The sequence below is a fragment of the Panthera leo genome, chromosome B2 (genome assembly GCF_018350215.1).
Source record: "Panthera leo isolate Ple1 chromosome B2, P.leo_Ple1_pat1.1, whole genome shotgun sequence".
Taxonomy (NCBI): Eukaryota; Metazoa; Chordata; class Mammalia; order Carnivora; family Felidae; genus Panthera; species Panthera leo.
The window spans coordinates 111,938,289-112,226,646 of NC_056683.1; the positions used below are offsets into that span (position 1 = coordinate 111,938,289).

At 38.0% G+C, this 288,358-nt stretch overlaps 2 protein-coding genes and 1 pseudogene across 4 annotated transcripts in view; all 3 read left to right on the plus strand.

The window, feature by feature from the left end:
- The first annotated feature begins 14,137 nt into the window (after nt 1–14,137).
- LOC122220896 lies at nt 14,138–14,296 on the plus strand (annotated as a pseudogene).
- Nucleotides 14,297–63,109: 48,813 nt separating this feature from the next.
- RNF217 (ring finger protein 217) lies at nt 63,110–184,902 on the plus strand. The gene is made up of 6 exons (XM_042939748.1): nt 63,110–63,979; nt 140,628–140,861; nt 154,194–154,358; nt 176,331–176,532; nt 181,596–181,667; nt 183,515–184,902. Exons 1-6 carry the CDS (start codon nt 63,110–63,112, stop codon nt 183,586–183,588), a joined length of 1,617 nt encoding a protein of 538 aa, XP_042795682.1. The 3' UTR covers nt 183,589–184,902.
- A 37,797-nt stretch (nt 184,903–222,699) lies between these two features.
- Nucleotides 222,700–288,358, plus strand: part of TPD52L1 (TPD52 like 1) — a 99,618-nt gene continuing 33,959 nt past the window's right edge. Inside the window, exons 1-2 of one of the 3 annotated variants that reach the window (XM_042937401.1) lie at nt 222,700–222,878; nt 286,258–286,373. In XM_042937401.1, the coding sequence (XP_042793335.1) occupies nt 222,860–222,878; nt 286,258–286,373 (135 nt within the window). In that variant the 5' untranslated portion in view covers nt 222,700–222,859. Of the gene's footprint in view, nt 222,879–281,799; nt 281,902–286,257; nt 286,374–288,358 lie in introns of those variants that run through there. The other 2 variants (XM_042937400.1, XM_042937402.1) reach the window with 2 other exon arrangements.

Genomic DNA, 288,358 nt, shown 5'->3' on the forward strand with positions numbered 1-288,358 from the left:
TCCTTGCTGTCATCCTTTTCCCTAAAAAGGCACAGAAGAGGCTATTTAGTTGACTCAAAACTGCACAACTAAGGATCAACAGAGCAGATGCGTTTATTTGACCACAAAAGCCAGAATTCTTAATCATTGTCCTTTACTGCTCAAGAATATTCAAAACAGAAAGTTTGCTTAAAAGTTATTTGCAGTAGAGTTCAACTCAGTATATTTTAACAAATTGGTAAACAAATTAATTGTGCGTGTGTGCACATGCCAATTCTGCTAATTTGGATGGGTTGTACTAGTTTGAGTTTTCCAAAGAATCAGTCAATATTTTTCGAAACTGTTGAGTTTGTGAGGATATTATTTGTGATATTCTCTTATTATCCTTTTAATGGCTTTAGTTAGGACTGATGTCACCTATTTCATCCTTGATATTGCTAATTTCTGTTTTTTACTTTTTATTTTAATCTTTCTTGCTCGGGGGTCTATCAATTTAATTGTTTCTGTTTTGAAAACATAGACTTTTGTTTCACTAATTTTCTCTACTGTTTTCCTATTTTCAATTTTATTGATTTCTGCTCTTTATTATTTTCTTTCCTCTGATGCTTTAGATTTATTTTGCTCTTCCTTTTCTAGTATCTTGAGATAGAAACATAAATTACTGATTTGAAAACTGTCCTCATTTCTTATGTAAGCATTTAATGCTATGCATCCTTTTCTCTCATAACTGTTTTAACTACATCCCACGTATTTTGATATGCTGTATTTTCATTTCCATTCTGTTCTTTTTGGCTTTTGTTTCCCTTTAGATTTGCTTTTTGGCCCGGCCCATGGATTTTTTAGCGTGTGTTTTTTAATTTACATGTGTTTGAAGATATCCCTATTTTCTTTGTTATTGGTTTCTAGTATGATTTCATTATGGTCAGAGAATATACTCTATATGATTTCAATTCTTTCTGGGAGGGCTCAGGATATCTTGGTTACTCTTCTATGGAGACCTAGAAACATGTGTGTTCTGCTGCTGTTGGGTGAAGTGCTCTGTCTCTGCCAAGTAGACCTGTTGGTTGATTGTATTGTTCAGATCTTCTACATCCTAAGTAACTATAACTTTTGATGTGTATACTTACCTTTTCAGCTGTATCAGTTTTTTCTTCAGTTTTTTTTTTCCTTCCTTCACATATGTTTGGTGTGTATACCATTAGGTCTGTTATGTTCTCCTGGTAGATTAGTCTGAAATTTACCATTATGGTGCCACCTGGTTGACTCAGTCAATGAAGCATGTGACTCTTGATCTTGGGGTCATGAGTTTGGGTGTAGAGCTTACTTTAAAAATAAATAAATATATTCTTAAAAATATTTATCATTATGTATTGTCCCTCCTTTTCTCTAGCAATTTTCAATCCTCTGAAGTCTAACTACTTCATTAGGTATTAATAGAACTACCCCTTCTTTTTAAATTAAAATTGGCATGATATATCCTTTCCCACCTTTTTACTTTCAACCCACCCATGCCATTGAATCTGAAGTGTGTTTTTTATATAGCACATAGTTGGGTTGTTCAGGAGCAGTTTTTATGTTCATTTCATTGGCTTAAAATCTCCATACATTGTAATATTCATTAGAACCCCAGAGCTGCTTTACCTATATTTTTGAAGGTGACACTTTTTTATTTATGGAACTATATGGAAAAAAATGCTCCTGTCACATGCCTCAGGCCAATAGATAAAAGATTTTCTGGCCCCAATTTCATAGCTTGTGAAGCGCTTCGATGCTTCTAGCTTTACACAGATAATTTCAGGTCTCCATATGCACACGTCTTTTCTTTCTTAAGTAAGCTCTATGCCCAACGTGGAGATTGAACTCATGACCCTGAGATCAAGAGTCACATACTCTACCAATTGAGCCAGCCAGTTACCCCAAGATGCACATGTCTCAAAGCCTGGCTTCTCCAAGTCTTGCTGGTCCCAGTCCCCAACAACAGGACCTGGGTCTGGTTTGAGTATTACTATGTGTTTTTTTGTACTTGCTCCTACTCATTGATGATTTCAAGATCACCTGTGTTTTAAGAAACACTGTTGTTTTATTCAGATTCCTCTATGTTTTGGACCAGAAAATTTTCCCACAATATTATTGTAGTCCACTAAAATGACTATAAGGCTGAGCCTTGCCACTCATCTGATCCATGAGAAAACCTCCCACCTTGTCTTTGCCTCCATGTTATCCTCATTCTACTCTATATTATCATTTAAACTAACTTATTTTTTATTATTATTAATTTACTGTTATTATCTAACCAACACTTACTTATAACACTAATTATGCACCCCATACTATTCTAACTATAGGTTAACTCCTTTAAGCCTCCCAATAACTTTAGGAGGCATGTGTTTTTATTCTCCCATTTTACAGCTGAGAAAACCAAGAGGGCGCAGGAAGTTGCAGTAAATTACCCTAAAGTCATAAACTAGTAAATAGCACAGGCAAGATTTTAATCCAAGCAGTTCTAGCTCCAGACTCTATACTTTTAACCACTATGCTATCATTCATACTTATCCCCCAAGTAATTTCCTAAAACACAGATTAAATTATGGAAAATTAAATTGAATCCCCTGGCTGACCATACAAGTTCCTCACAATCTGTCTCCAGCAGAGACCATTGCTTTGACTGCTGTGTTTCCCCACCTCCATTTTGTCTGAACCCTCATCAAAGGTTCTGGTCATTCTAGACTTCTATTTCATGAATATCCCATGTATCAAGTCTTTGCAAATCTATTTCTGCCACCTACAATAACCCTTTTTTATTTTCTTTGCCTGGAACACTTCTACTCATTCTTCTGGTCTCCAGTCCAAGTTCCCATTTCCCAGAAGTTTTCCTGGAATACTCTGGATAAAGTTAATCACTATGTTCCTCATCACTTTATTCACTTATTATTATTGCACATTTGCATTACCATCCATTTATGCAAGTGCTGAGACTCTTGGTGCTTGAGAGGAAACCAATGTGATTTTCATTTTCGTGTCTTCATCCCCCATCCCTCATATTGATCCCAGGCAATACTAATAATTGGCAGCTGTGAGCAGAGTACTTACAATGTGCAGGAAGTTCAGTTTTTATACAGGCTTTCTTGAGTACAACTAAACCTTCAAAAGGTAAATGTATTCCCATTTTGTACATGAGAAAACTGAGGATCAGAAAAAGACACATGACACAAGCTGGAGAGACAAATGTCCACGTAAAAGAAGTTCAGTCATAAGGAACTTTTGCAATGCTCTAAGTATCCCTATTAGCAGAAAGTAATTGAAGAACCATTTAGACTAAATGAGAATATTATTATAACTATATTTGAAAATATGCTTTTGAAATTTAAAAATTCACTTCAACAATAATGCTAACAGAGCGCCCAGTGCGTGTAGGGAATTAGAGATGGGAAACAATGATGCAAACCACAAAGTTCACGCCCTCTGAGTCTTAGGAACAATACAAGAGAGCACTTTCCAGGGAATCGGTGGAATGGCTCTGATACTAGAGGGCTTGAGGACCTGAAGCCAGACATCACAATAAGTAGCTGTTATGGAAAAGGCTGGAAGGCAGACACCTTACCTTCACCCCTCTAATGCATACAACATACATTTATGTTATTAAAGGTGAGGAAGAAGGAAATGGCTGAGAGAGGTGAAGCCAGTCTTCCTCTTCCTTTTTCTTCCCAGAATAACACTGAAAGCTCCTCTGAAAGTCTGCCATTTATTAATTTGCTTATTCACTCATTCCTACTTTCCTTCAATAAATATTCTGTAGTCCCTACTTCATGCCAGGCACTGTTCTATGTGCCTGAGACACCGGGAGAATGAGTCAAACAGCATCCTGCTTATGCAACATGCTCGCGTCCTCTTCACCTAATGTAAAATCTCCAGTGGTGAAAGTTCATCACATTATGACTTTTGTTTCTCCTGCTTTTGCTTTGGATTAATGAAAATCCTTATTAGCTGATCAAAGAATTCAACTGAGCTTCAAAAGTATCAAATGCCACTTAGGTTGAGGGCCAAGATACTCTGTCAATATAGAACAAGGAAGTATGGCCTTTAAAACCTTGAACTTTGTGATATAATCTTAAGTCGTCGTGCTTACACTTTCTAAAGTGACAAAAACAGCCAACTTGGGGAAACAGCTATCGAAAGAGAATCTGATCAGGGGAATGCAAAGACTGCCTTATTTACAAAGAAAAGGAATATGAGAGTGAGTCCCATTTGAATACCCACTAGCCGACATAGACAAATATAGATAATATAAAAGGCATGATTTTGTGTCTGAATTACAGTAACAGTGCTTCCTTCCATATAAAATTAACTTTCTCCAGGGCAGTTCATTTAACTTGCTAATTCTTCATTCCCAGGTGGTAAAGAATGGCCCCATCCACCACAAAGATAGAATATATTACAGGTAGAACACAACTGGCTCAGAGTTGTTGGAGAACAGATGTGCTGCCAGATTACCATTTATAGAACTGACTCACCATGTATTCTTAGACATTCTGGGTAGTTTCTTTTTTTAAAACATGGGGTCCGTAAAACTTGTCAGTAAGAACGTGTGAACCCTCACGTAAAATTTAGTACATGGCACCTAGTGCTCGGAGTTCTATTATTCCCCCAGTTGGAACTGGTTGTGTGACAGATTTCAAACACCAGAATTCTGCAAAGCAACTGCAACAAGTCTATACATTCCTAGCAAACCTGAAAGCACATTCAGAATATTGGTGCATCTGGTTTTCCCTAAGGCAGCTGTTGCTGCTCAACTTGCTGTGGGATCTGAAGTGACAGCCCCCTCCTGGCTGCCAGCATCACTGTCATTCAGGAGAGAGATCACAGAGCCCATATCCTTTCTGCTTTGGACACACAGCTCACAGACGTCAGCGGGAGATCTGATGGCATGTCAGGCAAGTGATTAGAAGCCTCCCAAGCAGGAATGTCTTCTGCACATGGAGATCCAACCATCCCTATTGGGACTGGACAGATGCAGACAAATACATCTGAATCTCCACCTCCTTAGGTTTTCAACAGCAAAGATAAGCAAACCCTGAAATATGAGCCTCCGTGCTGACATCCATGGTTTAAAAAAAAAAAAAAAAGTGAGACCTTATTTTAATTGGCTCTCAGGGTGGATCAGGGGAAGTTTAAGAAAACATAAGCAGGCGACATGTTTTCCCTCCTTTTTCTGCAGCTTTTTTTCCACACAGGATTTCCTGGTCACATCATGAGGAACTATGTAAATATTCCCCCTTTGACTTAGTGGCAAAAATCATTTCCTCTCATATTCTTTCAAGGGAGGGGATAAAGGACCCCCCCAAACAGTCAAAACCAAAAAGATATGAATTGTCATAAAATTTGATCAGAAAAAAAATTTAAAGCTAGACAAACATGATTCTGTAATTCATTCTTGGTTGCCTTTGTTTTATTGTGTACTGTATTGTCCTTTTGGTCAAACACACCATTCACATTGTGACATAAACTGGTATTGTTTCTTGCAATCACTGTCCAAAACATATTTTACTTCTTGAAAGGTTTAAGTCTTATATCAAACCCAGGGTGATTTACTAGTAAGAACACTTCCTCTTTCCATTCTCATCCGCACCTCGTTTTATTTATTGTCAAAGTAGAAAATCTTCTGCTGACACAGATGTGAGTGTTGAATGTAAGAAAGGAAAGCATTCTGAGATGTTTTTCCACACTCAAGTAGAAAAAAAATAAATTCATGGAACTAAATGGATCATTTGCCTTCTTATCTAGATGATTCTTTCTGACTCTGTCTCTCTCTAACTTATAGCATTTAATACTTCCACATCAGTACAATTCAAATCCTTTGAGCAGTAGCCTGAATGTCTCAGCTATTTCTGCCTACTTGAAGTGACCTTGGCATTTCCCTAGCTCAAAATTTCTTTACAATTATTCGTTGTTCACTGCTTTAGGCAAATGCACTCTCTCAGTCTCTCTCTCTCTCTCTCTCTCTCTCTCTCATAATATGTCTAGGAGGTACTACTGTTTAATGAAACATTCTTTGGGGAATGATGCTATAAATTAAGAGCTTTATAAAAATTTAGTTCCCTTTACCACATATTACACTATTTGTAACATTTTGTGTTGAGCAAACATGTGAATAAACACTAAATATCCAGTCTCTTAGCTTCTCACTTTTGCTAGCCAGGCCAAGACTGATCACAGTTCAGAGGATGTGTCTTGAAAATCTCACAGCATCACCTTGCTTACATCTTTTTTTTTTTTTTTCTTTTAAATCAGGAGAAGACAGAAGAGTAAAGGCCTCTACCATTTATATCCAGATGAATGCTAGGAGACAGCTTTCTGGGATGTTCAAGAGCCATGGTCTTAATGTTTGCATTCCCCCAGAGTTTACATGTTGAAATCCTAATTCTCAAAGATGACAGTATTAGAAGGTGGGGACTTAGTAGGTACGTAATTCATGACAGCGGAACCCTCATGAATAGGATTAGTGCCCTTATAAAAGAGGCTTCAGAGAGATCACCTAACCCCTTCTGCCATATGAGGACAAGCCATGAACAAGAAGGTGCCGGCTGTGAACCAAGAATAGAATCTTCCCCTGAACATAACTATGTTGGCACCTAGATCTTAGACTTCTTAGCCTCCTAAATTGTGAGAAATAAATTTCTGCTGTTTATAAACCGCCCAGTCTGTGGCATTTTTTTATAGCAGCCAAACATACTAGGACAGCAAGTCAAAGACAGCAAGAGAGAGAAGAAGGAACAAATAGACAGAGATAGTGATCTGTCGTGAAGAAAATTTAAAACTACTTTATACCACCTACATCACTTGGAGATGTATAATTCATCATCAATTATTAAAAACAATAGTAAAGAACCCACCCTCATCCTTTTTAACCTGTTTCCCAATGTTCATAGTGAAACTTTAAAAGACAATATAATATTTATTAAGACTCTACAGAGCCTGTATTCTTTAAAATGCCCTTTAGAAATCACAGATTTAGAACTTACCTGAAATACACTAAAACAAAAATTCTTATCAGGTTAAAAACATTTGACATTAATTTTCAGGATCAAAACTTATGTGGATTTTCCTTAATTAGCCCACTGCGTTGGGCTGCTATGCTACTGTTGCTATGGCATTTGCCACCACTTTAAGCTATATTTTCAAGTTCAACCCAAGAGACATTATTGTCCTTCTGTACATGTTCTTCCACCCAAATGACTGAATGATGCCACCACCACAAGTGGATCCTTCAAGTCTTCCAAAACACAAGGTGCTTTTTCAACTTCTCAGAGAATGAGACACCAGTTAATATCCCACTCAAATTCAACTATGTATTAAACCAACTATACATTTAAACATGGAAATATTAGAGCCAATTTTTCCAAGATCTCAACACTGCTAGCGCACTTACTATTCCTTAACCTAATATCCTCCCACCTCAGCCCCTTCCTATCCACGCAGCTCTTACAGTGGTATCTCCCATTGGTGCACACCTGCTTTATAAAATAAATGATGCTTGGTATTGAAGTATTTGGGGGCTGTCACTTAACCACAAATAGTATTTTATGAAGGATCCTTTGCCTCAGTGAGCCAAAACCTAGAGATGGAGAAAAGGCAGGAACAAATAATGACTGAACAGAGTACTTGACATTGTAGTAGTGTCTACAGGAAGCTTTGCTGAGCACAGGGGAGAGTGACTCAGTCTCAGGGAGTTCTGGAACAGGGGATGGAGGGCGAGGTGGATCTTGAAGACACGTATGAAACATGATTGTGTATTTAGGGTTTTCTGTGTGGTTGAGATGGAGAATATAGGTTAAGGTTGACAGGAGATGAACCTGGAAGTAGATGAGTAGGTCAAGGATAAAAGATGAGAATATCTTTCCACCTCAGTGAGAGATCCAGATTCTTCCCTGAAGAAGATAAGAGCCTCAGGAAAGTTTTAACCAGAGAAGTGACATGATGAGGTGCTGTCCATCTTCTTTAAACTGTTTGCTAGAGATAATTAAAAGTTTTCCCATAGTCTTTTAAAAAGCTTAAATCAGGCTTACTGCCTCTCACTCTCTTTTACATTATTTTACATGCATAGCAGAAATAGAAATAAAAAGAGCAAGTCTCTACTCCTGTCTCCAATGGGAGTGAACTGCTTATAATTAAAGCTTTCAAATAAAAATCCCTGCCCTATTTTGTTCTTAAAGAGATATACTTTTTTCCAAAGTTTTTGGTTGAAAATACCAGTAAGGTATAGCTTCATCTACATGTAACCTTCCTTTATTATTCCAGAGTCTGTTCCTAGCAATAGGAGCTCAAACTCTGTATCTCCTCCCATGATAAAATGGCCTCATTAAGATCGGAAAGACATAGGGTGCCTGGCTGGCTCAGTTGGTAGAACATATGACTCTTGATCTTGGGGTTGTGAGTTCAAGCCCCATGTTGGTTGTGGACATTATTTAAAAATAAAAAAGATTTTTCAAAGAAAAAAGAAAAACAAAATCTGCACTAAGCATATGGCATTTCCAACAGGTTTGAGCCAAAATATAAGCCAATTTTGGACACTGGAACATAGTCATGAAAACACCTTTGAAAACCCTTTTATTTCTATTCTTCCCTGGTCAAGGGTGAACTTTTAAAGCATTACAGGATCCTAGAGCAATTAGAGTCCATTCAGCAAAATTTGATAGCCAGTTAAAAAAAAAAAAAAACAAAACCAAAAACAGAAAGGTGGAACCTGGTTATTATTGCAAGTTACAAACCCTTACAGAATGTGGAAAGAAAAACGAAAATGGCCACACAAGATGAAACTGATAGTCCCAGACAAATAATCATCTTCTTGTCTCAGTTACTTCATTATCCATGCGTGAAATGAGAGTAAGAGTAGTGCCTTCTCTACAGGATGCATGTTGGTACTTAAATGTGATGCTATGCTCAAGAAAAGCACTCTGGTGGGGCGCCTGGGTGGCTCAGTCAGTTAAGCATCTGACTTTGGCTCAGGTCATGATATTGTGGTTTGTGAGTTCAAGCCCTGCGTTGGGCTCTGTGCTGACAGCTCAGAGCCTAGACACTGTTTCAGATTCTGTGTCTCCCTCTCTCTCTGCCCCTCCCCTGCTTGTGCTTTGTCTATCTCTCAAAAAAATAAACATTAAAAAAAAAAAAAAGAAGAAGAAAGAAGAGCCTTCTGGAAACAATACAGTATTTTACAAGTTTTAGTTTTTCCTCCTGAATAATTGTACACCTATGACTCAGCTCTTTGAAACCCTGGTCTATAGAACCACCTCCCCTCCACTGTCACCCCATGAATCAGTGTGCATGCCCTCCTTGCAATAAAAAGTCCTGATTCCAGAATTTTCTATGTGGTCCACCATGCCCTAGTATCAAGGCATTGTCTTGCCCTCTTATATTCAAATAATATGAGAAATTTTTGTTTTTAGTGATGTAATAATAGGCATAGGCCTATTCATTTTTCTAATCTCAAAGTTTTTTCTACCTGTGGTTCTCTGTCATTTCCCCCCCTACGATCTCCCTATTGGCTTTTAGAATTGTTCCTTTTTCTGCACTCTTCACCCTTACTGACCCTTTTGTATGCATTCCTTTTTGGCGTTGTGTTTCCTTCCTCTCAATGAGCAAAGTGCCCTCCAAACCAGGAATGCTGGATATTTTCTTTCTTCCTTGAGAAAGCCCATCTGTTTCAGGACTGAGCCAGTCTTTTTCTTTTTTCTTTTTCTTTTTTTTTTTTCCTTTTTTGGTGTGTGTGTGAATAATTTGCCCACTGACCTCGACCCCATCGAGTTCCACATCTCTTCCTGTTTTCTGATGGCGACACCCTCTGACCACACTCTCAATGGAAGTCTCCATTTCCTCCCAGAGTTTGTCCAGTCTCACAAACAGGACACTTCCCAGTTGCCCTGACTCCAAAGAACCATCTCTCCATGTTCTTCTGTCGCCTGGCAGCTTTTGTTTCCCCTACCACACTTAATCAGTCGCCAGATTCTGCTGCTATTTCCTCTGTATTATCTCAGAGATCGGCTTCTTCCTCTCCGTGGAGCAGGCAGATACCTGAATTATCTTCTTGTCTTTGACTAAATTCGTGCTCGTTTTCTTCACATGCCACAAGTTCTCATTTTCAAAGTCTTGAATTTATCGTTATCAGTTAGTATCGCCATTTCCATCCACTTACTTGTTCACACTTTCTGCCAGCTTCTTTTACACTCCGTACTCCATTCTACATCATTTCTGCTTGCTTTAGAAACCTTACTCCAAAGCATTCTGTGAACATGGTCTGTCTTCTTCATAATCCTTTCACTGACATTCCAGTCGGGAGAAATGCCTCCCAAAACTTCATAACTGACTTGATTTGTAGTCTGAAGGTAGCATCAATGACTATTGGCATAGATCAGCTCTGTCCAATAAAACGTTCTATGATGATAGAAGTATTCGATACCTGCATTCTTATATATGGTAGTCACCTGTGACTATTAAATACGTGTGGCTATTGGACACGTGAGATGTGGCTACTGCATGTGAGGAGCTGAATTTTTAAATTTTACTTAATTTTAACTTAAATAGCCACATGTAGCTAGTGGATATTGTATTAGACAACACAGACTAAATCTAGACCCTATGCTATCAAATGATACTGAAATTTCAACCCATTAAACATAATGAGCTTTGTAAGGACATAAGGAAATATATGAAAACTGAAAAATATTATGACAAAATAAAAACAAATTTCAAAATCAAACCTAATAAATGATTATGAATTTAAGAAGTTGACATTGTTTCCAAATAATTTGTATTTTTTTCCTCTTTGTAATGAGAATTCCAAGTATACTAATTGCCAAGGAATCAAATCATAGCCAATTATAAATGAAATGAGATTCTCATGGCCAAATTCTACCAAAAACAACACTAGAAAACCTCTTAAAATTTTACAGCAAAAATTAATATTCAATATGTACATTTTTCATGTGTGTGATAGGTACAGTGTAGAAACTCTGCAAGGGTATCTTGTCTATTCAGGTATAACCTCCCAATCTATCTAACTAAAAGTTACATTTAAAAGTCACATTTAACGTTTAACATGTAAATGGGGCCTCTTGCCCCATGCTCACTTTTCTTCCCATTCCACTTTATTCTGTACCAAAAAAAAAACAAAACACATTTCTTTCATGTTCTTACTTATGGACGGCTCAGTCCAGCCTCCTTGCTTTCAGAAGTTATCCTAGGAATCCACACTTGTGGCTCATTCTTCCCTTTAGAATACAAAAACCATTAGGAGGACCTGGAAGGAGGGAATTCTGGGATTGCTAATTTGAGGTGACCATGACTCTTGACCCCACGGATTCCTCACTTTGCGAGTAGAGGTAAAACTGGAGGGCCATAGTGGAGTCTTTTAAAGTATAGGGCCCGGGTAGTACTGCTTTTACCTTTCTATATGCCCATCATAAACTGTAATACTACGCAGAATATTATTTTGTTTGTTTTTTTATCTACTTTTTAAGGAAATATTGCTACCACTGGACTAATAGCAGACTCTGCCTGTTATGACACCTAGAAATAATAGGAATCCCGATGATAGAAAAACATCTGGCCTATAGCAGATCCTAAGTAAATATTTGTTCAAACACAAGTGATGATTTTTCACAGCATTTCCTTACAGAAGGATGGCATTTATATTGGCAAGAATATGGTTTTTGAAATTGGATAAACTTAAATTGAATTATCTCTCATCCAGTTATTAGCCACGACCTTAGTTGCTAAGGATAAAACTAAAATCCATATATTTTTTTCATTTCCTTCACATTAATTTCTTTTTTTGTTTTCCTGCTTTAATGCGTTCTCTACGTCAAACTGAGGTTGGCTATCTGCCCAGTCCAGTTTAGCCTCATAGTTCCCAAAGTGTGGTCTATGGAAACTAGAAGGGAGATGGGGGCGGTCTCAAGATATTTTCAGGGGGGTCCATTAGGTCAAAACTATTTTCATAATAATAATAAGATGTTATTTGCCGTTCCCACTGTGTTGACATTTGCGACTTAATATTATATGGTATTCCACAATCATGGTGCAAAAGGAATAGTGGGTAAAACTGTGTGCCTTTAGCAAAAATCAAAGCAGTAGCACCAAACTGTACTAGTAGACACTTTATTCTTCATTGCAATGCATCCACAGTTTTAAAAAAAAAAAGTGCTAATTAGGGCACCTGGGTGGCTCAGTCGGTTAAGCATCTGACTTCCGCTTAGGTCATGATCACACTGTTCGTGAGTTCAAGCCCTGCATTGGGTCCTTTGTTGTCAGCAAGAACCCGCTTCGTATCCTCTGTCCCCCTGCTCCCTGCCCCTCCTCTGCTTGTGCGCATGCACACACGTGCTCTTTCTGTCTCAAAAATAAAAACATTTTTAAAAAATTAAACTTAAAAAAATTCCAATTTCACTTAAGAATGTCCTTGGTGAAAGAAACAGTGAAACTATTACTTTTGTTAAATCTGAAGTATATATCTTTTCAATACTCTGTGACACAATATGGAAATTGTGAAGTAAAATTTGTCTCAAGGAAAGTTCTTTTTTCTTTAAGATTTTATTTTATTTTTTAAGTAATCTCTACACCCAACGTGGGACTTGAACCCACAACCCCATAATCAAGAGTCTCATGCTCCACCAACTGAGCCAGTCAGGTGTCCCTCAAGGAAAATTCTTGTGCAATTGAACTACCAGAGGAACTACATACTTTTTAAATGACATACAATTTTAATTTAAAAGGAAAACTGAGAAACCATTGTTATTAAATCTAGGGTATGTGGCCACCACTTACTTGGATATGAACAGAAAGAGTGTGTATCATTGTTGCCATTATAAAATTCAAAGTCTCCAGCAAAAATTGGAAGTTTTGAAAATTTATATCCACGACGATGAACTTGACACTTCCTGATATTTAATGACTTTTCTGATGAGATGAATGGTAATATTAACAAATGCAATTTTTGATACTATATAATGCAGTTTATAAACATTTAGAAAATCTTCATAATTCAGTGAACCAGTATTTTCCAAGTGACCAGTGTATGATATGCCAAAGTCATGAATGGGTAAAAGATCCATTCAAAGTGCAAGACAGGCCAATGGATTTTAATAAAAATGCATAAAAGTTCATTGACACAGTTTCAGATTTCATGATGCAAGTAACCTTTAAGAAACTACATTCATTGAACTTGGTGTAGTAACAAAGAGAATCCACCATTACCTTCAAAAGGCTGTTAAAATGCTATTCCCTTTTCTAACAATGTATCTGTGTAAAGCCAGACTTTCTTCATCTACTTGAGTTTAAATAGTGTATCTCAACCAAGTAAATACAGAAAAGATACAAGAATCTAGTTGTCTTATACATTAAAGGGATCTGCAAAAATGTAAAACAATGTTCTTTTTCACTAATTTTTGAGTGGGCTATCTTAAGAATATGTTTCATTAAAATTAAGTTACATTAACATATAATAGGCTTATTATTGTCATTTTAAAATAAATATATTTTTAGTTATCCATTTTAACTTACAATATGGTAAACATCAATTTGTATAAACCAGACAAATAAAAGCTTTTTTAGGGTACTTAATAATTATTAAGAGTATAAAGAGCTCCGGAGACCAAAATGTTTGAGAACCATTGATTTAGTGGATTTTGACCAGCATTTTTTTTTTTTTAATTTTTTTTTTCACATTTATTTACTTTTGAGACAGAGAGAGACAGAGCATGAACGGGGGAGGGTCAGAGAGAGGGAGACACAGAATCCGAAGTAGGCTCCAGGCTCTGAGCTGTCAGCACAGAGCCCGACGCGGGGCTCGAACTCACGGACCGCGAGATCGTGACCTGAGCGAAGTCGGCCGCTTAACCGACTGAGCCACCCAGGCGCCTCGACCAGCATTTTTAAAATAAAATAAAATATAAAATAACATTGTCTTCTTCTACTACTAAAATAAAATTTCACATCGATTTTTTATGTCTTACCTTTTATGGGTAAATATAGTTTATTGAAACTTTTGTTATAGTTGCAGATACTATATGTGCAAAACTAGATGAAATTTTTTTTTTACCATGCAGTCGAAAAGTCTGGAAAAAACAACAAAACATACTAGGCCATCCGCTCCTTAAAAGCAGGGACTAGCTTTGCGCAGTGGCAGTATCGTAGCCAATGAGGTTTATCCGAGGCGCGATTATTGCTAATTGAAAAGCAGGGACTGTGTTTTTTTACCTTTCTAGGCCAAGATACTCAGCACAATGTCTGACACATATATTGAGTCAATAAATATAGAATGAATCCTCTCTTTCTGTCAATTTCCACATCTTCTGTATCAGCAAATCTCATTGGTTCTGTCTTCAAAACCTATCCATTATCTGATCACTTACCACTTAATCCATGCCACTCTCGTTTTTACTTTGAGGTATTATAATGTTTGTACTGTAATATTCATCCTTGATTCAACATTTTTGCCTATAGTCCTTTTTTTTTAATGTTTATTTATTTTTGAGAGAGAGAGAGAAAAAGAGAGTGTAAGTGGGGGAAAGGCAGAGAGAGAGGGAGACAGAATCTGAAGCAGGCTCCAGGCTCTGAGCTGTCAGCCCAGAGGCGGATGCAGGGCTTGAACACACAGACCGGGAGATCATGACCTGAGCCGAGGTCGGACACGAGCCACCCAGGCACCCCAACCTGTAGTCCATTCTTAACACAGATGCTAAAATGATACTGTTACCTACCTCTGATGTCAACTCCTGTTATTCTCCCCCTTGCTTGTTCCCTTTAGCTACCTTATTCTCTTCCTTGTTCCCTGAACATGCAGGGCTATCACTAGAACTCAGACCTCAGTGTCATAAATTCACCATTTGTACTAAGGACAATGAATTAACACCTTCTTCCATTGTTGCCTTTTGCCACTTTCTTTCCTACAAAACATTTTCCATATCCTGGGATGAGTTCTTCCACTATTTGGTGAATTGCCAATTGCACTCATCTTTTTAGTACTGAGTAAATGGTAATGTCCATTTGTCACTGAATCACCTTAACCAAATGCTAATGAAAGCTTGGCAGAAAGCACTTGAGAAACGAGCAGCCCTTGCATCTGCATATTGCCTGTAAATCAGAGGTCAACATACACTAAAAGGGAAGCTTAACTGAGGTAATGTAAAATTTAACAATAACTCAAGTAACAATATCTGGAATAAAAATTAAAATTCTTCACATGGACCAGCTCTAGACTAGTCAACAGGAAAGCTGGAAAACAGAAATGTGAACCGATATTATAAGGAAATAATTTCAGTAAATTGATCAATGTCTGAATTAAGAGAGGACTATGAGCTTATTGATAAAGTGATCCTGGAGAAGGACATGTGACTAGGGTCACAGAAATGCTGCCTCTCTACCCTTTCCTTCACATGAACAGAATTCTTAAACTTCCTCTTATTTTCAAAGGAACTTAGAATTTACAGGGCACCTGGATGGCTATGTCGGTTAAGTATCTGACTCTTGATTTCAGCTCAGGTCATGATCTCACCATTTGTGGAGTTGGTGGGGTTTGTGGGTTCGAACCCTGCATCAGGCTCTATGCTGACTGCAGAGTCTGCTTAGGATTCTTTCTCTCTGCCCTTCCCCTGCTCTCTCACTCTTGCTCAAAATAAATAAACCTTAAAAAAGATTTAAAAAAAATAAAAGGAACTTAGAATTTAGATGTTAAATTGACCAGCTAGGTTTTAGAAGTTTTTTTTTTTTAATTTAATCATGCTTCTATATTTTCTGAACTTTTATACATAATTCTGTTAAATGGAGATGGTATTATTATTCCTAGAAGTGATGTATGACCATAGATTTAATTTCTGTGGTAATTGTAATTCCTTTCTTGGAAAAGGAGCAAGAGAATCGTAGGCCACATTAGACTTAGCAGTTATGTCCCAGACAGCAGCAAACAAAAAAAAAATTTTTTTTCTGTACATGACAAACTACTGGTCCTGCTCCAGCAACAAAATGATTACAAATCATGTCAGATTTCTGCAATATTTCTTTCACAAAGTAATTGTACTTTGTGAATATTCTCATAGGCTTTGAGTGACAGAAAATAATGTTAAAAGAAACTTTAATTTATGATAAAGGAAATGACCAAAAACAAAATGAGGTAAAAAAGAAAAAAAATTGACAATCGAACAATTATAAATTAATGTAAAAAAAAAAAAAAGATGGCTAAAGATAAAAAGAAAGCAAGTTGATAATAGAAAGAAAACCTTTGGGCATCTCTGTCAGATCAGTCCCCATGGGAGTCTGATGCTCACTGATGTCACCTTAAGCCTGGGACCTAGTCCTGCATACTTAGTAAATTCATTGTTTCAACTCACTCTGGGATGGCACCAGGCTGCTCCTTTCCCAGCTTCAATCCCTGACGTGACCCAGAATGTTCTTAATCAATGATACATGATTGTGGCTAAAATTAATCTGTTCCCATAGAACAGAGATAATGAGCCTGGGGTTAAAGAATGCCAGGCATTGTGGCATTATTGCCTTAACTAATTTTTTTTTTAATAAAAGAACTCAATCAAAATGTTGTAACATTAAAAAATGCATAAAAGATGAATGAGAAATATATAATGAAATATATAATGAAAATATATAATGAAAAAATAATCAAGGCTATAGTAATATTAATGAGTAAGGCAGTTCATTACTGTTCTATTCATTCGTTTACTTATTAGACCCTTCAACAATCATCTGTTGTGTGTCTACAACTTCTATTAGAGAAGCATGGAGGAGACAATGTTGTTTTCCTTAAAGATCCTACAGTCTGGTTGGACCCACAAACCTCAAGTTATTATAGCTAATAAGTTTTTAGTATGCATAAATAATTATGAATAAGTTTACTATTTAATACTTTTCAACTCTTCCAAATTCCATAAAGAATATCTAAGAATAATATCTCTTAGCACAGTTTCCTAGGCGTTTAAGGCAGCAATTTGGTCAACAAAATCCATAAATACAAAAGACAAAAAAAACAAAGATTATAGCACAACAATTTTACAATTCTGGAGTTGTGATAACATAGCTGTTCTATGAATTTGGGTTGCTCCATTTTTAGAATAAAAGAATCAGAAATAACAATAATAGATCATTCTAGAGGGTCATCTAAAAGTAGAAACTGACTCTGAAGAAGGCAAATTTAATTCCATTTGTAAAACATTTAGCATAACCAAGGATGTGAGCACAATGAGAGCCTTTTGACATTTCTTTTACTCCTCTTCAACATTTTATTTTGTTTTTCTGTAGTGAATACAATAAAACCCTAAAAATGAAAAGCCCCTGTCCGCTTGTTTAGTGACCGCCAAAACAGGCAGATCTGAGAGATGATGTCTTCTTTCCTGGCTGGCTCAAGGGAGAAAGGAGCCACAGGACAGTTAAGACTGACCAGCTGACCTGACCATGATGAAGGAAGGAAGCCGCAATGCCCTGAGGTCAGCCAGAGGAAAAGAAAGGTATGGAGTCAGTTTAGAGGAGGCCCAGAGACCTTTACTCAACCTGCGAGTTCCCATGTTCCTGCTTACTTCCCTTTAAATGCATCTCTGCCTGGTTTCTCAGGGGAAATGATTTTTCCTCTTCAAGAACATGTTTCCATTAACTACTTCCCTTATGTTCTGATAAATTTATGAAAAGCCAGCAAACAAGCAAACCAACAAACCCAGCCCATTCTTTCCTTATGGAACAGATAACTTCAGATTATATACAGCAAAGATTAACATTGATAAGAGTGTGTGTTCCACGCCAGACACAGTACATGTACTATCTCATTTAATTTCATAGGAGGTCTAGATTGGGTGCCCTGCAATTAAATCCAATTTGCATCAGAGAGAAGTGAGCGGTCGAGTGCCCTTGGTCATGCAACTACTGAGTGCTGTAAGCAGGGATCAAAAGCTCCAAATCTTCAAAGCCTCGAGGCTTCTTTGAGCCCCTTCCTAATCCTGTTTTCGTAATGCCTGTTTTGTTTACTGAATTTATCAGAACTTTGTTTTCCTAGCTAATATGATTTGCACCACAAGAAGTACACAGTCTGTAAACCTGGCTTCTGTTAAAGCAGTAATGCCAGTGGACCCACAGCATCAGAGAGCAGCTGCGTTATCTCCTCAAGTCACGAAATCCCCCTGGGGCTCAGCATCTTTGTCTGTAAAACTGGGGAGTTAGATTTGATTATCTTTGCGCTCAAGGATTCTGTTGTTGATTTTCCATTCTGGAAAAAATTATAGATGGCACAGATGCTTCCAGAGTATAATTGATTAAATCTCACTAGATCATTTTTGTCTACGAACAAGGTCCAGAAGGATGCCAGTAAACATGGAAATGAGGAGGAAAAAAAAAAGTCTCATTATTTCTCATCAGACCTACTTTTAGACATCTAGGAAAATAAAGAAAATAAGACTGAAGAGCAAAAATCAAATTTTTGTGCCAAAATAAATATAACAAAATTTGCATTTTGACCACTGTTAAGTGCACAGTTCTGTGGCATTAAGTACATTCACACAGTTGTGCAGCCATCACCGCCATGTTCCATCTTCCTTTCCACCTGCTGTTCTTTATCATTAAACATGAACTCCTCATCCCTCCATCCCCCAGCCCCTGGCAACCATCATTCTTTCTGCCTCTATGAATCTGGCTATTTTAGGAACCTCATATAAGTGTTAGTCTTTTTGTGATGGACTTTATTGTTTATAATGTTTTCAAGGTTCATCCATATCATAAGTGTCACAATTTCTTTCCACGTGAAGACTGAATAATATCCCATTAATAATATCCCACTGTATGTATATACCCCATTTTATCTTCATCCCTCCATCTGTATATGAACACTTGCATTGCTTCCACATTTTGGCTACTGCGAGTAATGCTGCTATGAATATGAGTGTAAAGTAATAATCTGAGTTCCTGCTTTGACATTTTGAAGGTGTATAACCAGAAGTGGAAATGCCTGGATCATATCTAATTTTGTTTAATTTGTTGAGGAATTACCATACCGTTTTCCATAGCAGCTGCACCATTTCATATTCCCACCAACAATGCACGAGGGTTCTAATTTCTCCACATCCTCCCCAACACTTGTTATTTTCTGTTATTTTCATGATAGCTATCGTTATGGCAATGAAGTGGTACCCCACTGTGGTTGAGATTTGCATATTCCTAATGATTAGTGATGTTGAGCATCTTTTTACGGGCTTGCTGGCTCTTTGCATATCTTCTTTGGAGAAAAACCTACTCAAGACCTTTGTGATTGTTTCGGGTTTTTTGTTTTTTTTTTTTTTATTATCGAGTTGTAGGAGTTCTTTATATATTCTGATATCGATCCCTTATCAATTGTAGGATTTGCAATTTTTCTACTGTTCTGAAGGGTTGTTTTCATTCTGTTCTTAGTGTTCTTTGAAAATTAAAAAGTTTTTAATTTTGATGAGGTCCAATACTATTTTTTTTGCATCTATAAATGCAGTTTTCCTCACATCATTTGTTAAAAAGACTGTCTTTTTCTCATTGAGTCATCTTGGCACCCCTTGTCTAAAATCTTTGACCACGTACATGAGGGTTTATTTCTGGGCTTTCCACTCTATTCCATTGGTCTATATGTCTGTCTTTATGCCAGTCCCACACTGCTTTGATTACTATTGCTTTATAGAATTAATTTTGAAATCAGGGATCTGAGACTTCTAACTTTGTTCTTCTTTTTAAAAATTATTTTGGTGGTTCAGGAAAAACTAACTTTTAATACAGAAGTAAATGGACTTCAAAGTGAGATTAAGATAAGCATTATATCGGGGTGCTGGGTGGCTCAATCCAGTTAGCATCTGACTCTCAATTCCGCCTCAGGTCATTATCTCACAGTTCATGAGATTCTTTCTGCCTCTATGAATCTGGCTACTTTAGGAACCTCATATAAGTGTTAGTCTTTTTGTGATGGACTTTATTATTTATAAGGTTTTCACAATTTCTTGTGTCAGACCCCGTGCTGCCAGTGTGGAGCCTGTTTGGGATTCTCTCTCTCCCTATCTGTCTGTACCTCCTGTGCTCATGCTCTCTCTCTCTCAAAATAAATAAATACACTTTAAAAAAAGATCAACATTTTATCATAGACATACAATAAAATATCCCATTCATGAATGAATAGGAGCTTGTTCTCCAGGAACCAGTTCTCTGGGAGAGGAGATATGTTCTAAATGAGACACAAAGTAAAAGCACAGTGGAGGAAACTAAAAGCTAAGCATATTTCAGGAAAAAGAGAGACTATTTCTGATGAAGGTTAACAAGGAAGATTTCCTTGAGGAAATACAATTTGAACTAGGATGAAAAAATAGGACAACAAGATGTGGAAGGTATATTTATTGACTAATTTGTCCTTCTGCCTTCTATTCCTACCTTGGTTCTACATGCATTCACTGTAGGATACTTGCGTCCTACTTTTACATTATTTTAAAAGCTGTGGCTAAAAAGGAAAACTTAAATAACCGTTTAGATGACATTCTATACTTTGTCTCATTACGTACTTTCCCAACTTTGAGGAAAACTGCATAAATTTTTCAACATGATTTCTGAGTTAATAACTTTTTAAAAATTCTTACAAAGAAAGTCTGTTTTAACCTTTCATCAAGGAAGGCATAGGGAGAGCAAATAAGCACATGAAAAGGGGCTACACATTGCATGTCATCAGGTAAATGCAAATTTAAACACTGAGATATTACGACATACCTATTAGAATGGCCACAATCCCCAACACTGATAGCAGCAAATGAAGTCTCCTTCATTTCCAAAAGGAATGTAAAATAGTACTGCTACTTTGGAAGATAGTGTGGCAGTTTGTTACAAAACTAAACATACTTTCACCATAGGATTCCACAACCCTCTCCTTGGTATTTACCCAAAGAAGCTGAAAACTTATGTCCACACAAATACCTGCACATGCAGATTTATAGACTATTTATTTATTTATTTATTTATTTTTAAGTAAGCTTTGTGCCCAACATGACGCTTGAACTCATGACCCCGTGCTCTACCAAGTCAGCCAGCCATCCCTAGAAACTTTATTAACAATTAGTAAAGTGAGTGGCGCCTGGGTGGCTCACTTGGTTAAGTATTCAACTTCAGCTCAGGCCATGACCTCACAGATCATGAGTTCGAGCCCCTCATCGGGTGAGCTTGAGCCCTGCTTTGAGTGAGCTCTAGCCCCACTCTGGGCTCTGTACTCTCTTTCCCTCTCTCTTTCCCTCTTTCTCTGCACCCCATGGGATTCTTTTTCTCTCCCTCTCTGACCCTCGCTCACTTGTGCTCTCTCTCTCAAAAAAAAAAAAAGAAAATTAAAAAAAAAATAGTTACCAAAGTGAGCATACTGGAAGCCATCAAGATGTCCTTCAGTAGGTGAATGGATAAATAAACTATGGGTACATGGAGACAATGGAGTATAATTCAGCATGAAAAAGAAATAAACTTTCAAGCCATGGAAAGACATGGAAAAAACTTAAATGCATATTAATGCATTAATAATAATGCAATAATTAAATGAAGCCAATCTGAAAAAAACTACATACTGTATAATTCCAATCTATATGACACTCTGGAAAAGGCAATATGGAGATCGTGAAAAGTTCACTGGTTTCCAGGGGGTGCGGTGGAAGAGGAATGAAGAGGCAGAGAACACAGGATTTTTAGGGCAGTGAAGATACTCCGCATAGTACCACAATGAGGGATACATGTCATCTATACTTTTTTTTAAAAAAAAAACAAGCTCTGCACCAAGTATGAGGCTTGAACTCATGACCTGAAGATCAGAAATCACATGTTTTACTGACTGAGCCAGTCAGGCACCCCCATGTAGTTTATACTTCTGTCCCAATCCACAGAATGTAGGACACCAAGAATGAAACCTAATGTAAACTCTGGACTCTGGGTGATAATGATGCATTGATGTAGGTTCATCAATAGTAACAAATGTACCACCCTGGTGGGAGATGCTGGTAATGAGGGAGATTTATGCATACGGCAGGGGTGGGTGAGATAGGCATGTGGGAAATCTCTGTACTATCCACTCAATTTTTCTGTGAACCTAAAACTGCTTTAAAAAATAAAGTCTGTTTTGGGGTACCTGGGTGGCTTAATTGGTTGAGAGTCCAGCTCTTGATTTGGGCTCAGGTCATGATCCCAGGTTCATGGGATTGAGCCCTGAGTCAGGCTCTGTGCTGAGAATGGAGCCTACTTAAGATTCTCTCTCTCTCTCTCTCTCTCTCTCTCTCTCTCTCTCTCTCTTCCTTCTCTGCCCCTCTCCCCTGCTTGCGTGCTCTCTCTCTAAAATAAAATAATAAAAAAAGGAGAAAAAAATATAAAGACTTTTTTTTTTTAAAAAAAGGTCCTTTTTGAGTTTCTCCTATGGTGAAAAAGTTCTGGAAATAGGTGGTGGTGACAGTTACATGACATTATGAATGTTACTTAATGCCACTGAACTGTACACTTAAAAATGGTTAAAATGTTAAAATTTATGTTTTATATATTTTGCTACTATTTTTAAAAAGTCTGTTTATTATTTGGCATAATAATATTTTGCTAAGTAGGAACTTCTACAGATGTACAGAAATTTAAAAATTACATGTAATTGAGGGCTTGTGAGAAATATGGAGGCCGTGATAGGGCATGCTCCAGGGTAGATAAACTAATGATGTGGCACTATGAAGAAATAACAGAGCTTCCAGAAAATTCTGGAAGGTCAACCAGAAGATTTTACTTTAAATGATATGTTTAAAAGCAATTAAAGAGGGAGATGATTTTCTAATTCCTCAGGATAAGGCTTTCATTAAGTCATCAAATCCTCTTCAAATTCCTTTGAAGTAAGAATTAACAGCCCATTTTAAAGTCGAGAACACCACTCACCCACATAATTACATAATTTTCAGTAGAAGTATTTCTGTTAGATAAGTGAAATCCCTTTTTTGTTGTTGTTTTTAATAAAAAATAGCATCCACATGATAGAAAAAGCATATGTATAGAAAAAGTTCGCTTTGGGGGCACCTGGGTGGCTCAGACGGTTGAGTGTCCAACTTTGGCTCAGGTCACGATCTCACAGCTCGTGAGTTCGAGCCCTGCATTGGGCTCTCTGTGTCTCCCTCTCTCTCTGCCCCTAACCTACTCACATTCTGTTCTGTCTCTCTCAAAAATAAATAAACATTAAAAAAATTTTTTAATGAAAAAAAGAAAAAGGTCCCTTTGGGCTTGTTGTAAACATGGTTTCCTCCGAGAAGTAAGAGTGAAAGAGAAAAAAGAAATCATTTTTTTTTCTGTATTTGTTAGATATGGTTTGAATGTTTTTATTACAATTGGCTTATATTGTTTTGTAGCAACATTGTTTTTGCTTAAAAAAAAAAAAGGAGTTCTCTAAGGTCACACAGCAAGACTAATTCAAACCCTGAGTTCTCTTACTACAAATGTGATACCCTTAGGCATCATACCATATTGTATCCCAACTCCAGTATAAAATATGTAGAAGAGAAGACTGTACCCTTCTACCCCCTTTGACTACTTCATCAGAAAAAGTTCGTGAGTCCTGTTTGACCATAACGAAAGAAAAGTGAAATGTCCCTGCTATATTAAAATATGTTCAAATTCTCCCAGTGAGCCCTTTGAGTCTGGTGCTAGCTGTCCCTCGAAGCCCTGAGCTTCATGGGAAGATCTTGCCTCATGACAGTGCAGTAATTATGCTCTGTGGGCGCCTGGGTGGCTCAGTGGTTTAAACATCCGACTTCAGTTCAGGTCATCAAGGTTTGTGGGTTGGAGCCCCTCATTGGGCTCTGTGCTGACAGCTCAGAACCTGGAGCCTGCTTCGAATTCTGTGTTTCCCTCTCTCACGCGGCTCCTCCCCCTCTCATGCTCTGTCTCTGTCTCTCAAAAATAAATAAATGTTAAACAATTTTTTTTAACCTTAAAAAAAAAAGAAATTGTGTTCTGAGAGTGCACAGGCAGAAGGCCTGCATAATTCTTTTCTTGTTTTTTGGCTTTGTTTTTTATTATCTTGACAGTGGAAGCAATTCATCTATATAATTCTCTGGGAATCATTTATTACCTCTTCAGTAATAAAAGAGGCCTACAAATGAAAAAAGCAAATATGGCAAGTCTTTATATTTGCAGAACTATTTTCTCTGTACAGAAACAGAAGGTTACTTCTTTCGTTTCCTCCATCTCGGCTGGGTTTGAGTTACCTTCCTTTGTAAATCGAGATACTGGAAAAAAAAATAAATGACTGGCATACAATTGAAGAGAAAGATAAATATGTGAATATTAAATTGGGGAAGCCCATTCACTGGTCCCAACCATAAAGCCATTCTTTTTCTCTATTTTATTATCAGAAGAGGGATTTTCATTGGACACACACATGAAAAAAGGATTTTTAACAGGAAAAAAAAAACCAAAAAACTATAGCTTTCAGAAAATTGGGATGTGACCCCCAAATAGCAGTAATAATAGCTCTTATAATGGTAAACTTTTTAGTTAATTAATAAGCTTAGAATTAGAATATTGTAGTCTCACTTCCCTTGAATGTCCTTGCTCTGCTTAAGTAAAAGCCAGCATCATCAGATCAATTTACCTTTTCCCGTGAGCTTGCCTTTTCTAATTAAGAGAGATAGTAATGGCACTTAGATTTCATCTAATCTGGCTTTAGGTAATTATGGTTCATTGTAGCAATTACAAGTTACATTTATAATGAACAATAAAGGGAAAAACCTTTCAAATTCAGTTTATTAAGCTTTGAAAACCTGCTACAAAATGAACAGTCAAGATGTATTTACTGGGCGATCAAATACTTTTGTGAGAATGTCAAAGTCTAAGAAATTCATGCCAGAGGTTCACTTTCCCCTGTAATTCTGAACCCATTTCTTCCACAATCCTCCCCTAATTTACCCCCAAATAGCACTGCCATTCTAATGCTTCCTTAGTTTTGTACAGAGATAGTCCACGGTATTTGCATTGCCCATAAAATATGATCCTAAAAAATATTTACTGGGATTTTTTTCTGTGTATATAGTCCTTCATTTATAAGGAAGTTCTATAAAGGCCAAAACTACCACCTCTATTTCTTTTATTTCTTTTTGCAACTCCTATCCACAGGTCTCTCTTAAATTCCTTCACTAGGAGCGTCCCTCAATTATCTTGAAATCCAACTGGAACCTTCATTTCTTTCAAAAGTTCTTCTGACTACTCTAAGACTAGATCCTTCCCTTTACCAATCTCCTATAATACTTCCCTAACATATTTGGTCCGACTAGTATATTGTCTCATATTATTAAGTATTGTTAGTTCCTTAAAAAAATTGGACTATCTTCCTGTCATGTATTATTAAATCTTGCCCATGCATTTAGAGTATTTATTTTGCTTTAAAAAAAATCACACAACAACTATTATAACTGTATTTGTCTAAACATTGCCAGTTTTTAGACAATTACTTTATGTACTTTCTCAAATTTTCTATCTATACATGAAAGATTGATTGCATATGAGTGATTTTTTACTAAGTTACCTCTAAGTCCTGATACTTCAACTAAATTTTTGAGTCATGATTATAAACTCTAAGTGAAACACACATTAATAGAAATTCATTTGAATGTTTCTCCTATTATTTTTCAGATGTGCCTTAAAATTGATATGGTAAACTTTTAAATTTCTTCTACTAAATTTATCCTCAATATGTATTTTTAATTAATTTATTTATTTTGAGAGAGAGACAGAGACAGAGACAGAGACAGAGCACAAGCAGGAGAGGGGCAGAGAGAGAAGGAGAGAGAGAATCCCAAGCAGGTCCCTCACTGTCAGCACAGAGCCTGATGCAGGGCTCAAACTCAGGAACTGTGAGATCATGACCCAAGCCAAAACCAAGAGTTGGATGCTTAAAAGACTGAGCCACCCAGGTACCCCTATTCTTCAATATACTTAAGTCATCATGCTATCATGACAAGTACAATTTAGTAAATTCTGCCACTGCTATACATTCTCTTGCCAACATATTCTGTTTTTCTGTTTTTAATATTATGTACCTCTTAAGAAACAATGTATTAGCTCCCATCTGTTTAGGAAAGAAATATCTGACTATGATCTTAGAATTTGAAAATAAGATAATGATCATCCTTTTATATTCTTATATGCCAAGAAATTACCAAAATATTCTCTTGGTATTAAGGTTCTCACCACTTTTCAAAAACATTACATTAATACTGCAAATGTAGTCTTATTATGGCAGCTGGTTTTAGAACTGAATTGTACATTCCCAAATAATAAAACAAAACAGTTTACTGCTAATCATGCTGCTTTTTACATCCTTGCAATGTGTCTCTTTTCTGGGAGAAATCACTTAAAAACAAAATTAATCTCTTTGATACACATACATATGTTCTTGGATAACACCCAATATTAATCAGAGTGAGGCCAAAGTCTATTCTGTAGGAGGTAGTGTAATGATGAGGTCCTAATGTCTCTTTCAGAAATATCATGCTGAATTCAGGGAGGTCTTCCTGTTGGTCATACACATGGCCCTGCTAAGAGAATCTGCCTGGCTAGCAGCCCCCACTATAAAGCAGCCTAAGGGCAGCCATGTTCTTGTTAAGTTTGGCCACACGCCAGGTACAACTCCAAATGTACTCATCCTCATATATTCATTTATATGTTTAGGATCCTCTAGACACAATTCCAGAGATTTAACAAATCTTCATATATTTAATCTTCAAGTCATCTGGGTTCTAAAGCAAGTTAATGGTATGAAGGATTTTACAAATGGATTAGGGAGAACAGTTTTCTTACTAGGTCTAGGTAAAGTCTCCCACTCTCTGTCTGAGAGGAAAAATTTGTGGCAATAAACAGTAGCAAAAGCCAATGATAACTTCTTCTTTTTACTTAGTTCTTCTTCACTTTATGAAATCAGTGCTTCAAACACCAAGTATTTGGGCTTAAAAATAGCTTTATGGTTCTGGTTCAAGATGGCGACATAGGAAGATCCTGAACTCACCTCCCCCATGGACACACTGAATCTACAGGTATATACAGAAGAATTTCCACTGAAGACAAACCCTAAAAACTGGCAAAGAGACCCTTTCGCATTGAGCAGGTGAGAGAGAAACCACATCAAAGCAGTTGTTGCCACAGGACACCTCTACTTTGCCTGGCTCTGATGGGCCAGCAGGGCTCATGTTCATAGGTCCCACATAACTATAACCAACAGAGAGAGAATATTCTTAAACGGCTGCCACTCCCAGGGCACAGAAAGAAGCAACAGACCCAGAAGCTCAGACTTTCTGTGACAAAGGCCTATTTGTATATCATAGCTGCAAGCTGAGGGCCATACTGTAAACCTTTCCAGAGACCTGAGAGTGGGGGCAGTATCTTGGTGCTCTCCCTCTGCCATACTCTAGAGAATAAGAGGGGCATACTCTAGAGCATCTCTCAGAGGGGAACTCTCATGCATGTCTGGTGCTCCAGTTTTTACCTCTGGTACCCGGTGTTTGTAGCTGCCACCTTGATCACCTGGCTCTGGTGGGTCCCATTGCACTATAACAATTGGAGAGACAGTCCTTGGCAGATTACTGCCCCCTAGGGCACTGCACAGGTAGCAAACTGAAACACACCCCAACCTTTCTGTGAAAGGGGTTCACTTACTTGTCCTGGAGCTTTAGCCTTAGAGGCAGGCTTCAGGTCTGGCATTCATCTAAAGGCTACTGAGCTGCTCTCAGGGAACATAGGTCCCTAATAGGGATAGCATAGGCATGTTGTCTTTGTGTTTTCCTTCTTAGCATCTTCCAGAAGGGAACTTATACACTCATTTGGAGTCCTGATTTTTGTGGCTGACATTTAAGGGGCACCTCCAAATTGCCTGGCTCTGGTGGCCAGCAGGGTTTATGTTTGTGGTCCCACAGGAGTGTATATATTTGGATTCTTTAAAAGCTTCTGCCTAAGGGTCTGGCTTCCCATCAGTCTGAAGCAAAGTGATGACTGTGATCCTTCCCTTTGAGACACTGACTAGTCTTGGCACATCCTCGATAGCTGGGAGATAGTAAAAATAAAATAGGCTGCTTGGATAATCATAAAAGTTTGAAAGACAATGAAGAGCTAGGGCAGAGGTGGACAATAAGATTTATTCCCTACACAAGGCCCACCTTTTACTACTAGGAGAGGTGGCTGTTTTATCTAATGCAGAGAAACCAACACAGAGAATAAAGCAATATATAACCACAGAGGAATATGTTCCAAATGAAAGAGTAAGATAAAAAATCTTCAGGAAATGGAGATAAGTAATTTACCTGATAAAGAGTTCAAAGTAATGGTCATAAAGATGCTCACTGACCTTGGGAGAAGAATGGATGAACACAGTTAGAATTTCAACAAAGAGACAGGAAATATAAGAAAGTTCCAAGCAGAAATCACAGAGCTAAAAAATATAATAACTGAACTGGAGAATACAATAGAAGGGTTCAATAGCAGACTACATGGAGCAGAAGAGAGGATCAATGAATTTGAAGACAGGCTACAGGAACTCACCCAATCAGAGCAGCAAAAAGAGAAGAGAAGGAAAAAAGGTAAAGATAACTTAAGGGACTTATGGAACGACATCAAACAGACCAATACTAACATTATAGGGATTCTAGGAGGAGAGAGAGAGAAAAGGCCGAAAACTTATTTGAAGAAATAATCACTGATAACTTTCCTAACCTTGGGAAGGAAATAGACATACCGATCCAGAAAGCCCAGAAAGTTCCAAATAAAATAAACTCAAAGAAATCCACACCAAGATACATTACAATTAAAATGTCAAAAGTTAAGGAGGAAGAGAAAATCTTCAAATCAGCAAGAGAAAAATACCTAATTACATACAAGGGAACCTCCATAAGATGATAAGCAGGTTTTACAATCAAAACATGGTAGGCCAAGGTGCCTGGGTGGCTTGGTCGGGTAAGCATCTGACTTTGGCTCATGTCATGACCTCACAGTTAGTGAGTTCGAGCCTTACATCAGGCTCTCTGCTATCAGCACAGAGCCTGCTTCAGATTCTCTGTCTCCCTCTCTCTCTCTGCCCCTCCCCGCCTCAAAAATAAATATTAAAAAAAAATACATTGCAGGCCCAAAAGGAGTGGCACAATATATTCAAAGTTCTGAAAGAAAAGAACTTCCTACCAAGAATACCTTACCCTGTAAAGTTGTCATTCAGAATTGAAACAGAAATAAGTTTTGCAGACAAACCAAAGCTAAAGGAGTTCATCACCACCAAACCAGACTTACAAGAAATGTAAAAGGGACTTTTTCTTTAAACTGAAGAAAGAGCACTGATGAGTAATAAGAGAACATATAAAAGCCTAAATCTCATTAATAAAGGTAAATATATTGTAAAGGCATTGGATTAATCACTTACAAAGCTAGTATGAAGGTTAAAAGACAAAAGTAAAAATAAGTAACTACAATAATTAGCTAAGGGATATACAAAATAAAAAGATGTGAAATGTGATATCAAAAACATAAAATGGGAGGAGGTTAAAAATGTAGAGCTTTAGAGTGTGTTCAAACAAGTTGTTACCAACTTAAAATAGACTTACAAACAGAAGTTGTTATGTGTAAGCTCATAGTAACCACAAAACAAAAACCTATAGTAGATACACAAAAGATATCGAGAAAGGAATCTAAGCATAACACTAAATAGTCATCAAACCACAAAGGAAGAGAGAAAAGAAAAAAGGAACAGAGCAACTACAAAACAGCCAGAAAACAATTAACAAAATTACAATAAGCACATGCCTATCAATAATTACTTGAAATGTAAATGGACTAAATTATCCAAACAAAAGACTAGAGTGGATGAATGGATAAAAAACAAGACCCATCTATATGCTGCACACAAGAGATTCACTTCATATGTAAGGACACATACAGGCTAAAAGCAAAGGGATGGAAAATGATAATCCATGCAAATGGAAATGAAAACAAAGGTGTGATAGCAATACTTACAAAATAGGCTACAAAATAGGCTTTAAAATAAAGACTGTAATACGAAACAAAAAAGGGTATCACATAATTATAAAGGGGTCAATCTAACAAGAAGTTTATATATTTTTATGTACCCGATATAGGATCATCTGAATATATAAAGCAAATATTAACAGATCTAAAGAAAGAAATACACAACAACACAATAACTGTAGGGGACTTTAATACCTCACTTGCATCAGTGGAAGATCATCCAGACAGAAAATCTCTAGCAAAACATCAGCCTTAAACATGTTAGATCAGATGAAAAATAGCTTAACTTGTAAAATTAAAGGGGTGGAAACAAAATTAAATGTGAAAGGATTACTTAACACAGAACTTCTGAAGATCACCATGAACATGTCTTATCCCCATTAAACTCCAGCAATGCAGTCATTGTGGTAATGGTTTGAAACTACAGTTGTGATAGGACTCTAAGAGGACTCACCTGATAAGCAAATTACATTAAAGGACATAAATAAGTGACTTTAACAAATGGTGCATTCCTTAAACCTTTTAACTGTAAAATTTAAGTCTTGAAGTAATACAATTATAACCAAAAATACATGGCAATTTTACTCACCCTTCTGCCTTCAAAGAAATAAAACAGTTGGATCATACTTACCTCGCACAACACTGGCTTCTGCTTATCATCTTTCGACCTAAAATCCTTCAGCTTTAGGATTACAAGCAATTGCTTCAAAAGAACTGAAGATATTTTCCATTCACCATCATTTTACATATAACAGAGATAGTAGTGTTGACAATCATCTCCTACAGGTCTGACTGTTCCTAAGTGGAGGGTCAGTAAATTGAAGAGTGTGGCTCAATCTTGTCATCCCCATTGCTCCCTATGAATTAGGGTCCCCAAGGTAGACATCCATCATCCTATCTTCTCACTTGCACCTTTCTGGACATCGGCACACACTCCACGCTGGAAGATACTCCAGTTTCTGTGAAATCCCATCTCATCTAACTTAGGACACATCCATGTAATACACTTACATAGGCACTTAAATCCATTGGCTTTTTAATTCCATTTAAAAGCAACACGATTGAGACCCCTGAACAAAGTGTGCCTGAAGTAAGTACTGTAGAAGTACAATAAATGGGTTGCACGCTTAATTGCCTGCATTCTACAATGTAGAACAGTGGAAGAGAGCATTCCTGGCAGTGCTGAGGTATAGCAAAGCTCACAATAGGGTTTCTTTTGAAAATGTGTGGGTTGCTTTTTGCTCTGCGCTCTGAGTACCCTGCAGAAGGTCAGGATTTAATTTGCCAGCCTTCCATTTCAGGGTAATTTGAAGCATGCTTCTTATAGTTCACCCCTCCCCCAATGTGATGAAATTTAGCCCATAGAGCATATTTCCATGAGAAAGAGACATCTGTAGTTCAGCCATTACACAGGCGTCACCTCAGCATTCCTTTCTACCTACCAAAAACGTTTTGAAAAAGAGATTCATTTAATCTCCTTTTTAATGTGACCCAATATGTTTTCACAAATGGGAGATTTTTCTCAAACGTGGCATTCATAACAGTCTGCGTGGGTTTATGTGGCATGAGTAAATCAAACAGGGAACCTCACCATTTTGACAGTCTGATTTAACTGGACCATTTTAAAGCACTATAAGCGGCAAGAGCAAATACAGACAAGCCAACCAAGGAATTTTTAAGCCAGTCCAATTGAACCACATGTTTATTCACACAGACAACCTCAATCACCTGAAAAACTCTGAATTTAATTATATTCCATGTTTTCAGGGATTTCACTAGAGATTTTAAAGACAGGAATTATCCTGTGCCCTACAAAAAGAAATATTTGTGGTTAGTAGAGATGTGCCTGCGTGGTCTAGCTCCACTGCTCCCACTCTTAATCATTACATCATCTATTCAAAAATCCCTGAAAGCATGTTTGGACCAGTAGTAAATATAATTGTTTGGTTAATTCCATAGGAAGGCTGCTCCACTGATGTTAATTTGAGCCAGTCTACACTATTGGTTTTCTATTTAGGCATCAAAAGGCAAATGAGCTAGCTGTGTTTCATGTAGAATAATTAGTTTATAATCTGTGCATTTAAACAGGAGGCTGAATTGGAGGGACTAGTTTTAACCGGACTTATTCAACCAAAACCTATTCAACTTTATGTTCCAGTTCTATAATTTGGTGACTTTGGTAGTTGATACTACAATTTTTGTGTTTTCAGAGCTTAGTCTTGTGAAGAGGATGTACTCCAGGATACTTGAGGACCCCAAAGGAATAACCATGAACACATGCTCACTCCAGAAAACAGCAATTTCCCAGCTGCTTCGGAGATAAGAGAAATTCTCTCACATCTTGCATCCAGCTCTTAAGCTCCATGGTTCAGGTAAAGGGAGAAATTGGTTACTGAGCAATCAAAGGGCATCTTCACCATCAGTAGAACTGGACAGACATTCTACTGGATAAGGGGAATCTATAACCAAGACGAGTTCTGATGATGAAACACAGATCTATTGTTCTCCCAACTCCACAAAAACACTCACTAAAAGAAAGAAACTTTGTTCAGAAAAATTAAGTATGGGTTAAAAGAGGAAAGAATTTATTTGATTAAAAAGAGCAAAAGAAAAATCTACTCCAGGAATATTTATATATGACAAGGGTCTCTCTCTGATCTTTTAGGTATTAGCTTCAATGAGGGAGAAAGCTAGGATAGGAGATCTTAAAACATTGTCCACTTCAAAGTATCCATAATTCTATATTCAAATATGATGGTAAAATTGACTTGATAATAGCATCAATATTTTTTTTTTGCTTTAAGCAAGCATTTTTTAAGCACCTACTATGTGTTTAGCTCTGTTTATCTTAGATAATGTAATATATAAATTTTTAGTGGTCTGTGTAAAAATTCTCTTTGTGATTATATTCTCTGAGAATCACTTTGTATATATAAGAATGATAATGTCACTTACTTCCCCTGAGATTCCATTTCTCTTACAGTTTTCAGCTCAGTCCAAAGCCAAAGAGGTCTAAATTGGATCCTGTCCCAAAGTTAATCCCTGTGTAACTCGAGGCAAAAATTTTAATCTCTACAAAGTTCAGTTTCACCACCTGAAAATGATGATGATAATAGTATTTTTGTAGCAAGATTGTTATGAAAACAAAATGTGAAAATGAGTGTAGAGCACTTATAATGCAGGGATTATGGTAAATGCAAAAGAAATCTTACTATTCTTATAAAAACAAAAGCATGAATATTCTCATAAAAGATTCATTTCTCCCCTTATGGAGGTTATAATCTCATGGGAGAAATAGGCAATAGTTGTATGGGAAGGATGTTCTACATAGGGAAGTCCACTCTGCCAGGGACCTACCTTTGAGAGATCTAACTGAAGGGCAGGAGTCAGCCGTACTGATATCTGGGGGCAAAGCATGAAAGACAGCCCAGAAGTGTATGGGCCCTAAAGAGGAAATACCTTTGGGGAAAAAGAGTCAAGGTGTCCACAGCAGAGTAGGAGGAGAGAAGGGTCATCTTAGAGAAGGTCAGCTGGCATTATAGCCATGGAAAGGACTCTTTGTTTCACTTAGCTTTGAAAAACCAATGAACAACTTTGAGCAAAAACAAGACTTGATTTGATTTGTTTTTAAAAATCACTCCAGTGACCTCCTTCCTACTCAATTATAAAGATAGCTGTATGTTTGTTGTTTTCTTTCTTTCTTTCCTGTGCCTTTACCCAAGCACCTATTTTCTTTCCAGAAACCCTCCTGTTTCTGTCTCAAAACACTTTTGACACAAAATAAATTTGTATTTTTGGCAGGGAAATAGTCTTGTCTTCTGTATGTCTTGGAGTGAAATGGCAGTTTTTGCTATTGAATGTGCTAATTAACTTTTTTTAAATGAAACTGATCATTTTAGTTATGGCAACAAAGTTTTTTTTGTGTTTTCTTCATATTATTATCAATACTTATAAGTTCCCTCAAGTACTCATATGAATGTATAGGTTAAGAGGTTATCAGAAGCTAATTACTTAACAATCATATATGTAAAAAATATGTTCTCTAATCAGAATGCTGCAAACTTATAACTCTTTTCAATATCATTGGTTAAAATGGTTTAATATATAATTTTGTATTATTTGGTCTTCTTATCAGTAGATCAGGAGCCAAGAAGTCAGTTCAACCATGCCAGCTGTATGACAACAACTGAATCTCTTACCCTGGGTAAGAGATTTACAACCTGGGTTTCCTTACTTACAATATGAGGATACTGGATACAAAATGAAAAAAAATTTTTTTTTGGGGGGGGGGCGGTTTCTAGAATTGTTTTTAATGGTACATCTTTAGTTGTCTTTCCAATTGACAATTTTTTTCTATTAATATTATATCTAGATAAATTGTTTTCATAGCATATCACTTAGTTTTTTCATTTAGACTTTCCAATGTGTCCGTCAGTTAACTTACTGTTTTTTAAACTTTGTATATAGGGTATTCTTTCATAGGTAACACCTGACTAGCTCCATGTAGAGTGCAAATAAATTTTTAAAATTAATATTATTTGTTTATTAATCTTTATTACATTCCACTACAATTAACTTTTCTTGGTTTTCTACATGACAGTATATTGGTTTTAAATTCTCAATGGAAAATTACTTCTTGAACAAGTCCCTGGGAAATGATGTAATGGTATTATATCATCATTGAATAAACAAATTTTGCCTGAACTTAAAAATTTCTTTATAGGCTGTATTATACACCCCAACCAAAGTGTTTCTTATTTCAAACTCCAAAAGGGGTTGTATTTTTTAAAGGTAAGACTTATTTTTACTCATCATACTATACACACATATTGAACATCTAAATAATGTGTCTTGCAAACTTGTGCCTGGAAAATTCTTACTGCCGAATTGCTTCTCCTGGAAATCTGGCCTTAATTTGCATTGAATTTCAATGACTTCCTTAAGCAAACACCTGGAGTTCCTCCAGTCTAATGGAAATGAGGGTCCATAGACACAATTGTGCAAAAACAGTGAGTTCTTTGGCAGTTTTAGAAAGGTTGAATGTTGGCCATCATCCAGACCACAAGCTGTTCACACTGTTATTTCCAGACAGGCAATGCAAGCAAAGTACAATATTACCCTTGCTTGAGCAAAAGGATTAGAGCCCAGATACAGCTGCAAACTGGTATTGGTACAGTGAAGCAGTTTCATTGTCATGATGAGTCATGCTCATGACTGGGGAGGCTTCTAAATAACTGGTTTTGGACCTCCACCAAGTCTCCCAGCCCCAAAATGGCACTCCCTCCAGAATCACTTGGATGGTCTAGATTTTAGACTATGTCAAGAATGGTAGAGAAGAGCATATCCCAAATACTGCTGTTTCTCTGTCGTGACTCCAGGAGCCTAGATCCAAGGATTTCTTAATTTCCCTTCTACCTCTATTATAAACCAGCTACAAAAGTTGGAGATAGTCCAAAGAAAAGTTGTCAGTGGTAGTGGGTTTAGGAAAAGGAGAATTAAAAAGGCCTACTGCTCAATAGCAACAAAAAAGAGGAAATGAAGCAAAGTTCACTACATGTCTGGAAAATATTAAATGATGCAGAAGAATAGGAAATTTAGATAGAGTATAAAAGCATACATCAGAAGAAAAGGAAATGGACATATAAGCAGACTAGATTCTAGAACAGCACTTGTCAGCCATACATGGTGTGTTCCACAGTGTTATTGGAAACTTCAGTGTTTTGTATAGTGCTGTGAAATTTTTTATAGTGTGGAAAAATAATTTCTGTCAGAAATGAAGCTACGCAATATTACAGTATAAACAGTTAGATGACTAGGTTGACAAAATGATATAGAGCTGGCACTAAGGAGAAGAGTCATATTATAGCATCCAACATGCATTAAAAGAAAAATCATGAGTTAAGATACAACATCAAGTGGTCTGGCTGTCAAGGAAATTTCCCCACTCCAACCATGAGGTTGTTTAAATGCTTCTGAAATATGGGTACCCAGTGGTGGACCAAGTTGTGGAGCCTCCTGGATAAGTTACCTTACTCACATGACATCTGAAGTTTGGCTAAGAAGGGAGCATTTAAATTTCATGTAATTCCCCTAAGTCTGTTCAATCAGCTTCTAATGTTGAGTCTTGAACTAATCTTGCCAACAAAGGGTAAAATTTTCAGACATTTACAGTTTAGGCATTCAAAATATGTAAGTGCTGAGCCCTCTGTGAAATGAATTAAATAAACATAGGCTCACTGCCCTGGAGTCTAGTCTTATACAGAATACACAATCATCACTAGAAAAAAAAAAAAAAAAAAAAAGATGCAGGTACCAGTGGAAAAATAGGCAAAGGATATAGACAGGTAATTCACAATAAAAGGATAATTGGTCATAAAACAAAAAAAGAAAAATCCTGTATTTACAAGGACAACCATGAATTTTGCTTTGTGAGTATATGTCAGAGCTTAGAGCAGTAGCAAATTTTTCTCAAAGGCATATTTCCAAAAGCCGTCAAATAAATAGTGTGGTTTCCATAGATGCTTTTCTAAACTCCGTGTGATCTTGTTATATGCAGAACGTTTCTATTGTAAATTTGGTAATTTGTTTTGAGTCTTTTAATTGTTCCAAATTTCCAACATTTTTGTATTCAAAAGGGTGTCTCAAATACAAAAAGTTTGTGAAGCAATGACTTACAAGAGTGATTTTAATTTGGGGTGGGAGAATTACCCCAGTACCAGTTTCTGATATGTCCCCCAGTGGACCAGGCCACCAAGACCTTCCCCGGAATTGTTTGCATGTGCTAAAGAAAAAAAAAAAAAAGAGAAAAATTTAATCTAAAAGTTACTTCTAATATTGTGATTAATCTGAAAGTCATTATGTGCCCACAAAATAAACCTTTTTAAGACATCATTGAATTATTTTAAATGAAATGTAAAGGATATAGACTATATATCCTGGGGATTAAGCCATTCATAAGAAATAGGAGTGAGCTTATAAAGTACAATTTTTTCCTTATTATTCAATGATAATTTAACTTTTGGATTTATATCACATGAAGAACTAACTTTTGAAATTTCATTGCTAATCCATTATTTGAAGATTCATACTCTAATTAACGGAGAAGCTTTGCTCAATAAGGTGAATTTCTTTAGGAAACAAATCTATTACATGAAGTCAGGTGAGGAAAGAATTTTTTTCTGCCTATTTATATAAAGTTATTTATTTATTTCTAAGTTTTTATTTATTTTGAGAGAGAGAGAGAGAGAGAGCGCACATACAAGAGCACCTGTCAGTGAGGGAGGGGCACTGAGGGAAGGAGAGAGAGAGAATCCCAAGCAGGCTCCCCACTGTCAGTGCAGTGAGCGCAGATCTCACAAACTGTGATATCATGACCTGAGCTAAAACTGAGCCAGACACTTAGCCAACTAAGCCACCCAGACACCCCAAGAAGTTTTTCTTTTTTTTTTTCTTTTAATATTTACTTATATTTGTGAGAGTGTGAGTGGAGGAGGGACAGAGAGAGAAGGAGACACAGAATCTGAAGCAGGCTCCAGGCTCTGACTTGTCAGCCATCACAGAGCCCGACGTGGGGCTCTAACTCATGAATCATGAGATTATGACCTAAGCCAAAGTCAGACACTCAACTGACTAAGCCACCCAGCTGCCCCCAGGTAAGGTTTTTTTTTTTTTAATCTAATTCTTAAAACTTTGCCTGAAGGAGAAGAAAAGTGTAATTAAATGACAAATTTGACCCATTCCATGTATCAATACCCATTGGTCACATTTAATTGCTTAATTTGATCATCTTCTAGAATATTTTAAAATTATTAATAATGTAAAACTTGTATCCTGAATGATTCAATGGGATTTTGTCATATTTCTTCTCTAAATGAATTTTTTATAAATGCTTGGTGCTTAATAAGGCTTCAAGTAAGGAAAAAAAGAAATAAAAGAGAAATGATAACCCTTTTTGTTGAGAATTATATATGATCTAATTTCGATAACACAGCAACTTAGTCTTAATTTATTTCAACATTCACTTGTACTTTAGAATAAACAGCTGGTTAATTTAATAATTTGTTGGAATTCATGTGTTTCTTGGGTATAGCTTCAGTCTGCCTATTATTTGTTATGTTATACTATGGAAATATTAAGTTGTTAATTTCAACATAGCATAAAAATTATTGCCCAGTGTTTTTTTCTTTATGAAACAAAAAACAATTCGCAGTATGAGGTTTCTTCTACTGTAAATTGGGTTCTCAGTAGCTCTCAGAAAATTAGGTTATCATTTCATATTTCTCTAAAAGCTTTCGCAAAGAACATAAAATTGGGCAAAGTCTATTCATTTCGATTCTACAATTCTGGTTCTAAAACTACACTTTCATTTTATTGGATGCTATTTTAGTGGTGATATAAAGTCAAGATAACCCATCTATAATAGTCTCTTCCATTTCTTTGCCCTCAGTGCCAACAACCGTTCCGCTATATCCTTTACTTTTTTCATGTCCCTGCTGAAATTCTGGCAAAATCCTTCTAAATTCTTGAAAGATAAAGTCCTGCATGCTGGAAAGCATTCACAGAGTAAGTATAACACATCAAACATGATTATTTGGGAAAGGGTCATGGGGTACACAGAAGCAGTAGAGGCCAGCCTAACTGGATTTGTGATGGAAGCACTATGCTAGAATCCTGCAGAGTAAGTTAGTAATGGGAGACCCTGAAAACTATATAGCTTGTTAGAAAGTGCATGTGAGTCACGTAGAGACATATCCTATGACTCCTGATCTATAGGCTGACATCTGATTTCTTTCACCAGTAAAATCACAAGTGCCTATAAGAAATCATGTGGGCGCTTGACTGGCTCAGTGCATAGAAGCGTGCAACTCTTGACCTCGGGATCGGAGTTCAAGCCCCACCCTGGGCATAGACCTACTTAAACACGCACACACACATGTGCACATAATTCAAATAAAATGTGTTGGGCTATCATTGTTAAGCTACAAAGCAAATTCATGTATCTATCATATACAACAGGATAATAACTTTAATATACATAAATCAATAAATAGAAAACTGGCCAAAACCATGATAAAAGAACTGCAAATAGTGAATAAAGATATGCTAAAAATGGTCAAAATTACTAGTAATCAAGGAACTACCAGCTATTTGGGAAAGGGAAGAGGGGGCTTAGTGAATTGAAAAGGCAGGTCATTCTCATGGTTTGTAGGCCTACACAGAAAGAATACATGTCTGTCTATACTATGTCATATCATTCATGAAAAGCCTTTTTTCCTTGTATCCTTACAAGAACAAAAATTATTGCCCCAACTCTCACTTTTGTTTTGACCCTGTAGTTTTGTTCTTTAACAACAAATATAACAGGAATAAACTGATTGGAAACATTTGGTCTGGCATTTATCTTCTTCTTTTTGTTTTTGAGGATTTTTCTTAGTGTATTATATGTTTTATTTATCTGGAAGTAAAGAGAAGAAATATGTAATTTCTAGGTGAAAATAACTGAGAAATTAAGAAATGATTAAGGTGCCAAGAAATGTGGAAACTTTAAAAAAAAAAAAAAGATCGGTGGATTTTGTATCTACATGCAAAAGCTAACAGGTTGATTTTTCCATTTATTTATTTTATTACTTATTCTGTCATATTCACACTTTCTTCTCAGGAATCACAGAATGTTAGATCTCACTGAGACGGCAGAGGTTACCATGTCCAACCCGTCTTCACTCAACATGGGAAGAGAAGACATGATAGCTAAATGCCTTGTCTAAATCACATAACCAATACATGCCAGATTTGGCACTAGAACACCATGGTCTTTCCACAACACTTGGTCTTTCCCAACTTGATTGGATTGACGAATTAATTGCTTTGAAAAGAGGTGCCATTCCAGGTGTTTTTTCACATTCACTTCAAGGATCTGGTGTTCCTGGAAAATGTTGCCCTCCTCCCACTCACTTTCCCAAGGGCAGCTCACAGACACATTCGGTAGCTCTTCAGCAGACACCTTCTTCTCAAGGTAAGAGTGGAGCTATGTTATCTACTGCATCTCATCTCCTTTTCAATGGTTATTAAGTGTCGGTGCCATCCATTCTGTATCTCAGGGAACCATCAAACCTACTGGCCATTTTAAAATTACTTCAGAATAGTGTAGAATCAGGACTATAACAAAAGGAAAGACTTAAAAAGTATGAAGTTATCAAGAACGGAAATGAATAGATTGCAGATTAATGGAGAACATCCAGATATAATTACATTTGAAACCAGTAAATTTAAAGCAATACAAATACATTTGTGTGGATGTTCCTCCTGGAAAATCGGGTCAGACAACTCAGTCCATTTAATCACAATAATTTATTCATTATTCTGTTTGCTAAAGAAGTAAAGAAGGATTTTTTGATGCTAAATAATATGGCTAAATACCTTCTTCCAGAACACTCTGTAATCATGTTTTGATCCCACAGCTTTAGTAACACTATTTCTTCTAGCCAAATCCACTCTTTAAAATGCTATTTTCAATTATATCCTACTTTCCCACTGCCACCCTCTCTGCTCCTACCAAGTGGTTATGCTTTTATTTTTCTTCTTACCTCTTCTACTTTACATTCACTGAGTTCCTGGCTAGGACTCTCTGCTTTTTTTTTTCCTCTAAACTTAACTATCCATGAGAATTTTGCCCCATTGCTCCATCCCTTTGTTGAAAATTCCAAGCTGAATGCCTTGTTTCTTATTGCAGTGTAGTGCCATATTTCCAGCTCTCTAGAGGGTTCCCCCCTTGCATGGACCACCATCAAACAATCAACACACATTCACTACTGAGAAGACAAAAGTGTAGAGTTACAAAGAAGAATAAGAAAAGAACCCTAGCCTCAAAGTCTTCACAATTACCAAGAGATCGCAAAGAATGGACTACCAGAGGGGCTAAGAATTCATTGAAGAGATTAGTGGGTGTTCAAACTTGAAAGGTAAGGAGGTTACGGGCTGCCAGTGCTCCTAGGACTCCAAAAATCAGTCTAAATATCAACTAGTGATGGGAGGAAGCAGATTTTTATCTTTAGTCATTCTTTAAATACACTTTTTTTGTGGTCTACTATGTGCCAGGTATTCTTCGCAGCACCGGAACTGGTTTTATAGCATTGAAAAAATACACAAAGCCCTAATTCTTATGAAGATTGTATTCAGTTGGAAAAGACAATGAATAAATGAGTAAAATAAATGAAAAGATAAATTCTCTGGCAGTAAGTGTTATTAAGAAAATGACTCTGGATGATGTGATAGAAAATGACTGAAGAGATTACATGTGGGCTGACATTTGAATGGGGAGGAGACAGGCATGCATAGATGGGGTAACGGAGATTATAATCCAAGCAGAGGAACAGCAAGTGCAAAAGCCCTGAGATAGGAATAAGCTTGGCATATTTACTGGGACAATAGAAGGCTTATGGGTGTGGAGTATAGTGTGGGAAGGAGAGAACATTATGAAATGAAGTTGAGAAAGTGGACAAGAGCCAGACATGTAGGTCTTAGTCTGTCAAAACAAGAGATACATAACAAACACATTTACTGAACATGCCATTAGAAATTGAATAACTAGCAAAAGCACAATATCTATCAATATTTAATCCATATTATTTAAGACTCGGGGACAATGAATCTAGGGAACATGACTATAGCCACTAAAGAAACATGTTCTTAAATCAGGAGACTATAGATGCTGGAGAGGATGTGGAGAAATGGGACCCCTCTTGCACTGTTGGTGGGAATGCAAATTGGTGTAGCCACTCTGGAAAACAGTGTGGAGGTTCTTCAGAAAATTAAAAATAGACCTACCCTATGACCCAGCAATAGCACTGCTAGGAATTTACCCAAGGGATACAGGAGTACTGATGCACAGGGGCACTTGTACCCCAATGTTTATAGCAGCACTCTCAACAATAGCCAAATTATGGAAAGAGCCTAAATGTCCATCAACTGATGAATGGATAAAAAAAATTGTGGTTTATATACACAATGGAGTACTACGTGGCAATGAGAAAGAATGAAATATGGCCCTTTGTAGCAACATGGATGGAACTGGAGAGTGTGATGCTAAGTGAAATAAGCCATACAGAGAAAGACAGATACCATATGGTTTCACTCTTATGTGGATCCTGAGAAACTTAACAGAAACCCATGGGGGAGGGGAAGGAAAAAAAAAGAGGTTAGAGTAGAAGAGAACCAAAGCATAAGAGACTCTTAAAAACTGAGAACAAACTGAGGGTTGATGGGGGGTGGGAGGGAGGGGAGGGCGGGTGATGGGTATTGAGGAGGGCACCTGTTGGGATGAGCACTGGGGGTTGTATGGAAACCAATTTGACAATAAACTTCATATATTGAAAAAAAAAAAAAAGAAACGTGTTCTTTGCAAACTAAGCATGTTTTCACAAAGGCTAGGTTAAATATCTGTTGATTGAAGCTTCAGCTTTCCAGGTACCTTGATACAAGGAAGGAAGATGCCCTAGTGAGGGACCTTAGCAAAGTGGTACATCAGACAGAGAGAGACTCCTGGAATCTGGTCTTTGGAACAAATCATAAATTAATATTTGTTCCTTTTTTTGGTGAACTCTACTCTGAATTTTCTTAGCTTTATTTCATCATGTAAGAGGCTATTACATCTATGTGAATTAACAAACTGTATTCATTTATTCATCAACAAACATTTATTGAGTTTCTTGCTCTTCAGTTGATCCTATGCTGTGAACTGGGGATATAAAATGTGTACGTGAAGTCCCCACCTTCAAGGAGTTTATGGTACGATGGGGAAGAGAGGTGAACAAACAAAAAATTACAAGACAGTGAAATAACTGCTGTGTTAGATGTAAGCAATGGCCAGTGAATGTGAATATCTATACAACCCAAGAATATTTTCAAATCAAACCAGAGAGAACAGGAAAAATAAGGGGACTCTTGCTTAGTTAAAGACCCAATTATCCCAGCGTACTAAACTTTTCTTTCCCTGAAACTAAGAATACAGAGATATTGATAAATAATAAAATATAGCACAAATACAATTAAAATTTTTGTTAAGAAATACATATTTGGAGGAAACAATGTATCTAAAAACAATAGCATCATAGTGAATATTAGTGTTACTTAAAATATTTCACTGGAAATGCTCTGTGAGAAAGGCTATATTACATCCTGTGAGTGCTCAGGTTCAGGAATCATCTATTTAGTAATTTACTCATTGTCTTCAAAACTAACTGCGAGATAGTTGAGCAATAGCTAAAAAAATTCCATTCCCAACTGGTAAAAAGAGCCACACAGATGCAATTATTACAACATTTGTATTTTTAAAAACAGAATATATTCTATGCTTTCATGTCTAAATTCCTGAAGACAATCAGATGGCGCAAGAAGACATTTACTACTGGACAAGCCTTTCAGGGACCCTGAGCTTTCACTTCATTCAAGTATCTGCTGGTCACATTTCTCCCAGAGACCATCTTCTCAAGTCTCCACTCTGGATTAACTCTGAACTTCTATATAAAGCTATTAGGCCTAGTGTCTTAGTCCATTCAAGCTGCCATAACAGAATACCATAAACTGAGTGGTTTATAAACAACAGAAACTTATTTCTCCCATTTCTGGAGGCTGAGAAGTCTAAGATCCAGACACCAGCAGATTCTGTGTCTGGTGAGAGCCTGCTTCCTGGTTCATAGACGGCTGCCTTCTCACCATAACCTCACATGGCAGAAGAAGCAGGGCAGTTCTCTGGGGTTTCTTTTGTAAGAGTAACTTATCCCATTCATGAGTGCTCCCAAAGCCTCGACTTCAAATACCATCACATCAGAGGAATAGATTTCAACATATGAATTTTGAACAGACGCAGATATTCAATCCACAGCACCTTGTTTGAGCTTTCCTCTCCATTTAATAAAGACTTTATTTTGTTTTACCTTTAAATTATTAAGGGGTTGTTGATAATGTTAGAATAATATGACTACAATTAACTTTAAGACTTCATAGATTAACATGGAATTGAATTTTCCCCCAAATGCTTATGTAGATGCATGGGGTATAAAGAGACTTTCCAAAATGCCTTTAAGTACCAGCGCCACTGGTGTAGGGGTATCATGCAAGATTCCCAAAGTGCCTTTAAGTAAACTCAACAAGACTTTTAAATAGGATGAACTTTTGGTCCTTCCCACAATATAATTCCTGGTTTCAATTTTTTTCTAATATTTTATTATAAAAATTTTCTGGCATACAGAAAATTTATAATATTATGGTGAATACCCATGTACCCAGCACCTCGATTCTATAATTACCATTGGACAATGCTTGTTTTATCACATATCTATTTATCTCCCCACTTTGCCATTCCATCCACCCATTACTGACATCTGTACATTACTCTCAACTATTTGAGCTTTCATATCTAAATATCTGCTCACATTTTCATTTAATTTCTGAAGTTTGACAAATGTGTATATTGATGTAATCTAAACTTTTACCAAGACATTACCACCCCCTTCGAAAATTTCCTCATGCTCCTTTTCAAGCAATTCCTACTTCCATTCTCAAAGACAAATATTATTCTGTTTTTTTTCCTACTATGATTAGATCTGTTTTAGAACCTCATAAATGAAATAATATAGCAGGTATGCTAAGGTGTCCCTTGCTTAGCATATCTTAAAAATTGGTAATGTGTGTATCAATAGATCATGCTTCTTATTTTTTTATTATTCATATTACATAAATATACCACACATTAAATACATGCATTTAAATAAATTCCCTTTGCTTCCAGCTTTGGCTATTATAAATAAAACTCTTATGATTACTCTTCTTTTTTGTAGACACATTGTTTTTCTTTTGGATAAATACTTAGGATTGGAATTACTGTGTCATCAGATAGGTATATGTTTAATTTTATATTAAGTTGTTATAACTTTTTATAAAGTTGTTATACCCTTTACGTTACCAACAAGTATGTGTGAGAATTTTACTTGCTCAACTTCCTTATCAACATAGTTCTAGTCATTTTGATGGCTGTGTAGAGATAGCCCTTTAAGGTTTTCACCAAATTAATTAATTAATTATTTTCCCTGACAACTAATGATATACACACTCTTTCTTGTACTTACTGGTAATTCATATATGTTCTTTTGTGAAATTTTCTCTTCAGATTCTTTGCTCATTTTTAATAGAATTGTTTGACTTTTTTATTATCAAGTCACAAGTTCTTCATACAAGCTGGACTCCAGCCCTTTATTATCACATACGTTTTTAAAATATTTTCTCCCAGACTTCAGTTTGGTACTGTCTTTGATGAGCAGATTTTAAATTTGATAAATTGAAACTTTACTATTTTTTATAGTTATTATTCTCCATAATCTAAGAAATCTTTGCCTATGGTCCAGTCACAAAAATATTCTCCTATGATTTCCTGAAAAGCCCAATGATTAAGGCTTTTACAGTTAGGCTTGAGAGCAATCTCCATTCAATTATTATGTATGGTATGAGAGTAGGAGTCAATGCTTATTTTTTTCCAAATGAATATTATAGTTATTCCAGCACCTTTTATTGAAAATACTTTTTTTTCTTTGTGATATTGCTTTGGGACTTTTATATAAAAAATCAAATGACTCAGGGCACTGGGTGTCTCAGTTGGTTAGGCATCCAGACTCTTGATCTTGCCTTGGGTCATGATCTCACAGTTGGTGAGATCAAGCCCTGCCTCAAGCTTTACATTGATGGCATGGAGACTGCTTGGGATTCCTTCTCTTTCTCCATTAACTCTGCCTCTCTCTCTCTCAAAATAAATAAATAAAACATTGAAAAAACAAAATAAAATAAAAAACCAAATGACTATAAATCATGGGTTTACTTCTGAGGTATTCATTCTGTTCCATTACTCTATTGGCTGATTCTTATGAGAATACCAGACAGTCTTGATTTATTAAGAGTCATGAAGTTATGCGAGTCATGAATTCAGGTAGTATGTGTGCTTCAGCTTTGGTTTTCTTTTCCAAGATTGCTTTGGATATTCAGGTCCTTTGCATGTCCATATAAATTTTTTAATCGATTTGTTAATTTTTACCAAAAAACAAAAAAGCCATTGGGTTATGATTGAAATTATATTAAATTTATAGATCTGTTCAGGAGAATTAACTTCTCAATAATGCAGTCTTCTAATCCATGAATATGGTATATCTCTCCATTTACTCAGCTTTTCTTTAATTTGCCTCAGCAGTATTTTGTAATTTCCAATGTAGAGTTCTTTGACATCTTTTATTAAATTTACTGCCAAGTAGTTTATGTTTTTGACACTATTCAAAATGATTTTTAAATTTCATTTTTAATGAAATTTAATGAAATTTAAATGTTAATATATAAAAACACAACGGATTTTTACATGGTAATTTTGTGTACTACGATATTCCTATATAAGCTCATTACTTCTAAAAGCTTCTTTGTAGATTTTGTGGGATTTTTTTTTTTTAATGTCTATTTTTGAGAGAGGGGAGGGGCAGAGAGAGAGGGGGACAGAGGAACCCAAGTGGCCTCTGCACTGACAACAGAAAGCTTGATGTAGGGCTCAAACTCACAAACCACAAGATCATGACCTTGAGCCAAACTTGGAGGCTTAATGAACTGAGCCACCCACGTACCCCTGTAGGATTTTCTTTGTAAACTATTGTGTTATTTGTGAATAAAGACAGACTAGCTTCTTCTTTTCTCCTAATATTCCTTCCTTTCCTTATTGACCTAGCTAAGACTTCCTATAACAATGAATAGAAATTGTGAAGGTGGACAGTCTTGCTTTAAAGAATAGAAAACTTTGGGGCGCCTGGGTGGCTCAGTCGGTTAAGCGTCCGACTTCGGCTCAGGTCACGATCTCGCAGTCCGTGAGTTCGAGCCCCGCATCAGGCTCTGGGCAGATGGCTCAGAGCCTGGAGCCTGTTTCCGATTCTGTGTCCCCCTCTCTCTCTGCCCCTCCCCCGTTCATGCTCTGTCTCTCTCTGTCTCAAAAATAAATAAACGTTAAAAAAAAAATTAAAAAAAAAAAATAGAAAACTTTAAAACTAAAAATGAAAAAGAGAATAAATTCAGAATAAAAGACATTTCCAGAAAGGAATATTATAATTTTTGCTGTAAACACTCATATGAATTTAAAGAAATTAAAAAGAAAAAAATACTTCATACATTTTTTAAGGATTTTATTTTTAATTTTTTAAGTTTATTTATTTATTTTGTGAGGGGGTGAGAGGCAAGAGAGAGGGATGGAGAGAGAATCCTAAGCAGACTCTGTGCTGTCAGTGCAGAGCCCAACTGATGGCTCCAACTTACAAACCGTGAGATCATGACATGAACTGAAATCAAGAGTTGAACATTTAACTGACTGAGCCACCCAGCCACCCGAAGATATTATTTTTAAGTAATCTCCACACCCAACGTGGAGGCTCGAATTCACAATTCCGAGATCAAGAGGTGCATGCTCTACTGACTGAGGCAGCCAGGCTCCCCCCAAAATATTTTATACTTAAATGATACAATACATTTCTGAAGCTCTTAATGTCTTCATTAGTACAGGGATTGGTTTCTAGTATCATTTCTCTTCAGCCTGAAGAACTTCTTTATGACTGCTTATAGTATAGTAGGTTTTCTGGTAGTGATTTCTCTTTTTTCTTTTATCTGAAATGTTCTTATTTAACCTTTATTCTTGAAGGATATTTTCACTGGCTAAACAATTCTGGATTGGTAGTTTTGTGTTGTTGTTTTAACACTTTAAAGATGTTGTTCCAATATCTTTGGCCTCCACAATTTCAGATAAGTCAGTGATCATTTGAAACAGTGTTCCCCTGTGTGTAACATGTCATTTTTCTCTGACTGCTTTAAAATTTTCTCTTGAGGCACCTGGGTGGCTCAGACGGTTGAGCGTTGGACTTTAGCTCAGGTCATGATCTCACAGTTTGTGGGTTAAAGCCCCGCATTGGGCTTTGTGCTAGCAGCTCAGCCTGGAGCCTTCTTCGGATTCTGTGTCTCCCTCTCTCTCTGCCCCTCCCCTGCTTGGGCTTTGTCTCTCTCTCTCTCTTTCAAAAATAAATAAACATTAAAAAAAAATTTTTAAATAAATAAATAAATAAATAAATAAAATTTTCTCTTATATTTGGTGTTCAGCAATTTTACTCAGATGAGCATAGTTTCTTATTTATCTTGCTGAAGGTTTGCTGAAATATTTAATTACTAAATTGGGAGAATTTTTGAACATTATTTCCTTAAATATTTTTGATCTCCAAAACTCTCTCCTCTTCTTCTGAGACTTCAGTTACTTGCAAATCAGGTATTTTGCTATTGTCCCCAAAGTACCCAGGCCCTTGCTATTCAAACTTTTCCCTCTCTTTTACAGATTAAATAACTTTTATTTATCTATCTTCAAGTTTCAATGACCTTTCTTCCTGTCATCTCCATTCTGTTGTTACGTTAATACAGTGAATTTTAAAAACTTCAGATATTGTATTTTTTCAGCTAGGATTTAATTTCGTTCTATTTTGTAGTTTCTGTACTCTTACTTAGTTTTCTAAATTCATTACGAGAAGATTTTCCTTTATCTCATTGAGCATAAATATAGTAATATCTATTTGATAGTCTTTGTCTACTAATTCTAACATCTGGGTTTATCTTGTGTTTTGTCTCTGTTGATTGTTTCATTTTCTGAAAATGGGTCATATTTTCCTTGTTGTTCATGTCGAGTAATTTTGTACTGCATCCTGAATATTGGGAATGATGTAGAAATTCTCAATTCTTAATATTTCTCCAAATTGTTTATATTTAGAGATATTTGGATTTGGATATTTATTAATTGCTTGTTAATTGTGTAATTAACTTGATTGGATTCAAACTATAAATGCAGCCCTTTGTAGTGGCTTCCATCTCAGTTTAATTATTTTCTCCTTAGATAGGGTTGCTTAGTGTCTGCCCCATGCATCTGTGTTTCAGGGTCATCCAGAGATTTTGGCAGAATGAATACATAGAATTTGTGACTTACTCTTCTTGCTCTCTGTTTATGGGATTTCCCCTTCGCTTTCTGGCAGCTGATGTTGCACTAAATAGTCCTCTGGTTATTCAAACCTCTGAGTGTTCTAACAGGTTTTCTGCCACCTTGCACAGCATAGACAATGATCTGTCCTCAGGTTTAAGGTATAGAAACAGGAGCTTCATCATGAGTCAGTTTGTTCTTTCAATGTCAACACTCTCCCAGAATATGCCTGCTTTAGCACATGGTCCAGAGATTTCACTTAGTTTTCTTTCTCTCTCTTTCTCTTTCTCTCATTCTCTCTCTTTTGTCTTTTTGTTGTTTGTTTTGTTTTTGCTTTTGATTTAGATTTTATAGTTTGTTATTTAAGAGAGGATCAGTCCACTAGGAACTTACATGGCTATAGAAGCAAACCTTGGTTGTAAGTTTTTGAAATTTTAAAGACACATAGAACTCTTAAGTCTCTAAGAGAAAAAGTTCAATTACAGTGTCTACTATGTCAAGGAAAGTAGATAAGTATTTCAAACCATTGTATTTTCTATTGAACATAATCCCAGTTTACTTTCATTGCCTTCACGAGAGTCAACATCCCAATACAACCCCCTTGCAACATTTTGTTGCGTTAACATTTTGGTATGTTTTGGGCCTGGAAAGATGTTATCTCCAGTAGATCCAGTGGCAGTATTTCAAACTTCTAGCCCTCAGAGATGGAGTAAATTCAAGTGATCCAGGTAAACCCTCTAATTATACAAATGAGAAATTAAAGACCAAGTAACTATGTGATTTAAACATTAGCACAGTTGGGAATTAGACAAAGTTTCCTGATGTTGCATGTCCTATAAGAGCTATTTGGACCATATCCTAGGTAGGGATTTTACTTCTGTAGAGTATCATTACATATTACTAACTCTATCTACTCTTTCTGTTGGATATCTCTAGGACCACATTATTCCATGAGCTGTTAAGAATTACAGAGGGTTCCTGAGTATTTGATATGCATAGGACAAGACTGGTATAAACTGAAAATTAAGTGAGATGGTATTTATAAAAGTACATCCTAGAGTTCTTGGTACAAAGTAAGTGTCCAATAAATGCTCATTCTTCATCTTCTTCCTACTTGTCATCTTTCTTATTAGTAAGTATGCATACTTTCAGATAGATTTGAATTCAGGGAAAGCAAAGGGAAGTATCCTATTCTTTTTTGGAAACTTTGATTTCCAAAATTAAAACAAGTCTTCCAGAGTCCCCTCCTTTCTTCTCCCCCTTTTTTATCTACTATTTCACTGCCTTCTCATTACTACAGGTTCAAAGAAACAGATAAGTAAGCAGGGTGAGGTCAGCAGAATCTCAGGCTATGATTAGTGAGAAGCAAGTAACTGTTCTCACTCCTTTCTAAGCAAAAGAAATTAAGAGACACAGAGAGAGAGAGGGAGAAAGAGAGAGGGTGAACGAGCAAGTGCATTAGTTAAAGATATATTTAAAGTCAAAGGGCTTCTAGCTCTTTACCTGTATATAGCTTTGCCTATGTTTAATCATCTTTTAATAAAGATTATAATACTAATCTAGGGATAGGAAAACTTTATAAAGTGGCAGATAGTAAACATTTTAGATTTTGTGGTCTGCATTTTGTTTCATATTTTTCCCTTGTTAAAAAATAGCATCTTAAAAATGTAAAAATTAGGGGTGCCTGGGTGGCTCAGTCATTTAAGCGTCTGATTAAAAAAATTTTAATGTTTATTTACATTTGAGAGAGAGACAGACAGACAGAGTGTGAGTGGGGGAGGGGCAGAGAGATAGGGAGGCACAAAATACGAAGCAGGCTCTAGGTTCTGAGCTGTCAGCACAGATCCCGATGCGGGGCTCGAACTCATGAGCTGTGAGATCATGACCTGAGCTGAGGTTGGACACTCGACTGACTGAGCCACCAAGACACTCCTGAGTGTCTGAATTTTGGTTTCTGCTCGGGTCATGACCTCACAGCTCCTGAGATGGAGCCCCTGTGTCGAGGCTCTGTGCTACCAGTGCACAGCCTGCTTGAGATTCTCTCTCTTCCTCTCTCTGCATCTCTCACTCATGCTTTCTCTCTGACTTCTGTGTATTACATTCTATCAGTTAATTTCAAAGAATCAGATGACATAATACCCATGAAAACACACTGTAATTCACATTATAGACATATGTGGTATTATTATTAATGACATTAATTGTCCCTTGTCATTTGGAGGCAGCACAAAAGCCTGAGGGAATTAGACATAGGTAAAGTAAGATTTTTTTCTCTTAAATTTTAGAAAGAGAGAGAGTGCGAGTGGGGTACAGGGGCTGAGGGAGAGAGAGAAACTCTTAAGCAGGTTCCAGGCTCAGTGGAAAGCCTGATGTAGGGCTTGATCCCATGACTCTGGGATCACGACCTGAGTCAAAATCAACAGTCGGAAGCTCCACCAACTGAGCTCCCCAGGTGCCCCAAGGGAAGCTTTGATAGAGGGAATAATGGAGACAAATTCTGAAGATTAATATATGGATGACACTATTTTCCAAGTACCAGCGTAAGATCCCAGCAATGATACCATGAGCAAGGGAAGACAGAGGAAACACCAACACGCACGTTGTTTGCTTCACAATATTTTTCCAAAGCTAACCTTAGCAAAACTAATCTGGCTGCCTTGGAATTAGAGGAAAACGGCATAAAACCAAGAGCCATAATCCTCCCTAGCAAGGAACATGCTAGGAACATGCTGGGAACATTTGACTTTTTTTATAATTTATATTTAAATTATATTTATAATTTAATTTTAACATAATTTTTAAATAAACAATTGAATTTCTAAGTTCCCATTTTTAAGGTTTATTTTATAGTCTTTCAGGTGAGTATTATAAATAAAACTAACGAATTGTCATACACTCTGAACCTTCACTGCTGCATTTCAATGAGCATAAATGGTAAGAATTATATCTAGACTTTAAATACTTTACTGATCATAATATTTCCTGAGGAAAACAAAAAAGGTAGTTTTCCCAAGAGTCAAGTCTTGTTTGATTCAAGTTCATTGACAGTTACTTATCACTGGTAACATTAAAACATTACCCTAATTTTATTACTTCATTTTCCCTATGAATTTAAAAGAATTATTCTATTCTTAAAATAATAACATAAATCCTCTCAAGCATAGGGTCTGAGAGGTTTTGTAAATCCATGATTCACTCTGACAACTAGATGTCAGCAGATTATGTCCCCTTATGCCTGCAGAATTTCTTCCAGATGTCATTTTGAGAAGAGCTGGCACTAAGCTAGACGGTTTCTTAGGCATTGGAAAGCCCGTGCCATCGACCATTGTTGAGTTATAATTTCACATTATTTCTTAGTCATGTCTAAAATTGGAAACAAATAATTAAATAACAAATATCATGCATCACAGAACAAGCTGGATAATCATATTAAACACATTGACTAATTCTCTAACTTAAGTATTAGATGTTAAAAAGGAAGCACTGAGTCAACTGATGAGGCACAGGCATCATAAGGTACATGAAGTTAAAGAAAAGTGGGGAAAAAGTGCTAGAATTCCCAGCCACAACCACAGACAGAATAATATCAATAGAATCTGTTGCTAGACTAACAGAATACAAGTCAGAAGCACAATCTTAAAAAACATATGAGTCACAACCTATTCACATTTCTCATAGGACTTACTGATTATTATTTTTTAAATGTATATTTATTTTGAGAGAGAGAGTGAGTGGGGGCTGGGCAGAGAGAGAGAGGGTGAGAGAATCCCAAGCAGGCTCCTTGCTGTCAGAGCAGAGTCTGATGTGGGGCTCAGTCTCACAACCGTGAGATCATGATTTGAGCTGAAATCAAGAGTGGGACACTTAACCAACTGGCTGGGAGCCACCCAGGCACCCCAGGAAGTATTGGTTTCTATGACTAACACTTGGACTTTTTTTTTTTTAATTTTTTAACATTTATTTATTTTTGAGACAGAGAGAGACAGAGCATGAACGGGGGAGGGTCAGAGAGAGGGAGACACAGAATATGAAACAGGCTCCAGGCTCTGAGCTGTCAGCACAGAGCCCGACGCGGGGCTCGAACTCACGGACCACGAGAACGTGACCTGAGCCAAAGTCGGACGCTCAACCGACTGAGCCACCCAGGCGCCCCAACACTTGGACTTTTACATGACATTGAAAATGAAAGATTAACCTTTTCTTTGAAGTGTAAAATACAAAGATAACTAAATTAGGCTGGCAAATCTTCCTGTTGTAGAAAGGCATACCTGTATGAAATCACGAACAACAACCCAAAAAAACCAAACACCTCCTGGAGCCATATTTCATTCCTTTTGCCCCTTTCACCACATTACATCTATTACCATATTCCACAGATTCTATCTCTAATGGTGACTACCATTTCATACATGTTGAGCACCTACTATGTGCCAGGCACTGGGGACGGAATGGCAAACAGGAAAAAAAAAAAACCTCTGTTCTCATGGTGCTTAAAATATAAGACAGGGGGAGACAATTAAGAAATAAAGAAATATATAGTCCTCACATGATGAGGACTATAGAGGAAAACAAAATTAAAGAGCTACAAACGACTGGGGATGAAGTGCATGAGGATGGTGATATTTTTTTAAGGTTGGTTAAGGAAGCCCTCAGTAACAGAGGAACATGCTGAGCAGAGACCAGAAGACAGTTAGAAGGGCCCAAGCATATGACAAGGAGCAAGAACATCCCCAGCCATGGGGTAGAGTATGAGTGGGACATTTGAAGAAGAGCAAAGAGCTAGTGAGAGTCTGGAGTCTGGGTAGTGAGTGAGGGAGAGGTGGAGGGCAGAGATAGTATGGGAAAAGGGGGAGCCATAGGAATGGCTGTAAGGAAGACTTTGCATTTTGCTCTAGGATACAGGAGGCCATTGGTGTTGCTTCCCACTTTAGACCTCGTCATGTTGCAACAAGACAATGCAATAGTAGGGTTCTACTTCGTGTCTTGCCTCCTGTCTCTCTTTCCTCTAATGTGTATTTTACTTTGCTACATTATTTTTCCTAAACCCAGAACTGAGCATTCCTCTCCTATTAAATATATCCCACTGTCTAAAACAAAACACAACACCTAATCAAATCATTGTCAAGACAATCTAATCTACATAATCAGAATCTCTCAACAAAACAGATGGCACAGACTGGGTAACAGGATGAGGCCTTAGTAATGGAGCCAGTGGCAAAGGTGTGGACATGGTTTAGAACTTGCATAAGATAGAACAGTACCCTGGGATTAGCAACTGTGGAGAGCCTTACATCTCAGTATTAGTTGAATTGTGTTCCCCAAAGGGAAATGTGAAGCCTCAGTCCTCAGGACTTCAGAATGTTCTCCTGTTTGGAAATAAGATCATTGCAGATGTAATCAGTTAATATAAGGTCACAGTGGAGGGGGGTGGGCCCATAATCTACTATGATTAATGTCCCTAAAGGAAGAAGAGAAGAGACATAAAGAGCGACACACAGGGAAAAGATGGCCATGTGATGACAAGGATTGAAGTGATGCTTCCACAAGCCAAGGAATGTCAATGATTGCTAGCAAATACACAAAGCTAGAAGAGGCAAGGAAGGATTCTCCCCTACAGATTTTAGAGGGTGCATGGTTCTGTAGACACCTTGATTTCAGACTTCTAGCCTCCAGAACTATGAGACAGTAAAGTTTTTGTTGTTTTAAGCCATCCAGTTTGCAGTATTTTCTTACAGCAGACCAATGAAACTAATACACCTCCCTTTGGCCTGAAGGGAGAAACTCCCAGAGGCCAGTGATAATACCTATGGCCTTCCACAGAGGGGTATAGATAGCCTACAAGGACCTGGCTGATTGAGAGCCAGAATAAACACTCCAGTCCTCTGATCACCTGCTAGTGCCTTCCCTTGGTTGAACTTGATTGGAAGGCAGAGGGCAATTGATATGTGTCCCTGTGTGTCAGCCTCCAGGAGCAGAGAATAGACAAAAGCAGAAGGGTATTTAAAAGGACAAATAGAACTATCCAGCAAAATCGCTAAACAATTTTGTGACAGTTTATCTTCCCTGCCTCATCTCCTGTCCTTTTTCTACATGCCACATAGGATTAGACACTAGGACCACTAGCTGCCACTCAAGGCACCATCATGTGTTTGCTCATACAGTTCCTTATACCGAAATATTTACTATCCTTACCACCTTCTCCATCTGGAAAAATAGAATTCATCTTCCAGGCCCTCCACGAAACATTCTGTGATCTACCAAGGCAGAAACTCCCCTGTACTGCAACTCCAATACTCCTGAATTTATGGTTCTACAATCACACACCCACCAAAATTTAACTGATATTATAGTTAGACATCTGTCTTCTCTCTTTAACTGAGAGATTCCTCAGGGCATGGATTGAGTTCTAGTCATCATTTGTAACTCTTCACCCATACGTTTCACAATAATGTGCACAAAGTATGGATTAATATCTAGTGGTTAAACTGAAAATGCTAATTTTAGTATTGAAATGAAATTTAAAGTCATCCAGTTCAATCTGCCCATTTCACAGAAGTTAACACACAGGCCTAGAAATAGACAATTAACGTCAAAATAGGAATCGGATACAAATAATAAATATGCCCAGTCTAGAGCTTTCTCCAGTATATAATTAAGGAATAAAACCATCATTCCCATAAAACTCATAATAACAGCTCCAAAGTCCTATGAAGATAAGAAAAAATAAAATGTAAATGAGTTAGCAATATGTGAATAAAAAGCTTTTTAAGATCCTTGCATGTTGAGAAATTTTTTTTAAGTATTTTAGAAAATATTTTGAGCTTTATTGATTCCACAATGTTTGAGAAACAGCTTGTGGTATTTAACAGTCCCCAAAGGCAGCTGGGTTCTCCCATTCCAACCTGGTAGCAAGTGTGTTAAGAAATAAATAGATAAAATTATTTTCCATATTTTAAAAATAAATATAACTGGATGGCTTAAGCTGTCAGCTTAAAAAGTTTCAGAATCATGTAATCCTTTGCTAGATTTTGCAAAAGCAAAATGTCAAAACCAATTTCAAGCAGCCACAAATCAAAAGAGCCCATTGCTTATCTATGTTATCTGAGGAAATCAACTTTCTTGTGTGACAAGAACAAGGTGATACATTTCTCTTTTTTAATATTAAAATTGTCTTATTCTTGCACTAACTGATACAATACCTTCTACAATGACTTCTCTCTGCTTGGAAAAACAAGGAAAATGAAAACCGATAAAAGTCAACGAACTTCCATTTTTGTAGTGGTGCAGTTCATGAAGTTTCCTAGGCCACCTACAGTTTCACTGATTCTTCAGAAGGACTTTCAGAGCTCAACAAACATGTCTACTCAACAGTAATGGTTTATTACAGTGAAAGGACACAGATTACAATCAGCAACAGGCAAACCTATACAAGGCAGGGCTCAGGAGAGACCATGCATGAAGCTACCAGCTGCCCTTTCCTAGGGGAATTCCGTGAATGGGGCTTATTTCTCTCAGCAACGATGTGTGACATTATAAATGGAATACTGTCAACCACGAAATCTCACCAAGCCTTGGTGTCCACGGGTTTTATTGGAAGTCAGTGATGTACACATGGCTAACCACCCAAGTGGTTAATCTTAGTTCCCAGTCCTTCCAGAAGCCAGATTGATACCACATGACCCAAGACCTTCACCATAAATAACATTGTTAGCATAGACTACGTTGCATGGCCTAAGGACTCCGGGCAAACAGAGACTCATTTCCTGCAGGCAAGGCCTAGAGTTTACTCCTAGGAACTGGGGTTGAGGACCAAACCTTTCTTTAGGCAAGGTTAATCCTTTACTATAGGAGTGTATCTTGTCAGTTTAAAGTATAAATTTCTAAGAGTTTACGGTGTTTATCCTGTTGTTTCTGCCCTGTGTCTCAGGTTTTCAATCTAAGGTTCCAGACTTCCTCAGTTTATGGCACCCATGTGCCTCAGTTATTTTTCATGGTGCTCTTTAGGCAAAAAGAAATCCCTAAGAGTAATTAGGTCCAGACAACTTAATAATCATAGTTTGCATGGTGTCTGACAGCCATGCCGTGATTCCCAAAGAATTTTATTTTATTTTTTAAAATTTCAAAAAGTAATCCTCTACCTGCAACGTGGGGCTCAAACTCATGATCCTGAGATCAAGAGTCACATGCTCCACTGACTGAGCCAGCCAGGCGCCCCAAGAATTTTAAATATCTCACGGTACCCCTGGCAGTTTGCTGCTGTGCCTCAGGGCAACTTGGCACATAATTTGAGAACCATAGTTCTATATAATGCTTACATAACTATAGATGACCATTCTATCATTGTTTTTGTCCTTTAAAAATGTTTTATTGAGGACTAAATATGTGTCAAATACTAGGAACTGGGGTTCTATATACAGGCAAGATATGCTCTGGACAGTTTAAAATGTTTCATAGATGCTTTAAAGTTCATAATAAAGGAAAATTTGGGAAAAGTTATTTTCTCCATTGAACAAATAAGTAAACTGAATTTTCCAGAGCTTGACATAGGATCTAATAGACATTCAGGAAATGTTTCTTAAACTGAATTGTAACACAAATAAGAAAACTTGCTTACGTTAACTATCACAAGTGTACATGCAAATACCCTTTATTTTATTTATTTGTTTTTAAAAATTTTTTTAACGTTTATTTATTTTTGAGACAGAGAGAGACAGAGCATGAGTGGGGGAGGGACAGAGAGAGAGAGGAAGACACAGAATCTGAAGCAGGCTCCAGGCTCTGAGCTGTCAGCACAGAGCCCGACGTGGGGCTCGAACTCACAGACTGTGAGATCATGACCTGAGCCGAAGTCGGATGCTTAACCGACAAAGCCACCCAGGCGCCCTGCAAATACCCTTTATTGACACCAAGCCCATTCCTCTGTTCATTAGGATGAAACTGTTTCCCTCTTTTAAAAAAATCTTTTTCCCTTTTGTCCAATATAAAAGCAACATAATATTTTAGAAATCTTAGGAAGAAGACACTTATAACAACATCATCCTTATACAATAACTGCTATTTTTTTGGTCTTTATAATACACATGCCTACAGAGTTGTAGTCATATCACACATTACATTTTTCTTGCCCTTTTTCACTTAGCATAATTTTGTAAGCACTTCCCATTGTTCTAAATAAATCTCTGAATTACCTTTTACCTCTTTCCTAATTTGGAAGAGATTTCCTCTTGCTAAGAAAATCTTTGCTCTTCAGAGCTAAAAGTGTTGTTTTGTACAAGTGCATCTTTGGCTCTGTTACTTGGATGCTTGATTATCTTTTAGTTTGAACAAAATTATTTCCTTCCCTGTGAATTACCTAGCAACGATGATCCTGGGGGCTGTACAAAAAGAGATTTATCTTGCTCTTGCTTACTAAACCAATGAACCATTCCAGTCTCGGGGCCAGGGAGGAGCCAGGCTGTAAATTTCTCTGACTTCTGCTATAAACAAAGCCTGTCAGGGGAAGGCTGTGACTTGACACCCTTTTTAGAAAGAGAAGCTGAGGAACAGAGAGAACATGCCTCTCTATTCATGTCACTATGTGCTTGGGAAGAGGAGATTAGGGATTTCTAAATGCAGAGCCAGGGCTGACATCTTTCTGGGAAACCAAAGCCACAGTAGTGGAAAGTTTGTGTTGCCCTTAAAAACGCAAGCTCTTGGTGACTCCTTCAGTGATCAGGGAACTGGTTTTCTGTTCAGGAAGGGTCAATTTTACATCGTCAGTGGATCTTTTTTTTGTCTTAAAGAGCTTCCACAGTGTGGGTTGAGATACAGGATTTCCCTGGTAAAATACTCATTTGGGAATGAGTTTGTGCACTCAAATAAATAAATCTGTATTTTGGAAATGAGGGATTGGTATTATGGATTTAGAAGTATTAATTATGACTGAGTTTATCTCTGCACATTTTTAGACCACTATTGTCACTGGAAGACTAAAGAGGAAATTCAAAAATAAGATGAGGAAAGGAAGCTGTCAGACCATAATTTCAGGAATAGGGAATCATAACAATGTACATATCCAAAGGAGACTGTAAATATCCAAAGGAGATTTGATCTTGCCCTTTTTTATTTAAAAGAATACACACATTAAAACACAAGATGCTATTTACAGCATTTGAATTTTTAAAAGTCTTAGAATGATTAGGAGAGTAGACTCATAGTCTCATTATTGATGGGACTATAAATTGGTGTTAAGTTTCTGGGATAATATGTGCCAAAAGCTACATTTACCCTTTTCTGAAGCAATTTAATTTTAGGACTTATACTATGGTATATTAGGAATGTAACAAAGGTTATAGCAGAAATATTAACACACATTAAGTGTTATATATCTTGAGATCATAAATAATCTAATTTAAAAAATAAAATAGAATTCATTAAATAAATTGTGATGCATGTACATAGTAAAATTCTATATGGTCACGAATCATAATGATGTACACATGTTTTAATTATATGGAAACGAATCAGGATATATTATTAAGTTTAAAAAAAAGCAGAAAAAAGGCAGGAAAAGAGAGTATACTGTCTAATATATTTTTATACACACAGATGCAAACACTAGAATGAAATATCTCAATATGTTAAAGTAGTTATTTGGGGTAGTGAGTATTGGCTGAAGTTCTTCGTCTCATTTCTTCCTTCCCTCCTTCCTTCCTTCCTTCATACTTTCCTCCTTTTCTTCCTTTTCCCACCCCACCTTGTCCTCCTTTTTCTTCTTGGTTTCCTCTATATTCCAAACATTTAGACTTTTATTTTATAAGTGGAAGGAATGTACTGTTTTGTTTTATTTTTAACTTCATCTTACAAAAGCCTACTATTTGGATTTAGGGACTTTAGGGTGGCAAAAGAAAGGGAAACAATTGTGTCCCATTCTTTTCTTCTTGATGCCCTTTTCCTTAATGTATCCAGGTTCTCTTCCTCCACGGGTGAAGAGGACAGAACAGGAAAGTGAGGACCAACATTCAACTGTGTCTTTCAGAAGCAGACCTAGTAGACCATTCCATCCTGTTTATTCCTCTTCAGGAAATGAATTTGTTTGAAAAATTTTGTTTGGATAGTTGAAAGACAGGAGGAAAAACAAGTCAGGTATTCCCTGGATAATTATCTTACGGTATTTAAATGTTACGCATTTCTTTTCCACAACAGGCAAGAAGAAATGATGTTTTACCCTCAATATGTAAACTTAAAATGATGCACAGCTCTTCTGCCATCTCACAACATCTTTCTAATAAGTTAATAAATCTAAGCTTTTTTATGTTCGAATTAATATCTGAATAAAAATTTTCAAGTCACGTTGAAAGGCCAGGATAATAAAAGTAGGTAATAAAAAAAAATAATGTTTAATAACGACCTAAAGCAGCTGACTGTGTCAGTTCTCACACTTGACATCGTCTTCTAATGCTAGTCTTGGTTTTAGGGAAGGTGCACAGCTCATTGCAGATTAGAAAGTATTGAGAGAGAAAAGTGGTAGTGGCCGTGCTTATGTTGTACTAACATCTGTACACAGCCTGATGCGGGGCAGATGGCCTGAGTTACAAGAATATTAAGCTTGTGGTAGATGAGTGAAATTTATGTTATGGTGACTGTTTTCAACCAATCCTTTTAAAAAAGTGAATCCTGTCAGCACAATCATTATAGGTGCTTCATGCATTTCATTTCAGGGGAAATTGATGGTCTGACCGGAATTTTAACTTTGCATTTTAACTCATTTCCATGCTGCCAGTGTCCCAGATTGAACACCAGGGAGGCTGAGCCCAGGATTCAGGCAAGTCTGAGTCTGTCTGGAGGGAGGAGGTATGACATGCCATGGATCTATTTTATTTTCACAAAGATGGATGAATCCCATAGAAATGAAGTCATGGCCAAGAAGGGCTGCGTGTTTGGGGAAGCCTTCAGGATTTCCAGCAGTGATTTCTAGTTGGTTCAGTGGCAAGGAGAGCCATCTCCAGTGAACTAAAGCCTAAGGGATAAGGAACAAGGTGGTGGGGACTGCAAGAACTAGTTCTTGGAACTCCCATGGCAAATATGTATGGGGGAAGGCGTCCCAAAACTATGGGAAGACCTTAAGGTGTTTGATTCCTATAGACACTCTGGAGTTACACTTTTTGTATTCATTATTGTTACTCTGGTCTTACGTTTAGCCTGCTGTCACCTGGATAATACAGATTACTTTTGTATCTCTTTTGAAAGAATAGAGCAGTAGTTATCAGATGGCATACACAAAAGGCACACACATGTAGCTTCTTATCCCAGCCCTTAGAACATCAAACACGAGAGGTATCATTTGGAGGAGACAGTAGTTAACAGGAAACTATCCAAAATTGAAGGAAAAAAAAATTATTGAATAGCATTTATTCTTCCAAGTAAGAATTCTTCGTTCTTGGGTCAGACTGATAAATGAGGTGGCATTTCAACTGATTGATTGGGTTCATCCCGCTAGGGTGCAACTGAGCATCAGACACAAAGGATAGGAATGTGCTTTGGTGTTGCACTGTTTTCTTGGTATTGCATGATCAGTAGCCTTTCTCGCATTTGTAACTGGTTTGGGAAATATTTCAGAACAAACCAATAACAACTTCAAGACAAATGCTACACACTTCACAACTCTTTCCTATTACATAGATGTGTAAACTGAATTCCCTTTCAAGACGAAAAAACAGGGCTGGCTTCCCCAAAATGTTTTCATTGGCTTTAGGGAACTAAAACACACCAGCCTGGGTGACTAATACTTCCTGTAAAATATAGATCAACACATAATTAAGTACTGGCTCAAATGTAATTGTTGTCTTTGAAACCCTTTTGGAGATAAATACGGTTATGCTAATGTAACGAACTCCTCCCGATTCCCATCAATGAGCCAGTTTATTAATTAGGCCAGGCCATTTTACTACCTTGTGCTACCTAGTCTGGAATATTTAAAGGGTTAAGAAAAAGTTCGTAAGAGAACACTGAAGAGGAGGAAAGAGGGATAATGCTTAAATCAGTTATTTGTCAGCTCTCATAAGGATTCCAGTTGGAGGAGTAGGTTAAAAGCACTTTTGGCTTCCTTGTGGGTTTCAAAGATCTTTCCGACCTCCACAGACAGAAAGCAGAGTTAGTGCATGCAGCATTTTGAACGAATAATCCCTAGCGTTATTTCTCTGAACTCCCTCTTTGGAGGATTTCGAATTGGACGGGCCCAAGAGAAACCAAAACCCTAAGTAGCCAGTGTTCTCTGGTTTCTGCTCTGAGTATATGGTGATTCCGTAGGAAGTTCTATCTCCTGCGTAGCCCGAAGGGCAGCCTGCCTGCTTGTTGAGGCCGAGTGTGAACTCTGGCCGCGAGAGAGCATCTCGGCGCTTAGATCACACCCACTCGGGGTGTGCGTGTGAGTGAGCGCGCGGGTGCCTGCGCGTGTGTGTACGTGTGGGGAGGTGTGCGCCAGAAGGGTGGGGTGCGGGGCAGCGAGGAGGGCTCTAGGTGAAGCCGGAGCAGAGGGAGGTCGCCCGCGCTGGCCTCTCCCCCAGGGGCCGCGGCGGCTCGCTCGCGCTCCCGCTGCACCTCCCGGGGCGCGCCGCGGCGGCGCCACAGGCCCCTGGACGCTCCGACCACCGCCCTCCCGCCGCCCGTCCCGCGCGGCCCGGAGCGGGGACCCGCGATGGCGCGGCACTGACGGCCGCCTCCCCCCCACCCCCACCCCCACCCCCGGACCCTCTGCCCCGCCCGGGGGCTCGCGGGGGCCCCGGGGCACCGCCCCGACCTGCATGAGGGGCGGGCGCGCCCGCGCCCGGAGCGAGCGGCCCTCAGCGCCCCCGAGGCGGTCCCCGGCCGCGCAGGAGGACGAGGAGGAGGAGCGGCGGAGCGGGCCGGGCTCCCTGCCTGCCGCGGCCCGGGAGCACGGGCTCCCCGGAGGGAGCTCGGGGCGTCCCAGCCCCGGAGGAGGGACCCGGAAGCAGAAGCGGAGCCGCGAGTCGAGCCGAGCCGCTGCCCCCGCTGCCCGCCGGCGCCGGGTGGGGGTCCCGGCGGCTGGATGGGCAGCGGCGGCGCGGGCCGCGGGCGGCGATGGGCGAGGAGCAGAGCACGGTGAGCGGCGGCGGGCCGCAGGAGGCGCGGGCCCCCGCCGGCGGCGCCACGGGCCACCCCGAGCCCCCGAGGCCGCGGGGGGACAGCGCCGGGGCGCCGGGGCCGCGCGCCGCCTCCGCCGAGCCGAGCGGCGGTGGCTGCGGAAGCGACTCGGGCTGCGTGGACACCAGCGCCCCGGAGCCCGCGGGGAGCCGGGGGGGCCCGGACGGGAGGAAGAGCCGAGCGCCGGGGCAGCCCGCGGGACTGGCACTTACCGGGCCCCTCAACCCCCAGACTTTGCAGCAGCAGCTGGAAGAGGAGGAGGAAGCAGGGGGCCGAGACGAGGGAGGGCATGAACAGCAGGACGTGCCCCTGGGCGAAGAGCCGGAGCCCAGGACCCGCGTCGGGGCGGCGGACGAACTGGTCTTGGACGTGCTGGGTCAGCGGCGCCCAATCCCCGCCAAGAGACAAGTCTTCTGCTCCGTGTTCTGCGTGGAGAACGACCTGCCCGAGGCCCCCACCGCGGAGCAGCCCTCGCCACCCGCATCTTCACCTCGGGCTCCGCCGGTGACGAACGTTCCCAGCACCCCCACCTCCTTCCCCAGCCCCCGGCTGTCCCTCCCGACGGACCCCTTGTCCCCCGACGGCGGCAGCATCGAGCTGGAGTTCTACCTGGCGCCCGAGCCATTCTCCGTGCCCAGCCTGTTGGGAGCTCCACCCTACTCTGACCTGGGTGGGGTAGGGGATCCCTATGTGCCCCTCATGGTGCTGATGTGCCGGGTGTGCCTGGAAGACAAGCCCATCAAGCCCTTGCCCTGCTGCAAGAAGGCCGTGTGCGAGGAGTGCCTCAAAGTCTACCTGAGCTCCCAGGTAACTCTACCCCCACTCTGTCCCCTCTTGTGTTCAGGCCCCTGGCGACGCGGTCCTCCACCAGCTCGCCAACTCCGGGTTCACAGGAAGAGGTGATGAGACAATTCTACCAACGACCTCTGTCAGTTTCTCACATCTCAGTTGTTGTCGGTGTAATTATTATTTAAGTGTGTTTGACCTCACGGCTAACTTGACTGGAATTTAACTCTGCAGGAGCTTCAGGCTTTAAGTTGGCAACCGTGGAGGGAACAGGCTACAGTGAATTGTCCTCTGCTTATTTCTTTTACTAAATTGCAAGCCAGAGCTCGCTCAAAAAGGAGGACAATGAAAGTGCCTCATAGGCCTAGTATCCCCGAAACGAACAAATAGTGGGCACAAAACACTGTAAGTATGTATTAAGTTGGTGAAGAGAAGGGTTGGAATTGTTGGAATTAGTATTTCAGGTCCATGATGCCTGAATTTTAAATTGTGCTCCATTTATGTATTCCAGAAAAGTTTTATTTATTTTTTCATTCATTTGTTCATTCATTCATTCATTTATTCATTCCTTGGCCCATGCCTACTTAGCATTTTTCTTATTCCACAGTAAAGTTGAAGTACTTTTCCTCACTGAAGTTTTATGCCAGCACAGTACTTTATTTCTTTAAGAGGGAACAAAACAGACCAAAACAAAGGAAAGCGAGGCTAAGAGGCTTAACAAAACAAGCAGTGGTGAAACTTTCTTCCTCGGCTCCTTATTTGAAAGCTTGTTTTTTTTCTTGGAAAGCTTAAGCGTGCAATAGACCAGCTTCCCTTCACTGATGGTGAATGAGTTCTTCAGTAGTTTTCAAGCTGTTATGTTTCTGCCAGTGTTTTGCACAATCTGGAATGCCCTTTGATCCCATGTCTGATTGTCCTAGGCCTATTCATCTTTCAAAACCCTTGGCTGTTCAGGTGCCAACTCTTTTTGGGAAGCCTTTCCTCACCTTCCGGGCCGCTGCTTATATACTTTCAAAATACTTCTGTGTGCCTTGCAGGCACTGAAGTTCCTTATGTGTCTGTTTGTTTTGCCAGACTGTATGGGCAATGTCTTGTAGTCCTTGTGTTTGATAGTTTTATGCTGAGTCCCTTTCCAGTAATAGTGTTTAATAACATTGGCTGAAGTGAACTGAACAGGATTCCACACAGTGTGGTTCCTGTGTGTTTTGTGGCTAATCCATGCTGGTGTCTAGACTGAAAGTGTGTACTGTGCCCAACCGAAAAATGCAAAGGGAAACTTAAACAGAATGGAATGTTACACAAACAGTAAGTTAGCCAAGATGGTTGAGATTATCCAAACGCCTGCAAGAGACTGATGTCTCTTTTATGCTGTATCCACAAACAGATACTTAAAACAGGAGGAATGTCTGCTCTCATGTGGTAGTTTCTATGACATCATCGGCAAACAGATATTGGTGCCATCCATGTGAGATCCCTGTGGTGGGATTCAGACATTCCCCAAATATGGGCCCTGCTCCAAGGGAGTCACTGTGAGAGCAGATGTGTATGCAAGAGCAATACACGGTAGCATATAATGAGATGTAAACAGAGTAACAATACCAGGTATACTTAAAGGCTGGATACAGATGCTGTGGGTTTAGAAGTTCAAGGAGGGTAGCTGGTGTGGGTTGAGGTATTCTGCATTAGTTTGATTTTCTTAAGGTGGGCCCTTTTCCCAAAGCATGCATATATATATATATATATATATATACACACACACACACACACACACACACACACACACACATATAAATCTCCATAAGTTTGTTGTGGGCAGTCAATATTTTGATCTGTAATGGAGAAGAGAAGGAATGGGGAGTGGAAGGGTGGCAGGGTGAGTGCAGTGTCATTATAATACACAAACACTAGAAACTTCTCTCAAGTGACATAGTATCTGAAACTTGTTTGCAGTAATTATGGGTGTTATGTATGTCCCTGATTTTCTTCCAAAGCATTGGACAGACCTTTCAGTAAAGAAAGCCTACTTTATTAAAATATTAAACAGGAAAAATGAGTCCCGCAGGCCAGGCAAGCTTCTACCCCAGGGCTTTTGCATTTGTTGTTCCTTTTGCCTGGAATAGCCCCCTAGATACCATTCCCTTTGCTTGCCTACTCCTCTCACTCCTCTCTTTCAGATCTGTATGCAAATGCCATCCAAATGGCCTTCACTGACCACTCTTTTTCAAGTTTAGCCTCACCCCACTCTCTTATACTTATGTAATTTGTTTCCACGAAGACAGGAATTGTGACATGATGTGTTCACTGCTGTGTCTTTAGCACCTAGAATGCTGTTGGACATATGGTAGAGGCTCAGCTAATAGTTACCAAATTTTTGAAGAGCTGAGTGACCAAGAGAGGATGAGATTACCCCCAGCAACCATTGCCAGAAAGTGGTATTCTACTTGCGTGCTAAATTCTACTGTGAGCTTCAAGTTAAAGGCAAAAGATAAAGTCTTAAAGCAGACAAAAATAACAGGTTTACTAAGTTTGCTATGAAAGTTAGAATTAAAGATTTTTTAGATGAACTTTTAGCTTCTATGAAAATGGAATTTTTTCCCAATTGGATAAAAATACATACAGGCTTGTGGTTGTAATATTTCTGGTCTGTGTTAATTCTAAGGTCACTTCTATTCAAAGGGTCTATGTTTCCATGTCACTTAACCTCTCTATGCCTTAATTTCCTCATCAATGAAATAGAATTGCAGACCGTGACCTGTAATGACATGCCAGTTCTGAAGCAAAACCAAATCAAACTGCAGAGTTATTTTGTTGCCTTACTGAGCTAGATCAAAAGGGCACACTGAGTGCTTTCTTTCTCATTTTATAAGCTTTCATGGGTTTGACAGACTAAAATCGGTTAAACCGAATTTGCAGGGCTCTTAAGACCTTTTAAAATAAAATGATGCATTTGAAATAAAAAGTTATTAGTGATATTTTTCACTTGTTTTTGAGTTTGTGTCAAATAGTGCATTATTTGACATCACTTAAGAAAATAAAGGTGATTTTCTATTAAGCATTTTATACACACATTAAAAATACATACTAAATGTGAGTTGGAATATTGCCTGGTTAAATTAATGTTCTTCTAAAAAGGGAGGCTGAGTTCTTTGAAAGAAGGTATGAACTTGGAAGGTGGGAACAAGGATTTTTAGATGGTAAGTCTTATTTCCATTAATGCCCTGGACTGCATGTGTAATGAAGGCGGATGAGTAGTTGTGGTCATTATTTCAGTACAGAGAAAGCAGATTGGGCCATGACTTAAATACCTGCATACTGTGCTTTCTAAATAATAGTTTTATTTCTTGAAACATAATATTCTTCTCCAGTCATCACCATGACTGGGGCTGCGGGGAGCCCCTCTTAGTGGAATGACTTTACAGTTCAGTGTGTACCACCCAATTTTCAATTGCCATGGTGAAGGGTTGAACTGATAAATTATAATCTTTGCCACTGCATAGGTGTTGGCTTAAGGGCTGTAGAACACATGACAGATACAGTGGAAGTTACACTAGTGTATGTTGCCTGGGTCCGTAAGTCGTTGATACATACATTTTAGAAGCATTTCCCAGTGACCTATGTATGCATGTCTGACCATGGCTAAAGCACACAGTCCGGGGATGTCTGCAGGTCACTGAGCCATTGTAAATGTTAACCTCCTCAGCTGGTTTGGCCTCTACCACATCTTCCTAGGAGGCAAGATTGTTGCCTTCTTTTGTTTCAGAGAACGATATTGCACTTATTTCAGAAATCCTCCGTTGATATCTTTCCTTCATGGTTTTGGTTTCAGACAGTAAAATTTATTATAATATGAATTGTTACTATTTAGCTCTTTAGATAAAGAGAACATTGGGTATGCTAAGGACTGTCTAAAGGTAACAGCTGTTGTGGCTTTCATCACTCTGCTTCAAAGAGCTCCCAACTGGCAGGTGCATGTGAGTTGGAATGTACACACCTGTCAGATGAGTATTAATAGAGACAAGCAACATATTTCTTCTACAGATTGTGAACAAAGCAGCTGTTAGATGGTGATGTCTTAAAATGACAGTCTACTATAGTCACCCTAGAATTGGTGACCTAAGGGTGACATCTTATGTATCCTATTATTAAACTCTGAGTCACGCAGACTTGTATGGGTACAAGTGTAACCTACTTTTTTCCCTTTAAATCTTAAACCAACCTGTGTATTTTTAGAAGCTAATGTGTTCAATGTGGAGTTTGAACACAGCCATCTTCGCACAGGTGAATTTTTGGATCCTGTCATGCCAGGTGTGATTTTGATAGTCCTGAAAATGTGAAGAATAATGAGACTGGGATACATTTCATTTCTCTGCAGGTTTGAAAAGTGAGAGTGAAGGAATATGTAAACTTATTATTTTGTGCCCAGAATTTGCATGTGTGCGCTCACACGTGTATTTGAAGGGTGCGATAACATTTGCTTTCACACCTTACTGACTCATGCCCTTATTTCTCTCTTCTGCCTCTTTAATAATATGTCTCTAATAATTTCTTCATATCTCCTTCATAATCTCTTTTTTCTTTTACCTTTCAAAATCTGATTTTAACGGACATTTGATTTCTGTGGACGAAATACCCTGTTGAGGGCTGAGGTCTGAACCAGCAGAACCTTGTCCGTGTGTTGCCTGGGTGTTTCCCTTCCGTCTCTTCCAGCTGTCTAGAGATGAGGCTACGAAGAAAAACCCGGCATTGTGCTCCACTGCCTAAGAGATCTCAAATAACATGACAAGTAGTACTATTTATCCAAGGCGTCAATTGTAACCTTTAGAGTGGTGATTTTCTTTCCTTCTAGAGCAGAGCTCAGCTTTTATACTGGAAGGCTCTTCCTTACTCCCCTTTTTTTTTAATGTTTATTTATTCTTGAGGGAGAGAGAGAGAGAGAGAGTGCAAGCAGGGGAGGGCAGAGAGAGGGGGGAGCCACAGAAACCAAAGCAGGCTCCAGGCTCTGAGCTATCAGCACAGACCCCAATGTGGGACTTGAACCCTGAGATCATGACCTGAGCCGAAGTCGGATGCTTAACTGACTGAGCCACCCAGACGCCCCTGGCTCTTCCTTATTCCTGATGTGAGAGAGAGAGAAAGAAGAGCCTTAGAACTTAAACTCCCAGCCTTTTGTTAAGAGATTGTAATGGGCACTGTAGACAGACACCTGAGTGGTAGTTTCTTATAATTAATGTATTCATTTATTACTGAATCATTTACGCATTTAACAAACATCTATTTGGGTACCTGTAGGCCAAGTACCATGAGATACTCTATAAATGTATTAAATTCCCTCAAGGAGCCATCTCAGAGCCTTGTGTGCAGTATTTTTTCTCAGCTTTATCTGGGGATATAAATAAGCTTTTAAGTTGCCAGTCAACTGTGGATCTCTTTCTCTTCTTACTTTTTGGGAGGATTTTGTTTTATTTTCATTTTTATTTTATCTTATTATTATTTTTATTTTAGAGAGAGAGCATGAGTGGGGGTGGGGGCAAAGGGAGAGAGGGAGAATCCCAAGCAGGCTCCATGCTCAGCACAGAGCCTGACACAGGGCTTGATCCCACAGCCCTGCAATCATGACCTGAGCTGAAGTCGAGTCCATACTCCACTGACTGAGCCATCCGGGTGCCCTTGGAAGGATTTTATTAAACCACTTCTGGAGCACCAGCTTACCATTTAGTAAACACGTTACAATTCCACCTGTCGTGTTTAATCCAGAGTAGTAAATCCATCCATTATGTATTTCTTAACACACATATTTCTCAGAGCTCTAATTATTGGAAATAGAATATTATTAAATATCTTACTCCTTTCAAAATATTTATTACCTTTACTTAAAAGAAAACATGCTTTTGCTAAGTTTGTTTTGGATTATTCTTTACGATATGGCAAATATTTAAAGTTATAAAATTTCAAAAATTTGTTTATTTTGTTCATATTCACTTTGTCAGAAGAGTTTCATATGATCAACTAAATGAACCTTCCCAAATCAAATTGTGTCTTAAAATAAGAAATTCAGTGCCTATAGAAAAATAATTTCTGAAGTACGCCATGCTCTTTCAACTTTCTCAGTATTATTTGTCCCATCAATTTTGGGGTAATTACACTTGTATGGTTAAGTTTCCACAAATAATAAGAGCAACCATTTATTGAACATCTATATTTTAAGCACTTCTTACATATTTTATTATTGAATTTTAATTCATTTATATATTAAATACCTATTACATGCCAGTCACTATTGTAGGTGTTGGGGATTCAGAGAACTAAAGTAGATAAAATCCCTCCTTCATGGAGTTTATATCCTAAGCCAGAGGGGATAGACTATAAGATAAATAATTAGTATCATTTAGTATATTAGGGGATAATAAAGGCTATGAAGAAAGAGACAAGAGAAGGGTGATAATAGTGAGGAAGAGGTCGTTCGTATATTTACAATCGAGGGGGGTAGTTGTCAGGGAGGGTTTTTCAAGGTGATCATTGAGTAGAGATCTTCACGACAGCAATAAGGGAATAAACCATGAGGATATTTAAGGAAATAATAAGTATAAAGTTCCAGAGACCAGTACTTGCTTGGGGTGTTCCAGGACGGTGAAGGGATCCATGTGGCTGAAGCATAAGGAGTGAGATGGGGAGCGATAAGAAGAAAACAGCGGGAATGAGAAAGCTGGTCGGAGAGGGCTTTAGGACCATAGAGAATTTGCATTTCCTCTGAGTGAGATAGGAGGCTGTAAGAAGATTTTGAGATAACCAGATATAACTTAACTTTAAAAGAGATTTACTGTGGCTCTTTGTGGAGAATGTTATACTATAGGAATCAAGAATGCAAATTAAAAGATCAGAAGACTATGGCAGTAGTCCAGAGGAGAGATGGTGTAGTGCAGACTAGGGTCGTAAAGGTGAATGTGAGTTGAGCTGGTTGAATTTTGAATATATCGTGAAAATGGAGCTGACAGAATTTGCTGATGATGGGGTGTGGGATGAGAGAAAAAGAACCAAAGATGACATAGGTTTTGAGCCCAAGCAATGAGAAGAATGGGGTTGCCATTTAATAAGATGAGGAATAGTGCAAGAGGACTAGGTGTAGGGAGAATCAGGAGTTCGTGCTAAGTTTGAAAAGCTGTTTAGACATTCATGAAAGGGTGTTGAGTAGGCAGCTGGTGTCTGGCATTCAGAAAAGAGATATGAACAAAAGATGTACATTTGAACATTCTGGACATGTAGATGGTATTTAAAGCCATGAGACTAGATGGGGCCATCTGGGGAGTGATAGTAGATAGAGAAGGACAGTGTCTAGGTACACCAAAGTTTACTAATATGGGACCTGGGACATGTGAAGGAACCAGGAAGGATCTAAAATGGTGTGGGCCAGTTACGCAAGAAGAAAACCAAGGTGGAATGGTTACCCAGAAGCAAACCAAGATGGTATTTTATTTTATTTTATTTTTTAATGTTTATTTATTTTTGAGAGAGAGAGAGAGAGAGAGACAGAGCGTGATGGGGAGGAGCAGAGAGAGGGAGACACAGAATCCGAAGCAGGCTCCAGGCTCTGAGCTGTCAGCACAGAGCCCCACTCGGGGCTTGAATTCATGAACTGTGAGGTCGTGACCTGAGCTGAAGTCAGACGCTTAACCGACTGAGCCACCCAGGCGCCTAGTGTTTTAAAAAGGAAGGAATAATCATCTTTGTCTAATGCTTCTGATAGTTTCAGCAGGATGAGGGTTGAAATTGACCATCAATTTCCTAACAAGGAGGTCTTTTGCAACCATGAATAGTACTGTTTTCATTGGCACTGGTGAGATTGGCTCTCTGATCAGAGTGGGTTTGAGAAAATAGGAACAGCTCCATTTCTGTGCTTCAGGTAGCAGAATGTTGTATGATGAAACTGAAGGTTAGAGAGATAAAATAACTCACTTTAAATCGCATAGCTGAGAAATGGCACAAGTGGGATTTAAATTCATGTCCATTTGGCTCTAAAATCCATAGCCTTTTTACATTGTTTACATTTATTATTTTATTTGTAAACTAAATATATTTGTTTTATTTTTCCTTTAAATTTATATCTGGATTATACAAAATCACAAGCCTTCTAGTTCAAGAAGAAGGAACTCAATTTCATGTTCTGAGGAAGTGGAGGACACTTGCCCAGGTGCAGAGATAGTTTCCTGCCAAACCTAGGCTCATCTCCACGTAAGAAAATCAAGAGAAATTGAGTTCAGAAAAGCTATAATTCAAGTTGCTATCCAGTTTTAATGGCAACATACTTGCCTTTTTCCTTCCTAACTCTCTGGCCATTCATTTTGTTCACCATTTGTGCTTTCTCTTGTGTTACCATCTCTTAATGTTGGTGTCTGCCTGATCCATATCTAACCCCTCTGTTCTCACTGTATGGTATTAGTATTATGTATTAATGGGACCAGCTCATCTACTCCTATGGTTTCAAGTAACACCGATGTGCTCTGGAACTTCCAAATCTCTTTCTCTAGCCGGGATCACTCTTCTCACTTTCAGTACCATATAGCCATCTTTTTCCTGTACCTTTCCACTTGTATGTCCCACCCACCCACAGCCACTTTAAACTTCTCACAACTAAATCTCCCTTTCCTCATCATCCTTTCCACACTGCTGAAGTCTTGCTCCTTCTTTGGGGTTCCCCATTTCCATTAGTTGTACCCAGGTCAGAAACTAGGGAGTCATCATTGAGTGCTTGCTCTCCCTCACCTCTCTCACCTAATTAATCACCAAGTCCTGTCAATTCTACCTCCTAAATATATTGTTATCCTTTTCCCTACTGTTCTCTATTTCTCCTGACATTTCTCTGCTGACGGCTCTACTTTCTGTCCTGGATTCTAACAACAGCTTCCTACTTGGTCCCAGTGCTCCAATCTTGACTGTTTCCAATCTGTTCTCCACACTATAGCCAGAGGGTTTTTTATAAGATGCTCAACTGGCCTTGGTACTCCCCTTCTTAGCCTTTCAGTGTCTGCCTCTTGCTTTTAGAATAGAATCTAAACAAAGTTTACATGGGATCTAACTCCTATTAACCCCTCCCCCTTAAGCCTACACCCATATTAAGCTTCTTTTTGTTCCTTGAACACTCTGTGACTCTCAGTTATGAGCCTTTACTTTTAGTAACCTGAGGTTCTGTCTTAGGGGGATCCACTTTTTTCCTTATTCCCCCAATTCTGTTGGCCTTTCACACTTATTCTTCTAGTCTCAACTTAGACATGTCTTCCATTGGGAATTTTTCTGGGCTCTCTATACCTGGATTACTTACGGTAAGATTGTTACTTCATGGTATTTAAATTGCCCATTTCCTGGGGCACCTGGGTAGTTCAGTCAGTTAAGCGTTCAACTCTTGACTTTGGCTCAGGTCATGATCTCATGGTGAGTTTAAGCCCAGCATTGGGCTCTATGCTAACAGAGCCTGCTTGCGATTCTCCCTCCCTCCCTGTCTCTCTTTTTGTCCCTCTCTCTCTTTTTGTCTCTCTCTCTCTCTCTCTCTCTCTCTCTCAAAATAAATAAATAAACTTAAAGAAAAACTAGTCCTCATCTTTAGATGGATTTAAAATTTAAAAACCTTTAAAAAATTGCTCATTTCCTGCTCTTTGCTTCCTTGAGACTGTAAAGCTTGATGCATGTAGAGACCATCTTTTTTTGCTGATTAATTTCTTAGCTCTTGGCATGTGGGAAGCATGAAATGAATATTTGTGGAGTGGACTTATTTATTTACTCCATAAATAATACGCTAGAGGCTGGTGTTGTCAATACATGAAGTATTGCAGTAGATAGCAAAAATGATATTTTAAAATGAAAATCTCAACATTTCATTATCTTGCTTAAAAACCTTTAAGACCTTCCCATTACTCTCCATAAAGATCCCAGTTCGTGACACCTCTGCTAAGGCTCTGTTCTGCTCATCAGTGCCTTCTCCCTTCCAGCTCTCCTCTCTCCTTCCCTTGTGAATGAATTTCTCCTCATCCTCAGAGCTTAGCCTTCATCAAGTCTCCAGACTGAATCAGTGCTTTTCGAGTCCTTTTCCCTCTGCCACCATTCTGTTTTTATCCCCCTTTGGAATTATATGTGGAAGCGATGATGTGAAGTTTGATTAATTTACTGCCCCCACTATTCTTTAAGCTGCTTTTACAACTAGCACTTAGCACGGAGCCCAGAATAGAGTAGGTGCTCAATAAATATTTGTTAAAAGTTTGAGTGAGTGGTTGAAAGTAACTTATAATACGTTTAGGTTGGCAGAAAAATAAGGTAAATATTTGAACCTGAATTTTTGATATCTTATTCCATGGTATATTTAAATTTTGAGTGCAGTGGAATGCTGTGGCCTGACTCTTTATCCTGACATCCCATCTATCACAAAGGTCCTTCTTTAATTATAAAAACCTATTCCGGTTACTATGTCTCCTGCTTAACAAATTCCTCCTGAACCTAGGGGCTTCAGACAACAGTTTTGTTTTATGACATATGGGTCAGAAATTTGGGAAGGGCTCAGCTGGTCAGTTCACATTTGGGGTTTCTCATGTGGTTCACATGAGTTGTACTTTCAGTTCACTCATGTGGCTAGCAGCTGACCCTGGCCATTGTCAGGGAGCCCAGCCGGGACTGGATGCCAGGAGTGCCTCCACGTGGCTTTGTCAGCCTGGTAGTCTCAGGGCGGCAGGCTTCTCACGTGGAGCCTGGCATCCCCTGAAGCCAGCCTCAAGTGAGCCAGGTGGAGGCTACGTGATCTTTTCTGCACTAACTCTGTAAGTCACTCCGTGTCACTTGGCAAGGCAGTCACAAGCCTGCCCAGCTTCAAGAGGAAAGGACATAGACCCCCCATTTTTCTTGTGCAAGTGTCAAAGAATTTGGGGCCACGTTTGTGAACCACCACACTGCTTCAGACCAAAATAAAAGATGTTGTTAATTTAGGTAGTAAATCTTTTAAACCTGAATTTTAATATTTTTAACTTCATGTCTTATCAATTGTTTCATTAAATATTTCCAACCCCTATCATTATACTGATTAATACATTTTGGTATTGTGTTTTCATGTTTTATTCTGTTTTATTCTTGACTAATTTAATAATAAAGCTTTACTTAGTTTTAAGCAAAACTTACATAGAAGCCATTCTCTTTTAAAATTAAAGATTTTAGATAATCCCATTGTAATGGAAATATCTTAGTATCAGGATCAGCTTATAGTTATTCTGATTATTAACCCCAGTTAAAATTATTCTATATAATGTAATTTCCTTTCCATTATAAAAATTTTAGCTTCAGTAATGGTTAAATTATTATTTAAAAAGTTAAGTATCTTTATGTGTAAAAATAGTTAATATAACATTTTTTATAGATCAGTCATGTCCTATACAGAAATAATATTATTTCTAATAATACTTTAGGATTATTAAATCTAGTTAATCTTTGCTAAATTGGCCCACCGTTGGATATTTATTGTTTATGGTATTCTAGTTTGGGTGATTTTATTATTTGATTAATGTCGTCTAAATTTCCAGTAACATATATATTTTTCTCAGAAACCTCTTCCAGATTAAGGATCTGTGTACCCTGAAACAGAAGGGGCCTTATAGTTTTTATGATGTGCTTTTTTTTTTTTTTTTTTTCCCCTCTCCTCCCTCTGGCTCAGGTAACTAAATTCTGGGCTTATTCATTCATGTGAATGACTAATCCCTTTTTAAATCTTCCTAAGCTATTTTCCTCAGTCATATTCTCTACTGTAAGATTCAGAGGCTAATTATAGGCTACCTAGCAAATTACTTCCCTTTTTGTGGTGTTGATTCTTGCCTTATTTCCTCACATGATTATTGGCCATGCTCAGTGCTCCTGAAGCTCATTAGCTCTGAGTTGTATATGGCAAGTTAAATCACCACAGCCCCTTCCTCTGGTTACCCAACAATTTAAAACAGCAGGTAAAATAAAACAATTGCTCATAATATTTCACCAGCATTTTTTTTCCCTTTGACAATACCATTTTTTTCTGATGTTCCAAGTTTGGTTCATTAGTTTATGTCTTAAGTAGAGCTTTAGGATCAAATCAGAAGTGATTTCGATAAAGCCTGCTCTTGGTGCACTCCTTTTTTGTAAACATCTTGCCTTAGTGATGAAAGTGAATTTCTTCACATAGTTCTGTAGACAGTAGGTTTTGTTTTGTTTTGTTTTTAATTCTCTTGCCAAAGATGCCCATGGTGGGAAATGACAGGTGAAATCCCAAGAGTTCTCATTTAATCCTACTTTTAACTTCAGTGTTTTCTTTTCTTATGTTATCATTTTTCCTCCTCATGGTTGTGAAAATGCACTTTGAAAAGAATAGGCTTCTAAAAATAAAAAAAAAAAAATTCTGTGTCAAATATGTTAGTGCCTTATGTTAAAACTGCACATGCACGTGTGTGTGTGTGTGTGTGTGTGAGTGTGAAGGTCTCAAGATTGTTTATTGATGCATCATAAAAGGATTGTTTACTGATTTTGATTTGCAAAAATCTAAGTATAGTCATTGACAAGTAAATTAATGTATTTCAAGTGTAGTTTGAATCAACCAAAATAGATATCCCTTGGGTTTACCTTTTTTGTTGTTAATTTTTAATGTCATTTTGTGAGTCATTGAGGCTTCATTCTTAAGATGAAGGGAGAGCTTAGAAGGAATGTTTGGGAAAAAACACTTGAAAAAATAGTAATTTTTCCCAATATATATTTTTTAAGATTTCAGGATTTTTGAAAAATACTGTTCTGGTATGTTTTTTTCTTTGTATCTTTTTTTTTTAATTTTTAAAAATGTTTTTATTTATTTGAGAGAGAGACAGAGACAGAGAGACAGCATGAGTGGGGGAAGGGCAGAGAGAGAGAGAGAGAGAGAGAGAGAGAGAGAGAGAGAGGGAGAGACAGAGTCTGAAGCAGGCTCCAGGCTCTGAAAGGTCAGCACAGAGCCTGAAGCCAGGCTCAAACCAGTGAGCTGTGAACCGTGAGATCATAACCTGAGCTGAAGTCTGATGCTTAACCTACTGAGCCACCCAGGTGCCCCACTCCGGTATGTTTTTCCTTTGAACAGTATAGCTACAAACTTTAAAAACTTGGAAAAAGGGGTGCCTCGGTGGCTCAGTCGGTTGAGCATTGGACTTTGGCTCAGGTCATGATCTCATGGTTCATGGGTTCGATCCCTACCTCGGACTTTGCGATGAGAGCAGGGAGCCTTCTTGAGATTCTCTGTCTCCCTGCCTCTCTCTCTGCCCCTGCACCCGCTCCCAAAAATGAATAAACATTAAAATTTTTTTAAAATAAGTAATAAAAACTTGGAAACAGTTTTGCTTTTCCATTTTGCTTAAAAATCAGCCAAATGAATTTTTAAGAGTTTTTAACCCATTTGTTAAAAAATTTATCATTTTCTGATTAGTTGCAGGAATAGTTAATTGCCATTAGGGATGATGGAAATCTATTAGGTGAATTTCAGCACCATCCTTTGTATAATTGGTAGATGAGATTCAAAAATAAGTATAATGATTTAGTTAAGTACATGCAACTATGCACTTTTTTCCTCTCTGTGTCTATGTGAGGTGCTTTTTCATTTATGATACTCATTAAAACAATGTATCAGAATAAATTGAACATAGGCCTTAGAACACCACCAGTATTACCAAATGCTGAATGAAGATCTTTGAAAATAAGGAACAGTTCTAACATATTGCTTTCGTGATTATTAATATTTTTATTAGTTATAAGAGATGTTTTGTATCATTTAATAAAATAAAATTAAGATGCTAAAAAACTCATTAGAACTTTCAGATTATTTTGTTTAAATATCCTTTTGGCTTGTTATAATCTAGATGAATTGGATAGCACCCTGTTGGTTTGCTGAGGGTGCTAATGAGGCCGAAACCAAGCAGTCAGAACCCTCACAGGCTGGTTAATGACATGCTGATCTGCCATAAACCACCTTTAACTCTGCACAGTCATGTCACAAAGTGTCTGCTTCTGAACATAAGACTGTAGCTGAGACAAGACGGAAGAATTACTGTTAATCTCATCACCACTTCTGGAAAAATAATTGAATCACATGTTCCAATAGATAATCAGTGAGTTACAGAGATGTTTCCATAGAGAAGTCTTTTCCACTGGTCAAGAGTGTATTTCACTGCAGTCGGGCTATAAAGATCTGTTCTCTAGCATTCAGTGGGTTTAAAAGAATCAAAGGGGAGTGGAGCTAGAGTACTTTTACTCTATTAAAAATATTTACAGAGCACGGAATTATTTGCTTAGCACTATGCTAATCACTATGAGAAGTAACAATGTATCACCGTAGAGTAGTCTGTGATCTATCCTTGTGTCAAGTTTAGAAATTCAGTAGGTGAAAAATAAGCTCTCAGGAAAAGATTAGGGAATGTTTGTGATTAAATTATGTGATGCTGATTGTTGACTTCAGTGGTTCTATGAAGAGAAGCTGTGTTTATGGGAATAGAAAAAGTTTAAACTTGGCTATTGTTTAAAGAATAGTTTTTGATGGGTGCATTGGGAGAGGAGAAGGAGGGTAGAGGTAGAGCATCTCTCCAAGTAAGGTGGAGTCAGCAAGCACACATATACACTCAGAAACACACTTGTAGAAATAGGGTGTGCAGGCTGTCATGACTAGACAGAGAAGCTCAGATGGATTGTATAGCAAATAAGGTGGAGAGGTGAGATCTGAGTCATGAGAATAAAGACCTCAGCACAGACTTGAGCACCGTAGGCAGAGTCCTGGTGTCCTTATGCTAAGGCATACTGTGTTTCAAGAATAGGGAGCCAAGAGAAGCCAGGTTGGAGGTGGCTCACAGAGCAGGCTAGATCATGTAGCTTTGTGTTGCCTTGCTTTGGAATTGATATATCATTCCAACTGTGATGGGAACTCATTGGACCATTTGGTAGAACTGTGGAGTGACAATTAATGCTTTAAAAACATTCTGGCTTCTATGTGGAGAATGAATTGTGTTTGAAGGTGTGGGATGGCCAAGAAGAGCAGTGGGAGGTGGATTGGGAGGCAGTTGCAATAGTGCAGAGCAAAGACACCAGTGGTTTGGACAAATGTGCAAACACTGGAGATGGTTGTCTCCTGTCCTATCACTTTTCGGAGTTTGCCTTTACAGGGTTTGAGAATGCATTGCTTTGGCACAAGATGTCATGCCAGTCCTTGTAGCCTTTCTGTTCAGAAGCCCTGAGTTGTACAACTCCATGCAGCAGCTACAGTCTTCATCTTTCAAGCAGTATAGGATTAACCTCTGTTCAACTTGATTCCTTCTCCAATTTACCTGTCTGGGGTGCATTTTTTTCATTTAGTTGGTTGCTTTTAATTGTTTGTTCCAAAGACACCATGTAAACAGTCACTGATCAAAAAATACAAAAGTGGAGTGCATGGGTGGCTCAGTCAGTTAAGTGTCCAACTCTTGATCTCAGCTCAGGTCTTGATCTCATGAGTTCAGGCTTCATGTTGGGCTCCACAAGGGGTGTGGATATATGTATCTTTTTAATAGGTGTCCAAAGTTGTTATTTTACTGAATGTTAGAATCAACTTATCAAGGAAATTGATTTATCCCCTGCTGATTTTTTGCACTGTTGTTAATCTTTCATTAGTTTATGCTCAACAGTTTGTTTTCATCATTATTGAAGACAATTAGGAACTCATACCCCACCTTCCCACAGATTACAGAGGTCTTACTGGTCAACCTTCAGTGGTAAGAGGAAGTTAAGAGAATTCTTCCATAATTCCACTTCGTTCTTGTCTGTACTTTTCAAAATTGTTTTGAGTGACTGTCATGTGCTTCTTCAGTCAATTCCCATCTTATTACGCATCCTCATTTCTTCTAATTCTTGTTTTTGTAACAGTGTTCTCTTTTGGTGTCAGTTGCACTTCCTCTACCTTTAATGGGAAAGGCCCTGGGGTCAGGGCTTAACCATGCAGTGGTGGTTTTATTTTGATTGTGGCTGTCCTTTCCTTTGTGTTTAGCAAGAGTACACTGAGAAAGCAACTACTTAAACAAAGATTTGCTCTGTTGATTTTATGCTGAGTAACTGACTTTCCCCTCTGGCTCATACTTTTCATTTGTTTATTTCAGAGCATCCTGAAGTGTTTCCTCTAATGACACTCTATTATTGATCATAAAACCAGGAGTATTTCAGTTGAAGTAATAAAATGTCGATATGATTTTATTTTAAAATCTATGAGAAAACCTCAAGTATTTATCTTTAAAAAAGATTTGATTTGTTTCATATACAGGTTGCCTAAGGTAGTTTAGAAGACTATAAACTCTATACATTTTTTTAAAAAAGAGCAGATGAGTTAGAAGTTGTTTCTTCTTCTTTTCTCCTTTTCCTTATCCTTTTTTTAATGAGAGAAAGAGAAAGTGTAAGCCAGGAGAGGGGCAGAGGGATAGAGAGAAGAGACAGAGAGGGAGAATCTTAAACAGGTTCCATGCTCAGCACAGAGCCCAAGGCACCAACTGAGCCTCCCAAGAGCCCCTAAACGCTATACATTTGTATCATGATGAGTTTGTCAGTTGTTTTTCTGTATAACTCTTACCACTAGAAAAAGTAATTTACGAAACAGTAGTCTTTACTAAATTTAAAATATTTTCAAATTAGGGTGAATAGTCATACTGAGTGGTGTCTAGGAGTGCTTTAATGTTTATAAAACAATTTGAGAAAAAGTAATTTAAAAACTGGACTTTATATTTCATGTTTAGAATATTCAGTAAGTTTATAATGCCTTATTTCAATTCTTTACAAAGAATTTAACTATTCCCTCCACCCTGTATTAATCTGCCTTTCAAGAGTCCACTCATTTCAAACTAAATAGTGTTTTTCTTCTGTAAGTATGAATGAGATTTAATTTTTGGATTTCAACACTAACTTTTTTCTCAGAAGTACTTATTTTATTGAAGGATAGAAGCTAGTTCATAAGGTAATACACATTTTTTCAATGTTTACTCTATACATACTTTAATATTTTCTGTAGCAAAAATGTGGTTGATACCTATTTTATGGAAAAATCCCATAGTCTAAATTCCACCCTCAATCACCCCAAAAAAGTACTCCTGCATTGTATTTTGTATAAATAATGCATTTATGTAATAGTTTATAGCCATTGCCAGGGCACCTGGCTGGCTCAGTTAGAGGAGTGTGTGACTCTTGATCTTGGGCTTGTGAGTCTGAGCCCCATGTTGTGCGCAGAGATCACTTAAAAAAAAATCTTTAATAAAAATAATTTATAACCATTGTCATCTTGTAGACAGTTTACCATTAATAATATATTTACGTATGATGCTATAGTAGATCCTGAAAACAAACAATTGTTTTACTTATGTTACCTACACCCAAAAGCCTTATAAATATTTCCATATGATATGCAAACGCTTGTTTCCCAAGTTACCTTGACTACATCAGTAATCTATTTATACAGAAAAAAATGTCATGAATTGATGACATTATGGTATGTGGAAGTAATTTACTCAGATTCTAATGAGAAGAATGGAAATGGGTTTGTATTACTCAGATGTTATTTTTGAATAAGACTGAAGAACTGTGAAGGGAAGCCATTCATCTTTCCTTGGCTAGCAGGTGCTGTCAGTGAGAACAGGGAAGAAATGATGGAACTATTTAGTGGAAGTTCCACTTTTTAGCGTACTTCGTTTTCAAGGGGAAAAAATGCTTTCAATATATTTCCTGTTCACCACTTCCTCGATCCTCCCACATAGGAGTTCTTTACTTGGTAGTCTTACCAGTTCATAGATTGTCTTCAGAATGGATGTAAATGCCCTAAAATCTTATGCAAAATCCTTTCTCTTGCGAGGAGCTTCGTAACATTTATTGAGTTTTCATTCCACTGCCCAAAAAAGGTTAAGAGCCAGTAACTTTGGAAAGTTTTTATGTCTTGGGAGCTAGAAACAGGCCAGTTCTGGTGATTATTTGCTTTTCATGATAAACAAGGTATTGGGCTAGAGCTCTGAATAGTTTATTTAGTATAGAGAAAAAGGCACAAAACTTAGAAGATTGAGGTAGCAGATGAAATATGGCCAGTATGAATGTAAATCTGGAGCCTGAATAGTGGTTTAGTGGACTTACATCCTACCTTCTCAGTGCTGGAAAGGACCTTGGATATCATCAAATTCAAGACAGACATCAGTGTATCAAATGTGATTCTTTCCAATCACATGTTTATGTGAACAGAGATGACTGGTAAAAAATAGCAATACTGGTCATTCTAGTCCGTTGTTCATGATCACCCTCAATTTGTAAGGGGGGAGGTGCATAATAGTGATCTTCCATCCCTAGTAAAATTAATTAATTAATTTCCTACAGTGCTTTGTGGACCTGTTTCAAATGTAGTGCTTACTTATTGGACCAGTAGAAAGAGTCTTGGAGTTATAAGATTTGAGTTTCAGTTTTTGTCATGTAATAACCATATAACCTTTGGAAAAGACATTTAATGGGTTGGTGTATATGAACCCTTGTACACTGCACAATGTGTTAATATTATGAAGCTAGTGTGAGTTTCATAAAGACAGACTTGCAGACTACAAAGCAAGAGAAAGAATATTGTAGTTCCATTTTTCTCATTCATACTAGTTTTTAAATCCTAAAAAAAAAAATGTTAAATAAAATTTGCCAAATGCATTTTTAGAAGCCACTTTCTGGGGCACCTGGGTGGCTCAGTCAGTTAAACCTCCGACTTCAGATCAGGTCATGATCTTGCGGTTCGTGAGTTCGAGCCCTGTGTCAGGCTCTGTGCTGACAGCTCAGAGCAGGCTCCAGGCTCTGTATCAGATTCTGTATCTCCCTCTCTCTCTGCCCTTCTCCTGCTTGCACTCTGTTTCTCTCTCTCTCTCAAAAATAAATAAACATTTAAAACAATTTTTAAAAGCCACTCTTACATCACAATCAAGGAGAATTTATCTTAGGAATGCTGACATGCTTTATTTAATGTCAACAAATCTATTTCATATTATTTATCATATTAATAGATTGAAGGAGAGAAACCATACAATGATTTTAATAGGTGAAGAAATAGCATTCATTCAAATAAAAAAATAACATGTTTCTTACGCTTTTAAGGGTATATCAAAAACTTATACTAAATATCAAACTCAGTGGTGAAACCTTAGAAGCATTTCCACTAAATTAGAAAAAGGCAATGATTCTCACTACCACTGTTACTGTTTAGCTTTATTGTGGTTACCCTAGCCAATGCAATATGAGAAAGATAGACGTACAGTTTGGAAAAAAAGAGAATAAATAGTTTTTATTTTAGAGGTAAGATTACCTAAGTAGAATATTCAAGAGAATCCAGAGATAAACTATTAGAACCAGAAAGAGAATTTTATAGATTCACTAGCTATAGGAACAGCTCACAGAAATCTTGGTATACTATTCATCAGCCAGAACCAATGAGAAACAGAATTACATTCATACAGATTCCTAGAAGTAAATCTAAAGACATACATGATCTTTCCACAGAAAATATTAATCATTGAAGGAAATAAAAGAAGATCTAAATTAATGGAGAGATTATGTCCCATTGAGTGGGAAGATGAAATGTCATGAAGATGTCAATTTTCCTGATTAACCTACACATTTAATGTATATCAACAGATTTCTGTGTTGAAAATAAAGGTCTGGGATTAGCAAAGAGATTTTGAATAAGTAGGAAGGGAAAATTTGTCCTCTTGAATAATTAAGACATTTTAAAAATAATTGATACTGTAGTATTTTTATAGATATACACAAAAAAATCAGTGGAATAGAAAAAAGACCTAAGAATGAGACCCAGTTGTTAATGGGGACTTGGGACATAATAGAGATTGCCACATAAATCAATGAGGATAGAGTGGACATTTCAGTAAGTGTGCAAGGATGATTGGCTTTCCATGTAAAAATTAAATAAGATTATTTCAATATAGGGAGAAATGAAGCCCAGATATATTAAAGGACTCTGTATAAATCAAAATTTAAATCTATTAGTAGGATAGATTTTCAGATGTCTTTGTAACCTTGGTGTATAAGATTTCTTAGGCAGCACCAAGAAATACAACTCGAAAGGAAAATGGCAGATTTCGTCTTGGTGAAAAATCTCTGAAGGGAGAAAATAATACTTTCAAATAAGGTATAGGACAATTCATATCTTTGGAAAATAGTTTTAGAATATATATGTTATAAAGGATTATTATCCCTCACATATAAAAATTTCTTCAAATCAATGAGGAAAAGATAAACCATTCAATGGAAAAATGGAAAGTTTAATAAATGGCCAATAGCATATACAAAAAAGTTCATACTCATTATTAGGACATATTATGATTCATGCAAGTGAGGGAAACACGAGTTAACAACAAAATGAAATAATATTTCACACTTAAGAGTGGCAAGATTAAAAAGTCTGATGTGGGGCACATCTGGGTGGCTCAGTTGGTTAAGCTTACCACTTTCAGTTTCGGCTCGGGTCATGACCTCACGGTTCATGAGTTCAGGCCCTGCATCAAGCTCTGTGTGCACAGTGTCTAGCTTGCTTGGGATTCTCTCTCTCTCAGTCTCTCTCTCTCTCACTTTCTCTCTTCTCTCTCTCTCTTTCTCTCTCTCTCTGTGCCTCCTCTGTTGCTCTCTGTCTCTTTCAAAATAAATAAATAAACTTAAATTTTTTTTTTAAAACGTCTGATGCAAACCAAGTACTGTTTAGAATATGGAGAAAAGGGGATGTTTTTTCCTTTTCTAGGAACCAGCAGTGCCTGCTGGTTCCTAGAAAAATTTCTGCACATGTGTGAGAGAGATGTAGAAGGCTATGTACTGCAACATTATATGTAATAGGGAAAATTGGAAATGAATTTCCATCATTAGGAAAATGGATGAGTGAACCTTGATATATTTGTAAAGTAAAAGATTCAACTGGACTTCAAATTAATTAACTAAATCTATCTATATCTATATCTGTATATAAACAGAAGTGTGTATATATTATACATACATACATATTTATACATATATATACATATACATATATGTAATTATATACATATATACACGTACACGTGTATATATATGTATATATGTGTGTGTGTGTGTGTGTATATATGTATATATATATATATATATATAGAAAGTATACTGTTAAGTAAAAAATAGCTTTCAGAATTTAAACAGTTTCAAGGCAGTGCAATTTTAAAACATACAGTTTTCAAAGATATGTTGTTAGCATAGCATAAGAAATAAAAGCATAAACCAGATTTATAACAGTGTCTAAGTCTAGGGAAGAAGAGAGAGACAATAAGGAATTATATTTTTATCTGTAATGTTTTTTATATGAAAAATAGGAAGCTGAATGATAAAATGTTAACATTTGCTAATCATGAGTGTTGTGAGCATGTATATGTTACATTAATCTAACTTTTTAGTATGTATTTGATTTTTAGAAAATATTTTTATTTTTTTAACTTCATTTTAAACACACTTATAGTGCCCTTATGGGGCCCACTTACGGTGCCCTTATAGAATCGGGGATAATGAAGGCTACATTCTTCACATCCGTTGTGACAGATAATCTAGATTTATTTTGTAAGTAAACTAGCATTTTTTTTTACTAGATATCACACTTCTACAAAGAGCAGTGTAGCATACTACAATAGAGATGGTTGGCTTAAATTCACCCTCTTAGATCTGTGGCCCTACCACAGTAAACCTCTGTATTAGCCAAAGCTCTAGGGATCTCTCTGGTGGAAGGTATGGATGATAGACCATAATTATTAATCATGTTTTGTTTTTGAGAGAGAGAGACTGCATGCAAGTGAGCTGGGGGAAGAGCAGAGGAGAGGGGAGAGAGAATCCTAAGCTGGCTCTGCATTGATGCAGGGCTTGATTCGATGAACTGATGATCAAGACCTGAGATCCCAAGATCCCAAGATCCCAAGAACTGAGATCATGACTTGAGCTGAAATCAAGAGCCAGACGCTTAACTGACTGAGCCACCCAGGTGCCTCCATCATGTTCTTAATGAAGGCCGTATCTATAGCTCTTCTCTGCCTTTCTTTCATTTTCTTGAAAAATAAACTCTAGATGGGTTACTAAGTTAGAAATGATCATCTCTACTAAAGGAGAAAGTTCAAACTGTATCTTTCGATGTCCCATCCAGGTGCAACTATACCAAGTTGGTATTCTTGACCTTTATTTCTATTTACAAAACCAAAGATCAGTATTTCTATAAATGTTTTCCCTTCTTCTGTGACCTTGTTTTTGATTATTGCCATGTTGGCATTTTTTTTTCACATTGATAAAGATGCCATTTTGTGGTCAGAGGAAGAGGAGGACAACCATCAGGCAAAGCTTCCTTTGATGTTATTTTCAAAAACGGATCTCAAGTATCTTCTGGATTTTTACAAAGATATTATATGCATGGCTTCCGTCATTGATGCCTCTCCCCCTGTTGTCCTCAGCCTTTACTTTAATGTATTTTGGTTATTGCATATCTTTGTCATAATTGGGCCTAATCATTTCATTTAGATTTTTTTTTAAATCTGAATTAAACCGATTTCTCCATTTGTGAAAGAGTTTCTTTGTCTTGCTTACTGAAAACAATTTTCCAACATCAGTTCCTTTTGTCTTCTATATGATGGGTTGGCAAACATTTTTAGTAAAGGGCCAAATAGTAAATATTTTAGGTTTTGCAGGCCAAGAAGCAAAATAAAGCAAATTATGTAAGAACTTAGAAAAAAATAAAAAGCAAATTTGCACATATTTTTATTGAATAAAATGAAACTATAATAATAGATTTTTTTATATTTGCATTATAGATCTATGAAGAATAATAAAATTCTTTTGGGATAAGATTTTGTTTAATTGGGGTTCATAATATTTCCTGTCATCAATATTAATTGCAAATATTCATCTGTTATAGCTGATCTGTATTGAGATTTTACATATTTCGTCTTTAAAATGTCTTTTCACATGGATAAGTATTGCCAAACACTGATATCATCCCTCTAGCATGTATGCATATTCATGATTTGGAAGTCCCTTATAGGATTCTATTAGATTTTTCTCTTGATATTTGTCTTTTAGAATGTCATATTACAAATTAATTACTTCCAGCTTAAGGGTAAGGGGAAGCTCTTCATTTGCATAGTTCCATGCATTTTTAAAAACATCCTCATTGAAATGTATGTCATATGTCATGCAGCACACCTACTTAATGTGTATAATTAAATGCTATTTAGTATCAGGGTTGTGAGACCATTACCACTATCTAATCTTAGGGTATTTTAGTTCTTTCTTAGAAACCCCATACTCATTAGCAGTCACTCTCTGCCCCCTCCTCTCCATGCCCCCTGTCCTAAGAAACTACTAATCTACGTCCTATTTGTATAGAATGCTTATTTACTATAAATAGAATCATACAATATGTGGTCTTTTGTGATTGACTTAAGTGGATTTTGAAATATGGAAATTCCATTGCACTGCATCAAGGTGCAAAAATGGTGTTGGAGTTGTAGTTTGGGTTCAGAAAATATATTTGCCGTAAATTTGTGTGGGAACGGATATCTTCTTGTTTTAATTTTCCACAGTATGAGAAGTTTATAAAGCCATTTGACATTTCTTGTGACTCAAATGTCTGTTGTCAAAATGATTTTGTTGCAGTATAACTTCGGCATATAAGTGCTGTAGTTCCTGTGATTTTAGGTTGAATTTATTAATAAATATAATGTTTTCAGCAAAAGCTAATTTCTAAAGATTGTTAAAGATGTTTCTTTTCATTCAGAAAAATTTCAACCTGACCATGAGCTTGAAAAATTGCAGTTAAAACCTTACCATTAGTAACCCATCAAACTTCTTCTGTGTAGTAAGGCAAGTCAGTATATTCAGCTTCCATTACTGACAGTCACAGAGCCAATCATGATTAAGTCCAAGAAAGTGGATGAATTTCACAGGTGACACAACTGGTTCAATAACATGGTGGATTTGAATATTCTGCTGATAAATAATACAGTGAGTAATCACACCCTTTAAACATTTTAAATCTTCACTAACTTTGTAAGTCTGTCAAACTAATAAGCCTTTTTGTATTCTACACTTACTTTATCACCATCCATTTTAACACATCTTAGCATATCCCACTTCAGGTTGTACTGACTTTGTGTTTCCTGAACATTAAAAAAAAAAAAAAAATCCTTGCCTGTAGTTAAATCATGCAGACTATTCATAAAATCTAATTTTCCTATCACTTCAAACTCAGCATTGAGTCTTCAAGTGACAACAATTAAGCAGTGTAGGTACATCTTTGGACACATAAAAAAACAAAGAAAATGACTTGAAATCATTTGCTTAGGTTTTAAATTGACTACTGATTTTGCTTCTGATTTCTTCAACCTTTGTGAGCAGTGTTCTCACCAAAAGGCTAATGGTCCTAAACAAGGTGGTTTTCTCTAGAAACATAACTTTGGCAGCTGCAATATAACATAATTTAATTAATTGGTAACCAGCTTTCTTTGCTTGTCTAACAAATATGCCATTTGAAAACTTAACTTTGGCTACAGCCATTTTAGTTTTTACATTTTGTGAAGAAATTCTGCTGTGATGGGGCAATTCTGTTTTACATTTTCTAAATTTTCGAATCATCGTTTTCCTCCAAGTTGGGAATATTTTTATGAGTGCTTAGGCTGGTGATGTTGCCATATATATCATATTCTTTTAGAATAGCTGTGGTGTTAGTGCATAACAAAGTGCTTTGTCACCTAATTCAGTAACAAAGTAATCCACACTCATTGTGCTTTCTAAGTATGACATTTGAAGTCCGTTTTATCTTCCTTTGACATACATTGGTAATAAAAAATAAAATGTCACATTACAGCAAATACCTGTGGCACTTAAAATGCTGTCAAGTGATAACTCTGCCACTGTGATTCATAGTGCACTGAGCAGCAGTTGGAATCAATTAAAACGTTACATATGATCTCTTGTCACAACTCAATTCTGCCATGTCAAGCAAAGGCAGCCATAGACAATAAATAAATGATGAGTATGGCTGTGTTCCAATAAATCTTTATTTGTGGACATGGAAATTTGAATTTGATATAAATTTTCCTGTGTTGTGTTATATTATTCTTCTTTTGATACTTTTGATATTCTTTTGATACTTTTTCAATCATTTAGAAATGTAGAAATCACTCTTAGCTCATGAGCTGTATAAAACAGTTACCAGCCCAGATTTGGGGTCAAATAGTTTGCTGAACTCTGTCTTATGTCATTGATTTTTCCCTTTATTGGAACTTTCTAATCAGCCTACAAACTAGCTGTTATTGCTGTTTTCTTTTTATTTATTTATTATTTTCTTAAGGATTTTATTTTTAAGTAATCTCTACACACATTATGGAGCGGGGACTTGCAACCCCAAGATCAAGAGTCGCATGCTCTACCAGCTGAGCCAGCCAGGAGCCCCGTTGCTGTTTTCTTTTTTTAAAAAGGAGGGCAACAAAATAAAGACAAATGAAAACCCTCGTGTGGCCCCATTTTCCCTTGCAGCTAGCATTCTTTTTCTCTTCTCTCAAGTTACAGTCCAATTCTTTGCAAAAGCTTACAATCCTATCCCTTATTTCCCTTCTTTCCATTGTCTCTTGGACACACTCTAATCAAGCTTTCCTTCTACCCCTCCCCTGTAATTGTCTTGTAAAGGTCACCATTGACGTTTTATTGTTTAATCTAATGGTTATTTTATTTGCTCTTACATTACCTGCTCGATTTCTCAACGTATTTGACACAGTCGATCACTCCTTCTCTTTGAAACACTTTCTTCACTTTGCTCCAAGGACACCATAGTCTCATTTGCTTCTGTGACCCTCTGATCCCTTTTGACCTCTCAGACTCTCCCATTACTCCTGCCATGGCTCACTCAAGGTCCAGCTTCCCAGGACTCTTTGCTGTTCCTCATTCACATCAACCTCTTGCTCACATAAGGACTTGGCAGTAGCTGTTTACTCTCGGTAGGTGCATTCTTCCCCTGACACTTACAAGGCTAATTCCTATCTGCTTCCTGTCCTTGCTCAGATGTCAGCTTCTCCTGATGGTCTCCTCTCAGTTCCCCATGTATAAATGCTCACACTCATTCTCGCTCGAGCATTCAAAATTCTTTCTTAATCTGCTCTATTTTTCCATAGCCTTATTATTTCCTAATAATGTACGTTTTACTTACTTATTGTATTTATTTTATTGTCTTTCTTCCCTTGCAAGATTGTAAGCCATGAGGATAAGGATTTTTTTTCGTTCATTTTCTTTGATGAGGCTTGAGTACTTGACACATAGTAGGTACTCAACAGATGTTTGCTTTGCATATAGTCCTGAATAGGATTTTGTAATTTATGTTTCTGGCTCTAGAATTATAAGATTTTAGAAGGGATTGTAAGCTGGAAGGGATTTTATTTATCAGTAGTCTCTCTGATAACGACATGGTGCTACTTAACTATAAATTTAAATTAATTAAACCTAAATTAAAGATTCGATTCCTCCTGTCTCCATAGCAACATTTCAAGTACTCATGTGCCCAGTGGCTACTATGTTTGGCAGTACAGGTATGGAACTTTTCCATTATCACAAAAAGTTATATTGGACAGTGTTGCTCTGGGAGTTTGGAGCCAGGTGGATTCCTCAAGGTCATAGAGGTCATTAGTCAAGAATTGGGCCTGAATCCAGGGGACCCAAATGATTTATGAAGATTACAACATTGCAGATTCTGTTAACATTGCAGATTCTAATTCAGTAGTTCTAGGATGGGGCCCAAGTTCCGCATGCCTTCTAAAATCCAAGGTGATGCCAATACTGCTTATCTAGGACATCATACTTGGAGTAGTAAGGCTGGAGAGCATGCTGCAAATGTTAAGAAATATTTTTTATATTATTTATTTGGACATTTATTCATTTTTATCACAAAGATATACTTTTGTAATTAGGATGATGTTTCCTAAATAAAACTAGCTGGTATCTTTAATACTGGTCTCAGACACAGTGACATATAGTAAAACATGTTCCCTGTTCTCAGATGAAAGCTTCATAAATAATACATAGTCAAGCAAGAGAAAGCAAGAAACTGAGACGCTGTAGAACATTCATTTTAAGAATGTACCTGACGTACGATGCCTTGTGATGCTTTCTATTTCCAATGGTGTGTAGATGTAATGTTATGTAATGACTACACTGCTGATTCCTAGAGCAAAATAATGGATTATGTTAGTTCATTTGGCTTTATATAATGAAAGTTTAGAATAACGTTGGTGGTGGGGAAGGCTTTTCTGGTTGAAACTGGGTTTTTGTTGTGTTGTTCAGAATTTGGATTTGGTTTTGGAAAGTATGAAAATAACTTTTTTCTTAAGTTTATTTACTTATTTTGGGAGGAAGCAAGATAGGGCAAAAGAGGGGCAAAGGAAAGAGAATCCCACATAAGCTTCACACTGTCAGCACAGAGGCCTACAGGGGGCTTAAACTCATGAATTGTGAGATGATAAGCCAAAACCAAGAGCCAGAGACTTAACCAACTGAACCACCCAGGTGCCCCTAAAATTAACTTTTGAATGGTAAAATTACATTGAGGATTTCTTTTTTTTTTTATTTTTTACATGTTTGTTTACTTGAGAGAGAGAGAGAGCGCAAATGAGGGAGGGGCAGAGAGAGAGGGAGACCCAGAATCCAAAGCAGGCCCCAGGCTCTGAACTGACAACACAGAGCCTGATGCAGGGCTCGAACTCTAGTCATGAGATCATGACCTGAGCCAAAGTTGGACCACCCAGGTGCCCCTACATTGGGAATTTCTATTCCAGATATTTGTAAAAAAATAATTGTTCAGCAAGATATTATGTTTCGTTGTAATATAATTTGTGATCAAATTCTGACTTTAAAGTACTTGGAAGTTTAACAAATTTACCCTTACTTGCTAATAAAGCTGACCAGGTTCTTTGACCTAAAACAATTTATTTCTTTGACGATGTAATGGTTAGATATCAATAAAAGACATTGTTGTGAAGCCTTCTAAATTCTCCAATTTAACAGAATATTTGTGCATTTTATAAATTGAGGAACCAATATCATTGGCCCTGCCCTACATTATAGTTATTTGCAAATTTATAGAACACCATAGAATAATAAATATGATGTAACAATGAAATTCAAAATGAAAAAGGTACATGAAATTATATGAACTTTGTTTCATTCTGTACTGCTAGGCATTATTCCTAAAGCTGACTTAGCATAAGAAATGTGTGAGGCACCTATTAAAAATAGATTCCTGGGCCCTGCCTCAAGAAATTCTGATTTAGTAACTCAGGGATGGGGTCAGGAATCTGTTCTGTTTTGTTTTTGTTTTTGTTTTCGGAATCTGTCTTGGGTTTTCTGGTTGAATGAATTAATACAGAGTGCTTTGAATGGTTATCTCATTAAGCACTAATAAACATTAGCTCTTTTTCTCTACTTTCTCTACTTCGTACTATTATTAGTAGGAGTAGTATTAAAATTATTACTAGCCCATCTGTTGACCAGCATGTGTTTAGTTCTTGTTTGTTTAATAAAAAGGCTAAGGAAATATGAGAGAATAGATTTCTCTAATTATACAAACATTCACTGAGTGCTTTCTAGATGTTCCATGTACTATTCCAGGTCTTAGAGATGCAAAGGCAAACATGCCATGCTTTTAAGTCAAGGAATTACAAGCTACACAGGTGGACATACAAGTAAAAACATATGTTGTGCTACATTAGGGGTGGGATGGCACACTGGATGGATAGATAGGTGTTTGACACCTGCCTGGACTTTGGGGAGGTCAGCAGGTTTCAGACACAAAGAGCCCTGTAATTTAGGGCAAGGAATTTGGGCCATTTTCCTTCAGGCAGTGAGGAGGCATTGAAAGTCACTGGAACAACAATGCAAAACACAACAATGCAAAGTGTTTTGCATTTTAGAAAACAAATCATTGTCCCTGGACTGTGGAGAAGGGATTGGAGAAAGGGAGGAGGTCATGATGGGAAGAGGAGGAAAAAGCAAGGTAACTGTAAAATGGTAGCATAGAGAAAAAACATAAAGGGATGTGTGTCTGTGTGTGTGTGCACGTGTGTGTTATGAATGAGTCTATGCATCTTTATTATGGAAGATTTCAAACATACAGAAAAAATGGACAGATTAGTATAATTCCCATGTGCCTATCACTCAACTACAATAGTTAGTTACTCAGGACCAATTTTGTTCCATCTCTATTCCCACTCACTTCCTCTCCCTTTATTATTTTGAAGCAAATTCTGACACAATTTCATACAAATATTTCAGTATGTACCTCTATAAAGTAAAAACTCTTTCTCTTTAATATAATCAAAATATATTATTACATTTAACAATTCACAATAGTTTTTTTAATATCATATATCTGGTCAGTGTTCCAATTTCCAATTGCCTCATTAATGCCACACATAGACATGTAGGTGAAATAACCAAGATTTCCCAAATTTCTGACTCCAAATCTATAAGTCTTCTCTCTCACTCAGGTGCATTTGTTCCTCCCATTTTGAAGAAAAAAGTTAGTTATGCATGACTTAGGTAAGAAACAAAAGTTTCTACAACCTGCTTTGATTTTTTAATTTATTTTTTAATTTTTTTAATGTTTATTTATTTTTGAGAGAGAGAGGGAGAGAGAGAGAGATCATGAGAGAGAGAGAGAGATCATGAGCAGGGGAGGGGCAGAGAGACGGAGACAAAGAATCTGAAACAGGCTCCAGGCTCCACAATGTCTGTGCAGAGCCTGATGCGGTCTCAGACTCACGGACCGTGAGATCATGACCTGAGCTGAAGTCAGACGCTCAACCAACTGAGCCACCCAGGTGCCCTCCAACCTACTTTTTTTTTTTTTTTAATTTTTTTAATGTTTATTTATTTTTAAGACAGAGAGACAGAGCATGAACGGGGGAGGGTCAGAGAGAGAGGGAGACACAGAATCTGAAGCAGGCTCCAGGCTCTGAGCTGTCAGTGCAGAGCACGACGCGGGGCTTGAACTCATGGACCACGAGATCATGACCTGAGCCGAAGTCGGACGCTTAACCGACTGAGCCACCCAGGCGCCCCCAACCTACTTTTAAATGTATTCTGAAATGAATGCATCCTGATCTTTCAACTGTTTCCCTTCAATGCTGGTAATACTACAATTGGCACTTGTATGGCATTATATTTCCAATTATGCTTTCACCTTGTAAGGACTAAGAATTACACTTGAAAAACTGTACACCTGTTACTTGAAATTTATAGCTCTGAATTTTATAGGTCTGTGGCTGACTGTTGGCAGCTTCAGGGATTTGAAGCTCTTTATCTGAAAGAGATAGTATTGAGACAGTCAAGGATATAATGCACAAATTTTTGATGAGCCAGGAATATATAATATCATTCATAAATCTAGGCTGCTAGTATTATGCAATAAAGGGGATGTTAAGTATTCAAATATTACTTAAGTAAAACATAAATTTCCATTAAGAAAAAATCGAAACAAGATTATCGCTATTTCTTGATTGTCTTTGTAATCCCCAGTGGGGAGATGTTTGTGGCTTGTTAACTGTAGTGTTACTTCTTGAGTCACAATTTTTTAAAAGGTAGTACACTTTTATTGCCTTTATCTAATCTCTTAAAATGTTGTAAAGTGTCTTATATATAATGAAGTATATGTAACACATGGTCAGAGTTCAATTAACAATATTAGAATGAATGTTTATATACTCACCACTCTCCCTAAGAAATGGAATAACAACAATACCTCTGTCCTGTTCAGTTCACCGTGGCACCCATAGGGAACACGTTCTTCACTCTTTGCTTCAGAGGTCATCAATGTCCTGGATTATAGTGAATCATTTATTAATACAGTCTCATCACAAATGTATGCATCCCTAAACAATATTGCTTATTTTCACCTAATTTCATCTTAATATAAATGAAAACATGTATTGTATATTCTTTAATGATATGCATTTTTAATTCAAAGTTACATTTCTTTTTTTTTTAAGTTAATTTTTATTTATTTTGAGCGAGGGATAGAGAGCAAGCAGGAGAGGGGAAGATTAAGAAGAGAGAGAATCCCATCAGGTTCCCCCCTGTCAGTGCAGAGCCTGATGCGGGGCTCAAGCTCATGAACTGTGAGATTCTGATCTGAGCTGAAATCAAGAGTCAGACACTCAATCGATTGAGCCACCCCGGCACCCCCAAAGTTAAATTTCTGAGATTCATTCACACAGAAGTGTATGACACAGCTTGATAATTCTCATTGCTATTTTGTAGTTCATTGTAGGGATATGCCCCAAGTCACTTAGACACTATACTATCGATACACCTCTGAATTATTTCTATTGTTGTTTGCTATTTCTATTACAGACAATGCATGTGTACGGGAATTTCTCCAGGGTTTTTATCTGGGAAAGATATTGGTACTTCACAAGCATTTGCATCTTCAGCATGGCGTGGTACTGCCAACTTGTTTTTCAAAGTGGTTGTGCCAGTTTATACTTGCTGTCACAGCTGATGCAAGTTCCTGTTGCTCCATAAACTCAACAGTACTTTGTAGTATCATGCTTTACGTATTTTGCAAATCTGGTGGGTCTGAAAAAAAATTTATGGTTTAATGTGTGCATTTCACTAATTTACAATTGAGCATATTTTTTTGATGATTCTGGTTCATTCATGTTTTCTTTTTCATGGCGTTAGCACATTTTTCTGTGAGTCCCTTGGGTTATTTGCCTATCCCTTATTGCTTTATAAGAGTTCTATTTTTATACTCAGAATACTAATCCTTTGTTAGTGTTGTGCATTGCAAATATCTTCTCCCAGCTTGTTTTTTTTTATACTTTTTATGATGTATGTTTTACGAAGAGTTTTAATGTCCTTTGATCAATTGCAATCTCCATTTTGCCCCCCAACTTTCTACTGATACTGCTTTCTTGAAGGTAAGATCTGTAATCAGAGGTAGACCTAGGTTTTGCAGAATCCAAAACTTATACAATGTGAGTGTACTCTTTTAAACAAAGAATACTGAATTGTGAATATAAAATTAGATGAAATAGAAAATGACTTGAATGAAAAATCAAATTACAATTAAAATTGACAGATACTACAAAGTTACATAATTTTAAAATGTATTATTCATATTAACTGCCTCAGACATCTTCATATGGCTTTCTCTTTTTTACTGCATACATTTTGATTACCTTTTTATGACAAAAATTTGTAATATACTTTTGGAAGACAGAATATAAAGATGATCAGTATTTTTCTCAAGTAGCTGATTATAGTATGTTTTTAGTATTGATAGCTGAGATGCATGAAACATGTACCTCCTCCTACAAACCTATTGTCTGTAGTGCTATAAATTTGTGTCCTGCAAACACAGACATGCTGATAAATTCTGTTTCACGTCATTTCTACCATAAAGAGGAACAAGTTGGGTGTGTTTCTAATTGTTAAACCGATTGAAGTTCTGTTGTGACCTAGATGAATAGAGAAAAAAAATCTGTTTGCAATGTTTTGTGTCTGATGATTAGATGGAGTTTTGTACAGATAAACTTATGGCTTTATATTTCAAACTTTTTGTTTCTCCTCCACTATAGAGGTATTGTATTTCCCACCCTGTAGGGACATGATCCATGTTGTGATTCAGTCCTTGTACCTTAATGTCATGACTTCAGGTGAGTCAGTCCAGAAGGAAGTGAGATATTCCTGGAAGTCATTTCTACCCCATGGCCCTACCAATTAGTGAGTTATATTCAGAAGTAATCACAGACATCTCGTAGACATATCCTCAAAACTCAGACTTATTATATTCCCAACCCAAGTTCTCCTTAGGCAAACCTGAAAAATGCTCACTTGTAGCTGCAAAAATGACAGCAGACACAGTGATGGAGGGAGAGTCAAAGTGGAAAGTGACAGTGCTCTTAACTAGTTGCAGTTAAAATATCTTCTTTCTGGGGCACCTGGGTGGCACACTGGTTGAGCATCCAATTCCCAGGGTTGTGGAATCCAGCCCCGCATCGGGATCTGTGCTGAGCGTGGAGACTGCTCAATATTCTTTCTCTCCTTCTGTCCCTCCTCTGCTTGTACACTCTCTCTCTCACTTTTTCTCTCTCAAATAAAAAAAAATCTTACTTCTGAAAAAGCAAATATGACCATATGAATACACTCCTAGGACCTTGAAGGGGGCCTGGCCTGGGGCCCTTGACGTTAGTATCTGGGTAATGCCTGGTCCTCCATCTGCTCACCATCTCTACACTCTGAACACTCCTGTCCTGGCTCTTTAGTTCTGTTAACCTTTAGCCTTGTTACTTTCTTGTGCTGATGGCTTCTCCTGGCCACATCTTCTCAAATAATGTAGTTCTCCATGAATGCTTTCAAACTTTTATTTTTTCATGCTGTAAGTATTCCTGTGACCTCACTGATCCCATCCCTTCAGCTGCCCTTCTGCAGGGATGACTACAGAATTTCTGTGTTTGGCCCTGCTCTGTGTTGCAGGCTCCAGAGTCCCTTTTCTAATTGTGAGCTGAGCACATCTCCTAAGAGACATTCCTCCTCATATACCTTAAATGAAATATGTCTAGAAGGAAAGTTCCTGTATTTTTTCCAGAATATTCACCACTTCATCCTCCTGTGTTCCTTCCTGTCATCTCCATCCTTCTAGCTGCTTCACTTCAAATCTGGGTCATCTCTGACTATGACCTCATTTTTCCACACGTCACTCCCCAACCCCTGCCTTTTACCCTCCATCATTATCACATCATATGAATGACTCCCAATGTGTCATTCACATCTGCCTTTTTTTCCTTAGCTCCTTTGTCCTGTTTCAGACTCTGTAACATGTACAAACTGATGTAGGGTAAGGACAAGGGGGAATGAAGACTAATTTGACTGAAGTTTTTTTAAATGCTAATGTAAACTCATAAGCTTTCTTTGTCCAACATCCTCAAATTCAGGATTCTCTATATACCGTTTCCCATACACATTATTTTTATATTAATCACAGCCTTTATGAAATTTACAGTAATTATTTTTTAACGTAAGATTATAAGTGCCTATAAGAGTATAAACTTGTAGTTGGCAAGGAATCCATATTCTCATTTTGGTCAAGAGCGTTGCCTTACATGTGATAGACACTGAATAAATACATGTTGAACGGAGTCCTTCAAAAATGCTTTTTGCTGCCACTTTGTGTTTCCAAGTATAAATATATCTGTTTATACCTTTCCATATAGTCTAGAACTAGTAGTTCATTTGTAGCAATATTTGACATCAAACACAACTTCATGACTCAAGGTGACTTAAATCGTCTCGTGAATGTGCAAGGAAAAACACTACGTATTATGGTGGGAACAAACGGGGCCCGTTGGTTCGTGTTAGCTATGGTTCTACATCTCCTAGTCTAGTCCTCAAACTGGTAGGTCTGGGATATTTCATTTCAAATTTCCTCTTGTAGGAATGCCATTCCATTTTTAGCCCACTCACGACCTCAGTGGCTAACCACAGGTGCATGGGGAAGTTAGCACTGGCGCTGACTGGGATTCCTCGCTTCCTCAGTGGACGTGCCCAGCAGATCTCTCCCCCAGCCCACTGGATGCCTTCTGTCTTGTGAATGCCTATAAGGTCACTCTTCTCTCATCTGTCCCTCTTCTTTTAGAAATATAGCGAATACGAATGGTCTTTCTTTTCTTTTTTTCCAGCTAAAGTTTAAAATTGCAGGCCACACTCACTGATATGTTTAGTGTGGTGTTATAGAAAAGGCACTGTCCTTTGCTAGAGCCTTAAATATAACTACAGGCAGGGCACATAACCTAACTGTGCCACATTTTCCTAATCTTGAAAATGGAGGTGAGTCCTGTAGGGCTGTTCTGAGTATCTGATAAAGTAATAAGGACTGCTTTGGAAAGTATGGAATAGTATTCCTTAAAACTAAGCAATATTCAGACCTCCTTTCAGGGAAAAAAATTTGTCATGGACTCCGTGCTGTGGACTTTACACTATACTACACGCAAACACCCGGTTATACTTTTCCCATCTTTTGTACTCACGCTTCTCACACTGCTCTACAGCTATAAAACTGGGAAATTATAACATAGAACCCAACATAGTTACACAACGAATAACTTGACTACGCACAAATTAGCAAGACCAGTTTAGTGTAATTAACATTTTTCTTTTTTCCTGAGTCTCAGTCAGTGCAGATGAATTGGTTTTGCGAGGGCTCAGTTCTCTCAAGCCTTTCTCCATTTGGACCGCTGTCAAACCCCGGCTTAAATAAGGAGACCTCATCATATACTATTTACTTTCTGTATTTCCGTCGCTGTTCCTTTCCCTTTAGCTCTTGGCAATAAATAGTACAAACCCTGTTATGTTGTGTCATTATTTTGGTCTTAAATCAGTGTTTTAATGTATTTAATAATCTAGAAGCTAAAGACATTTTATTTAAATGGTGAAAGACATGAATAATTGCTTGGAAAGGAGTTCTGTCTTTAAAACTGGTTTTTAGGGGCGCCTGGGTGGCTCAGTTGGTTGGGCGTTTGATTTTGGCTCAGGTCATGATATCACTCTTCGTGAGTTCAAGCCCCACATCAGGCTCTGTACTGACAGCTCAGAGCCTGGAGCCTGCTTCAGATTCTGTGTCTCCCTCTCTCTGCCCCTTCCCCACTCACACTGTCTCTCTCTGTCTCAAAAATAAATAAACGTTAAAAAAATTTAAAAAAAAACCTGGTGTTTAAAAAAACTGAGTACAGTGGTGGTCACTGTATATTTGATTCCAATTTGAGACATAATGTGTTAAAATATGATGTGTTATGTATGACACATAATGTATAAATGGTGGGTAATTAAAGATGTCAGACCATGGTTATAATCTGTTCACTGTCATTTTTATATGAATATAAATGCTGTAAAAAGAACTTTTTATCACCTTTTGAAAAATACAACTATTGATTCTTCTTTTTTTTTTAATGTTTATTTATTTTTGAGAGACAGAGACAGAGCACAAGCAGGGGAAGGGCAGAGAGAGAGGGAGACACAGAATCTGAAGCAGGCTCAAGGCGCGAGTTGTCAGCACAGAGCCCGATGTGGGGCTCGAATCCATGAACCATTCAGTCATGACCCAAGCCAAAGTCGGATGCTTAACTGACTGAGCTACGCAGGCACCCGATTCTTTCAGTTTAAAATATAATTCTTTCCTGATTTCCTGAGGAAATTTTTATCTTTACGTTAATCAAGTCTTCAAGGAAAACATGGTACATTTTTTATTTGTATGCATATTAGAGAAATAGATACTCCAGAATATATTTTATCCAAATATATTAACTGAAATACAGGAGTACTTGCATGTTTTAAAGGGAATGGAAATAATTTTGTGACCCAGTGCATTTTGAGGAAGCTATCCATATTCCTATTTGATCCATGCTGTATAGTCCAAGGGCATGCTTCATTAATGGGAAGAGATAATCCTGATATAATAAGATTTTTATAAAATAGAGTAAGCTTAAATTTTAGGTTTGGAGAGTAACATACTTATTTCAAGCATTTTTATGTCCTCCCTCTTATTTTTTTTTTTTAACGTTTATTTATTTTTGAGACAGAGAGAGACAGAGCATGAACGGGGGAGGGTCAGAGAGAGGGAGACACAGAATCTGAAACAGGCTCCAGGCTCTGAGCTGTCAGCACAGAGCCCGACACGGGGCTCGAACTCACGGACCGCGAGATCGTGACCTGAGCCGAAGTCGGACGCTCAACCGACTGAGCACCCAGGCGCCCCTCCTCCCTCTTATTTTTAATGCTATAAGGTACTTCTAAAATATAGAGGTATAATGGGTTTTTCAATTAGCACATAATTAAAAGTCCCAAATGGCCTTGGAATATAGAGTTTCAGAATTTCAACCATCGACTCGAAGATTACCTTTTATTGATTTGGCATTTTGCAGAATATTAGTTTTTAAATTGTCCTTTGGTTTCCCTATTAATTTTCACCTACTCCTGTTTTGTGAGAGTTTTCTCGTGAGGGGCATTCAAGAAAGAGAAAATATTCTGAAGATTAGAGTTCTGTTAGGGAATGCTGAATTCATTATTTGTGTGAAGTTTTTAATAAATTTTCCTGTGTTCTTAATGTTTTTTTTTTTTCTTGCTGTCAGTCTTTCTGTGTGTTTATTCTCCCCTGTGCTCCACACTTGCCACTATTTATTTTGAGAGGCTATGCCTTTGGGGTCAGTGATAAGTGGAGTTGTGCCTTTAGGTCCATTGGACTTAATTTGAGGACTAGAGAATGAAGCACCTAGGGAGGGCCGAGGCACAGAGAATCCCGTATTACGTCACCACCCATTGTACGTTACGCTGTGATAAAGATGTCATAATACGTCTTGTTAACTACCAATTTTTCAGATGGCAATGGAAACAAATTGAAAGAAGTTAGTTTTTTTCCCAATCATAAATACTCTCTTTTAGTGTTAAAATATGAAGTTAAAATTTTAATCACAATCGTTAAAATCAGAAGTTATTGCTTCCTAGTCCAGAATTCACACACTCGCCTCGGTTTTCTTCTTTAATTTTACAGTTTTGAACGAAGTATAGGATTTCTTCCCTGGTGTGACAGGAAGACGTTGTAATGGAATCCTCTACGCACCCCTGCGTGGATTTTGTATGTTTGTGCTGAGAGAGGGAAACACAATGGTTATCTGTTAATGCTGAGTGGTGTGATTCAGAGCAATGATAAGTGGAAAACGCACAGCAGCTGAAGAACAAATGTTACTCCCGTCAGTTATCCCTGACAGATGGGGGAGTTGACTGAGGCAGGCCTCTAGAATGACTGTGTTTCCATCTAGGCTGGGCGTTCTAAAATAATTTTTGCAGGCATATTTTAAGTGTGTTTGTATGCTGAACGTGAATTAAGATTTTTTTTTAAATTTTTTTTTAATGTTTATTTATTTCTGAGACAAAGAGAGACAGAGCATGAGTGGGGGAGGGGCAGAGAGAGAGGGAGACACAGAATCGGAAGCAGGCTCCAGGCTCTGAGCTATCAGCACAACAGAGCCCGACGCGGGGCTCGAACTCACGGACTGTGAGATCATGACCTGAGCCGAAGTCGGACGCTTAACCGACTGAGCCACGCAGGCGCCCCTAAATCTTTATTAATTACAGAAATGCTCACAAACCCCAAACTCCTAACAAATGCATACATTGAATGCTTTTGGTATCGTTAGACAGTAAAGTGCTGGAAAGAATAATAATCCCCAAAGTGGCCTACTTCGGTTACCCAGATCTGGATATCTTTGTCTAGTTGCTGGCTTCTAAATGAAGCATCTTTCTGTCTGGTCTGTTGCTATTGAGGGTGAGGAAGCTTGTTTGGCTGCTGAGGAATTTAGCTGCTACTTTCCAGGCACTGGAACAATGTGCTCATTTGTGGATTAAGTAAACCCTGACCTCAAGTCTTCTAATCCTCCTCACCACAAGCTTCAGGGTCTCTAACTGGCCCAGGGTGCTTTGAATGACTGTCCCACTTTGGCTTCCCTCTCAATACCTGAATGCTCTCTTGGCCACACCTCATCTCCCCTTGGGACTTAGAAGAATTGCTTGCTTCTCTGTGCTTTGTTTTGGTTTCACTTCCTCATTTACTTCCAGTCTGGATGCCCTCCCTGACATTCATCCCAAAAGTTATTATTTCTTTTGACTCTATTATTTACTTCTCCCACTGCCACCCCATTTTGCTCTGTTGTTTTATTGTTAGCTCAGCACTGGCCCTGGGCTTTCCTGTGGGAAGCCTTTCTGCCCCCCTCCCTCCCTCTGCTCTACTTTCTGCCAGTGTCCACATGACTTTTGTGCTGGCTTATGAAACTTTATAGCCCTAGTCAGAGTGGAATCTTCCCTATTGTGTTATTTTTGTAACGATGTACTTATCGTATATTGTGGAATCTATTTGGTTCTATTACATACAGATGAAGAGAGAAACTTTTCAACTTTCTTAATCAGGAGACAACTTGTTATATTACACTGGTTCTGGATCCACAGTGTAAGGGAGAAATAGCAGATAAATAAGACCAAACAGCATGCCATTGAGTCTGGAAACCTTCTTGTAGGATAAGGACAAAATGAAAGAGTTAGTTGTATATTGGAAAGGTTGATTTAGTAATAGTGGCAGCCAAAGATTGAGTGGCCTAACTTGGTAAGTAGTGAGCTTCCTGTCCTCACTGTCTTTGTCTCTCTCTCTCCATATATATTTACACACACACACACACACACACACACACATACATATACACACTCATACTTAGACATGCAAAGGTAGCTAAAAATCAGATCATGTGGGTATAGTGGATGAGGTTACATGTAATGAGTCTTGACATTCAGTGCTGAAATCATATTATTTAATGATTAGCATTGGTCTGGAATGCCTTGATTAGAATGAAACAGAATTCGCATTTTTCATCTTTTCCTCTCACTTGGATTTACATTTTTTAAATCATACTAAAATACATTGTTACATATGATAGGTTTATTCCAATTAAGGGTGGTAAGAAGCAGAATGGAGAGGCTATGTGTTTCCATAATAAATGATAAGAGAAGGGGTTGGCCTATCATAGTGGAAAACAGCACTGGGCCTGGAATCAAACAGGCATGGATTAAACTCCCAACACTGCTGCTTGTTGGCTTGTGACCTGGGAAAAGTATTTCACTTCCCCAAACCCCAGAGTCCTCATGTTTTCATGGAGATACAGTAACTAGTACATAATAAGCATTCGATAATTGATAGACAGCCATGTTATCATCACTATCATCATCATCATCATCATCAAGGGGTTATTGTAGCAAAGGAAAAGCCAAATATTTATTGAGTGTCTCTAAGTAGTTGGGGTCAGATCTCATACTGTGTTATTTCATTTATGCTGTGCCTAAGTCCTCAAAATCTCCTTGGGAAATTGCTTTTGGAGAAGAAATTGAGGTTCAGAAAAGTTAAGGAAGGCCTGTGATAGGAAATCAAAACTAATCAATCCCAACATCTGTGTTTACTCTCATTATTTAGCAGCCAACTAATGTCAAGTTCTGCAAAACTCTGCTGGAAATGCATGTTTTTAAATTAGATTTTTGCTTCTGATCTTCTTTCTTAAAGTGATGAGTTAAAGGGTTTTTTTTTCTTTTAAATTCAACAAAACTACCTTTCTCAGAGATAGTTTTGGAAAAAATTAAGTAGGAAAGCCTTAGATATATGTATAAATAATACATCCAAAACCAATTATTAAAAGAAACAAGGCATTTCAATGATGATCTTTCCCTTTTGACTCAGGGCCCACATCCAATAATAACCCTGTTACTGAGGCACAGTCCAGGTGTGGATCTAAGAGAATGGCTACCGTCACACTGAGGTTCCAGCCTCCTGCATTGTAGCTTTCCAGCTCTGGTTAAGTGCCTTTCCTCTGCCCTCACCCTCCAAACACACCCACCAGCCTCCAGCCAGGAGAGTTTTCCTGTGGCTGATGAATCATATGGTAAGAGGTATGGGGGTGGAAGTTAAGGGGAGATAAGCTGAGTAGAGAAGGTCCTACCCCTAGGGAGAATAAATGTCTGGCGCATTCAAGATAATGAGAATGATTTTCTTGCCTGACCAGGAAATTGTCCCCAAAGGCAGGTACAGAAATGTTCTGAATCCCGATAGCGTCATTGGAAGAACAAGAATCTCCAGTGAGGTTCTTTGAGGTTCTGAATCATTGTATTTATTTATTTTAAATGTTTATTTATTTCTTTTGTGAGAGAAACAGAGAGAGCATGAGTGGGGGAGGGGCAGAGAGAGAGGATCCCAAGCAGGCCCCGCACTCAGCAGGGAGCTCAATCTAACGACCAAGAGTTGGGTGCTCAACTGACTAAGCCACCCAGACTTCCCCTGAATCTTTTTAAATGATCATCTGTTGTGTTCATTCAAGTTTTGTGGAAAGAGAGAGGCAAAAATATAAATGCTTAGATACGTATACAGAGGACAAGGGCCACAAGTCCTGTAGAGACTTTGGATTTGTTTCTTAGAAACCTAGTCTCATGACTTTATAGTTACACAGATATTCAGGTTATTTTCAGTAGTTGACAAAAGGGGAAACCAAAGAGTGTACTCTAAAAGCCTGTGTCTAGTATTTACAGCTGCAATGGAAAGGACTGATTTTGTAAACTCAGCCTCTAACTTGGTGCCTCAGGTCATTCAGGGAAGTGTCTGAAACTTCTTGACATTGAAACATCAGCATATTGAGACATCAAAAGGATAAAAAGTTCATGCAAAAATGTTGACTCTGCAATTTAAAGACAGATATATCTTGCAGAACATAAGGGTACAAGGTGAAACTCCCTAATGATGATGAGAAAGCAGAAAGACTTTTTTTTTGTAGGCAACAGAATGAGAAACTCGATCTCTGCAGGATAATCTTTCATGACAAAACCAGATATCTGAATTGGGTTTTCAGTTGTCAGGTGGTCATTACCTAAGCTTCCTATAACAGACCTTCAAAGCTTCCTTTAAAAATATTCTCAAATATTTTTTTTTCTTAAATCCAAATCTTTGAAATCGTGAAGAAACACTTGGGCTTTAAGAATATTTAAGGTGTAACATGCTAAAAATTCATATACCATGTTACATTCTAAAATTTTCTTTTAATGTTTTTATTTTTGAGACAGAGAGAGACAGAGCATGAGCAGGGAGGGGCAGAGAGAGAGGGAGACACAGAATCCGAAGCAGGCTCCAGGCTCTGAGCTGTCAGCACAGAGCCCGACGTGGGGCTTGAACCTACAAACTGTGAGATCATGACCTGAGCCGAAGCTGGATGCTTAACCAACTAAGCCACCCAGGTGCCCCTCTTTTTCTCTTTTTTCATGAAGCAGCTTTATTCTTTCCTAGTAGTTTCTGTTCTTCCCTTTGTCAGTTTGAACATTTTAAATGTACTTATTTTAAAGTCCTTTTTCATCTGTTCAGCTTTCTCCAGTGCTTGGGGTACAGAAGTCTCTTGTTTGTGGTGACTAATGCTTCTTGCATGTGTGTTTCCTTGCTCTTAACCTTACACTTTCTTGTGATTATAGGCATCTTTACTGGGATTGTTTGCCACAGACATCCCTTGTGCTCCAGGTTAGAGAACCATACTTACAGAGAAGTTAAGCATTAGTCAGTTTTGGACCAGTCATCATATTCAGTTTCTGCTTGGGGTCCACGAATCAATATGAGTCTGGACATTCCAGCCCTGAGCACAGTCTAGGCCTTGGTTTCCAGTTTCTTGCAATGACTCTTGACCCTCAGTGAAGGCTGATGGCACATTTCTTGCCTTTGGTCAGGTATTGGTGGCTCTGTGGCTCTGTGCACTTAGCTTTGTTCAGGATCTTGCGACTGCATCCTTTCCCTTCCTTTGATTGCCCTCAGCTATAGGCTGTATCTAGGCCCGACCTTGGAGGTCCTTTGTCTTCTGCATCCTGGATTTCCCTTTCTTGGTTTCAACCGTACTTAGGTAGCAAAAATATTTTATTTTATTTTTCATTGTTTTTATGTGTTTGTGTCTGAGATTTTTGTGTAGAGATTTTTCATTCAGTCCGGTTCATCATATTGAATTAAAGTCTCCAAATTACTTTACAGGAAAGGGTTATAATGTACTATGTCACTAACAATATGTGAGAGTATGGTTGACCCTAAACAATAAGGATTTGCACTGCATAGGTCCACCTACATGCAGGGTTTTGTTTTTTTTTTTTTTTGGATCAATACAGTACAGTACTGTAAATGTATTTTCTCTTCTTTATGATTTTCCTGATAATATTTTCTTTTCTTTACCTTACTTCACTGTAAGGCTGTAGCATATAATACATATATAACATACAAAATATGTGTTAGTAGACTATGTTATCATTAAGGCTTCTGGTCACCAGTAGGCTAGTAGTAATTACATTTGAGAGGTGTCAAAATTTATATGAAGATTTTCGACTGCTCAAGGGGTCGATACACCAACTCCCACATCGCTCAAGGGTCAGCTGTTGTAGTTTCTTCATGCTGACATTAGCATTCAGTGTTATCATTTAAAATGCTTTTTTTTCTGATTTAATGGTTGAAAATAATACTTTATTACACGCATTTTTATTCCACATTGCATGCAATTTCATATAACTAGTTCACAAAGAATAAGGAGGTAAGTAGAGTGTGCTTCCCTGAACAGAGGCATCAGAAATGTATTTGTTCTTTGACCTTGCACCATTTTTTCTCTACTCATATTTATGGCTCTGTTGCTGGAACTTGGGGAAAGGCATAGGAAAGGAAAATCAAAGCTGTTGTAAAACTAGTTTTCTTCTCTTTTCATCCACACTCATGAGCTACTTCCAGAAAGAGATGAAGGTAGGTTATGTAGATAAAGAGACTACATTTGTTTGTGCTGCAGGAGTCCTCGTAATTTCTTCAAAACACTTCTGTCAAGTCCTCTCACTGATGTGATTCCTGGACAGGACATTTTTCTCACTTTCTTAGAAGCAGAAGTGAATCTCTTTCAGATGATATCATCTCTTTCTAGGAAGAATAAGGAGACGAGAGAGAGAGAGAGAGAGAGAGAGAAAAGGAAGGAAGAAGAAGGAAGGAAAGGATGGAAGGAAGGAAAGTAGGAAGGAAGGAATGAAGGGAGGAAGGAAGGAAGGAGAGGAGGGAGGGAGGTAAGGAGGGGGACAGGGAAGGAGGGAGAGGGGGAATGTATGTGGAGAGCTATATCTATGTGTAATCATGCATCATGATGCCACAGGACTTTAGTTTATGACAGCTGACTATTCTGCTGGCTTTATAATTAGACTTTCTTTTATTTCTTCTTTGTTTTTCCTTCTTCCTTTTCTTTTTTCCTTCCTTCCTTCTTTCCTTCCCTCACCCCTCCTTCCCTTTCTATCACTTCTTTTATGTTATTCCTCTGAAAGACATAGACAAATATCAAAGCCTTTGCTCTTCTGACTGGTATCACAGAGAGATTGCTGAGAAAGGGCATTCTCTCCATGCACATTCTTTGGGAGAAATTTCTATAATAACTGTTTATAGCCTTGCAATTTTATTTCCAGTTGCTCTTACCCATGTTATATCATAGAATCTTTTAAAATATTCAGATTCCCAGATTGCTTCAGTTAATTTAGGCTGGTTTCAGTAAATGGTGTTTTTGATTCATGCCTGTCTGCCTCCACCTTCTTTTGCTGATGCAGAGACAACTCAGCATTCTTTTTAACAAAATCAAAGGGTCAGTCAGGTTTCCAGACAGACAGGTTTGGCTTTCACAGAGAAGAAGAAAAGGTAGCAGTTGGCTGGACACTGTCTTCTCTGCATTTCACCCGTTTCACATAATTGAAATGAACGATGTTTTCGTAAATGATTCTCTGAGTATTATTAAGTAGCAGATACAAAGCTGCTAGTGTGACTAGAAATTACTTCCGCTTGAGATGGGAATTTCCAGAACATAATGGTTTATCATGCTTTTGGTTTATTCTTGGTTTATTAGTGATCAAATATGTTCAACTTTAGTTTCAATTAGCTTTCTTGTTATAATGTGTTAATTAAGTATAATATGTGAACTGACTTGATGGAGAAAGTTATAATACAGCATTAAATATCTGCATTACTCTAATTATCTTTTTTAAAGTTAATTTTATTTATTTTTGAGAGAGAGAGGGAGAGCGTGCGCACATGTATGTGAGGGGAAGGGGGAGTAGGGACAGAGAGAGAATCCCAAGCAGGCTCTGCAGAGCCCTATATGGAGCTCGATCCCACAAACCAAACCTTGAGATGCCCCCAGCTGAAATCAAGAGTTTGACACTTAACCCACCGAACCACCCAGGTGCCCCCCACTCTAATTGTCTTTCAAATAAGCAGTTCATGAAGTAGCTCAAGGAAGCATTGCATTTTGCAGATTTGAATGCCTATACCAATTTCAGTTTTTTGATGAAAACTGTTCCATATTGAATCTCTAGGAAGTTTTTTTCAAAATGCTTCATTTGGGGGTTTTTGATTTAGTAAAAATAGTTTTTTGTGTAAATAGTTTGTTGGTCCTTTTAGACTTCAAGGAAAAAAAGCAATTACTTTTGTTTAAATATATTTTTACTTTTAAAATACTACTTAATGCCTTAAGCAAAATTTACAGAAAGAGTGCTTTTTGGTCCTAACTGTTCCGTTACATTAGAGGATAAACCAGGGACTCTGGGGTTCAAAGGCCTTTAGTAGTTTCCCCGATGCTGCCGTGCTTGGGTGGAGTAGACTGGAGATCTGAGAAATGATGTAGTGTCCACCAGCTCCAAAGTTCAGCCCTCCCTGGTCTGCCGTGGTACCTAAAATTCTGCTGTTAGATGCACGATTTCAACTAAGATGTGTCTCCAAAAGACAGGGTGACATTGACTTATGTCGTCTGAAGGTTAACACACTAAGCGGTTGACATGCCAAACACGTTTAGCACGGACCTTTAGATTTAAATCACTTTTGAAAGTGATATTTGTGAAGGTTATATGGTGGTGATAAAGGGACCCAAGAATTCAAGAAGTGAGGTGGGTACATTAATAAGAAAGGAGGCAACCACAAAAGCAAATTTTCTTATATTAAAGTTTTGTTTAGGGCTTACTCCACAAAAATTTTAATCTTCAGGGACAGTAGAAAGCTTAAGACTAAAGCAAATACTGCATGTAAATAAATGGATTCTTCCCTTCAATGATACAGGTTATAATAATAGCCACTGTTTATTATCTGTTGTGCATCAGTCAGGTGCCATTGCCCGTGATTTTCAGTTTCTCAATCTGATTATTTTAACCTTAAGAATGTGTTTCTTTATGTAATGACTCAAAAAATCACCTAGTTAGGCAATATCTTAAAGCATCTAATGACGTTCGTTAGTGTGGATGCATCATTCATTGAATTAGATCCAAAAGTTCCGCGTGAGTAAACAAGGAAGTGTAAGATTTTGAAAAATCACTTTTAATTTAAAAATGATTGCTTAATAGGAACCAGGTATTATTTCTTTTATGGTATTTTTCCATATAGTTCTCTATTTGCCATTGCATTTTGTTTTGTTTCTTTCCTTTACTCTTCCTCCTTTGTATCCACTTTCCTCAGCTGTGGTATTTGAAGAAACTCTTCCAGGTAGGATATTAACTGCCAGCCTTAGTTTTTGGTGCTGAGTTCTCAATAAAAGAGATAATCAGAGGTAGTTTGATATCTAGTCCTTTAAAAGAGAAAATAATACTTAAAAGGAAATAACAAGATACTTCCAAGGAACAAAAAGGAAGTGAGGCATTCTAGAGGTTTCCAAATATTTAAAATATATTTAAATATATATCACACTAAAATAGGAAGCATTACAAACACCTATCCCAGTAAGCATAACAAAATGAAGATTATTAAATTTGTAGCTTACCTGACAGAATTTGGGAGCTTTTTTCAAATTAACACTCACTGATGAATGTAACTACAACTACATACAATGAATATGACATTTTTCCTTATTTTTAAAAACTTTTTTTTAATGTTTGTTTATTTTTGAGAGAGAGACAGAGCATGAGCAAGGGAGAGGGAGAGAGAGAGGGAGACACAGAATCCGAAGCAGGCTCCAGGATCCCAACTGTTAGCACAGAGACTGATGCGGGGCTCAGAGTCACTAACTGTCAGATCATGACCTGAGCCAAAGTCAGATGCTTAACCAACTGAGCCACCCAGGCACCCCGAATGTGACACTTTAAATGTACTCCTTCATATATGCAGTGTGTTTTTATATATTAATTTTATGAACACTTCATATACCCATTATGTGCAGTGGTTCACAATTGTATATATTGTTCTTGGTGTTCTATTTAAAATATATTTTGATAGGGGTGCCTGGCTAGCTCATTTGGTGGAGCGTGCAACTCTTGATCTTGGAGTTGTGGGTTCAAGCCCCACATTGGGTATAGAGATTACTTAAATAAATGAAGTCTTTAATAAAGTCTAGACAGATAGATAGATAGATAGATAGATAGATAGATAGATAATGACTGTAATTTTATCTGGACTTCATTGATTAAGGTGGATTTATAACCAGAGTATTTTACATATTCTTCAAAAGCATTAATTTTGTGTTTTACAGAAATTTACTCTATTCAAAAATTTCTAAGAATTTGTCCCCATCTTTTCCTTGGTGCCTCCTTAGCATAATATAGCAGCAGAGAGCCTGTGGAATTAAAATTGTATTTAATTTTATCATATGCTTTTGTCATTAATACAGTCTTCAAATAATTAGAAGTAATGATTTGGTTTAATTTGATTTTTGGCTTTATTGGCAAATCTGTGATCATCTTTAAATTTCTCATTTATATGCATTGTATTTTGATGACCACATTCAATTTCCTTTTTAAATTCCTGCTTCATAACTCCTTAAATTGAAGGTATTCTTCCAGAACTTTGAGTAAAATATCTTTGAACAATGCATTCATTTGCATGGGGGGTTTTCAGATATAGAATATTAAATGTCTGTTTCCTAAAAGTTAGCACTTCTAAAGGACTTTTCTTAAAGGCCTATAGGAAAAAAGATAGAAAATTTGGAATAATTGATACTTAATTTTGAGTTTTTCATTGATTTAGCATGTATTTATTGAGTACCTACTGTATCTAACATAAACTGTTCATGGTTCTGGCGAGGTGCAGTTAACCAAAATGAGTCCCTGCTCAAATTTTGGACCTTACATTCTAGTGGGAAAAAATAAATAAGCAAATGTACGTAACAGGAGAGTGGTGATAATGGTTATTGCCAGAAGAACAAAACCAAGGTAAGAGGAAGGAAAGCAATAGGTAAGGTAGGTGCATGTGTGTGTAGGTGCGTGTGGTGTTTTTGAGAGTGTGGTCATGGAGGCCTTCATGGATGATGGCATGTTTCAGAAGACCTGAGTGAGCAAGGACATGAGTATGTGAACACCCTGAGGAGGAGCTTCCAGGGGGGAGGATCTATAGGCAAAAAGTGCTGAGGCCTGAGTATGCCTGGGCTAAAATAACGCCCAAATGCTTTGGCTATTTGTTAATGCAGATTTATTCGCTGCAAAGTTCTTGTTCACCTAACATATCTAATTCATACCAAATCATAAAGTAAAAGAAAAGTATATGAATTCTGAGAGAAGAGATAAAAACAATATTCCATGTATATTCATTGTATTTAAGTCATTCAATGTGTCATCTCACTGAGTGGTAGCTGGAAAGAGCAACAAGAGTTTTTGTCTGACAGATCAAGGTCCAAGGTCCCTACTTGGCCATTATTTACCTACTAGATAATGTTTATTAGGTAAATGACATAAAAGCACCAATAAGTAAAAGTTGTTATTGTTTATTTTGCTATAAGATAGAAAATTAATTTAAGGGAGTTAGTATAAATCCTAGAAATATCATGCCCTCCAGGCTACATATGTAAGTTATACCAAATCAGCCAATTTCTATTTACAAAAAGAATTATAGGTAAGATTTTTACTTATCATCTTGTCATTCTATAAATGGGAACGGTCTCCATATCAAATTTAGGGCTAGTATGCTCTACAACTGCAGAGGCAGCATCAGCTAGTACCACTCATGTTATATTCCCTGAATTTGGCAGAATGGATGGCCCTGACTAAACTAGGAGATCCTGGAATAGATTGGAATCTCTTCTGTGCTTTTACAAAATACCACTGTAGAGCAGATAGGAGGAGATTTTGAATAATAGTGACAGTAATAACTAACATTTAATTCAGTTTGTACTGCATTCCAGGCTCTACTCTAAATGCCTTGCATGGACTAGCTCACTAAATCCTTGGAAAAATTCTATGAGGTACGTATAAATGATGAAACTAAGGTAGAGATAGAAAAATGAAATTATAATTGGTATGTAGCTATTTTCTTCTATTTAATATATTAATTGAATTATTTGGTACAGCTATTAATTGAGCAGTGTTCTTTCTGATGATGGAAATAGGATATGAACTCCTCTCTGCACTGATTGCATCATCCAACTGTAGATAGAATAATCAGCCTCCATAGATAACTGAATCTTTCAGCAAATTATTGTCAAAAAGGTTTCAAGAATCAAACATACCAAAAACAAATTTTTCATATTGGTTAGATGTTTGACATCCTGATGGCGAGTAGTAACGACTTCCATTCCTCTGGTGACTCATCATTTACCTGGAGTACAGTTTTGTGAAGAATCCATTTTTGTTTGTCAATTTTGTTTATCTTTTCTAAGAACCAGCTCTTAGTTTCCTTGATCTTTTCTGAAGATAAGGGATGAAGAGAAATTACTTTTTTTAAATATCTGTTTGTTTGTTTATTTATTTTGAGAGAGAGAGAGAGAGAGGGTGGGGAGGAGGGACAGAGGGAGAGGGACAGAGAATCTTTAGCAGGCTCCACACCCAGCGCAGAACCTGATGGGGGGCTCAGTCTCATGACTGTGCTGAAATCAAGAGTTGAATGCTTAACGACTGAGCCACCCAGGCGCCCCACTATGTGTATATATTGTGAAATGAAGACCATGATAAGTCTAGTCAACATCTGTCACCACACATAGTTACAAATTTTTTCTTGTGCTGAGAACGTTTAAGATTTAGTTTCTTAGCAACTTTCAAATATATAATACAAATATTGTTAACTATAAGTCACCTTACAAATAGCAGACTGAAAAAATTTCCATGCCTTTTCTGAGAAAGGCCTATTTACTTGTCCTGGAACTTCAGCCTGAGAGGCAGCTGTCAGATTTGCTTCACATCTAGAGGATACAGAGATGTTATCAGGAAACATAGGCCATGGGATCACACCTTTGTGTGTAATGACATGTTACTGAACAACTACTGGGCTATAGGAGAAGTCCAAAAATACCTAGAGACAAATGAAAACAGAAATATGACATACCAGAATCAATGGGAGGCAGCAAAAGTGGTTCTAAGAAGGATGTTCATAATAATGCAGGCCTACCTCAGGAAACAAGAGAAATCTCAAATAAATAATTTAACTTTAAACTTAATGGAACTAGAAAAAGAATAAATGAAGCCTAAAGTTATTAGAAGAAAAGAAATAGTAAAGATCAGAGCAGAAATAAATGAATTAGAGACTAAAAAGACAATAGAAAAGGTAAATAAAATGAAGAACTGGTTCTTTGAAAAGATAAACAAAATTGACAAACCTTTAGCGAGACTCACAAAGAAAAAAAGAGAGAGGACTTAAAAAATACAATTGGAAATGAAAGAGTAGTAGTTACAACTGATAAAAGGGTCACAGAGACTACTATGAACAGTTACACATCAATGAGAAGAAATTGGATAAATTTCTAGAAAATACAGTCTTCCAAAACTGAATCATGAGGAAAGAGTAAAACTGGGAACAGTGGTTACTAGTAAGGAGATTATACCAATAATCAAAAGCCTCCCAACACCCAAAGCCCAGGACCAGATGGCTTCGCTGATGAATTCTACCAAACATTCAAAGAAGACTTAATACCCATCCTTCTCAAACTCAGCTTATAGAATGGGAGAAAATATTTCCAAATCATGTATCCATCCAATAAGGAGCTATTATTCAAAATATATAAAGAACTCACACAACTCAGTAGCAAAAAAAATTTTTTTTCAATTAAAAAGTGGGCAGAACATGTTGAGCAGAACATGTGCTTCATCTTTGGTATGCTGAAGGAGATGAATGGTCTTCAGAGTGAAGGTGGCAGTTTAAAAAGTACCTTCATTTTTTGGACCTGCCTATTCAGCTATTTTGGAATGCAGTTGTTTCCTTCCTGAGTTTCAGATATGAGACTGCTGTAGTCACATCACAGTATTCAGTGGTGAAATCTCATCTGTCACTCTATTCCTATTCCTTTGAATTTAGAAATAGAATAAAGTTGTATTTCAAATTAAAAAAAGAAAAAAGTGGGCCAAGGATCTGAATAGATATTTGTCCAGAAAAGTCATACAGATGGCCAACAGGTACTTAAAAAGATGTTCAATATCATTAATCATCAAGGAAATGCAAATCAAAGCTATAATGAAATATCACCTCACATCTGTCAGAATGGCTATTATCAAAAAGACAAGAAATAACAAGTGCTGTGAGGATGTGGAGAAATGGGAACACTTGTGCACTGTTGATGGGAATGTTAAATTCTGCAACCACTGTGGAAAACAGTATGGAAGTTCCTTGCAGAGTAAAAATAGAACTACCATATGACCCAGTAATTCCATGACTTGGTATTTATCTGAGGAAAACAAAAACACTAATTCAAAAAAGTATATGCACCCCTATGTTCCTTGTAGCATTATTTATCATAGCCAGGATATGGAAGCAACCTAAGTATCCACTGATGGATGAATGGACAAAGAAAATATGATGTGCCTACATATACATGTGTGTGTGCATGCACGCGCGTGCACACACACACACACACACACACACACACCATGGAATATTACTTAGCCATAAAAAAGAATGAAATCTTGCCATTTGGGACAAAAAGGATAGACCTTAAAGGAAATATGCTAAGCAAAATAAGATAGATAGAAAAAGATGATTTCATTTGTATATGGAATCTAAAAAACAAATGAAACAAAACTCATAGGTATAGAGAACAGAACGATAGTTGCTAGAGGGCAGGGAGGTTGGGAGTGGGCAAAATAGGTGAAGGAGGTTGAGAGGTACACACTTCCACTTACAAAGTAAATAAGTCTTGGGGATGTGTAAGGTACAGCATGATGGCCATAGTCAATAATATTGTAGTGCATATTTGAAAGTTGCCAAGAGAGAAAATCCTAAAAGTTCTCATCACAAGAAAAAAACTTATAACTTTGTATGATGGTAACTAGACTTACTGTGGTGATCATTTCACAGTGTATACAAATATTGAATCATGTTGTATGATTCAATATAATATGACTAATATAATAATGTCATATGTCAGTTATACCTCAACTTTAAAAAAATCAGTAAATAAAAAATTCCTTTTGCTTAAAACACAAAGAATGCTAGCTCATAAATGTAGGTGACGTAATAGAACCAGCAATATCACCATTTTGCAAGCTCCAGTGCAATGTCTGATTGATGGAAGGATCATCAGTGGATGGTACAACCATTGGGTAAAGTGTTGTTGGGGAACTAAATATAGTCATATGGGCAAGTATCAATTACAGGTAACAATAATTACAAAAGGAAAATGTACTTTTACAATCGAGAGATCTGAAAGACATCAGCATAACTGAATGGTGAAATTTGTCATCACCAATAATAGGTAAACTGGAAATATGTCCTTCTTGATTTGGCACCATGGGAAGTAAACATCATCAAAAATGTTTAACTCAGATTAGATTTGAGGGAAATAATGAACAATTCTAGACTGTGGGGCATTCTACAAAAAGACTGGCCTGAATTTCTCAAGATGTTAATGACAAAGTGTTTTTCTAAAAGCTGAAGGATTAAAAGAGATAAAAGAGAAATGATAGCCAAACGAACTGTATGATTTTTGGTTGGATCCTGAATAATTTTTAGAAATCAGCAAGGAAGAATATTTTGGGGACAATTGGGGAAATATGAATATAAGATGTGTGTTAGAAATATTTTATGTATGCTGTTTTCTGATATAATGATTAGATTGTGATTAAGTAAAATAATGTCTCTATTCTCTTAAATGGTTAAGGAAAAAGCAAAAAAAGGGGGGGGGGTGTGAGAGAGAGAGAGAAAGGAGAGGGTGTAGAAAAACTTGAGATGTTTCAAAATTGAAAGCTGGAAAGAAATAATTTAAGGGACAGATTATGCCATGTGTTCTTTAAGAAAAGAAGATTTATTTTATTTTTTAGAGAGAAAGGGTGAGCAGGAAGAGTGAGGCAGAGGGGGAGAGAGAGAGAGAAGGAGAGAGAGAGAGAGAGAGAGAGAGAGAATCTCAAGCAGGCTCCATGCTCAGTACAGAGGGGCTCCATACCACAACCCTGGGATCGTGACCCGAGCTGAAATCAAGAGTGGGACACTCAACCAACTGAGCCACCCAGGCGCCCCCTTGCCATACGTTCTTTAAAAGAAAAAGTGTATTAGTAAATTCTTTGTCAATACAAGAACTCAGTGAAAATTTTGATTTTGCAAAAGAAATGGTGTAGAATTGAAGGCAATCAGCATGTTTCCTATAATGTGGCATTGTTCTTAGTTAAATGTTGTGAAAATATGCAATCCAGTAGTACTGAGACATCAAAATGAAAATCTCTCTAGGTTGTTAATTCAGGTGGATACCCACTTCTTTTCCTTTGAGAATTACCTGTTACCATCCGTTTATTGGGAAAAGAAAAAAAATCCTGAGGTGTCTGGGTGGCTCAGTCAGTTGAGTTTCCAACTTCAGCTCAGGTCATGATCTCACAGTTCATGAGTTCAAGCCCTGCATTTGGCCGCTTCAGATCCTCTGTCTCCCTCTCTCTCTTCCCCTCCCCTGCTCATTCTCTCTCTCTCTCTCTCAAAAATAAACATTTAAAAGAAAAAGAAAAAGCCCTCTGCTAAAATAATGCACATTAAAATAATAATGTATTGCCATTTTGCATATCAGATTAAAGTCAAAACTTGCCTGTTGGCTCCATCGGCTTTAGGGAGAACTGCACGGTGTACCTGGACAGGGACCAGACGTGCTGGGAAGGCACTCCACCTGCCTCAGAAGCCAAGTACTGTCCTCTTCATGTTGCTCTTCACATGCAGTGCTGCTGTTGAGTTTCCTGTGCCAGACTTCCCACTATCTGCAGCACTTTTGTCAGAGCTGTTTATCATAAGGATAAACAGCTACCAGAGCAATTAAGAGGCACCCTCTGGCTTGGGGGCAAAGTCTGCCAAGGTTTTAATTATTCTCTTTCAATTTATTTCAACAAACAAATACTAAGTGCTTACTGTATGCAGGGCAGGATCCTGGTACGCCCTAGGATACCAAGATAAACAAAATGTGGTATGTGCCTATGAAAAGTATATATTCCAGGGAAACAGGGCTTGAGACAGCTACATCAGTATCTATTATTAAAAGGTAGAGAATGAAAACTGATTTAAGAGGCAGACAAACAATATCCTATGAGCTTTGGGTATTCAGAGGCTTGGCTTTTAGTGCTATCATGCAGGTCTTTCTTAAAATGGAGGACAGAAGCCCAGTCAACCAGATGGTTTGAGACATTTACAGAACCATGATTCATAGATGTGAGATCTGGTTGTATTTTTTTTAATTGTCCTCCTTTCTGATGTTAATTATTGCAACTAGGCTGCCAAGCAAACATCTGTTCAAGGTTGGATTCTGGATCCAGGCTTGTTGCTTTGGCTCAGCTTGCTGGAAACTATTCGTACTTCACATGGAATATTGTATAATCTCTATAAATATTGCATAGTATGTATAGAGCATCAAACTATTGCAGGTCAGTACCTGACTAGAAGATTTACATAAAAGAAGAAAACAACAAATAAATAAACCAACATATATTAAAGCCTACAATTAGTAAAAAGAAATTTTAAACCACACAAATTAAAATAATAACATTGCCAGTTTCGCTTATCACATTAAAGGCAAAAGTTTTGGAGGTTTTTTTTTTGTTGTTGTTGTTTTAGTTCGTATGCTTGTTTTTGTAACAATGGTATTCGTCAGAGCAAGGTGTGGTCTTACTATCTTGGACTGTAAATAAATATGACTTTTGGAAAGCAATTTGGCAGTATGTATCAAGAGGCTTATAATAATCGCATACTTTGATCCAATAATTCCAATTCTGGGACTTTATCCTAAGGAAACAATCTGAAATACAGAAAAAGCTTTATGCATAAACTTATTCATCACCACATTATTTATAATATCATAAAATTAGAACCAGCCTCCACAGGTTAGCTGTGACTCCTCCACTTTCTGCAATATTATGCAACATTCAGAAACAATGATTAGAAGGCAATAGCATAGAAAATGCTCATGTTGTATTATGTGGAAAGGCAAGGTACCAAGTTGAATTTAGAGTGATGTAGAATGAATGTAGTATATTCTAGAAGGAACTACATGAGTATGTTAATATTGGTCATACTTGGATAAGGCAAGGCCTAATTTTTCCCCTTTTCTGTTTTCCAAATTTCCTTCACAGAATCATGTATAGCTGCACAAATACAGTTGCCCTCTGAGACTGCCATCAAACACTTCCCCACACCCCAGACCCCTCGTATGACTGATATCTGTGTTTCTAGTTTTAGCAGGTGAGGCCCAGAGCAGATCCACTTGGTTTAGAGGGGAAAAATGTATTTCTACTCTCTCTCAAAATATGATAAGCTTATTCAACAGTTAGATACAATTTATATAGTTTCACCAGATATACTAGGGATCCAGTGAAATTTTGGTCAGTAAGTAACAGTTTTGACAACTGGTGCATTTTAAAAAAAGTAATAAAAAGGGGCTCCTGGGTGGCGACTTCAGCTCGGGTCATGATCTCGCAGTCCGTGGGTTCAAGCCCATGTCGGGCTCTGTGCTGACAACTCAGAGCCTGGAGCCTGCTTCGGATCTGTGTCTCCCTTTCTCTCTCTGCCCCTCCCCCACTAGTACTCCATCTCTCTTTCTGTCAAAAATAAATAAACATTAAAAAAGTTAAAAAATTAAAAAAATGTAAAAACCAATGCTCTTGAATGGGAGCAGCTGAGGAACACTTTGAAGGACTTGAACTAGGAAGAATGGGCTGACCAACTGACAGGGCCAGAAGCACTTCTTTCCTTACATCCCAGCCTTGTTCTTTCAGTTAGCATGTCGGGTACAACCGCTGAGTTTTGGCCAGCAAAAGATGTGGCTGTTCCCCTCAAAGGAGGTTGGACTTCTGGTCTGTGTGAGGTCTCTGCCCTGGTAGTTATGATTGATCATTCTATCTTCTTAAAACTACTGATAAAGGCCAATTAGGCTGTCACTCCCTCTCCCACTCCCAAACCCTTTAAAATAGTCCAGAACAGGACATTAATTATTCTACCTACAAGACCACTTTATACACTAGACAAAACAAAATCACATTTCCTCCCTTATAATAGATGTTGTTCTTGGACTAAGGGCTCCATGTTCCCCAAATTCATCTGTATCCCTGCTTCCTGCTTGACCCTTAGCCTTCCGTGACTGGAGACTCATCACCTGGTCATTACCTAGAAAACCAACACTAGCTATATTCACCTCTTTTTGAATTTTAGCAAATACTTGGAATTAGAGTTAAGAACCTACTCTGTGCCATGTGGTGGGTGAGGTATTTGAGATATAAATAAGGTGCACTTTCTGCCCTCTATGGGTTTATACTATAATGGGAAAAGCAAGCTGTAGTAGACCATAGTATAATGGTCAATAGTGTCAATGCTGAAGGGATAAATAAACTGACTACTAGCACAGGCTGCTACCAGTGATTAAGAATCACATGACGTGGTTTTGAAGGATTGGGAAAGTTTTCCAAAAGGGTTTGACATGAAAGCTAAAACCTGCAGTGTTTCAACAAGAAAAGTATATGTGAAGAATGTCCCAGGTAGAAGGAACAACATGTTCCAGAGGCAAATAGAGTGTGACTAGGGCATCGTCAACAATGGTGGGGAATGACATTCAGGAGTCCAGAAAAGTGGTCAAATCATGAAATGGGGTCTTTATTTCATATACTAGGGAGTTTTCACTTTATCCTGAGCACAAGAGTATTGTTGAAGTATTTTAACTAGTGGATTATTGTGATCATATTTGTGTTTTAAAAAGAGTACTCCCAAGCCTGAATTTAGTAGTAGTGGACATCAAGAGATGTAAATGTTTCTCTGAAGTGTGGAATAAAGTAGAATTTTGTTGATTGATTGGTGGAAGGAGAGATGATGTGGAAGAAAAGTCAGGAGGAAATATTTTGTTTTCTGGTTACTGTGACGTTCACTGTGATAAGGAACATTAAGTAAAGTGGGATGTCAGGGAAAGATGAAGAGATGATTTGTTTTAGGCTGAGTTTGAGGTATTTAACTGGAGACATGGGAATCGAATCTAGCTATCAGAAGTTTAGCAGAGATATCTGGGCTGTAGAGTTGAAACCATGGCAGTGGAGGAATAACACTCAGGTTACTCAATAAGAACAATCTGGGGGCTCCTGGGTGGCTCAGTCGGTTAAGCGTCCGACTTCGGCTCAGGTCACGATCTCGCAGTCTGTGAGTTCGAGCCCCGCGTCGGGCTCTGGGCTGATGGTTCAGAGCCTGGAGCCTGCTTCCGATTCTGTGTCTCCCTCTCTCTCTGCCCTTCCCCCGTTCATGCTCTGTCTCTCTCTGTCTCAAAAATAAATAAAAAACATTAAAAAAAATTCAATAAGAACAATCTGTTATAAACGAAACCTTGGAGACTCAAGACACTTTAAGAGATAGATGTAGGAGGAACCCACAAAGGGGACACATGGAAGTATCAAGAGCCAAGAGAGTGTGATACAATAGGGGTTAGGAAGGAAGCACAGGTCAGTAGTGTCAATAATGCTGAAGAGGTGAGTAAGGTATGGATTCCCAAAGGCATTCAGTAATGAGAAGGTCATTGGTAATTTTGTAGAGAGTGACTTCAAGTAGAGCTGTGAGACAGATAGCTGTGGGTTTTTAATGTAAACACAGAGTCAAATACATTAAATATTCTTTCAGTTAGCTTGGCTGAAAATGGAAGGAGAATAAGACATAGAGACTAAGGCGCATGGGGTCCTAATGAATTTTTACATTGTTTTGCTTTTATGATGGGAGAAACTTGAACATGTTTATATGCTTGATTGTCTGAAATTACTTGATAGAGTTGAGACCCCTGACAAAGCAGTTTAATATTCCTCTTGAGAAGTGTGGGAGGTTCTTATTTCTACAAAAGAGGAAGGAAGGATAGAAGAGAATGTGTAGGGAACAAAAAGTTGAAGCGGTTCTCACCTGACCACATTAGCTTTTACCCTGTCAAGTGGGAGGTGAGGTTATCAATTGCATGTGTATCGGTCAGCTGAAAGGGAAGGTGGAGGGTGAGGCCTTGAGGAGTGAAAATTAGAAATGATACATAGGTGGGGAAGGGGTGACCCACAGCCCCCAAGCCCAGACAAGCTTGGAGACCATCTGCTTGTTTATAGCACTGCACCTGGAGGGGGGAGGTAAAGGTTGGACTGCTTCTGCTTATGAAATTATCATGTTTAGAAAGGTATTGGGTGCATTTGATGAAACATTTAAAAATTCCCAGTGGCCACTAGGAACATGGCATTATTAGTCAAGTGGCTAATTTTGCCAAGTCTGTGTAGGCATCTGCAAGGACATAGTGACAGTGGGTCTAGACTCTGGCAGAGATGAGGTTTGAATTAAAGCTTCAGTATTTTCTTTCTGTGCAAGTTACTTACTGTCCTGTGCTTTTCAATCCGAGTAGGATTTTTATCAGGAAAAAATCAGATGATTGATAGAAAGTGCTTAGCTGCTGCTTTCATCATCATCATCATCATCATCATCATCATCATCATCATGTTCACTGTGACAATACCAGAACTTTCTAGAAAGCTTATAATTTAAGCCTTTACTATATAGCAGGAAGAGGTCTGAATTTATCAAACCAGCCATAGCATTCCCTTAAGCCAAAGAATAGTGCAGAACAATGCTCCAACTCTCTTCAATTCCAGGAAGGCTGAGAGCAGCGAAGCTACAGAAGAAAAGTTTGAAGCTAGCAGAGGTTGGTTCCTGAGGTTTAAGGAAAGAAGCCATCCCCATAACACAAAAGTGTAAAAACAGGCAGCAAATGCTGGTGTAGAAGCTGTAGCAAGTTAGCCAGAAGATACAGCTGAGATAATGAATGAATGTGTCTACACTAAACAACAGAATTCCAGTGTGGACAAAACAGCTTTATATTGGAAGAAGATGCCATCTAAGACTTTCATAGCTACAGAAGAGAAGTCAATGCCTAGCTTCAAAGCTTCAAAGGACAGGCTGACCCTCCTGTCCTAATGCAGCTGGTGACTTTTAGTTGAAGTCAGTTCACATTTGCCATTCCAGAAATCCCAAGGCCCTTAAGAATAAGGCTAAATCTATTTTGCCTGTGTTCTAAAAATGGAACTACAAAGTCTGGAACATACAAAGGTATGACAGCACATGTGTTTACTACATGGTTTACTGAGTATTTTGAGCCTTCTGCTGAGAGATATTGCTCAGAAAAATAAAAATATTCCTTTCAAAATATTACTGCTCATTGACAATGCACCTGGTCCCTCAAGAGCTCTGATGGAGATGGACAGAAAGATTCCTGTTGTTTTCATGCCTGCTAACACAACATCCATTCTTTAGCCCATGGATAAAGGAGTCATTTTGACTTTCAAGTCTTATTATTTAAGAAATACATTTCATGAGGCTATAGCTGTCATAGACTGATTTCTCTGATGGATCTGGGAGAAGTACATTGAAAACCTTCTGGAAAGGATTCACCATTCTAGATGCCATTAAGAGCATTCATGATTCATGAGAAGAAGCCAACATTAATGGGAGTTTGGAAGAAATTGATATCAACCATCAGGGATGACTGTGAGGGGTTCAGGACTTCAGGGATGTGGTGGAAAGAGCAGGAGAAGTAGAATTAGAAGTGGAGCCTGAGGATGTGACTGAATTATGATGTAATCTCATGAGAAAACTTGAACAGATGAGCTACTTCTTATGGATGAGCAAAAAAAGAATGGTTTCATGAGATGGAACCGACTCCTGGAGAAGATGCTGTGAAGATTGTTGGAATGACAACAAAGAATTTAGAATACTACATCAACTTGGTTGATAAAGCATTGGCAGGGTTTGAGAGGATTTATTCTAATTTTAAAGGAAGTTCTACTGAGATCAAAGCATTGCATACTCTAGAGAAATCATTTGTGAATGAAAGAACCCAACACTGCCTCAAACTTCATTGTTGTCTTATTTTAAGAAAGTGCCACAGCCACCCCAGCATCAACAATCACCACCCTGATCAGTCAGCTGTAATCAATACTGAAACAAGACACTCCACCAGCAAAAAGATTATGACTTGTGAAACCTTAGATGGTAGTTAGCATTTCTTAGCAATAAAGTTTGAAGATTAAGGTATGTACATTGTTTTTTAGACATATGCTATTGTATACGTTATGTCTACATTACATACATTATGTATGTATTGTATTCATACAAGTTATATACTTATATACAGTATAGCATGAACATAACTTTTAAATGCACTGGGAAACCAAAAAATTCATTGGACCCACTTCATTGCAATATTCACTTTACTGTCATGGTCTGTAACTAAACCCACAATAGGCCCAAATTATATACAATAGTATAAAAATACTACATAGGCATAAATACTATATAAAAGCCTTTAAGTTATGTTGTTATTCTTCCTTTAGTTATGTTAGGCTTATAAGAGAAAGGTATGAGAGTTTTGGAAAGCAACTTGATTTTCAGTTTTATTTATTCACTTGCTAAAATGTTGTGATATGTTCTACTTTTTCCATATGGCTTAGAGTTTTCTAATTGTTCTCTATCACACTGTCTTCCTGTATACTGTATCTTAGCTAGTTTTCTGAAATGAATTGTTATTTCAATGAAAAACCTCACATTTGAGCTCTCTCAATTCCAGTACATGAGCTATATTTATTTACCTTGCTGGCCAGTAGCAAAGTCAAGAGATTTTTATTGTTGTATTGCATTCACCTAAAGAAATTAAAAAGCTCAGTTGAAGCAGAGTGGGATTTTCTAAAATGTATTTGCAGTAAAGACATTCAACATTGTGAAGATTCCAGTCCTTTTTCAGTCTAATCACAAAGCTTTTCAGTAAGAGTTTACAGCATATCCATCCATTCACCAGAAAAGTCTTTTCTGGGTACCTCTCTATCCCATTCATATTTTTTAAAAAAATTTATTTTTAAGTAATGTCTAGACCTAATGTGGACTCAAACTTACAACCCCTAGGTCAAGAGTCACATGCTATAGTGACCGAGCCAGCCAGGCACCCCTATCCTATTCATATTTTTAAAAGGAAATGCTTTACTCCTAGAATAAGATTCTGCCCTACTTTGGAAGTAATAAAATTCAAGCATCAAAAGAAAGGACTTTTTTCTTTTGAAAGCGTTCATATTCTTTTGTCTTTTTGCATTCAAGCACACTTTAACTTTGTTTTTGGGAAATATAAAGGAAAATTTGGTCACTCTACACTAAACAGTATTTTATATTTGGAAATAATGAATAGGAGCCAGGAAGGAGGAATTATATTTTTCTTTATTGAATCTAAAAACTCCAGGTAATGAGCATGCTATTCCTAGAACTGGGTGGATGGTGCACAAAGATACTTTGTTTTGGCATGAAAAGGCTCTGTTGAAATTGCTCTTTTTAAGTTAAAGAACTATGTGAACTTGGTTTAACGTCTAGGAAAGCGTTGATGCTTGCCAATACTGAAAGACCAAAACCTGTAGGAAAAAAAATTAATGGTTGTGAGTAAAAATATAGAACATGTATTTTTTAACAGTGTCAAACTTGAACTATCTCCAAGTTTACAAGTAGTATTGTAAAGAGTGATTTTATCGCTCTATTTGTTAAACAATTTTCAAGAACAAAGGTTTTTGGATTAAAACAAAACAAAACAAACAAACAAAAACCTCCACCCAACTATTTTGACATCAGCTCTAGAAAAGGAACATTGGTTTCTGCGAATTAGCTTCAATGACAGTGGGACTGTGCAGGAGGAATACCGAAAGGATTTAGTTTACTTAGGAAATGGCATGCTACAGAGGGTTAGTCAAACTTAAATAATGTTCATTAATTCAGTTTTGAATTTACCCATAATTCTCAGTGTCCTGCCTTGTTTTCAAGACCAACCCAAAGTTTTGGTTACTGGTTTTACTATCAATTCTGGATCTGCCATTTACTATAGTTCAGAAAATATTATGCAGGGGTGCCTGGGTAGCTCAGTCGGCTGAGTGTCGAACTCTTGATTTCAGCTCAGGACATGATCTTGTTTGTTAGATTGTGGGATTGAACCCCACGTCAGGCTCTGTGCTGTGCTCTCTTTCCCTGTCTTGCTACCCTCTCTCCCACTTGTGCTCTGTGCAATCAAAATTTGAACAAAAATACTAGAGCATTGAATAAAAAAATAATTCCACAGCATGAAAAAATCATTTTTTAGTGATTCCTTCTCTCTCGTTTCATGCTTTTTCCATATATACTTTTATATACTTATTTAAATATAATTTTTTTTAAATTTTTTTTTAACGTTTATTTTTGAGACAGAGACACAGCATGAACAGGGGAGGGGCAGAGAGAGAGGGAGACAAAGAATCCGAAACAGGCTCCAGGCTCTGAGCCATCAGCACAGAGCCTGACGCGGGGCTCGAACTCACGGACCGCGAGATCGTGACCTGAGCCGAAGCTGGACGCTCAACCGACTGAGCCACCCAAGCGCCCCTTAAATATAATTATTAATGTTTCCTTATACATCATTTTATCTGCTATCTTTTAAAATATTTTTCACATTATTTGCTATTGATACAGCTAAATCTACTCATTGTGATCCTTTTCATTCTTCATTTTAACTAAAATAACTCCTTTTTCATGAACAGTCAAAATCAGTTCTCCTTTGCTTCTTTCCCTAAACTGTGGTCATTTATGCCTATCTTTATTCATCCATAAATTCTCCCCAGTGGCTACTAGCATCCTTTGCCCATGCTAGGCATTGAATAAATATTTGAGTACTGAGTTGAAGCTAATCCTCAGAATTATTTACAGCAAAGTGTTTTATAAAGAAATTGAAGTGAGAACAAATGAGCAAAGCCATAGAAGTTTTATGCCTGTAAAAAGAAGGAAGGGGCGGCTGGATGGCTCAGTGGGTTGAGCGTCCGACTTGGGCTCAGGTTATGATCTTGCAGTTTGTGAGTTCAAGCCCCATGTCGGGCTCTGTGCTGACAGCTCAGAGCCTGGAGCCTGCTTCGGAATCTGTGTTTCCCTCTCTCTCTGCCCCTCCCCACTCGTGCTCTGTCTCTCTCACTGTCATAAATAAATAAACATTAAAAAATTTTTTTAATAAAAAAAAGAAGTGGCAGTATTTTTTTTAAGTTTATTTATTTTTGAGACAGAGAGAAAAAGAGAGGGGGATGGGCAGAGAGAGAGAGAGAGAGAGAGAGAGAATCCCAAGCAGGCTCACCACTGTCAATGCAGAGCCCCATATGGGGCTTGAACCATGAACCATGAGATCATGACCTGAGCTGAAATCAGGAGTGAGACACTCAACCAAGGGAGCCACCCAGGTTCCCCACAAGTGGCAGTATTAACTTCTGATGAGGTAGAATTTAAATATAAAAACACCAAATAGGGAGTAGACTATTTATGAAGACATGTCATAACCTTATATGCATCAAGAAACACTGCAGTTAAATATGTAAATGAAAAATTCATGAATGAGAAGTACAAAGATAATTTGAAAAACTATATAATAAGCAACTTTAATACTCCTTTTTCATAATCAAAATGAGTAGATAAATAATTAATGAGCCCATAGAGGAATTAAACCATCCAAACTGGAAGTTAATAGAAATCTATATAGAATCTTATATCTCTTGCTTAGAGTAAAAAATGTTAATGTCGGGATGCCTCAGTGGCTCAGTTGGTTAAGCGTCTGACTTCAGGTCATGATCTCACAGTTCGTGAGTTCAATCCCCATGTCAGGCTCTATGCTAACAACTTGGAGCCTGGATCCTGCTTTAGATTCTGTGTCTCCCTCTCTCTCTGCCCTTCCCCCATTCATGCTCTGTCTCTCTGTGTCTCTAAAAAATGAGTAAGTGTTAATTTTTTTTAAAAAAAAAATGTCCAAGAAACATTTTTTTAAAATTATATAATTGGCTAGAAATCAAAACTTAATATTTTTAAAATTAAGATTTTACAGACCACTTTATTCTTAATTAAGCTAAGTTGAAAATAGTAGAAAAAAAGTTACTAAAAAGTTTTAACTACATAGAAATTAACATTTAAAGAAGAAATGAAAAGTTTATAAACTGCCTAGAAAATAATGAAGAGAGAACATTTCATTCCAAAATTTTTAGAACATAGTAAAAACTGTATTCATTACTGAGGAATAAAAGCAGAAATCAAAGGAACTAAGGAATCATCTTAAGAAACTAGGAAACGAATAACAAAATGAAACAAATAAAAGTATTAAGAGGACAATCTTAAACATAAAAACCAAAAGGAAGGAAAATGAAAAGAAAATATAGCAACATAAAGAGTAAGCCCAAGAGCTAAGTTATTTTAAGAAATAAAAGATTAATTCTTTTAGGAGCCTGATTTAAAGATCAAAGAAAGTAAAAGTAGACAAAGTGAGAAAGAGAGAAGGTGAGAAAAGTAGATGAGATGAGAAAAGAGAGATGAGAAAAGAGAGAAAACCAACAGGGAGAAAGAGGGAGAAGAAAAAATATTCTATTGCAACAGAGGAGAAAACCTAGGAAATAGATGCTTTCCTAGAAGACATAGTCTAATTAGGTCCTCTATTGTAATTGGCCTGTTCAAATTTTCACTTCTTGGCTTAATTTTGAAACTTACAATTCCTTCCAGGTTTTTTTGTTTGTTTGTTTTGTTTTGTTTTGTTTTGTTTTGTTTTCAGCTTTCTTTCAGTTTTTTCTGTGGTTGAGGCTAATCCTAGTTCCCTAGTGGCCAGACCACACCCGAATGATGGCTTTGGTTTCTGGGTGGTACATTTTTACAAACCAACAAAGCTAGGAAGAAGAAAAGATGCCACACAGTATATGAGGAACAGTGAAAGAAGTGGGGATGTTTCTCTGGGAGAAAAAAACTAAAGGGACATGATAGCTGTCTTCAAGCACTTGAATGTCCCTTACCAAGAAAAATGGGTAAACAACTCCCATAAGACCTAGCAGAAAATTTAAAATATCTGGTGTTCAGGGAAAAAATTTAGGAAACTACTACATTACTCTTCTAGGCCAACATGTCTATTTTGCAGTAATTTTCCCTGAACTTCTTAGCGTAAATATGCCCAAGATTTGAGTCAATGGCCCTAATCTACTTACTCATAAATCCTCAAAATCACCTGTATTTGCAAAGTTTTGCTTTCTTATTTCACTTTTCAGTGTTGTTAAGAGAATTAACTATGATTTATGGATAAAGCAAAATAGTTTTCCATAACTAGACCACCAATGCCTTTTGCTTTCATTTGCTTTTGGCATTTTTAAGATATTTAAGCGTATTTTGAAGGCCAAGAGAAAGAAACCAATGAAGGGGGAGACAGATGTTGTAAAAGGTTTCTTGTGGGTTCTGTAAAATGTTTTAAAGCTTAAAGTGGTTTCTAGTCTCTGAAATTTTCACGTGTTTCTTTTTACTGAAATTATACCTCTGGGTAAAAAATAAATAAAATGATGTCTATTCTATCCCACCAGAGTAAAGCTAATTATTACTCTGAGTACTAGATCAATTAAATATACTTCCAGTGCCATTTTATGTTTATTACTATGAACTATGTATCTATGTTTTCATATCTATGTGTTTGTATTTCCATTGTTAGTTAAATTGTTAAGAAGATGGGACACTTTTGATAAAAATCTATAATATCTGTTTTTCTTACGTACCTCAGAATTAAGTCCTCCTTATTGGAATATGATATAGTCATATAACTTGTACTTTATTTATCTTCCTTAAATATATGATTTTTGGAGAACACTGAATTATGAATGAGAATACTAAATTATTAATTATGAATGATTGCAGGATTTTAAATGTTCTCAAGAAATAAGCATGAGTTTTTAATTTCTAAAATTAATTTTGTGAACTATTGCTTTCTAAATATCAAGGATGGTGGATATTAACAAACTTTTATTTAGTTTTCCCCACCTGCGAGGTACTGCTCCAGGTGTTTTACACAAGTTAACTCATACAGTCCTCTGTACAACCCAGTTTGGTTGGTATATTGCCATCCCATTTCTACAGACACAGATGCTGGACAAGGGAGAGAGTAAGGAACTAGTAGTAGTAAGGGGCAGAGCCAATCTGAGTCTGGAATCTGCTATTTTAACTACTATACTCTACTGATGTGTTAGCTAGAGCTGAAGCTTTAGAAAGCTTAAGTGCACTGTCAGCCTTTTTGTAAGTTACAGCACATCTTATAATTAAACTATTTTAGAGACAGCAGGGAATCCTAAAGGTGAATTAGTCCATGTTTGAGAGTGTTGACTGCGTGTGCCCCTGAAACTCAAGGGCACTCAGCCACATAAATAGCACCAGAATCTTGCATCTGATTCCCATTTTAGGGTTCTTTTCATAAATTGCCTGTATAGTTTCTTTATTTTCTGATTGTAAGAAATTGGAGTATCTTATTTAGATTAACATAACGGGAAAATAAGAGCGGATAACACATAAACAAAGAAAACTCAATTTTTTTTTCTTTTAGAAGTATTTCCCTCTCTAACCTGTGACAAAATATCTAGTCTGTTCTAAAATTTCTGCCTTTTAAAAAGTAAGTTTTATCATAGTGAGATGAATATGTACTCATTCTGTTTACCTGAGCACATATTATATACATTTCTCTTTCAGTCTAAATAGTTAATTTATACTTTGTTTTGAAAAATACCTTCACACTAATATTTTTAGACACTGATTAATATTGGAGAGTTATCCTCTTAAAGAATCTAGGGAATTTATCTTACTGATATACTTGCTCACATGTGAATAATTTATGTATAAGGGTATTCACTGTGGCACTCTTTGACATACCAAAATATATACTAGAAACAATCTAGATGTTCAACAGTATGAGAAATAAGGCTGGTTATAGTATGGTGGCATACTGGGCCATTATTAAAAACAAACAAAACACAAGGAAGACCTTCCTATGTGATATGAAAATATCCCCACAATGTATTGTCAAGTGAATAAAGCAAGGTGATTATGATTTGCTAACATCTGGGTAAAAAAATGACAGAATACATATATTTGCATTTCTTATATATGCTAAAACATTTCTGGAAGGAAACAGCAACTATTTGGTGGGATGGATAGAAAATGAGTATAGTTAAAAGAGAGAGACTTGCTAATTTGTATCTGTACTTTTTGGTTTTTGAATTATGAGAATTTCTGACCTCATTCAAAGTATTGGATTAAAATTTAAACAGTTTTCTTTTCTTTTTTTTAGTTTATTTATTTTGGAAGAGAGCACATGGGCTGGGGAGGAGCAGAGAGAGAGAGAGAGAGAGAGAGAGAGAGAGAGAATCCCAAGCAGCCTCTGTGCTGTCAGTGCAGAGCCCTACACAGGGCTTGATCCCATGAACCATAAGATTGTGACCTGAGCCGAAATCCGACGCTTAACCAAGTGAGCCATCCAGGCCTCCCTAAACATTTTTCTTAAATGAGTGAACATGAGATCCACATATGAGTGAAAATATATGGTATCTGTCTTTCTGTCACTGATTTATTTCACTTAGCATAATACCCTCCAGTTCCATCCATGTTGTTGCAAATAGACATATTTTATTGCCAAGTAGTATTCCATTGTATATATAAACCACATCTTCTTTATCTATTCATCAGTTGAGGGACATTTAGGCTCTTTCATAATTTGACTATTGTTGAAAGTGCTGCTATAAACATTGGGGTACATGTGCCCCTATGCATCAGCACTCCTGTATCCCTTGGGTAAATTCCTAGCAGTGTTATTGCTGGGGGAGGTGAAGGGGGACAGAAAAGTTACAGAGATGGAGGGAAGGAAACCATAAGAGACTCTTGGATACTGAGAACAAACTGAAGGTTGATGGGGGATGGAGGAGAAGGGAAAGTGGGTGATGGGCATTGAGGAGGGCACTTGTTGGGATGAGCACTGGGTGTTGTATGGAAACCAATTTGACAATAAATTATATTAACTAAATAAAGTAAAATAAATAGCTCACTTGAAAAAAATGAATAAGTATGAAAATTTGGGTGAGAAGAAAGAGGAAAGGAGTTTAACATAAACAGGTGATTGTGTATAGAAAAACACAGTTGCATGATTGAAAATTAATGCTGCATTAATCTTCTATTTATTATTTTAATGATCTAAACATTATTTTGCTGTTTTTTAAATTTTTTGTTTATTATTTATTTTTATTTTTTGATTTATATCCAAGTTAGTTAGCATATAGTACAATAATGATTTCAGGAGTAGAATCTAGTGATTTATCCCCTACATGTAACACCCAGTACTCATCCCAACAAGTATCTTCCTCAAAGTATTTTGCACTCAGTGTAAATGCTATGAGAATTCAATTAATGCCTTCAAAATTACATGTCATTGTGGTGTTAATTTCATTTCCCTGATAACTCATGAAGTTGAACACACCTTCATGTTTGTTGGTAATTGAACATCCTCTTTTGTGAAGTGCCTTGACTATTTTTCCATTTGGTTGGTTGTCTTCCTTTTTCTTATTGATTTGCAGGGCTTCTTTATATATTCTGGATGAACAAAACCTTGTCTTTGCATATTGCAAATATCTTCTCCCACTCTTATTGACAGTCTCACTCTCTCCATAGTATCTGTTGGTGAACAGAGATTTAAATGTTATTTAGTCCAATGTAGCATTTTTTGGTGGTATCTTTAGGGTCGTATGTAAGAAATATGTCCCGTCCCTAAGATCATGAAGATAGTTTTCTTGATCACCTTTAGAAGTTGTATTGTTTAATCTTCTATGATAATAGCTACTGTCCACTTCGTTTGAGGTAGAAGTCAAGACATATTTCTTTAATGGATATTTAAGTGACTCAGCACAACTTACTGAAAATAATTATCCTCCACACTACTCTATAGTGTCGGTGCCTGTGGTGTCCCCGTGCAAGTGGTCTGTTCAGTACTCTTCTGTTCTAATATCTGTCATTACCCATCCTTATCTCTCTGTGTGCTAGAGTCATACTTTTATAATTACTGTAGCTTTATGATTCATCTTCTATCTGGTAGAACAAGTCTTACTACTTAGTTTTTCTAGATCAGGAGTACAATGACTGTCCGTAAGTATTTCACAGTCAACTCATAATTTTGAACTCACTTTGTCCTCAAGAAAAGAGGGAGAGAGAGAACTGCAGGAAGCTTTATAGATTAATATGACTGAATTTATATTTTTACCATATTGAAACTTCCTTCCAGTTCAGGAACCTGATGTATCCTTCCATTCATTTACTTCTTTTTATTTTCTTAAAAATATTTCAAATATTTCTGTGGAGTGGTATTATACATATTTTGTTGACTTTATTAATACTGCATGTTTTTTATATTGCTATAAATGATAATTCTTAAATATTTTTTCACATTGCATGTTACTAGTTTGACTTGATTTTTGTGTATTTTACTTATTCAGCAAACTTGCTAAATTCAGTTATTAATCCTAGTAGTTTATCTGTAGATTATTTTGTATTTTCTGTATATATAATTATGCAATCTGTGAGAAATGGAGGATCTTATATCTTCATTTTTAATTGTTTTATTGTCATTTCTCTTCTCTTCTTATGTTGGCTATGAACTCTAGTCAATGTTGAATAATGGTGGCAGTGTATACTTGACCCACTTCCAATCTCAAAAAGAAAGCTGTCAGTATTTCACCATTGAATGTGATGTTTATTGTAGGTTTTCTTGTAAATGCTCTTTATCAGGTTAACAAAGAGTTTTCATCTCTTCCTGGTTTGCTAAGATTTTAACATGAATGAGTGTTGAATTTATCAAATACTTTTCCTCTATGGAAGATAATTTTCTATGGAGATAATCATATGATTTTTCTCCCATATTAATGTATGAGTTATACCAGTTATCTTTGAATGCAAACCAAACTTGTATTCTTGCAGTAGACCTTCTTTGATTATGATCTGATGCCTTTTTCTTAGATTGTTCAGTTTGGTTTCCTAATATTTTGTTTAGGATTTTTGCATCTATGTTTATAAAGAGATTGGTCAGAAATTTTCTTTTCTTACAATGTCTTTTTCAGGTTTTGGTATCAGGATTATGTCCACCTAATAAAACAACTTGAGCAGTGACCCCTCCCTCTCATACCCTTTTACTTATTCTCTAAGAGTAGTTGTGTAATACTGGTATTATTTCATCCTTAAATTCTCAGTAGAATTTACCAGCAAGATAGTAGGGGCTGAAGTTTTCTGTGTGGGAGTACCTTTTTCCTCTTTCGCTTTTAAGATACTTTGTGTTTGGTACTTGACAGTTTTATTTGGTGTGCCTATGGCTTGATTTTCTTTGTATTTATTTTATTAGTATTTTTTATGTTTATTCTTGAGAGACACAGAGAGACAGAGCATGAGTGGGGGAGGGGCAGATGAGAGAGGACACAGAATCTGAAGAGGTTCCAGGCTCCGAGCTGTCCACACAGAGCCCAATGCGGGGCTTGAACTCATGAGCCATGAGATCATGACCTGAGCCAAAGTCAGGCACTTAACCAACTGAGCCACCCAGGCGCCCCACTTTGTATTTATTTTGCTTGGGGTTCAGAGAATTTCTGGGATATTTGACTTGATGTTTTTCGTTGTTTTTTTTTTTTTTTCAAATATTCAAAGGCATCTAGCACAATGCTCTGTAGTAGCTGTTGAGTAAAAAAAAGCAGCCACGTTCCTGTAAATGATAAAGTCATGGGAGATCCATGAACTTGAAAATGAATCTGCCTCTTTAGTGCTCCACTAAGTAATTAATGCAAGATAACGTTTAGACAGTGCTTGGCAGGGTGCCTAGCTGGCTCAGTCTCTAGAGCATGAGACTCTTGATCTCAGGGTTGTAACTTCGACTCCCATGTTGGATGTAGAGATTTACTTTAAAAAGTTAAACTTAAAAATAGAAGGAACAGTGCTTGGCATGTAGGAGGTGCTGTGTACATTTCATGATTGTTATTGCTTTTGTTGTGGTAGTCTCTTCTCCTCTGTCATATTAACATGTTCCATTTTTAAGGAAAAATTAAATTGTTATCAACTGAACAAAAGTTCAAGGAACCCTGCAAACTATTATGACCAACACTTACAACCAAGATTGAAATCATAAACCATACCTTTCATAAATCAAGCTTTGAAAGCCAAGTTTTAAACTTTCTCTGTCCTTTTCTTTGGAAGATTTAATTAATCTGACACTTTCCCAGAGGCCTCTTCCCTCACCTGTGTCACTAAATTACTTCTGAGTTGTCCCAAGTGGCAAGTTAGCCCTTTAGCTTGAATGTTAACTGGGTAATAGTGTCTCCTGGAGACACTTGGAGATTGATTTAGAGTTAAGTAATTTTGTCTTACAAGAATGGACATGTTTTTGTCCAGAAGAATTGGACAGCTATTTTTCAGTGATATAAACTGGCATTAGCATTGAATACAACATAAATTTAAAATATCTTTAAGTATATTAAGTACATAAAATCCTTGAAACAGGAGTTAGATGACATGTTATTTGAACTGTTAAATTGATATTAAAGAATTATTGTCATTTTAAGAAGATATTTGGTATCATGGTTATGTATTTTAAAGAACTTATTTTCTTTAGATCCATACAGAAATATTCATGAATGAAATGACATGATGTTTACTATTTGCTTCAAAATAATATGGGAGGACAGTATGGACAGTGCACAGAAGAAACAAGATTGGCCAAGAGTTGATAATTGTTGATGCTAGAGAATGGGTACTGAAGAATTCATAATCAATCTGCTTACTTTTGCATATGTTTATGATTACCCTAATTCAAAACAAGTGTTTTAAACAGTGGGTAAAATATTCAAGGGAATTCTTATCATCAAATCCAAATTGCTAGAATAGGCTATCAACACAAATTTGATTCCTGTTTTCTAAGGTTCTACAAGGTCAGAATTCATACCTTAAAGCTACTTTATATCCTGGACCTATATCTTTTACTTGTAATATTGTAGGAGCAAATATATGGGCTTTTGGATGGAGTAATGATCTTTATTCCTGTTTCTATAATAAATTTGCAGTGAATCCTGTCTAGCAAATATCACATATCTACAGAAACTATTTTATTAGACACTTCTCAGTGAGTAGCATTGGCCCATCATCTGATTATTCAAGCCAAAATCCTAGAGTTACCTTTGCTTCCTTCCTTTACTTCATTTTCAATATCTGGCTCATCACCAAACCCCACTGGTTCGTCTTCCAAAATGCACCCTATATCTGGCTACTTCTGTCACCTAGTTCAGTCATCCATCATCAACTGCCTGGAGGGCTGAAACAGTCAGAGGCCACTGGTAAGAAGAAAAGTATAATCTAGAGCCCTATTCTCCCAGTGTCCACTTTTGTCCTTCTATAGTCCGTTCTCCAGGAAGACCCTGAGTGACTTTTTTAATGTAAATCAAGGTCTGTCACTTCGCCTCATAAAACTACTCAATGATTCACACTGAATTTAAGAGTATAATCCATAGGTTCTTATCACAGCCAGCAAGGCCTGTGCGATCTGGCTCATTTGCTATGTGTCTCAGCCACTCAGTTCTGTTCTCTGAACACAAGCACATCAGGCACCTTCTGCCCTGGGGCCATGTCCTCGCCTCTGTTGCCTGTAGTCTCTTCCCCAGTTTCTCTGCATGAGGACACTTCAGTTCTCTGTTCAAATTGTCACCTCCTTGGAGATCCCTTCCCTGATTCATAGTTCCCTCTAGCACTGACTATAATCTGCCTGGTTTATTACTTGTCTCTCATTTCCTGCATAGAAGCCCTGTGTCTCTCTCCCTTCATTTTTGCAGGGTCCACCATAGTGCCTAACCTGTAAAAAACACATTTCATTGAAATCTAAGACATGATCAATTGTTATATATTGTATTGTATAATATACAATATTATACACATGATTGTATATAACATACAATTATTACAATATAATATTGTGTTACGTGCCACCAAGAAAATAAAAACTGCAAATTAAACAATGGAACAATGCTTAAGACTGTTGATTGTAAGACTGTCCTGACTTTTGAGATATTAAAATGCTGAAGAAACTGTGTCCTTGAACTGATGAAATACATATCTTGTTGAATAAATAAATGAATGCACTTTGCTTAATCATGATTATTTGTGATTTTTTTGAGGAAATTATTCTGAAAAAGATAGATATGTAGAGGCCAAGAGATTGCATAGGTCATGAGTAGCATTTTATTATGAAAAAGGAGATAATCTTACTATGCAAAACTATAAGTACTTCGAAGAATTGTATGAGTAATTGTTCCAAACTGCCTATTACTAGCTTACCAGCAATGATTCAAATTTAGTAGGTCCTGGGTGGGCCAGAAAACCTGAATTCTCAGCAAACACTTTAAGAGACACAAGCAGTTGTCCCGGAAGCAGATTCAGGCCCTAAATTTTAGATGGAAGGAGGACAGAAAAGATAGAGACATAGATTCTGAGAGAGTTGGTAGCGGGAAGATGAGTGAATATGATCATATTGCTTCTATCTGCTTAATAAAATAGAGATCATTTGGTCCATTGCAGTGGGGTAAGGATTTTGCAGCTTTCAGAAAGAAGAGAAGGTACAGGATAAGCAAAATGCAGAGAGTTTGAGAACACGAAGAAAGTGTGTGTTGTATGCAAGTGGATAGATATGCAGACAGATTTGGAAAACACTGAAGAAGACAAGGTCCTTGGTTGCTTGTTAGATGACAGGTATCCCAATGTGGTGTGGAAATGAACACTCACTGCTGAAGGAGTAATAAGATAACCTGCTCCCTTGAGCTACCTTGGGTTGTTCTGGTCCCTAAACTACATTCATTTCTATAAGACCTGACTGTCCCTGGGTGGCTGTGAAATTACTGCTTCCATTGTTGTCACTTGTGCAGTTAAAATAAATTTATAGGTGGGGCACCTGAGTGGCTCAGTCAGTTGTGTGTTTGACTTTGGCCCAGGTGCCCCACATCGGGCTCACTACTGTCAGCGCCGAGCCTGCTTCAGATCATCTGTCCCCTCCCCCCTATCCCTCCCACTCACGCTGTCTCTGAAAAATAAATAAATACAAACAAACAAACTTATAGGTGAGGGAGGCCAGGTTAAAACATTGACCAAGGAGCCAAAAAAATAACTCCTACCCCCTAAAGTATGCTGTTCCCCAAGAATAAAGAGTCACTTGAAATGGCCCAAAGGAACTCTTTCTCTGTGGAATGAAAAGGAGTTGTTTTTCACATGCTGAAAGTCGGGGTTTTTCATTTTCATATGGAAAACAAACACATTTTTAGGGTGGTTCCGTGCTCTGCCCTCACACTCTCATTTCAGTTCATCTGTACACCCATGTTTTTATATACTCTCACTTTGTGGTCCAGTCTTACTGATCATCTTTCAGTCCTTCTGCGGCTGTCATATTTAAGTTAAGATGCATATACCTTAGGGCAGTATACATTTGATCCAACTAGGATGTGGGGAAACTATAGGTACCCCACTAAAATGTGCCGTATTCTCTTACCGCCAAGCCTTTGTCCGTGTTTTATCTTCTGTCTGTTTGAAACACCTTCACCCTTGTTTGGCTAAGTTCTATTAATCTTAAGATCTCACTTGAAACCTTCCTTCTTCCAAGAAGCCTCTTCTGAACCTCCCAAGGGTAAGGTTACCAAGCCTTCCTCATATCCTCTCCTGACACCCTGTTCTTGCCCATCAGGCATGGTCACTGCTCTGTATCATGATTACCTCTTTACTGATAGGCACTTGCAATGCTTCAGCACCTAATCCAGTACCTGGCTCGGAATCAGCTTGATAAATGTTGACAGAATATTAAAAGAGGAAACATGTAATAGTTTTTTAAAAAGTTGCATATGTTTCATTAACCCAGTTTTTAATAATGTCACACATGTTTTTTTTTGTCTGTTTAAAATCTTCTGAGGATTTATGTCTTGAACTATAACTGAAAAATTTATTATAAACCTTAATTTGGGTTATAATCACATTTCATAACCCCATAACAAGTGTAATAAGCAAATCTGATTGTAACTAAAAGCAGACATCATAAAAAATAGAAAAATTATTTGAGGCCATTGTTTGAAAAATCTCTCTAGACCATGTTATACAATAGTGGTATATAGCATTATGTAGCAATATACACTTTCAGCAAGTTTATCCTAAGAAGGAGGTTTATCCAACGCTCCTTTTTCATTTCATTATCAGTCTGGCTCGTGTCCTTTACTGGTATTAAATGTATCATCTCATGTATCCTTCAGCCTGTGGCCTCTTATTTTTTTTAATGTTTATTTTTGAGAGAGAGAGAGAGAGGGAGAGGGAGACAGAGTGCATGAGAATGGGGGGAAGGGTAGGCAGGGGGGCTGGACAGAGGATCTGAAGCAGGCTCTGCACTACAGCAGACAGCCCCATGCAGGGCTTGAGCTCACAAACCGTGTGGGGCTCAAACTCACGAACTGGCTCAAACTCATGAGCCCTGTGATCGTGACCTGAACTGAAGTCAGATGCATAACCGACTCAGCCACCCACACACTCCCAGCGTGTGTACTTTCCCTGTCCTCAAATTTGTGCCAGATACACAGCAAAGTGGGAAAAAAAGTTACTCTGATGTTAGTTGTGTGTTTTTTTGGAATTGTTCTTTGTGGTGATGTTTTTCTTTCTCCAGACACTCCCTCAGTTTTCACAGATGGCTTTTCTCATTAAGGTCAATGTGTTTTGCCTTCTCAGAATGTCAAGTGACATTTCACCCAAGTGAGAGAAAGAGATGGTTTAACATTGTTTGCCGTTTGGAGCCTTCACGGCCTCCCTTTGCTATATTAGGATATACAAAAAGAGATTATGATGCCATGATGTATAAATATAAACACTTCTTGTTCACTACTTATGGAAAGTATTCTTGGAACTCTTTGTTACAAAGTAGTTTATTTTCTTCATTTGTTAAAATTTAGTCGTGTCCACACTTGGTGCTTCATATGCTATAATCTTTCATGCCAAACTTATCTAGAATCCCATACCAAATGCTAAATGTACTCTTGTAGTATATCTTTCTCCTCTCTCCTAACCTAACTCTGTGGTCCTGTGAAGAAGTTCATTTTATAAATGACCTCAGTTGTAGCCAGATCTCATGTGTTTTTTTTGTTTTGTTTTGTTTTGTTTTGTTTTTGCATCAATGTGATTGGTGTAATTTTCTTACTTGCTCCTGTGATTCTGATGACATAAAAACTATTCCATGTTAGTTACATGGATGAGTCAGGGAAAATGGAGTTATTATTGGCAATATTTTAAAACTACTATGTGTTGTATATATGTATATGTACTTTGAAAATCCTTTGTTCTTCCTTTATAGTAGTTAGAGGTGCTTTAAACTTAGTGCTGAGGTACTTTGTAGTTAGGTTGAAAAATCTGAATCACTTTTTCATCCAACTATTCCTTTAGCTGGAACATTGTCTGAATGCTGAGGTTTCCGGAAGGATGGGATGATAATTTGCTTCTTTGGTGAGCCTGTGGTTTAGGTCCATTTAAGTTTACAAACATGATGATAGAGAATGCTTAAATATGCTGTAAATCATTTTGGAAACTTTATATGGTGATTATTTTGGTACTGCACAATATAGGTACCAAAGTGATTGCCATTTATTAGGTTAGAAGTCATGAAAAATGACGAATAATCCTTTATTGTATCATGAAATAAGCAATACTGTATGGAAAAAAAAAAGAACAGAAAATTAACCAGTGCTTTTCTTGGGGGGGTCTCCCATTTGCTCTTTCACACAGGTACAGCTTGGCCAAGTAGAAATCAAATGCCCTATCACAGAATGTTTTGAATTCCTGGAAGAAAGAACGATTACCTATAACTTAACACATGAAGATTCCATCAAATATAAGTACTTCTTGGAACTTGGCCGTATTGATTCCAGCACCAAGCCTTGTCCTCAGTGCAAGCACTTTACAACCTTCAAGAAAAAAGGACATATTCCCACCCCTTCCAGATCAGAAAGCAAATACAAAGTAAGCATGTTCACCAGAGTTGTGGGTTAGATGTCACATGATGCCTAATTAGGCCAACTTGTGGTGGGCATTAAGTGGGCTTCCTTCCCTTAGAAGTCTAAGGTGAGTGTATATTGGCTGTGATTCTAAAAATATGTGGTTTGGGGAGGCTGATGATAAGAGAGCACTCTTGAGGATTAAATTAAAGTTTTTCTTTGACTTTAACCATGTTTAAAATTCATTTAGTAGCCTAATCAAAAGGCTAATCTTTTTAAAGTAATTGTCACTGCTATTACTAAATATTAAGTAAATACTAATACTTTTTTGGGGGGGTAAGCTTGACTTTTTCAGTGGACCCAAAGTGAATCTCTTCTGGCTCTGTCTGTGATAGGTGCAAATAGTATAAAATGCTTTTCATTCATGTATTCAGCAAGTACAAAATGCCAGTATAGGCCAGACAGTGTGCTAAATTTGGGGGATACAGAGGCAAATGTGAGCTAGTCCTTGCTCCAAAAATGTCTAGTGAAGGTGAAGGTGAGAGAGACACATGTCCTAAAATGACAGTTCAATATGATTAGTCAAAAAAACAAAACAAAAGCAAAACACAACAACAACAGAAGAAACAAAAAACGAGAACCCAAATACACTTGGGCTTTGAGAACACTGATGGAGGAGTGGAGGCTAGGATGGCAGGAGAGACTTTTTGCAGAAGATGCAGTTCTCCAGGCAGATAAACAGATAAACGTTGGAGAACATGTCAGAGCAAGGAATGGGTAAGTGTGCAGGCCCTGAGGGTGAGGCAGGCATGCTGGAAACAGGTGCTTGGTGGAGCTCGTCAGGAGAGAGCCAGGGAGAGGCAGCTGGTCAGGTATTTAAAAGCAGATCATGTTGAGTCTTCCACTGTGCTCAGTTTTAATTTAATTCTGTAGGCATTACAGAAAGATCATTCTGGCAGCATTAGTAGAGGATGTCACAGGAGGGCAAGACTGAAGACAGGCAAATGAGAGCAGCAACTGTGGGAGCAAATCACTGATTCATAGCACTGACTGTACATTACAATCACCCGGAGGGGTTTTAGACACCCAGTGCCCCAGGCCCACCCCAGAACAACTGTCTTGCAATTTTTTGAGCCTCACCTGGTCTAGTGTGCAGTAAATGAAGAGGGAAGACAATGAGGCCCATGGCAGTAGTTTTCATCCTTGTCATTACAGCAGAATGGCAGGATGAAGAGGTTTCAAAGGCTATTTGAAGTCGTCTCCATTTAAGGTAAGTCTTTGCCCATGCTCTGGTGTGAGAAGCAGTGGTTTCTGCATTATTCATTCTGTAGCTTTGAGGGACTGTGGTTTAGAAAGTACCTTCCTCTACTCGTTGCAATGATGAGCTAGAGTAGGTTAGTCAAAGCCTCTTACTGAGTAACTGGGCTTTGAAATTGCTTGGCTCTCATAGTTAATTCTTTTATTTACTGCCTTGGTGCAGGCTAGTCTCATAACTGTCAAGAAAACCCTTGTTTTTTGTTCTCTAAAAAGTACATGTTTGAGATTGCAAACTATATAACTAAAATAGTGCACTTACGGTGATTTTGAATACTGACTTAATAGCAGTAGAATACTTTTAATTTTATTTTATTTTATTTTTGAGAGACAGAGGGCAAGTGGGGAAAGGGCAGAGAGAGAGGGAGACACAGACTCTGAAGCAGGCTCCAGGCTCTGAGCTGTCAGCACACAACCCTACATGACACGGGGCTTGAACTTATACTGTGAGATCATGACCTGAGCTGAAGTTGGATGCTTAACCAATTGAGCCACCCAGGTGCCCCATCAATAGAATACATTTATTTGACTCTGTATATTCTTAGGTTAAGTTATTTTTCTTCCAATTTTATGTTATTGGTGTTATCAGAAATTATTCGTTTTGAAGACACCTGGGTGGCTCAGTCAGTTAAATGGCCCACTCTTGACTTCAGCTCAGGCCATGATCTCACCGTTCGTGAGTTCAAGCCCCACATCAGGCTCTGCACTGACAATGCAGAGCTTGCTTAAGATTTTTCTCTCCCCCTCTCTCTACCACTCCATGGTTCAAGCTAACGCTCTCAAAACAAATCAATAAACTTAAAAAAAATTTTTTAAAGAAGAAACTACTAATTTTACAAGGACTTCTTATCCCAACTTAGGATATTTTTTTCTTAAGTTATGTTTGGAATCATATATATAATATATATTTTATATAATTTGTTTATAAAATACATATTGATACAATTAATAGACATTATATAGAGAATATATAGAATATGTATAAACTGTATATATTCTATATATATAAACAGACTGTGCTATTTTAGAATTTTGGATAGTTAAAACATGTATGCATAATTGAGTCAAAGTGGAAATTATTTAAAAATATATTGTTCTTAGTAAATGGGTGACAGATTCAAGTTAAGGTGCAATTATAGCTATAGTAAAATTTTATAGGTCTCATTTCATCCAAAATCACCAAATCATTTGATGATGAGCATGATTTATTAGAATGCACATGTATTGAGAGGGAAATATGTAAAAATTGAAAATACAAGATCCCATATTTGTACGATTTTCAGTTAACCATGAACTCTCTGATAACATTTGCCAATACCAGGCTTCCTATCAGTTGGGTTGTACCTAAGAAGAAACGTAGGGGACAAATGGATCAAGATGTCAAACCTAGTAAGCTCAGTTTTTTACTTCTGATTAGCAAAGGAGAAGGGAATTTGTTTCAAGGAGAGGAGAAATTCAACACAAAATAAATGTTGATCACAAACACTTAAAATCCTTGATAATGGGTAAGAGATGAAAATCTCAATATAAAGTAAAACTGTTAAGCAACTTCCAAAAAATGTAAAGCTACCACAGAATTTGGGGATGATTACTGTTATTACTCATCTTTACTCTTGAGAAGATGTCTAACAGAAAAGATAAATTATTCCCCCTTTCAATATTGTACAAAGTTCTAGGGATAACACACAATTCCTGAAGCAGTGGTTTTTACTATTTCATACAATGTTTATGTAGCATTTTTCAGCATTAAAGTCTAGGCTCTTACATTAACATGAACTACTTGATTTAGGTATCCATGCCTGTCTGGATTCTCATGAGTAAGGAGAGCTCAAACATGAATGTATCAGCAAACCAACTGCAATATTCATGATTATAGTATAGCACCCTACACTGAGACTAGTATCTTTGTTCTTTGCAGTACGTCAGTGCCTATTTTTTGGGTTTGCTCTAGTTTTAAAAATTCCACTTCCCCAGTAACAGAACCCACTTCCAACCTGGTATAGTTCATCATAACTTTAAGAATTCAAGTACTTGAATGTAATGAATTGAGTCATAACACAGCAGAAACAGAGGGGGAGAAAAAGGTTACCACTAAGATCTAACATGCCTGGGCAATTTAAAATCTCATTATAATATTGTTTGTGGCCTAAAGTGGGTTTCGTACCTATTGATAAAACACTTTAATGTGTATTTCATTATTACTCTTTTTGTGTCATTGAATTATAGTTCATGATCCAAGGTGTCACTCTTTGAGCATTTATTATGATTTCTGTCAATTCAGCTATTTTGTAGTAGGAAATACCTTTGGATACATCATCTCACGTGAAATTTGAAATCTAAAATATCATATTTTGGGATTTCATTTGAATAGCTTTGCAAATACCACTTGTTACATTTTTTGTACACTGCAGATGAAAAAGGAATAAACAGAATAGATCAACAAGCAGTAAGAAGAACTCTTAGGTGCAGTACATCTTCCAAGCCCTCATTCAGCATCTCCTTTCTGGCAGAAGTTTGAGTACATAGAGCTTTTCGTTATGTTCTGAACTCCAGTAAACTCCTACTATATTAAATAGAACAAGTGTATTCCTGAATTGAGCGATTTACCTGGAGACAAACTTGCCTTTGTGCAAATCCAGGTTTTCTCATCCATATTTATCTTCTTGTTCCTGCAACTCCTGTCATGAGACAATATCTTATCATTTCGTTTCTTTAAAGTTGATTTCAATCTCCAATTAGAAATCAAATTTCTAGCCTGAACGGTTCCTATAATTTATTAATACAACTGCATATCAATGTAGTGAACACATTAGTGATGATAAAATTAAAATGCTAAAGTTGTGGCTTTAATGGTGTTCATGCGATACCTGGAGACAGACACATTACCACTAGAAGAAGTTTTTCTTCAAAGCAGCTATCATTTGGGATATTATGGTTATATGTTTGTGGTTATTTGCTTAAAGTCTCTCCCACTGGTTTCTAGGAGGCCAGGTCCAGGCTCGCTGACTGCTGATAAGCTGTGCCAAGCCCTGTATCTGATAGACTGTGCTCTAAAATATATTTGGCGGAACTAATAAACGGGAAAATGCATATATAATAATGTGTACTGTAATAAATGTGCATAGAAAATGCTGAGAGCATGGGAGAAGAAAGGTCAGGAGAGATTTAAAAGGCTTCATTAAAGAGTAAACTAAGCCTTGAAATGTTGAATTTGCCAAGCTGGAAAAGGTGGGTCAGAGAACTGGCTTCAAACTAGATTTAAACTCTCAGCCTTCCACATACTAGTTCTGCACCTGTGAGTTTTCACATCTTTTACTGGGGTTACTAATAGTACCTGCCAAAAGGGCATAGAAAGGATTAAACAAGGTGACACATGTAAAGTGCTTAGCACCATGTGTGACACATTCTAAGTGTTCAACACTTGCTAGAAATTATTATGTTTGCCATCATTATTAGGCAGGGGCCACAGAATGAGCAATCCTAGGTTATTGGGAGGAATATAGAGGAGTCAAGAACAAGACAGGTGGAATAAAAGATTGGGTGACTGGTGGATGGTGGGAGTCAAGGAGGGATGATATTGACTATGTCTTAAAGAGGAGTCACTTTGAGGAGTGAAAAACAAATTCATCTTGAAATGTGTTGCTAATGTTGTTTGAAGACCCTTTGGGGCCTCAAAGGGGTATCCAAGAAGCATGGATCTCATGAGGAGGGATCTTATGGCAAGCATTAATATTTGAGGAGGTTGAAGCAGGAGGGAGGTGACTGAATTCACAGAAATGTATAACACATATTTTGGGAGGTAGAGAAAGTATGGTTTTTCATGGGAAAAAGGAGAGAATGGCAAATGATTAAATGCAGACATTTTATACTCCTCAGTAAAATACTGAGGTATGTGCAGCCCTAGGTTTTCTTCCTATTTCCAGGTGTAAACGAAGAAATGGTCCCCCTTTTCATACTGATTTGGAGTAAGTTGAAGGACATGCATAATCAACAAGGAAACATGATAGTGATCATTTTCTTTATGATTTCCTTCAGGCATAACTAATAATAATCTCCACTCTTCTTCCCACAAATATTAAACAAAACCTTGAAAATTCACAAAATGGTGCTTTGACTCATTGTAAGGTGAAAGAAAAAAGCCAATAAAATATCCTGGGGAAACTCCCTCTATATTCTTACCTTATATATTTAGCAGTCTTTTTTTTTTCCTCTCTCCGGGTAGAAATCAGATTTTATAAAGCTGTGCAAATACATGGTTTCCTTGCATGGCAAAAGAACTTTTCTAAGGGCTTTATAATCAAATCAGTGGGCTTTTTGTTTGTAATTGGTATACTTTGAAATGTGCTTAACTGGAAGGCTGGAATTCTGATAATACTGAATTTACCCTCTTCCTGTGTCTATTATTCAATCCTCTCTGACCTGTTCTGTACTCCAGAAAGTTGCCTCTTTGAACTCCTTCTCCAGATTCCCTGACATCTTGATTCCTATTTGGGTTCAGCCAAATGTTGGCATTGGCAGGAAACAGGAAGATGGGAGGAGAGAACAGTAGATGCATTACTTCCTCACTCCCTTCCTAATTCAATGCAAAGCTCTAGCAGTAGCCATGTCCCTTTTATGACTGTACCTCCCGCTGGGTGGTCCCTCCTCCATATCTCTTTTCTTTTAATACAATTTATTGTCAAGTTGGCTAGCATAGAGTGTATACAGTCCGCTCTTGGTTTTGGAGGTAGATTCCCATGATTCATCACTTTCATACAACACCCAGTGCTCATCCCAACAAGTGCCCTCCTCATTTGCCCATCCCCCCATATTTCTAATTCTCACTGAGCTGCAGAAACCTCTTTCCTGCTTTGTCTCTTTGGTGCTAACAGTGACTTCCCACTATTTCTGCTTCTGTGGGCCTGCCTATTCTTTATTCAAATGCCAGCTGCACATCTTCAGGTGTACCTCCAATAAACAATTTTCATAAATAAATAAATGAATGAATAAATAAATAAATAAATATGCTTAAGCTTTCTTTTAGTAAAGATAATTTGAGAATTTTTTTCTGTGTACAAAAATTTTTAAAGGTTTCCCATGAAAGTGTGGCTAGCATGCTGCTTTGCTCTTTGGTTTTTCCCTGACACCATCACTTTAAATGGACAATGTTTACAAATTGAGAATCACATTGTGCATCAGCCCTGCAAGATCAGTTTATGCTATAATACACAACAATTTCTCTTGGCATTAATGCATCACTGTTGTTGGGAGCTGTAGAAAACAAGTATAGTTTCTTAAATGATTGTTGCTAGCATAGATTTATGAGCGAGATAAAGATGAAGTCGTCTACCCTGGTTTAAAGAAGCCAGCTTAAACAAAGGGTGTGTTATATATGCTAACTTTGAAAAAAATGTGTAACACTCAGCTATGATGCAGATCTACTAAATTTTATTGGGATGCATTTTCCCCTCTAGTTACTAATGAAGTGCTTTACTAAAGTTCTTTGTTTGCTTTCTTGATGTATAAATTAGCTGCAATATTTTATAGTTTCCTTACTTGAACTTCTAACAACAAAGGCCAAATATTAGAATTCATTTAGTATTTTAGCCTCCATCTGATGTTTTAGAAAAAGTACAATAATTGTTATAATCAAGACTCATAGCTACCATAAACCGACCTACATTGAGACTGAAAACTGTTGCTGTTTTTTTCACTTCATTACCTCATCTCTTGGGTCTTCAGCAGAAGAGACAAGCTGAAGAATCATTTCTCTCTGACCATGTGCAGAAGAGTGGGTAGAAGTAAGCCAAGTCTGGTGCTCATTCTAAAATGGTCTGGAATTTCTGTGCATTTCTCACCTACCATACTCTGTACTTCTACCTTGCCATATGTACCTTCTCAGATCTGTACGGGAACCTAATGCAACAGTCTTCATGTGCATAAATCGTGTCTACAAAATGCTTACAGGTGGCCATTCAGACATTGATTCAACACTCCCATTTTTAAGAAACTTTCTACTTACAGACTAATTCCCTTCTGTTTTGAAAGAATTCATTGTTACCTTCAGGCTGAGACCTATCTCTTGTTTTTACCTTTGGTCACAGACAATAGTCCCATTTCCCCACGTACACTATGTAATTAGATGGTCCTCCTGCTTCTTTAGGTGGGTTGACTCTGAGATATTAGCCTTATTGTGTTGTGTTCAGAATAGATGTCTTATTGAAAATTAGATGATGCCATACTGCTCTGGCTAGTAATTTTGGATTAAATCAGGGCAGAATCTTCCAGTGCCAATTATGTTCACCTATGAAGAGGTAGGTCTTCAAACAAGAAATAAGTTGAGACAGATTCTTCTCTGGGCCTTGCTTTCTAGGTTTAGAGGAAAAGTCTACAAATGCTTAAAGGTGTTTCCAAGTGGTAGAAGCAAAATGGATTGGTATGAAACAATGTTTTTCAAATTAGGGAGAGAGGACTCTTTGCAAAGACAGAACCCCTAGAAGAGTATGTCTTTCTATTGAAAATGAAAGCTAGTACTAAAGTGAATGTATTGTGTGATAAATAGTGTGTTGCATATGTAAAAGGAGCCTAGAAATCAATATGAGGGATGTCAGTAAGGCTATTTATATAAATAACCACTATATCTCCATACAGGTTATCTTATGTGTTAACTTGTTTTTTGTTTGTTTGTTTGTTTGTTTGTCTGTTTGTTTGTTGCACTCATTTGATCCCTACCCTCTAGGAAAGTTTTCCTTTCATTTTCCAGCTTAGGTTCACTATGCTGTGAGAAATTAAGGCAAGGGTCACTGGGCCACATTTGGACTGTGTTCAGGGAACAGTGCCTCGTGAAGCCTGTATATTACTGGCACTATATTCAGGGAGAGATCCCAAGTAGAAGGGGACTAATGGACTAATCTTACAGACTAAGAATCAAGGCAAGAAGTCAAGCCATGTTTTCCCCATGTGGAGAACCTGCCACTCTTGCTTTAGGATTTGATCATATAAGGGAGCAAATAGTGCTTCTTTGAAAGTATTTGAAGCCATGCATCAAAGAATACTTTTCTCCTCTCTATTGTACCCTGTACTTCTTCACAATCTTCTTGTCTTCAAGAAAACCATCTTATCATAAAACTTTTTATAACCATGCCATTTCTCTATTATTTATATACTGATCAGTTTCTTCAGGGCACAGCCTAGTCTGACAAAGACTTAAGTCATGTTAAGCTACGGACAAAGCCATAAGTTGTATGTTTCATGTAAGCAAGTTCTGGACCACAGTGTATTTTGAGAGACGCATCAAGAGTATAGGAGCATAAATGTAAGACTGAGTGGACTTGTTTATTAGACACTTCAGCAAGGCTGAGGATTGAACCAGTTGAGGTGACATCTCTGGGCCATACTAGAACACTTGCTATTTCCCCCCATGCACTGGGTGCTTTCAGCCTCTGTGATAGCTTTGGATGTGCCCTCTGCCAGAAGTGTTACCCCACCACTTGCCCCAGACACATTCCACTCAACCTTCAAGGCCACATTCTCTCTGAACATTACTCTTCCAGCCTTCTCTGAAACACCTTTGCTATGGCACCCACTTGTCGAAGCTTCTAGTTTAGTGGTTATGACACCGTTTTATAGCTCTCTGGGTTTGTATCTGTCTGTCTTCAGTAAATTCCTTGAGGATAAGTATTTTCATTCTTTTTTATGTGCCTAAAATCAGTACATTCAGTACCTACTACTTGAAGGTACTCAATAAATATTTTTTGAATGGGTAAATGAATGGTGAATATGTTTTATTATTGAGTATCTGTCTTAACCTATAGTTCTAATAAAACAAATTCTTCTTAGAAAACTGAGTTAGCTCATATTTGCAATGCTGCATTTATACACAGAGATTATCTAGTATTTTATGTTTAGTAAGTAATGATTTTGTGATTTAAAATAATTATATATATAGGAGTGTATAGAATTTCAGCTAAAAAAAAAGATGTTTCTGGGGAGCCTTTTGGTTTTGAACTCTTTTATGTTGTGTTTTTTTTTTTTTATTTGGTATGACGAACTGTCAAGAGAAAACACCATTTGCTGAGGGCAAGTAGATGGGTTTAACCTGTCATCTGAGTGTCACTGTAGCCCATATTTCTGTAAAAACTAAAGGAATTCAAAAGTCAAAAATGTAATATAAAGGTTTTTTAATCTTTCATGGATTCTGGGACAAGTTATTCAAGATTCTTAACTCTGATAACTTTATTCTTAAAACACTTGCAGCCCCCTGTCTCTTGTAGGAGAGTTTGATCATGATCGTGATGCTCAGTAAAATGTCATGTGGATAAAATATTTAGTAAATATCATCTAGTAATCTAAGAAATAATGATACCATCTCAGCCATTAGTCATAAATTAGATAGATATGTTGATTTTTCTTTGAATTCATTTAATGTTACCCAATATGTAGTGCTTCCTGTGTGCAAAATAATTCATTTTACAAATAACTTTGAGTGCCTGCCATGTGCCAGAAGTTCTATGTTACTTATCTCAGGAAATACAGGATGCCTGAGACATCCTTTGTCCTCAGTGAACTTGTAGCCTGTTAAGGAGATTAGACATCTACATGTCTAATAGGAGTTCTGTAAAAGAGACACTGAATCTCTTTGGGAGGAATAGGGAAGACATCTTCAAGCAAGTCGTGTTTGATCCGGATAAGATTTCAATAGACAGATTGTGTTCATTGGACTTTCTCCAATTACAAGAGACAGAGATATACTTTTTTTCAAGCTACCTGAGTTAACGAGGTTTCCTGCAAGGCTCCACAGGAAGAAGGAAGGGCAGGAAAACAGCCTCAGCAGCCACTGAAAATACAGCACTCTTTCTGTTTGCATGAGAGCCCTTCTGTTGCGTCACTGGACTTGAATGTCCGTTGTTCCCTTCTGTGATCTGCTGTTCCCTTCTGTGATCTGCACTGTGCTCACTCAGCTTTTCTCACCTTTGTCTTCACAGCAGAGGTAAAGTTTATGTGTATCCCCATTTCACTCCTCAAGAGAATAAATCTGTCTTGCCGAATCTCTGTTCAACTATGAGCACCCGGCTACACAAACTCATGCCAGCCACCCCATAGACTGCTTGCCAGCCAGTGGATACATGCGTTTGCTGAGGGACTCATCCCTATTGTAATCAGTTGTGACCAGGGATACAGGGTCAGATGGTATCGAGCAGAGCTTCTCAAACTTTAGCATGCATGTGAATCACCAGGGGACCTTGTGAAAATGCAGGCTCTAGTTCAGTAGGTAAGGGCCGTGACATGAATTTTTTGTTTCCAGCAAACTACCAGGCGATGCTGATGTAGCTGCCCCTCCAACCACACTTGGGACAGAAAGGATAGAATGTAGTGGCCTCTGCATGAATATAATTACTCAGAAGGCAGGCACTCCGTGTGGAAGGGCTGTGGTTGTAAGACAGCATTTCATGTGGAGGAAGAAGTATTAAAAAAAGGAGTGGAAGAAGATGCAGCAGTGATGTCCGTTTGTGTTTTATAGAAGGCCAATTCTGAATATGGTTAAGGTCACAATGAATAAGGCATCTTCAGACCAAACAGCATGTAGACAATATAGAACAACAGTGTTGTTGGGGTTGACTATTAATCCTTTTATTATCTTACTCCAGAGCAAAACAATAGTTATTTTAATGTTTTCAGTGAGAGGCAGTAAGCAGTTGGATCTGAATTTAAATTATTCATCTTCATTTGAGAGCTTACTGCGAAACTCTTTTCACAGTTTGCCACCGAGTTCGCGTTGGTGAAGATTGCCACAGGACTTAGCTGTTTATTATGCAAAGTTGGGAGCCTGAGTCCCTGGTGTAGACACCCACGTATCAGATTCTTTATCATTCTGGTACCGTAGGAGAGTCATACGGTTCTAATTGTCTTCATTAGGGATCCATAGGAGTGATAGTTTAGCACTTGGTCACAAAGATCCTTGAACCATTTTGATGTCTGACATCCACAGAGTTAATCCCAGTGTCAAAGTGCCATTTCATTCATTCTTCTGTTCATTTCATAAACACAATCTGACTGATTAAAAAGCAAAGAAGTTTTTTTTCTTATTTGACAGTGCTAGAGGTCAGTGATTTAAAATTATGAATCATGTTGAATAGAAGGGAATTTACTTAAATATTCAAGTCCTGATAATCACAGACGCGTGAGGAAAAACGAGTCTTTCTGACTTCTTCCCCATTTCATTCATTACATGAGAAAGTTACATTCATATGCCTCATGTGATATTTACGTTTATTCCTCATTGTTCAATGACAAGGGGGAGATGATCGTTTTATATTGTTTTATTATCTGGAGTTTACCCACTTCAACTCATTCTTCTTACTTTAAAATGACTATTTAACTTTAATGACCAGAGAAGGCAAAAATGATTACTTTAAATGGCTAAATAGCAACATGCCTCCCTTTTATAACCAAGAAGTCTCCTAATTTCTGTAAATAAAATTTTGAAAAGGATTTTCAACATTCACTTTTTGTTGGTAGTCATGAAGAATTCTGACTTACTGAATAGCTTAACCATGGCTTTGACTTCTATGTTTTTTGTTTTCAAATGCTGAAGAAAGAATACTTTCTTTCTTGCTGGCTTTGGAGCTAGACAAACTTATGTTTAAATTTCTTCTTAAGGCAAACTTGCTACGTTACTTTGGACAAGTTATTTAATCTCTGTGAGCCTTAGTTTCCTTATCTATAAACTTGTGATTCTGTCTACTTTGTAGCATTATTTTGGAGGTAAAAATAAATACTTCATGTCATGCAGTGGTATAAATATTATACCTAAGAGAATTTCAATAAATAAATAGACATGATGTTTAAAATTTTCTGACAAAATAACATTTTGTTTTGATATAAATTAAAAGCAAAAGTACTTTTGTTACTTCATGTTTACATAGGAAGAATATTATCTATTCTTGACATTAGTAAAAACTGCAGTGCTTTGAGTTATAAGATCTGTGATTGTAATTTCTCCTTGGTTAATCTCTATATCGGAAGCTTTGTTGTCAAAAAAAAAAAGTGGTTTTCCAAGAAAATAAGCAGAGATATTGTCAGCAGTTTACCAAAAGAAATTCTAACTAGTTTTCAAAGTGTAGTCAGTAAATTCACTCATGCTGTGTGAAATAATATACAGGAGCACGGAGAATAGTTATCCGTTTTGTTTATATTGAGACATTTTATTCACTTTAATCCAGCAGGGCTGAGAAATCCAAATTATGCCTATATGTTCTTGGAGAGTGAACACCAGAAATATTGTATGAGAATGGGACACCTCACTATCATTCAAAATGAAGGAAGTAAGAAAAATGTCTTCCATATCAAGTGGAAAACAGATATTTTCAATGAACATAAACACATACTCTCACATATACCTCTACATAGTGAAAATGCAAAGACATTTTTTTGATGGATTCCTAGGTACAGGCCACAGGATCACCATACAGATATATTTCTAATAGGATCCTTTGTATTAATTTTATAATTAACCTCCCTTAGATTAATAACAAATGAGACATGTCCTTTATTTTAGATGACATTTACCTAGTAAATGCTGGTATAGTAGTTTATTTGCCAGTGTGTTTTTCATTTGATGGAGCATCTGTGGGGCTTTGATTTTATAAAAGTTAATGAAGCCATTGGTAATAGCAATGGAAACTCCTGGGAAATTGGTTCAAAGAAAATGTGAATTTCAGGGTAGCAGCCTCAGTTTGTAGGTTCAGAGCATTGTGGACTTCAGATCTTACTCTGTGCTTCAATCTAGAAGATTTTCTTAAAGCCAAAATAATTTCCAGAATGTCCCAATGTTTATTTCCAGTATGGTCTACAAACAGCCTTACCATCCATGTCAAAGCAATTCTTTCCTCCTTTAATAATAGAACAGTTACATCTCATTGTAGTGTAATCTTATAGCGGGGTAATATTTTAAGTCTGGACAGATTATAACCTTCAAGCTAATCTCCTCAAGCATCATCATTCTTATCCTCTTAGGAACTGTCAATATGTCTACCAGTGCTTAATGTTACTTTTCCTTATACAGATCCAGTGCCCCACTTGCCAATTCGTCTGGTGTTTTAAGTGCCACTCTCCTTGGCATGAAGGTGTTAGCTGCAAGGAGTACAAAAAAGGGGACAAGTTGTTGCGTCACTGGGCCAGTGAGATTGAGCATGGGCAGAGGAATGCCCAGAAGTGTCCAAAGTGCAAGGTGAGAAAACTAACCTTTGCCCAGAAAATCACTGAACGGTAACATTTACAATATTGAAGTGAATTGTATTGTGTAACTGTTTTAATGCAGGTTATTTGCTGTTTCATTTTAGAAGAGTAATTATATTACATAACTAAATGGAAGATTTTTGCATATAAACGACGTATATTCTTTTTACTTGCATTGTACTTCAAAATTTAAGGAGGCTACATATAATTACTGATTTTAACCTTCAAAGTTTTTATGTTCTAATGGAGAGGTGTGGTGCATCTGGGTGGCTCAGTCAGCGGAGTGTCCGACTTCGGCTCAGGTCATGGTCTCATGGTTCCTGGGTTTGAGTCACACTTTGGGCTCACTGCTGTCGGTGCAGAACCTGCTTCAGCTTCTCTTCCCCTTTCTCTCCCTGACCCTCTTCGGTTCATGTCCACACGTGTGCGTGCTCTCTTTCTCTCAAAAATAAATAAACATTAAAAAAATCTGAATTGTTCAAAAAAAAAACCTAAAACTAAAAATGGAGATGTGTGTATAGGGAAAAGCCGAAATGAAAATAATGTAAAATATTATTTCTAGTTTCCCGCATGTACTATAATCACTATTCAATTATGCAGGCTCTGAGTCCTGCTATCCTTTGCTTTTCTCTCTCTCTTCCATTGCTTATCACTTAAGGATTACATTAAGCTGATCATTTGCTTTTTGTAAATCTGGTACGGTAGAAGCTAATAGCTGAAGTCAGAACTTAGGGATTTTATGAATCCCATTTCTCATTTTTCTCTTGATTATCACGCAGGCAATCAAAAGTTAGTAGGCATTTGAGCTGAGATTTACATGTTGAAAGTCAACCATGCAAACAGCCAGGGAAGGCTCACCTGCAGAGAAATCAGCAAGTAAATCCAGCCAGAAAACTTTGGATTTGCTACTTACAGGATAGGGATCTGTTTAAGTTTGGAGTTTTTCTTTTCTTTTTTTTTTTCCTCAAAGCTCACTTTAGAAACTTATATGTGTGTATATGTATATGTACACTCTTCCGTATGTTTTCCACTTTTTGCCAAATTAATCTTTAGAAATCAGTCTAGTTCCATCTACATTGTTGGAAATGGCAAGATTGCATTTTTTTTTTTTTGATCGCTGAGTAAGACAAATTATCATATGATTTCACTCATGTGGAATTTAAGAAACAAAACAGATTAACATAGGGGAAAGGAAGGAACAATAAAATAAGATAAAAACAGAGAGGGGGGTAAACCATAAGAGACTCTTAAATATGGAGAACAAACTGAGGCTTGCTGGAGGAGAGGAGGGTGTGGAGTGGGCTAAGTGGGTGATGGACATTAAGGAGGGCACTTTTTGGGAGGAGCACTGGGTGTAAGTGATGAATCATTAAATTCTACTCCTGAAAGCAATACTATACTCTATGTTAACTAACTTTAACCTGAAAGAAAAGAAGAAAGAAATCAGTGCAGATTGGGCCTAAGAACAATTTTGCAATTCCTTCCTGGAGACTTAGCACCAGATAAATAAAATTTGACTTCTCAGAAAATTTTTAAAAATTAATCATTTTAAATCCTACTTGAAGTAATAAAGCATATTCTGAAGCCTATTAATGAGCATAAATGTAATGCACAGATTCACTGTATTAGATTCACATACTAGTTTGCACATATAGTAAGTAAAAGTATTGCCTCAAATAACATGTTGCAATCTTAGCAACTGAAAAAACTTTTGAAATAGTTTAGATGACCTGGCTCCTTAAAAGCCATGTCTAAAGATGTTTGAGCTAAAGCTTTCTTTGTTTTCCCTGTGGAAGGCAAATTCATCCACAATTATCGTTTTGATTTTAGAGTTGTTCCAGATCACTGCATCAACTGCTCAGTACACTTCCATTTTTCATACACTGAAGAACAATGAGAAAATGAGGCCTTTCCTCCTTTCTCTTGCCTTTTCAGTTTATTCAAAGCTGCTACTCACTTTCAACTAAATAAAGACCAGTAGGAATTTAGAACTGCTGTTAAGTCATTCTATTTAACACTTTATTCAAAAGTATACTTTTTATTTCTCTGGAACGTTGTAAAAACAATTACCAGTTAGCCTGGCTCCACAACCATATGCTGAATGAGCAGAGCAGCATTGCACATTGAGGAAATTCTGAATGAATTGAGGTAATACATAAAAACATACATTGGTTACTGTAATCCTTCAGTCTAACATTAAGTGGACTCTGATATATAGAAAGAAAAAGCAGCCAACTATAAGGAGTTTTCTGAATGCTCTAACAACTTCCCACAGTTTTAACAAGTATAGATAAACAGTTAAGAGAGAACATCCATACTGGTTGCTTTTTGAAGTAATAGCTAAAATGTTGGGGCTTGAAAAAGAATTAGCTTTTAAATGGCTGAAAGGAAAGGAGCCAAGGAACCACGAAATCCACTTATGTGATAGTGTGTAGCACAGAATCTACTTTCTGGTGAGAATCAGGTTCCATACAATTCATGTCATTTATGTCATATTTTAGGGCATGATTTGAATACAAATGGTTCAGTCTTCCTTTTCTTTTAAGCATATGACTTTATAGCTTTGCATTTTCTTAACTGTGATTTTTGTTGTTGTACCTTAAAATTATTTCCCCCCATGAAACATTAATTCTTATAACAGAAATCCATGAGGAGACACTACTCGATGACTTAATACTTATCTTATACTCCAAGGCTTTGCTTTCATAAATAATCATTTAAATTTATAAATATAAAATGTTGGAAAATAAATAAATATGAAGCAAGTTAAACTAAATGGCTATGAATGCATAGTAGAAATCAGTGTGAAATTAATAGAAGTGAAAATATGTGTATTAAAATGATTTGTTTTCTTTTTTTATGTTTATTTACTTATTTTGAGAGAGAGAGGAGAGAGAGTGAGAGAGAGAGTGTGTGTGTGTGTGTGTGTGTGTGTGTGTGTGTGTCTGTGTGTCTGTGTGTCTGTGTGTGAGCAGGGGATGGGCAGAGAGAGAGAGAGAGAGAGAGAGAGAGAGAGAGAATCCCAAGCAGGCTCCTTGCTCAATCTCTCAAACCATGAGATCATACCTGAGCCAAAACCAAGAGTTGGACACTTAACTGACTGGACACCCAGGATCCCCTAAAATTATTTATTTTCAATTAAAAGAATTAAATTTATAAATATAAAAGAGGAAGATGCTAAGAGTTTATGAAAAAGAACAATTTTGCATAATGCAAGTGAACAAAACAGTTATATATATTTTCATAAGTATCTGCTCTGAATGATAATCAAATGTGTTTAAAATTTTGTTATGGCCAAAGTATTTCGGTATTTTTATACCCTGCATAGGTATATTTTCTTAGATTGATTCATAATTTTAATAATTGTGATTTTTAAATGATTGCTTTGTTTACAAAAGTCCTATAACATAATAGAAATTTGGAAAAGAGAAAAAATTTATCAAGAATCTTGCCTCTCCAGCGTACTCACTATTGTATCTCCTCTGTCTTTCCCCTATTTAAGAAACTTTTTAAAGTTTTAATTGTAGTATGCAGATCATTTGATATTCTTTGTTTTCCCATTTACCATACCAAACCTTTCTCAGGTCACTAAATAGTTTCCATAACAATTGTTTAATTAGCTTATTAACTCTTAAATGCCTTTCTGCTACTGGATACCAAAGCTGTCTTTGTTTGGCTTTAGGGTTAAAAAATATATATTTACATATATATATATATATATGATATAAAAACTAAATAATGTCTTGATGATATCCTGAATATATCTTTTTTCCATATTTTGGACCTTTAAAGATTTTTTTTATTTTTTTAAATTTATTTTGAGAGGGGGAGGGAGGAGCAGAGAAAGGATGAAAGGGAGAAAGAGAAAGGGAGAAAGAGAGAAAGAGAAAGGGAGAAAGAGAATCCCAAGCAGGCTCCGCCATGTTGGCACAGAGCCTGATGGGGGGCTTGAACTCAAGAACCGTGAGATCATGACCTGAGCCAAAATCAAGAGCCCAATGCTTAATTGACTGAGCCACCCAGACACCCCTATTTTGGACCTTTAAAAGCATATATTTCTAAAAATAAACACTGGTTTAAAGGATATCAATGTTTTTAACATTTGGTACATATTGCCAATTTGCTTTCTGAAAAGATTGAAACAGTTTATAATTTCACCAGAAAAAAACTTGAGGACCTGTTTCTATATAAGCATTTCTTATTAGCGTTTCAAGTATTTTTAAATACTTGCTATTTTAATAGTTTAAAAATATTTTATGCTTATATTTTGAATTTCCTTATTTGCTTTTAGATTGAATATAAATTCATGTAATGTTCATTTTGTAATGCTGCTTTTGAGTTTTCTGTGTATCCTTTGCCCATTTGCATGGATCGATCAGGGCATATTTTTTATATCAGATTACATGAGCTCTTTGAAAATAATAACTGCTTTTCTGGCATATTTTCTCTCCTGCCATCTTTTACTCTCTTTTTATATCAATGATGGTTTTCTTTCTTTTTTTATTTTCATTTTTTACTTAATGTGTGTGTGTGTGTGTGTGTGTGTGTGTGTGTGTGCGCACGCATTTAAAAAAATTTTTTTGACCAAATATATCATTCTTTTTCTTTTTGGATGGATATAAAAACACACATCATATTTATATTTACATTCATATTAATGTTTGCATATTTTACACACATATTTTATATATTTATGTATCTTTTATAAATATTTTGCTCCTAAGCTTAGAAAGTTATCTATCATCCAGAAGTTTGATAAACCAGTCTATTTTCTTCCTTTTCTTTTAACTATTTAACTTCTATATATTTTAACTCTTTAATCATAACTTATTGTGATGTTTATTATGCGTTGGATACCTGCACTAATTTTTTCCAAATTAAGATCATCTAACCTAATAGGGTTTATTACATAATTCTCCTCCTACCCATCGATTTGTAATTTTTCCCTAACCATATGTTACATTAATATATGTAAAAGTCTCTCTTATGAGACAAATACTATCTAGTTTCATTTATTGTGGAATTTAAGAAACAAAACAGATGAACATTGGTGAAAGAAAAAAAAAGGAGGCAAGCCATAAGAAAGACTTAAATATAGAGAATAAACTGATGGTTATGGGCGGGGAGATGGGCAGGGGGGATAGACTAAATGGGTGATGGGTACTAAGGAGGGCGCTTGTGTTGAGCACTGGGTGGTATATGTAAGTGATGAATCACTAAATTCTACTCCTGAAATTAATATTACACTATATGTTAACTAACTAGATTTAAATAAAAACTTGAACATAAAAAAAAGTCTCCCTTCTGAACTCCCTAATCTTGCTGCTGCTAATTTTTCAAGGAAGTTCTGTGCTTATATTGTAAGTGTTAAGTGATTTTGCTTTTTGGGCGCCTGGATGGCTCGGTTGGTTAAGCATCCAACTTTGGCTCAGATTCATGATCTTGCGGTTCGTGGGTTTGAGCCTTGCATCGGGCTTTGTGCTGACAGGTTGGAGCCTGAAGCCTGCTTTGGATTCTGTGTCTTCCTCTCTCACTGCCCTCCTCCAACTCACACTCTGTCTCTCTCGCTCTCTCAAAAATAAACATTAAAAAAAATTTAAATGATTTTGCTCTAGTAAAAGGTACCCATCCAAACAAGTTTTGATAGTCTATTAATTTGCAATTTTATTTAGCATTCCAAATAAAACAACCTCTCTTTTATTTGCTTATAAATGTTATGTCTCCCATGAGTTTTTACCATTTCCTCAAGTGAAAAGACCAGTTTAATATGTGGTATAATATTATGAAGAGATCTGACTTATGCTGAGAAATCAAAATTATTTTCATAATTGAATTTTGGCAGATAAACAGAATTAGTGCTAAAATATTTTTCTTCCATATGTGATTAAGATGTTTATTCATAATGTGATTTTTTTAGGGTGAGGTGAAAATATGCAAACATTTCTGGAAGTTATCTATTTATAAGACATTTTTATAAAAAGTTAATAGCAGCATAATAAGATTAACTTTACTTAGCTTTTTTTTATTTGACAGAGAGTGAGAGCATATGAGCGGGGGAGAGGGAAAAGGGAGGGAAAGAGGAGAGAGAATTTTAAGCAGGTTCCATGCTCAGCACAGAGCCAAATGTGGGGCACGATCCTACGACCCTGGGATCATGACCTGAGCCAAAATTAAGAGTTAGATGCTCAACTAACTAAGCCACCCAGGCATCCCTACGTAGCCATTTTTATTTGAATTTCATTGCTTCTTAATTTATAATTCTCTACTTGAGACACTATTTTTTTTTCTTAAAAACATATTTCCTGTCTTATATAAATTCTTAGCCTATAGAAAATGTATGGTAATTTTAAAATGTCTTTTGTGAACATAGTTACTACAAAATTAAGTCTAATTTATGATACTTTTTAGTTTAAGTTTATTTTTTTAATGTTTATTTATTTTTGAGAGAGAGACAGACAGAGCATGAGTCAGGGAGGGGCCAAGAGAGAGGGAGACACAGAATCCAAAGCAACTCTAGGCTCTGAGCTGTCAGCACAGAGCCCGACATGGGGCTCGAACTCATGAGCCAAGCCGTGAGATCATGACTTGAGCCGAAGTCGGATGCTTAACCAGCTGAGCCAACCAGACGCCCCTAGTTTCACTTTAAAGCAAGTAGGGGATTTCAGTTTTGTTAGAAGTATTAGAATATTTGTTCAATTTCATGTAAAAGTTCATCTTGAGACTATGTCTTACAGCACAGATTAGATATCAAAAAGAGTTAATAAGAAAAAGAATTGCTAATCCAAAGAAAATGAAAAGTGAGATGCACACCCAAAAGTTAACAAACATAAGATTATACACTACAAAACAAATGAATAAACATATTTTATAAGCAATTTCACATATACACTTTAGATTTAAATTGTACTGAAGTTTTTTGGAAACAATATTGAGTCAAATGGTGCTTCTTTATACTGTGGTGAAAACAAAATTTATCATCTTAACCATTTTTAAGTGCAAATAGTGTTTTTTTAAGTTTTCATTTAAAAGTTCAAAATACTTGGTGTGCTGGGTGGCGCAGTCAGTTGAGCCTCTGACTCTTAATTTCAGCTCAGGTTGTAAACTTACAGTTTGTGTTTAAGCCCCACATTCGAGGCCCACTGTCAGTGTGGAGCCTGCTTGGGATTCTCTCTCTTCCTCTCTCTCTGCCCCTCCCCCACTTGCATGCACATGTGGGCTCTCTCTCTCAAAATAAATAAACTTTAAACTTAAAATAAAAGTTCAAAATACTTAAACTATTCTAGTGTATATACTCATTATGGTTCTTTAATGGTTCTAAATTAAAAGCAAAAAAGAAAGTTATCTATTTTATTGTTTCCTTTTTTCCAGAAAGTGGCTACCGCATACAATTTTATTGTAGAACAAATACTTTTTAAAGAGTCTGTCTAGGGGCACCTCGGTGGCTCAGTGAGTTGAGTGTCTGACTCTTGATTTCAGCTCAGGTCATGATCCCAGGGTCGTGGGATCAAGCCCTGCATTGGGCTTCACACTGAGTGTGGTCTCTGCTTGAGATTCTGTCTTTCTCTCCCTCTGCCCCTCTCCCCTGCTCACATTTGCACTCTCTCTCTCTCTAAAATAAAAATAAATAGTCTGTTTATTTTAGGAAATTTTAAAATCAATATTTAATTCATTAAGAAATGCGTGTCAGGTGATAGGAAAACCCCCGCTGCCCAGCTGGATGTTTCTAAAGGCATGAATCATTGTAGATTTCAAAAGAAACATTAGAAATCTCTAATATTATTGTCTAATGTTTTAATAAGCTTCACTAAAGGTAAAACAGTTGTGAAGCCTTGAAGAATGTGAGAACTTTTCAAAAATGATTAATGATCCAATCCTCTGGTTGTTGCAAAAACAGTTTAATATTAGTCAATTTGTGCTACTTATCTTAACCAGACTTTGACTGTTAGCCATATCATGTTTTTCTTTTGTGCAGTTTTGAATTGTTAAAATTCCATTTTTTCAAAGGCCAGATTAATGCCTTCTGAGTATATTTATTAAAAGAAATATACTTTGTTTTTTTAAGTTTATTTATTTTGAGAGAGAGAGAGAGAGAGAGAGAGAGAGAGACAGGGAGCTGGAGAGAGATATGGAGAGAGACAGAATCCCAAGAAGGCTCCACACTGCCAAGCACAGAGCCTGAGGCTCACACTCACCTGATACTCAAACTCACAACGTGAGATTATGACATGAGTCAAAACCAAGAGTCGGACAATCAACGGTTTGCACCACCCAGGTACCCCTGAGTATCTATTGTTTTAACACGTGTACTTTCAAAATAGAGGTGAACACACCTTCAGACCCTTTAATCCAATAACTTGAGGCAGGCCAGTTTAAAGCAAGCAGGAAGTTAAAGTTAAACAATTGTATAAAGAAAGCAGTATGTATAAAGGAAGTGTTATCTCTTCAAAAATATTTCTGAAGCAAATATTATAATATGTTAACATTATTAAATGCAGGTGGTGTGGGGCGCCTGGGTGGCTCAGTCGGTTAAGCGGCCGACTTCGGCTCAGGTCACGATCTCGCGGTCCGTGAGTTCGAGCCCCGCATCGGGCTCTGTGCTGACAGCTCAGAGCCTGGAGCCTGTTTCAGATTCTGTGTCTCCCTCTCTCTCTGCCCCTCCCCTGTTCATGCTCTGTCTCTCTCTGTCTCAAAAATAAATAAACGTTAAAAAAAAAAAAATTAAATGCAGGTGGTGAATCCATGTATTGTCTGTTACATTATTAACTTTAATTTTTTAAATGTTTGTAATAGTCCATGATTAACAATAAGTAAAATCTAACAAGGGAACTGAAGGAATATAACATCTTAGCTTTCTGGACCCATTTGAACCATCTCTATTTTCCTACACAACCTCTAAGGATTTGGCTCTTACATTTTTTTCCTTCCTCAAATACAAGTTGAATGTTGCTCAGCATACTGGGCTTTTCTAAAGCAAAATTAGTGTCAGTATTTCTCAAAATGGTCAGTTTTTTTTTTAATTTGGAAAAATGAAGGGGAATTCCTTAAACATTCCTCCTCCAAATTACCTTGTCACTTAATGTCAGATAAGACAAATATTTAAATAAACATTTGTGTAATGTGGTACAAATCTAGTCACAGGTGACTAGATTACCTGTAGGTGACCACCTTAATTTTCTTCTTGTATAAATAATCTCACATCTCTCTTTAGGACACTTTATAAGACATTGAATAGAGATGATTAATTGGAAATTGTACATTGATTAATGGGTAAATAAGTCATTTATTTTATTCCAGAGTCAACATAGTTCCTATTTTTAGGTAACAGGACAGTCACTTTTCTTAAAAAAAAAAAAAAAAAAGTACCAGGGTACCTGGGTGGCTCATTTGGTTAAGCATCTGACTTTTCATCTCAGCTCAGGTCATGATCTCATGGTTCTGAGATCAAGCCCCACATCGAGCTCTGCTCTGGGTGTGGAGTCTGCTTATGTTTCTTTCTCTCCCTCTCCCTCTGCCCCTCCAGCCAAACTATTAACAAGATGTGCTGAATTCTCATATGACATCTGTATTTTATTCATAAAAATGCCTTGGTATAATACTTTGTGGTGTTAGCACAATTATAATAATAATAATAATACTAAGATATATTATTTACTACATGTCAGTCTCCATTATAGTTTTAGACATACATTGTCTCATCAAATCCTCAGATACGATACTAAAACGATAGATTTCAATGTGCCGTCCAGATCTTAATTGTTAAATGCCTTTTGAGAAAACTTTAAGATATTACACAGTAATAATAAAATGATAGGCTCAGTAGCATATAAGTTACATTTGTTGTTTCATTTAAACCTCCAAAAAAGTACTGAGGAAAGGGTAATTACCACCATTTCAAGATGTAGAAACTGTTGGAATGAGGTTAAGTAACTGGACCAAAAAGTAGGCAGGGGAAAGTGAATTATGTTCATTCATAATTTATTGTGAATTTGGAATTAAGGGAATTTACTTGTCATGATGTTTCCCTTCAAATATTTTTTTCTCTTAAATCCTATAATACAGTGCTGTAGGCAAGAATGTATTGATTCAGAGAAAATGATTAATTTGCTCCTGTTCACATAAAATTAGCTCAAAAGCTATGTCTGTGGGCTCTTATGTCTGAGCTGTAGCTGCGTGGTCCTGTGGTTGCTGAAGAAAGAATTTGGTGAATATAAATGTTGGCTCTTATAGATGATCCTGCAGTTCTCTAGCACTTCACACATCCCTACAAACGCACTCCAGGGGCTCTCAAAATGCACCCATTCAATAGACGCTTTTCCACAGGAGACATCCAGATGGCCAACAGACACATGAAAAGATGCTCAAACGTCACTTATCATCAGGGAAATACAAATCAAAAACCACACTGAGATACCACCTCACACCGGTCAGAGTGGCTCAAATGAACAAATCGGGAGACGATAGATGCTGGCAGGGATGTGGAGAAATGGGAACCCTCTTGCACTGTTGGTGGAAATGCAAACTGGTGCAACTGCTCTGGAAAACAGTGTGGAGGTTCCTCAAAAAATTAAAAATAAAACTGCCCTACGACCCAGCAATGACGCTACTGGAAATTTATCCAAGGGATACAGGAGTGCCGATGCAGAGAGGCACATGTACCCCAATGTTTATAGCAGTGCTTTCAACAATAGCCAAATTAGAGCCTAAATGTCCATCAACTGATAAATGGATAAAGGAGATGTGGTTTATATATACAATGGAATACTACTTGGCAATGAGAAAGAATGAAATCATGCCATTTGCAGCAACGTGGATGGAACTGAAAGATATTATACTGAGTGAAATAAGTCAATCAGAGAAGGACAGGTGTCATATGTTTTCACTCATATGTGGATCTTGAGAAACTTAACAGAAGACCATAGGGGAAGGGAAGGGGAAAAAAATAGTCATAAACAGAGAGGGAGCAAGGCAAACCATAACAGACCTTTAAATACAGAGAACAAACTGAAGGTGGATGGGGGAGTGGGGGAAAGGGGAAAACGGGTGATGGGCATTGAGGAGGACACTTGTTGGGATGAGCACAGGGTGTTGTTTGTAAGTGATGAACCAAGGAATCTACCCCAAAAACCAAGAGCACACTTTACACATTGTATGTTAGTCAATTTGACAATAAATTATATTAAAACAAAATTGTGCCCACTCAAACAATAAAATATCTTCTTCATGGCTCCCATCTCACACAGAACAAATGCTGATAATAACCATATGACTTGTCACATTCTGGACACACTTCTGCCCCATTATTCCTCTAGCCTTATCTTCTACTTCATTCAAGCTCCTCCAACCACATCACCTTCCTTGCTCTTCTTCAAAACCATCAGCATGTTCCCTTCTCAGGCTCTCCATACTTTCCCCAGCTATCTGCATGGTCAGTTCTCTCCCTTCATGTCTTTCAGCCAAATTCATCTTCCCAGCAATCACCTTCCCCTATATCAATATGTAATATGCCCTTACATGCTTTATTTTTTCCCCATAGCTCCATTTTAATTATCACTATGTAAAATAGTGGATATATTTTGCAGCCAAAATAGAAGATTATTGAATGAATAAATGCCATTTTTCTTTCCTCCTTATAAGGACTTTTCATGAGAGCCCATTATGTGCTCTGCAAAATTGGGTCCTTTTTCTCATGAAACTCACAGAAGGGAAGACACAGGCATTATTACACTGACAATGATCAAACACTTGTACTTCAGTAGGGCTTTGCATAGAGTATTACAAGAAAGTTCATGGTAAAAGGAATATCTCATTCATCTTGGGGAATCCAGGGAGAGCTAGATTGTTGAGGATTATTGGATGGATTTTGGCATGAGAAAATGTTATCCAAGAGTGAGATTATTACAATAAAAGTACAAGGGCACAGAGCATGGAAATGTTTGCTGTGTGCAGGAACCACAAGCACTTTGTGGTTCCCTGAGAGTAAAGTTCACATAAGGAAGTGGTGAAAGGTGGGGCTGTAGAAACAAACAGAAGTCTGGGCTTTACATGCAATGTTAAGAAACTTGGATTTTGGCCTCCAAACTGGAAAGTTGTAGGCAGGGAAATGGTATTATCAGATTTATATTTTAGGTTTGTTGCCATTGATTCTATGAAGGTAGTTGTAGACATCTAGAGGAAATGATGAAAGTCTGAGCTAAGCTAGTGGTCAAGAGGCTGGAGAAGAAGAAAAGGATTAGACAAATATCGTGGGGCTAAAACTGTCTGATCATGAGAATTAGATGTGGATGAACAATGTAAAGAGAGGATAACCACCTCTTCGGAAGGATAACCACCCCTTAGTTTGGGTATCTAAATGGGTGGTAATACCATGAATTGAGGTAAAATAATGGAGCTTGACCTCATTTTATTTTGTTGTCATTGGGATGGGGGCCATGGAATGATGATGAGTTGGTTTTCCTATTTGACTTTGAAATGGCTGTAAGGCATATAAGTGTATATGACCAACAAACAGTTGTTACATGAGTCTATAGCTCAGAAGTCAGGTCCACAGTGGAAGTGAAGAAATGAGATCCATTGGAGGGAAGTTGGAACCATTTGTATATGGAAGAGATCCCCCAAAGAATATGTGCAAAGTGGTGAGTCATTGGTAGAATTAAGGAATAAGTGAAGAAATGGGAACCAGAGAGAGAAAAGAGGAGAACCTGGAAAAAAGGTGGTGTTGAAGGAAGATTATATCAAAAATCAGAAGGAAGTAGTGATCAACCAACTAAATGCCACTGAGAGATATGTTAAGAATAAAAAACATGTTCATTAGATTTGGCATTTAGAGGGTCATGGATAATACTCATTTGTTCTTTCAGTAAATATTTATTGAGAACATGCTATTTGATAGGACCTGTGCAAGTCCCCTTAATGAAAAGAACAAAGAAGATGTATGTGATCTAGGGCCCTTTGAGATCTTATTAACTGGGAGAGTAGAGCATTTGAGTAGAAGGATACAGAAAAGAGTTTTAAAATGTAGAGTGAGAAATGCTGGGACAGGACTAGCATAGGTGGCTTCTCCTTTCATGGATATGGTGCCAAGAATATGCTGTGCTGGGAATGTATTCCCTAACCCTGGGGCCTCTTAACTGGTGAGATGCTACTTGTCCTTCACTGCTCAGATCAATGTCACTTTTTTGGAGAAGTCTCTTCTGACCCTTAGACCAGACCAAGCTCCTCCTATTAAGTGTTCTCTTTATACCTTGTCCCTTTCCCTCATAGCATTTGTCATAGCTTATGAGTGTTTATTTGTACTATTGATTAATGTCTGTCTACACCTCAGACAACCAACTCCTTAAGTCCAGGAGCCATGTCAGATTTTATCAGTGAACAAATATATAGTTGTTGAGTAAGTGAATGAATGAATGAATGAATGAATGTTTTCTGAGAATGACAACTGATTTGGATGTATCAGTAACATAGGGTTGCAGTCAACTGAGGAAGGATTAAGAGGTGAATAAGAAAAGCAGTGAGTATAGAGTATTCTCTTTTAAGAAGCCTGGAGAAATGGAAGGATGGGGGTAATCACTGGCCACAAGGTCATGCAGAATTACAGGAAGGATTTGTCAGGACAGAGACACCTGAGGCTATTGTCTCAGGACACCTGAGCTATTGGCAGGCTAAGGGGTGTACTGTCACTGGGGGAAGGGATGAAGATGAATGAAGGAGGGGAGAACTGGCATCTGAAGATTTTTGAGAACATGGGGCACAGGGTCAAGGAAAGTATGGGAAAGAAGAGGGAAGAAAACTAGGGGCTAATTTATAGTACAGTTGCCCCCTGGGGAATAAACGTTGGGCAGTATTCTACACTCTTCTTCAAAGAATTTGTCATCATGAGTCAATCATAAGATTTAACTTGAGAAAGAATGAAATATGGCCTTTGGTAGCAACGTGGATGGAACTGGAGAGTGTTATGCTAAGTGAAATAAGTCATACAGAGAAAGACATAACATATGATTTCACTCTTATGTGGATCCTGAGAAGCTTACCAGAAGACCATGGGGGAGGGGAAGAAAAAAAAAAGGTTAGAGAGGGAGGGAGCCAAAACATAAGAGACTCTTAAAAACTGAGAACAAACTGATGGTTGATGGGGGGTGGGAGGGAGGGGAGGGAGGGTGATGGGTATTGAGGAGGGCACCTGTTGGGATGAGCACTGGGTGTTGTATGGAAACCAATATGACAGTAAACTTCATATTGAAAAAAAAAGATTTAACTTGAAATATATATGAAATTCTCTATAACAAATTCTCTATAACAAACCAGTGCACTGGAGGACAACTAAAGTTATCAGGCAGAATATTGGCTTTAAAAAGCTAACAGAGTAGGAAACAACAAATAATTTTGCAATCAACGTCTTATTTGTTTTTTGCAATGTAGTCTACCATAATGAGGTGAACACTTTTAGTTTGATATGACAGATGAGAATTCATTTCACTTATGTATGCCTTTCCTTCTCCTTCCAATTTTTTTCCTCCAAGTTTTTGATAGTTATTACTTTAGTTCTTCTTTTGATTATCTTTTACCTTTAAATGATGTGCTCAAACTTCTGTTCAGTATTCTAACAACGTTAGATGATATATGACGATCTAGCCCTCCTATAATTCTTTATGCTTCTTCCTTATTTCCCATTTTCTGTAAGCTGTAACTGTTTTTATATTGTTAATAACATTCACATTCTATTCTAATGTAATATTTAATACTTCTGTTTTTCCTAAAGGATGATTTTAACATTTAAAAACCAACTGGGCATTTCCATAATCGAGAACATATAATTATGGATTTAGGAGGATTTAGGATTACATTTCCTTTTCTACGAGTTCACAACTTCTAGGAAAAACGCCCCTAACATCCTTGCTCCCTATCAATTACTTAATTGTGCCATATTTTGTTGCAACTCATATTTGTAACTAATATGCCTTTTGTTTTGTTTTTCCTGAAAGTTCTCATTGTTTTTCCTCTATTGAGAGTAGAAATACCCACTTTGTTTATCATATTATTTAATATATAGCTCCTCAGGAATTTTATTGCTTGGTATATTCAAAAAATTGTCATGTTTTGAAGATGTTCTTGAAACCAACTGACTTCCTATTCTACATTGAACTGATTGTTTTCCAGCTGTCTCTCTGAGAGTTCTTACACCATTTTTTTGTATGTTCTTAAATTGCATTTTCTTGAATTTCACATTTAGTTAATGAAGTGCTTCCTTAAGTGATGGCCACAGAAAAGGTAGAGTCTTAGCATCTCTGGCACTGTTTTATTTTTGCCCTCATATATTTTTTATTTTATAGTTGGACAGTATTTCTAGGTTCAAAATTGTAATATTTTTAACAGACCCTTGAAGGCTTTGTGTATATGTTTGGTTTTTTAAATTTCCTATTTTATGGAGAATTGGTTCAGTGAGCTAAGTAAAGAACTGAGCATCACTTAGGGGATTTTTTTCAACTTTCCTCATAATTGCTTCTAGTTGATTGTTCCAGATATCAAACGCAATCAGGGCAAACACATATATAAAAATACTTTTAAACATAAATAGAGTAAATTATTTATTGGTGACAATAATAATGTAACAGTTAATTTAGTCATCACTTACTGCTTTAGGAATAAAATAAGCCTTCATTTCTTGGTGAAAATAGAGATAAATACTTATGAGCAGATGTGTACTGATTTTATTATAAAATGGGTTCAATATTTGGCAGTTCTTGGGGCTTCTGGGTGGCTCAGTCGGTTGAGCGTCTGACTTCGGCTCAGGTCATGATCTCGCAGTCTGTGAGTTCGAGCCCCACGTTGGGCTCTGTGCTGCCGGCTCGGAGCCTGGAGCCTGCTTCTGATTCTGTCTCCCTCTCTCTCTGCCCCTCCTCCACTCATGCTCTATCTCTCTCTCTCTGTCAAAAATAAATAAACATTTTTTTAAAAATTATATTTAGCAGTTCATTTATTGTTATTCTTTCACCTTATGATTTAAGTAGAATCTGTATAAAAATTAGTAGCTGAATTCTACTTCTATTTTTCAGGTACTTTGTGGACATTTTATTAAACAAAATGTAAACAACTTGAGGACAGCAGATACTAATATATGTATGTATATATATATGTGTATATATATATATATACATATATATGTATGTATATATATGTATATATATATATGGTTTTATGATTAATATCTTATTACAGGTGTTAATATGTCCTATGAAGAATGTCATAGACTCAAAAAGGGTCCACATTGTCATTTCTAACTATAAAGTGGACTTAATATCAAGCTCTTTTCAGAAGAAATATCTGGCATATTCTGAACATTTCATTTCATGACTTTTAAGTGTACAGAGGTCTAAGCAACATTTAGTGTTTAAATTTTCAACTTTTTAAGTATTAGCCACTCTTATTTATTACAGATGGAGAGAAGAAACCCTTTGAGTAGTAACAAATCCAATGATAGTTGTGATTTATTTATGAGTGGTCAGTTTAATCTCATGGCTTAGTAGTATTTTGTCTGTCATATTCTGTCTCTGTCTCTTAAGCAAAACCAGAATTTTGATGCTAAATTAGTTTGTTTTGTAGCAGAGCTAAACTGATGAATGTTTTGAAGCAATTATACCAAGTAAAAACAGCTGCATTGAAGAATAAAGTGGCCTTTAAGTAAATATAATTTAAAGCTATGTTTTAAGGCTTTATGTTCTAAAAACAAAGATGGAATTGACAAAGTGTGACCTTTAAAGATACACTCAGGGAACTCATTTAGCATATAAAATTTATTATCCCCTGTGTGTTTGGAGTTCAAAATTACAACTCGCTTGTCAAATGTGAAAAGTAGTGTCTCCTATTGCACATTAATTTGCATTGTGTCAGTTCATTTCTCTGTAATTATCAAATTATAAATTATATATAATCAAGAGATAGTTGCACTATCACTAGTAATAAAGGAAACACTGTGTACTTGAGGTAAATTATGAAACTACTTTTTCGTGATTAAATCATTGCCTGTCTTGTGTAAGATATTCAAATTAATCTATAGAACTGTATAATCCTGCAATGTACAAGGTTACTATGGAGTTTAGAATTATATCACTTCCTGTGCAGAAAGATTATTGGGCTAACAGTATTTTAGTTGTCTGCTGTGCTCAGAATACTATTTTAGAATTAAGGAAAGGGGCGCCTGACTGGCTCAGTAGGTACAGCACGTGACTCTTGATCTTGGGGCTGGGAGTTCGAGGCCCGTGTTGGGTGTAGAGATTACTTAAAAATAAAATCTTTAAAAAAAGAAAAAAGAAAGAAAGAAGGAAAGACTGTTAAAAGAAACTAGAAATTAGTCTTTGTCATTTAAATTAAACAATAAATATGCAACATAAAGATTTTTAGAACCCAGTGAAGCAGTGTTACAAGCAAATATAAAGTAGCGACAATTGTATGTGAAATTTGGAGCCAGATGAACTGTCAGTGACAAGTTTCACTTATTAGTACATGTTTCCTGTCAGAAATAGTTTTGAGATTGTGTTACAGAAAGAATGTAAATTGGTCCAGAGAGCAGCTAAAGCAAGCAGTGAGACTCAAGATAGGCCTCATGCGTGAGAGCAGACATGTTTGTTTGACTAGCACGGAGATTGTGCTGTCACTTAGCAAAGGATACTGTTGACCCCCTGGTTTTATCTTTAAGTTTATAATAAGAGGCTAGTTAGCATAATAAAGAAACAGACATGAATCAAAATCCTTTCTCCATTCACTCATGCAGACTACATTTCTGAGCTCAGGTTATGAATAAGAATGCCAGTCTCATGGTGTGGTTATGAGGCTTTAAGGTGCTAATCTGTGTACAATGCCCGGCACATAATGGGCTCTAAACAAATATCAGTCCTTTTCCCTTTAGAGGTCGCATACAGCACCATGCCCTGTGATCAGGAAATTTGTTAAGCTTTATTATCCCCGCTTAAAGATCAAATACAATATACAGTCAACAAGTCGAGGATACAATGAAATAACCTTTATTTTGGGTGCTCAGCAGTTGTCTCTGAACATGTCTTCTCCTAGTGCTTAGGTGCTTTAAAGCAAGATCAGGAATAGTTCAAGGGGCCACTAAGGCCTTTGGCCTATATTATTCCTTCATGCCATCTACTATTAAATGGCTGTGGTCACAGGAATTGTTCTTCAGAATCGTTCACAGAAACAAGCACAGCAGAGGGGAAGCACTGGACCCAGGGAGAAATAATCAGGAAGCTAAAGAGCCGAGCCTCAGAGACCCTCACCCGTACAAGTTCCTTCTTGGGCCTTGTAGCTAATTTGTGCAGTGGGCTCTTGAACAACATAGATTTGAACTGTGCAGATTCACTGTAAATATATTTTCTCTTCCTTACGATTTTCTTAATAACATTTCTCCTCTGTAGCTTACTTCATTGTAAGCATACAGTATGCTAATACATATAACACATAAAATATGTAGTAATCAACTATGTTATTGATAAGGCTTCTGGTTGACAGTACACTATTAGTAGTTAAATTTGGGGGGAGTCAAAAGTTATAGACAGATTTTTTACTGCAGGGAGGAAAAAAAGAAAAAGAATTAATATAATTTAAAAAGATGAAGTGGTCAATAGGAAAAGCAAGTTTTGCTTCTATTGACGAATAACAAATTCTGTTGGTTTGTTTAGTAACTCTTGACCAGAGATGCTCATATGCATTTGGCCACAAGCTAGCCCTTGCCTATCTAGTTTAGCATCAACCTAAGGATCACCTATATGAAAATATAAAAAAGGGAACCACCTGACAATCAGGAGGTGTGCAGTTACTTTGAGCAGGTATTTGATTTCTCACATTTTTAGGTGGGCAAAGGGGAAGGGGTAGATGGAATCAGTATTATTGATCTGACTCAGTATGTGCCAATGGGTTAGGCACCATATATATATATTATCACACTTTTATTCTCATGTAAGTAATATTACCTAAATTGAAGCAAGAAGTAACCTCTTTTTATAGAGTTTGTGGAGCCAGAATTCAAACACAGGGCTTCTTGGGGTCAAAGCCCAGGTTTTTCCAACCTCCCTAATGAGCCTAGGTTTTACCTGCCAAGGATCAGCTACTGGGGGGGCAGGGGGGAATGGACATTTAACCTATAATCCACCTAATGTTTGTTTGTTTGTTTGTTTTTTAAGTTTATTTATTTTGAGAGAGACATAGACAGCGTGAGTGGAGGAGGGGTAGAGAGAGAGAGAGAGAGAGAGAGGGGAGAGAGAGAATCTCAAGTAGGCTCCGTGCTGCCAGCGTAGAGCCCTATGGGCTCAAACTCACGAAACCATGAGATCATGACCTGAGCCAAAACCAAGTGTCACCCACTTGGTGCCCACCCAGGTGCCCCACAGCCTGCTGATTTTCAATCCCCAAGGTCTTACCAGCCACTGAGTAGACTTTTCTTTCTTCGTTCTCATTTGTTCTCATTTGTTAAGTGCCTGCTGGGGGGTAGTCATTGTGCTGCCTGTAGGATACTGCCCCCCATGTAGTTATTACTTCTTCAAAATGGTCATCATCACCTACAGACTCCAGTAGGTAGAAAGGTAAATAGGTGGATAACAGATGGTAGGTAGGTAGGGATGTAGATGGATGGATGGATAGATGGATAGAGGATGGGTTCACGAATATGTGTATTGCTCAAATGAAAGTTTCACCATTACTATGATTTCTATCTGTTGTTATTTTGAAAGCACCTGGAGGTCCTTCTAAAAATTCATATTGTTCTTTAAAATTGAAGTTAAAAATTTTAGTTATTTAATCAATAAAACTGAAAGACTACATATAATTTGGAGCTAGCAACTTCAAAAACTTAAAAAATTTTAATTTCAAAAACTGCAGAATAAGGTTATATTTTGTAAATTTCTTTATCTCCAAAATTTTCCCTTTAAAAAAAAATATTTTGAGAGAGAGAGCGTGTGTACAAGCTGGGGTGGGAGGGGGAGGGGCAGTGTGGGAGAAAGAGAGAAAGAGAAGAGATAATCCCAAGCAGGGTCCACGCTTAGTGCAGAGCCTGACATGGGGCTTGATCCCGTGACCCTGGGGTCATGACCTGAGCCAAAATCAAGAGTTGGACACTTAGCTGACTGTACCACCCAGGCACCCCTGTCTCCCAACTTCCTAGTTTCTATTTTCACATTAAATATCTTCCCTTTTACCTGGGTGATTTTTTTTTTCTCATTTCCATAACCATTGAGAAGTTTTTGAATAATATAAATATAACTGCACTAATACAGAAGTTCAGGGACGTACCTTGTGCATCAAGGGAAGGAGAGGAGGATTTCAAATGAAATGTGTAAAGTTGGGGAACCTGGCTGGCTAAGTCTATAGAACAACTCTTGATCTCAGGGTTGTGAGTTTAAGCCCCATGTTGAATGTAGAGTTTACTTAAAAAAAAAAAAATGTGTAAGGGTGCCTGGGTGGCTCAGTTGGTTAAGCAGCTGACACTTGATTTCAGTTCAGGTCATGATCTCACGGTTTGTGGGTTTGAGGCCAACATCGGGTTCTATGCTGTCAGCAGGGAGCTGGCTTGGGATTCTCTCTCTCTCTCTCTCTGCCCCTCCCCTGCTCTCTCTTTGTCTCTCTCTGTCAAAATAAACAAATAAATAAAAACTTTTTAAAAAATGTATAAAGTTGTGGGACTGTGGCTATAGCTTCACTGAAAAGTCAAGTGGCCAATGGTGGGTTTCACTCACGTTAGTTGTGAAGTTCCCGGTTGTATTAAAACACTCACTGACACAACCGTTCCAAAGCAAAGTCATGGATAGAAATTTACAATAGTCAGAATGGTATTGGGGACATTTTAAATAAATTTTCTAAGCAAAGAACTTGTATATAAATATAAATAATATAAATAAATGAGAACAAGTGGTATGCAACTTGGATGTAGTAAATGCCTACTCGATAGTGAAATGGGAAGACTTTCTGGTGATCCCGTTTTAATCATATAAGAGTTGGACTGTGTAACCAAATCTTTTTCTTTTTTTAATGAAATAATGTTAAGTTCTTTTTCATGGTTTTTCACCTAACAAAGGGTGCATATACTTGAATGAAAGATGGCTCCAATTGTATGCAGTGTCCACAAGGATTCTGAGCCAAGTATCCAATTATATCTCAAGAAATAATATCTTTATTGTAACATGGCCTCAGTGTTTCAGACAGTGACTCTACACTGTTACATTATGGGTTAAGCTGTATTTACATGTAACTTGACTGCAACAATAGAGGAAGATGCTTAGTTTTACAGATGGCGTTGTATAAACAGTCCTGTAAAGGTACTTGCAAATGACATTAGAGTTGGAAACTGAAAGGGTATTGTGAATACACTTACAGCTGCTATCATTTCCTTCCTCAAAGAAAGGGGCTTGGGGTGCCTGGCTGGCTCAGTTGATAGAGCATGTGACTCTCGATCTCAGGGTTGTGAGTTGAAGCCCCGTGTTGGGTATAGAGATTACTTTAAAATGACATCTTAAAAAAAAAAGTCTGTTCCTTGATATTTATGCATAATTTCTACATAATCCTTTCTCTTAAGGAATATTCTTTATCTCTTCTTATTCCTCAAGTCACCTCATTCTTGCTGATCACAGCACAAATAAAATACACTTTCACAGCATTTTAAATCGCCTCCTAACCATTGAATTAGGTGTATGTATAGAAAGATAAGTAAGTTTTTGGGGGGATGTGTGTGTTTATATGTTGGTCAAAATAAGCCAACAGCTTGAGTACCTGAAATCTAGTTGAGATTTATGCATGTTAAAATATTTGATACAAATAGTCTTGGAGAGTGTCATTATAAGTAAACTGACAGCCTCACAAATTCTATGTAAGGCTTTTGTTTTGGTGAAACTTGTGTCACTCAATAACATTTGCCAGATTTTACTTTTAAAAAAATTGTAATAACGTTTCTTTGTCTTTTCCTCTGTCACCGATACAGATCCACATCCAGAGAACTGAAGGATGTGACCATATGACCTGCTCACAATGTAACACTAATTTTTGTTACCGATGTGGGGAAAGATACCGCCAGCTCCGGTTCTTTGGAGACCACACTTCAAACCTCAGTATATTTGGATGCAAATATCGCTACCTCCCAGAGAGACCTCATCTAAGGAGATTAGTGCGAGGGTCGGTCTGTGGTGAGTGTCCGGCATGATTTATAGGAATGCTTTCTGGGAAGGAAGCAGTGATAAGAGAACCCAGAGATATAGTAGCCATGGTAATTCTGAGCACCTATCAGGTATTCTGGTGGGGACTTCACCCCAAAACAGGAGGAAGATATTTTCTCTGTTTTTGAGTTTAGAATGGAAATTTAAATTTGTTAGCAGGACACAATTTATATGAGCAAACAGATTTTGTTTGAAAAACAAATTATTAATTACACTGCAGAAATGTGAAGCCATTAGTCTTTTAATTTCTGAAGCCTTATCGTAAGCCATTTGATGAGAGGGACAATGTCACCTTCATTTTCCTACTGGCAATACCTAGCAATGGGTCTTACATGTATCCTCTATTCATTCATGGAAGATGTGTAATACAATTTGTAAAAATCCTATGTTTCAGAACCCTGTACTGGAGTTTTACTGTATCTATTGGTTGATGTCACTGTATGTATTTTCTGTTGTATTAATAGCTAACAGTTAATGAAATGACTATCAGATGCCCTCATTGTATACAAACCCAAGTTTACAAATCCAAATGCAACGTTTTTGTGTTTTGTTTTGTTTTGGATTTACCCCTTCTTTGTCCTCAGCAACACATGATCTCATACACAAATATGCAGACATAAACACAGATGCCCACTCTGGCCTGATGCCACCGACCTTGTGTGATACAATGTTCTTCTGACCTGATATTGCTTCTTCCAATAGCTCCCTACTTCTCTGGAATATATCCACTGTGAGGCTTCTTCCTCGCGTTTTCATTACCCAAAACTCCAATATTTTGGAGGGCTGGCTAGGGAATCTAACTATTTATAACAGTATTTCCATGAGCATACCAAATTGCAAATTAAGTTTTGAGATATAACCTATTTGTAAAGCTGTGTACACAGAGAGCAACCCAAAACCACAAAATCCTTGTATTTTCTGTATTACTTGTTCTTTTCTTTCCTACTTAAGTGACATTTTGTGATAAGGTTTCCTTCCTTTTTTTTTACTCTAATCTTTATTTGACCATCATTTTGTTTTCCTTTTTGTTATTTGGTTTAATCATTCTTAAATAAGGGAAATTATTTCCTGCCCTAATGGTACAATAATATTTTGGATGCATTCTCTATGGGTCCTCTCGTTATTTACCCAGATGCCACTCCCACCCTCTTCTCAGGTCACAAAATAGCGTTCAGTTACTTAACAGCCTAGAAAATGTACAACCATTGAACATTATCATCAGAGAAATATCTTCTCTGTACAGTCTTTTCCATTTTTACTTAAAAAATTCATGGTCAGCTTTCTGTAAATGGTTTTCTTTTTGGCCTACTTTCTGCTCTGTGTGCGCGCATACGTGCATGTCTGGACAGACCTGACGAAGTAGGGAGCAGCTGGCTTTCAGATAAGCTCTCCTTCCCACACCTGTTTTCCCACTGCCAGGACAGCTGCCTCTAAGTGCTGTTGGACCATAACTCCAAAGGAGGTGGTCCACACCTCTCCCATCTGCACAAAGGGCTGGAAAATGACTTACTCTATAAGTCACAAACCTAGCTTCTCCCTGCCATATAAGAGAGAAGACAGAGTATAGCAGACCCCTCCAATGTTTTATCTTTGTGGGAGGTAATCCAGTTTGCTTCCTCAGTTTGGGACTGCAGCCTCCAGATGTCCTTGGACAGAGGCAGAGAAAGGGCCTGCTCTTCCCTCACAGCTGGAAGATGGGCAACATGGTTTGCATTCCACATGACCATGTGTCCAGCTATGGATCAGAAGTTCTGCTCCTGAAGAATAAAGGAGAACAAGATTTGAGGATGATTTTAGTGGCCTTTGCCATGGGGACATCTCCTTGGTGGGAGTAGGCAGCTTATTCAATGAACAGTGTGGCAAATAAAAGTGACTGAGAAAAAATACTTAATTCTCCTATCATTACGCACAAATATTCCCAAGTATTAAAGTGTATAATAGTAGGGGCGCCTGGGTGGCGCAGTCGGTTAAGCGTCCGACTTCAGCCAGGTCACGATCTCACGGTCCGTGAGTTCGAGCCCCGCGTCGGGCTCTGGGCTGATGGCTCGGAGCCTGGAGCCTGTTTCCGATTCTGTGTCTCCCTCTCTCTCTGTCCCTCCCCCGTTCATGCTCTGTCTCTCTCTGTCCCAAAAATAAACGTTGAAAAAAAAAAAAAAATTAAAAAAAAAAAAAAAAAAGAATTCAGTTTAAAAAAAAAATAAATAAATAAAGTGTATAATAGTAAACAAAATATAGGTCTTTAACTGATTTCTAGATGGCAAATAATTTATATGAACAAAAGCAATACAGCCTCCTCCAAAAATAAGTATCCAGTTTTTTGTTTGTTTGTTTGTTTGTTTGTTTTTTATAAGATGAAGTCTGGAACCAGAATTGAAAAAATGCAAGTAGCCAATAAACAATTTTAAAAATAGCCAATGCTGTGGGGCACCTGGATGGCTCAGTCAGTTAAGCATCTGACTTTGGCTCAGGTCATGATCTTGCAGTTCATGAGTTCGAGCCCTGTGTTAGGCTCTGTGCTGGTAGCTCACAGCCTGGAGCTTGCTTCAGGTTCTGTGTCTCCCCCTCTCTCTGCCCCTCCCACACTCATGCTCTCTCTGTCTCTGTCTCTCTCTCTCTCAAAAAAAAATCCAATACTATGAGTAGTCAGAGAAATGTAAATTAAAAATATTTTTTGAAGTATAGATTAGCAAGTTTTTTTTTTGTTGTTAATACTCAATGCTGGCCTTTTTTTTTTTTTAAGTTTACTTATTTATTTTTGCCAGAGAGAGAGACAGAGCACATGTGAGCACACAGGGGAGGGACAGAGAAAGAGAATCCCAAGCAGCCTCCATTCTGTTGTGCTGAGACCAATTCAGAGCTCGAACCCATGAACCACGAGATCATAACCTGAGCCGAAATCAGGAGTCAGATGCTTAACTGACTGAACCACCCAGGTGCCCCTCAATGTTGGACTTCCATATTCTACTGAATGAACTAGAAATTCTGTGCAATTCTTTTACAAAGAAATGTGAAGGGCATTTTAAAATGTGGTAAATCTAGGCTGACAGTGGTTTATTTGCAGGCATATTTTAAAATTTAAAAAAGGGAACAAAAATTAAGTACACAATTTTTTTGAGAGAGAGAGAGAGAGCACACAAGGGGTGTGGGGATGGAGGGGAGAGGGAGAGGGAGAGGGAGAGGGAGAGGGAGAGGGAGAGGGAGAGAGAATCCTAAATCAGCTTCACACTCAGTGTGGAGCCTGACATGGTGCTTGATCTCAGGACACTGAGATCATGACCTGAGCTGAAATCAAGAGTCTGATGCTTAACCGACTGAGCCATCACGGTGCCCCTAAGTACACACACATTTAAATAGGGTATGATATATGGATATAATAGAATATTATTTCAGCTATTGAGAATGTTTTTTTTAGTTTTTTTAAGTTTATTTTATTTATTTTGGGAGAGACAGCACAACTGAGGGATAGACAGAGAGAGAAGGAAAGAGTGGGGCCAATTGCTTAATTGGATTCTGTGATTGGTGAAAAATAGAAGTAAAACACATGGCTAAACATTGTGTCAAATGGTTATCTTTTTAAATTATATATTAAAGACTGTATTTTCTGTTTGTCTGGTCATGGCTCCAAGGGCCATTCTTTACGCATAAAAAAGTTAATACTTTTTCTGACAAACTTCCAACAAATGACTGCATTATGTTTCTATTTATTTATGTAATTGGTTATTCCAAATTACTGTCCTTAACTTGTAGAGTAGTGTTGCTGGCTTATTCTTAAGTGGTAAAACCCCCTCCATTCCTTCCTCATCTCTTGCCATGTTTGCATCGTGCGGCTGTACTGCTTAAGATCAAGGTTACTGTATGATGACAAGACATGAACCACTAGCCTCTTTTTTGTGTGCTAGTGCTTTCAAAGTTAGTGGAATTCCGACTGTGAACTCTGTGCCCGATTTACATGAAACTGGCACGTATTAGAATCACTGCTTAGATGTTTATTTAGAAAAAAAGTGCTGGTTGACGCCATCATTTGGCAACCTGACCAGGTTTAGCCTTCTTGTAAGTGCTTCCTTTATTTTCTCACGTTGCATTTTGTTTTCTCCATGAAACCAGTGTAGACCTTCCAATTTACTTCTTTAATTTATTTTTTACTATAGTTGACATACAATGTTACATTAGTTTCAAATGTGCAACATAGTGAATCAACTTCTCTGTACCTTATGCTGTGCTTATGTCCAATGTAGCTGCCATCTGATAGCATATACTATTCCAGTGCCATTGACTGTATTTCCTATGCTGTACCTTTTCTTTCAGTGACTTAATTCATCCCGTAACAGGAAGCCTATATTGCCCTCTCCTCTTCACCCATTTTGCCCATCCTACCTCCCCCCTCCCCTCTGGTAACCATCAGGTTGTTCTCTGAATTTATTAAAAGGATTCATTTGAATAACCTTCAATATATTGTATGCTTATTGGTAATTATCTCCCAACGACATTTAAACATCCCAATTGCGGTTCAGTCTGTTAGGTGTTCATATTATTAGTTTTCTTTGGACCCGGGAAGTAAGCAAATCACGTTTTCAGATGTGGGCTTGGATGTAAGCCCTCTGTAGCACCTACTACCTCTCCATTTTGTGAGCTAATTAGGTTTTCTCCTGCCAACTCAGAATGTGTCACTCCTTTGTTGATCTTTCAGAATCTTGAAAGATGAAAATGAAAGAGATCTAAAGGGGAAGCATAAAGATGAATGGCTCTGGTAGTATAAAGTGAGCCAGTAACTTTGGAATTTTTTTTTTTTTTTTGGTAATAAAGTTTAAATGACTTATGAGATGTTTGACTAATGCACCCAGGACTTCTGTGAAGTTACTGAATTTACATAAGTATATTTGTTCTACACCTGATACATTTACTTAGAGAAATATTGCCTTAGTTATAATGAGACTTCTTAAAAAACCACATACACAGTGGTATTAAAAAGCTTGCTGAAATTGTTTGATAAATTAGTTTTAAGACTCTAAATGGTTTTGCCTTTTGTTTTCCAGCTGGAAAATTATTCGTTGCACCTCTAATCCTGGTCTTGGGATTAGCACTAGGGGCCATAGCAGTTGTAATCGGTAAGAAACACTTAACATATTTGAGATAAGAATTTTCTGAGTGCTATAGAGAGAAAAGGACTGTAGATGTAATAATAGGAGTCAGTTACTAAGTAGACATACCTGTTCCATGCTTGCGTTAGACAGGCAATCAGCATATGATTTATAGATTCAGAGGGGTGTGTTTCATATAGGATGCATTTGTGTGACACTTTTTCAGTCTATAAAGACTTTGATTCATGTAGCTTATAAAACAGTTTTAATTCCCTTTTAATACCAAAGTTAATACAACTAGTTTTTTATGAAAGAGTCCAGTGGATGAGAATGAAGATTTTCTGATTCTGAGTTTAGGTTGAAGTATTAAGGGAAAAGGTTCTGGTATAGCCTTGTGTGTTTGGTTTGCTCTAGTACAAACCAAAGGGTACACTGGGTAAAAAAGATACCTTCAGTGTGTACAGAAACATATACCCAAAGTATACTTCAGCACTGACAAATAGAAAATATATGAGTGATTTATATAGTCTTATTCATACAAATATATGGAAATACGTGTTTTAAAGTAGTGGTTCTCAGAGTCTAGCATGCTTTAGAATAACCTCGAGGGCTAGTTAAAACACAGGTTGCTGGTTTCTGTACTGAGTTTCTGATTCAATATGGGGGCAGGGCCCATGGGTTTCTGGTTCTCAGAAGTTCCCAGTGATGCTGATGCTGCCAGTCCAGAGACCACATTTTGAGAACAATTGCTTTAGGGAATTAAAAAAATATATATTTATGTTTAAAAGGGGGGGGGGGAGTGGGGGAGGGGCAGAGAGAGAGGGAGACACAGATTTTGAAGCAGGCTCCGAGCTGTCAGCACAGAGCCCGATGTGCAACTCAGACTCACAGACCATGAGATCATGACCTGATCTGAAGTCGGACCCTTAACTGACTGAGCCACCCAGGCGCCTCTAGAGAATTTTAAATTAGACACCATAGGGGCGCCTGGGTGGCTCAGTCAGTTAAGCATACGACTTCGGCCAAGGTCATGATCTCATGGTCTATGAGTTCGAGCCTTGCATCCGGCTCTGTGCTGACAGCTCAGAGCCTGGATCCTGCTTCAGATTCTGTGTCTCTCTCTCTCTCCCTCTGTCCACCAAACCCTCCCCACACTCTATCTCTCTCTGTCTCTGAAAAATGAATAAGCCTTAAAAAAAAATTAAAACTAAATTAGACACTGTAAATAAAGATGGCTTTGATAACATAGTAGATGGGATTTCTTTTCTAAGTAAAATTAATTTTCATATGTAAAGTTCTATTTAGCAAGTAATTTACATGTACAGGACACGTAGAATTTTAAAGTAACTGACAGTTAAGCTCTTATGATTTATGAAGGACTTTATGAACTAGATAAAAATAATTAGATGTTATTATTTGCATTTTATAGTTAAGAAAGTCAGGCTTACTAGGAGCTCCTATGTGGTGAACTGGGAATCAAACCTGGCATTTGGCTCTACAGTCCATGTTCTTAAGTAATACGTTATCCTGCCTGAAACTGAAGTGTGATATCAGAGTGCAAATGATATGACTGGAAGACAAACCTGAGATTGAATATTTTGATAGAAAACATGATTCCATATTCAAACTGGTGTCACAGAGGTTGTTAAAAGGGAGAGAAAACTGTACAAAAATAATAAAGAATGAAATCTTATAAAAGTAACTACATTTTATTGCATAGGTGTCTCCCCTCTTTCATCTGCATGCATTGCTAAATAATAATTTTTTGTAAATGACTGCAAAATGAAAAATTGAAAGTGGAAAAATTTCAAATATATACACCTAATACCTTTCCTCCTAACTAGCTTTAATCTTTTTTGTTTTTTAATCCTTAGGTTTATTTGTATTTCCTATCTATTGCCTTTGTAAAAAACAGAGAAAACGATCACGGACAGGAATGCACTGGTAAAATGCAGAATGATTTCCTGTAACTAAGCCGGTCTGGGTAGGAGCCACACAGAATGGCACACCGTCTGAGAGTCACGTCTTGAAAAACACTGCGTCCAGTCTCCCTGTGGTTCTCTGCAGGCCACAATGCCTCTAGCTCCGGTGCGCTCCCTACATGGTATCCTGTCCTTTCCTTATACAGTTTGCTGCTGTTAAAAAATGGTCACTTTCATAGACTATAAATATCTGTAACATAACTCTGACATTCTTACTGGTTCTTGGTAGAAAATATTTTAATTAAGAGCCAGTTATCCTCAGAATTATCTGAGCATGCCTCTCCCGAGCACTGTTTGGACTGTCTTTGTACCTAACCCCCCTTCCAGGCCCTCTTCTGAGACTTGGTGTGAATAGCGGAAGTCATCCCACCTGTACCAATAAGCAAGGCCACTTTTCAGAAGATAAAGGCCGGCCATATGTACCTGTTTTTATCTGTGGCCCAAGCAATGTAATTCCTTCATCCTTCCAATGCTATAATTGTTAAAAATCTCAATGCCCAAAAGGGAACAAATGAAACGAAATTAATGAGAAGAATCATGGGTTGCTGAAGTGTATATGTGCAGGGGTGTGAATGTGTGTGTATAGTAAGTATCTGTATTAAAACTAGGTTCAGTTACCTTGTACTTGTCAAGTTCCATGCCTCTACACTATTTTTCCACATTTTCATAGACATACTTAAAGATAATCGTTCCTTTGTGGGCATATTTTGGTAATGTACTGAATTAAAGTCAATGTAGACAACAGGCTACTTTGATGTTGACCCTTTCTATTCCTTGCTCTCTTTGTCTCACACACATGCACACACGCCAGAAATTTGTGCAATGTCACCTCAAGGATCATCAAACTTTATTAACTGACAAAACTGATAGGCTGCTTTTAGGAAATTCTCAAGACCAGAATGTTTAGTCTCTTCAGATTTCTTATATTTTGGCATAGATGTTTTATTAAATGAACAAATCCTTCAGAGGGGATTAGTTAATTTAAATAACAAGTTTGCTGTAGTGAGAACTGCTTAAGCCTTTAAACAAATTGTTATTCTGCTAGTTTTTTAATCAACTGGTAATGACAGATAATTCTGCTTTAGGTCAAGTTCTGATAGTATTGGAAACCCCACCCTCTTACCTCTTTTCTCTTTCTCTCTCTCTCTTTTTTGTTTGTCCCCAAGATTTTCATTAAAAAAAAAAGTACTAGTTTTGAAGGGTTTTTCTTATGTTTACTGCTCAAGTGCATACTAATGTGCTGATGTCTTCTTATGGATAGGGTAATTTGAAAACACAAATTTTTGTGATTATGGATGGGTTTATCTAAAATAGAAACAACTTTTGGAGAAGGAAACAAAAAAAAATGAAGGAAATATTTTCAGCAAGTTTTACCAAGCTGAGAAGTCTTTAAAAACAAGAAAAAGACACATAGCTAAACAATGTTATTCCTTTGTTTTTATCATGAAAGTTCATTAGCAGAATGGAAGTAAAGATCCCTAAGAAGCCTGAAGTTTCCCCTTGTCTCCAGATCCTTAAAATTAGATATCTGCATAGATGTAGCATTTGTCAGAAGCCTTACCTGAATTGTAATAAATTCTGTGATAAAACATGCATTAACATGGATAGTTGGTCTTGTTGGGCTCTAACAAATATAAGAACATTTATCATTTTTATTGGGCCTAAAAAGTCCATGATAGTGAAGTTTACTTGCATGAATAATGAGCTAGCATGCTTCCATTCCTTCTGAAGAACACTCAGAATAGCTACACTGAAGCTTCTGGACTAGTCTCTATTCAGTTAGAAGAAGGTGTGCCATTTGTGATTCTACAATGGTGTATTTCTAAAGCATAACATGGTGCAAGAAAAAGTGATGCTTTAGTTTCACAAATTCACCTTTCCATTCATCCATCCATCCAATGGATATTTTTGAGTGCCTATTCTATGTGCTCTAGTCTTAAAACAAGAGAATGAAAATTTCTAGCCTACATCGATGTAATTCTGTCATAAAAGTGCTTAATTTTTGTAAATTCATTTTTTTCTGGACTTAGTTGTTAGTTTGACAATACGTGAATGTGATGAATTTTAAATCTAGTGGATAATATGTTTATGTATGATATGTGTATGTATATATACATTTAAATATACATACATATATAATATTTCCATAGCTGCATATAAATACAGTTGCCACATATATATATACCAACTGGCTAAATAATATACTCTTTGGTCTTAGATAATCTATTTTCTTAGGTTATTGTGTCTCTTGTCTTTGGCCTACTCAGGGATTTTTATTCCTTCCTTTGAATAACTTATCTTTTGGAGGTATCTTTATCTTATTTAGAAATGTTCCGATTTTCCAATTACAAAGCAGTGTCTGTTATCAGTGAAAGCTCTTTCATCAATGCTTGAGATACTGTACACAGTGTTGCACAGGATTTTCATTTTTCTATTGCATAGATTTTTTTAAAAATTAATGTATGTAGTTTTCTCTTTCACAGTTGGTATATATTAGGTCTTTCCCTGATAGTGACTTAACGTAATAATTTGTGATTTTTTTTTTACTAAGTATCATCAAGATCTTAAAAAGAGAGAAGAAAGCAAAAAGATTATTTATATGTTAGTGCCAACATTGAAAGTAAAACAATAGTAGTAACTTTGGGGATAAATTTGGAAAGCTACTTTAGAAAAAGAAGCGTACACATAAAATAAATATCTTTCTATCCAAAGCTTGTCATTTTTTATTGTAAATGTAATATATACTCCTTTAAAAGAATCAAACCATATAGAATTATAAAATGCAAATTCACCTGCTCTACCCCATCCCTTATTTTCTAGGGGTGACCACTGTTAATGTTTTGATATGTGTCCTTCCAGAAACTTTCTGCAAATATTCTAGTGTGTTTGTAGATGTCCTTGTGTATTAGTTTTATATAAATAGAACAGTATTCTTAATGTTCTGTGATTATTTTTCATTTTATTGTATATTGGTAGACACCTTTCCATAAGTGTTTAAATAGATTTACCTCATTCTTTTGTAAATTACTACATATTACATTGTGGGACTATCCTTAATTAGTCCCTATTAAATGGACATCGAGATTGTTTTTACTTCTCTATTACAAAGCATCAGTGAAGATCTTTTACATATATTTTTATCACTTAATGTACACATTTCCATGATTTTTAAAATTTGTTTTTTATAAGATATTTGTAATAAAATTTTAACGTGTTTTTGGTGAATGAGATCATAGAGATACTATATTTGAGATCTTTTTCTTGAAGAAAAAGAAAGATTATGTAGGAGTGCATAAGTTTTAAAGAAAAGCATCTTTTTGCAGGATAATTCCCTCCATGCTTGATTAACCAAATAAATATGTGGCCAAAACTTATAAAGGAAAATTCATCTTATTCCAATAAAAACTGCAACAAGATGTCTGTAAAATAATGTGAGAAAGCTACATTGATATTTGGATTGCCTGGTTTTAAAATTTAAGATTTTTAAAGGAAATAGCTAAACTCTTCATCTTTGTCACATTTTGTTAAAACACTATCCATGTTCATGCATGTTGCACCACAAAGGAACTTAATTATGCCATTGTGAAAAATAGGAAGCAGCGTGTTGGCAATTATGAATGACCACAATTATCCATAAAAAATAAATTTAACTATCTGTAAGGTTTGTAGATTGTTAGAATGCTTATAAATTTGGAACAACATGAAACATCCATTTTACAATGAATCCCAGAAGTCTCCTAAAACCTTTTGTATGTGGAGCTAAAAAGGAGAGGAGTCAGACCTTTTGGTACAAGCAACAGCCTGTGGCCACCACCTTGATTTTCTGATAGGTGCTATTTATCCTAAAAGTAGAACAGACAAAAACAATCAAAGATAATCAGATCACAACCTGTTACCTTTCATTGTGCTTTCTCTGCTGTGGGATCAGGAATCAGTGGTGCCTATCCTGTGCCGCCCAATCTTTTGAGTCCCAAGACCACACCTGAGCCTTTATCATTCAATCCAACACCCAAATAAATGGCTCCTGGCGCCCCTAAGATACCATCAGACCACTGTAATCTCGTTTAGTCTCCCGTGACTCTCTCCAACCTCATTTTTCTCCACGCCTTCACTGCAAAGGAGGAGGAGAAACAGGAGGGCTGCAAAGCTCACTCTGGTATCAGCATTCCTTCCTGATCTTTGTCTAATTAAAGTGCATCTGCCAAGACATTGATCCAGCTTCTCCCTTGTTAAACATTGCAGTTGTTTTAATAGTAGACTTTGTGCTGTCTGTTAAATTTATAATTCTAGAAAGAGCTAGTAGACTAAATAAGATTAATTGGTATGCTTCATTAAGTACAAATTTTTTTTACACATCATGCCAACTGCCATTTTGTTTTTTAATTGTATTAGCAAGCTGCAAATATGCCTTAATGTGAGTCTTCACATTGGATTGCATGCTTATCTCTTCATATTTGTAGCTGAAATCTATCCCAACCACTGAAAGTATTTTTTCTTGTGGTCAGCCTTATTGTTTTGTGTTAATGTCTATTATAAACATAGCCTTAAAATTCAATAATGCACTTTAAAATACGTGTGCCATTTAAGTAATTCGACAGAATTAAAGAAAGGGTTGCATATATTTTGATGGAGACAGTAGAATAACAGCGTCAGTAAATGTATGTCACCTCTTTAAATTTGGGGGTGGAAATCAGAGCTGAAATTTTTAAACAAGTAAAAAACATACCTGTAAAAAAATTTAACTGAGTTTCTGAAATTATAGTAGTTCTAAAAACTGACACCAGGAGCTCAAATATAGCAAGTAATTAGTAAGTGTTACCTACTAACCTAGCTGGAATATTTGTTTAAAATATTAAGTTAGTTTCTGCCACATTTTAACTGCATTTTCATTTTTCATGAAATCTATAAGAGAAATTCCACTGACCAGAACATATTAAATCAAAACTATCCCCAATAGTCAGCTCGAGCATTTTTTTAAATTCTTATACCTTAAGTACGATCTTTTCTTCCTCCTGTGGAAAATAAGTTGCAAAACCCCGTTTTTAATATGTACACCTATAATTATGTAATAAAACTGAAATAACTTTAGAGAAGCATAAATATATGATCTGAACAAAATCAGAGTTCCAAAAATTGGGAAGTATTCAGGATTGTGAAGTGCTATCTTTTCAATGCAAACCAATGATACAGATCTTTAAAAGAAGAAATGCAGTGGATCTCCTTCGTAACTCTGGTTTTGCAGGGCTAATACTCATTTCAGAGCCAGCTGTGATGTGGGACTTGTACTGTATATCACTGTTCTGAGAGTAGTACTTTAGCTGACTTTATCCAAATCCAAGAAGCAGAGAGTCACATAGTGTGAGACTTATAATTGTTGTTTGGAGCATTAGCTGAAGCCTTCATGTATCACATACGTTATAGATCCCATATATAGTGCCAATTTTAGAAGCTTGTAATTATGTGTATCATGAACTATATATATATATATATATATATATATATTTTTTTTTTTTTTTTTTTTTTTTGCTAAAACAATGACTGTTTTGAGAATAACAATATGACTTAAAAGGCAAAAAAAAAAAATACACAAAGTATTGCCACTGCCTCTTTTTTTTTTTTTTTTTGGCCACTTTCTTTTAGCTAGAAAAGAAATTTCATTAGTTATATTTAACTGTGCATCACTTACATTATACAAACTTATTGGCATAGAAAATACTTTTGTTTTTCAAGTTTATCCCACCTTTTTGTCACTCTGTCTTATCATTAATATTAAATGATATTCTTCCCTGGTTTTGAAGTGATGCTCATGTCTTTCGACATCAAGTTTCTGTTTTCTTTAGATTTCCTCGTTATGTTGCCTTTTCCCTCTTCTGTCCCCTACCCATCTTTGCTAGCCGTGAGATAAATTCTGTCTCATCATTAACTCTTTTGACTAATGAAATGAAATTCAGATATTGAAAGGACTCCATAATTTGGCTCTGGTAGTGAACATAATTTACCTTGGCTTACTTTGTAAATTGAAATGTATGAAGAGAACCTGGAACACTGACCCTCTTCTTGATAGGAGTTGGAGAAACCCTGCCCAGCCTCTCTGACAAGAAATAAAATGAACAAGAAGATGTCAGTTGGATCAGAGAGCCTAATAATACTCTAAAGCCAAGCTTCAGAAATTGCTTCATGAATATTGTAAAGTCAATGTTGTGTTTGCATATTAGCTGGACAGAAAGCATGTGTGGTTATTCATCCAACCTGACCCCAAATGGCCAGATGTCTGGTTTGCGGTCCGTGTCGACAAAAAGTCCTACAGCTTGGACTTGGGGCTGGATTTATGTAGTGTAGCATTTGTATATAAGATCTGATGATGGATTCATACTCTGTGAACATTATTAGACATTTCGATCCTATAAAATAGATAACATTGAATGTAACTCATACTAGCCTTCTTCTAGAGAAGCCATTTGTCATTTGCAAACGCTCAACATTTTCAGTGATATGATTTAGGTATAAGTAACACTCAAGATATATTTAGCATAGGTCTAGTATATGATGAAAAAGTCCAAGGGAGAGTCAAACTTGGGTGTTAAAGGGCCCAAGAAATGGCTGAAAGAATGTCATTTCAGATTTTTCCTTATAGCTGACAAACTGTGCTGTTGGTCATCTGTTCCCTGCAAAGTTGTTAGGTGTTCACCTCATGCCCCAGGTGGTGAAATAGTTTCAATAATCCAGTCAGATTCTTAAAAATAGTATTTTTCATTGAAATGTTACTTCCTCTCTTTACAAATATACTTTTACTGCTTCTTTCAGGTAAATACTATCTAAACATTTTACATAATATATTTGAATACTTTTAGTTTATAGAAAATTAGCATGCTTTGTAAAGAAAATTCTAGATAAAGTGTCATGAGTTTTTATCAGCTGACTATACACCCTTTTTCTAAGGCCCTTTAGCTTCCAGTTCCATATGCCAATAGCTTAGTTTTGTTATATGATCATTTTCATTGTAATGAAAATTCTGTATATGGTATTGAAAAGAAGAGACCAACCTTATATTTCTTATGACACCTAGAACAGTAATTGGTTTATATATACACATTTCCATTTACCTTGATAAGAACAACCTATTACAGATTTTTAATGTAAAAATTAATTGACAATCTTGTTGCTTATGAAAGCAACTATTAATAAGTAGTAAATTCTGAGAGATCACAGAAATAATTTTGTATAGAAGGAACACAAAAATGGTGGCATTAAAATGTTGTTATGTTAACACATTATTAAGAAGCCACAACAGTTAGTTGTTTTGTTTCTACTTTAAAATTGGGCATAAGATACATTCATGAAACACATATTTAAAGATGTATGCTTATTGACAAACTATGGGACAATTAAATTATTCACCTCTTTTTTCAAAAAGTGTAAAATGCCAAAAAGAAATAATTTTAATGTTTAATCTGTTGTTACTATATATTCAGAAATTGCAGTTCTAAGGAATAATTGTCATGTCCTATATGAATTATCAGAATATATCCCATTTTAATTACATTCTCATGAACAATAGCAAAGGAGAAGAAATTTCTTAATTTTAAAATGAATGACTCTCATTTGTTTGTACTTTATCTTGTCCATCATTTCATTATACTGTATATCTTTTTTCTGTAAAATTTGTAGCCAATCTCCAAGGAACATAAATTATAATATTTCTCAAGTTTAAAATGAGCCTAGCTAAGAAGATATTTTCAATGGTATTGGAAAATATTTATGTGATGTTATTTTTTAACTTTTTTTACATTTCATTAGTCATACTATTAACTTTGGTATTCATAAAACTATGTGGAGGTAACTATTTTGAATATATTTTGAAAAAGAAGCAGTAGAAATAAAATGAGAAAATAGACAATATTAATATTATATAGAAATCCCTGAAAGAAAATTGGAAAGGAAAAAAAACTCTGTTGAGATGAAAATGTTGGGAAATAAGTATTCAAAGACCTTAATTTCTTACATTGCTCGAGTAATCAATTTATTTCCAAATGATTGTCTCATGCTGTTGGTTCCATGAATTGTGCTTCTAGTATAATATATAATTTCCCCTACCATTTTAGTGTTTATACATTAATTACTGAAAAGAAAGGAAGGAATTGGTTAATAAAAGCGAGGAAAACTGGGTTTATTCCCGTTTTCCAATAGCACTAATGTGTGCTTCTTTAACCTTCCATATGGTGCTTTGTGTGATGAGAGTATATAACATTTATATATGTTATTAGTGCCTTATTTTTTTCACTTGACTTTATTTCTTACCTAAAGAGCCATATATTTTTTGTGAGTGTTCCTTGGTCCCTGTATTTAAAGTGCTGATGACACAGTGTATCTTTAGTGGTGTATATAGGCTGCATTTGCTTAACCCACTGTATTATCTCTAGAACAGCAGGTTAGCCAATGTATTTTTCTTAAATTCAGTGTGTATTTTTAAGCTAAGGTAGAAAAAAAGGATATTGAATGTCATAAGTTGAAGCCATTATTATTGAAATGTACTTTTAAGCTGCAAAAAAGAATGCTGGTTATTAAAATTTAAAACGAAAGTCGGAATGACCGTCAATCTTTAGAGCTCCAATTAGGACAAAATTACTTAACAAAAAGCATTGAAAGTAAAAGTAAATATATGGAACTTCAGGAATTTGATCAGTTTCCTACAACCTGTCTCTGACAATGTGTTATTTGTAATCTACTTCCGCGCATGTTTGCTATTTACATGTAATTATTCATTCACAGTGGGCTTTATCGATATCAAGATATTTTGTGTAATGTTATTTTGCTCTTCCTGGTCTTTGCCTTTGTGTTAGCTTTATACAAAAATCTCGTTTTGTTGTATTCTTTATGTACCATAGTATATAATTCAGCTTTTCCTGATGAATGTATGACAAATAATTAAAATAAATCGTGCTTAGAAAAGACAGACACAGGTTGTATATGAAAATACGTGTACATATTTGACAAAGAAAAAAAAGAAGAAAAGAATCTTCCTGCCAACAGATATGTCCTGCTGGACAGGACATAGAAACTAACAGATTTTTTTTTAAGCAGTAAAATTTAAAAATCTATTACCTCAAGAATTTTCAGTAGATACGTGTCAGTGTATGGCCCCTTGTTGCAAATTCAATCTCACTTGCTGCTGGCAGTAAAAACAACCCAAGTGGCAGGTCACACAAAGTGTAGGGGCAAATCTTTCAGAAGACAGATACCTTGTGATATTCTGGAGTCTGACTTTGGACTTTTGGTAATGTCCCTATGGCCTTTTGTGGTGGTTTGGCTTTCTTTTTCATTGGTTTTGGTTGGTTGTATTAGAATGGAAGGGTAATCTTAATTATGAGATGAGATCTCATGGAAGGATATAATGACACTTACTCTACTTGGATGAAAACTGTGTTGGGAATCAACTATTTTTATTGTCACTATACGAGCGGTTGTATGGATTCCTGTGGAGTGCTGTTTACTCGCATGATGTGTGCAATACATCATGCAACATCATCTAGTAATGCCTAATAAAAGTTTTCAAAAGAGAAGACTCTTGTCTTTTTTTTTTTTTCAGTACATTTGGAATTTAAAGAAATTAAAAGGTAAAATTTGACAGTGGCCAAATTACATGAACATAAGTAAATTTAGAAAGATGTGCTGAAGTCATTTCTGCAGTAGATTCTAAGACTAGAAAAACAGGAATGAACAGAAACTCATGGGTATGCTTTTTGGAAAGCGGACTGTGTCGTGTTGCTATGGCATGTTTTGAGGAAAGCTCACAGAAAACCAAAGGTCAGTCTGAGCATTCTGCATGAGACGTGTATCTGCAAGCACACAGTATAATGCCAGTTACTTTCTCTCTGACTTATTCATTCATTGAAAATCCATTCAGTATTATTTATTCAGCTAATTATTTTTTTAGTAAATATGTATTGAGTCCCCTGCTGTGGTATAAAAATATACTGCACATGCATTTAGGAGAAGGCAAGGCTCTAACACTGGTCTAGTAGAGGAAGTGCCAGGCAAAGGTTTCTTTTTTTTTTTTTTTTTAATTTTTTTTTTTTTAACGTTTATTTACTTTTGAGACAGAGAGAGACAGAGCATGAATGGGGGAGGGTCAGAGAGAGAGGGAGACACAGAACCTGAAACAGGCTCCAGGCTCTGAGCTGTCAGCACAGAGCCCGACGCGGGGCCCGAACTCACGGACCGCGAGATCATGACCTGAGCCAAAGTCAGACACCTAACCGACTGAGCCACCCAGGTGCCCCAAGGCAAAGGTTTCAACAATGGATTCCTATCCCGAATTCTCTGACTAATTTGGTTTGTGATATTAGGTTAGCCACATATCTTCCCAGACTTCAGGCTAAATAAGGAGTGCATGCCAATCTCTAAGGTCTCTTTCAGCAATTAAATTTAGATCTATGCAACCTGTTTTAAAGTTTGTTCAAATCACTCAGTTCCAGCATTTCTCCAACTCAGAATGGCCATGCCAGGCCTCTCTGCCTTCACACAGGATAGTCCCCTAGCTTCCCCTGATCTACCAAACTCCCCCTTCTCCGTGGTCCTCAGGCTCAGCAACTTCTCCTACAGAATACCATCCAGGCTATACCGCATGGGCCACATCACCAAAGCCTCCTCTGCTGAGCATTCTCTGCAAATCACTACTGAGCAAGGCATTTGTGTTGCTTTCCCAGGGCTGCCATAACAAAACACCACAAGCTGGATGGCTTAAAACAACAGAAATGTAGGGGCGCCTGGGTGGCTCAGTCACTTAAGCATCCAACTCTTGGTTTCGGCTCAGGTCATCGTCTCACAGTTTCGTGAGTTTGAACCCCACATTGGGCTCTGTGCTGACAGTGTGGAGCCTGGTTGGGATTCTCTGTCTTCCTCTCTCTCTGCCCCTTCCCCACTTGTGCTCTCTCTGTCTCTCAAATAAATAAATAAATAAAAATTTAAAAAATTAAAAATAAATAAATAAATAAATAATAAAGATTTAAGATAAAAAACAACAGGAATATATTCTCTCACATTTCTGGAGACCGAAGTTCAAAACTAAAGCATCAGCAGGGTTGGTTCCTTCTGGAGGCCTCTCCCTAGTGTCTGGTGGTCGCCAGCAATCTTCAACATTTCTTTACCTGAGGCATCTTCACTTCACATCAGTCATTGGATTTACAGCCTACCCTTGTGTAGTATGACTTTTTCATGGGCCAAATTGTGCCCCCCCAGAATTCACATGTTGAAGTCCTAACCCCCAGAGCCTCAGAATGAGTTGATATTAGGAGATAGGGCCTTTAATGAGGTAATCGAGGTAAAATGAAATCATATGGGCCCTATTCCAACATGAAATAAAATTAGCACAACATGATGACATCGTGTCACTTCCTTGACCACCACTGTAGGTGGTAGAAAGAACATAGATGGATATTGGACCCAGACAGACTAGTTACAAATTTAGCCTCTGCTTTTTAGCTCTGGGAACTAAGACAAGTTAGTTAACCTCTTTGCACCTCAAATTCCTTATCTGTAAAATTAGAATATGCTTACCTGGCAGGGTTGTTGTGGGATTAAAATGCCTGGTGTGTGGTACCTCAGTAACTAGTATACTCTCTGATACAGAAAGAGCAATGGCTCAACAAATATTTTTGAAGGAATGCCAGAACACTTTCCCCTCTTTCCTATATGGAATTCTCTGGAAACCTGAAAGTTTCCGGTCAACCTGAAGATAGGACCTAAGCTAGTTCACAGCACAATCTACGGAGTACCCCAGGCTTCCATTGGGAAAGCCCACTCCAGTCTCTTCCCCAGAAAAACCTGGTTCTAGGATGCAGGGGAATTCTTCTCTAAGATGAACAACATATTTGACACAAGCGCTGTTTTTCTTCTAGAAAATGTGTGATTGCTTGTTGCAGTACAATGGCAGCAACGTTTTACATTAAAACTGGATAGTCACTTAAGCTTTCAGAGCCTGTGTCCACATGTGTTGTACCCTTCTATTTGTGAAGGCGATCCTAACTAATTTAAATGAGTCTAAATAGTTAAATAGCAACACAGGAGACCTCATCTCATTGGAAAATCACTTCAGTGGCACGTTTATTTCCTCAAGCTGGGCTCAAATGCTTCTGTCTCCTTTTACAATATGCATGTTTGTATAATCAATTAATAATAGTGAAAAATATCTAAAAGATGTATAATTTATTGATCTACAGCTGTTTCTTTGCAGAAATAAAAACCGTTGTAAACGAGAAGATATTTTTCCTTAATACTACTATCACAACTAGGGATTTTGTTCTTGACTTGCATTTCTAGCCAAGAGACTCAAATCACATAAATACGATGGTCTTTGTAGTGTAAAGAGGCCTGGATTCGGTTCCCTGTTTGTGGGTGCTATGGCCTTGGACCAGGGGTTCAGCCTCTCAATAGCCAAGTTCCCTTCCTTGAATATGGGGAATCAGATCTCTAACATAGTGACATATTATGTGAACAGTAACAGGTAATAAAATCAAACTACAGCAGTTAAAATCCTCCTTCACAATTTTATCAAGTTAAACTTTGCTTTAACAACTGCACAATGGGAATAAATATACTGTGGATACCCAGTGTGGATAGTATCCAATGAGTGGAAACTCCCTTCTCCCTTCCCTCAAGCAAATCACTCTTGACCCAGAGAATGTTATTAACAATCACTGAGTTGTAATTGTGACCCTAAATTAATACGCTTCTTATCCTGGCCAGTAATTCAACATTAAATTCACACATTCTGGCCGGCCAAATTACAATTTTAGTTTGCCAAGTTACACATGATTGCAGACTTTAAGATGTTTTAAGGCTAGTTTCTCTTCTCATAGCTGATCTTCTATTTAAATGGGGTACAGGAAGTGCTAGTATGAGGAGGACAGCCCCAAGAAATCATCCAGGCATTCCATGGAGGAGGCTGGATGATTTCCCCCTTACCCAGCGGCACAGAGGCCCTTTCAAGGGCCAGAAATAGATCCCCTATTGAGCCTCTGTTTATCTCCTCTGACCATAAAAAGCAGCTGGCCCTGCAGGAAAAGCTGGCGGCTGCAATTAACTCCAGGAGGCATAAGCCGAATCCTGAGCAACAGAATAAAGGCTGCTCAAAGAACTTTTGGAGTCATGTTGCTAGCTCTTTGCTAGGACCATTCAGTCCTACTCCAAGGAAATCTGTGAACTGAACACCACACACCACTGTAAAATTTTCTGTGACCACCAGAGGCACCCAGAATCATTCCAGTATTCTTGGAGTTGCTTCATAATGACTATTTACTAAATAGCCATTACACAGCTAAATACTGATGGCATTTTGTTCGATGAAAAATATTTTTAAAAGGATTGAGGGGTGCCTTGTTGTCTCAGAAGAGCATGAAACTCTTGACCTTGGGGTCGTGAGTTCGAGCCCATGTTGAGTGTAGAGATTCCAAAAATAAATAAATAAACAAATAAACTTAAAAAAAAAAGGATTGATTCAGTTGTTCTCACCTTCCATTACTTGGTATTTAAACTTTGCTCTGTATTAAGCTAATTGATAATTATGAAAGCAGAAAATAGAATCAGATTTTGTAAGGCCACTGGAGGCAGTAAGAGGTTTCTTTTGGAACACTTCACACATTGTTGCTAAAAAATTATCAGGTCATTAGGAAACAGCTTTAAATATGTTTCATATCTTTGTTAAGAGCCCCTAAGAACTCTATTCTTATTGCTTATCTTCTATACAAACAAATTAATATGGGTATGGAAAGTTACAATAATCTAATTCATTAGACATGTGTCCAGCAGAACTGAGAAGTATCAACAAAATGACCATCTGAAACCTATTTCTAGATGGCCATTTCAACTTAACTCAGTGCTATTACTCTTTTTTTTTTTTTCAACTTTTTTTTTTTTTTTTTTTTTTTGGGACAGAGAGAGACAGAGCATGAACGGGGGAGGGACAGAGAGAGAGGGAGACACAGAATCGGAAACAGGCTCCAGGCTCCGAGCCATCAGCCCAGAGCCTGACGCGGGGCTCGAACTCACGGACCGCGAGATCGTGACCTGGTTGAAGTCGGACGCTTAACCGACTGCGCCACCCAGGTGCCCCCAGTGCTATTACTCTTAAATAAAATCCCAAAGCCCTCAAACCTTTAACCAAAAACTGTTTTGAGGCTGAATAAATGTGCTTAAAGCTTCAGGGAGTCATATTTTATTATAAAATTCTAGCTCTTTGCATAATACTTTTATTTCATCTACTTCAGTGAAAACAGAAATGAAGCGAAACAAAAATAAATGCTCTGAGGAGTAGAGGCTCTGCCATGGTGGTGTAAATCCCCTACAGTCTATTCTTCCCCATGGAGCACCATTAAAAAAAAAAAAAAAAAAAAGACTACCTGAAAAGGCTGAGAATAAACAGGACCCAGCAGAATGTAGTGGGGAGTCAAAATGTGGAGATGCAATCCTCCCAGTGGAAAGGGTCTCAGTTCTTGTCCTGTAATGATTTTGCCCCAAAGGCACACTTGTAGAGGGCAGCTATTGAAATTCCAGTGGATCCCTCTGCCATCTTTACCTGCCTTCAGAACTACAGAAAGAAGACAGAAGAACAGGGGAGCCATGGAAGGGAGGAAGCTGGAAAAGGAGAAATGAATGAAAAGAGAAAATCTCACTAGAGAAATAGAAATGTTTAGAAAAATAGAACCAAATGAAAATTTTAACATTGATAAAGGCAATACCTGGAAAAATTCACTGGATGGGTTCAAGACTATAATGGAAATAGCAAAGGGTCAGTAAATTTGAAGATAAATAATTATTTTCTCTGAAGAACAGAAAGAAAAAAGATTGAAGAAATATAAATAGAAGCTTAAGGATCGGTAGGGCAGTATAAAAGTTCTCATGCATGTGTACTTGGAATTCCAGAGAAGAGATTGCAAAGGAACATGATAAAACTTTTTGGAAAATGTTAATTAACTTGGTGGTGGTAATAATTTATACATACATGGAACTTCATTCACATGTATATTTTAAATTTAAATATAAAAGTTTAACGTCGGGGCGCCTTGGGTGGCTCAGTCAATCGGGCCTCTGGCTTCCATTCAGGTCATGATCTCAAGGCTTGTGGGTTTGGGCCCCCACGTTGGGCTCTGTGCTGACAGCTAGGAGCCTGGAGCCTGCTTCAGACACTGTGTTTCCCTTTCTTTCTGCCCCTCCCCTGCTTGCACTCTGTCTCTCTCTCCTTCAAAATAAATAAACATTAAAAATTAAAAAAAAAAGTTTAATGTTAATTGTGTGTCAATAAAACTGTTAAAAAGTGTTTTTAATTTACATATACCCATAAAAAAAGAAATGTCTTTCTTTTGCCTCAAATTCTATGTTTTAAAGTTGAGAAAAATTAAAATTACTTTTCTGTTACTATTTAAATATAGTATTACTCATCCGGTTATGTATTTGGGTATTTTCCAGGAAAGGTTTAAAGATTTGCATCTTATATTTGTCTTTTTTATTTTGTGTAGTTGAAGTATTTCTTTTTTATTTCATTTGAATTCGTGTGTCTCAGTAACAAGTTTTTGATTCCTGGCTATTTGAAAGACAGAGAAGAAAAACACAAAAAATACATTAATTAGAAATAATTGTCTTACTTAAATAGTTCAAGCCTAAGTAAAAACTTATATAACCCAATCTATAACCCAGAATGAATGTGGGTTAAAACTATCTTCTAAGTTCATTATTATGTTTTCTTTTTACTTGCAGATATGACAATCAGCTTAATCAAAATATTTTGATATTATAATATTATGACAATTATTTCCATAACCACTTAAAACACTGTTTAAGAATTTTGGATATTCTTAAATGTATTATTTCCACTAAATGACAATGGGAACTCATGTTTGTGGATGTGGGTGAGAGAGATACATTGATTATTTTACAAGCATATCTTTGTCTTCAATAGTTTGCTGTTATATAAACCTTAAATAGAAGAAACCCAAGGCAAGTGATTTTATATACTTTGTATCACAAGTATTTTCTCCTTTTTACAGGATCCATTTGGATAGTATCACATAATCACCTTTTCTTTATTAGAAGTTATAATCTAAACCAAATAATCTTCATTTGCTGTTAAACTAAAAAGAAAGCAAATTAAATATTTTGTAGACAAAAATTTAATAACTTAGTGTTGCTGGTAGTAATTACAGTTCATCAAATCATCATCATCATATAGCCTCAGCAATAAGCCTAGTCTCTCAGGCTGTACCTTGAAAAAAAGCAGAGCCCAAGAGTAGATCTTGTTTGAAGGTGATCGTTTCCTCAGGGATGTAAATTCAAGAAACAGAAGTGAATGACTGGGAGGATAACACAGGGAAGAAAGGAAAGCTTATCCATCCACGATGCAGTGTCAAGGTGGTTGGCTCTGTGGGCACTGTGCTCAATCCCACAGGACCCTCGAAGGGCCATGGACAGTGAGCCTCAGAATTGCCCACCCGAAGACAGAAGAGATCTTTACTTGCCTGCCCTTCTTCCCATTGGTTAAGGTTTGCTCTCTGGGACAATAACGCCCTCACCCTTTCAGGCTTGCACGTGAATCTCAAGTGCTCAGGAATCTCCACAGAGCATCCAACGTAGTAGAGGCAGAGAACTCCCATGATGACAGTCAGGTTGCATTTGCCAGCAGCTGATTGCCTCTGGGCAGTGCTGGTGAACCGATGGGTTGAGGAGATGTGGGAACATGAGAGGCGTCAATATGCAGTTGTGGGGATAAAACATACCAACAAAGAAGAGTAAAAAGACAATTTCTTAGACATTTTAGGTAAGGAAAACTATACTAGCCTCCAAAACACACACACACACACACACACACACACACACACACACACTAGCCTCCAACACACACACACGTGTGTGTGTGTGTGTGTGTGTGTGTGTGTGCATGCACGTCCTGGAGCTGACTTCTGTCACCTTGGGAGAGTCAATTATGTTAATCTCTTCTAACCTCCGTGTTCAGTAACATAAAGTTGGTAGTTTGAAATCAGCAAAGATGGGAGTGTTTATACTACAGAAATTGGCAAATTTTGCAAACCAGAGCATTTTTTTTAGTGGGGTAGGTGGTGCAGAGAGCTGGTTTAACCGTAGACCACTACTTTGTGTGTGTGTGCATGTGTGTGCATTACACATAGATTCACATGAGAAAGTTTTAACTTAGTACTAAATTATATTTTGGTAAAATAATAAAAGAAAATTAAATTTTAAAAAATAATAATTTATTGGTTCTATAATAGAAACTAGCCACAAGAGCATTTCTCTGAAGAAACATAATTAAAAAATATGAGTAAAATGTTAATTCCACCACCTACCAACTGACAGATTAAATAGGGAAGGGAAAAAGAGCACTAGCTCAGATAGCAGTCATATTGTTATTCTTACCACTTATTATGGGGTAAATTCTATTCCCCCAAAATTCATATGTTGAAATCCTAACACCTAGTACCTCAGAATATGACTGTATTTGGAGACAGGGCCTTTAATTAGTGAGTAAGTTAAAACAAGGTGGGCCCCAATTCAATATGGCTGTCTTTGTAAGTGCCCTGTAAGTAGCTGAGATTGAGACACAGACTGCACAGAGGGAAGACCATGTGAAGGCCCAGGGAGAAGGGGTCACACTCTACAAGCCAAGAAGAGACTCCTCAACAGAAATCAATTCTGCCGACACTTTCATCTCAGACTTCTGGCCTCCATAACTGTGAGGAAAATTAATTTCTATTGCTTGAACCAATCTGTGGTTCTTTGTTGTGGCAGCCTTTCCCACACCAATAAACTACTCCAGTTCCAAATATGCATTGACAATCAGGGGAGGGATAGCACTGCAGGAGCCTGAAAGCAGGCCTTAGGCCCCAGGCAGCCCTGGAGAAGGCCTGAGATACAGTCTGCTACCTCCTGACTGCTGGACTCATGAAATTTACCAGACCTTCAAGGATGGGGCCCGCACAATACAGCTAGCCTTCCAAACCTTGCAAAGTTCCTCATTAAAAAACAAGTGTGTCATTAGAGAAATGCAAATCAAAACCAAATGAGAAATCACCTCATGCCTGTTAGAATGTTTATTATCAAACAGATAAGAAATAACAAGTTTTAGTGAAAATGTATAGAAACAGGAATTCTTGTGAGCTGTTGGTAGGATTGTAAATTGGTTCAGCCACTATGGAAAACAGTATGGAGGTTCCTTAAAGAAGTAAAAATAGAATTACCCTATGATCCAGTAACTCCACTTCTGGGATCAGGGTATATATCCGAAGGAAACAAAATCACTACATCAAAGAGATCTCTGCACCCTCATGTTTCTAGCACCGTTATTTACAATAGCCAAGACATGGAAGCAACCAAGCGTCTATTGACAGGTGGATGGATAAAGCTGTGGTAGGTATGTACAATGGAAAATTATTCAACTATAAAAAAGAAGGAAATCCTGCCATTTGTGACAATATGGATGGACCCTGAGAACTTAGGGTTAGTTAGTTAGAACTAAATGAAATAAGTCAGACAGAGAAAAACAAATACTATATACTCTCACTTTTATGCAGAATCTAAAACAACAAACAAATCATAGAAAAGGAGATGAGACTAATGGTTAGATGAAGGTGATCAAAAGCTACAAACTTCCGGTTATAAAATAAATAAGTCCTAGGGATGTAATGTGCAGCATTATAGCTATAGGTAACACCACTGTATGATATATTTGAAAATCCTGAGTTCTTATCACAAGGGAAAAAAACATACTTTTATTTATTTTTTTTGATGGACGTGGGGAGTATCTATATGAGATGATAGATGTTAACTAAACTTATGGTAATCATTTCACAATGCATGAACTCAAGTTATTATGCTGTACACCTTAAACTCATACAATGCCGTTATGTCGACTATATCTCAATAAAACTGGAAACACAAAACAAGTGTGCTTTTACAGTTCAGACATAACTATTTGGGGCCTAAATTCAAACTTCTGAACTCTTCATATCGTTTATAACTTCTTATAATTTGCAGGATCCTACTTATAACTTAGGATCCACATGCTTCAAACAATTTAAAGGACAATCTGATAGCCAAAGGTAGAAATGCTTGTCACAGGGAAATATTTGTCTAGAGGCCAGAACACACAAATGGGAGAAAGTTCTGCAAAGGCTAATACTTTGGTTCTATAATTATCTTTGCTGTCAGGAACCAAGGCTATTCTGTTTTTCCAGGTGATTTATTAGTAAAGTAAATATTCTAATATAGGACTACCATTACATTTTAAATTTTAAATTTTAAATTTCTTTCATGGTATTATTCTGTAATGTAAAATGGAATGGAAGTTTCTGTGGCAAACACTCTAGGCTCTAGTGAAATGTTCTCAGCATAAATATTAGCTGAATTAAGACATAGTTATTAAACGCATAATAATTATAGCTATTACCCTGGAATCTCTCTTTGGTTCTCTCTCTCTCTCTCTCTCTCTCTTTATTTTTTTAATAGAGCACTCAATTTCTTGGTCCTGATACACAGATATTTAATCCTTGCATTTCTAGAATAACCCAGAGCCATGTAGGCAACAATAGCTTTAGGTCTGAATTTTTTCTAACCTCGTAACTAGTCACTTCATTTTATCATAAAATAAACATCTACTGGACAATGATGAATTTGCTTAAGTCTAGTGGCTCATTCTCTTGCTTCTCCCTTTTTTTTCTGATAAATACACTTATGTATGGAAATTTTTTCTCACCAGCTATAAGCACATGAATGATAAAAGGAAGAAATTGTGATAAACTTCCAATACTTGTATCAGCATCATTATGGCTGATGTGGATGATTGCTTTTACCACACTACTATACACCATACATAATTAATGTTAAATGTTACATATTCAGTGCATATGAAGAAAAGAAGGAAGAGGTGAAAGGAAAGAATTTATTCTGAGATCTTTGAGAAGTTGTTTGACTTAGTAAAATTGGAGCCTGTGGTTTCAGACAGACTTATCTCTAGCAGTAACTGCCTTACTGTGTAATCTTGGGCAAAATTAATCTCTCTAAGCCTCAGTTTCTTCATCTGCAAACAAGGAATGCAATATAACCTAATTCACGGGGTTATTGAAAATCATAACCGAGATGATCTATACCAAAGCCTTAGCATAGCACATGAAACAATGTTAAATTCCAAAGATCTGATCAAAACAAAAAAATAAAACATTGTCATCCAAATTAATCTTATCCATAAAATGGAGATAATAATAGCTCATTTTAAGGGATGTCGTGAGGAATACATGACTTTATGTATGTAAATTGCCTAGCAAAATGCTTAAAACAAACTAGATAATCAAAAAATGATAGCTATTATCCCCACTGGATTTACCATTGAGATGAGGTCATCTTTTACTTGCTTAGGTTTTAAAGTGCTTATGATTTGGAGCCCTCTGGTGCTCATATTGCACACTGCAATTTTGGATCAGTAGGTAAGCAGATTTTGATCAGTATTTCCTCAAAGTATGGTCATTTACATGCTATTTTTCCATATCCAAAAAGCAGTTATTTAGTTAATATTTTTATGTAAAGAAAAATTCATTTCCCAAACCAGTTTTCTAGTAGTCATAAATGGAAAATCAGTAGGTTTTTAACATATATAACTATGTTAAACTTAAAATAATTACATAGAAAATTCAATTTCAGGGGGTGCCTGGGTGGCTCAGTGGGTTAAGTGTCTGACTTTGGCTCAGGTCATGATCTCACAGTTCTTGGGTTTGAGCCCCACATCAGGCTCTGCACTGACAGCTCAGAGCCTGCTTCAGATCCTCTCTCTCTCTCTCTGCCCGTCCCCTGCTCACCTGCTTGCTCTCTCTCTCAAAAATAAGTTAACATTTTATAACAAAAAGAAAAGAAAGAAAGAAAGAAAGAAAAAAAAAAAAAAAGAAAATTTCAAATTCAGTACCAATCAGAATCATATCTCATACAACATTTTGGGGAATTTCATTTTATATCAATAAATTTCATGATATGAAGAGTTAAGGAAAGCTTCACAAAAGGAACAATTTAAAAAAAAAACCAGAATCCTAAAGAATTATGAGACATTAGTTTGGTGGACAACAGGACAAAGGACTTTCCCAACACAGATTAAAGTACAACTAAAGATACAAAATTGTGGAAACGCTGAGTCATTGGGGAAGCTGCAAGAAGTTACAAATGCACCCAGGTGGCAAGTGAGTAATTGGCTGGTGGCGGGTCATACATGAAGAGAGGTGGGTCTGGCCATAGCAGGGAGGGCCTTCTGTGTCCTGCAGAAGTCATCATGGAAGAATAGAGTTCCATGATATTTTACTAAATGTTTTCCCTCATCACCCCCCAAAATATGTATGTGTAAGGGGTGGAGGAGCTTGTGGTGTCAAGTTTGGGAAATGCTGAGCTAAACCAAATTAATCAGTTAAAACTGCAGGAATGGGGACACCTGGGTGGCTCCGTCTGTTAAGCGTCCGACTTCGGCTCAGGTCATGATCTCATGGTCTGGTCTGTGAGTTCCAGCCCCGCATCGGGCTCTGTGCTGACAGCTCAGAGTCTGGAGCCTGCTTCAGATTCTGTGGCTCCCTCTCTCTGCACCTCCCCTGTTAGCACTCTCTCTCTCTCTCAAAAATAAATAAAAATTTTTTAAAAAAACCTGCAGGAATCATCACAGCACTATAAAACTCTAAGAGAGAATTATAATATGAAGATTTCCCAGCAATATGCTTAATTTTGGAGTCATTTCTTTAATGTTGACTTATTTGTTTATATTTATTTAGGAACAATGTATACAGTATCAAGCAGAATAAATTTTGAGAAATGCCCCTAAGTTATGGAGGGTTTTTGTTTTGTTTTGTTTTTTTCACAAAGACAGTAATAACATGATTAGATCTGTGCTTTAGAAAGATCACTGGTTACAGTACGCTGGCTGACTTAAAGGGAAAAAAAGAAAAAACTAGAGGCTGGTAAATGAGTGAGATTATGGCTGAATCACCAGTCATCCACATGTAGAAAACATAACACGATCACTACATGTCATGAATTTTAAACTATGAGAGTCAAAAAGAGCTTCAGGGCATCACAAATTTGAAGGCCGTAACTTATGCCATTAAAAAAAAAAAGAAAGAACACTCATTAAATAAAGTAGTGGATCTTATTGGAAGAAATGACATAACCTAGGAGACGTAACCAGGTGAGAATTCTCAGAATGATATAGAAAGCAGAAATCAGCACAACAGTCAGTAAATCTAAGTAACAGCAGATAGGGAATCGTGATGATAGAATAAGAGGTATAATAAATACTCAAAGGCAACACACAAATATTAGACAAAATTATTTTCTTTGTATCTGAGTAGCTATCTTGTGTACTTCAAACTTCTCTTGCTGGTTTTATTGAAAATGACAGATCGAGGCAGAATAGTTTAGCTTATGAAATAGAGGAAATCAGTTGAGAATCTTATTGTGAGTTATCAGAACTAGAATGTGTGTGTGCGTATGTGTGTATGTTAGTGTGGGATCGTGTTTTGGCAAAAGTGGGTTAGAGATAGGGGAGGTAGAACGAAAAAGAATAATAAGTCAGAAAACAAAACTCCTTGAATAGATGAGGAGTAAAAAAGAAAAGGAAATCTTTTTTCTACAGGACATTGAATTATTCAAGCAGTCCAATGAATCCCATTTGCTCTCAAATTCACTTTATGCCCCAGAGTTTAGAGTGGCTGCTATATTCATTTGACAGTTATTGGGAATAATTCCACATTTTCCTTACTAAACTTGTTTGAAATGTCACATTGCTTGAGAACTCCTGCAGCCTTGTCAGATTGTGTTAATTTTCCTCATTTTTCTTTCTGGTTTTTTTAAGTTTTTATTTATCTATTTAAGTAATCTTTACACCCAAGTGGGGCTCGAACTCATGATCCCAAGATCAAGAGTCGTATGTTCCAACTACTGAGCCAGGCGGTGCCCCAATTTTCCTCATTGTTCTAGTGAATACTTTAAACTGTTGACCCAGCTCATGAATACAGCACCCCTTTACTTCCTTCTCTGAAAAGTGATTGGTTAAAAGATACCAATCTCTTAGCTACACGGGAAGTGAAGAAGCTTCATACAGATGTGAAATCAATGTATTTTTTTCTTTTTTTTAATTCTTCTTATTGACATTATGCAATACTTATTTCAGGTGAAGTTAATCCATTAACTTGGTTTTAATTTATATTGCCACTGAATATTCCCTAATATTATTTACAGAATACACTTTGATAGTAATGTTTTAACTTTCCCAGGAACAGAGAGCCAGAAAATGAGAAATTAAAGGCAGTTTGGTATGTGTGTTAAAATACAGGAATACAGGCTAAGGAATTTAATCTGGATTCATATCCCAGCTCCATTGTTATTAGCTATCTGACCTCAGCCAGTTAAATAATCCGAGACTCGGTTTCTCTGTCTGTAAGTGAGGATAATAATACCAGAAAGAATAGAGGAGAATTTTTTAAGTTTATTTATTTTGAGAGAGAGAGGGAGAGAGAGAATCCCAAGCAGGCTCCACACTGACAGCGGGAGCTCAATCTCACAAACTGTGAGATCATGACCTGAGCCAAAACCAAGAGTAGAATGTTTAACTGACTGAGCTACCCAGGTGCTCTGAATAGAGGAGAATTAATATTCAAAATGATTAATGACTGAGTGTTGTCTGGACTTGATTAAAGAATAGCATAACAAATCCAAGCATAAAAATATAATTAAATCCAAATGTAGACAAATATTGAGAAACTGCAGACCAAAACACCAAAGACACAGAGATCATTTTAAAAGCAGCAGAATGAAAATAGAGGAGACTTACCAAGAAATAAAATTAGTGTGACAGCTAACTTTTCAATTGCAACAATAGAAGGTATAAGGCAGTGAAATAATATTTTAACATGTTGAAAGATATCAATTTTCAACCTGGGATTGAAAAAGAAACTTTCTTTCAGAAACCACTGAGTAAGGGATTTCTGAACATTGTACAGGATTGCAGAGGTGAGATCTGAGACGCAAAACAAAACAATAATAATAATAATAACAATGGAAAAACACAACAAATAAATAAGGATATAGAAAAATAATGTTTAATCATAATAATAATCATAATAATAATGGAAAAACACAACAAATAAATAAGGATATAGAACAATAATAATGTTTAATCTATGAGTTAAAAATAGGGGCGCCTGGGTGGCTCTGTCGGTTAAGCATCCGACTTCGGCTCAGGTCATGGTCTTGTGGTTTGTCAGTTTGAGCCCTGCATCGGGCTCTGTGCTGACAGCTCAGAGGCTGGAGCCTGTTTCAGATTCTGTGTCTCCCTCTCTCTGCCCCTCCCCCCACTCACACTCTGTCTCTGTCTGTCTCAAAAATAAATAAACTTAAAAAAAAAATTTTTTTTAATAATATGACAGAAGGGAGCCTGGGTGGCTCAGTTGGTTAAGTGTCCAGCTCTTGGTTTTGGCTCAGGTCATGATCTCATGGATTGTGGGTTCAAGCCCTGCCTCAGGCTCCGTGCTGTCAGTGCAGAGCCTGCTTGGATTCTCTCTCTCCCTCTCTCTCTGGCCCTCCCCTGCTTGTACTCTCTCTTGCTCTCTTTCAAAATAAATAAATAAATAAACTTAAAAAAAATAATATGGCAGGGGTCCCTTGGTGGCTCAGTGGGTTAAGTGGCCAACTTCAGCTCAGGTCATGATCTCACAGTTTGTGAGTTCGAGCCCCACTTCAGGCTATGTGCTGACAGCTCAGAGCCTGGAGCCTACTTCGGATTCTATGTCTCCCTCTCTCTCTGACCCTCCCCACTCACACTCTGTCTCTTTCTCTCTCTCAGAAATAAATAAACATTAAAAAAATTTTTTTTAATTAAAAAAATAATATGACAGAGCTAAAATAATGGAGCCCAATTGTATATAAAGTAGAAAGGTGATCAGTTAAAGCTTTCTAAATTCTCTGTATTATGCAGGAGGATGAATGTATTACCTAATTAGACTTTCTTAAATATACATGTGAAAATATGAAGGATAATCATTAAGAGTCTAGAAGTATTGTGCCTATAGTGAAACAATTACAAGGAAGTAAATGGAATAGAAAGAAATACACAATTCAGAACAAAAATTAGAAAGAATAAAATGTATATAATAAGATGGCAGAAAAAAATTAAAACAACATAAATTGTCTCCTGGCTGGCGACAAGAGCATGTGACTCTTGATCTCAGGATTGTGAGTTCAGGCTCCATGTTGGGTGTAGAGATTACTTTAAAAATAAAAAGTAGGAAAAAAAAAAGAAAGAAAGAAATTAAAACATATGAGTAATTGCAGTCAATATTAAGGGAATAAGTTCTCAGACTATAAAAAAGAAACCATCTTGCAATATATTTTTCACAAGAGACAACAGAAAAAGGTTGAACTCAGAGTTGGAAAAAGTTATATTGAGTAAATAGAAACCCAAAGAAATGTAGTATAGCTATACTAATATTTATGAAAACAGATTTTTGAGGCAAAATAAAGGACACCATTATATCAAGATAAAAGATTAAATTCACTAGAAGGATGTAACAACTCTAAATAGGAGACATTAACAACTACATCATGATAGTAAAAATATTTAATACACAATTCAGTAATAAATTGTGCAAAAATAATAAGAATATAAGAGATTTTCACTACATATTGAACAAGTTTGATCTAAAGAACATGTAGATATTTATGAATGAGAGTATACACATTCCTTTAAACATATATGGAAAATTTACAAATATTGACTGTACGTTTTTTAGGTGATACGGCACACTACAACAGATTTCAAAGGAGTAATGTCATAAAGACTACATTTGTTAAACATAATATAATTGAATTGGAAAGAGAAAACAAAAAGATAATTTAATAAGACCCAATATATTTAAAAGTTAAAAACATAATTCTGAAAGAATTCCTATGTCAAAAGAGAAATAAAAATTAAAACTTACATTACTTAGAACTGAATCATAATAAAAGTACTGCATGGCAAATTTTGAGCTATCAGTATAGTGAAGTTTAGAAGGAAATACATGGGGAGCCTGGGTGGTTCAGCCGGTTAAGCATCTGACTTCAGCTCAGGTCACGAACTCAAAGTTTGTGGTTCAAGCCCCATGTGGGGCTCTGTGCAGACAGCTTGCAACCTGTTTCCAATTCTATGTCTCCCTCTCTCTCTGCCCCTCCCCCACTTGTACTCTGTCTCTCTCTGCCTCTCAAAAATAAAAATGTTTAGAAAAAAAAATTTTAAATAAAAATAAAAAAAGAAAATAGAAAAGCAAACATGAAAGAGCTAATCATCCAAGAAGCCAGAAATATAACAAAGACTAACCCAATGGTGTCGAAGAAAGGTATTAATAACAGTAGTAAGGATTAATGAAAGAGAACACCAAAGAATCACTCTATTTGAATAAAATCCAGTCATGAAAACAAGCATATTGATGAAGTTTGTGCAGATAATTATAAAAACCAATATTGATCATATTCACTCATTCTATTACCTAAGCTTTAGAATCTATAGAGCATTTTTACATGTTGGCAAAGATATGGAGCAAGAATTCTTATACACTGCTAGAGAGTATGCATGGAAGTGGAAACAATTTTTAAAATAATTTGGAGTTGTATCATCAAACTGAATATTTGATATCCTTCTACTCCTAAGTATACACTAACAACAATGTTCCATAATTACGCCAAAATGAGTTTACAAAAATGTGAATAGTCCCCTGGTTTATGATAAGCAAAAAAGAGAAACAGCTCAAATGACATTTGAGTGGAAAATGGATACATAAATTATATTATGTATTTAATTCAACCAGCATGACACCTGTTTCTTTCCTTAATGTAACTTTAAAAATTACATGTTTACTTTATTCATTGAAAAACTAATATGTATTCATTAAAGCATAGCTGGAAAAACACAGAAACCAGATCACTCATAGTCACATAACACAAACAATCATTGCTAACATGGATTCCTTCAGTTGTTTAACAACATAGGTTCCCTGGCTTTAAACATGGTTGAATTACATTTTTGTTTCTAAGTTTTACCTCGGTTTTTTATTTTGAGAACCTCATATCATATTTTTTCCATGCTACTATACAGTTTTTGTTTTCTTATCTATTCTTTGGAATTATACTTTTAAAGGACAGTTATTGTTCTCTAAGTAAATCTATCAATTTATTTAATAATTATCCCACAATTGGGACTGTCGGGTTTTTGCAAATTTTTATGATAATTTTTCATAAGTATATTTTTAGGCATATATTTGTTTCTTTTTTTTTTTAACTTAGATTCAAGTTAGTTAACATATAGTGTAGTATTGGTTTCGAGAGTAGAATTTATGATTCATCAGTCACATATAACATCCAGTGCTCATTCCAACAAGTGTCCTTGTAATGACCATCACCCATTTAGCCCATGCCCCCACCCAGCACCCTGACAGCAGCCCTCAGTTTGTTCTCCGTATTTAAGAGTCTTTTATGATTTGCCTCCCTCTCGGTTTTTACCTTATTTTATTTTTTCTTCCCTTCCCCTATGTTCATCTATTTTGTTCCTTAAATTCCACAAAAGAGTAAAATCATAGGATGTTTGTCTTTCTCTGACTGACTTATTTCGCTTAGCACAATACACTCTGGTTCCATCCACTGCATAAATTTGTTTCTGGGCTTAGAAGGAATGTTTGGGTAGATTTTCATAAGTGGGTCCTGGGTCAATGTTACCTATTGAAAGGATTATACCAATTTATCTTCTACATTACCCATTTCACTAATGTTGGCATTGGGTTGGCAAGTGGGACCATTCTGTTATAAAACATAAAATTACAGTTTTGATGTTACTTCTAGTCTGTGTGAATGATACCACCCTCCCTCCAGTTGTGCAAGTCTGGAATCCCGCTCATCCCCTGTGCATAACCCAATGACACATCTTACTCCTTTCACCTTCTACATATTTCTCAAATCTCTCTGCTTCTTTCTGCTTCTTTTATTTTTTTCCACAAACAACCCCCTTGTCTCTTCTGATCCATGTTCAATTGCACAATCATCTTTTAAAAACTTTTATTTTATTATGAGATATAAAAATAATAGTGGAAAGCAAAGTATAATATAAACTCTGTGTGCTTACCGACCAGTTCTATCAAATTCTTTCATTTTTACCAGTGTTGTGTCAGATGTTTTTAATGACACATTACAGAAATGACGGAAGCCCTAGGCACCTCTACCTGCCCCCATTCCCTCCTCGTCTTCCACGTTATCCTGAATTTTCTACATTTCATTCCTGGGCTTCTTGTAAACCTTTTAAATATGGCTTTATCCATCAATTTTTACAGAGCATCGTTTTGCATATTTTCAAACTAAAGAGAAAAGAGATTACTAGATGTGTGGGCCATCTGGCTGTGACATCTGTCACTCCATTGATCCCCAGGGTTGATTGGATTGATCTGGCTGGTTAGGCATGATTCCCCTTCCTCCCTCACTGCTCCAAGTCTGTCCCTGACAAAGCTGAGCAAAGACGAGGATGACCTTCCCTGGTAGAGGAGGACCATTCGTCTGTCAAGGATAAACAGGTAGCTATGCGCCCCTACTAGAACCGTCAAACAAGCTCTCAAGATCCATTTGTAGGAGATCCTGAGTGGTCAGGTTTCCAAGACTCTAGACACATACAAATGAGGCGCTGCATGGGGCAGTTTGCCTTTTTTTTTTTTTTTTTTTTTTTAGTCTTCCTTTCTTAAAAAAAAAAAGAGAGCAAGAGAAGAGATTACAGTACTTATTTGGCAAGTAGCTTTTTTGCTCAGCATTATATTTTTGAGATTTAACCATATTTGTAGTTCCAAATGTTTATATGTATACATAAATATATATATTTGTATGAAACTATATATATATAATATATATTTCTTTGATTACTAGTGAATTTGAATATTTTTATTGGTTTATTGAGCTTTTTATTTCCTCTTCTTGAACTGCCTTTTCATTACCTTTGCTTATTTTTATTTTTCTTAATGTTTATTTATATTTGACAGAGACAGAGTGCAAGTGGGGGAGGGGCAGAGAAAGAGGGAGACACAGACTCTGAAACAGGCTCCAGGCTCGAAGCTGTCAGCACAGAGCCCAACATGGGACTCGAATTCCAGATGGCGAGGTCATGACCAAAGCCGAAGTCAGACGCTTAACCAACTGAGCCACCCAGGTGCCCCAACTCTGTCTATTTTTATTGGGTTAATATCAATTTGTCTGGATTTGTAGGTAGCTAAGTCATTCATCCTTGACGTTTAAAATTCTAATGTTAAATGGTGATTTTCTTCTCTTCCCAGACAACGTAAGAAACTTAGAACATTTAAACTCCTGATATACATGCAGTTGTGCAGTGTTTTAAAATTTCATATGGGGCATCTGGGTGGCTCAGTTGGTTAAGCATCCTACTCTTGATTTTGGCTCAGGTCATGATCTCACAGTTTGTGAGTTTGAGCCCCGCATTGGGCTCTACGTTGACAGTGTGGAGCCTGCTTGGGATTCTCTTTCTGCCCCTACCCCACTTGCTCTCTTTTTCAAAATAAGTAAAAAAAATTTTTTTAATTAAAAAAATTTCATATATATGTTAAACCCTGCAGAACATTGTTTTTATTATATTATACAGTCAATATTTATTGTGCTTTACCACTCTTACTCATCATTTGCTTTTCATTCCATTCTACATTTCTGACCTGCCGTCTTGATTCATTTTCTTTTTTCCTGAATCACATCCTTTCCTATTTCCTGAAAATTTGACAGTCAGCACTCACAAGCCAGTACAAGCTAGCTCCAGTACTCCACTGGTTTCATTATTATATTTTCTGAAGTTCCATGATCTATGGATCCCTGGGATCAATATTGATTGATAAAGTATTATACACACACTTACTACATCATTGAATTTTATTTGTCTTCCTTTTGCTTAGAACTTTTGCACTGATAGTAACAATTTTGCATGATTTTCTTTCCTAAGAGTATGCGGTTGGGTTTTCATATCAAGGTTATAGCTATACAGGTCTTTTAGGGTCTAGAGATTTCATCCCTTTTCCTATTGTCTTTATTACTAATTTCCAATTTGCTAATTTTGGTTATTTTTGATGGATAGAAGTTTTAATTTTTGAAGCCAAATATATTCATCTTTTTCCTTACAATTAATTTCTTTCACATCTAAATTTTTAAAATTGCAAAAGCTAATGGAATAGTCATTTAAATTTGTTTCTAGTTTTTCTTGGCTTAAAAATATTTGGTATAAAAAGTTTGGTATTTTAATTTCCATGGAATTAATTTTGATGTATGAGGTGAAAAAAAAATGTATAATTTGAAATTTTCAAGTTCCTAATCAGAACCTTTAAAAAAAGTGATAAAAATTCTTGGATTTTTTTTTTTTTAATTTTAAGGATGAACTTTTAAAAATGCACTAAAAACTGGGGCTGCTGGATGGCTCAGTCATTTGAGCTTCTGACCTTTTTCTTTTTAATTTTTTTTATGTTTATTTTTGAGAGACGGAAAGACAGAGTGTGAGTCGGGGAGGGTCAGAGAGAGAGGAAGACACAGAATCCGAAGCAGGCTCCAGGCTCTGAGCTGTCAGCACAGAGCCTGAAGTGGGGCTTGAACTCCTAAAGCATGAGATCATGACCTGAGCCAAAGTCGGACACTTAACCAACTGAGTCACCCATGTGCCCCTGAGCTTCTGCCTCTTGATTTAGACTCAGGTCATGATCCCAGGGTAGTGGGATCAAGCCTTTATGTGGGGCTCAGCAGCGTTGAGCCCTGAGCCTGCTTGAGATTCTCTCTCTCCCTCTGCTCTCTCCCTAGCTTGTGTACTCTCACGCTCTCAAGAAAAAAAAAAAAAAAAGAAATACTAAAAGCTATTTTACAAACTTTCACAATAAAAATAATTATTTTTATACTTAAATATTCTTTAAGGTTTGAAATATACTGATTATAACTTTTTATAGATGAGCAATAAAATAAAATTTACAGGGTTTTAAACATAGAATATGTATTTGACTGGAATTAGTAAATGTAAAATGTAGATAATTCCTGGGTTAGTTATGACAATACTACATAGGATGTGTTTGACTTACTAATTTTTCCCATATGATTTACTTCATCAACTTATTCCAGGACAGTTCTCTAGAGAAATAGATTTCCCCTGACTTGTGTGGAGGACTGACTACCAAAAAACAAGAACTTCTAAGAAAGATCTCATGAAAATCTTTTTCTCTGCACAATTCTATAAGTGCATTTTCCCTGCTAGCTTTCATTTAAAAGTTTAAATATTAGGTGGGATGTCTGGGTGGCTCAGTCGGTTAAGTGTCACACTTTGGCTCAGGCCATGATCTCATGGTTCGTGGGTTTGAGCCCCACAGGGTGTTGTGCACTGACAACTGGAAACCCTGAGACTGCTTTGGATCCCTCTTTCTCTGCCCCTCCCCCATTTGTGCTCTCTTTCTCTCAAAAATAAATAAACATTAAAAAAAAAGAAAGCTTAAATACTAGAATACTAAATATTAAAACATTAGAATATTTGAATAATTGAAGTTTATAGTAATTTTAAGAATTTTTCAGGGGTGCTTGGGTGGCTCAGTCAGTTAAGCGTCTGACTTCAGCTCAGGTCATGATCTCATGGTTCATGAGTTCGAGCCCCGCATCAAGTTCTGTGTTGACAGCTCAGAGCCTGGAGCCTGTTTCAGATTCTGTGTCTCCCTCTTCCTCTGCTCCCCCCCACCCCCACTCACGCTCTGTCTGTGTTTCTCTCTCTCAAAAATAAACACCAAAAAAAAAAATAATTTTTCAATTTCAAAATGATCCTTTTTTTGAGAGAGAGAGAAAGAGCTAAAAAGCATGAGTGGGGGAGAGGCAAAAAGAGAGGGGGACAGAGGATCTGAATTGGGCTCTGCAGTGACTGTAGCAAGCCCCATGCAGGGCTTGAACTCACCAACCGTGTATCATGACCTGAGCTGAACCGAAGTCGCTCAACCGACAGAGCCACACAGGTGCTCCCAAAATAATCCTTTTTTAATAGTTATTAATGATGGGTTTATTTTTCTTCCACAAGTTTGTGGGAATGTTGAGTAATATACCTTTTTTCACATTCAAAATTAAATTTTTTCTTTAATTTTTATAGGTTGCAAAACCAAATGTTAATTTTGTTGATTTATTCACATCCGTAGCAAAGCTTTCTGATTGGGTCTTAACTGAAATAAGCATACTTACCAGGCCAGGTCCTTAAATTTGACATAAGCTGGTGTAACGCAGCTTACGTCAGTAGGCTTTTATTGCCTTACAACACAGTTTTTGTGATCAATTCAGATTGTCTATCATATTTATTTAAGACCCAGTTAAGATTACCTCAGAATGTGAAAGTCACTTTGAAATTTTGGAAAATAGCTGTTATGGCCACCAGTCTTTTGCTTTTTGTAGCATTGCTTGTGATCTATCCCAAGACCATGGACAATAGACATGTGTGCTATCAAATATCACCTAGACTCTGCTCCTGCTCCTTTCACTATCCCTAAGGACCTTACCGATGACCTTTGTGATGTTTTACGTAACCTTTTTCTAATTTTTCGATGTCACCTGTAAACAATGAAGCCAAAAGTGTCTAAAACAGAATTGGGTAACACCTGGCTTTCTGTTTCTGTTTTATGAGAATGGTGTGGTAATATCCATTTATCTAGAGGTCAAACTGACAAGGGCAGCCATTGGAAACACAGACGCTAATCACAAGAGCTCTCTATTCAGCAAGAAGCTGTAAAGAAATTGAACCATTGACTAAATGGTCAAAATTCCTCCAAAGAATGAGAAAACCGAGTAGTGAGGGAATTGACTTCGTGGTAGAGGACTTTGTCCTTTCTTTCTCTCCCTTTGTGCCTCTCTCTTGGAGTTCTCTTGTTTCCATCACCCCTGCCATGACCTGTACTCGTCTAGCCCTACTGACAACACATTCCTTTTTTTTCTTTCCTTAGTGCTACTGAAAAAGTTGAGCATTTTTGAGAGGAAACATAATAAACACTAAACAGAAAAAAAATACCAAAAGATAAACAAAAGAAACGCAAGCAGCCTGAAAAAGCCAATCTTGCAAACTATAGGTTCTGGAATCTAAGGAAACCAAATGCTAACCATGAAATGACTGGTGCAGGCCTAGGCTTTTTCCCACCATCTCTGATTCCTTGTGTCTGATTGTCTCATTCCAACCTGAAGGCCCATATAAGCAATGTCTTCCCAATCCTCTCTGTTTTCTCTCAGGAAAAGAGTTTGGGCTAAGAACACTGTCACTCTAAGGTCGAGCGTTTCCTTGGGCAGAACCGGTATGGATTGGTTTCACCTCAAAAACAGAAAAAACTTCCAGTACTTTCCTTATGCAGAGTTACAGAGCAAGAGCCACATCATTCATTCTGCCTTTTCTTCCTCTTGCCCTTTCTCTTTAGGAATAAGGTAAGACCCCTCTTAGTCTTTCCTTGGACACTGCATCTGTTTACACAGCATATTAAGAATGACTGATGGATGACATCAAAGGACAATGGAAAAAGACAAGACATTTCTATGTAAAGACATTTTTATGTAGAAATGATGGGCAAAAATCTCATCCCTGGTGAAACTCAGAGGGCATACTGATACTGTGGGCCTCTCTCTATTACACAGGGTGATAATTTTTATTCATAATGACTGCATCTCCAAGAGATAGTTAAAACCATGGTTCTCATCTGGAGGTGACTTTGCCCTCCGGAGAAACTTGGCATTGTCTGGAGACGGTTTTGATGGTCACCACTGACAAGTTGCCACTGACATCCAGTGTGGAAAGGGCAAGGGTTCTCCTGTACATCCTACGACACAACAAGGCATTACCAAGTAAAACATGTCAACAGGGCCGAAGTTGAGAAGCCCCGCATTAAGACCTTAAAAAACTAATACATTTTTAATGTATTTTAGAGATTGCTGTTTTAAAATGATTATATATTTCAAGGTTTTAAAGCCTAAAGGAGTAACCTTTAGTATTCATATGTGTAGGAAGTGGAGGGTACAACTAAATAATATGTCCCTTTATAGTAAAACAGAAGTAGCTTTATCTTCTAAGTCCTCTGAACATCCATGAATATTTTATGGATCCTGGGACTATGTCTAGAAATTTTGAAGGAACTTAGGAAAAGCAAAATGTGTCCAATAGGTTTTTTGTGAAGACTTTTATATAGTATAACCAATTTATTGAGGGGTATCAGGTTTTTGAGGGATAAACATGAAATATTTGTACTTTTTTTTAATGTTTATTTTTGAGAGAGAGAGAGAGAGAGAGAGAGAGACAGACAGACAGACTTGGGGAGGAGCAGAGAGAGAAGGAGACAGAGAATCTCAAGCAGGCTCCACTCTGTCATTGTAAAGCCTGATTCACATCTCAAACCCATGAACCACCCATGAACTGTGAGATCATGACCTGAGCTGAAGTTAGACGTTCAACCTACTGAGTCACCCAGGCTCCCCATGAAATTTTGTACTTTTCTTTTTTTTTAATTAAAAAAAATTTATTTAGCATTTATTCATTTTTGAGAGACAGTGTGAGCCGGGTAAGGGCAGAAAGAGGGAGACACAGAATCCGAAGCAGTCTCAGGCTCTGAGCTGTCAGCACAGAGCCCAACATGAGGCTTGAACTCATAGACCATGAGATCATGACCTGAGTCAAAATCGGATGCTTAACCGACTGAGCCACCCAGCTGCCCCTGTACTTCTCTAATTACTTTTCCCTCAACTAGATTAGAAATGACCCCTTTACAAGCAGTGGTTCTGATTCATTAAGCTCAGTTAGTTGTGGTTGGTTGAACAGTCTTTTTTTTTTTTTTTTTTTTTTTTTAATTTTTTTTCAACGTTTTTTATTTATTTTTGGGACAGAGAGAGACAGAGCATGAACGGGGGAGGGGCAGAGAGAGAGGGAGACACAGAATCGGAAACAGGCTCCAGGCTCCGAGCCATCAGCCCAGAGCCTGACGCGGGGCTCGAACTCACGGACCGTGAGATCGTGACCTGGCTGAAGTCGGACGCTTAACCGACTGCGCCACCCAGGCGCCCCATGAACAGTCTTAAGTTGGTATATTATTTAGCCTTCTTCTCAGTCTCAAAGTAAACCTCTTCCCCCTTCTCTTAGCACTGCTTGGAAAACCTCTCTCTCCTTCTCTCTCCTCTCTCTCTCTCTTTCTCTCTCCCTCTCTCTCTCTCTTTGTGTGTGTGTGAGAGAGAGACAGAGACAGAGACAGAGAGAGTTGCAGAGAAAAAGCTAGTCTGATTTATTTGCCCTCCTCTCCTTCAGGTACTAGCTCCTCATTGTGGAGTGTGGGGTGGGGATTGAGAAGGACAAGATAAAACCAAATGACTCCATACTTAACTGGATGAGGCTAACAGACATTCAGACTCCCCTAGGCCCTGGTGGCCCCTAGCTGATGGCCTCAGGCTGCACTCCTCTGATTTCACTTCTTGGCTTTCTACTTCAGTGGTCCTGGCAAGACCACAGCCCACTAATCTCCAATGGCTTCCACGGCCAACTCTCTGTCTAGTGGACTTGTATAAGAGCCACATTCCAGTCCTCCTGCAGACTGGGGAGTTTGTGCAGATGGGGAGAAGGCAGTCCTGGTCCCCTCTGTGAGCAATACCTCGCCAAACTCTCTCCATTGCCTCTCCTCTGCTTGGCAGCATGATGTGGGTGATGTTAGCAATCCTCTGGTAGGGAGAGCTCATACCTAGGCCCCGACTCTTCCTTAGAGCAGTCCTCCTAATTTCCTAAGGGACTTTGCTGCACCACTTCCTTCCTTTGTGAAGTCTCTCTATCTCCAGCCTCCTGGAAATGATGGCTCACTAGCTGGTTCTCTCTCCCCTAAGGTCCGCACCCCACATAGGACTCAAGGGAACTCCTAGATGATTTAAGGGTGGGAAATTCAAAGTCACACCCACTCGGTCCCTAACATTTCTCAAAACTATCTGGGCATCGAGTTCCCCATGGGACTGTCAAGGGCAGACTTGTATGCTGATGAGGGTAGGGAAGGGAAAGGTAAGACAGACCCATACAGACATACCCATATCCATCAAACTTCTGTTCCCTCCCCAATCCCCCTGGAATCAGGGAAAGAAAAAAAAAAAGTCCTTGCTCTGTCCGCTCACATTTCTTTTACCATTTTCTGTTGAACTGGGTGGCAATTTTTTTTAATTTAAAAACTAAGAATTTAGTACCTTTCATCTTTGCTGTGGACATTTTCTAAAACACTCATTCTTAATCTTGGAAGTATATTGATATTATCGAGAAAGTTTTGAAAAAAAATAAGTACCATCAGAATATCTGGGGAGCAAGCAAGTCCCAGGTATCAGAAATGTTTAGGAGCCCCTTGTGTGGCGCTGATGCATAAGAAGGCTGGGAGCCATGCTCTAGAAACACAGGTGGCCACTAGGGTAGGAGGGAAAGAAGATATCAATTAAACCTCATATAGCATCCTGCCACAAAATGCAGAAGCCCAGGCACAGAGAGGCTAAGAAACTTGTAATAGCCAGTAATTTTCAGTGTAAAGATGGAGAGGAGCCCCAAAGCCCATGTTCTTCAATGTATTAGTAAGGTTCAGGAACAAGAGTGACATACTTTATCTGTCTTTTGTTACTCCTTCTTCTTCCACTGCCCAAGGGCACGCTCAGTACCTTACATAACAAGTGATCTGGAACTGGTTTAGACAAGGACTGTTGAATACAGCTTCCCTTTGGACATTTAAGATTTCCACTGCCTCAGCAGAAAGATCAATTCTGGAGGAACAAACTAGGATTCCATCCATTTAATCAAACACCCACCCATTGTATTCCATGTGGAATAGCCAGGAGAGATGAAGAATAAGAGGGTCTAGGTGGCTGTTTTACTAAGCTTTAAGGAAATTAAGGAAATTCACCATCATAAGTGACCAGGAAAAAGAAAGAAAAATGAAAGTTTCCCTTGGCTAAAACATTATTTAGGGTCTAACACAGCATACCCCATTAATTCTTTCATCCTTCAAGACTCAGCTGAGGCCAATATCCTCACAGAAACCTTCCTTTATCACCTCAGGGGACTGTTAGGAGAGCTTCCTCTTTGCTTTCATGCTCAACACTTATCACACTACCTCTGGCACAGCACTTACCACACTACATTGCTTTAAAAAGTACCTGTTTATCTTTCCTTCTCACCAGACCATGAACTCCCTGGGTAAGAAGGATCATGTCCTTTACTTGTATCCTTAGCCTCTATCTAGCACAGTCCCTGACACAGAGAATATGTTCAACAAATATTTCTGAATGAATATCAATATTTTATTATTATAAACAATGAAAAAAAGACATTATGGGGGGAGTAGCTTAAAATTTTATAAATCAGAAAAATGAGTCACAACTTAGCTGAAGGTTAGATGACTCAAGCTGGAAAGTCATTAACTATTTTTAGTTCCTTTCAACAGCTAGAAGTCAACCCTAACCTGGTGTTTAATTTCCAGGGTAAAGAGGACCAGAACAACTGAATAGACTCTAAAAGTGATTTAATCAGGGATGCTGAGTAAATTCATTTAATCATTACTTTGTGCATCCATGGTAGCAATCACCAAAAGCTATGTAAAAGCCCTGTGCTTGGTGTTCTGTAGAGTAATTTTTATGTTGATGATTATGATCCAGGGACATTTTAACATAACAAAAAACACTAATTAGGCTTATACATGTGTCATGAAATCATGAGTGTACCTTTTTTCAAGCAAAAATGTAAGACCTCATTAATGTTTGTTAGTTTATACTTTGACAGTAACTTGAGTGTGGATAAAACGGAGCCTACTGGTTAGCTGCTTATTCAATAAATCTTTTTTGAGCTATGAATTTGTACAAGGCTTTTTGGTGGGAAATGGGGGGGGGGCGGATGTTGATATAGGACACATACTTGACTCTGACAGACTTTAACATCTATTTTAAGGAAAAAAAAAACTGAAAAAAAAAATAATGGCAAACCATTCAAGACCAGATGTAAATAAACACTCTTTCATTTTACAGTCGGAGATTGTGTGGATGTAAAGTGAAAGAGATTTGTAAGGGCTAAAGACCTGAAAAGGTGAACCATGAGCTGCTATTTCTTCCCTGCTGTGCTTTCTAGTCACATTGCCAGGCCAAGCTTGGAACAAAACTGTCAGTTTCTAGTCTTTTCTCTGAAAATGTGACTGCTTCATCAACCTACAGGAATGGTCTATAGGTTTCAAATTACAGAATATGTACACAGTCGATGCATATTATTTGCAGACTCTATATCTGTGAGTTTGCCTTGTTATTAAAATTTGTGACACGAAAATCAATGCAAGGCTTTCATGGTCATTCCAGACATGGGCAGAGCCCCCAAAAACTTGGGCCCAGCAAGCGTGCATACCTTTCCAGTTGAGGTCAAACAAGGCTAAGCTCTACCTTGTTTCAGCTCTCAGACTGTGAACAAGTGCCCTTTCACAGACTACAAATACACCATTTTTGTGCTTTCGGTGTGTGTGGGGAGGTGATTTCGCTATTTAAAATGGCCCCCATGAGGTGTTGTTTAGTTAAATAAGCTTAATAAATTTCACTCAGATATCAGTTATAGTGATGATGGCCCTGAGCTCAAAATTAATGAGTCAACAATACATAAATAAGGTATCTTTAACAGAAACACACATAAAACAAGGTTATATATTGATCGGTTGCCAAAAATGTTGAGTGCAGAGCGTCACAGGATCCAAACTCCCTATTTCCACCAGGAGCTATGGTTCAGTATTGTAAATCCACCCTCCCTCCCCTCTCCCTGGGGATTGGCCCTGGGACAAGGGGCTCCAGGACCCACTCCCGCTGGGTCAGGCATTTATTTGTAGGGCCCGAGCACGCGCCCTGAGCCAGGAGTGGGCGCCGTCGGCGCGATGCGCAGAGCGGCCGGCAGGTGGCGCCCAGCGGTGGGCTCCTTCTCCTCGTGGTCCCGGCCAGGTGGACCGGACGCGGCGGAGCTAACCAGAGCGGCAGTGCGGGCGGCCCCCGGGCCCCCACCCCTTCCACGCAGCGCTCGCTACGGGAGCGCAAGGGGAAGGCGCGGGCGGCGGGGCCAGCTGCGTCCCGGGCTCGGTCACCGCTGTCTGCGTGTCTGGAAGCACCGGGAGCGTCGCGGTGCGCAGTCCGAGGTCGGCCACCATGGAGGCGCAGGCACAAGGTGAGTGGTCGCCCATCGCCCTGAGGGTCGGGTCCTGGCGCGCAGAAAGGCGCTTTCACGGTACCAGGTAACTTTGCTCTCGGACAGATCGGTTGGGTGCCATCTGCACAGGTCCGCGACTCCGCTCCTACCCGCGCCTGCGGGATCATTCCTGCTCCCCAAACTCTGGATTTACTGTGAGGCTGGGGCCAGTGAAAGAGATGCTAAATGGAGAGGTCCCTCCGCTGAAAATGCGCCCACAGAGTGATCGATTTATTTTTCCTAGCCAGTCGTCCCCCACTCCCCCAATTCTCGCGGGTGCCCGAAGGACCTGTTGTGCTGGGTCCGGAATCCGAGAGGCGTTCCCGTAGCCCTCGGGGGAGCAGGGAGGGAGCGCGCCTCCTCTCGCTTGGAGCGGTGGGCTTGCGTCCTGCCCCAACTTCGGGCTGAGGGGCGCGCGCCGGGGTGGTGGCTCCTCTGAGACCCGGGTCTCCCGGCTGCGCCAGGAGCTTGCCGCGCGGGGACTTGCCTTGTGAGGCAGGAGAGCGTTACCCCGCCCGCTGATCTCGATCCGATAGATCCGCGTGTCCGAGTTGCCCGGGTCGGGGAGCGACCTCTGCCTCCCTGGGCGCGCGGGGTGCCTGGCCGCGGTCTGGCGGTCGCTCTCCCTGCCACCGGGGTCACCCGCTGAGAGGAGCCGGGGGCTGCGTCACCTAGGGCAGCCTGGTGCCTTGGGGTCACACTCGGACCAGGGATAGAGAGCCCGTTTGGAACTGCGCGGGAATGGGAGTTCCTGGAGAAAAGAGCAAAGGAGCAGAGGTGGGCGGACTTGGAGCTCGAGGCGGGCAGGATGGACACTGACTGTGGAGTCTAATTGGGAACGACGCCAAGAAGGGATGGGATGCAGAGTTTAGGTCTCTTCAAGAGCTTTGAAAACAATCATTGCTACCTTTCTTCCACACTGCAGGAAAGTCTGTGCTGCTCATTAAAAAAAGGGGTGGGGGTAGGGAGAAGGAGAGGTTCAGGACCCTATGCGCTTGCCCTAGTATGGGCAGAAGCGTTCTGGAAGAGAGCCACTTGGTGGGTGCAGGGGCCTGGAGCCACCCAACAGATTTGCTGCCAGCATTACAATTGTCTGAACAGTACGAACCATCCTGGTTTGTTCCATCGGCCAAGAGCCTGCCCATAAAGCTGCTGCTTCCAGTATTTTTCCCCCCATTATCTAAATTGGACAGGAGAATTCAACCAAGGGTGGGAGTTGTTTGTCAAATTCAAAAGCTGCGGTTGGGTTGGAGGCCTTGCTCCTGAAGTGAAGCAGGTGGGAACAACACTGGAGATTTCCAGTGGGCCTTGCACATTAGAGTTATTAGCAGTCTTAAATTCTGGCCGAGTCCAACTCTGTCAAATTGGAATCTTTGGGGCCTGGGTATGGGTGTATTTGAAAGCTTCCCATGTAATTCTGTTATTCACTGAGATTTGGAGAAAAACTACAGCAGGTAGGAAACATTCATCTGAATTCTGAAAGCTAGCTAATCTACAGGTTGGAAGCCCTGGTGTCATTGGTTTGCTTTACCTGTGAGATTTGCTGAAATATTCCAGTGCTTTCCTTTGCCAAGTACTGTGCTTGGGGAGCAAACACACACTTGATTTTTGCTTCATGAAATTAATAGTAGAGGAAGTGACCGACACTGTTTTGATAATTATTTGATAAATGAAATATAAAATTGCTGCCATGTTGATGATATAAAAGAGGGCCACAGAGCGCCAACCGAGAGCCTGAAAGTCTTTAGGCCTAGTAGGTGATCATCAAAATAGGGGAGATCTTTTATTGTGTCCCTGTTTCTTTTCTTTGTGCTTTACAGTTGCTGACTCACTTCCTTGCCACAGTCCCATGAGGTAGTTCTCATTCCCGTTCTCCAGAGAGGAGACCAACAGGGCCTGTAGATTCCTCGTAGCATCAAGCAGGCTGCGAGCAGCAGTGTGTGCAGTGAGTGCCCCATTCCCACTCCAAGCCTGCTGCTTGTAGAGGAAAAATAAAACTGAAGTCCCCATTTGTCTCTCTCCCCTACCCTCTTTGCCACTCTTTCCTTCCCCTCAGGGGTGGGTAGGAAGCCCAAGTTAAAGGGCAGGGGAAGTTGCCCTGGGGAGATTTGGAAGTAGGGTGACTGTCAGCTAGGAGAAGAAAAGTGAACAGATTTAAGAAATGCTCAGGAAGAAAAAAAAAAAAAAAGCAAGTGACTTGGAATGGATATGTAGGATGGTGGCATCCAGGATGACTCTAACTTCATACTTGTACAACCAGATGGATGACATTTGCCTCTTAAGTCCTCATTTCCCTAGTCCTTCCCGTTCAGGTCATTTAAGCAGCCCACGTATTAAGTTCTTTAAGGATACTTTTCACAAAATGTTTACAGTTTATGTTAATGGGAAAATCTTCTTTCCACTTGACACACGTTTCTAGCCAAATGAATTGCCTCTCAGATTTTAAGAGACTCCTATGGCTTCCTAAGTGCAAGTTTCTCATCAGCACAGTTTGTTTTAGAATTATCTAGAGTGGGGATGGCTTATCTTTTTGCCTCTTGATCTAGAAAGGAGCAAAACTCAGTGAGAGTAAGTAGACCCTGCCGGTGAGATCTTCCCTTGTGCTTTCCAGGAGACCACCAGGTGCTATCAGCATTTGTACACACAACTTAATAAATGCAGCGGCATGTTCTGGAAACTTTTACATAGGTGAAATTCTGCAGATATGTTCTTTGACTTTGTGAAACAATAGATTACTTCCAGGAAAACAAGAAGCCATTGTGAGAAATTGACAGAACCTGAAACATAGAGGTGGGATTATGCACAGAGTGATTCAGTGAGAAGAAACTGGAGAGCAGTGCGAAATGATAAGCCCCAAGGAGGCCAACACCCCAGTTACTTTCCTGGTACTAGAGAATTTTGCATTAAGAAAATTGACATATTAGAGACAGGCTTTGGTTAGGAATGTAGCGTTTTTGTGAAACATATGGCAGTCCTTTGAAATAAAAATTCCTGATCTTTTTAAACTACAGTTCAATATTTCATTAATCTAAGAAGTAACTTTGTTTTTGTCTTTCCTAGTGTCTGTAAGGTTAAAAAGAAAATTTTCTTTCCACTTAACATTTGTATATATTTAGGTAGATGACTGTATTCGTTTCTGATGACTGCTGTAGCAAATCTCCCCGTTCTGAAGGCTGAAAGTCCAAAATCACTCTCACTGGACCACAGTTAAAATGTCAGCAGGGCTTTACTCCCCTGGAGCCTCTAAAAATTGATTACTTGCCTCTTCCAGCTTCTGGTGGCTGCTGGCATTCTTTGGCCACATCACTGCAATCTGCCTTGGGGGGTCACATCGCCTTCTCTCCTGTTGTCGGATCTCCCTCTGTCTTTTATAGGAATGCTTGTGATTTCATTTAGAGCTCACCTGCATAGTCCAGGATACTGTCCACACCCCAGGATCCTTAGGTAGCCACATCTGCAAAGACTCCTTTCCCATGTAAAGTAACATTTACAGGTGCCCAGGATCAGGACCTGACACTTTGGGGGGTCATTATTCAGCCTACTACAGTAACTATTTTTTATATTCAGACAGTCTACTCAGTAGGATTCTCAGAAATCTGTGAATGACATAAAGTTATAAACGTCAGACTAATTTTACCTGTTTTCTAATTCCATTAAAGCGAAAATGTCATATATAACTTACATTATCATTATACTTGGCTCACAGGACATTTATTTATACTCCTCTTGCAGTTTATACATGTATAAAAAACACAGCAAGATTATGTAAATTAGCAAGAGATGAAAGAAAATAAATAAGGATAAGAACAGAAAATGAAGCAAGGAATGAAGCTGTAAAAAAAGGAATACAATTATATCCTCTTTCTTAATACTGCATGGAAAACAAAGTCTTGCTTTGTAAACAAAGTATGTTATTTTGTTAGAAAAGAATAAAATAATCCCTCATCTCCATGCCAAATAGCAACAGGTTAAGTCTTTTATATTGTAGGGATCAGATTACTCAAGGAAAAAAATTGTTTTATATATTTCAGAAAATATAAACCTCTAACATGGGAGGTAGGTGTTATATATTTTGATTTATGATTTTTAAAAATATTGAGTGTTCTTACTGCCTTCAAAGCTACCTCCTATAGTTTTATTTTCCCTCTAAATAAAAGTTTTAATTTTTTTTTAACATGTATTCATTGTTGAGAGACAGAGTGCGAGCACGGGAGGGTCAGAGAGAGAGGGAGACACAGAAGCTGAAGCAGACTCCAGGCTCTGAGTTGTCAGCACAGAGCCTGACACTGGGCTAGAACCCACGAACTATGAGATCATGACCTGAGCTGAAGTCAGACGTTCAACCAATTGAGCTACCCAGGAGCCCCTAAAAGTTTTAAAATAGGTAGTGTTGTATTCATTATTAAAGTCAGTCATTTGCAGCAAATCTTATACTTATTTTAATTAAAATTCTTATAAAATTTAATCATACAAATGATAGATATTATGGTATTAGATATTGTTTTGAATTGTCTGCCCTACTATACCTCGTTTTCTTAATTTTTTGGGTAGGCAGAATCTGAGAAGTTGCTTCAAAAAGCTCAAAAGCAAGAGCGTCCATTTCTGTGGCCTGTGACAAGATCTGGTACTTAGTGAGATACAGTAAATAATAAATAAGTGCTTTGGAAAATATTGATTTATTAAATAAATATTTCAACAAGTATTTATAGATTGCTTTAGTAATAGCAAATACTCGACCAGCACTTACTACTGAGAGGCAACAGGGAATAGTGGTTAAGATTCCTTGATTTAAGAATCAAAGTGCCTGAATTTTAATTCTGTCATTGTCACTTACCATTAATATGACCCTGAACAAATTATTTGGTCTCTTTGGGCCTTGATGTTCCCATACATAAAGTGAGAATAATAATAGTACCTATATTGTAGAATTGTATTGACGATTTAAGGAGTTAATACTTGCAAAATACTTAAAACAGTTCCTGGCACATGATAAATACTATATAAATGTTTGCTGTTGCTTTTAGTAGCATATGCTAAGTACTTTGCATGCGTTATCTTCTTGAATTCTTAACAATAACACTATGAGATAGACACCATTACTTTTAAGTCACCTTATAGACAGAAACTAAAGATCAGAAAAATTAGGTGTGGAAGGAGGAACTTAACTCCAGGTCTGTCTGACTCCGGATGAGCTTTGTACACACTGTCCCCACAGTATGTGCTGGTCAACATATGCCAGCGGAAGACAGAGATGAAATCGACATGAGACATCTTTCCAGGGAGGGTAGCAAAGGAGAGTCATCCCCTTGGGTAATGCACTGAGAACTGGTGAAATTACATATTTCCACCCCAATGGGATTTTTTGAATACTAGACTGCCCATTAGAACTAATTCACAGTGAGGATGACAATAACAATAATATTTTAGTGTTTTTTTTAATGTCAGTTGCCATGTTATACACTAAAAACATTATGCTATTGAATAAATAAAGCAAAGTCATGATGAAGGTGATGTTATTTTCGTTTTACAAATGAGGATACTGAATGACAGAATAGTTACTCAACTTTCTCTCCAACTCCCACAGCTTGGATATATTGGAACCTGGATTTGAAATCCGGAAGTTTGACTTTATGCATTGGGATTTTTAATTACGGTTCTGTACCGTCTCCTTAAATTGATATGCATACGCAATCAGTGTGCAGAGTTACATATAATAGACTTTGCTTTGTAGTCATTCAGTCAAGGCATTTTAGATGGGCAGGGATCTCACTGCCCATCCCACATCTGGGCAGGGTCTAGGTCTGAAAGAATATGATCAGAATTCCTGAGGTCTGTAAGAATAAGCTCCATAATATGACAAGCTGGGGTGGCGGGTGGGGGGGGGGGGTGGTGTGCTCAAGTATCAATAGCTTGCTGTTTTAGTTCTGTTTTCGAGATGAAGAATTCTGTCAGTTACAAGACATGTGATTCTTAGAACCAGTATAGAATTTTATTACTAGCTGCAAGGAAAAGCCAGTTCAAATGTGGAATGGTTCAAATATGTAATTACACTTGCTGTTCATTCGTATCAGTAATCTCAGGATGTTAGAATAAATAAAAGACATTAGAATCTGCATGCTCATTTCCAGAAAGTAAGACCTGTACTCTTTAGATGCTGGCTAAAAGGACTAATCTCAATGAGTGCCCAAAAAGGAAAGATTTTCATAGTCTCATGAATATTATAATTACTTGTTAACATGAATACCTTTTATTTATTTAGCTATCTCCCAAGCATATTAGCACAATACCTACTTTAAGAAAAGATGGATAGTGAGAGGATTTGTCCTTAAGCTCTGTAGCAATTTCTGTGTTAAAGTTTTGTGCTCTAAAACAGCAAAAAAAAAAAGAGGGCATCCATCCACCTCCACCATCGCCCTGGCTTGCTCTCCACGTATGCAGACATTTGCTACGACTGTAGGTCTGGATTATACTCAACACTTTGAAGCCACCTCTTAAATTTCCTGAGGCAGGACGCAGTAAAGAACATACAAGGGATGGTGGCAAACTGTGGATTTTCAAGCCTGTCATTTTACCTTTTGTTGGATGTTTAAGAAAGGCAGTGTAATTTATTTAAAATATATGTATTAAAATTAAGAATCATCCTTAATGCACCAGGGAAGGCAGCAGAACATTTTAAATGAATTTGAGTTGGCAAAAAGAAAGCTTTGGGGTCCTCAAGGAAAGGTAAATTTTAAATAGTTTCTCACAGCATGAGTCCTTTATAAGGGTTACATTTTGATACAGAGGAAGTGAAATTCCCAAAATACAGCCACAAATCTTCAAGAATACCCCTTCATCACCAACATATTGCTTCCTTCTCAAAAGACAAAAATCTGGCACTTTGCTGTTTGTGCTACAGCCAAATAATGTACCACGCACTGAAAATATATGTGTATGTTACACCTCATTTCCAAACTTCCCTATGGTTATTTGTACCTTACACATTGCATCTTCCCTGATGTGTCTGTAAGAGATAAAATCCTCCAACCCCCTTGCAAATTGCAAAATGCGTTTTTCTTATAATTAGACATTTCTTTCATCAATCACTAACAAGCACCTTGTGAAAGATCCTGGAAGTGGAATGGATTCATTCAAAAGAAAAAGACAGCTTGGGTGGTGGGAAGGGATCTCTTCAGATCTCTTGATTTCAGAGTTTCTAGCTGTCAGGTATTTGTTTTTTATCTGATTCCCCCCCCCTCCCCCCCCGCACACAAATGAGCTGAGAGTAGCAAATAATGAAGCTGAAAAGAAAATTGTCTATATTTGCCAACATTTTAACTTCCAAGATGGGTTCCCTTACTTAAGAGAGTTAGGGCAGGCCAGCAAGAAAGTGCAGTACTTGGCCCTGGTAGTTCACTCTTGATACCCCAGGGCCTGACTTGAACATTTCAAGGTATCCATGCTTCCTGCAAAAGATTGGAAGGCTCTTACACGTACTCATCGATTTCTCGTATTTTCCCCAGTCCAGGAAGCGCGTTTCTGGCAAGGAAAATATCTGTCTACTGTGGGCCTACTGTGTATCAGGCAGGGTGCCAGCCATTTCTGACATGCTCCATCAGCTTCCCATGGCCCACTCTCAACCACACTGTCCCTGAGAGAAAGAAACATATTCTGAGGATTCGGACTTGCATTTTTTCCACTGTGACGGTTTAGCAAATGTGTGGAAATAACACACATTCAGAAATTTCTCGAAATGTGATCTTGCTATTTTGAAAAATGTGAGTGCAGAAGACGTGAGGGGAGTTCCAGAAGGTAGGTGGTTACTTCCTGGCAGTACTATACACATACACTTTACAGACTCTCCTGCACCCTGGAGAGAGCTGAGCCCCTCTTGCCAGAAATTGCATTGATATCCACAAGAGAGGAAGGCCTTGTACTTACAAATAAACGATCTAATACATTTGAAAAGCAAGTATTGCATAGGAAAAAAAAGGGGGGGGGGAGATGGATTAGGTAACAGTAAACAGATGCAAAACAGACGTCTGGAAGAGATTCAAATATACATTTGAAAAGTATTGGAGGGGTGCCTCGGTGGCTCAGTGGGTTAAGCAGCTGACTTCAGCTCAGGTGATGATCTCATGGCTGGTGGGTTCCAGCCCTTTTTTGGGGTCTGTGCTGACAGCTCAGAGTCTAGAACCTGCTTCAGGTTCTGTGTTCTCTCTCTGCCCATCCCCTGCTTGCACTCTTTCTCTCTCTCTCTCTCTCTCTCTCTCTCTCTCTCAAAAATAAATAAACATTAAAAGAAAAAAAAAGTATCGGAGTATACTTTTAAAAGCATTGCCTGACTCTCCCCTACTTAGATTCTTTGAGTTATGGATGCAGGGTCGTTGAGCACAACTGTCAAGAAAGAATTCTTGAGTTTTATGAATTTTATGATGCAAAAGGTGCTTTTATTATAGCACAGAGACAGGACGTGGGCAGAAAGAGCTGCACTGTGATTATGAGGAGTGACTGATTATAGACTTTAAAGTTTGGTGGGGGCTAGAGATAACATAAATCTCTAAAGGGATTTCTACATATTAAGGAAGAGTTATAAGACCCTGGAGGTCTGGCTTTTGTCAAGATAAGGTTGTTTTTAGTCCCTAGCAAAACATCTACATTAAGGCTGCCATGAATTCCTTGACAAATGTCACCCTCTGCATGTCTCAGGTATTTATCAATGGGCTGCAAGTTGTAAGGAAATTTAACTTTGGCTACATTTCTCTTGTCTTTGTTCTCCTCATCAATTATGTTCTGGGGTCGCTGCCTTCCTTCATTAAGAGTTCTGAGCACATAGATCAGTGGTATCCAGCTCGACCATTTTATATCCTAATGGCTCAAATCTTACAATTGGGTACAGATATAACTTTTTTTTTTTTTTTTGAGAGAGAGAGAGAGAGAGGGCACAAGTGAGACAGAGGGCAGAGACAGGGAGGGAGTGAAAGGGAGAGAATCCCTTGAGGGACAGAGAGAGAGAGCTCACCTGATGGTGGAGCTCGAGCTCACCCGAAGTGGGACCTGAACTCCCGAACCATGAGATCATGACCTGAGCCCTGAGCTGAAGTCAGATGCTTAACAACTGAGCCACCCAGGCACCCACAGTTACAGATAAAACATTTGATGGCCTTTACTAGTGAAGGGTATTATAAACCAAATTCAACTGAGTAAATTTAAAGCTCTAATTGTCTATTTTCACCAATTCATGAATTGGGCAGTGATGGGGTTTGGGGGTGATGGTGGTTCGGAGCTAACAGCCAAGAAAGAATTCTTGAGGACGTCTTTGGTGCAAAAAGGTGATTTTATTAAAGCATGGGGACAGGACCGGTGGGCAGAAAGAGTTGCACTGGGGTTGTGAAGAGTGACTGGCTATATACCTTGGACATGGGGGAGGTAAAGTCAAAAGGGAAATTTCCAAAGAGATTTTCATATGCTAAAATTCTCACAGATTACTAGAGACCTAGCTATTGTCAAGCTAAGGTTGTTTTTCCCTCTAGCAAAGCATTAACATTAAGACACTGGAGAGTTTCTGGACCTTAGGCTATTGATAAAAGTGCCTTTTTTTAATAATTGTACTAAGATATTTGTAAACTGGTAGAGACTCTTGACAGTTTATCTGTTTTTTGTCCTTTCCTCTGTTCTGGAGCAGCCAGGAGTGTCTGAGGAATGTCACACACCCCCCACCTTTGGGGTGTGCTAGCTTGTGCTTTGCCCTCGGCTTGCCTTATGCTCCCTCATCAGGCAGCATCCCATATAGCAAGTAGAGAGAGGCTCTGAGGAGCTGTATAAAATGGAAGGCTTTTAGAGACAGAAGGGGATGGGAGGTAAAAAGGAAATTTCTGGGGAAAAAAAGTGAATTGTTCCAGCTGAAGTCACCTTCTCCATCTATGGGGGATGGAAGAAGTCCATCAGGAAGATTCCCTCACTAGTGCTGACCTGCAATTCCAGACTAACTGGTTGAGAGTTACATTGCAGGAAGAGGCTGAAACTATAGCTAGGTTAGGTATTAAATCTTGATTTGCTTATGTGAAGCTTAGCAAAAGGGACTTCATCTGGGCATGTTGTCTCTTTCTCTCTCTCTTTTTTAACAAAGGTAAAAACCCCATGTGTATTTAGCTTCATCTCACATTTCGTGAACTTAGAGTGAAATATGTTTGTTTGCAGTCACCAGGAAATTTACCACATATACAGGTACAAAGACTACCTCCCTGTGGACATTTGACCTCAGGAAAAGAAAGAACTTGGTACCAGTGTTTTGTTTGATTCATGAGGGGCTCAGTGCCCTCTCCTCTCCAATGATGTCCTGTGCCTGTGCCATAGGCAGAGTTGGCCTATGTCCTTCTCAGAATTTTTTTTAATGTTTGTTTATTTATTTTGAGAGAGAGAGAAAGAGAGAGAAAGAGAGAGGGAGGGAGGGAGAGAGAGAGGCAGAGAGAGAATCCCAAGCAGGCTACATACTGTAAGTGCAGAGCCCTATGCAGGGCTCAATCTCACCGTTCATGAGTTCATGACCCCAAATCAGGAATTGGGTGCTCAACCAACTGAACCACCCAGGAGCCCCTGTCCTTCTCGGATTTTTTTTCTTGTTCTACTTATCCCTTTTCCAAGGCTAAGCGAAAAGAAACATTTTAGATTAATGTAACAGGACCTGTTATATATGGTGGAGGCATAATGGGCCATCCCATACTAGCTTTGAATTTGGTTCCAGTTGATTTGAGGAAAGAGAAAAATAGCGCTCTCTCTTAAAAACAAAAATTAGTTATCAGTTCTCAGTCCACATCTTAGTTGACCTGCACTCCTTAGCATAGTTGCTCACTACTTCTCCTTGAAGCACTTTGTTCTCTTGATTTTCAGGGCATTGACCTCTTCCCCCCTCCCCTCCTTCTTCACAAGCCTTGTCTCAATCTGCTTTCTATCTGCACTCCCTTTCTTGGGGAGCTCCTCAGGACTCATGCTTTTAAATTCCATCCAGATACTAATTCCCAAATTTCAGATTCCCCTCAATTTGAGACTACCCATTTGATACATGTGCATGAATATGTAATAAGTATCTTGATTTAACATTGCTAACATTGAACTTCTGATCTCTTTCCTCTAAAATATTCCTAGTTCTCCCAGAGTTATCTATCCCCTTGTCAGTTAACAACAACCCTATTTCAAATGCTGAAGCCCAAACCCTGAGAGGTTTTTCTTTTGGGGGGCTTCCCTTAAATACCCCCATCTCCAGTCAGTCATGCCAGCTCCACTTCCAAAAGATACCTACAGTCGAACAACCTCCCATGCGTCTGTTGACAGTGCCTTGGTCCAGGCCACCATCAGCTCTTACCTGGTTTATGCAAGGGTTTCCTAGCTGGTTCCCCTGCTTTGGTGCTGGCCTATCTTCAGTCTGTTCCCAACATGGTAACCAGAGTGATCCTCTCAAAACATGTAGTACCATGCCACTTCTCCCTTCAAAACCCTGAAGCAACTCCTCATTTCACCCAGAATAAAGGGCAGAGTCCTTACATTGACTGGAAGGATGCTGTGGGATCTATGTTCCCCTTCTCCCCTGTTATGTCCCTGACTGAACGTCTCATTGCCCTCTTGTTATTTCCCTTTGCTTCATCTTCAGCACCTTTTAATTGACTAATCCCTCTGCCTCAAAAACTCTTTCTCAGGTACTTTCCTGGCTTGTGTCCTCATCCTCTTGCCAGCCAGTGTTACCCTGAAGCCTGGCAACCAGACCCCTATGGTCAAGAGACGATTCTCCATAGATCTCTCAAGTTTCTGCACAACTGGTCCTCTGAGCCAAGGCCTTCACAGCTAATTTTCTCTGCCCTATCTTTTCAGCGATGTTTTGCATAGCAGGCAGCCTTGGGAAGTAGAGACTGTCTCCCTCTGGGGCAGATTGATTTACTGTCCAGGATGATAAAGACCAAGTGTCCCTCTGGACCAGGTGTCGGCAGATTTGCTGGCAGCCACCATGTAAAATTGGGGCTTCCTAATCTCAGTGTTACTTTCCTGAAACACACCCCACTGTTTCAACAGGCAACACCTGACCCTCATCATATCCCCCTGTTGGAATTAGGGCTCAAGGGACTGATGCAATGATGTTACTATGGCTACTGCCATTGCTGTGAGTATTTGTCTTTTTTTTCTGTAATCCAGGCATCTTGTGTCTTCTGCCAACATCTGTGAAACTGGCAGGCTAATTTGCTTGCTTGCAAGTAGGGTAAAATCTGAACCTTTCCCAATTCTTGACCCTTCCTGAGCCATTGATTTTAGAGGGCCCCGTTTTAGCCTTCATCTGTCCGAGCCATGTTGAGAATGTCTACAGACCCACCTAGAAACTGTGCCTCCTCTTCTAGACCATGCTCTGGATACCAGAATTCTCTGCCCCCAAAGCCCTCACTGTGTCATCAGACTTGGACGTGCCTTGTATGGGCAGACCGTGCTGCCAGTATGTATGTCCCTCATCCTGAGGGATGGAGAACTGGCTGTTGTGGGAGGAAACAGGTGAGTAGCTTGGACATGCAGGCTAGGCTACAGGTTCTTGAAGTGTGATCCCTTGACCAGCACCAGCAGTTTTACCTGGGAATTTGTAAGAAATGCGAATTCCAACCCTAGACCTACTAAATTAGAAACTTGGTGGGTAGGGCATCTGTGTTTTCTCATACCCTTCAGATGATTCTGTTGCACACTACTTTTTAACTCACTGCTGTTGTTAACTCACTGGAAGAGGTTGTCCACATGCGTGTGCATAAAGCCCCTGTTGGTGCTTGTGATGGACAGACGCTCATGTGACCCTGGGGATTTCTGACTTCTGGTATTCACACCCTTGTATAATCCCTCCCCCTTGGTTTTGGACAGGATCTGTGACTTCCTCCTTTTTTTTTTTTAAGTTTATTTACTTAGAGAGAGAGCATGTGAGTATGGGCACGAGCTGGGGAGGGGCAGAGAGAGGGACAGAGAGAATCCCAAACAGGCTCCTGTGCAGTCAGCACAGAGTCCAATGCAGGGCTCGAACCCACGAACCATGAGGTCATGACCTGAGCCAAAATCAAAAGTTGGACGCTTAACCGGCTGAGCCACTCAGGCACCCCAACTTGCTCCTGCCCAATAGAATATGACAGCCATGATGGGATGTTACTCCCTTGATTATGTTCTCTTAGCCGACTGGAGGCAAGACTCTTCTTGCAGGTGGATGAAACAAGTAGCCATGTATTAAGCTGCTGTTCCTTGAACCATGTTTGCTCTGATTTCAATGTGGAAAGTTTCCAGTCAAGTTAGGTATTTTTATTTTCAAATGTAAATTCCTAAAATTTTACTCTGGATGCCGGTACTTCGCATTTAGTCAGTGACTAATATACTCATATAAGCTATTTCTCTAGGCTGAAGAGAAGACTGTGGTCATGTAGGGGAAGCCAGAAGGAGTACACTAGATGAAAGGAAATGAGAGTTCTGCCGCCTAATGGGGACTCTAGGCTGGTGGTAGGGAGCTTGGACGTAGTCACAAAGTTCAGTCACTAAGAAGTTCAGTCACTTCTTCGGTATGTGGACTTCACCTTATTCACATCTCAGTTAGCTAGCTCATCTACAAAGCAAGGGAAAGTGGTGGTTGCCCGGTGGGTTTTGTGACGACTGAGTGAGACAATGCATGTGAAGTGCTTATAACCACATTTGGGTACTGTTATGACAAGGTGAGATTCATTTATTAATTTCTCCTGAAATCTGCATCGAGCACCCTGCGTGCTGGCTGAGGTGGTAGGGAAACAGGTGAATGAGCCAAAGTCCTTCCTCTGTGAGCTTACCGCCGTGTTTTTGTATAGCAGTTAGGTGTCGGACTACTATTTTTCTTTTGTGTTTATTTTTTTATTTTTGAGAGAGAGAGAGAGAGGACGTATGCATGCGCACACATGTGTGAGCTGGGGAGGAATAAAAAGAGAGGGGGACAGGGGATCCCAAGCAGGCTCTATGCTGACAGCAGAGAGCCAGATGCCAAACTCACAAACCCTGAGATCCAGCCCTGAGCTGAAGTCAGATGTTTAACCTATGGAACCACCCAGGCACTCCCAAGCTACTCTCTTTAATGCTTTCTTTTATCAGAAAATTCTTTGGATTTCGTATACCACCTACCGCAGAGTTAATAATAGCTTGCTGGAGCTAAGGAAAGATGAGTAGGTTGAAGATAGAAATAAATATATAAGTTAATATAATTTGGACGTCTAGCCCACATGCAAATTTGTTTTCTGAAGCATAAATTTTACCTACTAGAGAGCACTGAAAGAGGGTAAATACTTTAAATGGTTGCTCTTTTGGTCTATCTTTATTTACTTGGACGAAAGCTTAAAGATGTGAATAGCAGACATGCAAAGCAACGTTCGTTGTTTGGACACATTCTGAAGATGCACAGGTTAAATTTTTTGTTTACGTTTCCATTGATTCTCTGATCATAATTTAATATTTATCTTAATAAATAGGATAGCAGATCTTATTTCTGGTCTCTTGGAACTTGGAGGCTGAATATTACAGTGCAGCTGTGCTGAAGGACTGCAAAGCCAAGGGAGCTAGGTGTGCGTTCTTGATGGCCGGACTTTGAAAACCCTCGTGTCTGTTGCTTAGCAGCATGTTTGAGATTTCTCCGTATTCTGAACAGCTTCTAGTGACAACTGTAGATTTCTGTTTTTGCCGTTTTAAATGTCAAAAAAGGGCGCCTGGGTGGCTCAGTTGGTTAAGCGACTGACTTCGGCTCAGTTCATGATCTCAGGCTCATGAGTTTGAGCCCCTCGTCAGGCTCTGTGCTGACAGCTCAGAGCCTGGAGCCTGCTTCGGATTCGGTGTCTCTCCCTCTCTCTGTCCCTCCCCTGCTCGTGCTCTGTCTCTCCCTCCTTCAAAAATAAATAAACATTAAAAAAATTAAATGTTGAAAAAAACAAGGCACAAATGAAAACTTTTAGTATGTATGAGTATACACACACACATAACACATGCACATTACACTTATACATGTGACCATCATTAACTGTTCCCTTTATTCTGGCTTATTTTTCTTCATAGTACTGTGGCATTTTATATTATGCATAATTATTTGCTTTCTTTTTGCTAGTGAGCATTAAGCTCCTTGAGGTCAGGGACTTTGGCTGTTGTCTTTATAGCTGTATTACCACTGTCTGGAAAGTGACTGATTAGCACTATGTACATACTTAAGGGGAAATGATGAATGAATAGTATTGGCTAAATGCCATCATATGTGACCCTCGAAGGGTGTAATGGGGGGGAGGGGTAAACATTTCACCTTTTATAAGAAATTAATGTGTTTTTAAAAGTTGTATTATAACTTCTCATGAAAGCTCCCCCAATTAAAGAAGTACTATAATGCTAGTAAGAGCTCTCTGTACTGCTCCACTGTTATTTAGTGTCATTACTGATGTTGAAATCTTAGAGATGATATCAAGGTTAGGAGCTGGGCTTTGTCAGCGTAAATATAGAGGCTGGGATACAACTAAGTTGCTGTTCTTAAGAAAAGGGGAGTGAGGGGGGTCTGGAGAGGGTTGGGGGAACAATGGGAAGTGGGGAGGAAAGGGCCCACAGACACTGAGTCCTGGAGGGACAAAAAAAGAGAATGTGAGAGAGAATGAGATGCTTAGGAGCTGAGGGGGAGAAACTTAGGACAAGAGATGTTTCTAATAATATTTTCCCAGGAAAAGCTCTAAATCACCTCCTAGCTTCCCCCTGTGATATCTTTAGTCAATTCTGTATTGCTCATTCAAATTTTCAGTGGGAATAGAGTTTTGTTGTGGGACAGCTCAAAAGAAAAGACACCTGAAGTATATTTTACAAAGAAATAGGTATTCTGTTTCTCCCAGCCTCTATTGAACAAATAGGGAGCCAACACTGAGACTCTCAGCGTGAGGTGTGCAGATGAACGGTGTGCTTTGGGTGCCCACGTTTTCCTGGCTGTCCTGGTGTGCCTGTTCCAACAGGGTGGAGGAGGGATGACAAGAGCTTCAGCCCAATCCTCTGGGGCATGGTTGGCCTAAGCAACCAATTTTCAGTGCAGCTGAAAATCTTGGGTCAGCAGTACCTGTTCAAATTATTTTAACTGGACAGATGAAAGTCTCCTTTGCCGAAATAGCAGCAACAATAGTTTGGTGACATTTTCTTCTATAATGTACATGTGACCTGCACTACTTAGCTAATTTATAAAGATTTATGAGAAAATATGTCTGCATTCTTGTGTTGCTCAAAAGCATTATTCTGCAGGCTGTAAGTAGTTATTGAATGAAACTTGAAAAATGCTTATTTCCTTCCCTGAATGTGCTATTTCCCCCGAAGACCTCATTGATAGCCTGCGAGGGTTTGAAATATTGATGACTGTGAATCCATTCATCTCCAAATTTCACTGGCCTTTCAGTAGAGTATATTTTTAGCTTTGTTGAGAATTTAGGGCAGAGGAAATCTATAGAAATATCGGGATATGTGGGTATTCTGTCAGTTTCATAGAACTAAAGATGGATTCTGTTAGATGAATATTTGAGTCATCATTAGCCTTACACTAATAAAGTGGGGTAGCTCACTTTGAAGTAAGGTGCCAGGAAATTACTGAGTAATTTAAAAACTTATCCTTCTTATAAAATCTGATCTGAATACAAATGGATATGATACTTCTGATAACTAATCGTTTGTTTAGGTCCTATGTAAATACTGTCAATGTGCTATTGAAATATTTCTGACATCCCAGCAGGCAGGGTAAGGGTTGCTACAAATACATTAGCTTTCTGAGCCATGAGACATATTCATCGGTGTATTGGTGGAGTGCTGTCTTGACCAGACGATGGCTAGCTCAACATTAGACATTTTCCACGGACTTCCCGCTCTCCACTTTCCCACGTGAGAGTGTCCGCTCCTCCAGTGCTCTTTCCCTCCTTTTGAACTGTCAGATCCTCTCCACTGATGAACTCCTGGTTTTCCCTGTGCAAATAGTCCCCTTCTTCTCCACCTCCACAGCATTTTGAGTAAGACACAGTCTTATGTCCTTAAGGAGCAGCATCATAATTGAGGGTTCCAGGAACTTTCGTGCAATCTCATTTTGTAGATGAAAGCGCTCTGAGAGATTAGGGGTGCTTAATCTAAGCGCCCTTAAACTAGCCTAGGCTAGTTTCTTATAAGTGGGAGAACCAGAACAAGAACGTGGATTTTCTGTGACTCCCTCTCTGCACCACACAGCCTTCCACCATCTGTAGCGCACTGTGGTGATTTGTTCCTCTGTCTCCCTCTCTCTGTGCTCCTCCTCTGCTCACACTCTGTCTCTCCCTCTCTCAAAAATAAATAAACATTTAAGAAATAAATAAATAAAATATCTTTTTGGGGCATTGTTCTAGGCTCCAGGAAAACCTGAGCAAAAAAAATGAAAATTTCTGCCCTCAGGAAGTCCATATTCCTGGGAAGGGGCAAATAATAAACAACACAAATTAATAGAAGATGTAGTGTCCTGGAGGTTGGTAAATGCTAAGGAAAACAATAAATTGATGAAGGGGGGCTGTGAAGTGTGAGGGTGAGTGGGGCGGTGGTTGTAGGTCATTCTCTGGGATAGATACTCTGCACAAAGATGCTAGGGTTAACTGAACTTACTTTCCAGCAGAGAGAGCTGGCTTTCTGAGTACCTTGAGGAGGCACAAAGGCCAGCGATTTGTGTTGGGGCATCGCCAGGACTCCCACTGGTGACCCTGGCAGATAATTGCTGAACTTGTAATTGCTGTGTCCAGAACTCCATGACTCCTGAAGGGAAACCTGCAGCCCCCACATTACTTGATTGGGTTTTGTGTTTCTTTGGCTCTCACAAAAACAGAAAGGTTACTTTCCACCTACCTGTAGAGACCTTTGATGTTACCCCCAATTCCTTCATATTCTTCAGACCACTCCATCTTAAGAGACATGTCTGACGGAATTCCAGGCATCCTCATGGTTTTGTCCCACAGTTTGGACACAACTTCCACAGTCACCTTCCGGATCGATTTGAGCTCCCCAGGAGACAGTGCAATTCCAGCGGAAGAACACTGTGTGCCAGCTCTCTCTTGTTTGTCGTTATCATCGCCTGCTGTAGAGCCACCCAAGCAGAAGCTCACCGCGTATTATCCAAGGCGGTGCAGCACAGCCAGAGACACAGGGTTTTCCCCCTCTGCCGCTTGGTCTCCTGCTCAGAGACTGGACTCCTTCAGTGTGAACAGAAATTACAGTCACCCCCGCGGGCCTCCAAGCGTTTGGTCAACTAACACTATACGAATGCAAGTTTTCCTTCAGAGTAGTAGGTGAATACTTATTTGAAAAATCATTTAAAGCATTTTACAAGCATATCGTCCTTTTTCCCTTTCTGTTTCTATTCTTAGCTATTTCCCTTCGTATTTCTTTTTCTATTTCATTATTTACAATAGTGGGAATTTACTACTGTTTTGTTTTTATAGTGCTGATAATGTCACTGGTATGTATTTAAGGCACAAGTGCTTTTTCACAAGATAGCTTCAAGTTAGCAGAATGATCTGTCATTCCTTTCTTTTCACTCTGTGGCACTAACTTCTTTTTTTTCTATTCTTCCAATTTACCCGCTCTGAATACCAGTGATATTTTTATGAACAGAAATGCTGAGAAGGCAGCTCTTATTTGAAGTGAGTCTTTTCTGCTCTCATACACAACACTGTTATTTAAGCATTCTGAGAAAAATTTGGGAATGGTTTTAAAAGGGCTGTGTTGCTCTGGGGAGCGGTGTCTTCTGGGTGGTTAAGGGAGGATATTTGAAAGCCATTTCAGTAAGGAAAGTCATGTTCTACCCGCTTTGAGTCCACCACTGGACAGAACTCTGATATCATCCTGACAACTACCTTTTTCCTCACCTTGAAGCCATCGCTCTGGCTATGACTCTCCTCAGTTTATGCTCCATCATGTGGGTCACTTACACTCAGAGTCTTTGTGAGTCATCAAATGGCTCAACTTCCTCTGTACAACTCCTACTTTATTTTTATGTAATTATTCATCATATAGGATGTCGTAAGCCAATTTGACTCTCTTAGGGAAGGAAGGAGGAAGGGAGGGAAGGAAGGAAAAGGAAGGCAGGCTTGAACTATTACATTTTCAAGGACAGATTTATTTGAAAGTGAGTCTTTTTCCAGAATTACCTACCACCTGCTATGGTTAATTAGATACAGTTAGTGCCAAGCATGGTTTAGAACTTTTTTTAATTGAGCAAAATTTTACTTCAACTTTGAAGGTCCTAAAATTACTGACGCATTAGAATTTGCAAATTAAATGTGGAACATAACTTTTCAGTAAATAAACAACATATATATGGTTATAACCATTCAGTTGTTTCTTGATCAGAGAACAGAAAGGAGAGTGTTCATTACCCACATTCTAGATAATTCCACTTGCAGTTGAAAACACACAGTGAGACTGTTTAACATCTACATAACATACTGTTTCCTGGTCCTCCTAATGATGTAGTCACGTATCAAGAATGTTTTGTATTTCCTTACTCAGAGATTTTTTTTTAATAAAGAAACAGAATCCTACCACCTTCCTACTCTGGGGGCTCACAGAATCACAGCCAAATGACTTGCTGTTAGCATAGCCCTTTGTATTAGCTGAATGCTTTTCAGTACATTTACTGGTGAGTTTCACAGTACTTTCTGGTGGTGTGAAGGAGGCTAACGTTGCTCTTGTGCAAATTACAAAGCTAGAACCATAAAAGGGGGAAATGATGGTTTGGAATAATCTGAGAAGTTGGGTTCAAGTCTACAGTTAATTTTTCTCTTGAAGATCTAAAAAGGATGGGGCGCCTGGTTGGCGCAGTCGGTTAAGCCTCCGACTTCAGCCAGGTCACGATCTCGCGGTCCGTGAGTTCGAGCCCCGCGTCAGGCTCTGGGCCGATGGCTCGGAGCCTGGAGCCTGTTTCCGATTCTGTGTCTCCCTCTCTCTCTGCCCCTCCCCCGTTTATGCTCTGTCTCTCTCTGTCCCAAAAATAAATAAAAAACGTTGATAAAAAGGTGAGGGGGCCCTGGCTGGCTCAGTATGTGGAGCGTGAGGCTCTTAATCTCGGGGTTGTAAATACAAGCTGGATGTTGAGATTACTTAAAGATAAAAAAAAATAAATTAAAAATAAAAGATATGAAAAGGTGAGGAATCTGATGGCAGTGAACCAAGTAATGAATATGATGTAATTTTTAATTTATACCCTATAGTAATTAATTGACAAACCTGATAATATTTGACCTAAATGATTAGCAGACATAATTAGGCCAAGATCAAAATTCAAGAAGACTAAGAGATCAGAATACAAGTACCTCTTCTGGAAGACTTAGGAGTAATTAAGAGAACTACATAACACACCTGTCTAAGAGACTCAAGAAACATTTCAGTCAGGATACAACAAAGAACTAAGGCAGTTGGGGAGTTCAGTGATTATGTCGAGGCCAACGAGGCATTCTATCTTATTATGCACATGCTGTCTAATTTCTAGAGAAAAAGAGGGAGAGGAAAGCAAACCAAGACTTGATCAGCATCATGGGATTTCAATATTAGACTATAGGCTATAGAATTTGGGTATTTTATACTAGCACTGAGGACAGACCTATGTTATTTTATGAGAATATTTATTTACTGATAAACATTTGGTGATCATCTTCTGTGTGCCACACAACGTATAGATTCTGGGGATACAACGGAGAACTAGAACTGATGCTAAAATGTGTCCACGCAGATAACTATGAGCATCCATCCAGGCCTTATCAATTTACTTTGGCATGATGTGAGACTTAGGTCTTTCCACAGATTCTTTCTTCTCCTAAGTTGTCAAGGTGCAGTATTTTCCAGGAGAACTGGTTGAGTCAGTATTGGATAGTCTACTGATTCCAGGATTGAAGAAGTCTGGGACTTTAAAAAGATTCTGGGGCAGTTGGGCTTCATTTGGAGAGTTGACTTTGGACTGCCCTTCTCCTGGTGACTATTGTCTACATCACCCATTTGGGGCAGTTCTTATGGACAAGGCTGCCTCTACGACACTATTGGCTTTAAGGAGGTACCATTCTGCGCCTCTGTAGCTGTATATTCTAGAAACCAGTTAAGCATAATGACCAGCATCCCTAGGAAGGCAGGTAGGCATAGATGCTGAGTCACTGCCAGGGACCTTTACTTAGCCAGTATTTGCAAATGTGTGTTACTTGGCAGGGCATCGGGCAAACCAATTTAAACAGTAACTGTGCCTTCTCTCAGGCAGATGTGCAAATATCAAAAGCACATAGAGGCATGGGGGAAGTATGTAAGCCCTGACCAAGTGCACAGTGCTGTGTCACTTTTGACCATGTATCAGTCTGCCTTTTTTGGAAGTCGTGAGCTGAAGTCGTGAGCGAAGTGTTGTAGGAGTTGCATTTTTAGAGAGTGAGGTGGAAAGAAGTGGCTGCCTCTGTACTAGTCGGGAGAGGATTGTTGAGGGGGTGGCTTTGGAGAGTTGGTTGAAGGTAGAAAGGGAGGGAACCTGCCATCTGGATGTGTGATGACATTCAGGTGTTGGTATGGCTTCTTAAAGTATCCTTTGCTTTTGAAGTACATTGAAAAGACATTAAATTAATTTGGCTGAGAACAGCTGAGGGACTGAGGATGTTAGGAGCACTGGGTTGGTTGTCAGATATCATCATCCCTACAGTTTCCTCACCTCGGGACCCTGGACAATGGCTAAGTAAGCACTGTCATATAGGATCCCGTTTAATCTTCTCCATACCAAAGCTGTGCAGTTGCTAACAGTGTCTCTACTTCACAGATGAAGAAATGGGGGCCCCAGAGAGTTTAAGTAACTTGCGCACCAAGGGCTCAGAAATCACCGTATATGCACATGTGTTTATATGGCACATATGAATACACACACATATATATTGTGGGGATTAAGCATACAAGGGATGTTGTTTTTGAATGCTTCATGCCAATCGTTGTGTTAAAAACTATGAGGACAGCCAAAGAGGAAAATTCCCATTTTTTGAGGAATTTCCAGTAGAACTAGCCCTTATACAATGAATAGGAATGGAAAGAAAATAGGAATAAAAAATAGGAGTGAAAAGAATATTTAGGAAGCAGCATTAAAGGTATATGTAGAACACTGGAGCATCCAGAATGTTCAGGATGGCCAGCCTGGGTCAGAACTGTGCAGGAGAACCTCTTGGAGGGGTGAGCTTAGCACTAGGTTTTTGTAGTTAGAAATGATAGGATATAAATATGTGAAAGAAGCAGAGGTGAAGGGTGTCTAGTGAAGGGCCTTGAATGGAGAAGCACATCTTGCTGTTGATATTTCTCTGTATGTCTCCACTGGAAGACCTTTAGGGAAATATCTTTGACAAATACAGTGAAGAAAGCATCACTGAATTTTATGAATAAAATTGGAAAATATTTATAAAATCTGTGACTATAGAACAGCAAGACAGGATTAAGTTTTAGTAGTCTTCTTTTCTGCAAAGCTCACATTCCCTGACAACGTGGTTGACACTCAAATGTTGGTTTAATGTAAACAAATAATTATAGTGATTGGGAATGTTTAATATAAGAGCTAACTAAAGATTATTGATATAGAAGAGAAAAGGGAAACTTCGTATAAAACCAAAAGTACTAAATTATTATCATCTCAGCAAAATTTAGAAGTTCTATTGGGAGAAAGATCCGGGAAGTTTATCACTCAATGTCCAAATGCAGAGGATAGAACATACTCATTTATTTTCAACAGGAAGGAATTTGTTACAGAGCCATGTTAAATGACCACAGAATCATTCTGTGGCTGAAGTAATAAACTCTAGACTGAGCTTTCAGGAACAACTCTCAAAGCTACTTCCCAGAACTGGGGTCCAGTGATGTTGCTGCCACAGCTCCTATTAAGAAGCAGTTGGGATCAAGAAACCACAGACATCAGGATGTACCTTGTCACCAAGCTGCTGCTCCTGCCATTGGCTCCAGAACTATACTACACCTGTCCCTGTCTGTACCAGTAAACTGAATGAGTCATACCTTGAAGTTAGTGGGGAACCCTGGGGCCTCAGCCACAGAAAGCCAATAAATGCCTCCAAGACTTTGTTTGCCTTCAGGAACAGCAGGAGTGGCTGAAGAGTGGCCTCTACCTTGCTGTTCTCACAAGTCTCCTGGGAAATTTCCTGACTGACCAAACCAAAGATACATGTGACCCTCTGGCTCTGAGATCATCAGCATTCGGGACATTGCAGTAGAGGCAGGCATAGCCATGCACAGAGGGAGTCAAAGCTGTCGTCTTGCAGGAGCAAAGGGGAAACAATATAGGAATAATATGTTTGGAAGGGAGAAATCATTGGCATTTTGTTTGTGTAAGATAGCAAACATTAGATTTTATCTGATTACTAGTATTAGGCATTTTGTTTTCAGATGATTTTAATACAGGTATCTGTGAAGAGAAGGCAACAACTTACAGAACTAAAAAGTGTAGTAGAACTTTTAAATTAACAAGAGAAAAAAGGAATGAATGGAAACTCTACCAAGCCAGCAAAATAATAAAAAAGTAAAAAAATAAATAAATGGAAAAATAAACTAAATTGTAAATATAAAATAAGAAAAAAACCCAGGCACACCATTGTTACATTAAAATGTAAAAGGTCTACATACTCTATGTAAAGAGAGGGACTGTTGGGGTAACAATAAAAGCACGGATGACATGAGAAACATACTTAAGCAATAACTTTCAAGAGTTGAGGGGGAAAAAAGGATAAATACATGAGGCAAAATACACAAGGCAAAAAAACAAATAAAAGCATGAGGAACAGTTAATTATATTGGAAAGAAAGCACAAAACAGTAAAAAACAGGCACAATTTATAAAGTCATAAATCATGCCCAAACAGCAGAGCACCTAGAAATACATAATCAAAACTATCACAACTGCAGAGAACAGTTTAATACTTCACTTTTATAGTGGTGCATTTTAATGAGTAGATAGTAGATAATAGGCAAAGACAGAAAGGCCTTGAGCAATCCAATTAAAGTGACTTAACAGGATATATTCTAGGACTGTATGTTCTTTCCCTAACTCCCTCGGTGCCATGAAACACTTAGAAAAAATTAGGAAAGTACTTGGCTCCACGAATAGCTTAAAAAATTAAGAGCTTTAACAGACCACATTTTTTAATTATTGAAATTAGAAATTAGAAATAAAAGTAGAAATAAATAGTAAAACATAATGCCAATTTTTAACAACTTGGAAATTAAGAAACACACTTGGGCCAAAGGTAAAATCAAAATAAAATTCTGATCTAGAAATAGTAAAAAGGAGAACACTCCAAATCTATGAGACACAGAGTAACTAAAATCTATGAGACAAAGAGTAACTACAAATAATGAAAGTTAATAGTTAAAAAGCTAGAGGGGTGCCTGGGTGGCTCAGTCGGTTGAGCATCTGACACTTGATTTCTGCTCAGGTCATGACCTCAGGTTCCTGAGATCAAGCCCCAAACTGGGCTCTGCACTGACAGAGTAGAGCCTGGTTGGGATTCTCTCTCTCTGCCTCTCCCTCTCCCTTTCTCTGCCCCTCCCCTGCTCATGCTTGTATGTGGTTTCTCTCTCTCTCTCAAAATAAAAAAAAAAAAAAACACATTTAAAAAAGTAGTTAAGAAGCTAGAAAAAAATACGTGAAAAGAGAGAATTTTAAAAGATGGAAGCAGAAATTAATCAATTTGAAATGGCAACACCAAAGATAGTGGAAAGGTTAAATAAATCCCAAAGTTAATTTTTGGAAAGATAAAACCTTTTGAGAACCTGTTTGCAGAAAAAGGAGAGCAAAGTTAGAAATGAAAAACAAAACATAATTAAAATATTGAAGATATTTTAGGAGTTGGGAGAATACCATGTAAAAATTTTTGGAAACTAAATTTTAAGCCCAAAGCAGGATGTGCAGACTTTTTCTATAAAGGGACATATAGCAAATATTTTGGGTTTCTGTCACAACTACTCTCATCACTGTAGCAGAAAAGGAGCCATAGACATCATAAAAACAAGTGGGTATGGCTGTAAACCAATAAAACTTTATTTAAAAAAAAAAGAGTGGGCCAGAAATGGCCTGTGAGCCACAGTTTGCTGTTACCTGAACCAGAGGAAGTATAGCAATATATAAATTACCAAAACCAATCCAAGGAGAATTTAAATCTTTCAATAGATAAATTAATAGCTGTATTTAACGTAAATCCATTAAAAGTCCCAACAAAGATATTTTGGAATTAGATAAAATGCCCTTATAGTGCCTATAAAGAATAAATGTGAGATTAGACGAGGCATTGTGATAAAGACAATTGGGTGAAGGAGGGAGTTGCCTTATAGACAATTAATATATACCATGAACTCACTCTCATCAAAGCAGCATGATATTTTTTATTTTTTTTTTAAATTTTTTTGGTGAGAAAGAACATGTGAGTAGGGGAGAGGGGCAAAGGGAGAGAGAGAGAATCTTAGGCAGGCTCCAAGCTCAGTGCTGAGCCTGATGCAGGGCTCAGTCCCATGACTGTGGGATCATGACCTGAGCTAAAATCAAGAGTCAGATGCCTAACTGACTGAGCCACCCAGGCGGCCCAAAGCAGCATGTATTGACACCATAGAGTAGTATCACAAAAGGGAGTCCAGAATGGATCTTACAATATTCTGGAATTTAACATATGCAGTTTCAGTGAGAAATATGCTTTATTTAACAACAAGTAATAGTAATTGACTATTTCAAAACAAAATAAAGCTTCATGCTTATTGTGTGCTTTAAAAAATTAATTTTTTGTACATGAGAATTTTTTTAATATTTATTTTTGAGAGAGAGAGAGAGAGAGAGAGAGAGAGAGAGAAACAGGGCACAAGTAGGGGAGGGACAGAGAAAGAAGGAGACACAGAATACTAAGCTGGCTCCAGGCTCTAAGCTGTCAGCACAGAGCCTGACACGGGCTCCAACTCACAAACCATAAGATCATGACCTGAGCCAAAGTCAGACACTTAACTGACTGAGCCACCCAGGTGCCCCTAGATGAGAATTTTAGTATAAAAATAATATAATGCAAATATTAAAAGAAAAATGAGATGACTGTGCACAATGTAATAACTGGCAAGACTATTTCAACCAAGAGAGAAACCAAAAATGTCAAAAAGAAAAATAACAGACATTTTATCCCATATAAAATTTAAAAATATTTGCATAGGAAAAGATATTATCAAATTCAATAGGCAAACAACAAGTGGGGGAAGAATTTCATCACATATAGCAGTTAATGGATCAATATCAATAAAATATTTAAAAATCTAATAACTTGATATGCCAATAGAAGAAAAAGATAGGGGTGCAGGATGGCTCAGTTAAGCGACTGACTCTTGATTTGGTTCAGGTCATGATCCCATGATTGGTGATATCAAGCCCTGCGTCCCCACTGACCATGTGGAACCTGCTTGGGATTCTGTCTCCCTCTCTCTCTGCCCCTCTCCCGCTTGTGCTATCTCTAAATAAATAAATAAATAAATAAATAAATAAATAGCATTTTTAAAAAAAGAAAAACAGGATAAAATGTAATTTGGATGGGCAACTTATGGAAAAGCAAATCCGATTGGCCAACAGCATGTAACAAGGTGCTGAAATTAATTATGCTAGGGAAATGCAGATGTAAGTAACAGTAGGATGCTGTGTTACATACCTTTGACAGGCAAAAAGTTAAAAGTACAGTAACTGGAATTGCTGAGAAGGATAGCAAAAATGAACACTTTCATGTGTTGCTAGTGGAAATGTGAAATGTTCCAGACTTTTTAGAAAGCAATCAGGCAACAGCTACTAAAATTTAAATTCTTCTCTTGGAATTTTTGGAATTAAAGCTGCATTGCAGCACTGATGATAGTAGACACCTCCCCATCCAGGAAAAAAGTGAAATAAATAAATATCCCTTAAATGGGCAGTGTTTGAATACACACAGTATTTGCTTATAAAATATTCAGCTATCACTTAAAAGAATGAATTATAACTCTACCATTTGGCACATATATTCATTATGAATTGTTAATTAAGAATATCAAAATGCAGAGGAGTATATAAATACGATGCCATTTTTGTCAAACATTGGCCAAAAAGTTCATGTGTATGTATAATTATATATATGCTTATGTACGCACCTACATAACACAATGCCAAAGAATAACAGAGTCTTGTATTATCTTAAATCCAGAAACTTTTATGTGAACTTTTATTTTATTTATTTTTTATTTTTTTTTTTTAAGAGAGAGAGCTTGCAAGTGGAGGAGAGGGGCAGAGGGAGAAAGAGAGAGAATCTTAGGCTCCATGCTCCTCGTGAAGCCGGATGTTGGGGTCAGGGGCTCGATCCCACAATCCTGGGATCATGACCTGAGCCGAAATCAAGAGTCCGAGGCTCTACTGACTGAGCCACCCCAGGCGCCCCAGGTGCACTTTTATTTTTATACCTCCTCATATACCAAGATTTTTTATGGTGTTGAGAAACAGAGGGTTTTAGCTGGGGGTTGGTGGGAAGATTAAAAGGAGCATTTCACATTTAAGAATAATTAATAGATATCTTGTTTGGGAAATTTCTTTTGGGAAAGTGGCCAGGATTCATGGCATCACCTATTGAATAAGGTGTCTCCGAATTATCCAACCATATTGTGCCTTCTGCCTAAGCCCTCACAGCTGGTTAGGTTCTGAAACAAGTTACTACAGCTGACCAAACCAGTGACTCCAGTGGAAACTTTATAGTGCCTCTCTCTGTCAACATATTCATATCATCAATTTGTTATCTAAATGGAAAGGCCCATTTTTATCCTTCAGTGGATCTGTCTTCTCCATGTGGTAAGTGCTGATTTTTCCTTTCACTGCTGTGTTCTGAGTACAGCTATAAGTGGCCTCATTCATCCTGTTTATTCTCACCCTTAACCTTGATGGAAAGAGGGAATTATATTGGTAGCGTGTGAAAATGTGGCTATTATATTAAACAATAGAATTAAATACCCTTAGAAGTGTTTTTCAAACTTTTCAAACCTCGATACAGAGTAACAAATACACTTTATATTGTGTTCAGTTATGTTGGGGTGTGTGTGTGCATATGTATGTGTGTGTGCGTGTGTGTGTGTGTGTATAAAATAATGACTATAACTGAAACAAAATTTCATGAAGTATTACTTGCCCTTTTTATATGCATTCCTAATAATTTCCACTCTGTTCTAGTCTATTTTGTTTCTTTTAAAAAATGCTGGCCACAGCCCATTAAGTTGAGTTAGTGACCCACTAAATGGGGTAGGGACCTACAGCTTGAAAAAAAAACTTAAGGGATTCCTACCAAAACTGCATGCATTGCATTCCAGAGTCAGAAGATTTTCACTGGGCTGGTAAGGCAGTTACTCAGTGAAGTCCAATCCATGCCTAGGCAAGTTTTGCTTCATTTTGTATATGCCAATAAGGCCAACTTATGTAGAAGACACTCTGATAGATTCCATAAGGTAGTTTTAAGTCTTAGGTAGAACACTGTGACATGTTCAGAGAATTAGCTTCAAATGCGGACACATACTTTTTTATTACTGTGACAGATGCCTTAGGTAACTGATTTTCTCCCAACAGTTGGGACTGTCATGAGAAGGCTGGTCATCTTATTATAAATAGAAGTCATCTCAGTTGATTTCACCTCTGCTGTAAGCATTCTTGGACTATCTCTCCCACTTAGAATTTAAAATTATATTCTTAAGCTAGAAAAAGAAGTATTTCCATACCAAACAAAACCAACAATTCATTATATTCTTTAAAGTAATTACCCTCGTCAGACAAACTGCTAAATTAATTCTTCTTAGGACAGTAGAGATCAGAGATCTGCTCTCCGTTCCAGACACAGGATTTATGCGATCATGAACACAGAGGTGGCTTATATGCAAGCATTTTAAAGTGAAAGTATTAAAGTAAAACCCGACTCCTACTGTGACTCCAAAGGAAAATGTTGTGTGTTATATCTATTTGGGTTTGATAACAAAGAATTTCAAAAAGAAGGCAGAAAATGGACTCTGTCTCTGGCATCCTTTACAGTTTACCTAATTTAAGGTGTATATAAAAAGTGTTATTAGATGTTCATTAAGAAAGAAAGGCTGTTATCCATGAAGAGTGCAAGTTTGACTTCTTTGCTGATTTGGATGCCTTTCATTTCTTATTGTTGTCTGATTGCTGAGGCTAGGACTTCCAATACCAAGATGAACAACAGTAGTGAGAGTGGATATCGTGTCGCATTCCTGATCTTAGGGGGAAAGCTCTCAGTTTTTCCCTATTGAGGATAATATTAGCTGTGGGTCTTTCATATATGGTTTTTATGATGTTAAGATATATTCCTTCTGTCCCTACTTTATTGAGGGTTTTTATCAAGAAAGGATGCTATATTTTGTCAAATGCTTTTTCTGCATCTATTGAAAGGATCATATGATTCTTATCTTTTCTTTTATTAATGTGGCTAATAATGCTGATTGATTTGCGAATATTGAACCAACCCTGCAGCCCAGGAATAAATCCCACTGGGTCATGTGGATAATTCTTTTAATGTACCGTTGGGTTCGATTTGCTAGTATCGTGTTGAGAATTTTTGTGTCCAGGTTCATCAGGGATATTGGCCTATAATTCTCCTTTTTAGTGCAGTCTTTGTCTGGTTTTGGTTGCAACAATGTGGATGGAACTAGAGGGTATGCTAAGCAAAGTAAGTCAGTCAGAGAAAGACAGATATCATATAATTTTACTCATGTGGAATTTGAGAAAAATAGCAGTGAACATAGGGAAAGGAAGGAAAAATAAGATAAAAGCAGAGAGGGAGGCAAACCATAAGAGACTCTTAAATACAGAGAACAAACTGAGGGTTGGTGGAGGGAAAGTGGGTGGGGGGATGGGTTAAATGAGTGATGGGCATTAAGGAGGGGACTCTTCAGGATGAGCACTGGGTGTCATATGTAAGAGATGAATCACTGGGTTCCTGAAGCCAAGACTACACTGTATATTAACTAACTTGAATTTAAATTAAAAAAAGAAAGAAAGAAAAGAAAGGCTGTTATATCCTGTCTTTAACTTTATTTTTCAGTCTAACTTATTTTTTTCCCCTAGTGATTACCATTGATGCCTTTGATTTTGTGGGTGTTGTCAAAAGATGTTCATCACATGGGGAATGAGCAGAGATGAGGATTGGGAACTTTCCTCTTCTTGGTACTTTTCCATAAGACTCCGTTCACCAATGTCACTGTTATTTCCTTTTTACTCTGAAGTCGTTCCAAATCTGATATTACAGGAACTTGATTTTATTTCCTTACTACATGAGCATTTCAAATGAATTGAGCCAGTTTTGTTCTTACGTTATTTTAGCATCACAGAAAGAAGAATGTAAAGCAAATGGCGACAATAATTTACGATTGACAAAATACATAACAAAAAGAGTTTGCTGAGATATAGAAAATCTCCCTTCCATTTTCCTTCCCTTGCTAGAACTCTCTACCAACATTGAAATATTGGGGGCTAGGAAGATAGAGCTTTCTGCTCCTCAGACACATGTCACTTCTCTCTATAGCTGAAGGTAACGTCAAAGTAACTGAAAGTGCCAGACTGGAAATCGCTTCTGTGAACTATGGTGGTCATAATTTCAACTATTTCTACCAGCTGTGATTTTGTAATTGGCAAGAATTAATATGCTTTTCTTGATTTGTCAGGCTGTCAGAAAACAAGTCACCAAACCTCGGAGCAGTTCCAAGTGAAGCAGACTCTTACTGCTTCATCTTCAGAATAAGTCCTAGGCCATTCACTCCAACAACAGCACGGAAGTAGGTGGCATGTGGGGGTCACTGTGACAACCAGATTAATGACAGGAAACCAGTGAGACCAAGAGCCATCAACATTACATCAGCACGCTTTAGGATTTTTATGAGGTACTCAATATATTCTCTTTTGCTGTACCAAGGGAATCATATGGAACCATCCGTTATTGCTGTCTCCATTCTACTTATTGATTACAGGGATTTGTATTATGTTATATGATGTTATATGGAATCTTGATATGATTTTAAATTCAGTTGTCTTCCAAACTGTAATTAACATTTTCTTGAAAATTGAATATTCCTCATTGAGCTTGACATTTTGTTTTGTCCTTGATGTGTGTGTGTGTGTGTGTGTGTGTGTGTGTGTTTGGTTATTTTCTCCAAATTATATTTCCTCCATTTCTCCACTAACATTCCTAGTGGATGATTTTGCAGAAGAACAAATTGTCCTTTGACACTTGCATCTCAGCTATTGTCCACTTGCTTTATGTGTTTCCAAGGGCACAGGAGGCAGCTTTTCTAATACTTCTTTTCTAAATGAAGAAGAGAGAAAACAAATGCATGTTTCTAGGTTCCATCAAAATATGGCTTTAATTCTTCTTTAATTAAAAATGGTGAGAAGATAACGATGTATTCCAAATTCGGTGAACCATAGTATTTCTTCTAACCGAAACAGTGTGGAGGATCCTACCTACTATCAAGTTTCACTGGTGAAGGTTCGTAGATGCCCATGACAGCAGTGTGTTCCATGTGGCTAGCTATTTTCACATGTTGTTTACCAAAATAGAGAAACAGTGCGCAGATATTCTGTGAGACCAGACATGCTCTGAGCATGTTTCTCTCCCAGTCATCTGAGGAAAGAGAAAGTCCCAACTGTGGGACATCTCAGTCCTTTGTCGTCTTGAAATATTAGCCACCTGATTTTTCTCCCTCCTTTGGTTCATTAGACACCAACAAGGCTTGTCCTGCTGAACTATTACTATTTTTTTTTTTAACAAGGTAAGTTCAAAGGAAAAAAGAACCAACATTCACATAGTATAACACATGGAACTTGCGACTCAAAGGCAGAGTTGAAGTAGAATCATAAAAGATTTAAACCAAATTATGAATGAAGTACTGACATGGCTACTACGTAGGCACAAGCTTTTCCAATGACTTTCGTAGCATGCTGTTGGAAGAGAGAACTATCCTTCATTGTTGTAGGAAAATAGTGTGTATATGTGTGGAGGGGGGAGGTAAGGATGGCTTTGACTCCAAGTGGACATTTTTGTTTTCCTGATGAACTTGGCTAGCCCTGAGGACACCAGACATTTAGCTCCAGGCATGTGACATAGTTATGTTGACATCTGCCCTTAATGCCAAGGGTTTCAGAACCCAGCTGATCCTAGCAGCATGAAGTTCTTTTGGGTTCATCCATAGCAATAATAATTTGGAAAAAAAAAAAAAGAAAATCCTACTTTCCCTTATCTGGCAGTACCTCAGCAGGATCCCAAGACGTACCGGCTGTTAACAAGAAATATTATCTACTAAGGGGAGGAGAAATGGGCATGCAAATGTGATGTGGCTCATTTGGACTTTGTCCTGGAAATGGAAAAAAAAAAAAAACAAACCCTGCTGGCCAGTAGGAGACATGCCACTAGCATTCACGGGGAAGAAGAAAGGGTTGGTGTTTGTGCAGCATCGCCTTACTGTGGGTCTCCCTGCTGCCCATCTTCATTTCTTTTATTTGTAAATTTTTTTAATGTTTATTTATTATTTTTGAGAGAGAAAGACAGAGCATGAGTGGGGGAGAGGCAGAGAGAGAGAGGGAGACACAGAAACCGAAGCAGGCTCCAGGCTCCGAGCTGTCAGCACAGAGCCCGACGCAGAACCCACGGTCTGCGAGATCATGACCTGAGCCGAAGTCGGATGCTTAACCTCCTGAGCCACCCATGCGCCCCTGCCCATCTTCATTTCTAAGGAAAGAAGTATTAATTTTAACCTCCTTTGTTAACTTGTCAGCTAAGACTGAGTCCACTTTTCTGAGCTTTAATAAGAACCCAGAGAGAAAAGAGACTATTGGTTGTGGTTCCGAACACCAACCAAGCACTTTGCCATGGCCTAATCTGCATTGAGCCCCATGGGACATGCCTCCCTCATGGTCTGCACTCGACACACACATACATGCTTACTGATACAGCTAGGCCCATGTGTGGCCACTCCAGTGAGAGCTGGGTCTGTCACTTCTTGAAACATTTTAACTCGTATCCACGTTGTCCATGGCAAACATTTAATTACATGGGCACTGACTGTGCAGTTCAGCTCTGCCTGGCTGGTTGTTTACAATAATCATTGCTAACATCTGTTCATTATCCTTAGGTGTTAGACATTGTACCCAACAGTTTACGTACTTTAATCTCATTTAATCCTCCAGCCAATTCTTTGCGATAGTTTCTATTATTTTCTGTATTTTACAGATGAGGAAAGTGAAGCTTAGGGCAGCTAAATGAGGTAGCCAGGCTTGTTCAGCTAATAATTGTGTTGCTAGGACTAGACTCAGGCTCCTCATACTCCAGAGGCTGTATCCTTAAATTATCGTGGGTGGGGATTGGGGCAAAGGCCTGTCCCCAGTGGTGTATGGGAGAAGGACTTCAGGAGTTTTCTCTAGTTGCTTATGTTTATATTCCCCTTTTCCATCGCCATTTTCCTCCTTCCTCCTCCCCTCCTTTTCCTTATTCTGATAGGCTTTCCTGGGCAGGCAGGGTGCTGGGGAGTGTCTCTTCTCACCACTGAAGGTCACTGCCACACTGAGTCACTGTTACTGAAGGGTGCCATAGCCTTCAGGAGTACTGTGATGGCAAAGTAGCTGAGAACCAGCGGGCTGAGGGAAAAAGTAGCTGAGAGCCAGTGGCTGGAAGAGGGCTGACAAATCTCCAGACCATTTTTCTGTGACTTCCTGTGTGAGTCGTTCTCTCTGTGATGCCATAACTTCAGGTGGCACGTGTGGCTCCGAAGTGATGTAGAAGGATGGAAGACAGCTCCCCTGGATGTGAAAGGCGTATGTCTATGAAAAATATGAAACATGTATATAAAATGCATATATATGAGGGATGCCTGGGTGGCTCAGTCGGTTAAGCGTCTGACTTCGGCTCAGGTCGTGATCTTGGGTTCGTGAGTTTGAGCCCTCCATCGGGCTCTGTGCTTTCAGTGCAAAGCCCGCTTCAGACCCTCTGTCCCCTCTCTCTCTGCCCCTACCCCCTTGCACATGCTGTCCCTCTCTCAAAAATAAATAAACATTTAAAAAATTAAAATGCGCATATATGGAAACATACATATACAAAACACATATATGAAAAAATACATATGTGAGAAAATATGTATTAAAAATATATTTATATTAGACTCTAGATATGTATTTCCTCCTCTCCTAGCTCCAGCATCAATGTGAGTAAGGGTGCAAAGCGATTTTACATTCATTATGCAGCAACTCTCCCTAGAGCCTTACAGCGAGATGAAAGCCATGCCCCAGCCTTCAAGGAGCGCATGACCCAAAGGGCTTTTGTTTCTTGAGGATAACACTGACAATTCAATTAGTAGATCAGATTTCTTAGATCATCATGATTCAGACAGACAGAATTCTGTGGGACAAAAAGCTAACACGAGACTTCATGCTTTTCAGTCCCTAAGAGCCGACTGGAACCACTTTTGGAGTTCAAGGCTATTTACTCAATTATGGGATTAATATTAAGTGTGACTATTTCATTTACCTTGGCAATTTCTAGTTTACCATCAGTTAGAAATGACAGTTAATAGCAGGGAGAGATTTGGAAGAAATACTAACTTTATGTTCTTGGTATTTTGGGGCTTTTTATTTGTTTAAGGGTTCAGAGCCTTATAACTCAGTCTCTGACGTCATCTGTAAGTAAATCACTGCACCAGGAAAGTAGTGTTTTGTTTTTTTTTTTCCGTAAGCACGCCTCTTATCCTGTCATTCCTCTGCTCAGAAACCTTCATTGCTTCTCCATTGCTTTCACTCAACTTTACACAGATTTCAAGGTTCTCTTTTATCTGGACCAAACATCCTTTTTGGTGCATCTCCTACCACCTCACCTAGAGCCTTAGCCCCAGCTGGTCAAGCAAGTCTTCATTCTTTTACCATACCTGAGCCTTTTTGGTTCCAATACTGATACTTTGCCCATGTTCTTCTACGGGCTCTCCCTTCTCATCTCTACTTGTCAAATCCTTTTGTTGTGTGAAACTCAATTCAAATAACATTATCTCTGTGAAGACCTTCAGGGGTGGTTATTGGAATTAAACACTTCTTATTTGTGCCAACGGTACATTGTTTAGACCTTGGCTAAAGTGTTTAATACACTCTTTCTTGATTTATAGTTAGCTGGGTACATTGAAGATCTACTCTGTTCTTTGAGGGTAAGAAGCACGTCACACATTTTTTTTGCCTCATCCTTCAGTGAGAGAAAGATTTTGTATTAAATGAGTCATTTTTAAATAGTTTAACATTAAGTAAACTTTGGATCTGATGAAAAGGCACTTATGGTTGATATTCCCTGATAATCCTAGATTAATCAGCATTGTCGCCTTGAGTTTCTTCTGATCAACACCTGCATTTTTTTTATCCTTTGGTGCAACAAGCATGTTTTAACCTTAGAGCTTTTGAACTGGCCACTCCCTCTCTCAGAAAACTTCTTTTTTTTTTGGAGTTTTACATGGCAGCTCTTTCTTGGGGCCAGCACAACAGACCCATCTTAGAGAGGCTCTCTCTCACTTCTCAAACCATTGCTGGCCATGTGTTGAGACAGAAACCTTGTTTCTATCACCACACCCCTGTTGTACCCTAGGCACTACCATAACCAGGGAGGTTGCTTATCTGCCATCATGTGTCTCTTAAACTTCATGAGAGTGGAGGATGTGTCCCCTCTGAGAATCATTGGTTTTCAGGACTTACAATGGTGCCAGACTCACAGTGGTGCCATTCAGGTCATATTATATTATTTAAAATGAGTGGTTTTCAACATTGGCTGCCCATCAGTGTCACCTGTGGGACTTAAAAACAAAACAAAACAAAACAAAACAAAACACACAGATGTGCAACAACACAGTTGACCTCAAAGATTCTAACTCACTTGGCCTGGAATGATGCCCTTAAATGTGGCTCTAAATGTATGAATCATCAAAGGCCCAGGAAAACAGGGAAAGATAAGCTCTCCATAGCTTCCAAAGCTGTGGTTGTTTTTAAGACTTTCTGCATTTTGTTTTAAATCCTCATCTCCTATCCTTAATCCTTGTGACTGTCACGGAGAGATAATTAGTAGATCAAACATGAACTTACATTAGCCACAGAAACATCTGGGGGCAGTTCCGAAGTTTTAATTATGGTTTCAGTAATGTAAGAGCTTAATTATAGTTTCAGTGTTGAAGCAAGTTTGGGTATGTTGCCCTACAAATAAAGGAAATGTGAATAATTATCACCTGGGCTTTGGTCTCATTGCCTAGACCAACAGTTGCCAGATTATTTTAAAGAAGTATACTACATGTTAAATGGTTATTTTTCTGTTAGCTTATATGAAGTACGTTGAATAACTTGAAATAATGCTTACTTTACCTGTAATACGTACTTAGGTGTTTTTCAGGGTCCGTTAAAACTGTACCACTGATTTCCCTGAAAATAGAGTTTTTCTGTTTTTCCTCATATTTGTGTTTTTGATAACAGATTTTATTCTTAGACTCTCCACCTCCCTCATCACCAGAGTATGTAAACAGATTTTAGGACCTGCCGTCCCTCTGATTTTACACACGAGACATGGAGGTGAGCATGAGGAAAACTCGAACTCGGAGCCACAGCCTCAAGTTGGTGGCAGATTCCAGCATTGGAATTCCTCCCTCTTAGTATCAAGGCAGGAACATAAAAACAACAGCCTTACAACTATTTCTCAGAGAGATCTGGTCAGTCCTGCACTTTTAATCAGAGTAGTCATATGGTGACTCTCCCACCGGGGATCTCCCGAAAAGATTTTCCCAGCATTTTCCAGACCATGAACAGATAATACATTTGATTTGTAACTTTAAGATAATTTCCTAAAACAAATTCACAGTCCTGCTTGTTGACATTTTAACTCCCTTTTCTTATTGTTTGCTGAGAAAAAAGCTGTTTCTCTTTTCTTTTCAACATGCCTCCTGATGTTGAACAACCTCTAGAAGTGTCCCTTTTCCAGACTAAAATATGTTTTTATGTGTTGTCACTTTGGACTTCCAAACCCTTGAATCATTTGACTTTTCCGTCTTGGTAGGTCTGTTCTCTTTATAATCTCTAATTACATAGTTATAAACAGCTCATATATTTGCCACTGGATCCATTTCAGTGTAGAACAGTATTAATCAAGTTCACAAGTTCAGAAATACAAGAAATGGACCTTTTCTTATTTTTCTGCATCTCATTTTCCTGTCTCTTTTGAGTTCTTTTTCTACCAGGGAGAGTTTTAGAAAAATGTTTGTCCCCCAAATTGGGAGACAATCACTCCCTCTCTCCCTGCCTGACCTAAAAGTAAAGGGTTTTTTGAGTGTAAGTGTAAGGCTCAAAGCTCTAAGAGGCAGAACAGTGGGAAGGATTTTTTTAAACAAAGTCTATTTTCTACTCAAAGTAGAAAATCATATAAAGTTCTAATCAGGAATGCACACTTGCTATTTCTAAAATAACAGGTGATTTAATATTTTGTTAAAGTTAGACCATACTTCAGAAGCAAGAGTGCCTTTCAGTGATTACTTTGAACTGAGCTGTACCCCAGAAAATTATAACCACTTGCCACATTGCTTTTCCTTTCATTTTAGTGCTAAGGGTTCTGATGCATGGCAGGGACTAGGTAAGTGAAAGTGGGTATGATTGGTGAAGTGGAAGAATCCAAAGGGGAGTGAAGCCTCTAAACTTTACGGGCAAGAGTTGTGCCATCCAATTACCAAAGAGTCTAAAAAACACATTTGCTTGAAACAGTACAGTTGTTAGTGTCTCCAGAAAAAAGGAAATAAAAGGGAAAGATAAGGAACGTCACAGCAGGTTATGGTTAACAGGCTGACTGCTGGTGCCCACACTGCTGAGCCTGGCAAGTGCCTGTGCTGCTCTAGGTCACTGTGTGGTGAGCCAAGGGACCAGTTAGCCCAGGGACCTCCGAGTGAGCTCATGGCTCCAGTTCAAGAACTAAGGGTGAGGATCTGGGAAGGTCAACACTGTCAAAGCCCTACCAGGAACTAGGATTATACCCAGGGCTTCAAGCCCAGGCGCTGGCTCTCTGCCTGCTCTGAGTGTGGTCTTGAATTCTGCCTTGCTTCCTGAAGCAAGGAGCCCAAGGTCTGTCTGCCTTCAGGGGCCGAAGATCTGCAGTTAGTTGCCAATGGATCCTGATTACAGCAGGGGAAGGGCTTTCAGCCTCTAGGAGGCTCTTTCAGTGCTTTTAATCATTTAAGGCAGTTTGAGGCTTCTGTGTCTACTGTCTTCACAAGCATGTGGTAGAGCATTTGAAACCTGGTGGTGGGTTGGTAAGTGATGTTTCAGCTAGTGATGGGAACATTGCAAAGTTCCCCTCCTTGATGATTATCCATCTCTACTCACTTGCAGTGGCTGCCCCAGTTCTCTCCCTGCACCCACATGCTCGATGCATGGGAGAAGGGAAATCTGTTTACAAATATATGACCAGCTTCCAAACTTGAGAAGTCCAGGGACACACTAAGATGATAGGTTGCCTGAATATGGAAAAAGCAGGGGAACTCAGCTCACAACTTTCCGTGAACATCAATTTTCTTACCTGTAAATTAGGAACAGTGATGCCTAACCATATGCATCAGCGTACATCAAACCCCTGGCCTAGTGCCTGACACATTATGACCACAAACTTCAGCTCCCTCCTAGCAGCTGTAATTGCAGAAGTTGTCTCTGTGCTCAAGCAGGTCTTCCTCGGTGGTTCTCAACTGGATGTGGCTTTGCCCTGCAGGGGACATTGGGCAATGTCTGGAGACAGTTTTGATGATCACACCTTGTAGGGAGGGATCCTTACTAGTATGTAGCTGGAAGAGGTCGTATCTACTACTAAACATCGGACAATGCACAGGACAGTCTCCCACAACAAACAATCCTCTAGCCCAAAATGTCAAGTAGTGTCAGGGTTGAGAACCCATCTAGCTGCAAGTCTTAGCAAAAAGGGACGAGGTAGGCTTTATCCTTAGGAAAAAGAATATGTTGACCTACTAACATTACTGACCTCTTCTGGCATCTAGACACAAAGAGCCTGTAGAATCTAGACACTGCTGTGAAACTAAATCTGTTTCTGATGAAGGGAGACTGCTCTTTAATTCTAAGCAGAAAGTATTTGTTTGTTTGTTTTTTGTGTTTTTCTTATTTAAATAAGCAATTCTATATCAATAAGCAACTGGTTGATTGAAGTATGGATTGAAAGATCTAAGGGTGGATTTTGTTGATTTTAATTTTTACTAATAATACAACCTACAAAATGTTTTGCTAGATTTGCATGATTTACTAAATAATTACTGATGTCTGTCTGCATGACACCTAGGACCAAAAGTCAAGTGTTAAATTTTATGTTTTAGAGACTTATTTCAACTTTACGGGGAAAAGATATTAAGTGTATATTGCCTTAAATATGTAAGTAAAATGTGTTGGAATTGAGCATTTATGTCACAAAATATTGGAAACTGGATGTTGGTGAAACTGTTCACCAACATGCATAAAATGACAATGCATAAAAATGCTTTGGAGTCGTAGGGCAATCTTAAAGCTTGACTTTCATTGTGCTTTTATGTTGTTCTGTTGTTAGGTGAAGCCTGCTTGGTGGGGGGACTGCCACCTAACTGCCTGGCTGGGCTGCCAGAGACACAGGAGAGCCGACAGTCATTGCCATGTGTAACAGCTGCTAGTCTGTGTACCCTTCTGAGGTCACACCTTTCTAGGGGAACATACATTTCAAAGCCACTGATTAATAGTAAAACCCTTTTTCTTTTCAGACTTTGGTTTTTTAGTTTTGCTTGCCAACTGGGATGGATTTTAAAAGGGGACTCGGGGTCCTTCCTGCTTCTATGTTTAGTATGCCATAAATTCCATTAATAAATTCTTAAGAGAGTTTGAGCTTTTGTTTTTTACAAAATAGTCCTAGATTTAGTCATCTGTTAAAAATACATTGAAAATGGATTACATGTGTACAAAATTATACTTACCACAGGTTTAAATACATATTTTCTTTGAAAACATTTGCATTCAAAATATCAGAAATATTTTCAGAAAATAGAGACGAAAGGTATGTACAGTTTCTCGACATGACATGAGCAATTCAACATGACCTCATTTTTAAATGTTCCTCAGTAATCCTTTTATCTCCAGAGTGAACAAAGGCTGTATGTCTGTGAGGGTAGGACAGTCAAGTTTCAGGTGAATTCTGATTGCAGTGGGGATGTGACCACTGCCTGAGAGACATGGAGGGCAGGAAACTTTAGGACTATGTGTCCCTGCCCAGCTGGTCCCCAAACACACTGTCCCCTGAGCCACTTTCTAAAATCTGGACCCACTTTGCCTGGGTCAGCTCTGCTTGGTTTGCATATGTTAAGATGTATTTTGTTCACGTTCCTTCACCCACTCTGTATCTGAAACAAAATCCTCATTCGTGATTTAGAAGAGTGTACATTTGTCTCCCATTCATGCCAAAACTGTTTGAAATGAAATGAATTAATGGATGGTTTATACATATATTGTATACATGTTGTCCTTTGGTGGTAACACTGTTAAAAAGACTTCTCTATTCTTTCTACTCTTGTTTATATATAAATCTATCTTTTCTGAGTATGGATTTTTTTTTAATGGCCTTTGATTTCAATTTTTAGTTGCCATCTATAAGACAGTTTCTCTTCCAAAACTGTGATACTCTTGCTCAGAAAGAACTCACTGATCCAGCAATCCTTCTTGGTTTTGTTGTTGTTGTTGCTGTTGTTGTTGTTGTTTGTTTGTTTTCTGTATTTGGCTGGGGAGTCTAATAATTCTCCATGATTCACAGGGCATGGAATTGTACTTCATTTTTATTCAACTGTATATGCCCTTCTTCATCAGATAGGTTTGAGAACGTATTATATGTCACAACTGTGTTAAGTGCTGGAGATTCCAACACAATTAAGATAGTGTCTCTACTCTTGAAGAGTTAGTTCATAGGTGAGGACTAATCAGCACTGAACCCCGTTTGGTATGTTCCAGAACCAGCGAGAATAGGTAAGAGACATGAGGAAGCAGTTAATTGAGAGAAGAGCTTCACAATGTAGGAACTATTTGATCTGGGCTTGGAGGATGAAGCCACGTAGGATACATGAAGATACTAGGAAAAGCCATGAATTGCCAAACAGTAGCATGAGGAGAGGAATGGTAGCAGAAAGCTCCCAGTGCTTTGAGAATGGTGAACTGGTGTGGCTGATGAGGAGGCTGCTTGATGGAAAAAGGCTGAAGGGTCCTGTGCAGAGGGGCTGTACCTGATATGGAGGCCCTGCTGAGAGGGCCTGTACCAAGTGAAAATCCCTTTATGGATTTTATAGATTTTATAGGCTTTACGGATGTTATAGATTAGCTCATGTTTCAGTGGTATAGGTGTGATGTAGGGGCCCCAAGGAACCCAATCTTGAAGGATCTACATTATTTTTTCTTAGCATATGTTTCCTTTAGAAAATTTGAAGAATACAAGACAGCAGTTAGAAGTTAATGAAAAAAAAAATCACCTATAAATTAATCTGCCAGTTATGTTCATTTTAAAGATTTTTGTGGATTTTCTCCTTGTAGTCTTTTTCTATGCAAAGAAAAATACGCATTTTATGGGCGCCTGGGTGGCTCAGTCAGTTAAGCTTTCGATTCTTGTTTTCAACTCAGGTCCTATCTCATGGTTCATGAGTTCAAGCCCTGCTTTGGGCTCTGCGCTGACAGCATAGAGCCTGCTTGGGATTCTCTCTCTTCCTTTCTCTATCCCTCCTCCCTTGTGTTCTCTCTTTCTCTCTCTCTCTCTCTCTCTCTCAAAATAAATGAATAAACACTTTTTTAAAAAAAATTTGCATTTTATATAATATTTAATACAAAATTTAAAATTACATATTTGTATATTTTTAAATTAACATGATATTTTGAGCTGTTAATGTTTTCATTAACTGTTTTGCTGGAAAATGATTTTTTATGATGCATAATGTTCACTCGTATGGGCTTAGAAAATATATAAATAATCCTCCCTTTTGGGAAATACCTTTTTTGTTATTGTTTGTCTTCAATATTTGTCTTCAATGTAGTTTGCTAACTTTCCCAGTTAATATCATTAAAGCATAATAATATGATATTAGTGACATAGTGCATTTGTTTACTAATTAAGCTGGAAAAAAAAGATAGTAATAATTAAATGCTGTTGACCTGAATCAAACAGAGGCATTTGCTTTGATAGTAGTGAGAGTAATTTGAGTTAGATGTTAGGAAGGATTCCCTTACTAGAACAATTGTGAGACAGTATTTGTGACCATGGGACTCTTGAATCTATAGTCTTATGTTCTGGATATTTTTAAAATAAACAGGATTTAAGTACTGTCTTCCTTACCATAATTGACTATGATAGACAGTATATTATGGCTGTCCTTAAGTTTGTAATCCTTTACATTTTTATCTATATTTAAAATTTAATTTAAAATAGAGATTTTGAAAAATTTTAACCGTTACATGCTATCTTAGTTCTTTCAGGCTGCTATAACAAAAATACCATAGGCTGAGTGGCTTAAACAATAGAAATTTATTTCTCACAGTTCTGGAGGCTGGGAAGTCCAAGATCAAGGCACTGGCAGATTCCATGTCTGGTGGGAACACAGTTCTTGTTCGCAGATGGCCTTTTCTCCGTGTCCCTACCTGGCAGAAGGGGCTAGGGAGCTCTGTGGGTTTTCTTGTATAAGAGCATTAATCTCATTCGTGAGGACTCCACCCTCACAACTTAATCACCCCCAAAGGCCCCACCTCCAGATACCATTACATTGGCGTTTTGATTTCAACACATGAATTTTGAGGATACACAAACATTTGGTCCATTGCACACGCACATTGTAACCAATTAAGCACTCTTGGGGTATATAAAACATTTAATTTCCTTTTCTCTATCCAATATCACTCTTTTGCAGCATTAACAATTCAGTATGTATCTTTTCTCACCTTTCTCAGTGCTCATACAACATGTGGACATTCATGGGTATATTGAGCACAGCACTGTGTACTAGTTATTAATCCCAAGGGAGCAGAATACTGTATACTAGTATCAGGGGAAGACTCCAAACACTTCTGCTCTTTGCACCTTGGTATTGGAGTTGCAAGGAAAACAACAAACACAGTCAAGCACTGAGTGGAACACTTTACTTATATAGAGAAGAGACAGAGTGGGATCTGTTTCAATATGTGCATTGCTCCCTCAAGGCTAGTAGCCCCCGACACTGCCCACTGCAGCTGACTCAGGGTGTTTGGCTTCTGGGCAAGCCTCTGGTTTGTTTCTACCACTACCAACAATAAAGTGAAAAACTCCAACCTCTCTGTGTGGAGTCTATACTGAAAGCTAGGGTGCGCCTGAGGACCATTGACATGCACTCAAGGAGTTTCAGACAGAGAAAGATAATTGCCCACAAGCTGATAAGCCCTGCACAGGCTACGTGGGCTCCTTGTCTTTTATTAAGAAAGTGTCCCAAGCTCAAGGCCCATTCTTATGTGGCCAAATGGGGGTCCAAAGACTGCATGCTTGAGACAGCCTTTCCCAGTAGTTTTTCTTGCTCTCCCCAAGTGTAGGATTTGTAAACAAACGTGACTCAGCAACTTGCTTCACACATTTAACAATATACAGTGAACCATTTCTCCTGGTCAATGCATGTCATCCGGTTCATTATTTTTAAGGACTGAAAAATTGTATGCAGTTTGGGTCTCCTGTACTTGTTTCGGTTGTTCCCCTTCTCATGGGCGCCTGCATTTTTTGTAGTTTTTTACCGCTACCAACAAAGCTGCAGTAAGTTTTAAAACCAATCTAGGGGCACCTGGGTGGCTCAGTCAGTTAAGTGTCTGACTCTTGGTATCGGCTCGGGTCATGATCTCACAGTCTGTGAGTTTGAGCCCCGCATCAGGCTCTGTGCCGACAGCTCAGAGCCCAGAGCCTGTTTCGGATTCTGTGTCTCCCTCTCTCTCTCTCTGCCTCTCCCCCACTTGTATGCTCTCAAAAATGAATAAACGTTTAAAAAAAAAAGAACAACAATCTAATTAGGTGTGCTTTTTTGTCCCTGTAAGATGAGTTCTCAAGAGTGGGATGGTAGGGTCAGAGGCCCTCCCAACCCACTGCACATTCCAGAATTCAACGATGTTTTCGAGGACCTATTTTTTCACAACCTTGCCAACACAGGCTGTTCAGCAGCTTCTGCATTTTTGCCAGTCTCTTAGATGACAAATGGTATATCTAAGATTTTAATTTGCATTTTCCTTATTCTCCTTGTTACTAGTAGGTTGTCTTTTCGTATTTTATTTGCCTTACATTTTTCCTAATTCTTGCATATTTTATTTTTGCTGAACATTTCATGATTCAGAAACACATACTTCTGTCTACTTTAGCATTTATTTTTCTACCCAGATTTCAGGAGAAAAGATATTTCCTTGTGGGCATTGTCAGTCACAGCTGCTTGAAATGTTAAACATTTGAAAAGTGAAACTGGAGAAATGTGGATGGTACTGAACTGACTGCTTAAAGTAAAGAGGAGACGACCCATACCTCTGACTAGTGCTTTTTAAATGACCAGGCTTGTGAAAAGAATGTACATTGGGGGGCACCTGGGTGGCCCAGTCGGTTGGGTATCCAACTTTGGCTCAGGTCCTGATCTCGCGGTTCCCAAGTTCGAGTCCCTTATCCAGCTCTCTGCTGTCAGTGTAGAGCCTGCTTCGGATCCTCTGTCTCCCTCTCTCTCTGCTCCTCCCCTGGTTGATTATACACTCTCTCTCTCTCAAAAATAAATAAACATTTTTTTTTTAAAGAATGTACAGTAGGAAACAACAGTCTCTTCAATAAGTACTGGGAAAGCTGGACAGCTCCATGCAAAAGAATGAAATCAGACCACTTTCTTACCATATACAATACACAGAAAATAAGCCCAAAATGGTTAAAGACCTAAATGTGAGACCTGAAACCATAAATCTCCCTAAAGAAAACATAGGCAATAATCTCTTAGCAAACTTTTTCTAGATATGTCACCTCAGGCAAAGGAAACAAAAGCAAAAATAAAGTACTTGGATTACACCAAAATCAAAAACTTTTGCACAGCGAAGGAAACCATCAACAAAAGAAAAAGGCAACCTACTGAATGGAAGAAGATATTTGCAAATACTATATCTGGTAAGGGGTTAATATTCAAAATATATGAAGAACTCACACAACTCAATGCCAAAAAGAACTCTCCAAAAATCTGATTAGAAAATGATCACGGAACCTGAATAGATATTTTTCCAAAGACATATAGATGGCAAACAGACACATGAAAAAATGCACATCGTTAAATCATCAGGGAAATGCAAATCAAAACCATAGTGAGATATCACCTTACACCTGTCTGAATAGCTAATATCAAAAAAACATAACAAGTATCGGCAAGAATGTGGAGAGAAGCAAGCCCTTGTGCCCGGTTGGTGGAAATGAAATTGGTACTGCCACTGTGGAAAACAGTATGGAGTTTCCTCAAACAATTAAAAATAGAAATACCATATGATCTAATAATTCTGCTACTGGGTATTAAGCCAAAGGAAATGAAAATACTAATTTGAAAAGATATGTACACACCCATATTTATTGCAATATTGTTTACAATAACCAAGAAACAGAAACATCCCAAGTGTCTACTGATAGATGAATAGGTAAAGAAGATATGGTATATGTGTGTATGTAGGTTTGAACACACACACACACACACACACACACACACACTGGAATACTACTTGGTCATGAAAAATAATGAGATTTTTGCCATTTGTGAGAACAGGAAGAGAGTATTATGCTCAGTGAAATAAGTCAGACAAAGAAAGACAAATACTGTATGATTTCATTTACATGGAATGTAAAAACAAAACAAATGAACAAACAGAATCATAAATACAGAGAACAAACTGGTGGTTGCCAGAGAGGAGGGGGGTAGGTGAAATTGGTGAAGGCGATTAAGAGGTACAGATTAAGAGATTAAGAGGTACAGACTTAAAGTTACAAAGTAAATAAGTCACAGGAATGAAAAGTACAGCATGGGGAACATAGTCATAATACTGTAACAATGTTGTATGGTGACAGATGTAACTTCATTTAGAGTAGTGAGCATAACTTAATGTCTGCAACTGTTAAATCACTAGGTTGTACACCAGAAACCAATATAACATTGTATGTCAACTGTACTTCAATTAAAAAATAATAAATTAAAAATAGATAAGAATAAAAAATAAATGACCAGGCCTCCGAGAATAGCTGAGGTACCAACAGGCAGGGGTCCAGGCTACAGTCTGTCCTCATTCTCTTAACCCTCACCATGACCTTGATGTTGTATAGGGACTAGAGAACTTTAAAAAGCCAAGGCCTGTCTGAGGAAGACTTTCTTACTATCTACTCCTTTCTTTAAATATGCCTTGGGGAGAAAAGTTATATTTTGTCTGCTTCGTGTTCATAGTGGATGTCTTCCATTGCAAAGTAATGGTTTTATTATTTTTCCTGAACTCATCCTAAAAGATGACCCAGTACTTAGCAAAGACCAACAGGCATTCAAGGAATGACTGAAGATGGGACTAGTCTACTCAGCAAAGCAGACCATATGTACAGCTTATGTCTGTCCGTCTCACTCCTTCAAGAGTTGGAAGGGATGAGAAAGTGGTCCCAGAGCTCTGACTGTATCTTAAGTATCTCAGGACAACTCACCAAGTAACGGAGTCTATTTCTGATGGTGTTAAGAACACAGAGGGAGGAGGAGGGAGAAAAGGAGAAGAGATTTCTTCCTACTTTTTTTTTTTTTTTTTAACATGAGTGTTACTTTTTGTTAATGAGTTTGAATTCAGAATAATTTATTACCCTGGCGTTTTCTTGTAATATAAATGAGATTGTCTCCCTTGCTCGAGGCAAAAATCTAAGGCTAGCTGTTAAATGTGTAGGTTTATCTTCTGTCCAGCATGGCTTTTCTTTTCCAGGTTCCCTGAGGGGTAAATTGAATATGTGTAAATGGGGTTGCAGGGGGTAAAATGAGGTGGGGATACAGAGAAAAGGGTAATTTAAAGGTTAAGATGGTCTACCAATTTTTGGTTTGTCTGTACACATTCCTGCAGTAGTGTTATTTTTCCTCATGCAATGGAGGAGTGTATTCAAAGAAGGAAGTTCCTAGAGTCTATCCATCAGAAACATTAGCTGTGTTTTGTTTTTTCATGACTATTTGTTTCCTTTTTTTTATTCACAAATATGTGGCTGCTGTGACTTTATTTTTGGGTTGTTTTGGTCTGAGTTCCAGATTTATCCAGTGTGCATCTATTTTGCGTGTGTCAAACTGTGCCTTTCAAGAGTAGCAAATAAAGGTTTGAAATTGGAAGACTGTCTCAAATGCCTTAATCTTATACTTGAAATGCAGGTGGCTGGAGAAGCTGAGATTCGTGATAAATATTTTACATCTTTTAATTGAAAATTGGCTTAGTGTTTTTCTCCATAGTTTGTGGAGTGTGGTCATCGAAATGCTCATAGCCAGCAGAAGCCATTGGTGGGGATAAGGCCATGTGACCTCATGTGAAGAATAAAAGCTCAGGTCTGAGTGGCTTCCTCTTTGATTGTGCTTCATGTTGGCTCCACTTGGAGTGAAGTTCAGAAGCAGCCCCTGGAGGGACACATCTGTAAGGAATTTATGCTTCTTTATTTCTGGCTTTTATTTCAGAAAACCTGATGTCTTGTATACTTGTCTTCTTGACCTATTTATAAAACAATTTAAATTTTTTTTTCTACAGTAGTCTCAGTTAACTAAAGTTTTCTTTTACTGATACATTCTAAACAACATAAGTGAACGTGGTGATCGGAAAGTATAACACAACAATGTCCTGGTGACATGAGGAGACACCTTTCTACCACAAATAGTCCCAGGTATATACCAGTTTTCAACTTGTCAGGATGTTGCATAAGATTCTACTGTAAGTGTCTATTACCAAATGCAAGCTACATTCTGGCATCACCCATCATGTATTGAAGATTCTAATTCATCTTTATCTTTTTCATTTAACTCTGCTTTTACAAAGAAGTAGACTTAGAAGCAGATTTCCAAGGCCTTAGGGTTTGTTTCATTTGGGAACATAAAGGTATAAACTCAGGCAGAACATTGATGAAATGAAGGGCAGGCTTTGGCTTAATATAGTCCTTGAAGGGACTAGATGCAGTAACAAAGTGGAACGATAGTACCAGTACAGTGGATGTGTGCTGATGTCACTTCTCTGCCACATGTTATTTGCTACTCTGTCAAAGGCCATTGCATTGGTAGTAAGTCTTGGTCATTTTATCTTCAACATTACAAAAAGAGAGATACTCACTTGGCTGAGTATCAGATGTAATTTGCTGGCACTAGAATAGTACATATGTAAGGTCATGATAGCTAGTTAAATTATTCCACAAATATTTGTTGAGCATCTAGTATTAACAGTGCATAAGGTACCTCATGATCTAGAGGAAGAGAAAGACCATGAATCATGCAACTAAAATATATCAAAAATACTGCAATATCTTGAAGTCATCTCTTTTTATTCTTCCCAGTGCTTACCAAGTAATCTGCTATTCATTTGGTTTCTCGAGTAGATTTTGTTCTGAGGAAGTAGAGAGCACCAAATGTGCCATAAAATGTTTGGTCTAGTTGAGCCAATCAATCTCCTAGGAGATTTGTTAGTAGAAGCTCATCCAAGAGGCTGATCACCACAGTGTGAACTGGCGAAATACAATTTCTGGGCCCAACAAACCACAGATGACAGCTTAGAATACGACATCTCCCAAATGAATGGCTAGCTGATCTTACACAGTAATTGAAGCCCTGTAGCTTAATGCAATGACATTTTCTGTAGTTAGCCCAGTAAAATGATGCCATGAAGCAAGCCACTCCCAGGGCCCTGGACGGTGCCACCATAGCCACAGGACAAGCAGATTCTATCCATTGCCCCAAATTCCTACAGTTCTCAATGCCTTCAGGAGCACCCGAAAGGCATGGGTGGGGCATGAGACCTGGAAAGTCTTGGGTAAATGCGGCCAATTCAGACTCTCTGAGATAAGTAGGCGTCCTTGTCAGACCTTAGCCAATAATTTAGATTTATGTGCATCCCTAAGTGCTTTGAGTTTCTTAAAGATAGTCTGCCCTTCAGGGCCATGCAGTACTTATACTTTCTGCCATCTTTAGTGTTCTGTTGAATTTTGGCGACCTCATCAATACACAATAAACCTGAACATTTTATATCAATAGTGTATTTCCTCTTACTGTCAGAAGATATTCACCTTGTACATATGGATGAATTAAAGACGGAAGGAAATGTTGCCATGTATTCGTTGATCTCTATCTGTAATGGCATGTCACTTCCATCTTTAGCCAAAGTTAGGTTTTGATCAGTCACAAATTTTTCTTTAGTGATTAGAGTAAATTTTAATTAGTATCTAACTATGTGGATTATTAACTAAATAGCATATTAAAAATAAGTGGGAAGATGAAGTATAAGAATTTAAGCTACTACAACCGCAGAAGCATCTTCAGATAAAATACTTAGTAAAATGCATAAAGTTTTTCTTTATATTAGTACACTTTCAGGCTGAGCATTACAGATACAACTTCTTTTTTTAGCTGCATTATTAAATGAAACTAAAGCTTTAGAAAACAATGCTATTAATAGTGGTGACTCATATGTTCTTCATATTTTAAGAAGGACAATGAACGTTTACAGGACAGTGTCTGAAGGATTTTCTTCACAAAATTGTTTAACTATAATTATGGTAATATATAGTATTATGTGTTTTAATGCTACTTATAATGCAAGTTGTAATGCAGCTTATCTCTATAAAATATTTAGTAGTAATTTATATATAGTAGTGTATATAATGACATATATATAGAAGGCAAAAAACTCAACATTTTAGATCAATTTCAGGCACACAACGTGCTATTTGTTCTAGTGTTGTTGGCAACGTGGTAGGATTCTTAGGGGAAACTGAGGAGGAAGGGGCGAGAGGCTTTTGAGGGTGAAGGAATATAGGAATAGGACTGAGTAGAGCATAACTGAGGGACACTGCATATGACAACCTGGCTGGCTTCATGGCCTTAGTGGGAAAGTCTTAGCCAGGCTAGTTGGAATCATCACTTGCAGCCAGCCGTGGGTGGTTTTGGATGCTAGCATAAGAATTTTCAAATTTAGGTTGGAAGCAATTCCATCCATTGAATATTTTTTGAACTGAGTTTTGACAAGTTGAAAGTACTGTGTTCAAAATATTAATCTGAGTGTTGTGTAGATTGGGTTGTGTTTAAAGAGCGAAGCAAGGTGATAAAATTCAGCTCGGATTGCAGTAGTCTGAGCATAGAGTGATAAAACCTGAATCACTGTCATAGCAATGAAAGTTAAAAAAGGATAGACAAATATGACATAATGAAAAGGTATGGCAAGGGCATCAAGAGGACTTGATAGTTTGACTTTTCTAGCCCAGGGGATTGATTCAACAAACACTAGTTGAGTAACTCCTGTGTGAGAGGGTTTAGGAGATGAAAACCCACCTTACACTCTTCCCAATGCTCAATAGGGGGGAGGCTGCATATTTTAAAGCTACAGACCTTGGCCTTCAGTAAACCTCAGTCTTGCTGAACAGAGGTTTTATGGAGGATTTTCTGGGATGGGATAGAGAGACATTTTAGTTCCTGTCTGACTTGTGCATGAGGCATTGTGGTCGAGTTGAAAAAGCATGAACTCTGTAACCTGATAGATTTGCATTCAAGTCTTAAGCCCCTAACTCATCAACCATGTGAGACTGGGTAAGTTATTTAACATTCCAAACCATCATTTCCTACTTTGAAAAATGATGAAATACCACCTGTGAAAGATACTTCTCCGTAGATCTTGCAAGCAAAGATGCCGATGGCCTTTTTCCTGGACAATCTTTTCAAGGATATTTATGGTGAACAGGCTTGGAAGGTAGACATAGCATCTCTCTCTAGGGCAGAAGTCAGGTTTGCATACTGTCCAGTAGAATAAAGTTAATGTTTCCCTCCACGGCAAAGGTTTGGCAGGTTTGCTAACTGCCTATTATGAATGATTTGGATTCCCTGAGCCCAAAGTTCTGTAGCTGTGATGCAGTCCCACAGTGTGAGCATTTTCCATCCAGACCCTTCCATGTCACCACCCCCTGCCCCCCGTGGGACTTGGGTATAAGTGGCACAAATCTGAACATGATGTTCATGCTGTTCGCTGTGCTGTGCGCTTCTGATCGGGAATCTTGGGTCCTCTGCCAGCATCTAGAAAACTAGCAGGCTAACTTGTTAGATTATGATTTGGATTAAATCTGAGACCTTTTATTTTGCCAGTGTGTTTCTGGAGACAAGATACTGTATGTAACACACCTGGGACATACCATGTGGTTGAAAAGAAAACATTTATTCTACTTCTTCCCTTAATAGAGCAATTGAGCTACTGAGAGAAAGTTCTCACAGTGAAAGCAGCATTTATTCCCTTTTTGATATGGTTTCAGTGTCAGGGCACATCCTTTGTCTGGTCTCGGGATATATTTTGATGAGATTTTGAGAGAGGGATCCCAAAATGTTTGAGAACAGAAGGTTATTCTTCTGCCTGCTTGCACTGGAGAGTCTGGTGTTCTTCACTAACTTCTCAAGGCCAGGAGGTATCACAACGAGAGCAGCTTGATAGCAATTCTGTAGATATTTGATTAGGATTGAGCTGTGATAAGGAGAGGTAACTGGTTCATCTAAGATGGTTATCTGTGGGAGGAAAAGGGTTGGGGCCTGGGGAAGAGGAGAGAAACTGCTGTCTCTCGAAGAATCTGAAGGAGAAGATGGAAGAAACTGTCCCGTTAAGAAGAACTGTAGTTCCCAAGAGGTATCAGCAGAGGGGAGAGTGTCACCCTTGCAGTCCTTTGAGCTTCTGTAGTCACTTTTGCACACGTGACTGTGGCATTCAGGTGATTGATCCTAAGTCACTCTTGAGAGACGTTTTCTCATCAGTGGCTCTAGGCACAGCTAGAACATTTTGGTTTTAGCTGTGGTCCACCCTCACACCATCATGCTAGGAGTGCAGGACTGCCAAGGTGAACGAAGCTGGCTTTCTGCCATTCACTAGTTTACATTCTGGTACAGGAGGTAAGGCATGTCGTGCAATAGACGCAGCACAAGGGGGAAAACAGACACTGATACAGTGCAGTGTGAAGAAGAGGCCAGTGCTGACAGCATTGCTGAGGGAAAGCGTGGGCCCAGAGCCCTCATGGTCTTCAGAGTCCACTCCAGCCTCTCGCTCCAGGCCCTTTAGACTGACCAAAGATGGCACTATGCAGTGCAGAGAGCCTTTATGTCCAGAGGGCAGGAAGGAGTGGGCAGGCCCTTGGCCGTAGCTTAAAGCCAGTAGGAAACTCCTGAGCACTTCTTTAGGCTCTCAGAATCTCCTCTCTACCATGTGTCTTGTCTCTGACACAGCTATTTCCCAAACACAACCTTGAACTTTAAGACTGGACTTTACCTGTGGCAGGCATCTTGGAAAACAACCTAACTTATTTTAGATACTTGGCTTTAGGCTTTTCCTCTGGTAACTCCAACACCCCTCGTGGCCACATAATGCAAAGGAACAGTGATTCTGACTTGGCCAATGCTGTCAGGAGGCCCTAGTTGTGAAGAGGCAGGCTTGGTGAGTTCAGCCCCAAACACTGGAGTAGAGAACACTCATCTGTCATTTCTCAGGGCAGGTAAAGAGAACACACTCCTAAAGACAAACCCACAGTTGGGGGGTGGATGACTCAGGAACTCTAGGAATCCAGTCTTTTACCCTCACCTCCAGGAAATTACTGGTTGGTCCCTCCAGACACATTCAGTGCAGTCCCAGAAATATCTCTGGCTCTTCTGGTTTAGCCTGGATCCCTGTGCTTTTGTCTATGCATGCACAAGGATGTTTCCAGATAAACTGTGGAAAAGCCAAACTTTAAGGGCCAGATCTGCCTTCAGAATCCAAATAGAGACCCTAGCCCAACAGTTGCCAGTTACAGTTGCACCTGTCTCAGGGAATCCTACTACTTGAGAAGATGCTGCTGGCCTGGTGTGGCTGGGCGACTGCTGTCTCCTCCTTGCCCTCTGAGAGTGATGGGGGCTGGGCTGTGGATTAGCAGAGGTTAGCCTCCCAAACCATTTATATCAGAGAACATCTCAAAGACAGTACAAATGACAAAGTGAATGACTTTAGGTTTAGAGAAAGTTTGGGGCAAAAATGATTTATCAGACTTTTAATTAATTGATTTTGATGTCGTGGCAAATCATTGAAGTCATGGGAGTTAAAAATTTGGTAGAGAGTGCATAATCTCTCTTTCCCCTGAATTTGATAATATTATTGTCTCTGTTTAACTCAGAGTTTCTGTGCGTGAAAAAGAGAAAGAGACATTTGGGCTAGCTCAAATGAAAAACGAGGTTTATTTTAAGGATAAAGAGAAATCTCCTGGAAATTCAGAGTCAGAGGAGTTACCTCAGGACAGGCAGGTTTCTACGATCCATGAAAGCAAAGAGCTGCACAGCACTCGGTAGGTGTTCAGTATTTGTTGAATGAATGATGAATGAATAAACACGTGACCAAAGGCAGCGCTGAGGAAGATTTAGGCCTACTCTCTACTAATTCTGCCGGTACCTGATTTAATCTGATTCTACCAATCCATCCTTTGTCTATTAGTTTAAAGTCTGGAGAGAGAGGAATCCAGAGGCTACTTCTGAGGCAGATGTTCATCCTAGTCCATTAAGCAATGGCCAGAAAGGGTAACGCCACATGAACATAGGCTCCTTCTAGGAAGTGGGCAGAAGGATGAGCAGAGTATGGCGTGAAGATTTAGGTTTCCCTAGGGCATTGGCTTTGTGTGTGATCGTGTACTACCATGTACTGGTGGTGTTACTTAAGGTATATATGTGAGGGGCTTGTCTCTGGAGTGAAATTTTTTTTAACATGTTGAGGACAGAGTAATAACATATATTCTTTGTCTCATAGTGCTTGAATTTTATAACTAATTCTGATCAAGGGAGAATTTCACTCAAGTATGCACCCAACTGGGTGCTAACGTGTGCTGACTGATTATTATTTGCCAGACACTGTGCTAGTTATTTTTGCAAAACTCTAACTCCTGACAACCTACTTTTGTGGGCAGACATTATTATCCCCATTTTACATATGAAAAGACCAAGTTTCAAACTATCACAGTCCAGAGTTGAAAGGGGGTGGAGCTGGAATTTTTCCTAAGATTGGTTTGTCCCCAGAAGGGGATTCTTCCCAATATAATATATGTTTGTAATCACCTGATGAATCGTTAATCAGAATACTGGGATGAATTTGCCAAGACGAAGCCTAGTCTCTTCCATAAGCCATGAATTAGTCAGCTAGAGAAAAAGAGGCTTACGGAGCATAAAAACCAGGTAAGTTTGTAGTTGTGGATTGCATATAGGTTTGGGCAGACCAGCTCTAGATGCATTATGGGATCAGTTGGGGACCTTTGATAGGGTCTGCTTTCAGATGAGATGAAAAAAAGATGAGAAGAGAAAGTTGTCTGAAAACAAAAGTCAAGTTGCAAAATGGTGTGATCTCATTTTTAAATACATAGATATATCTAAATATACACATATATAAGATATATTCAATTTTATATGTATATACCTTTGTATCAGATTTTTCCATAAGATGTTAAAAGTTTTAAGACACCTATTGTTTTATATACTACTAAGAAAAAAAAAAAGACCACTAATTAATTGTAAGACACCATTGATTGTCAGAAGCATCCCAATTTCAGGGATGTTAAGAAATGGGGGGGGTGTATTGCAATATAAGAAGTGATCTAGAAAGATGTGCATGAAGGTTTTATGGTGGTGATCTCTGGAGAAGAGAGCATTATTTGTCTTTAATCATTGCTTGTCTGTATATGCAGATTTCTTATAAACCAGCCCCTCCCTGCTCACTTCACCCTCACTCAAAGGGTGGAGGTGATCCCACCCCAGCAGAACCAGTTTTAAAATCTATTGGCATGTCAGGCACTAGGGTCAAGCCTTGACTTTAGGATGTGGGGGTGTAAAGTCCCATTTTTCTTCTTAGCATGTGAGGCCACTGCCAGAACTCCAGGACAACAGGGAAAAAATGTGATTCAATAATAGGCTACATACAGGTTGCTGGTAAATAAATGAAAAGGAGTTCCATGATGGAGGTGGATATAATACTTAGGTTTTTGTGGTCGGTTTAGTAAATGTGCAGAAAGGATTCTAATGAAGAAACTTGTTGTATTATGTCTTTAATTTCTACCTTCCTTGAATTAACATGTATTAGTTTTTGTGCACTTAGAGGTAGCCATAAATCCAACAGTGAGATTAACTCAGTAGTTTTTCCCAGAGAGAATAAATGGAGATATTTTAAAGTTTTATGTTAAAAGAATGCCTAAAGTGATTTTTACCAAACATCATGATGAAAGTATAAGTAAGTAATAGACATTACAGGCTTAAATGTATTATTTAGACCAGTGTGGATTTTTATTTATTTTATTGCATTCTTTCTTTTTATTAAGTCCTGGAATAATTTTATGTTCTTTTTGAAAATATGCACTTTTCTTCCTTTGCTTGGTTACATAGCCATATTTATTTGTTAATTCCTTAATACAGGTGCACACACAAATAACATGCAAGATTATTTTACTATTTAAAAGAAATTCTGTAACTTTTATATATTTGCCAACAGTGCAGGATATGGTCACTGATCTGAAATCATGGTTGATAGTCATTTTAACTCCTAGCTGTCTGTGCTGTTGTAATCATGTGCATGAAGCCATGAGCTGATGCACTGGAGTGCTCAACAGGATGCATTAAAAGTATGTTGATGCCAGTGGGTGATTTCATGTCAAGGTTGCAGGAGGCATTTTAATCCAAAGCTCATTTCTTGATTTATACTTGTCATCATTTGTTTACTTTTCTTAATATGGTTGTAGGACAGGGAAGGGCATAGGCCCTGGAGCAGACTAGCCTAACTTAGAAACCAGCAACGTGCAACTGATTCACACCCTGAACTCAGGTTTCATAAATGAGGATCCCCATCAGCAAGGCTGGGACCAGCTCACAGTCACCGCTCCATTGGATCTGGTTGGGCATGTTATGTCACTCAACCCTACGTGTAGGACTTACTGAGTCATCATGGCCAGTTGTAGGTATAAAGAAAGCAGGCATATGGTAGCATTTGACGAGTACCTTAAGACCTACCTGCTTCCCAAAGATGGATCTGGCCAATGGAGACACACAATTCCTGCATTATAGTCAGACCTGTGGATATTTGTTACCCTTATTAAAGTGTCGGTATATTGTATTGCATATAAATGAAAGTAAAATGCCATCTTTTGCGCAAAATACTCCTGTAGCAGGATCACAAAGTGTATTCACACTCTGTGTTGTACATATGTATGCTGGCTTATTTATTTACTTGTTTGTTTGTTTGTTTGTTTATTTATTTATTTATTTATTTATTTATGTATTTATTTACCCACATCTACCCAATCTGGGTAGGAGTCCTTGGGCACTGGGTAGTAGAGAAGAAAAATAGGTTTAGTCTATTCCAATGGAATAATTCTTAAAACCCCTTTAAATAATGTTCAGTTCTTCAGTTAAATTGCCCTCTAGCTCAGATTTCTCTTTTTTTTTAATCCCCCCTTTTCTTTTTCCCTGACTTAAGGAGGTATCTGGTATGTGGAAATAGGATGGATCCATGTAGTGTTTTGTATTCTCTGCTGGCCCTTCCACTGGGACTGTGACGTCCTCTTGTGCTGACGTTTTCCGCAGATATTACCCATGAGCTTGTTTTCCTCAGTTGGGTTTTAGCCCAGTAGCCCTTCCAAGCTGATTCAGCCTCACTTTGGTTCTCATTGGTGGCAGGTTTTCTCCTCTTCCTCTATCCAGGCCTCTCTCCAGAGCCAGTAACCCCAGCCCCAGCTGCAGGGGCACCAACCCCTTATCAAGGTGACAAGTTTCTCCCTAAGTACTCTGGGGGGTTCTGGCCCCCATGCATAGTTAACTGACTGCATAAGGTGATTTGAAGAACTAAACCCCAAGGGCTGGTGCCTGGCCTCCAAGCAGATTAAGGTCCGTTTACAAGGATGTGGCTGTGCTCCAGGTTGGTGTGGGATAACCAGAAAAATATATTTTTTAGAGCCCATAAAGGAGATTGGGGCAGGCTTCCTGTACCAGTCAGGGACCACGAAAGAAGCAGATGGAGGGCATGCTTGAAAGGGGTGCCTCATTCAAGGGGTTTGAGTGAAGGGACTATTCAAAGAATAGGGGAACCAAGAGGGGAGTGTTGAAGCACCTCAGAACAACAGCAGTGGAAAGTCCATACAATCTGTAGGCTGGAGGAGAGCATCCGATTCTAGGAACTTGACAGGCGCTGAACTGTAGAAGAGGACTCCCTATCAGAAATCATAGTCTCTGATAGTGAAAAAGCTGAGGCTGCACAGTGCAGCCTGGCAGGGTGGGAGGCAGTTCCTACCCCTGTCTTCTGCTCTGCAGTGTCCTGCTGGGGCTCCCCACTGGCCAACGTGGAAGGGTTAGGGAATCGTATTGGTGTATTCCTTAGGTCAGTCTTCCAGGGCACAGAACAGAGTGGAGAGGAGGGGATCTGGAGGTGCAAACAGAATCTCCATCATTCTGGGCCAAAGCCCAAAGAGAAAGATTGAACATACACATTTCACTTTCTTCTTCCTTCCTTTTTCCCACCGTCTCCAAGGAATGGAACAGGAGACATGTATGCCCTTAGTAAATTCTAATGCACTCTGTACCTAAGGGAACTCCCTTGCCTGGGTGTCCTGGGCTTGGCTTCTGATGATATATGAAGAGGGAAATAAAAATATGAAGAACATCCTCTCCTTAGGAAATCGCCCATTTTGCCAAGCTTTTGTCTTTCTGGAAAACCCAATTTCAGATGCCAAGAATTTAAATGTGAATCTTTTCCCCATGTTTCTTTTTGCTCCTCTGCCCCACTTCAGACAGGTGGAAGCCTTAGACCAGCTAGGAAAATACTATATTCTTGGGGAAGCAAAAGAGAATATAGCACATTAATATTTTTTTTAAACTATCACCCCCAATTTCACCAATATGCAGCTGTGGTTCATATGGAAATTAAAAACTTCTATAACATTTTCACATGTCTTCTCTTATTTAATATAATTTATTCTTAACAATGATCCCATAAGGTTATCAGTTTTACAGATGAGAACACTGAGGTCAAGTGTACTCTGTCGTTAGTGGCAAACCCACAGATGGTAGAATTCCAGATCTCCTGACTCCCTGGCAAAGGGGGCCTATGCCAGCCAAGGGGGGCATAGTTTGCACATTTGGAAAGAGAGCCAAATTCATGAAGTTGTCTATATTCATAACGTACTGGTGTCTGCTAAAAATTATGTTTCTTGAGTGATTTTGTCCACTGATAACTGCTTTTATTAAAACTATGCTTTTAATCTCCTCTAAAACCTGCTTCCATAGTAACTAGGTCATTTTATACTCATGCTGCCCTGTCACATTCTCATCTGTCACTTGGTGTCTCTTATCATTTGCTTTTATTTTTCCTCCCCATTCTGACTCACTTCCACTGGTGAATCACTTCTTTATTCAACTCCTCTTTCATCTACTCCTAGATTCTGGAATTATCCTCTGACCTCATAATTTGATTACTGACTTCCTAACCCGGTGAGTTGAGCATATTCTACTGGAAATAGCCGGCCCTGTGCTTCTTTTGTTTGGGTTTGCATGGCTCCCTGTACTGAGCTGTGTGACTCAAGAACACCCATGGGAAGAGGATGCAGCAGGGAAATAGGAGCAGAAGTAGGAAAAGAAGATGGGGACTTGGCATTTAATTTCAAACAAGAGTGAAGAAGGTAACTGGCCTAATTAGACCCGAACCAACAAGGAACGTGGTTGTGAGTTGTCTTGAATGGCTTCGTTCTGGGAGTGAGACTTTGAAGGATCCGTGATGTTGCCGTGGACTGGCACATGTGACAGATCAGAGCTGAAGGCTGGCGCACAGAATCTCACTGCATAAGGTCTATGTTATTTTCCCCTGAAAAGAAGAAGCTACCCCCTGGAAAGCAAATTCCCTCTTTCCCTAAATCCACTGGAAGTTTCCCAGTTCACATATTGTCAATTAAAATGGATTTTGAATTGTGGTTTCTTTCTAGACTGTAAGAAGATACTAAAGATGTTTGATGTCTTGAAAAATCTAAGTACCTGGCAGTACTGTGTGTAACCTGACATGTGTCCTCTCACACTGTCAAGAGAGGGGTAGATTGAGAATTTGTGTACCAGCTAAGTTTAAACAGTAGCTGTTTAGTTCCTGGACCCAGCTGAGTTAGGGAGACAAGAGTGTCTTAGAGGTTCCTACAAGGGCTCTTCTTTAACCCTAACCCCCTGGGCAGGGGGCTGCTTACCTTCTGGGCCCATCTCTTAACTCTGTGCTTGGAATTGCTGCTAGTTCTTGATAAAGGCAGTTCTACAACATTGACTGAAAATACATCGGCCACATCATAAGCATAAATATTTACTAGTGGGGAGGGAGGCACCTGGTGGCACAGTAGTTTGGATTTCGGCTCAGGTAGTGATCTCACTGTTGGTGAGTTCAAGCCCCACATCCAGCTCCCTGCTGTCAGCACAGAGCCTGCTTCAGATCCTCTGTTCCTATGTCTCTCTGCCCCTCCCCAACTCTCTCTCTCTCTCTCTCTCTCTTGCCCACGCAACACCCTCTTCTCTCTCTCAAAAATAAATAAATATCTAAAAACTATTTACTAGCAGAAGTGACCATTTCCCCCCTTTCAAAGACCTACTTAACATTGCTGTACTAAGAATCTACAGATATTCTCATAGGTTGCTGATGTTTGCATAGAACTGACACAGTCTTTCTGAGAGATAATTAGGCAGTGGTTTTCAAAATCGTCATGCTCTTTGCTTGGGTGGCTTGGTCGGTTAAGCATCCAACCCTTGGTTCTGCTCAGATCATCATCATCTTGCAGTTTCATGAGTTTGAAACCTACGTGGGGTCCTGTGCTGGCAGCGTGAGGCCTACTTGGGGTTTTCTCTCTCCCGCTCTCTTTCTACCCCTCTCCTACTCTCTCTCTCTCTCTCTCTCTCTCTCTCCTTCTCTCTCCCCCCTCCCCCACTTGCACTTATCTTTGTCTCTTTCAAAATGAATTAATAAACTTAAAAAAAAAGTTCCTGTCCTTTTACTCTGTAATCCAATGTACAGTAAATCATCAAGATTTTGCCCAATGATTGACTAGGAAGATGTTCACTGTAGCTTTCCAATAAACAGGATGAGTTATCAATCATACATGAGACAAAGTACTAGATAACCGTCAAAAATATATAAGTGTGGGGCTGTGTGTCTTTAGACAGAAAGGATATTCATGATTTCCTATTGAATAAATCAAGTTCACAACAGTAAATGCATATAAATATATACAAGAAAATGTAGACATATGCATAGAAGAAATACCTAGTAAGGATGGACCAAAATGATATTTATTTCTAGGTAACGTGATTAACAGTAATTTTAATTAGTAATGGATAATTTTATTTTTCTATCTTCTACAATGAACACATATTACTAATGAAAAAGAAAATGATTTAACATTGAACCTGGCCTCTAGAGTAGGTAGATGGGACAAGAATCTGATGAACTTAGATCAGCAGTATGCCACCTTCACTGATGTGCGTCACTGTATCAGCAGTGACACAAGGTGCTGATGGTACCCTGTTGATTCAGACCAAAGGATGTGGGTACAGGAGACTCAAGAGTGGGGTCAGCTTGAGAACTTTTCAGATCGTTTCATATTTTTACTCTCTAACAATTGTTCTAATATTGTAGGATAATTATTTATCTTTCTTTTTTGACTTGAGATCAAATTATTTTTTTGAGTTTTTATTTTAGAGAGAGAAACAGACAGAACATTAGTGGGGGAGGGGCAGAGAGAGAGAGGGAGACACAGAATCCGAAGAGGCTCAAGGCTCTCAGCTGTCTGCACAGAGCCCGATGCGGGGCTCGAACCCACGAACCGTGAGATCATGACCTGAGCCGAAGTCAGAGGCTCAACTGACTGAGCCACTCAGGTGCCCCCAGATCAAATTTATTTTTAATTGTTTTATCAAGTAATTATTTATATACAAAAGTATGTTTACAAAATAAATTTAAAGTGTAGAAAATCTTCATACACAGAAACTCAGTGTCCCAGAAATGGAGCATTACCATTAACTCTGTACAGACCCCGTATAAGTTCCCTGCTCCCATTTACACCTACCCTCTCTCAGAGAAAACCCTTTTCCTGAATTATTTTTATCATAATCTTGCTTTTCTTTTCTAAAGAACATTTTATTTAGGTTTGCATGTTTTTGGCCTTCATATGGATGGGAGTATATTTTATTATTCTTTTCCAATTGGTGTTTTTCTCTCAGTATCTTGTTTCTGAGTTTCATCCATGTAGTGTGTAGCTGTAGCTCAGTCATTTTACTGTTGTCATTCGTGCTGGTGTAAATGCACCAGGATATACTTGCGCCTTCTCCTGTTTGTGGACTTTTGTGCGACTCACAGTTCTTGCTACCATTAAAGTTCTTAGTAATGACCTCTGGTGCTCCTATATGAGTGTCTCAGGTATATACATACACAGGTGTAGAACTGATGGATGGTAGGGTATGTGAACTTACCAGATCATGTTAAATTATTTTTCAAGTCTTTTATCTCTCTTTATATTCTTGCCAGCAATGTGTGCGAGTTTCCATCCTTTACATAGTCGTCAACATTCGATAATGTCAGACTTTGAACTTTTACTAAACCAGTGGGTGTGCAGTGATTTCATTTGTATTTCCCTGAACATCAGTGAGGTTGAGCATATTTTCTTGAGTTTGTTAACCGTTTGTGATTTCTCCCCATAGCAAATCTCTTTTAGATGTTTTGGCCCTGTTTTTATTGGGTTATTTACATTTTTGAAACTGGTTTGTAGGAATTCTGCTTATTCTGGAAATGCATCTTTTACTAGTTAAACATGCAGGAGAGATCTTCTTCCAACTAGTGGCTTGTCTTTTAATTTTCCATATAGTGTGCTCGATGAAGACACATTTGTAATTTGTAATTCATCCTTTTATTCTTTATTTGCCCTTTTGTGTGTCTTAAGAAGTCCCTCCTACCTAGAGGTTCATAAATCCTATATGTCTTCTAAACATAAATCCAATTTTATTTCTTCTACATGGATAACTATCTGCTTCAGACAGTTTACTAAAAGGCCTTCCTTTCCCCACAGATGTATAAATGTCCTAATGAAACTTCTGTATCCGTGAGGGCCTATTTCCTAGGTCCTCCAGAGAACATACGCGTTTAAGTTATCCAGATGCCAAGGGCCTCAACTTGGGAATGTATTTATTTATTTATTTATTTATTTATTTATTTATAGACGATAAGGCATTTTTCTCACCTAACAAGTTAGTAGTTGTGCTGTCCTGGGGGTCATTCTGTGGCACAACCATGTCATCAAGAACCCAGACACTTCCTTTTTTCCCTCTGCCAGAATCAGTTTGTCTGTGATGTTTCCTCCCAGCTGCTGCTGCTCCTGGTTTTGTATCCAGATATTTCCACATCCAAAGTGGGAAAAAGTTAACAATACTCTCTATTCGAACTTCATTTGGACCACCCACATAGTGTGCATTCAAGCACCCAGCTCACACACAGTCCCACTCGTGGTTATGGATGTCAGGGAGGCATTTATGCTGTCCATTTAATGCTGAATGTCCAGGCAGGCTACTTGCCTTGCCAGATCCCTGTGGGGAGCAATGGTATTTATTTCCAGTTCACCTTACTCTCAGGGTGCAGCTCTGAGGGGATGCGGACTTATGGACAAGTCTCACCTTAAACCCCTCTCCCTGGGTGGCCCTAGGCTTTGTCCTCTGCCCCCTGCACCCCAGGGGAGAGTGAAAGCCAAAGCTGGAATTCATCTGGGTGGCAAATGTGGAACTAATGAAAACTTCTTTTGTTTACACCTGTGGCTTCCCACTTTCCCTTAGCTCTTTGGCTTCGTATTATTCTTTACTTTCTTGGAAGTTCATCACACATTTAGAAAGATTTTTTTTCTTGGAATATTTAGTTGTTTTTCAGCAGGAGGGTCAGTCAGGGCATCTAGTTCTCCAGACTGAAAACAGAAGTTGGCTAAATTTATATTTTAATTGCATTCTGTTTTTATCAATCTTGCCTAAAGGGTTGTTGGAGACGGAACCATTGCAAGGGCGAGATGAAGACGCAGTAGCCAGTGCGGACTTCTCTAGCATGCTGTCTGAGGAGGAAAAAGAAGAGTTAAAGGCAGAATTAGTTCAGGTATGTTCAGTAATCTTTTTGTTGTTCTATCTCAGTATCTTAGGAGCTATTGTTAGTTTTGTATACGTCCCATATTACAATTATGTTGTCTTTCATTTAACAAGATTTTTAAAAAATTAAGTTTATTTATTTTGAGAGAGAGAGAGAGAGAGAGAATGAGAGCGGGAGAAGGGCAGAGAGAGAGAGACAAGAGAGAGAATCCCAAGCAGGCTCCACGCTGTCCACGCGGAGCCCAACCTGGGGCTCAATCTCACAAACTGTGAGATCATGACCTGAGCCAAAATCAAGAGTTGGGCGCTCAACCGACTGAGCCACCCAGGTGCCCCTCATTTAATAACATTTAATAAATGATATATTACAAGGTGATTACTTTTTTCTAAGGTGTTTTTGTAATACCAGTTGTCCATTACACTTTGGTTATAGTAGAAAAAGGAATGATTAAGCAACAATGATGAATAGTTGTAAGTATGCACCTCTTATTCTTTTAAACTTCACAGTATTATGGGAACAATAATCACTTACTGATGGGTACAGGTGCAAGCTCCTTTTTAAGAGCAGTTCTTGCTTTAGGTCAGCAGCTTAGCTCAACAGATACTTTGAAGTGACTTATTTTTGTAATGCAAAAGCCAGTCATAGAAGAGACTGAATTTGTTGTGTACTCTTTTGCAGAAGAATAAAGCTCTGGGGGCAGAAAAGAAAACTGTGATGAATCCAGGTTTCCTTAGCTCCTGCGTAGTTGCTGTGGGCCTCTGGACGTAGAGGTGGGGAGAGTGCCTGGCTCATTGGGGATACAAGTTTTGTTCAAGCCATTTGTTTGCAGCACCCACTAACCCTTAAACGCTTTGCTAAGGAGCATTTACATTGGAGGAGGAAAGCACTGGAGAAAGGGAGCTTCTCAGGTAGAATAAACAATAGAGCAAGAGGGAAGAAGCCCATATTCCTCCCCATTTTGTGTCCCTGCATCATAGGGGAGAAAGCTCCTAGCCTAGCTGGAAGCAGGACTGTGGGCTCTATGCAGGCTGAGGACACAGCTTTGAACTCCACCTTACCCTCACCCAGCTGGGTCTGCTCCAGACTCTTTATGCTCTAATGTTCTGGTGGTGTCTGTTTATGACAGGTTATAATAATATTAAAGACTTTTTAGGTGCTTTCCCAAAACACACTTGACAATGACTTCATTATAACATGAAAGAGCAGCTTGTTCTTGGTACAGCAGAAATTATTTCCGTAAGCACAGTGCCTCAAATCAAACAGCCTGTTTCTTTAGCTAGGTCTGTCTGTGGCCACTGATCCAGAACAACGCAGTTGACTTCAGATTGGCCACACATGCCAGCATGCACAGACCGAAGTCAGCTGTCACGGAAAATGGACTAGCACCATGTTTTCTTAAAGCCTGGAATTCTGGTTCATGACCTGTTGGCTCATGTCGACTGTGGTGTCCAAAAGTTGTATTTTGCAAACTGGTGTAAGATAACTGATTCTAAACTAAAATAATTCCTGTTATAGTCCATATTTAAGTTTAGACAAAACCACTGTAGCAGACCAACTTTTATAAAAGTTCTGGGACTATGGGGTTATACATACACATCACATATGTCAGTGTATTTTTGTGTGCATTCTTTATTTTCTAAATGTTCAACAGTGAGCATGCATTATTTTTATAATCAAGTAAAAGCAAGCCTTGGTTCTAAGTGGATGCCCCCGTAATGAAAAAAGCCAACAGTGTTTTCAGAAATTCCTGTCTTATTTGGCCACATTAATAAGCTTGCAGCGCATCTCATTCCTAAGACTCTTTGAGCCTGACTTCTGGTAATAACACCAGACTCCTTGTTACTGTGTTCAAGTTACCAGGATCCATGTTTTAATCCTTTAGAATGCTTCCTGCTTCTTATTTCTGGATTCCTCAGAAATGAAGAAGAACTTCATATTGCCAAAGAGGCATTGTGACTTCCAGAGGCAGGTGGGCACAGCCGTATGCCCCAGGC

Bases quoted from the DNA above. Each gene is read 5' to 3' on its own strand.
- RNF217 (XM_042939748.1), top strand. From the start codon at position 63,110: ATGGGCGAGGAGCAGAGCACGGTGAGCGGCGGCGGGCCGCAGGAGGCG. The intron at 154,359-176,330 runs GTGAGAAAACTA...TCACCGATACAG, and splicing joins AGAAGTGTCCAAAGTGCAAG to ATCCACATCCAGAGAACTGA. The intron at 181,668-183,514 runs GTAAGAAACACT...TTTAATCCTTAG, and splicing joins GGCCATAGCAGTTGTAATCG to GTTTATTTGTATTTCCTATC.